The sequence below is a fragment of the Liolophura sinensis genome, chromosome 9 (genome assembly GCF_032854445.1).
Source record: "Liolophura sinensis isolate JHLJ2023 chromosome 9, CUHK_Ljap_v2, whole genome shotgun sequence".
Lineage (NCBI taxonomy): Eukaryota > Metazoa > Mollusca > Polyplacophora > Chitonida > Chitonidae > Liolophura > Liolophura sinensis.
The window spans coordinates 28855798-29144155 of NC_088303.1; the positions used below are offsets into that span (position 1 = coordinate 28855798).

The following is a 288358-nucleotide window of genomic DNA, read 5'->3' on the forward strand; positions in this document are numbered from 1 at the left end:
ACCTTGTGTGGACAGCTCTAGACAAACGTTGCAGGAAATAAAGCAAGAACCGTGGACAGTGTAAGACGACCCTTATGGAAGACGAATGAAGTAACCTTGTTTGAACAGTTCTAGACACACTTTGCAGGGAATAAAGGCAGAACCGTATATGGACTTTATGGAAGAATTAAAGAACCCTAGTTAGTTTTAGAAATTTATTACGGGAAAACATAAGTACCGCGGATAGCTTTAATGAATTAACCCTGGGAAGATTTGGACAAACGTTTTGCGGAATAAAAGAAGAACCTTGAACAGTGTTAAATAAGTGTCACTGAAAACTTAAAGAACCCTAGCTAGTTTTAAATAAGCATTATTAATAAGTATCATTTATAGCTGTTGTTGTTTTTGATCCATGTCTTTGGTATTTTTTACTCTGTAACCCGAGTCAAAAGCATGATTTCAGTGCTCCAGTTCGCCGACCCAGATTACTCTGACCGCGATATTTTGCGTAACGTCTCGGTGTAGGACGCAACCTTAATCAGATCAAACATCGTGATAAGACAAGAAAGAAAGAATTGTGTACTGTTGTCTTTAATAGTTCAGCCGCCCTGTGTCCTCACGTGCCGGCGGGCTGCCTAGTCACATGTATTTTCTACACGTGACCCAACAACTACACATACAATATCTACATTCAATGCGTACTTATGGAGGCTCGGATCACCTACATTTGAAGAGGCAAGGTGACCTCGATTTTAACGAATCAAGTTATGCCTGTACCTACACTTAATAAGACCCAGCCTTGCTGATGAACACCTTAAGAACTACTGTTCGACCAAGGAAGCCGGATGTTTTCGCTACAAAAAAATAATTTATGTAAAGCTAGAAAGCTATTTTTCACGACATTCTCTTAGTTTTTGTCAAGGGCTTTATTGACCAGCTACCAAATACTTCCTAACTTCTTGTTTTGACGATAATTAATTTCCATAAAAGCGCTTGTGACAAATCGTAGTGTATGTCGAGACGAAAATCAAATAGTTTTTAATGAAATTAACAGTCAATTTGAACTACACTTAAAGGGTTTTTTTTGTCGGACCAGTTTTTGCATAGACTAGTAGATTGTTTCAACGACGATCAAGTAGTTTTAGCCAAATCTTAGGCTTCTACTGATGATTTTAAGAAAATTGATTTTCAACTTGATTTTAAGAAAATCAAACACTTTCGCAAAACCATTCTGCTGATTTCATGAAAACCAGGCTCTTCTGCAAAACCAGTATAGGCTGATTTCAATAAAATCAAGGTGTCCTGTCAAATCAGTAACCTTATTTAAAGAAAATCAAGCACTCTTGTCAACCTAGTCGGCTGATTTCAAGAAAATCAAGCTGTTTTGTTAAACCAGTACAGGCTGATTTCAAGAAAATCCAGCAGTTTTGCTAAGCCAGTAGGCTGATATCAAGGCAATTCAGCATTTTTTAAAATCAAACCGACACATCCAGCACATTTTTTTTCAAAGCAGACTGTTTTCATGACAGTAAAACCATTCCAGCCAATCCAATGGTTTGATACTTTTTAAATCAAACAATATTGATTAAACTAGGTGGCTGTATTACCAGGAACCAAATACTTTTTGTCAAAACTACATGATAGTTTAACGAATGACAAACAATTTTATCGCGTATCCCTTTTCGTATCACATGGAAACACTTACCATCACTGGGTGAAAACATTGTTTACCCAAGGCAGAACTGTTTCCACTCAGATGAGAATTGTTTTCATTCAGGTGGATACCAAAGAGCAAGTTATAAACTTCAAAAAAATATTTAAAAAAAAACATGAAGTGTCGTGTGTATGCCATTGTATACATTTGTGATTTTCTTCACTATTGATGCTACATGCCAACTAAGCCTCTAGCCTCTTTTTAATAGCTATTAATTTGTTTCTTCGAGCTGTCTTCGCTTATAATCTCACTGCGACATGATTTCGTATGGACGGAAATGAAAAGCCGACATGTCAAGGCTGAGGGCTGATACGCTTCGCTGGTCATCACGGCAGACAGCTTCACTCAACGTCTCACGTGTTGATACAGTGAAATACCTTTTAAAAGGTTTCCGCAAATGGACGATCCGTGACTTTTTCAGCTTGCATTTAAGATCCTGCATTTTACTTTGACAGAGGTATATGCAGATCTTTCGGGGACATATTTTTTCCTGTAGGATAGGTCATTACCGCAGGGTATTTGTCGCATAGTAAAGAAAAAATGTTGAGGTATTTGATAACTTTGTGTGGCGGTTAGGCATTACGTGAAATAAACCATTTTTTACCCATATCCTTGTCTTTAGAATGCCCGTCAGGTCGTTCACCCTTTAAATTCTATTAACCTGAGAGACATTCACTGAAGGTAAAGTGTCAACCACCTTGCATCATGAATTGATAAAGAAGATCATTTTTGTGTAACGAAAGTGTTTCTTTCAGAAATTGTCATTAATTGTGTTTACCATGTAATATCTACAGCCATGCCCGTCAGGTCGTTCACCTACAAGGTACATTGACCGAAAAGGCACTCACCAGATATAATTGTCAATCACCTTGCAAAATGGACTGATAAAGAAGATCATTTCTGTGTAACGACTGTGTTTCTCACAGTGTATAGTGTAACATTTACACTATTGCCCGTCAGGTCGTTCGCCTTACATCGTTCATCAACCGTAAAGGCATTCGCTGCAGAAGCATCTCAACAACTTTGTATCGTGAATTGATTAAAAAATAATTTCTGTGGTACGAAATGGTACAAGTTCTCTCATAAATGACGTTAACCAGTGCAGCTTCAGCAGCAGTACACGTCAGGTCGCTTTCCTTACATCGTTCATCAACCGAAAATGCATTAGCTGCAGATGAATATCAACATTGTATCGTGAACTGATTAAAAAATTAGTTCTGTTTTATGAAATTTTTTCTAATAAATCCTGTCATAGATGACGTTAACCAATGCAGCTTCTGTAGCGGTAACCGTCAGGTGGTTCTCCTTCCACCGTACATTACCTGAAAAAATAATTCATTACAGATGAATGTTGACCTCCTAATATCGCGAACTGATAAAGAAAAAATCGTGTCCTCTCGCACATCGTGTCATAAATGATGTTTGCAAGCGTCCGTTGCAAATCACCTGGGCCTGGTTGTTGAAAACTGGTGTAAGACTTGATTCCAGATTTAACCTTAAGTCAAGTCTTCAGTTTTGCACTTGGCCCAAATCAATTTTGGAATATTATGTTGAATATCAGTTGAAACTGCTGCTATACCTTGTCTTTGGAGATTTACATTGGGTGCAGAGCTTGGTTAAAAATTTAGTTATAAAATATGACTTAATACCAGTATTAGCTAATACACTTTAGGACAAATGGGCCACGGAAAAACTCTTATAAGAAGGTTCTAAAGTACATCTCTCTCCATCACTAAGTACATTATATGCGGGATTTCCACCGTGTTACCGTTAATTCTTGTGCAAAGTTGATTAATGAGACATTCGCTTTCAGTGTATTGCCCACCCATTCCCTAGCCCAGCTTTACCGCAACTCCGCCCTCAGGGGCGTATACCCAGTTTGTGTACTGAGAAAATGGATCTTATAATAGGATGAAATCTTGCTGATTCTCATATTTGGAGAAAAAATAAAACCAAGAAATAAGGGCGAGATGAGGTTTGATGTTATTTATAGATAAGCAGACACCCATTAGGCAAATTAGGATAAAATTGGTTAACTTAGAATATAAAAGAAGATAACTGATACCGTGGTAAACCGCTTAATCAACGACAGCGATTTGTTCTTTCGGGTTACCCATCCAGTTATAATATTCTGTCGGGCTGCATTTTTTGAAACTGGAGACAAAGTAAAGTGTACTGATTAAACCGGTCTCTATCGGTCTCTCATTATAGAGGCATGAGCCCTATGTTGCTTTGTCAAATCAAACTACATTTTTGTTTCAGAAGGTTTTTCTGGGGGGTTGTCGAAGGTCTTGAGTACGGTGCATGTCCCCGAATAAATAAAAAAACAAGCACAAAATGGCAATAGCTTCGACATCTTGATGTCGTCTTGCACTCCGGATACTCGTTAAGTAAATGGCCAATGTTAAAAGATAGGAGGCCCATGTTAAAAGATAGGAGACCATGTTAAAGCATAGGAGGCCGTGTTAAAAGACAAGAATTCAAAAATTTAGCAATCGACTCGGTCAAGTGAGCAATTGCTCGATTAACCGAGAGACTAACCGAAAACGCAACTAATAAGGCCATTGATCAAGCATACAGTATCTTCACAGATGCTCCAACATACGAGGCCCGACTCCTACGAGCATGGCTGATGTGGAAGATGTACCCCAACTCATCTGTGCAACCTGGGACCCCAGGGAACGCCACGGATATTTCCAACGCTTCACGGGCTAGCGACAAGCAAACTGACGAGCCAACTGCTGTCAGCACTATCGCTGCTCAGCTGCCACCGATCCAAAGTACGACAACGCCACCTGGCACCCCTTCCACTCAGAGTACGACGACGGTTAGCACCACCACCCCACGGGCTTTGTTTCGTACGACGACAACAACATCCAAACCAGAGGTGCGTCGAGTGACGCCTGGGTAAGTACACAGTTACGTCAAGTATATGTAATATACGGGATAACAGTATAAAGACTAAAACTCTTTATTAGAGTGATGGTTTGCAAATGGTCACAAGCAAGCGGTGAAACCCGGCCTCTCATTTTCTTTGGTACTGTTTACATGTTCATTAAGACAGACTTTACCAAACATTTTAAATCCAGTGTTCACCCTTCTTTCCGGCCGTACATGGGAAGGTGGTTCAGCAACCTGCGGATGGTCGTGGATTTCCCCCGAGCTCTGCCCGGTTTCCTCCCACCTTATAGCTGGATGCCGTCGCACAAGTGAAATATTCTTGAGTCCGACGTAAAACCTCAATCAAATAATTAAGTAAATATTTAACCCTTGGTGTGTAGGTCAAATTAATTTCTTTCCAGCACCCCGTGCCTCAGATATCGCCGAACGGCCCTTGCAGTGTACAGACGAATGGGATGTACTATAATACCGAGCATTGGATGCACAGTTGTAGCCAATTGCCCCACAGGTACTTTAAAAATATTGCTTTGCTTAGTTGCTTTTAAGCGTTTTATTACCCCTCGGGCAAAAATTGTCATAGTGTTATTGTGATCTGTCAACTTTCTTGTAAACGCTCTATCTCTTGAACGCTTTAAATTAAATTTACCAAATATGTGCCATAGATGAATAAAGCCATGGAGAAGGACTGTACTGTATCTTGTCACCAGCTGTCCATCATCCTGACTGTACTGTACCTTGTCACCTACTGTCCGTCATTCTGACTGTACCGTACCTTGTCACCATTTGTCCGTCATCCGGACTGTACTGTACCTTGTCACCTGCTGTCCATCATTCTGACTGTACTGTACCTTGTCACCAATTGTCCGTCATCCTGACAGTACTATGCCTTGTCACCTACTGTCCATCATGCTGACTGTACTGTACTTTGTCACCAACTGCACGCTATCCTGACTGTACTGTGCCTTGCCTCCAATTGTCCGTCATCCTGACTGTATTGTACCTTGTCTCCAATTGTCTGTCTTTGTGACTACTGTACCTTGTCACCAGCTCTCCGTCATCCGGACTGTACTGTACCTTGTTACCAGCTGTCCATCATCTTGACAGTACTGTGCCTTGTCACCTACTGTCCGTCATTCTGACTATACTGTTCCTTGTCACCAGCTGCTCGCTATCCTGACTGTGCTGTGCCTTGTCTCCAGTTGCCCGTCATCCTGATTGTACTGTACCTTGTCACCAACTGTACTGTACCTTGTCATCAACTGTGTACTGTGCCTTGTCTCCAATTGTCCGTCATACTGACTTTACCGTACCTTGTACGTATACTGTACTGTATCTTGTCACCAGCCGTCCATCATCCTGGCTGTACCATATCTTGTCACCCACTGTCCGTCATCCTGACAGTACTGTGCCTTGTCACCTACTGTCCGTCATTCTGACTACACTGTTCGTTGTCACCAATTGCTCGCTATCCTGACTGTACTGTGCCTTGTCTCCAATTGTCTGTCATCCTGACTGTACTGAACCTTGTCTCCAGTTGTCCGTCATCCTGACTGTACTGTATCTTGTCGCCAACTGTCCGTCATCCTAACTGTACCATGCCTTGTCTCCAATTGTCCGTCATTCTGACTTTACCGTACCTTGTACTTATACTGTACTGTATCTTGTCACCAGCCGTCCATCATCCTGACTGTACCGTACTTTTTCACCTACTGTCCGTCATCCTGACAGTACTGTACCTTGTCACCAACTGTCCATCATCCTGACTGTACTGTGCCTTGTCTCCAACTGTCCGTCATTCTGACTCTACTGTACCTTGTCCCCAACTGCCCGCTATCCTGACTCTAATGTACCTTATCACTAGCTGTCCGTCATCCTGACTGTACTGTATCTTGTCGCCAACTGCCCGTCATCGTGACTACTGTACCTTGTTTAAAGTTGTCCGTTATCCCGACTGCGCTGTACCTTGTCACTAGCTGTCCGTCATCCTGAATGTAATGTACCAAGTCACCAGCTGTCCGTCATGCTGACTGTACTGTACCTTATCACTAACTGTCCATCATCCTGACTCTACTGCACCTTGTCACCAACTGTTCGTCATTCTGACTGTACTGTACCTTATCACCAGCTGTCTGTCATCCTGACTGCACCGTACCTTGTTACCAACTGTCCGTCATTCTGACTGTACTGTACCATGTCACTAACTGCCCGTTATCAGGACTGTACTGTACCTTATCACCAACTGTTCGTCATCCTAACTACCGTACCTTTTCACCAACTGCCCGCCATCCTGACTGTACTGTGCCTTGTCTCCAATTGCCCGCCATGCTGACAGTACGGTACCTTGTGACCAACTCTCCATCAACCTGACTGTACTGTACCTTATCACCAACTGTCCATCATTCTGACTGTATTGTATCCCGTCACTAACTGTGCGTCATCCTCATTGTACTGGACCTTGTCACCAACTGTCTTTCATCCTCACTGTACTGTACCTTACCACCAACTGTCCATCATTCTGACTGTATTGTACCTTGTCACCAGCTGTCCATCATCCTGACTGTACTGCACCTTGTCACCAGCTGCCCATCACCTGGACAGTTCTGAACCTTGTCACCAACTGTCCACCATCCTGACTGTACTGTGCGTTGTCACCAACTGTCCGTCATCCTGACATTTCTGTACCTTATCACCAACTGTCTGTCGTCGTCACTGTACTGAACATTGTCACCATTTGCCTGTCATCCTCAGTGTGTTTTACTTTAGTGACAAGATAGTACTTTGTCTCAAAAACCTTTCTGTGCCTTATCACCAAAGGTGAGGTACTTCTGCTTTACCAATTCTGTTCTGGTGTACTTTTCAGACTGCCAGGATGCTTCTGGTCAGCATCATCAACTCGGCAGTAGCAGGTGGTTCGAAAATGACCAGATGTGTAGCTGTGATAACATTCGTGCTGTCAGAGCATTTGTTCCCAGAACACCGCGCCGGGGAACCCCCTATCCACCATATAAAAACTGCGTCACCTTTGGTGGGTACATACAATATGCCATTGATAACCATATTGATCCGCACATTATAGTTTTGCATGTTTAATGCATTTCCGCATTCCAACTGGTCTCTGGTTTCGTTGCCATAACTGCTTTTTAAATATTGCTGGATATTAATAAAGTTTTGTGTGCAAGTTCATTTTTCGTAATCTCGCATCACATTTCAAAACAAGCCTGATCCGTGCATTTGCTTTACATACTTAACGATTCCCTGGATTCTGATTGGTCGTTGGGTTAAATACTATTTCAGTTTTTTGCAGATCTGCAAAAATATTTTATGCATTTCCTTTTATGGTCACTCAGATTAAGTCTGTAAAACATCTTGTTCCATGCCTAATTTTGCCCAATTAACTGTCGGATATAAATTCACTGAATTCTGTTTGCTTGTTTCGATGTAGGCTGTTTCGTACCGGAAATGTACGACTACATCAAGCCTAATGAGAAGGTAACACGACCTGATGGCGAAAGGTGCGAGTGTAAGGAGGGTATTGACCCGAACGTTCAGGATGACGCCCCGCCCTTCCACCTCTCCTGTGCGCCAGTGACGTAGGGGGCGTTGTGGGAGAGGCAGTGGCGCTGATATGTAGCATGCAGCTGAGAGCATATACCATAACACATTCCATGCCAGAATTACACCTACCGGAGAGTTCCAGGAATATGGCCGTTTTTATGGAAGTGGTATAATCGGTGGCTGAATGCAGTGGGGCTAATGCCACTGTTCATATTATGTTTGAGAGATTCTGGGCGGGAATTTTCGTATATAAATATACATATACACACGTGTGCCGATATCACAAAACATTAGGGATAAAATGAATGCTTTTTCGTACACACAGTAAATATTTAATAGTGTGGTTATGTCAAAAAAACATGTAATATGTACAGTGTAATACATGCATTTCATCTAAGGTAGGTAAAAGGATTTGGGATATCTCGAGACACACGACGTCTTCAGAGAGGCGAGTGAAATGCGTGTGTATTTTTGCTGATATTTTAAGACAAAAACATTCGATGTTCTGGATAGACTGGTGAATACTGTGTGTGCAGTGCTACTGAAATATCAAATCATTCTGGATTCTATACACATTCGAGATTCCAGACTCTGGTTGGCGAGTGTTGCGTTGGTGTACATTGTAGTGTTAATGCTATTTCAAAACATTCAAGATGCGAGATTCTGATCGGCGAATGTTGCGCTTGTGTACAATGTAGCCTTGCTGATATGCGAAAACATTCCTGATGCATTAGTCTGATGGGCGAATGTTGCGTTTGTGTACATCGTAATGTTACTGATTTCTCAAAACATTCGAGATTCTAGCCCCTGATCGGCGAATGTTATGCCTGTGTACAATGTAGCGTTGCTGAATTGCAAAACATTCGTGATGCCTTACTCTGATCGGCGAATGTTGTGTTTGTGTACATTGTAGTGTTAGTGGTCGCTCAAAACATTCGAGATTCTAGCCTCTGGTCGGCGAACGTTGCGCTTGTGTACCTTGTTGCTGATATCTCAAAACATGGCGAGATTCTAGACTCTGATCGACAAATGTTGCGTTTGTCTACAGTGTAGTGTTGCTGCCAGCTGGAAACGTTCGGGACTATAGACTCTGATTGGCGTATATTGTGGATGTGTACAGTATCATGTTGCTGAGATCGATATTCTAGACTCCGAACGGCGAATGTTGAGTTTGTGCACAGTTCTTGATAATGATGTGTGAACGTTGCCAGTGACTACCATTCACCATAAATCAAAGCGTTCAAACTTCTTGACTTTGAGTGACGAGAAATTTTGCTGATTTCAAGACTCCGTGCATGGAAGTGGACATAGTACACAACTTTGCACCCTGAGTACGACTGTTGTGGATGTTTACAGTAACAATGTAAAAACTGTGTTCATTATTGCAAAAGAGACTTCAAAACTCAAAAGATGCTTCAAAAACTCGTAATCAGACACCGAAAATACTGCATTTCACGTAGAGTTTGGCCTGTAAAAATGCACTTTAGGAAGGAAATCATGGCCGTGAAATGACCTACTTTTGATTCCAGGACTTAAGTTTTGCTGATAAGAAATTAACGAAACTTCACAAAAACTTCTTAAGTGGCCTTATAATGTGGATGAATCGATCAGAATCCAACAAAATGTGTCGCTTGGAAAAAAGCTAGACCAAAGTGTAAATACACTACTCTTTGTGTTAGATCTTATATCGGCTATATGCATTGGCAGATGTGACTACATATTCATATTTGTTCCATACATTGATACACGTGACTGTTAATATATATCGGGCCCATGTAGGGTCTACCGCTACATTGTACTGTTCATTGATACAAATCTAGCCCAAATATTGATTCCTGAGACTGTCAATGTACATGTATATCCATTCCAAGTATTGATACAATATATATATATATATATATATATATATATATATATATATATATATATATATATATATATATATGGCCCATACACCTGACCATATATCAATTCATATGATATAGCCCTACTGATATGCTAACATGGGATTGCTTACAAATGTCTGGGCCTTACACTGATACATGAAACAGGCTCTTCCGTATACAGACACATTGTAGCTCTAAAATAGAGCTGTACCTACTGCCTCCGTTGAGATTACATCTCTTGTAGACTTTCGCGCCATGCTTTTTACAACAGCGACGTCGAACGTGAGGCTCGTGCATTACGTCACCTGATCTGAGATTACTCCTTTCGCCTTATGTAAACAACTGCACGCGATGGCGAACGTTCCAAACCGTTGAGCAGTGCGCTATTTATAGGCTTCGTCGGAATTATTGACATCTCCGTCCGTGTTCAAGCGTGGCAATTTAAATACATTTACACACTTTCCACTTGATTTTGCATAACAGAATTCACAGGGGAAACAACAATAGTTATGGTGAGTTGTCCACTGTGTTCTCGACTGTCGATCACCCAAGGCATCAGGCTTGACATACAGGACTTTTACAATACCCAGTCGACTAAAGGGCAATGACATCTCTTTTCTCACATGCCGCACGAAGGGCAGTGACATGCTTTGCCTTTAATTCTACAGAAACGCCACCGCTGGCCTTGGCATACGAGATTACTGCTTCGAACTCTCTTTTCATGCCGTCTTTCCTGGGCGCAGTGATGTTGAATAACTTAATATTCATAAGCTAACACGCTAGTAAATTATTTATTTTTATTTTGGATTTTTTTGATTGATTTAGATGCAGGTTGTTGCTTGATTTAGTAACATTGATACAGATTTACACTCGAGGAATCTGAAAATACTCATTAAATATCTGATGCTCCTCTATCAACAATTATATCCAAATTCTGGGGAGAAATCATTGCGCTGATGGCGCCTGTCTATACACGAGCCTTGTCTCCGTACCGTAGGATCACGTAGAAATGCGCGTGATCTCAAATGATTCTAGGCCTACTGTTCATATATATATTCGGCGACACAAGGATAGCGGGAACGCTGATATATTTGGGCCAAATACGATCCACAGACTGAACATTCCTTATACATATACAGATACATTGTGATACACTGTAGGCCTACTGCGCATATATACACTGGGCGACACACGGATACAGGGAGCGCTGATATATAGCTGAGCCTCTCACCAATGCGGTCGCTGTGAGTTCAAGTCCAGCTCATGCTGGCTTTCTCTCCGGCCGTAAGTGGAAAGGTCTTCCAGCAACCTGCGGATGGTCGTGGGTTTCCCCCGGGCTATGCCCGATTTCCACCCACCATAATGCTGGCCGCCGTCGTATAAGAAATATTCTTGAGTACGGCGTTAAACACCAATCAAATAAATAAATAAATAGACTATGAACAAATATGGATCTACAAATGTCGATACATACCAGGTCCGTATACTTTGGACTGTTGATATATATATATATGGGTCATATTCATACATGGGAAAGTAACATATCCATGGATTGCTGATACATATCTTGGCCACATATGAATACACGAGACAGTTGACGGATATCTGATGAAACTTTTGTGTGTATTTACATGTAGGCCTATGTACTGTACCCTGATGGTCCGAGCTGGCAGTAGCACCCAGCACCATGTTAGAATTTGTTGATCAAATTAGGGTGTGCTTAAAAGGCCTTCAAGTTATAAGATAAAAAAATATGAAATGAAAAATGATGGTGTTCAACTTTTCATTTGTGTTATTAGCTTCATCACTGAACATTTACAAATTATGTTTCTAGAATCCTTTAACGAGTGGCAGGTCGATTTTTGGTATTGATACCGGTGGTTTCTTGATACTATAATGCAGTTTGACTACACAGCTGTGCTACAACTACATACACTTTACAGGTCCACCACCTTTTCATGTACAGTATGTAAGGTCTATTCAGAATTCAGGACTACTCATTGTGCTGTTCAGGTTAAAGGCAAAAAAAAAAAACAAAAACAAAAAAAAAACCACTAAAACGAAGTATTATCAGATGAAAGACGATTAAAAACTCTCCAGAAAACTGCCGATTTATTTTTCCTCCAGTTGAGTAAAATGTTTTCTGATTCTACTGTGATCTGTTGGGGCCTAGAGAGTATCAGTGACGTTACAGCCATACTTCTGGCATGAAATATTTCGATCCAATGTCCAATCGCTGAATGCGGTCATATTTCTATATGTATGTGCATTTTGATTGATTATATCTGGCTATTTGTCAAGTGTCAAGTGTCAAAAAGCTGTTGTGACATGGTTAGAAAAGGCTACCATAGAATATAGTTACCAAAGGCAATTTACGAGGTCAAAAATCTAAAAAAAAAAAAAAAAATCGAACTACTTTTATAGACAGTGTTTATTGGCCTTTCACCTGACGTGTACTTCATGTTAGTGTTTTCTTTACCTTTAACTTATAGTATGCCGTCATTCTGATTTGAACGTGGCGACACTTAAGTTTTGAAGGTGTTATCACTTCCGGGTGTTTTGGAACATCTCGAAATGCTTGAATGTCTTGCAGCATGGAACTATTTATTATCTGCATGAATGTTAACTTTATGCCATGCAAGTGTGTACCTGCATGCATAGACTAGCTCGAAAAAACACTGTTTTGTACAGGACTGCTGACACTAAAGCCATAAAGTAAAAAGCACTGGCGAAAGGGCGTTATTGTCATGTGTTGTTTTATGTTGTATTGTACCATCTACATAGGGCGTACAAGTCTCAATTCATATCAATTTCTTAGGGGCCTCCGTGGCTCAGTCGGTTAGCGCGCTAGCGCAGCGTAATGACCCAGGAGCCTCTCACCAATGCGGTCGCTGTGAGTTCAAGTCCAGCTCATGCTGGCTTCCTCTCCGGCCGTAAGTGGGAAGGTCTGCAGCAACCTGCGGATGGTCGTGGGTTTCCCCCGGGCTCTGCCCGGTTTCCACCCACCATAATGCTGGCCGCCATCGTATAAGTGAAATATTCTTGAGTACGGCGTAAAACACCAATCAAATAAATAAATAAATAAATAAATATTAATTTCTTTATAATATCGAAATCTATACATCTTCTGCTGTACATTTAGTATCAATAGGCATTGCATACAAGTGCATATAAATTCAGATACATTTAGTTATTTTCTTTTTCTTTGATTTTTATTTATTTATTTATTTGATTGGTGTTTTACAATCAAATGGCCGTCGGTTTCCTCCCATCATAATGCTGACCGACGTCGTATAAGTGATATATTCTTGAGTATGACGTAAAACACCAATCCAAATAAAATAAAATAAATGAAATACTACCTTCAGTTACGACTTTGCCTTCAAATTTATTACCTCCGCCAATGAGGTTACTTAATGTTTATGCCACAATTTGTTTGCCAGAAACGCTGTGTAAGGGTTATTGTGTGCACAGGTTAGCGCTGAGAACAGCACCAATTCAGTAATGAGCGTAATGACCCAGAGGCCTCTCACCAATGCGGTTACTGTGAGTTCAAGTCCAGCTCATGCTGGCTTCCTCTCCTGCCGTAAGTGGGAAGGTTTTGCAGCAACCTGCGGATGGTCGTGGGTTTCCCCGGGCTCTGCTCAGTTTCCTCCCACCATAATGCTGGCCGCCGTCGTTTAAGTGAAATATTCTTGAGTACGGCGTAAAACACCAATCAAATAAATAAATAAATTCAATAATGGTGAAGATCCCGACCAGCAATACGGATCCAGGAATGTTTTTCCAATGACATTGGTCCTTACCATTGACAATTCACTATGAGGGAGGTTTGCGCTTTCAGAATACCGTTTAGTTATAATACCTCTTTGTCCGGATAGTGATGTCCAGACCTTATGTTAATATCTTTGCCGGATAACATGTTTCAATAAATAATGACTTCAGCAAAAAGTACATCTGTTCGACCCGGAGTCGATGTCATGGAATAATGCCGTATCTCTTATATGGCCAAATTCCATTCCAACATTGTATAATTCCAGACCTTGTGTGACCAAATTCATGACCTTGAGTGACCAAATTCAAGACCTTGAGTGACCAAATTACAGACCTTGTGTGACATTAATTACAGATATGGTGTAGCCAAATTCCAGACCCGGAGTGGGCAAACTCCAATGTATTCTAAATTCTTTCATGTATTATTAGACGTTTTAATTTGGCTTAATGTCACTTTCAGCAGTATTTCAGTTCTGTCTGTATGGCATGTCTATATCGCTACATTAATGAATCGCCTTGGAGAAGACAATATTCATGACAAAGCTCACATTTAGAGCTAGCTCCGAGATTGGTTGTCCATGTTCCTAGCTTAGCTATTCCACAGTTGTATTTCTGAAAGCCAAGTTGGGAAGACTAAAACAGATTTCACACCTATGCTAGAGCACACTGTTACAGGGCCCATGAATATCTGGCCTACCCCCGTATGCCCTTCTACTAAGTACAAGCGAGGCAAAACCCAAGGTTGCTAGGATTGAAGCACGAGGGATGACAAGACTTGGAACTGAACTCACGTGTCCGATTTGTTATGAATGACACCCGGAGGGCTGGATATTAGCATGCAGTCTCAAGACCCAAAGGATAAACTAAATATGCCTTTGTCCTGGCCAATATATTTATGTACACCAATGAAAAGTCTTCAACAGCATTTCTTCATTTTACACTTTTTGTTTGTTCGGTTTTTAAAGCCACCAGTGTATAAATATTATATGGTATCAGTTTAAAGTACAACAGCATAGGCTGTTTACATATAACACAAATTTATAAAAACATCTTTTAAAAAAGAAATTAGAAAAAAGTAAGCAGATACAGAGCAATATGGCTATGTAAATATCAGCATGGAATCTTCCTGCAGAGAAGATTACCATATTTAAAACTGCTGACGTGGCAAATTTGCCGAGCCAGACACCTTCATGCAGGCTGATATATCGGTGAAAAGGGCACTTCTGTTCATAAACAAATGATGGTTTTACATTAAAATGTAATTTTGTGACATATAAAAATGACGTGCACTGATTAAGTTCTACAGGTTATGTATACATTATGACAATCTAAACAATTATCCTGTTTATGCAAATGGACAGAATGAAAATTCATGTTAAAAACAAGAAGATACAAACCTGACATGACTGGGTTATAAGAAATTCTATAGGTAGATACATAATAGCATCAATATTTGGAATACTGAATCTCTTAACGGAACACCAGTCGGCCAACACTGACTCCATGGGGCTGGTATTTATACAAAACTGTCGCAACGCCATGCCTATCGCATTTACGTCCCAAGATGTCCTGGAAGTTACGAAAGGCGCAATCTGCAACAGTTTGGAAAATCAGGCCTTCCAGGATTTTGCGACTGGAGACAATGGAGTCTCTCCTCATGAGTATACATAGACATCAATACTGATAGACGAAGTTGTAGTTGCTGGGTGGTTTGGGGATGGGAGGTGGGTTGGTAGGGATGGGCACACCCTCTATGTCCAGAAGACGCAGTTTAATCTCCATCCCTATCAGTGTGTCAAGGTCACTTTTTGTCTGCATACTCGTCATCTAACAGGGTGAAAAAACAAAACAAAAGGGAAAGTCAGCCAAAGGATACATCATAGGATAAAGTATCCACAGAACATACATATACATGTACACAAGCATGCATTCAGCTTCAGTCATTCAGTTATATTATAGTGACAATATATGTACTATGACTTCTAAACAGTATTACAGTGGTTGAAGTTGAACATCAATCAAAATTGGGGGCCCCTGGGGCCGAAAGGGTTAGCACGCCAGAGCAGCACAATGACCCAGGAGGCTCCCACCAATGCAGTCACTGTGAGTAAAAGTCCAGCTCATGCTGGCTTCCGTTTTGGCCCACCATGGGAAGGCCTGCCGGCAACATGTGGACAGTGGCTTTTTCCCCTGGCTCTGCCCGGTTTCCCCCCACCATCATGCAGGCAGTTGTCACATAAGTGAGTATGGCATAAAACACCAATGAAATAAATAAGTAAATAAATAAATAAATAAATAAATAAATCAAATTTCCTAGCACTAGCCAATTCTCTCAGGTTATGAAAGGTTACACCTGACAGTAGACTTTTAACCCTATTATTTATTTATTTATTTGAATTATTTTTAGCCATACTCAAGAATACTTCACTTATATGACAGCAGCCAGCATTATGGTGGGAGGAAATAGGGCAGAGCCCAGGGAAAACCCACAACAATCCACACGTTGCTGGCAGACCTTCCCTCTTACAGCCGGAGAGGAAGCCAGCATGAACTGGACTTCAACGTACAGCCACTGCATTGGTTAGAGGCTCCTGGCTAGCATGCTAACCAACTGAGCCATGGAGGCCCCTCACCCTATTATGAGTCATAATTATTTATGTAACAATTTTTCAGTCATATCACGACAAGAGGTACATGTACATATACTGTGTATTCTTGTGGCAGGGTGAGACCAAGCCACCACCAAAACCCATGACACCGTCATGCCAAAAACACCAGACATAATACATAACAAGTCACCGGGCCAACCAGTCCTGTTTCCTTGCTCTAACCTCTCAGTGCCGAGCGCCAAGCAAGGCAGCAACAAGCATCATTTTATAGTCTTCTGTATGACCCTACCAGAGTTTGATCTCCTGACTTTGAATTGGCCACTCTAACCATTACAGCCTCACAGATTTGTAGAACAGGTACAATGTTATTCTGGATTGTATCTGAAGAGTGACTCTTTAGGCTATTATAATGATTACACAGCCACCTAAAAGCTACCTGTAACTCTTCTGGCTATACACCTGAGTATACCTACCGGTTTGTTCAGTAAAGCATTCAGCCCGTCAACCCACATATCATATTCATTCTGATTGGACGCCATAAAACACAGGGCTTCCTGGGAAACAGACGTGTCTGGTATGATAGCAAAGGCTAAAACTGGAGCTGTTTGCTGAAACAGAGCCCAAAGATTTCATCAAAGTCAGAGCTAAATTAAAAGCTCAGTCCTAGAAAGGAAAGGATGGATAAACCAAGAGACGAATATACATGGCAACAACAATATGCTTTGCCCACAATGGTTGAGGGGCAGTCTCCCTTACGATAATGTGTTACAATACACCTTAGATAACTATATCAATATCTTGAGAAAGATCAACAGATCACAAAACATTAAACCCGTGAGATCAATAAACCACATAACATAAATCCAACACTGATACATGTAGACACAATGCTAAAGAGAAAATCCCAAATGGGAAATAGAAAAATTTGATTCTTAAACTACAGAGTTGTCAATACTTGAAAGCAATCAGTGACAGAAAGTAACTATATACATGGTACATGGTAACTGTATTTTGCTCCAAAGTATTCTCGGTGTATTGTTGTGATCAGTCTAAACAATCAACCTGCTGTCAGCCCATGAGGGTGAATACATGATGATAAAACCCAGTCCAAAGGAATAATACATTACAATAAAACCCAGTCTATAAGGATGAATACATGACGACAAAACCCAGTTTATAGGGATAAATATATGATGATAAAACGCAGTCTATAAGGATGAATGCATGATGACAAAACCCAGTTTATAGGGATAAATATATGATGATAAAACCCAGTCTATAAGGATGAATGCATGATGACAAAACCCAGTTTATAGGGATAAATATATGATGATAAAACCCAGTCTATAAGGGTGAATACATAATTATAAAATCCAGCCTATAAGGGTGAATATATGACGATAAAACCCTGTCTATACGGATGAATACATGAAATCTATAAAGATGAATGCATAATGATAAAACCAAGTAAATGTATGAGTGCTTAGGGTTTAACAAACTCATAAAACCCAGTCTGTAAGGATTAATACATGATGATAAAACCCAGTCTAGAAGGACGAATACATGATGATAAAACCCAGTCTAGAAGGACGAATACACAATGATAAAACCCACTCCAAGTTGATGAATAGATGACAAACCCCACCCAAAGGGATGAATAGGTAATGACAAAATGAAGCCATTAAAGATGCTGAACTTGTCAATAACTGAAAACAATCTTGGAGAGAGGTAAACCGTACACATATGCATTTAAAAATACAAGCTATTATTATATGTAAGAACGAATGTAACTATTTTAATAAACTCACCCGCCGTCTTTCCTTGATATGGGGACAATCCCTACCAATAAGTACATTCCTGATGTCAACAATGTTTACTGCAATGTAACAAACATATGGTTGTTCACGATACTGATGACATTTTCTGAATTCATTTTTGTTAATATCTCTGTGCTAAAACAATGCAAGAAAGTTATGAAATATTAGAGAAAAAAAGTAAAATGAAATCTTCTTCACGACAGAGGTTTGTTTACAGTTTCAGAAATTTTTCATAGAAATGTGCACTACATTCAGTTTTAGGCCTAGACTGTTTTATATTAAAGCAAGTGTGCAAATGAATATTTTCTTTAATGTTTGTCCTTGTTAAACAAGTGTAAATTCACAATATAGATGACATCTCCAAGAGCATGAGTGTTGTCTCGTAATCGCCCATATTATACAACAAAATCATATGTAAATAAATTTTACAAACCTGACTTACACAGCTGCTTTACAGTCAGAGCTAAAACTACATGTAACTGCATTCGACCATGGAGAGAATTTAATGTGTCCTTCAAACTTTTAACGAGATCTAGTTACTCACATTTATGAGGGAGAGATTCTATAGGTGGATTGGCTGTCTCCTCACAGTCTCCGTAGTGGAACGTCTTCAGATTGGGGGACAGGCGACAGAACCAGTACTTGTCTGCATAAATAAGGGATATATGTTCATTCATTCTACATCATCGTTAAAAAATTATTTTTATTTATTTTATTTTACTCAAGAATATTTCACTGATACGATGGCGACCAGCATTACGGTGGGAGGAAACCAGGCAGAGTCCAGGGGGAAACACACTACCATCCGCAGGTTGCTGCAAACTTTCCCACATAAGGCTGTAGAGGAAGCCAGCATGAGCTGAACTTGAACTCATAGCGACCACATTTGGTGAGAGGCTTCTGGTTCATTACACTGCGCTAGTGCACCAACAGAGCCATGGAGTATTATTTGATTGGTTTGAAATACCTTACTCAAGAATGATTCACTTTTACATGGTGGCCAGTTTTGTAAGGTGGTGCAGGAAACCAGAGTGTTCAGGTGTAAAGCCATACACCTTTGGTAAGTTACTGTTTAATTTTCTTGAGTGTGGCATAGATATGCAACCTATCAAACCTATCTCTTCCATTGGTTGGGATAGTTATGGTGACCGAATATTCACACTTGCTTTTATTATTATTTCACTGTCTAAGTAATTTGTGTTGATTTAATTTGCCACTGTATATCTATATATATATTGTTTTCAAAATCTTGTTGCAAGTGGTTTACACAATCCAAATTGCCATGTTTTCCACCACATATGTAATGTAACATATTGTTTCAAATTGTTTGTGTCTGAGGGTCTCAGGGTAGATCAACCCAGTGTTGACTGAGTATACGCATTGTATTTTACCCTCTTGAAATAAAGCCATTATTATTATTATTATTATATTGGTGGAAGACAAGGGGCCTTCAATGAACTGCACTGCCAGCAACCTGCTGACAGTCACGAGTGTCCCCCAGGCTCTGCTCGGTTTTCTCCCACCACAACGCTGGTTGCTGTCATATAAGTGAAACATTCTTGAGCATGATGTAAAACACCAATCAAAAATAAATAAAAAAATCAATGAGCTGCACAAACAGCCACCCAAGCATCCACTTAATATTGTAAAGGATTTCTTATCTTTCATGACCCATGAGAAGCCAGAGAGGGAGAAGCCACAAATACCCTGCACACAGAGCCTGGAGCCAGACTCTTTATAATGTGAGCTTGACTGTACTATATATACTTACTTGACTATAAATCTTACAACTACAGGGTGAAAGTTTGTGTGAGTGTGTGAGTGAGAGGGCCTCAGGGAAGATGATCTACTGTTGTTGACTGAGTGTACATACATATAACCCTCTATAAATAAAGGTTGTTTAAAGGTTATTATCATTAAATTGGGAGTTACCTTTCATCCTGCCTTTGTTATTGTGCTTGACAAACACTGTACCATCCAGTAAGTAGTTCAGTCTGTTTTGTTTGATCAGCTGGATAATATCAGGCTTGATTTGTTCCCTTAGCTCCCTGTTAAAAAATAACAAAACATACTTGAGTGATATACAAAGAAAAAGGTGGGAGTTATACTTGTAAATACATGTCTCATGCTGGCTTCCTCTCCGGCCGTAAGTGGGAAGGTCTGTCAGCAACCTGCGGATGGTCGTGGGTTTCCCCCGGGCTGTGCCCGGTTTCCACCCACCATAATGCTGGCCGCCGTCATATAAGTGAAATATTCTTGAGTACGGCGTAAAACACCAATCAAATAAATAAATAAATAAATAAATGTAAATACATGTAATCTGTCATCATTTTAACAGTTTGTTATAACAGCCAGGGCACATATATACTGCTTTTTTTGCTCTAAACACTTTTCTCAACACAGTTCCTTTCTATGCATCATTCATGCCAGTTACATTATCATAAAGTAAGATAATATTCATGAAGTAAAAAAAATAAATATCTTTCCAGTATAGAACACTTGTCAAAGGATTGTGTGCTGCACATGACAGACACTTTGAGGGATGCCTTTAAAAACAGCCAAGGGTAATAATTTCTGTTTGCCAAAGTCCTGTAGTAATAACCACAGTAATTAACTGGATAGTCATTTGTGGATAAACATGTACATCACTGATGGGTGACATCACCTGTCACATCAGACAAAGATGAAGGTGACAGAAAACTTGTTTTCTGTATCATCCTATGAAACTAATGACAGCAGTTTCAATACAATGGAATATATTTTTACAATTTAGGAAAGTAATTCAGACTATCTAAATCCTTATCGTATGACCTTGCTTTTAAGACATACAGGTCAGGACACCAGCGTAGCTTTTTAGTAACTCACACTATTGGCACAGCTTGAGATTCCATCTCCTCACGACTCTGACGATCCACTTCCCAAATCTTCATGATCTCTGAGTAGGAGAGTTGGCCCATCTTGACACGGAAGGCCTCAAAGGATGTGGGCTGCACCTGTAGGGCACGTGTCACCTGCTCCTGCACCACCTCCAACACCTGCACAACAACAACAACACTTCACCTTATTATTATATTAGAGGCAAATACCTCAAAAAGTCATAAAATATTACTTTTCTTGATGATACCTAAATTTCTCCAGGACCATATTATTTTACTTTTCTCCAAAAAAAACCCCTTCATAATGCCATTCTGAAATCAGTATCACTCCCAGAATCATGTAGGAGTAGTAACTTAAGTCATGAATGGAATTTTAGCTCAAATAAAGCAAAACCAGTTTGCTTGCTTCAAGTTTAACATGGGTCTTATTGTCAACATATAGTGCTGCCTCACTGGAATGCCATGCAAAACATGATGACAGCAAACCTAGTAACATTACACTTTCAATGGGCTGAGCCCTTATGCTGAGCATCAAGCTAAGTTAATACCACAGATTGCCACTTTTAATGATTTTGTTTGATTTCAAGACATGAAAGCATTGAAGTCAATTTCAAATCCCAGAAATGGCATTCAATAAAAACAAAAAACAAACACCTAAATAAAAAATGAAATTTTCAGCTGAAAACATACCAAATACATAAATCACAATACTAAATGTGTATCAAATCTTGACCTGAGATGTTCATTAATTCCACTATTTACCAAAAGAAAACTCACCTACTGTGTGACCTAAAAAATTGCCCCTCAAAAAGAGCATGAAAGATGATAAAATATCACTCCTGGAAGTACTTCCCAGTAAGACACATGTATCTTCCTACTCACAAAGCCATGCTCAGAACAGCTTTCCAATATCAAAAATAGTCTTGGGTGAAATTTTAGGTCAAATATGATACACACGTTTCAGAACATGAGTTAATTTGGCCACACTTTACCTTTTTGAAATCAGCGGCTGTTGCTCTCATCTCCTTCCAGGTTTTGTTCAGGTAGTACATACAAGCACAGAAGAACTCTTCAAATGGCCGATCATGACAGAAGAACATAGGATAGTACACCTGGCCTTCCTCGGTGTCTGAAACAGAATAAAAATACCTCCAGTGTAGTCCTGTATTTGAAAGCACGTCCCAACAAGTCAGAATACTGTTATACATATAATGCAATAGTAAGTTTATGAATTTACGGTAATTCAGTCAATTTGTAAATAACTGTTCTTCCCAAGGTCTTAAATCAGAAAATTTGCTGACTTTGCAATATATGAGTATTTGAAGGTGTGTAAGACTGTACTTGTCAACGGAGCTATTTACTGTAAAACCAACACAGTTTTATTATAAGTTTTTCGATCTGGGCAGAGATATTTTCGCACAGGGCATAAGGTTTGTGGAGCAAGGTGCAGCATCCACTAACATCGAATGGCAACGTGTGATGACTACCCAGTGTAGGCCTAAAGCAAACTCCTTGTCTCCATACCTGTGTCTCCAACTTTTAGGATGGTGCACAGCCTCTTTGTGAGAGCAACGGCTGCCTGAGCCACAGGACAGTCATGTTCATCTCCACGCACAGAGTTCTCCAGTACCAACTACAACAAAGGGAAATGACTCATAATTTACATATGCGTCCCATGTTACAAAGAGACATTAACAGGTTTTCTGTGGGTCACAATAATAACAACAATGACGTATTTCACCTAACCTTTAGCATTTCTCAAATGACACATCTTGCTTGATTCTGATCCATTCATCCACATTTACACGGCCACTGAATATTTCATGAACTCTGATCATTTCCTTATGAGAAAAATTTAAGTTTTGGCCCTAAAAGTATTATTTTATTTATTTATTTATTGGATCGGTGTTTTACTCCGTACTCAAGAATATTTCACTTATACGACGGCGGCCAGCATTATGGTGGGTGGAAACCAGGCAGAGCCTGGGGGATATTATTTTAAGGACCTCTGTGTTCTTTTGAAAGTGCAAGTTTGATAAAAAAAAAAAAATTCAAGACATATCGTGTTTACCCTTGTGTCACAAAATACAAATTCGACACATCTGCACATGAGAGGGTTTGCCATCATGTCTGGTGTCATCAACACGGTGCTCCAGTGAGGAAGACTTAGACATATATCAGCATCGTGGCTGAGAAGTTACCAAAAGATCATTCTGTTATGATTTGACCAATAAGCAGACTTACTTTTCTGTAAGCGTCTTCATGATGTTTGGCGTAGTAGACCAGATTGTCCAATGCCAATCGGCCTGGTGGTACCTCCATGAATTCCTCTATTGGCTTTGTGTACTTCTACAATAGAAGTATCATATTACAGATTATTATACACCTTACACCTTACATTTGTGTATCTTTTGACCCTTGTGGCGATCTTGTTGCATATGTATTTCAAATTGCATATCGCCATCAGAATAGTTCATATTGCATGTTGGAAAATTAAAAATTTTCTTAAAAAAATATTAATACGAGTTTTATTATCTTAACTTAATGAGTCAAATTTTCATTTCCAGAGATTAAATTTTGCTCCCTAATTGAACTGACAGCTAAACAGGTTGCTAAGTGAATAAAGCCTTTCATTTAAGACAGATTCCAAATATTACAATATTTTCAGAAAGACAATGTGGTAAACAATGCTGAAGCAAGCCATCCCTGTAACTGGGACAGGAGGATGTTCAAATGGGATGAGAGAATATGCTCACTGAGTGTGCTGTGATAGACTGACTTACAACAAATCCTAGCTTTTTAAAGTCGAGAGCTGGATTTCCTGTTCTTCGGCTCAAGGAAACAGTTGGATCTATTTCAATGTCAAAAGCAACCTTCTGCAGCTCTTCAACAGCTTTCATCTGCTCCTAAAACAGTTAACAAAGAATGTGGAAATCTAAACACTTCATGACATGCAGTGGCAGAAAAGGTGCTTGCCTTTTCTAGGTTTAGTCCCATTCTTGAGAGTTCCCAATGCTCTGTGACAATAAATGGTTGCCACGAGTGTTTTGTGTGATCCTCCATGAAGTTCACTAAAAATGACTTCCTCCTATCAATTTATGTAAACATGTATGCCATAGGAGGAAATGTTAATTTCCAGTAATTAGTGAAAAATCCCTGGGGTAAACAATTCTGGGGTACAACAATGAAATAAATACATAAAAGCTTTAGGTGTGTTCATTCTCTCTTCTAAATGGTTGATGATGTTAGACTGAAGTACACTTACCCCGTCCTTTCGATCAGCAGGTGTGTTCATGTTCTCTTCTAACTGGTTGATGATGTTAGACTGAAAGCACACACACCTGGTCCTTTCGATCAGCAGGTGTGTTCGTTCTCTCTTCTAACTGGTTGATAAGGATAGACTGCAGCATACTCATCTGATTCTTTCGATCAGCAGGTGTATTCATTCTCTCTTCTAACTGGTTGATAAGGTTAGACTGAGCATACTCACCTGGTCCTTTCGATCAGCAGGTGTGTTCATTCTCTCTTCTAACTGGTTGATAAGGTTAGACTGCAGCATACTCATCTGATTCTTTCGATCAGCCGGTGTATTCATTCTCTCTTCTAACTGGTTGATAAGGTTAGACTGAGCATACTCACCTGATCCTTTTGATCAGCAGGTGTGTTCATTCTCTCTTCTAACTGGTTGATAAGGTTAGACTGAGCACACTCACCTGGTCCTTTGGATCAGCAGGTGTATTCATTCTCTCTTCTAACTGGTTGATAAGGTTAGACTGAAGCACACTCACCTGGTCCTTTGGATCAGCAGGTGTATTCATTCTCTCTTCTAACTGGTTGATGATGTTAGACTGAAGCACACTCACCTGGTCCTTTTGATCAGCAGGTGTGTTCATTCTCTCTTCTAACTGGTTGATGATGTTAGACTGAAGCACACACACCTGGTCCTTTTGATCAGCAGGTGTGTTCATTCTCTCTTCTAACTGGTCAATGAGGTTAGACTGAAGCACACTTACCTGATCCTGTGGACAGGAAGGTATATTCATTCTCTCTTCTAACTTCATGCTGGCTTCCTCTCCGGCCGTATGTGGGAAGGTCTTGCAGCAACCTGCGGATGGTTGTGGGTTTCCCCTGGGCTCTGCCCGGTTTCCTCCCACCATAATGCTGGCCGCCGTCGTATAAGTGAAATATTCTTGAGTACGGCGTAAAACACCAATCAAAAAAAAAAAAAAAAAAAAATCTCATCTAACTGGTTCATGAGGTTAGACTGAAGCACACTCACCTGATCCTTTGGATGAGCAGTTCTCTTTTCTAACTGGCTGATGAAGCACACTTACCTGGTCCTTTGGATCAGCTGGTGTGTTCATGTTCTCTTCTAACTGGTTGATGAGGTTAGACTGAAGCACACACAATTGGTGTGCCATCTCTGCACCCTTATGCTCACCCCGGATTACATTCTATTTCAGAAAGTGAAAGTACAAAATATTATGTATTTGACGTAAAATTACATCCATTTTTTAACACTTTTTAACAAGTGTACATGTATGACAGATGTCTTTTTCTAATTTTCACCACTTTTGATCAGGACACGTGCATCACTTTATAAAGTAAATCTGCTGCTGTTACACTTGGCCTTTGTACAACTTTACTGGCTGCTCAGTTTCACTTCATTTTTAAATATATAATATGACATAATACCAATATTAGCTAATACCTTTTTGAACTGGGGCCCAAGACCCATATTTATCAAACGTCTCAAGATTTAAGTCAAGAAACAAATCTATAATTACAATATTTTGCTCCAGGAAGTTTTTCCAGTGATTCTTTACTGCAGAACAATGTACTAGCCACAATCTGAGTTCATTCCTGTTTTGAGTTTGGCTTCTTAAGCACTTGCATTTTGTGACATAAATCATACTAAAATATAAGCCCAGATGCTCAAAAGTCTAACATTACACATATGACAAGACAAGGGACAAAACTTACGTTTAGGAAAATATTTCTGATGTGGGTTGACTGCAGAGACTTGGCAATGTTCTGTGAAGCACAAAATCAGCAAATAATAAAACTGAATTCAATCTGCCTCATAACACTACCAGATACCTACAATGAAGGGCATTGTATAATCAGGCATAATGCCCTGACAAATTTGGCTCGGAAATAAAATCTGACTCATCCAGACAAATGCTGTCCAAACATGAGGAACACATGGACGGCTGTCCTGCATGCGAATTGCAGCCAATAAAAAGTTTTTTTATTTTTATTTATTTGACTGGTTTTCCAAACTATGTGCAAGAAAATTTCACTTATACAACGACCGCCACCAACAGAGTGGGAGGAAACCTGGCTGATCCCGGGGGAAACCCACAACCATCCACAAATTGCTGGCAGATCGTCTCACGTATGGCCGGAGAGGAAGACAGCAGGAGGTTGACATGAACTCATAGCAATCGCATTGGCAAGAGTCACCTGGGTCATTGTGCTGCGCTTGGCCGCTAACCACCTTGGCCACGGAGGTGCCTGATATAAAGGGTAGTTTAGGTAAAGTAAATTAAGCATGACATATTTAACCCAACCACCCAAGTTTGTTCTTCATAGCACCTGTGACTGATGAACAAGACAAAGCATCAACTGTACAACTGCACTGATATACATGCATATCAAAACATATGCACTGTGAAAAAAAAAACAAAAAAAAAACAGTGATATCAGTGTAAAGACTTGCAATATGACAAGCACAAAAACCATGAGAGTTAACACATTTTACCTTATTTATTTATTATTTCCAATATTATTAATTATCTGTATCGTTTAATATATTTATAACAAAGGTCCAAAAAATTCATCAAACTATTTTTAAGTAGACAAGTGTAATATGATTCTATATTAGAAGTAGATTTATTACATCAAGTATAAAGCAAAATGATGTGGCCACAATAATTTTAATTGCTGTTTTATTGGTGGAATAAATTTCTTTTCAATGTCATCGGAGGGTACAAAAATTAAACTTGAAAATCGTTTAAAAATGTGAACTATCCCAGCAATTTTTCCTGTCGAAGACATATTTACATGATCTAAAAACCTTGAAACACTGGAAAATCATAAAAACATCAAAATCAAATAAAAAAAAAAGGTGGACTTTTCAGTGTTTTTTTTTTTTTTTAAGTTCTTCCTCTTCTTTAATTTTTTAGCATCGGCTAAAACCATAAAAGAAAGTTAGTGTTATAATCATCTGCTTAGCGTTTCATGCCACGTCCAAGAACAGATTAATGGCTAGAGGAAGCTGAGCAGACCTTGTAGCCAACCATATGACTAACCTCCTGATGTAAGACCACAGCCAAGAAGAGAGAAGTTTACTTTTTTATCTGATTGTTGTTTAATGTCGTAATCTCGTATTAGAAATTTACCTTTCTCTTGACCGGGTCAGCTCTCAGAAACAGTGCATTAATCAAAGCTATGCCATTCTTCTGAACCTCCGTGCTGGTACTAAAATAAAACAGGTATGCAATGTACACATTATATTATCACAATTCAGAGAAAATTCCTCACATTTGATTGGTCGATCCTCCTTGGATAAGATACCTCATTGTTGAACAGGATGAGGTATACAGTCTTAAGCGTTAAGACATTTTTTCTGTATACTAACGGAGTCACAGACGCACATGCTGGCAGATGGAAACTCTAGTTGACAATGTACCAGTCATTTCGAAAACAGTTCTAATGAACAATAATACAGGTATGTTGAAATACTTCTCGTAACATCTTTTTGAAACAACTTGCATATCTTTGCAAACTGAATCGAAAATGATTAACGAGCAGTTCACCTAAGGCAATTATATTTCTCTCAACTCAATGAAGGTTCCCCGTTGGGTTTCATGCTCCCCATCTCAACGTGTGTGTCGTGACGTTGGTCATCTCATAATAGAAACTGCTACCACAGCCATAGCCATCATGCGGTCATTGCGTTACTGTACAAAGGCAAAACTTCCACCCATATGTCAGAAGCTCACTCAATGGTCTACAGGAGAGACATAGCTAATGGGATATCTTGGGTATCACAGGAACTTTCATTGGAGGATATCACGTGTTGATATCTATTTTCTTTTCACTTTTAACTGGCATACTGAAGACTGGTTAAACGAAAGACGAGCGAACTCCGACTTAAAACACACCAGAGATATTTTAGGCCTAATTTTTCCTCCCTGTCTCATCCCTACACTTTCTTATCTCATGAATCATGATAAAAAAAGTGCATGACCTGTCTGTCCAATAACTTCCCTTTATCATTCTAACATCACAGGGGAACACACTATTCCCTCCCCTGACAAGGGTCATACTTACTCCTGTAGATGAGGTGTAATGCTTGTCGGTGTTATCGCTCTCTCCACCAACTCACACATCCTGGAGCTGGAACATAAAACAACCAACAACTTGATACACACATTTACGTATAAAATCTAAACTGCACTTCCCCATCTTCCAATTTACTCTAGACCACATTTCAACATCTTCAACAGAAATTATAGTTAAACACGGAAAGTACACGTATTTCTTTAAGAAAAAAAGCTTGAGACAAAGAATAAAAGGCATACCCTGTTAGTGTGGATGGCTACTGCTGTCCAGTTTATACTGACGTTTTGCCATTTATTTTTTTTATTTTGTTTTTTTACTTTGATTTCCTGATTTCAATAACAGTAATTTTCAGACACACAGAGGACCCACCTGTGGAGAAGCACAGACTCTAGGATCTCCAAGGAGGACTTCAAACATACCACATCAACTTTCTTGGCCATGTTCACACAGTCTGCCACCTGTGACAGGAACAACTTCACTGATCAGAAACCATGCTAACAAATCGACACTCACACAGCTCTTGGAGAACTTTCAATGTAAATTCCCAGAAAAATGTAAATTGGCAGGTTGTACTATGCAAAAGTTTTAGGTCATATGTACATTACTGATGTGTAAAAATTAAATGATCTGAAAACTAAATGATTTCACTTTTATGGTGGCGCCGACATTTGACCAAGTTAAACCATGACCTTTCAAAATGTCACAGTTCACATTGGTCCAGCAAACTTTATGTAAAACTGCATGAAACGGCATCAAAAATCTGCTTACTGCCACAAAGGCTTAGAGAACAACAGAAGCAGGAACAGCATTGAAACCAGGTCTCAAATGCTCTGAGGATCTAGAAATTTATTTTATTTTGTTTATTTATTTGATTGGTGTTTAATGTCGTACTTTCACATACACAACGGCGGCCGGTATTATGGTGGTGGGAAACCGGGCAGAGCCTTGGGAAAACCCACGACCATCCACAGGATGCCAGCAGACCTTCCCTTGAGCAGACGGGGAGAATACAGAAATACATCCTCAGTTAATTGAATGCATTACTCTCTGTATGAGCATCATACGTACAAGAAACAGAGAACCTCCTAGTTGAGGTAAATGACAAAGTTTGTACACTTTGCATGATTCTGAAAGTCCAATGATCCAAGAAAGGTTTTTTTTTTTCTTAGGTTTGTTTGGAAGGTAACATGATATCCTACTGAAAAAATGTACATTTCCTCTAAATATGGAATATTTTGCACAAACATTTATCATATTTACCCTTTTGACGAAATCCTCTTCAAGAACATCCCAAGAGACGATGCCATGGTCCATGAGCTGGATGAAGGCCTGCAGGGTGTAGGCAAGAGGCTCTCCTGAGCTGTACATCATAGACCATACATGTGCCATGTTAGATCAGTTATAGAAAACACTACTACTAGTAAAACATTTCATGTCCTGGATGAACTGGTTAATAATAGGCTTAAATAAAGCACAGAAAACAACACTACCAAACCACTTGTTTGTGAAAGTAAACAGGGCAATGTGGGGGCTATTTCAAGAGACTAGATGTCGATGTGTCTACAGATGTTTTGACTTTGTCTGTGACCCAGTGATAGATATAGTGTCCAATAGCAGCCATAAAGAAATCAGTATAAAATAAAATAAATGTTTTTCCAAAAAATGTTCAATTAAAATGAAAAATGTGAAATCACGGATTTATTTTTAAATAAGGCAAACACCAATTTTATTTTGTATTTTACAGGTGAGCCGATACTAAATTCAGAATTCAGAGTTATATTTTGCCCTATCTTGACACTTTTTTAGGATTTTCCTGTTTTTCAAGGCATTCCAATCACACAGATGTGACTTCAACAGGAAAAAGCGCTGAGCTAGTCTATATTTTTTCACAAATTAAATGGTTTTCAAGTTTTGGTTTTATTCCCTATTGCGACGTTGATTTATCCAGCCAGTAAAACAAATATTTAAATTGGTGTAGCCTATTAAAAGAAATTCCTTGATATAAAGCCGTGTTCACATGATGCAGTTGTCAAGTCGACCTATCAAATTTGACTTCCAATGATATTCAACAAATCACAAAGTCTGAATGCAGCTTGTGAAATAGACTAGTCGTACTTTCATTCCACTTGTCAAATTCAATAGGACGACAAGACAAATCGCATTGTGTGAATCTGATATAAAAATTAAAAGGATACTCAATTAAAAAGAGAGGATGCAGTCTAATTAAAGAGTTAAGTATACAGAAAGCTTACTATGCGGCATCCACAACGATTTTGATGAGCAGCTGCAGACCCTGTCGGTTGATGAATTCCGTGGCAAAGGTGATGTCTGAAGACAGCTGGGCTAGCTTCTTCAGGGCTTCTATCTTATCAGCACGGTTGGATCCCGTTAACTTCCCCAGTGTTAACTCCGCTGTCCGACTCTGAAATATTCACGTACTTGAGATTACAATTACTGTCCACAGGCACAGCCATAAAAAAAATGACATTTTTCAGTTTTCCACTCACCTTCTTTCCATTTTAAGTAAGCTGTAGATCATCGAATCAAACATTTAAATACATTGGTATACTATATAACCTACACTAAATGAGCAAAAATTTCGTCCATGACTAACTTGGCCATTTTTCCTGATTCTGAGAGTTCTGATGATTCTAGAAAGGTGTTTTGAGGTTTGCTTGGAACATGGGTGATATTCTACTGAAAAATTACAAGTCAGAGCACCAAAAATGCACTCTCATGGGCGAAATTTGAGGTCATTGAATGGTGAATAGTAAATCACTTGTCTAAATTTCACTTATAGAACATAGTGAGGACGATGCCAGGACTGGGTCCATGTAGAAAGTCTCTTGTAGTATTTTAAGAGTATACAGCGTAAATGAGTGTTTCTAATGGAGTACAATAAAAAGAATACAGATATATTTACATATGTTTTTCCCAACTTCCCATCAAGGTGTGTTCTCTACAGATGACTTGCACTCACAACCATTTTGGATCATTTAACAAAACAATTTTATCGCCTCAAAAAATTCTATTTCTTAGATCCAACATTCTGAGATTCTTAACTGATGTTTATCAATGCACTAAAGAATTTTAGTGTTTAAAGTATTCAGTGGTTGCCAGATTTAAGGATGGAGGAAACCAAAACACCCAGCCTAAACCACAAACTTTTGCTACTTTGCTGACAAACTTTACCACAGACAGACCTGTTTGCCATATTGATGGAAAACATGTGGTCTTCACCTAATGTAATCCTGAAAAAATGACAAAACCATCAACTGCTTATTGTTAATTAGGCCATACCAATTAACATTTTAGTTTTATGGGCTAAACAAAATCATTTTTTCTGTAAAAATACATAGGAACTAGAGCCCAAGGCCTGTGAAATGGGTATATTGCTTTTCTTCTTTTTTTATTTTTCTTGTAACTAATGACCAACTGACTTCTAGCAGAATTCACTGGTCTTCTTTACCCACAAAGTGCCTATCAGTTATTCTGTTTGTAATCCCACCTCATTATGACATGACCTTAAAGAGAATGCATTGCACCAGAACTTCATATTATCATATACGGTAAGACCGTAGACATTTTTCCGAAATTTTTTTTGCAACTAAGTCTTTACCATTTCTATTTGTTCGGTTAGTGTAAGAAAGAAAAAATCTTCATAATTTGTACCACTGCCATATGTGGCAACAGATCAAGGCAACATATCATAATACAATGCATGTTTTGGTCCCTACATTGTAGAGTTGTATCTCAATAGTACAAATACGGCAAGGACACATAAAATACATGTACAATCTGTCAACCTTTTTTTCGATCTTTTCAGGATAATATCCAAATATTCATCAGATGTAGCAAACATAATTAAAGGTTCATTCCATAAATTAACAGATAACTTCTTCCACAGACCATGAAAAACTTTGAGTAATAAGTTTGTTGGCATTCACACAATTAGGAAGATCAACTACTGGGCACTAACCCAAGGAGTCAAGCAGTGCTACAGATAATTTTCAGAGGTAGTGCTGTACTCCCTACTTTTCCAAGAGAAGGAGTAGTGGGTAAGCCTACCGCAGTACACATGTTTGGAAAATAATCAACACTTATTACACTCTAGACCTACAGAGAGGTACAGTGATTCTTACAGTTACTTATAAGACTACAAGTATATGCATGTACATGTCCATTGCCCAGAATTACAACTTGTCATAACATTCTAGAATAAACTAATTATTTCAGCTCTTCTCACGAGAAATGAATGCGAATAATGTTCATAGGCCTACATTTATTTATTACATCTCAACCTGTAGGCCTACTAGATTTATTCCAATAACTCGCTCACTGACAACTTAACCTCTTCATTTTCTTTTGATAGCAGGGGTTGCAGTATTAATTCATTCTATGGTAACTTGCGAAATGCGACTGGTAAATTTTTTTTACCTGTCAATACATTTCTGTATTGGGCCTATGGGGGATACAAGTTCACGGGAGTTCCACCTGGGGGCATTGGCGTATATACCGGCAGTTGGATTTAAAACCCTGGTGATACACAGCCTTCGCACACGAGCATCAGGTGAAGGTAGCATTTTTCTAACCTCAACTTCGTGAGCGCCCCCACGCAGAACTCCAGCAAACTTGTGTCCCTCATAGGCCTTTTACACCAACAATTGCTGTTCTGGGATCAAAACATGATTCTCTTTTTATTCTAAATCCAAATGTCGGCCTACATTTGATTTATTAATTCTATTTATTTGATTGGTGTTGTACACCCTACTCAAGAATATTTCACTTACACGACGGCAGCCAGCATTATGGTTGGAGGAAACCTGGCAGAACTCAGGGGAAACCCACAACCATCCGCAGGGTGCTGGCAAACCTTCCCACGGCCTACATTAGAAGACAAAAATTTATTATTTGTGCTTTATTTATTGGCAGTAAATAGTATAAATCTAAAGTGTTTCTAAACACTAGCTGTTCTCATGATCGTTGCATTTCAAAGCATTAGCCTCTCTCCTCAGAAATCACCGATTCTGTAAGACGGGTAGGAAGTTGCGGGTCATGCCGCCCAATGTTAAAACACTGGGGAAAAGGTAACTTTTTGCCACTTCACTAGCGACCAGTAAGGCCTAGCTGTACAAAATAGCATCACGAAAGCTCTGCAGAAACACTCAGACTATCTGGAAAGCTGAAAATTACACAAATCCAACGGATACAAGATCCCTGACAGCGATTCAATAATTGGCATTTTCCTATGCAATAACATTAGGAGGGCCGTTTTCTTCACCCACACTGTTTGTTACCAAGGAGATCACGTGGCCTCTAGCTTCCAATCCATTTCACAGAATACATGTACAAGTTGGAAACTGGACCCTTGATGTCACTTTAACACAGCACAAATAACTGATGATCGCTGTAGAAATAAAACTATATACTGGGAGCTATGTTAGGATGATTTAATGCAGTACAGTAGCAGAACTTGGGCTACAATGGGCCTCTGGCAATTCTCACCAAAAGACCCATAAAAATCATCTAATTGAGAAATGTTGATTGCACGTTCCAGCATTTGCAATTGTTCCTGTTACTTAATTGGAAAGTCTTTAAAAACAAGAAAATTGTAAAAACAACACCATTAAGATCAAACAAAATAAAAAGGTACATTATAGATTTTATTTTAAATCTATTTTTGGGCTCATAAAAACACAAAGTAAAACTGGTGTCGCCTAAATCCTCAAAGATGATGTCAGCGGAACTTATTGGAATGGAGCACTTTCTAAGGTAGAACTCACTAGCAGACTTGACAGCCAGCAGGTTAATGGGTGAAGAGAACCATCCATATCAAAAACAACAGACAGACAATGTAATTTATTTGTGCTTGCTGAACAGAATCCACGATCATACTTACAGGCGCATCTGTCATTGCCAGGACATTGCCATTTTGAATTTCAAGCCGGTTCTATAGGGACAAGAGAGAGACAATACAATGATATACATGTACATGTAGTTGTATATATCACGCCATGATCCCTCTACAAGCAATTATACAACATCTCAGGAGCTCACATTTGACAGGACTCCAACCAATCTACATCACTGCATTCTCTAAAACTGCACCTCTTCTAGATTATCATTACATTACTCATTTAATTTTGGTATGTATTCCATGTGCTGCAATACATGTCATTCAAACAGACCATAGGAATCTGGTGTTAGCCCATTCTGCAAATATGATGAACTATTAAGAAAAAATATTCAGAGAACTAGTGTGCCGGACAGAAGTTATGATAGATGGAGCACAACATTTAGTCATATAATAAACAACTTACCCGCTCTGTGATAAATGTCTGCCTGGTTGCATCAGTGAATTGAAGAGAGAAGTTGTTGGGCTCTGTTAACTTCCACCTGATCATCAATATAAATGAAATCATGACAACAACTACATGTACTTTAAAGGCCTATTCCTTGATTTTATGCCTCAGTAGAGCAACTAAGTGGTAGACTCAAGCTCATGGCCTCACTGGCCAATAAGCTGTCGTCTGAACAAAGACAATGTGCGTGAAGCTCACTCAGCCAAGCAAGGCCCCTATAGATAAAGAAGAAACACTTATTGCGTCGTTACAGGCCTCTCAGGCAACTATCTTGAAATTCTGGATTAAACTGCACCATGAATATACTAAAGTACTAAACTACATGTAAATATTGTATTTCACCTTTAGTTTAGCATTTTTGAAGTGACACATTTTATTTGATTCTGATTCATTCATTCAACTTATAATGGCCAACTGTGGAGATTTCTTGTAAACTTTGATTGATTTCTTATTGGCAAATATTAAGTGTTGGTATTAAAAATATCATTTCAAGGCCTTTGTGTCCTTTTGAAGGTGTATTCTTACATACCAAACATTAGGTCTTGCATTTACTACCAGTAAGTAATGGTACGAAGTATTGCACTATGTAAAACTTCATATTCTTGAGTACGGCGTAAAACACCAATCAAATAAATAAATAAATAAAACTTCATACATTGAGTTTAAGGCTTTTCATATGAATAATTCTGCACGTTAAGCACTGGTTGCTTAAATATAATCATCAGAGAAGTTAAGCTTCAGTAATAATGGCTTTATTAGTAATGTACTCTTGCATCTCATGTTTATTAATATTACACCATAACGGCTCTTGTCATTTTCCCCTTTCAACTTACTTTTCACTGATGTCTTGAATTATAGCAGCCAAGGGTCGATTCTGAAATGAAATTGACATGCAAATTGATTACCAGCAACTTCCATAAAATATGTGTACAGTTGTATGAATGCAAGCACTTTGGAAGTATGGCTTTTGTACTATAATAAGCCTTAATAGCTAGGCTCATGTCAATAACCATGACAACTGAACAAAAACAGTAATTTTGTTGCAAATGGACAAAATGGTGAAGATATGCAACAATTTTCAATTCACTATGATGAACAGTTTTGACAAAAAAATTTTGAAAACAAGACAAAAACAGCCTTAATCTTTATGAAATTCCATAAAATGACCTGTAGTTCAACCCTGATTTGTAAATTGTCAATGTTAAACCATTTGCCAAATTTCAATTCAATATGACGACATGCTTTGAGGCAGCCTAAAGACCTCTCCTGTACCCCTTCCACAGCCGATAAACACTACTAAGCTTGAAACAACGTTTGAACATTTCTTTAATCAGATGAAAGACAGCTGATGTTCATAGAGGAGAAGTAATTTCCAAAAACTTTTCCACAGAATGCTCATGTCAATAAAATCATAATATTATGAAAATCAATATTATTATTTTCAATCATCTGCTATAAATTCCCCTACTCACCTAGTAGTTCAGTATCAAATAAAAGATTAATATTCCAATATTTTAATACATAAAAACAATGCTTCCCATAAAACCACATGTACAAATATGTCAAATCCAACAAAATGAGAAAAAAAAATTACAGTAAAATGAACTGTAACTTCAGAAAGAATCAAGAATTTTTTCTTCAAAATGACAGGACTGACAAGTAACAAAAGTCTATAAATGAACATCACGCAGATCTTGCTCTAAACAAAGCACAGTTTCGGCCTTGTATAAACTTCATGCCAAAGTATGGCTTCAGTCATTGGTTTTTACATCACAGCAGAAGACAAATAAACCTTATGATTTTACACTCCAAGGCTGCAAAAACTACAGAAAAAACAATGATAAGCCCATGAAGTACATATATACCTGGTCCAGATTGATGAACTGTGTTTCTTCACCCGGCATAATTATAGCCACTTTCTTGATGTTCTCTGACAGCTGAGGCATGGTCGACACACGTAGCTGCCGGTCCTGTGACGATCTTGACTCCATCCTGTTCATTTAGATTCCAGGACAACACACCCTCCAAGTTTAAAGTCTCAGCACGTTTTGCTCGCCTACATGTACAACACAGATGTCAGACATAGGTTTGAAAGTTCTTCTACTTCAACCTCTCTGCAAAGTAGGCAAAAGGGTAAAAGATTTTACCCGTTGAAAACAGATATTTCAATATATTTTCTCATGATAGCTTGAAAAATTTTCATTTCAAAGCATATGTTTGTTCTTCTTATTCTACTGATCGCAATGGAAAGCTATGACTCAACTAAAGAGTATAAGTACATCATTTATTTTATTTATTTAGTTATTCGATTGGTGTTTTACACCTTTTACTCAAGAATATTTCACTCATACAAAAATGACCAGCATTATGATTGAAGAAACCTGGCAGAGCCCGTGTACATCCGCATGTTGACAGCAGATCTTCCCGCGTATGACTGGCTAGCATGACTTGAACTCACAATGGTCAGATTAGTGAGAGGCATTATATTCAGTAACAAGTAGCCTGTCAAATTAAGTTTTGCTCTACATCTCACCACAATGTGGGCACAGGTGGGCAGACCAAGGACATCAGATGAGTATAATATTAATTTTAATTTTCTGTGGCATACTACCTTTTGGACTGATCACCTAGCTCTGTACGGCTGTGATTACATATACTTTCACAGCCCTGTCTTGTTCCATAAGCTTACCTTGAACACCACTGTACTTCCCCTGCTGGCTTCAGTATAGTTCTGCTGGGCACCAAATAATTTGTCCATATTCAGTCGTCTCAGCTATCAATTCTAGGTAGAGGAGTATGCATTCAAACATGGCGGTTGGAGTTGGAATTTATCCAGTTTCCACTATAGTTTTATGCTTGTGGGGTTTACTAGTGATGCCACATTGAACACTTACCTGGAATTGAAAGCTGAGACAGACAAATTATTTGGTGCCCTGGAGTAGTATACTGAAGCCAGCAAGCGAAGTACAAAAGTGTTCAAGGTAAGCTTATGGAACAAGACAGGGCTGTGATAGTATACATAATCACAGCCCTACAAGCTACTGACCGCCGTGAGATACACATAAAATTTTACAAAGGATAACAAGAAACAAGGCATAAATTTGACTTTGATAGCTCTAGATTGAAAACGATTATCTGCAAGCGTCTGGCCTGTTTCGGAGTTTTTCTATGATCAACAACATTTCTTGTAGAGATTTGCTTCAACAGTGTATTTTTGTTAACAACAACATCACGTACCAGTGCGCTTGTAACTTGTACTGTAAACATAGTTTGTTGGGAAACGTCAAAAACCTTGATCTCAAAATTTATGACTTTTCATGTTTTAAATAGGGGCATCCTTACCCGAATTTATTCCATTGTCAGAGTGTAATAGAAGACAGACGTTTATCAGTGTTGACAGACATTGAGTTCCTTCTTTCACTTCCTTCTTCTGCAGCTTCCGCCCAGCGTGTGCGGTCAAGGTCGCTTTTCATCCGGGCACCTGGAATGGCGGCCCACATGGATGGCATGGAGTACGATTTTAGGAGAAGAGTGCTGTACGTGTCTCTGCGTTGCATCTTAAATACTTTAAAGGATTGTAGCGCAAAATGCAGTCATTTGCTTTCAGTATCTTGTTATCCAAGCATGTTCAAGCGCCATGTCAGCGGGAAGTTCAGATTTTAGGCCCATCGTACTTCATTAAATGATGAGTAGGCCTACATTTAGCCAGAGATCTCAGTCTACGGGTGGCGTATATATACTGAAACGCGGGTACGCCTAACCACATATTCAAAGATCACAGCCGAGATCCTTGGCTATCCTGCAAGATCAGTACATGCTGTGATGCACTGATGCAACATAATTAGGCCTACAGAAATTGTTTAAAAAATTGAAGGGTACCGGTATCGAATTCTATGTAAAATTTGTCAGAAAATACACACAACTGTACTCTTGCATTTGTTTCTATTTTACATAGCACAACAACCTACCCATCAGAATAGAACATGTAGAACATCTAGTAGTCCATTTAGATGGACTGTGTTAGTTTGAAAATTATTGGCGGTCATCAGTGTTTTGAAAATTATTGACTGTCATCGGTGTTTTGATGACTGTCAGAAATTTTAAAATTGCACACCGAGTCCATGTACATGTAGATGGACTAGTCTGTTTTGTAAGACAGGTCGGAACTTGGAGGTCACGTGACCACCCTTTTGTGTCAAAAACAAAACGGACCTCCAGTTGGGGAATAGACCACATTTTGCCACTTAGCTAGTAACGAGTAAGGCCTAATTGTACAAAACTAGTTGTCACGAAAGCTCTGCAGAAATACTCAGACTATCAGGAAAGCTGAAAATTATACACATCAAACGGATACAAGATCACTGACAGCGATTCAAATATAGGCATATTCCTATTCGATAACGTTGGGAGGACAGTTTTCTTCACCCACACTGTTTGTAACTAGGGAGATCATGTGGTCTCTAGCTTACGATCAGTCTTACAGAATGAACTTTAGTTGTGTTATTTTAAAATTCTGACATTTAATGTAACACTTATGACAGTCAGACATTTCAAAATAGCACACTGAGTCTATCTACTTGTATGTGGAGTATCGGTGGTGCAATATACAAACCATTCAAGACTATAGTTTGTAGATTCTTTTCTGATCTTGTAAGACAAATGTATCAACTAGCACATGCAGAACTTTATGGGCTAGACTATGAAACAAAACAGGCCTGGTGTATCTGCTCCACACCCAGTGGTTGGGAAATTTCAGACACTGCCACTGGCAAGTTAATCATTCAAATTTTATTAAATAAGTTATGTATATTTAGCTGTTTAGTTGTATAAAATATCATATTTTCGAAAAGCACAGATGGAGTGTCCTGTGTATGAACACAGGATTGATTTACATGATAATTTATACATATATATGAGAAAGAGACCAATGTGCACATTTTAATCCATGCCATTGTCTTAAAACAAACTTAGATTACCGGTAATCTTAATTACTGCCGTGTTTATATATGTTGTGTATAATATCTGTGGAATAAGGATTATTTTGATCCCTTTATTGTTGTGCCATGTGTAGCATAAACCATTAAAACATGGTTGATAACAAATTTGCACATGTCTAACATAAAGATTGAGTCCCTTAACAAAGTTCAAATTAATTTTAAGGAAGTAGCAAAAAATTACAGGTCCGAATGCAGTACCAAGGTTGTTGTAATCAGACGAAATGAAGTGTGGGACTTGAACGAATGGAAAAGTGGACGGCCTTTTCAACAGCGGCTGTCACTAGATTTGAAAATTTTCCCGTGGAGCACTAAACTTTAATTGTCCAACATGGCTAGCCAAGGGTGTGTCTCAGTGTCTGTGAGACATCCCGTTCTGACAAAATTAACATGGGAGAGAAAGGGAAAAAAGAAGGGAATTGGAAATGAGACACCCTGATTCAAATTGTGGCTAAATCTATGCCCCTGTATAAACCTAACTCCTACATGATCTCCAACTTCAAATTCGGTCTAGAGCTCTGCATTAGTACATGATGTTGTATGCTCAGATCTATATCTTGCTGCATGACTTGGCTGCAGCTTTACCTCTGGAATGTATTTTACACTGCTTGCAAATGGCAGAGCACTGTTTTCACTGACCTACATGTATGCCTGGTTTCATCTGCTCGTCAAATTTGCTGAAACCTTTCCTCTGTCTTATTAATGAATTATTCTTGAGTACAGTATAAACCCTGAAGATAAATATTTTCATTTATATAAACAGTGAAATAATAAATTCATAGTTCAAGTAATATGAAGTAAAGTTTATGGAATCCAAGCATCAGGTCCGACATTCCTACACCTATCATAGACCATTAATGGGCATGCCAAGCCCAAAATTCACTGATATCTCATCAGTGATTGATGAAAGATAATAATGTAAGCAATGAAATTATTTTGTGAGCTATAAGTCACATTTACTTTGAGCTCTGAGCAATAAAAAAAAATGAAATTAAATACCAGTTTAAAAAAAAATAGTTCCATTTTCAGTGATATCATAGCATGATAGACTGTAGCTTAATGCTGTTGCCTGAGGTGCAGGCCCCAGAGTCCTCAAGCAATCTTAGACTAAAGTCAAAATTTGGCATGTTCTTTTCCCTTATTTTTGCTGAAATTTGTTGTATAAATACTTACCCAGAAGTTATGTTGCTTAGCAATATTTTGACCTTATTACATTATAAATAATAATTTTAAAGTCATTTGAAATTTTGACTTAAGTCTAAGGTTGCTTTATGAATTAATGATATATGATGGGGAAGTCCAGTGTGCTGAGCGAACGGCCCCAAAACATTATGGAATACTAGACCTAAATTTTCAAGAAAACTGGCATCAAGCAGGAAAAAGTGAAATAAATTTGATTTTTTATTCTGTACCGTATACATGTTTTTTTTTGTTTTCAGTGAAAATATATATGTACCTATGCCTTAGTCATAGTGTGGTTTGATGCAAAACACGGAGATGTGCTGCTGAAGAAATGTGTATAGACATACATATAGAAAAGTGCATGGTGTGAAAGTAAATAGACAAGTGGTGGACAGACAGACAGACAAGCAGCAAGATGAATACCATCCTGGGAAGAGGCCTGACTTGTATCACACAGTGTCACTGCCTCAGAGCATCGTTAAGGCGAGGTTTTATCTACACGATACAGGTGAGTTCAGCCTGACAAATGTTCATTGTGAATGAGGAAGAAGTTGTTACATTTAGTTGGTTAAACAATTATAAATACAGTAATTTATGCCTATACTGGCATTTTGTATCTTCACCAGAATGTATTTTCACCAGAAGTATCTTCACCAGAAGTAACAGTTATTCCATAGTCTGTATATGTGTTCATTATCAAATACTACATGGTATTTGTAACTGTTCACTTTTATGGATAATCTTGATTTCAGGTACGCCAACCCACAGAATGCTCGTCCCGCCTTATAGCAGGCATCCAAAGCATTTCAGTCCGAGGGAAAAAATTATTCACAAAGCAGCCTGTCCAGTTTATAGCTAAGCATAAACAGGACAAAATCCCGGAAGCATTTGACTTGGTGTATGTGAACAACATGAACAGGTATTACTTCACGTCTCAGGTGATCATATATGGTCTATTGTTACCGACCCTGTGCTTCTGTATTTACCTGTTGTGGGCAGATCACAAATCCCTGGTTCCAAGGCTAGAGGCAGAGGGTCTGGACCATCCTTACTTTGTTATCGTCCCTACCACTGTTTTCAGTGTCGGGCTGTTGATCTTCACAAATGCAGTCTGCAGGAGAGCGGTCATCCGCATGTATCGCAACGCTGATCAGAAGACGTATATAGCAGTGACCCAGAGGTGGAATATGATACAAGAACTTTTAGAGTTCAGCCCTAAGGACTGCGTCCCTCAGGACAGAGAATCTCTGTCTGTCAGACACATGCTGGGGGGCAACATACAGATCAAAGGTCGAACTTTTCTCTTGCGAGACGGTGATTTCAGACAGCCGATGTATTACAATGAACTCATGGGATGGGACAGAGCTGAAGAAGATCGCCGTGCAGTAATGGATGATGACTTCAGCAAACTCATACGGAAAAAGTAGCCAAGGTGAATTTGTTTAAACGAAAAATACCTATACGGAGCTGTGAGATTTTGGATAAGTTGCTTTTGTAGTACATGTATGTATAGACAAGAAGTTTTATTCAAGGAATGGTTGTGCTTGATTTCAGATTAAAATTAATCTGCGTGTGTGTGAAAATTATGAAGATCACTGCAGGTATACCTTAGAATGTACGATCTTGTTTCATTTGTTCTCTGAATATCGTTGAGCTCCACTTATTTTTCGTCATCCTATACCCCAAGGGCAGGTAACTGGGAAACAGAATTATTACTGATTGACTGCTATGGAAAGCTTGGTTTACAGAGCTTAAGACTCAACTCATTTGTTACCTCTGGTTGAATACGGCTTCCTTTCCGGCCGTGTGTGGTAAGGTCTGCTAGCACCCTGCGGATGTTTGTGGATTTCCCCAGGGCTCTGCTCGGTTTCCTCTCACCTTAATAATGGCCACCGTCATATCAGTGAAATATTCTTGAGTACGGCATAAAACACCTATCAAATATATAAATATATTAATCACTGTTCTCAAGTGTTAGGAATGCAATAAGAATCTATTTCACAAAGTCATCCTAAATGTGGAATAAGACAGTGCTCAGTTGATGTTCTGTTTTTTTTTTGGCATTTACCCATTTAGGTGCAGAAGAATGTTTTTCTAGCACGTGGTTTTGATACACAAACCATTCACAAACTTAAACATAAGTCATGTATGTTTATTTACATGAGAGATTCACAAGCACGTGTATCTAAAAGTAGAACCACTGTAACGGCCATTTGTGTTATTCTGTCTTTTAGGTTTCTTTTTTCAGTTTGTTCTTCAAAATTGTTCATCACGTTCCTACATGTAGAGCATACACAATTACAGTTGACTGTAAGAGTGGCCATTGGCGTACAACACGCTATGCATAGGTTAGACCATGATTGACATGGACTACACAACATTGCATTGAGGTGAAGCCGAGAAACAGCATTGTATTGTTCGAGTCAGACATCGGCTAACCTGCTTTATGTAGCAAATATAGTCCTTTTTCAAGCTACGGCCCCGATAGCAAAGTTGGTAGAGCGTCCGCTTTGGGAGCAGGAGACCCAGGATCAGTCCTGAGTAGAGTCACACCTAAGACCTTAAAAGTTGTAATTTCCTCGCTTGGCATTCAGCAAGAAGGGGATAGTTCAACAACGGTTGACCCGTATCAGTATAATGGCTCTTAATAATGGAGCTTACATACCTGTGGTAAGGCATCTCAGTAAAGCGGCACTAGATAAAAGAGCGGCGGAAATCCATCCTGCAAACAAGGAAGCACATTACATGCACTCTAAGGATTTCTTTGTTGTCATATGACTGAGACACTGTTAGGTACGATGTTAAACCCCAAGCACTCACTCACTCCTTTTCAAGCAGCAATATATCTCAATCAAAAACAGAATAGATAGTGTAAGGAAATCCTTTACATGGATTGGTCGAGCGAGGAGGAAAATATGGTATGTGCTAATGTGTGGCAAAATGCCTGTGTTGACTTTGCCAGCTGCCTGCGGATTGTCGTGGGTTTCCCCCGAGCCCGGTTTCTCCCATCAAAATACTGCCGCATATATGTGAAATATTCTTTAGTGCGTTGTAAAACACCAGTCAAATGAATTAAATCAAATGTTGTCTTTGCCACATTACTACTTAGGTTTTGTACAAAGGCTGAAGGTAAGAAACTCGAAATCTGTGGAATATGGCCGTAGTTAATGGTAACTACCATGGCAAACCAGGTCAAATAAATGTTTAACTGTGACAGCTACAATCAACTTAGCCTATCAATAACCCATGTGGACTGAGGTCCTGATTTCCCTAGGCTAAAATTCATAAGGTGTCTGCACTGTAATGGTTAACCATGTTAGAGTTGCCACCCCTTCAACTACAGGCTTGCACGTAATGATGGTAGGACAAGTTGATTACCTACCATAATGACACTTGTTAATAACATATGTTGTCATGGTAGTTAGAATCAGCTTAGGCCGCTTTGTGTAAGATGCCCATGGTCTTATTTCCATGTCGGCTTGTGCCCAAGGTGTGAAAGAGGCTATACCTGAGATTTTTGGCCAAAAAAAATATGTAGAAAATTCCCAAGGAACTAGGATATAAATCCTCATATTAAAGCTAAATTTATTTAAGATCAACATCATGCATCTAAAGAGAGAAGGTGAAAGCTAAACGTGGTCATTCTCAATGTCCTATATGTAAATGGAGATGGTGTAGTCAGGTATCCTGTATTTAGCCACACCAATTATAATTTTTATTTATTCGAGCATAATATTTATTTATCTATTTATATATTTGATTGGTGTTTTACGCCGTATTTGAGAATATTTCATTTGTACGACGACGGCCCACATTATGAGGAGAGGAAACTGTGGAGAGCCTGGAGGAAACCCACAGCCATCTGCAGGTTGCTGTCAGATCTCCCAATGTACACGAGCCCAATTAAACCTGTTTTTTTTTTATTCAATGTCAGAGGATGGTATAAAAGTAAGACACAGGCATTATCTAATTTGTAGAAAATGTGGATTATGTAAATGTCGAAGACTTATTTACATGAACAGAAATCCAACGATAACTAGAAAATCCTAATCGAAGATTGCACAAAACACAAAGGTTTATTTTTATTGCATATTTTCCTTACGTTTGATTTAAATTGTATGATTGATGGTCAGTTTTATGAATGAAGAAACCTGGGTAAACCAACAACCTTTGGCAAGATACTGATTAACATTCACACGTGACATAGAGAAGTGAACACAAAGTTGGCACACAAGTGGTCTTCAACAAATCTTAAGACTGCATCAAACGGGTGCACAAGTGACGTTAATAGCTTATTTTCCAAAGAACCCACAAGCAACAGAAGCAGGCCAATGTGCAGTAGGATGTTTGAGGTGGAACCATGGATGGCAGCTGGCAGAGGAATTTGATTGATGGTTAAATGAATGCCCTGCTTAAGAGTGGCTAATTCAGATATGAAATATTAAAATAAAAATCTTTTACAAGGCGAGTCACAATTTCAGTACTGTAAACTGTTTTGAAATTAAAACTAAGACCGACTTGGTAAGATTAAGACAGATTTGTGCTCCTGGGGCCCGTGGAAACCAACGTAAACTCATGTACCTGGCAATCTTGAACCTTAAACCCACAGCCTATAAATCGGCCTGGGGCCTGTTTGGCCTTCGTGGTTAGCATGCCAGCGCAGTGCAGTTAACCATGAGCCTCTCACAAATGTGATCGAGGGGAGTTAAAGTCCAGGTCCCTTCCTCACACCTTTATGCTGGCCGCCATCGTATAAAAACACCATCCAATAAGTAAATATCAATCGGCTAGAACAAGATTGGAGCTACTTGAGCTACTAATTTTGTGTGAACAGTAGTTTACATGAATGAGACAAATACATATACATATAGGTATCACATTTATTTTAATGATTTGGTCAGTATAAGGACATAGTAATCAATGAAATGTACAAAACAAATCTACACTTCCTGTTCCTTTTTCTCTCCTATCTTCTTCCCTGAGGTAACCTGTTCCTGAATTTGCTGGATGGCTAGGTGTCTTCTGACAAACTTGACAATCTAGATTTGCATAATTATATATCATACAGGGGAGGGATTTGTATTCCTGTAATTCATAACGGACGTAATTCCATGCCCCAATGGTTAGTTTTCAACCTTTACCATTAATACAGCTTCAACAGACACCCACAACAAATTACCATGTCTAATTTAAGGGCAATGCAATTTCTTCACATTATTAAAGCATAGAATAGATAATATTATACTACTACACTAAATGGGATATACTTGCTAGCACAGAACACGGTATATAGTATTGCCAGCCAATGTTTAATACTGGTGCCTTATTAGTGCCAAGTCACCGGGGTATTTTTCTGCTTTTGTCCAAAAGTAAATGTGACCATCTCGAACAATCTGGTACAACCATTGTTTATTGTGGAGTACAACATGTAACACCTTAGTCAAAAAACATACATCAATGATTCCGTTTTAGTAGTAGAACAACAATGCACTGACCACAAAGTCTTGAACTTTTTACATCGGACACAGAAAATTACACACCTAATTTGAAGTTGGCAATTAAATACTGTTTCATATTTACAGTTTAATATGTTCATATTGACAATTTAAAAAAATGACTTGCACAATTTCATCACTACGCATACAGCTGTATGTAATTGGAGAAATTTCTGTACATCATTATGACAGCAAAAGCTCTTTTTCAATAAGCCAATAGAAAAATACATGTATATGCAGGCCGGCTTACCATAACCCTCCTTTCACTATTTTGAACACACCATTAGATTGAACCTACAGTTACTGCCCTTATGAGGAGAAATGGAATACGAAGCTTTGAAAGGGTTCTTCAATTTGTCAAGCCAACTTTTCCCTTTAAGCCTTGTCCAAAATTGCTCTGACATAAGGTTTGGCAAAATTCTGTTTAGCCAAGGATGTCCTCAAATCAATGTCAAAGCACACACTATTTGGAAGCCATGGGAATGCGTCATGGCATTGGAGATAAAAAGTTACTCCAAACAGGTATGCAGACACTTACATTCCTTATGTTTCGTCTTTTGATTTATTTCTTAAATTGCGTGGGGCCAAGATTCCTTGGTATTGCTCAAAGCCACCCACTGTACTGACAGCCTCGACGTGTGACAAAGGCAAATAAGTGCATCAGGTTTTTAAATGGAGCGTGCTCTGACGTTGGTTTGGGCCATCCAGACCATACAAAACTTTGCCAAACCCAACGTCAGATCAATCTCGGGCTGCTTAAACCCTGAAATGCCTGAACAATGAAGACAGTACAGCTCAAAATGTTCAGATAAGTACTGCTGATGCAGTTAGAAGACCATAGTGAAAAGTTTATACAGTATGTATAGTATTAATGAAGAATTCTTAACCTTAACAATCATATATGAATGACAGCCATTGCGCAACACAGGTCGGTTCCACGTGGAGCAAAACCACATCATTCTCTGCTGCAGTGCAACGCTTCAACATTTCACCATTATCAGATTAATTACCTTGAATTTGTAACATTCAATTAAATTAAATTGAGTAGCCAGTGTCTTCATCCATTTCATCTTTGGAATTAATACTGTTTTGATTATGGGTTGGTTCATACATAGTCAGAATCTGCGCCAAGGGTACTTGTACTTTGTTAGCTGCATGAATGAGTCATACAGTTTCAATGTTAGTAGATGTGCTACGATCTAGTGTTAAAATGTACCACATGCACTGTCCCACTATTATTGTGTGCCTATACCGCCTTCCGGTATTGGGTGGTACAGTCTCAGTGTTAATGTGTACCACATATACTTTCCTAATATTATTGTGTACCTGTACTGCTTTTCCAATAATGGGTGGTTCTGTCCCGAAATTACTGTGTACTGCTTTTCCGGCACTAGGTGGTGGTTCCAATATTACTGTGTACTGCTTTTCCGGTATTGGGTGGTTCTGTCCCATTATTACTGTGTACTGTTTTTCTGGTATTCAGTGGTACAGTCCCAGTGTAAATGTGTACTACTGTCCCAATATGAAAGTGTACTTGTATTGAGTGGTACACTCCCAGAGATACTGGATATTAGAGCTCCAGTGTCTAACTTAACATGCCGTATATGAAGCTAAGATTCAGAAATAACAGTGAACAACCCACGGCAAATTACATGTAATGTTTACCATTAGATCTAAAGGTCTCTTCAAAGGTCTGGTTTAATTTCCTGTCCATTTCAATATGTACAATACTACAACTGAGAATTCAACTGTTGCCCAATAAAGGACATTTAATAATGATGTACAAGTATAAAGGCACTCGGGAACAGTACAGCAAGACTTTGCTAGCCACATATGCATACATAAAACACAATGGTCTTTGTCTGTACAGTACATCCAATTGTACATACTTCTAGGCCCATGGTAAAGTAAGACGGTTCAGATCACACCTGCATGTACAGTATAACAAATGCAGCATAAAAGCCCACTGTAACGTTGAAATGTCATTTGGATGTCTCACCTTCCATTCTGCTGTTTCACTTATAATCGACAATTCATCATTTGTACAACCTTGATGGCTGAGTGTAGCTGTGAGCTAGCCAGGACACACACATGTAAAGCTTTGTCTACATTGTAAATGTATACAGAAACTTTCAGACACAGTAATAACAAACCAGGAAAAGAAGATTAGGAGTAGACCTGGGTGTTTTCAAATACATGTACCCTGATTCCTCAACCTTCTCGCATATGAAAGAGCAACTTTCAGTGCAATTTATGCACATTTCTTGATTTTGGAAATAAAACTACATTGGTTGGATTGTCCAGTTCAGGGCTTCACAACAAGTACAATTTTATCACTCTACACAGAATAATGCCTTCACAATATGGTTCAATTAACACCTTGCAAACATGCAAACAGATTGAAGACTTACAATACATGTACACATATTGTTGTTGTGCTTGTAAACCCTAAAAGGCAGACAAAGACAGAAAAGGACAACAAGCAGGACTTATATCATGTAAATTTCTGGGATTAAAAGTATCTTTACCTGAACAGTTTGAATAGAATGCTAACTGAGGTATAAAAATCACAAGAGGCCAGATTTCACCCATTACGTGGGACAATTTTCCAATTATCACACTCTTGTCTCAGCTCTGATGTCCATATTCATCTTCAGACTTAATTTCAATAGAAATGTTAATTTTTTGGTTCTATAGATATTGAGTTCAAAATTTTAACAACAGCTTTGTGTATAAAGAAAACAGCAGGCATTCCAAGCTTTGTAAATATCTTAAAACACAGGTACCCATTAAGTTCAAGACCAAAAATCTTGGCAACTAATTTAATATAAAGACACACATTTCACTGTACTGTTGTACATCTACAAAAAGGGCTGTATATGTATACATTTACACATGATTCTCAGTACGCGTAATAAAAAAGAAAACAGAAGTCACCCTGTAAAAAGTATTGCCATGAACCTGTTAGATATTAAGCACAATAATGCATGCAGCACTCTTACGTACATGTGTAATGCATCATAAAACAGCAAGTGTCACGGTGATTTGTCTTAATACCACTTACGTACTTTTACAATAATAATCACCACACCAATTTAAAGGAGAAGAAAATTTAAATATCAATCAAATACCATTGAAAAGAGTATGCATTTCCTTGCAGGTACATGCCATAAAAAAATTCTAATATGTACCTCAAGGTGATAAATTATAAAGTCAGCGCCATAATCCGCTGTGGGCAACTCCATTTTGCCTAAGAACTAGTCCTCAAGTCTTCTGTGTTATGAGGACAATTGCTGTTGGAAACCGCCGAAGTGCAGTTCGTACATTTCCGGTAGAACTCTTCTTCCCAGAAGATAGCAAACAGTACAGTTTGTTTTCCGCTCGAGGATCGGGAAACCGGAATGTTGGACGTAGGTAACATAAATTACAGGGTGTTAAAGATGGACTCAGCGATTTATGCCAGCTCTGCCATATTGAGGATTTATGTGTATGGCGAGGAAAAATCACAAAATTATGCAGCAGGCACCACCAGATAGAAAAAAAATGTTCTCTTTTCAGCCTCTAGTGTCATGTTTTTAATTTTTCTTCTCCTTTAATACAATTCAATTTGTACAGCACTATATGTGTGGACATCTTTCAAGCACATCAAGGCATGTCTTCCAAGAAGTTTGAAACATGTGGGAACATCTTTTCAGTACGTGTGCGTACACATTTACTGCACTTCATGTGGGGACATCTTTACTGCAGCTCAACATGTGGGGACATCTTTACTGCAGCTCAATATGTGGGGACATCTTTACTGCAGCTCAACTTTTGAGGACATCTTTACTGCATCTCAACTTATTGTGATGTCTTTATGTGACCTTATACCCACACTGACTGTTCTCACACAAGGGTAGAAAATCAAATTACAAATTGCTCAGTTAAAAAAAAAAAAACAATGTGAAAAAACAATTGCATTCAAAAGTTAATAAATTAGGTAACACTTCAATTTCCATTAAACCAGTTAAAGCATTCTGTTTTACACAAACAGAAAAGCCAGGCTTTTCTCTTGGTGCAAATATATTTGGGCACATTTCTCATAATGTCCTTGGTTGGACAGGTATCTTTCAATTTCAGTATTTCCACTGAAGGCAGACATACATGTATATATACATATAAAAATGTAAGCCTTCACCAATTGCTTTAAGAAAGAGCTCAAATGTTGGGATCCCCAAACTAGCCAGTATGTATTTCTGAGTACAAGTGGTGTCATTTTCTTCTTGCTGCGGTTATAAGGCAGTTCTTGAAGATTATGTAAGAATGAGCATTTAGTTTGTATGCTCAGACACAAAATCTTCGTTAGTTGAGTCCCTATTACCTTTTCCTGGTATTATTCCACGAGGTAGCTAACACTGATGCCATAGTCTTACAACAACAACAACAGCTGCTGACCTAGTTTCACCACTGTTCGTCTTTGATGCAACTTTCTAATGTAATTTGGATGAAGTGAGAAAGTGTGGGAGATCCAGTCTGATTTTGTGTGACCTTGTGCAGATATGGAACCAAACCGCATCACTGTATACACCTCTCAGAGATTTTATTATGATTACAGCTGAATAATCAGTGCCAGTACAGGACTAGATCCATTTGTTTATTTATTTGATTGTTGTTTTCTTCATGATTCTTCATACTCAAGAATTTTCCACTTGCAGGATGACAGTTTTGCCTTCATTGGCCCCACCGCACTGTCCAAATCTGGATGCTGACCCACAGCTTTGTCCCTATCCAAATACTTGTCTATACATGTACATATATAGCTCTGGATATTCCTCCATGTCTTTTGGACGGGAGACTGTCTCACAAGCATGACAGGCTTGAGTCCATATCTGTCACCCATGGCTATGTCCCATCTGGATATTGGTTCAAAACTCTGTGCCATCCCGATACTGGCCCACAGCTATGTGCCAACCTGGATACCAACCTGGCCATGTTCCCATCTGGATACTTGCCCACAGCTCTATGCCAATCTGGATACTGGTCCACAACCATGTTACCATTTGGATAATTGCCTACACCCTTGTGCCAATCCAGATACTGACACATAGCCACCTGCATACTCTGCCCACAGTCCTGTTCATCCCTACACTGGTCCATAGCTGTGTGCACACATATGTACAATCTGGACCAATCCCCAAACTGGGCCTAAGCTAATTCTTCATCTGGGTACAGACCCACAGCAGCATAACTTGCTATGGGATACTTGACCCAAACCGATTCCTCTTCTGGAGATTGACCCACAGCTTAACCCCAGCTCACAGCTATATTCCCATCCAGACAAAGTCCCCTGTTAAACCTTGGGGAGTACTCTTTAATGATGTCAGTCACATGTACAACTGATATTGTTCATACAATACCCACGCTTGACCTTCAAAACCTCAGTTGTTGCTGGCCCGTCTGTAAACAACCTGTTGACGCTGAAAGCTCCTGTGGGAGAAGTCAGAAGACAATAATTAGACAACATTCAGTGGTATATCACCTTTGCACACAATACAACAGCATACCACACATACACTCTCATGCTTTAATACACAGGCAAAAGATTGAATGCTCAACAACATTACATGTGGGTATAGAGAACAGGGTATCATGGGTATAGAGAACAGCATATCATGGGTATAGAGAACAGCATATCATGGGTATAGAGAACAGCATATCATGGGTATAGAGAACAGCATATCATGGGTTTAGAGAACAGCATATCATGAGTGTGTTGAACTTTGATAGGTGTATGGATTATTTTATTTTACTGATTTGACTGGTGTTTTACGCAGTACTGAAGAATATTTCACTTATATGACAGCGGTCTTGATGTCCATCATGGGGCGTAACAAACATGGAGCATGTACAATAAACGATAGGTCTTGACTGTAGTGAACATTTTGTCTTAGGTGTAATAACTGATATAATTAATATACTGAACAGCCTGTCTTGAGTGTTGTGAACATGGTCTGTAGGGTGTCATGAACATTGTCTTGGACGAACATAATGGACAGGGTTTCTTGCTGTAATAAATAGAGCCTCTTCGGTGCTGTTAACAGTGTTTTTTTAATGAAGTCACCAATATACCTTTGGTGCAATGAACAATGGTGTGAATGTTCTTAATCTGGACAGCAGCAGCAGTGCACAGAATACTGTGCACGTGGATGTATGAGGAAAGTTGTTAACTATTACATGCTACAAGTGTCATTTCTCACAAGTCAAGGCCTTATGGTTCTGGCACAGCAACACCACAGCAAAGTACCTGTACAAAGTACTGTATCACACTAAAAGCAACATGATCACAAGACAATATATCTTAAAACATTTAATAAAACACTTCAAAAAATTAGTCATAAACATCCTCTGTAAACTGAAAATATATGGTATATTTTTCTGTTAATGGTTCTTTATTCTGACAACGTAAAAAAATTACAGTCTGCGGTATTTCACTCATGCTATATTTAATACCATGCTATCTTACGGCATTAGACATACACGTAATAAAGATATATTTCAACATAATATTATCTGCAACACAAACGACAAAATGCAATGTAATTCCAGAAATACAACATTAGACACCTGTATCCCATATTAAAACTCAAAACTATTTATGTATCTCAAATTCCAATAAAGCAGTCCAAACTGAACATACAACGCCACATGTGCCTTCCTAATGAACTTATACATCCAACTGAATGTCTACCTCCACAATGAATGAGAATTTCTACATCAAACATGTAATCACACAAAGAGCAAACAAGTACATGTACATCTGCATGGGAAGCATACATCCACAATAAATGAATACGTCCACAATGAAACAATGTCAAATGAATAAATACATCATGAATAAATACATCCACCACAAATCAATACATCCACCATAAATGAAAACATCCACCATGAACAACTACTTTCACACTGAAAGCGTACCTTCACAATGAGTTATAATGGCCAAAATGAACGAGTACATGTGCATGTATGTGTACCTCCACAAGACCGTGTACCTTGTATCCTTCAATGTTTCATCTACCTGTTTTATAAGATATTGCACCATTCTCCCCAAAATCACTAAGAGCACGAGAAACTAGAAATTCCCTGTCCAAGGCTGGGATTTGCATGCAGGAACACAGCAACAGGTGTACATGTAGGTAAGTTTCCCAGGTCATTTTTTTCTAGCTCCCAGTTTTAACTATTATAATACTATACACTATTAACAAAATATAAAAAAAATATTTAAACGATAACATGAAAATAAGTGGAAACTATTTAATGCTTAATGAAAAAAAAATTGCGAAAAGTCCAAGAAATGGGATGACTGAGGGACAAGACTTCAGGCAATGAGAAGATTCAGAAATAACAATTTGGCAAGGCGAAGACTCTGAAATAACACTTCAGGCAAGGAGTAACTGTGTGTTCAGAGACAACACTTCAGGCAAAGGAGTAGACTCAGGGACACTTCAGGCAACTAGTCTCAGGGACAACACTTCAGGCAAGGAATAGATAAAACTCAGAGACAACACTACAGACAAGGAGAAGATTCATACACAACACTTAAGGTAAGGAGAAGACTAAGGATCAACACTTCAGTCAAGCAGTAGATTCGGGGGCAACATTTCATGCAAGAAGACCCAGGGACAGCCTTCATGCAAGGAGAAGACCCAGTGACAACACTTCATGCAATGAGAAGACCCAGGGACAACACTTTGGCAAAAAGAACACTCAAGGGATAACACTTTAGGCAATGAGAAGACTCATGGACAACATTTTCGGCAAGGAGAACACTCAAGAGTAAGACTTCAGGCAATGAGACGATTCAGGGACAACACTACAGGTAAGAAAAAGGCTCGGGGACAACACTTCAGTCAGGCAGTAGAATCAGGAGACAACACTTCAGGAAAGGAGAAGACCACAGGGGCCACATTTCAGGCAAAGAGAAGATTCAGGGACAACACTACAGGTAAGGAAAAGGCTCAGGGACAACACTTCAGTCAGGCAGTACAATCAGGAGACAACACTTCAGGAAAGGAGAAGACTCTGAGACATTAATTAGGTAAGGAGAAGACTCAGAAATCACATTTAGCCAAAGAGAACACTCAAAAATAACACTTAGTCAAGGAAAAAACTAAGAAATAACACTTCAGGCAATGAGAAGACCCAAGGACAACATTTCAGGCAAAGAGAGGACTCATGAACAACACTTCAGACAATAAGACACTGAAATAACACTTCATGTTAGGAGAACATTCACTGACATTTTAGGCATGGAGAGGACCCAGAGAACACTTCAGGGAAGTAAAATCAAACCTGTTAACATGCAGATGATCGTGCCACTAAGTCTCTTACTGGGAACACAACTTCGCATCTTCAATAAAAACACAAAAATTTTACAAAATGCGGTGATGGGTAACGGGGTGTAATGGGGCATTATATGCATGCTGGTGGTTGACTTAATACTTGCTAACCATTCAAGTCACAGCATTCTTAAATCAGGGGTTGTCAAAAATTACTTCAGGAATAACACAGAGGAAGAGACCAAAATAACAATAACACCAGTCTAAACTAACATGCTAAGGTACCCAAATCAACGCATAAGTTATATTCGTATGAATATGATGCCTTTCAACAAAATATCCTTCAATCTTATTCTAGTGGCCTCTTGGAAAGAACGCTTCTCATAATTACATGTCAATGACTACCTATTAACATTGCCATTCACTTTATCATGTCAATGTAAGATAAGATACTACCCTCTAAATTTGTTTGAAGAAGCTACATGTGCTTCTAAATGGTACAAAAAACTGTATATGTAACAACTTTACACTCCACAGACCATCCAACCCCAAAGTACATAACCAAATAAGCATCGATTTAGGGTTTGTGTTATCTAGAGCATGACTGGCTGTTCAAAGCAACACTGAATGGGTGATTACAAACTCCCTTGTCCAATTGCAATAGTACACAGGCAGGCAGTGCCTACGTACATGTATGTAAAAATATGCCAGAAAATAAAACAATAAATGATGAACCTAATCAGAGCAACATCCACATGGTGTGACTTATCAAATCGACCTGTCAATTTCAACGCGTCAAACAGAAAAAGGACAAGTGTCATGTCACATGATTAGTAAAATTCTACAAATAGCACCATGTGAACATGGCATACGAAATGCAGTGTGTCTGACTTTCATCTGACAAGTCAAATTCAAATAATCTCACCTTTGAACATGGCTAAGAAAGATGCATGGGAGCCGCCACAACAATGGAACATCACCGGTTAAGGTGAGACAGACGACACAGAATGACTGATAAAAACTCACTTTTTGTTTTTGCGCTCCTCATTCTTCTGTAGCAATCTCTCCTCGGTGGCCTGAAGTCTCTGGCGGACGTGAGAGGCGTCTTCAACATCGCCGCCCATCTCCATCTCCTCCAGCTGATGCGCTAGATCCTCAGACTCGTCCCTCAGCTGCTGGATGGATGCATATATCTCGCTGTCCTCACTCTCCTGGAAACACAGTGAGCACAATCACAATTATCAGGACAGCAGGTACAGTTATCAGTAGTCACAATTATCAGCACAGCAGGCACAGTTATCAGTAGTCACAATTATCAGCACGACAGGCATAGTTATCAGTAGTCACAATTATCAGCTCATCAGGCACAACTACCATTGGTCACCAATACCAGAACAGCACACAGAATTATCAATAGTCACAATTATCAGCACTGTAGGCAGAGTTATACAGTACTGATTGCCATGGCATGTTCATTAGGTGCAACCAGACTTACTCTCCAAAACTGACCCCTACTCCAAAGTTTTAATTGGGATTCTGGTTGATTTTTTTTTTCTGGCTCTCTCTAATTGCTCATTAAAATCCTTATTTCTTTTGTTTGCCTTACAGAATTCTAAAGCTCAGCACAGCAGACAGAGTTATCAGTCGCAGAGATCAGAACAGAAGGCACAGTTATCAATGGATTTTTATTTATTATTTGATTGGTGTTTTACACTGTGCTCAAGAATATTTCACTTATAAGACGACGACCAGCATTATGGTGGGAGGAAGCTTGGCATAGCTCGGGGTAAACCCATGACCATCTGTAGATTGCTGGCAGACCTTCCCACGTAGAGTTATCAATGGAGTTATAGTGAGATACAGGTATCCACAAGTTGTCAAGAATAATATTTCTTTGGTAATCTCTGAATGACAATATCGAACATGTTTATGTTGACATAATATAATATAACAATTGTATCAAACTGCAGAGATGGTACATTATCATTATACTTTGCTATTAAAAGAAAAGTATTTCACTGATTTTTTTTCCAATAGGTCTGCCAGTCCTAGAGCTAATTTGAACAACTGAAAACAACAACAAGAAGTTAACGTACCTTTGGATTGCGGATGTCAATATGAACTAGAAGGGAGGATAGTTCCAACGGCTCACTGTATTCATTCAATAAAGGAACACTACGATATCCTGGGAGGAAAAAAAAAACAAAATACAAGCTGGTTTGTTCAGACAGGAATGATGAACTATGTTTTTTTATCTGTTTGATTTATATATTTTATGTCCTACTTAAGAATGAATTCACTTATATCTGGCAACTGGTCAGGTTTAATGATAGAATTCAGAGGAAACCACTACACCGCAGCAAGTAATTGACAAACCCCCAAATCCCAGAACCATATGTCAACAGGGCTTGAGTTACAACCCAAAACAGCATCATGAAGGTATGTGAGAAGTTATCAAAACATATTATTATATAATAGAAAATAGAAAGGTGCCTCAATCTTGGATGTGAAGCAGAGCACCACACCGCAGGCTTACATGAACAGGAAAATAAAGACTCAGTAGGGAAGGTGGCATACTTACCTTTGTAGAAACATCCAAGAGAAGTTTGCAAAGTTATTTGCACGCAGACATTTAATAGGGAAGGGTTGCATACTTACCTGTGCGTAAACATTCAATAGGGAAGGTGGCCTGGCCAAGGAAGTTAGGGTCGCCGAATATGTCCTCATCCTGGACGGTGAAGCGAATGAGAGCTAGCGGAGGGCAGAGGATATCAAAGACACACGGTTCATTCCATACCGGGTTCAGGCCATTATCAGCTGCAACAACGTAAGACACAGCATCCGACATCAAGAAGCAACAGATGCTGCATACAAATGTACCCTAAATGACCTCAAATTTCGCCCACAAAAGTGCATTTTTAAAGGCAAATAAATGTTACAAAATATTATTTTTGGGGCTGAAACTTACAATTTTCCAGCAGAACATCATCCCAAGCTTCAAGCAAACCTAGAAACACCTTTTCGAAAATCAACAGAACTCTCAGAATCAGGAAATATGGGCAAGTTAGTCATGGACGACATTTATGGTCATTCAGGGTATCCTGACACCAGACATATTTACATATTTAACCTAAAAATTTGACCATAAAAGCCTAAAAGTGTATTTCTAGAGGCAAGTAAACATTATAGAACATTATTTCTTAGTAGGACATCATCTCACCTTCCAAACAAAACTCTAGACACCTTTTAAAAATGAACAGAACTCTCAAAAAAAAAGGCAAAATGAGTAATTTAGTCCTGAATGAAATCTGAGGTCAAATACTGGAATTATGTCAAAGGCAAAGAACACACTAGCATGAAGTACGTCAGATGAAATACCATTAAATATTGACTGGGAAAATAGTCTGATTTTTTTTTTAAAATATTTTTCAACCAAGTAAAATGCATTCCAAACTTTGGACTGTACTGTGGCCTTTTCTGACCATATTGAGACCAGCGATGTCCCTTCAGCTTTTTGCCACCTAACATACATAGATTGCTAAATTTCATCATTTAAAATGCATCTTCATTTAGAGCTACGAATGCATTCAACAAATGGACCTTGAAATGAACGATTTCAAGCCAAAAATATTGCTCTGACTTCATTTATACCCTCTGAGTCCCAACAGACCACCACAAAATCCTGTTTTAAATGTATTTTAGTTTAGTTAGCAAGAAAAATCAACCAAACTACTTTCTTAAACAGTGTTTAATGGTCTTCCATCTGATAAATACTTTATTTTAGAGTTTTCTTTGCCTTTAAGTATATAAATACAAGTATAACCCATGGATTCTGTACTCCTGTCTTCCATGGTTTGTCTTAAATCAAGTTTCCCCGCAGACAAGCAACCATTCCGCTTACAGAGAAGACAACTTACCTCTCGTAGAAGTCTTGAACTTGTTATTGTCGTACTCAGCACCTGCTATTTCTATTTCAACAAAGGGACTGGCAATTCCCCGTCCAGACTTCACCAAATGGCGTGCCCCAATCACCTGACAGACAAACCATATACATACTTATTCTGCATCAGGCAAAATACTCCAGTTTTCACTGGACAGCATCAGTCATGTGGGAGACGTGACATTTCCCATATTGTGCGCCATATTTCTTCTGACCAAGTTAGCTCCCGTTGCTAAGATGTTAAAACAATGATACCTTTGAAGCGATTCACTGATTCACCAGCCTTCTGCTACGAACTGATCATTTTTTTTTTTTTTTTTGATGGATAAATTCATTACACGGTTACTCAGTGACAGAATTCTGCAGAGATATTAAACTTTTGATTTCCTCCATAACAGTGAACTGCTTGCATAAAATGGCAAGCAGGAGAATGGGAAAACTGCTCACAGGCCAGGCCTGATTCTTACTCTAAATTAAAAATGCAAATGTTATCTTGCCTCATGTTGACGGCTCCGTTATATACTGTTTATAAACATTGACAAGTACATGTACTCACAATGATGGAGGCTGTCAGGGGCTCAACACCCACCAATGTCCGTTTGTCAAAAGGATCGTAGTTTTCACTCCTCATACAGTCGGGCTGGAGAACATAACCACACCTACAAGTAAAAAATTACAATAAACTTCAGACCTTATAAATTAACAGGTAACACAAAACTTTAAATCACATGTAACTGTTAGCTTGGAGTCCCTCGGATTAGGCAACTGACCTTTAATGCTTTTATCTTTGTTGTTTTAATGCCAAACTGAAGAACTTTTCATTTATATCATATGATGGTGGTCAGTTTTATGGGTGAAGAATAGCCATCAACCTCATGAGACAAACAGATGTGAACTCCATGGGTGGGTTGCATTCACTGATCTGACCGCTACTGGTGGTAGATTCAGTGGCCGCCAGAGGACACAGTGTGACGTCCCAATGTTCCAGATTTTCATGCACTTAGTGAGCCCAAGTTGAAGCACATATAAGTGAAAAGCAATTAGCTTTGAACAAGCTACCAATATAATGGCCTCACAACCATGATCATTTGTAGCTACTGTAAATGCCTTTTCATTTGCGTGGTACTAACATTTGCAGATTTCGCGGCAAATACATTTCCGCGAAAAATAAGTGCCCTCGAATACAAAAGATGTAAGTAATTTATTAATGTCGCATGCATTGGTTATAAATCCATTAACAGGCACTACAGTTCTTATACTTTTTCAAACACATTAATTAGAAAATAAGTGCCCTCGAATATAAAAGATGTAAGTAATTTATTAATGTCGCATGCATTAGTTATAAATCCATTAACAGGCACTACAGTTCTTATACTTTTTCAAACACATTAATTAGAAAATAAGTGCCCTTGAATATAAAAGACGTAAGTAATTTATTAATGTCGCATGCATTAGCTATAAAGCCATTAACAGGCACTACAGTTCTCATACTTTTTCAAACACATTAATTAGAAATACCTAATAAAAATGTATACCGGCTTTCACAAATCCAGCTTAATTCATCATCAGTTAATCTTGCTTTGTTTTAGCTCTGTCTAAGTTTCGCCACATTGCAACGTTGTTGTTGTTGATTTATTGCCGCGGTTAGAGACATACAAATCCATTATTTGTACTGGGCGTGTGTACGTGATATGATATACATACGATGAGAGGCTGTTTTTTTTATCGACTGTACTTGCCTTCCAGTCAGATCACCTTTCCGACCCGCCTGATACATCGCTCAGGCGTTTCCGCACTTCAAACTTCCTTTTCATACTGATGATTTCTGAGAAATTTACTCAAATCTGTCACAGTTTACTCAAAGTTTTACTCACACTGCTGATGCATGAGAATTAAACAGTGGGATTTATTTATATTACATTTAATCCTACGGTGTCTCCTGGAGTGAGTGAGACAAATATTTGCTCACACAGCAGGTAAGGGCTTTGTCTTATAAAGATTAACAGTCTTCAAAAGATTAAAAGCTTAGGAAGATTAACTTCCTTTGTCTGATCAAGTTACTGTATTGTGTAGAATTTTTGTCACATCTTACAGGCACAAACAAGTTTAAATGATTACAATGTTACTTGAATGCTTGAGTTGTTTTATTACTTGACATTTCTGTATTGAAGTTTGGTTTTCGTTTATCAGTTGTCCAACAATTCTGTTAAGATCCGCGAAAGTTGATTCCTGCAAATGTGGCTTCCTACCAAATCCGTGAAAGTTTATGCCCGCGAATAAAAAGACATTTTCAGTAATTTATTTAGTTTTTCAAGGCTATACTGAAGAATTTGTCAGTTATTATCGTTGAAGGAAATTGCACTGCCAAGAGACAAACCTCCTGACTTACTGCTGGAGCTGTATCAGCGACAGCTGGATTTGAACATGTGCTTTCACAACTTAATATCAGAGCCAAACCATTGACCAATCAAAGAATTAAGGAAATATTACATAACTATAACATAATATTACAAAATATACAAAATTTATGTTTTTCAACTTGTATCTTTCAAACAGTTATTGCAAGGAAACATGAGACTTATAAAAATCACAGAATTGCTTTCAAACTTGGTCTGAGGTTCAACAAAGTAAACTTGACAGGCAGACAGACAGAGCAAACAGAAAACACAAAATCATGGGATAGTAATTAAAACACTGCGACTATACATGAAGATCTGTACGGGAAGCCCTCCATGATGAACACGCTGCATACACAATTACCTGCCATTACGCAGAAACCTTCCCATATTCATCTGCATAGGGCGATCCCCTGTCTGATAGTTGAGGGAGACCATCTGGGAACCGCAGTTCCAAATGTTCAAAGGATCATAATTGGACGAATCCACCCGCTGTCCTTTTGGGTAAACACGACTTAACTGACTACGGTTATATCTGGACAGAGTTAAGAAGCATTGTGCATATTGTGAGCAAACTCTCAGTAACAGGTCAAACTCTGAACAGAACACTGCCTGTAGCTCAAGAAAACTTCATTAAATTCACAACTTGCACTCAAATAGTAGAATCAGCCGTAATTACCAAGTCAAGATGATGTTTCTCCCTTTACCAGTACCAGTAAGCGTATATTATTAACCAGTGCTCATGTACTGATCCCATACAATCACATCAAACAGCAAATGACATAAAATTTCGTCCATGACTGACTTGCTCGTTTACCCTGATTCTGAGAGCTATATATATATACTGTATATTAGAAAGGTGTTTAGTGGTTCATCTGGAGGGAAAGAGGATATTAAATGTAATGTGTTACCACCTTTCAGTATTTGCTGCTAAAAATGCATTATTTTTGTGGCGATCACAAACTTTTCTCACCTGAAATTTTACAAAAAAATAAAACAAGAAACTAACAACTACACAAAACTGAGGCACTGAGATATACATAGTAATTCACTTCTTACCTTAAATATTAACATATCCGAACTACTTCTATAGCCAAAGTACAGGAAACAACATCCAGGTTGAAAATAACACCATTAAAACAAAAGGATACTTTGCAAAGAACTTTCCCTTAGTCTTTGTGACATATTTTTCCACTTTGGTTTCCGGGAAGGATGACATCTCGTAGTACTGTCCCGGCAAACCTGTTTACAGAAAAAAGAAACACATGAGTCGATGTAGAAGACATTTATTCATTTTTATAATTCATCAGTCTTTTTATTCAGCACTCTACAATCTTTTGACTTTTTATGCAGACACAGCATGTAAGGTTCATGGCTGACAGAAACTGGCACACCTCCGAGAAAATTCTGGCACCTTGCCAAGCAAATGATACACCAATGCTGTCATAAATGTCCCTATCGCACTCTCTCACAGCACCAGAAAAATGTTGCTGAATGCATTAGAAATGCACTCCAGTAAGATTCTGTACAACATTCAGGCAACTCAGGTAGTTTCACTGATGCAGCATTTCACTTATGGTAGTGCGCAGGAACTCTATGCAGACTTTGGGCATGTTCAAAATTGACACAGCTCTCCTACGTTCTTATCTGAGGCATCTTGTTAACGACACATGCAAATACTTGTAGAAAGTAAATGTACATGGATTTCATCTAGTTGATTTCAATACTTATTTTCAAATTATTCTACCTGAAATCTCAGATATGTTTACAAGACCTTTTGAGGTTGGATTAAATTTGTTTCTTTCAGCTCTGGCCATATTTTCTCCATTCACAAACCTTTATATAGACATGATGTCAATGGCACATTCTAGACTGTCGCATAAAACACTAATCAATGAAAGCAATAACTGAGGAAAAAAACGAGTGGTTATAGTAAGTTATGTTTAACTCACTGTCAGGGATGAACTGCACAGCTTGACAGTACACAATGAGATCAGAGAACTCGCGGGCAATGTTCCTAGACTTCTCTTTTGTCCGCAGCCTCTTGGCCTGTGGGGTTTAGAGTAGAATCAGTCATTAGATGTAGTAAACAGTTGATACACAGCACCAGCCAGAGTAAAAGGATAAGTTCTGGGTGAATCCCACTTGAGTGCCAGGCCTGTCTGTCAATGGTTGATATGACATTAACTTCGGTACACCATGGAATAATAAATCTTTCCGGAATGTCAATTAAAAACACCCCCAAAACAATTATTTCATCCATTATAATCAGTATGGATGCCAAACAGGGCAGCCAGATATACCCTAGATTGGTTAGCATGTGCAAAAGGGTTTAGTTTGAGGTGCCCGCCCTGCGGTCTGTGTGTCCAAATGGCGGTTCACATAAATCTGTGATATTATATTATACTTCACAATACATATAATTCTATTTACTTATTTGATTGGTGTTTTACGCCGTACTCCAGAATATTTCACTTATACAACAACGGCCAGCAATTATGGCATGTTGAAACCGGGCAGAGCCCGGGGGAAACCCACAACCATCTACAGGTTGCTGGCAGACCTTCTCAAGAGTGTATTTTTACTTTCTCAGCATCAAGTCCATGGAAAATCAGCCCTTAATGGTCAACTGGACTAATGAGGTTAAAGATTATTATTATTGTTGTTGTCATGGTTGTTGTTGCTATATTTAAAATTTGTAATTATTAAGTATTAATGTATTAAGAGTAGCTACTGACCACTTGTTCTGCCACTTCAGCACACTCTTGTATTTGGGCCATCCAGTCCTGTAACTTCTCCTCAGAGTCCGCCGCAATCTCCAGCGGCTGGGCCTGGGTCTGAGAGAAAATCTTAAACGCAAACCTCCTAAACCCAGGCCCTTGAGAGCGCTCTGAAATAAAACAACAAAGGCGGATGAAGACATTGGTGTTAGTAACGAAACTGATTATGAAGTTCAACATAATGCAAAGAGTAGCATATACTACAAAAAAACACCACTCATTTTGACTCAAAATATTTCGGAATTTTATTATGCCATGAGCAATATGACTAAATTTCTGTTCTGTTTCCAAAATGAAATTTAAAATGCTCATAAATTGCCCTGAAAGTTGCTCTTTTATATGCAAAAAGGTTGACATCACAAAATGTAACCAAAATACTAAATCAACTTACAATTTAGATACAGGTGAATAGAACACAATTTTATGTTAGAAATCAAAATAATGTCAAAATGGGAGCAATTGCATTATTCCAAAAAAAGAATAAAAGAGTACAGCCCTTGAGGTGAGCAATGTGCTTCATTACCCAGTACATACAAGTACGTACTTACACCATAAAATTTCCATATTTAGACCATATTTCCTTGTTTGGCATTTTACAAACGATGATCTCACTTAAAAAAGAAAGCTATATGGCTACAACATTAATTATGATGAAGATATGCATCTGTATGTAGATTTAGATGCACTTCACCTGTTACCTTTACTTGTGACCATCTTCCAACTACATCACTTGTCATCACTGTTATTGTCTTTATTAAATATTCTTTATGCTGAAAGTCTATTTTATTGAAGTATATGAACATGTGATATAAAGTTAAGCGGATACCACAGAAGATAAAGGAAAAGGAAGAAGAAACTTATGAATCTTTCCTACCCAGGATGCACTTGCGGACATCAATGGATCCTTTCTGAAGTGAGCCGAGTGGGGCAGATTCGGAGGTGTCATCTTGGTTTTCTATCTCCTCTACGTAGTTTGATGGGAACCAGTTCTGCTTCTTGTCACTGTAATCTCCTCGCCACCTGCAGTCAGGACAAGGTACAAATACATCTCGTGCCAATTATTTATTGATTTATTTGATTGGTGTTTTACACTGTACTCAAGAACATTTCACTTATACGACAGCAGCCACGATAACAGTAGGAGGAAACTGAGCACAGCCCGGGGGAACCTATGACCATCTGCAGGTGATTGCCAGACCTTTTCCCCCACTTTCTCACCAAGTTGTTTTTGCACACATCTGTGCATGCTTTCAAAAGTTTCAGTAAAGAGAACCTTCAGATTTTGTTTCTTTGCACCAGGAGGTTACCTGTAATTAAATAAAACAAAAACCAAGATAGTATGTTGATTTGGTTTACAGTTAACTTCCATCAGCACTGTTCCTACAGGCTATCAGTAGCTAACAAACTGCATACAACACATTTCATCTTAACATAACACCAGAGGCAGATTTATCCCCCAACAAAAGCATTGCAATGACAGAAAGATGCACATGTGGTACCGATCATGAGTTATGTTGCTATGGAAACTCAAGAAAAACTTGACCCAAAAATGATTCTGGATGCACACACACACAAACAAGAAAACCATACCTATATGCCCTCTCTGACAAGAAGGGAGTGAGTGAGTGAGTGCTTGGGGTTTAATGTCGTACTCAACAATTTTTCAGTCATATGACGACGAAGGAATCCTTAGGGTACATGTACGTGTAATGTGCCTCCTTGTTGCAGGACAGATTTCCACAGCTCTTTTATTTAGTGCTGCTTCACTGAGACGACTAACCAAAGGCAAGTAAGCTGCCCCGCCCGAGCCATTATACTGATACGGGTCAACCAGTCATTGCACTATCCCCTTCACGCTGAACGCCAAGCGAGGAAGTTACAACTTCTTCTTTTGAAGTCTTAGGTGTGACTTGTGTGGATCTACCGGTCCCGAACTGACAAGAAGGGAGCCATTATAATGGCAAACTGAATAATTTACTGTATATCTTCAACATTTCCAACCACTACAGCCCTATTTGCAGTGGAACTGATGTTACATGTATAATTATTATGAAAATGATGCTAAAATGATTAACTTGTGTCATTAAAGATGCAAGTTTCAAACAACTGTGAAAATTATTTGCTTACACCCCATAGTTCTCTCGGAATGCTTATTAATATTAGTTGCAGAAAAGGTTGAAGAATTAGGGTATTCACGGCTGAACTTTTTGGTCAAACACAGGATTCAAGCTCACCATCCTCCATCTTGTTTGTGAACATTTGTAATCACAGCTCCCTTCCTGAATGACAGCTCATCCTCCCGGTTGGCATGGTAATCATGCAGGGCTTTCACACGGATCTGCTGGGGCAAAAAGTGACAGAAAAAAATTTAAAACCATACCAAGATTTTAACCACGTAACATGTAGTTCAAGTTTAATATAACCCAAACAGAAACTTTTGTTGTAGGTACAGGGAATTGACACAGTTATTTTACCTGAATTATTTTGTTAAGATGTTAGCTTAAATCTTATTAGAGCTTTCAACCACATTTAAGTGCTTCCTTTACACAAAGAAATGTGTTGAGAATATCCATATTGCCAGTACAAATTTTTGGGTGAGAAAACTGTTTTTGTGATACTCGTTTCCTACATCCATTATCAACAGTGACACAACCGAGTAAATGATAAATGACAAGGGAGTAAAATACCTTGGGCAAATGTAACCATTTCTAAAGATCTGTATATTAAAACACGACAAAGGTGGGCGAGTAGGGAGGAGGGGGTACAAAACAAAGACAGTTTAAAGATTGCTACAGTAAAATACTTAGATATAGCCAACAGTCGAATAAGAATCCTAAATATAAGTGATCAAAAAGTCTGATGCACTGAGCCTGCATTCACTTTCCTCAAAAACTACGCTGATTCATGGTGCCATAACCTGGATGTTACTTTCAAAAATACACGTACATGTATCAGAAATTTGATTTGTGCTTCATATCCAAAAAATGTATTTCTTGTTAGCAGAAACATTCAGGAATATTTAGAAGCCTGCTTAATTCACAAGGGCTGATCCATCACTATGCACAGGCGGTGTCAAACTCGCCTTACCTACTTCACCCATGCTGAGGTCTACCATGCTAAGATCATTCACCTTACTCCGAAAGTCTACCATGTGGAAGTGGTGTCAAATTCACCTTACTCCGAAAGTCTACCATGTGGAGGTGGTGTCAAATTCAGTTTACTCCGGAATTCTACCAAGTGGAGGTCTTGTCAAATTCACTCTACTCCACAAGTCTACCAGTCTACCATGCTGAGGTGGTGTCAAATGAATTCACCTTATTCTGGAAGTCTACCATGTGGAGGTGGGTTCAAATTCACCTTACTTGGGAAGTCTATCTTGCAGAGGCAGTTTCAAATTCACCTCACTCCACAGGTCTTATCATCAAATTCAAATTTTTAGTGGTCTATCACAGGAATTGACATCAAATTCACATTCTATCTAAAATGGCCTTTGACAAGAATTGGCATTCACATTCTAAAAGTCTATTACAGGAAATGGCATCAGTTACACATTTTCAAAGTGGTCAAATTCACCTTCTTATATGAAGAACATCACAGGAGTTGGCATAAAATTCACATTCTTAAACAAATCTACTTATGCTGAACAAACAAGTCCATTACTAAATGGCCAAGAGATAGTTGTAAACTATAAAAGAACAGGAAAACATTGGACATAATACAATATACAGCACACAGACATGACAGATTTACAGACTTACAGACAGACAGACTGGGTACAAATGACACACTGGGAAGCTTCATGGATAATCACAAACAAGATATTTTTATACACAAACTGAATGAATTATCTCACATTTACACAATCCTCAAGAGATCTTGAATCAATAAAATTGCTAAAAGCGTACCAATATATTTACTGTTGCATAACCATAATTACAGGTATGGGTCTGTCTTTCAGCACAAAGATCATATGCATATATACAATTCAGTAAGATAACAAGCTTGTAACCTGGTTTGGAAAATAGGCACCTCATCATAACAAGGCAATTTGTGGAAGAACCCCCATGCTTCCACATGCTAACACTGTGCAGGTGAACGATAACCACAAAAAACACTAGGCAAAGTTTGTGCCTGCTTGACATTGGGGCAGAAGTTGGTGCCTACCTTTGAAGTAAAGTCATTAGGGTTATGGTAAATCCCTTCATGATAGATCTCCACATCTTGTGGTTCCTACAATAAGCAGTGGGGCATGCATTAAACAAACAGCAGCTACAGGTGGTTAGATCCTCTCAGAGGGTGGGTGGGTGGGGCCTTGTCCCTCGTGCAAATCATGACGACATCTGTTTTACCGCAAAAGCCCCGGCCTAAGCAGGCCAGCCTCAGCATAAATAGGTGTGTGACATGTTGTGATGCTGAGAAGGATGAACAGTGTAGACACACTGTGTAAACCATGCAGTATGTCAGCAGATTCATGATTCATGCCACGTGTCAGCAGATTCATGAATCGTGTCACGTGTCAGCAGATTCATGAATCGTGTCACGTGTCAGCAGATTCATGAATTGTGCAGTGTGTGTCAGTAGATTCATGATTTGTCCCATCTGTCAGCCATTTCATGAACAACGCAGTGTCAGTAGATTCATGAACAATGCAGTGTCAGTAGATTCATGAACAATGCAGTGTCTGTAGATTCATGAACAATGCAATGTCTGTAGATTCATGAACCATGCAGTGTCAGCAGATTCATGAACCATGCAGTGTCAGCAGATTCATGAACCATGCAGTGTCTGTAGATTCATGAACCATGCAGTGTCAGTAGATTCATGAACCATGCAGTGTCTGTAGATTCATGAACCATGCAGTGTCAGTAGATTCATGAACCATGCAGTGTCTGTAGATTCATGAACCATGCAGTGTCAGCAGATTCATGAACCATGCAGTGTCTGTAGATTCATGAACCATGCAGTGTCAGTAGATTCATGAACCATGCAGTGTCTGTAGATTCATGAACCATGCAGTGTCAGTAGATTCATGAACCATGCAGTGTCAGTAGATTCATGAACCATGCAGTGTCAGTAGATTCATGAACCATGCAGTGTCAGTAGATTCATGAACCATGCAGTGTCTGTAGATTCATGAACCATGCAGTGTCAGTAGATTCATGAACCACGCAGTGTCTGTAGATTCAAGCATGTTAGCATATCCATATTGTTGTACTATATGAATGAAAATGTATGCATGGCTAGACATCAGCACTATTGTCAGTTTTCCAAACCTTTACGCACATGTAGACGAATCTATACCAATGCATTATGTAAGCAACATCTTCTCATGTTTGACTTTAGAACTGTAAGCAAGGCCTAACTTACACTGCAGGCTTAAAAATATGAGGCATTCAGGCAAAGCATAGACATGTATTCATGGCTGTGTGGTGTAGGCTGAAAACCATCTCTTATAAGCTATTATTTAAATTATCAAAAATTTACTATATTCTCAGAACAGTGTTTTTTTTATTCCATATAGGTATCTAAAAGGGTGTACATGTGGATAAGTTAAGATGTGTAAAAGCACATAAATAGCAAGGACGTGTGGATGGATGATTTATACATGTATGCATACGGAATGGATTTACTCATTTGTTTAGTTGGCATGATGTGGGCATAAGAGTATATATGTACAATCTGGGCATAAGAGTGCAGGCATGTGATGTGGCCATCAGAGTGCAGATGTTTTGATGTGGCCATAAGAGTGCGGATGTGGCCATGAGAATGCAGATATGTGATGTGGCCATAAGAGCGCAGATGTTTTTATGTGGGTATAAGAGTACAGATGTGGGTATAAGAGTGCAGACATGTGATGTGGCCATAAGAGTGTAGATGTTTTTATGTGGGTATAAGAGTACAGATGTGGACATAAGAGTGCAGGTGTTTTCATGTAGGTATAAGAGTGTAGATGTTTTAATGTGGGTATGAGAGTACAGATGGGGCCATAAGAGTGCAGATGTTTTGATGTGGGTATAAGAGTACAGATGTGGCCATGAGAATGTAGACATGTGAAGCGGCCATAAGAGTGCAGATGTTTTGATGTGGGTATAAGAGTACAGATGCATGATGGGAGTATAAAAATAGTGACATCTGTACGTCTCACATGGGTGTAACTGTAGATATATGGAGTAATGTAAGAGTACCATGTGCAGAATACATGTGTGCATGTGCTTGTGGTTGGATGGTGTGACGATGTAATGAGAACATGCTGTTAGTGTGATGGGATGGCAAACATGATGCCCCATGCAGCTTTCCACGTTCCTCCTGACCACCCAAGGGCAGGTAACTGGCCCTGTTTTTACCTTGGACTGAAAGTCATTAGGGTTCATGTAGAGGTCAGGTGATCCATATATGGCACCCTTATCCGGGGGCTGAAAAAGCAGAAGACATCTATAATGTCAGAGCAGATGATCCCTCTCTCAACATTACACACTGTTTTCCAGCCTGAAGCTTCACAGAAGCTTTATTATGAAATACTAACATCTGATGAGGGTTGCACGGTCGTGATTTTCCCGTGGGTGTGGAATTTCATTATTATTCGCTTAGAAACATCTGATGTAAACAAGTTGAAAATAGTTTGCAAATAGTTGAAAGTTTGTTCGATATGTGGAAGAAATGCTGAGTTTAATACTCATTTACATATGCCAAGCAGGGGAAGCTGAAGCTGTGTTTTGTTGTGTGCATGTATTGCCAGTCTCAGACAGAGACTGTGCACAGTAGCCTGCTGTATTGAAATAAAAACAGATTTGGTAATTAAAATTTATATACAACAACAAAACATGAATACACTTGTGCATGCACGTACGCTGATCAACAACAAAAAAAGCTCCAAAAAGTTTTCATTACCATGGAATAGCCTTTAGAGAAAGCTTGTATACATGGATTAAATGAATAAAGATACTGAGAATTACATTAACTGACTCTTATTATGCTGCTATGACATGTATGAACTAGGTATGAATTACCTGAGTAACAGTTTTAAGAATTCGCCAGTGAATATTTGACTGGTAGACAGATTTCATTCCTCCAACATAAATTTCAATACAATTTTCTCAATGTGAAAAAAATCCTAGTTTAGACATTCTGGCTTTTCTAGTACCAAAAACTATTGAACACAAACATACATGTAGATGTTATGTTCATAGATGACAGGATAAGGATTTTGAAATACACAATAGCATCACAGTGCAAAAAAAAAAAAAAAAGAAGAGAACAGGGCACAGAGCCCCTTACAGGGGACTCACACAATACTCATCCTCCTGCTAGGCAGGTTAGGTGGACAAAACTCACACGCTGTTTCTTACCATGCCAACTCTCCTGACTAGGGCTTCATTTACCGGGTACTTCAGCTTCATCTTGTAATAGAGCGGGTGTCGCTCGTAGTACTGGACTAACTCCACCAGGCTCTCGAAGTGAGCGGTGCCGATCATGAATAGGCGGCCCTCCTGTTTGATACGGCAGTGCTTTATCTTTCCCTCAGCCCTGTCAAACCAGAACAGATCAACAATGATGACAGGTTATGTATCATTGTTGCTAATACGCATGACATTAGAGTCAAACAAAACGACTAGTGGGTTTGGGTTAAAAATGACAAAGTGTGACACTGGTTGACGGAGATGACTGAAATAACCGAAAAATGAAATCAAAACAGCGCTGCAATTTTGATTTATTTATTTATTTATTTCTTTGATTGGTGTACAAGAATATTTCACTTATATGATGGTGACCAGCATTATGGTGAGAGGAAACCGAGCAGAGCCCGGAGGAAACCCACAACTATCCGCAGGTTGTTGGAAGTACATCTGGAGCGGAAGCGTGCTAACCTCCTTGATCATGGAGCCGCCCCCTCCCCCCCTGGCATTTTTGACAGTACTATATGAAATGTTATTTTAAGCTGTAAAATAGTTGCTTAAAACTGCAATATTTTACTGCTAATATTCCAGTCATTATTCTTGATTACTTTCAAACCTTGATATGGGACATATATGAATATGCTTTTATAAGTAATATGTAGTATTTCGAACTGTAAATACACTTACTGCTGGATTACTTACAAGGGTCTGAATGAAAAAGAATCTGTCAAAAATTGTACAGATTTTTCTTTACTGGCTATACATATTTTGTCTGATAATTTAAACCTCTCAAGCAATTATAAGTTATAAAAGTATGTCCCAAAACCTATTACTGGTACAAACCAAGCAGTACAATCCAGAACAAAACATGATGTATACTATTTTGAACTCCTCACTTTTCTTCAGTACCTCATCATAAACAAAATACCGTATCACATTACGCTTTTCATACTTCAGGGAATGTCTTTCTGATTAAAACCTACAATCTGCAGTCTCATGCTATGATGTTCTATTTGCAATCTGCGGTTCCATGCTATAATGATCTATTTGCAATTTGCAGTCTCATGCTATGATGTTATCTTTGCAATGTACATCCTCTTGCTATGACGTTCTCTTTGCAATCTGCAGTTTCATGCTATGATGCTATCTTTGCCATGTACAGCCTCTTGCTATGATGTTCTTTTTGCAATCTGCAGTCTCTTGCTACGATGTTCTCTTTGCAATTTGCAGTTTCATGCTATGATGTTATCTTTGCCATGTACAGCCTCTTGCTATGATGTTCTATTTGCAATCTGCGGTCTCTTGCTATGATGTTATCTTTGCCATGTACAGCCTCTTGCTATGATGTTCTTTTTACAATCTACGGTCTCTTGCTATGATGTTCTCTTTGCAATCTGTAGTCTCATGAATGCTGTCTCCTGCCACAATGTTCTTGAAATGCACAAACATTCAATTTCATGCAACACACAAAAATTTTAACCCATAAAACCACCAAAAAAAAATACCAACAAACATAATAAAAACATGTACAAGATAAAACATGAAAAGAACATTCAATCCCGGAACTAGACAGGGAATTTGTAGACTCACCCTCTGTTTTTTTTCTTTTTTGTGGTACATTAATGACAATAAGTAGTGAACACCATTTTATTACACACTTCACTTTTCTGTGTGTTCAGGCATTTCACATTTTAACATGTGTAGAGGTACTGTATGTAATATCTTCTGAAGTCTTGTATAAAACTTAATTATGTATGTTCAGGTACAACTCTGCAGCACTCTGTGATTATTAAGTAGAAGAAGATTACAAGTTTTATAAGTCAAAATGTTAACAAAGTTTCTACTGTTTTCTTTCAATTCACCATACCTCATGTTTTTTCCCTTTTATGTATCTGTACTTGCACGTTATATTCTTAACACCTGTTTGAACCTGTATACTGTACACAATATGTACAGGTACAAGCTTCGTTGCCAAGACAGGCCTTACCTCATTGATATGGCAAACCTGCCAATGTCAGGGTCTGCTCGTGTGGAACTACGCCGGCTCTTACGCACCAGGAACGCTCCGTTGTGAGGAATTCGACTGAGCATGTCCTCTGCTTCTAATCGTGTCAAGCTCTCATGATACCACCTACACAAAGGCAGGTGTACAACAAACGATACAACAACATAAACCATGCCCCAACTACGTGACGACATTTCAGCACAAATACATGCATAAAAACAGCAAAAGACATCACAGGGTTCCATGTACAAACTTGTAGTAAGAGGCCATTTCAAATACTAACACCATATTCAGCTAAAATTTGTATTCATTGTTTCAAAAGTATTAGGTAACAGGTTTAATATTTCACAAATTTTCCTCACATGAAAGATTAATGTGTACATTTGTCCTCTTCACAAGTTTGTAGACAAAACCCTGTGTTTGGGTAACATGCTATGGCCCTAGACTATGCAGCAAGCGGGCACACTCAACAGGGGAGGTCACCTGAAGGAAATGGCGAAGGAGTATTGGTCAGTCTCACTGCGGCGCACCAGGAAGGCACCATCATAAGGCACTCGGATCAACATATCTTCTGCTGCTACACGGTCCATTCCTTCGTGGTACCATCTGATTAGGGAACAAGCCAATATCATTTACACACATCCCTCTGTGGTACCATCTGGTCAGGGAACAAGCCAATATCATTTACACACATCCCTCTGTGGTACCATCTGATTAGGGAACAAGCCAATATCGTTTACACACATCCCTCTGTGGTACCATCTGGTCAGGGAACAAGTCAATATCGTTTACACACATCCCTCTGTGGTACCATCTGGTCAGGGAACAAGCCAATATCATTTACACACATCCCTCTGTGGTACCATCTGGTTAGGGAACAAGCCAATATCATTTACACACATCCCTCTGTGGTACCATCTGATTAGGGAACAAGCCAATATCGTTTACACACATCCCTCTGTGGTACCATCTGGTCAGGGAACAAGCCAATATCATTTACACACATCCCTCTGTGGTACCATCTGATTAGGGAACAATCCAACGTCACTTACACACATCCCTCCGTGGTATCATCTGGTCAGGGAACAAGTCAATATCATTTACACACATCCCTCTGTGGTACCTACTGGTCAGGGAACAAGCCAATATCATTTACACACATCCCTCTGTGGTACCATCTGGTCAGGGATCAAGCCTACGTCATTTATACACATCCCTTTGTGGTACCATCTGGTTAGGGAACAAGCCATCACTCACACACACTCTCACATCCCTTCTTGGTACCATCTGGTCACTCAACAAGCCAACGTCACTTACACACAGCTCACATCCCTTCTTGGTACCATCTGGTCAGGGAACAAGCCAACATCACTTACACAGTCCACATCCCTTCTTGGTACCATCTGGTCAATCAACAAGCCAACATCACTTACACACAGTCCTCAACCCTTCTTGGTACCGTAACATCACCTTCACACATTCCCTTTTGGTACCATACAATCACCACTAGAAGGAATTTATCTTAATCTAGGGACAAGACGGGAGAGTAACTATAATCAAGCTTAGTTCTATAGCTCTAGCAATTGGTTAAATATTCAATGTTGGCATCTAAAGAATCATTGTAAGGTCTTTGAAAGTACACTTTTAAAAGTGTTTTGAAAGTATACTTTTACCTGCCAAACTTAAGGTGAAATACAGTAAGTCAAGACTGTCTGTCGTCTCCACGTGATTCATATTTTGAATAATTATGAATCTGTGATAGGTAACCTTGACTTGTTCACCTGCACTGCTGGCCGATATAACACATTTATCACCATTATTGAGGCTTTCAACATATACTTTCACCCTTAAAAGAGATTCACAAGGTGTATTACTTCCCAAATTTACAAAGGTGTATTACTTCCCAACACTTCACATAACCAGACCTGAGGGACTATAATATGACTGCCCTCTGCACTTTCACACTGCTCACCCATACCCTTCTATCCCTCCCAATTTCTTAATGCCACAATCTCTTGCTGATCTTACAGACAATTACAGTTACATTTTTGGACTGTGTCTACTCACTCTTTGCCCTCGTGACTTTGGGGTTGGGGAACAGGTTCCTTGAGAGTCATGCTGAAGTCAGTCCCTCGCAGCGGTGTATTCCTGTAGTGCGTGATCAGGCTGTACAAGCTGTCGAAGGTCACCGGGTCGATGAGGAAATACTTGGTTTGGCCATGCTCCTGACGGGACTTTATCCTGCAGTGGTTAGCCTTGTTTTGTCGCCTGGGAACAAAGAAAGTTTGGCTATATCTCCTACATGTAACTGTAGATCAACTGAAGTTCTTATTTACAAGTACAGTGTAGCCTTGCTATAAGATGCCTCAATATAGCGCGCAATCACATATAACGCGGTCCAAATATATTGTCCCCCCAATGTCTGTGGTGTACTTTCACGTGAGAACAGCTAAAACTGCAAATGAATAAAGATGTTTCACCAAGAAATATACTTAAATAACGCAACATTATTTGCTTCATTTCCCACTGTAGGAGTGTGACTCATGTGTTATTTGATAGGCTTAAGCTTTTTGAATATTAAGTGAGTATAAGCAAAAAGAAATGGATTTTTCTCTGAACAATGGAAGAGGTTGTACTGGTTACATTTTCTTTGCTGGCGAGTTTGATTCAAAACACACCTTGTTGCAGCATTACTTCCACATGTGTGGTTTCATCAACAATGCAGAACACATTTTGCTCACTGTGACAGGCACACCTCATAAAGGGGTTAATATCTGTACACTTTCAGTAAATGCTGATAACTTTAATCAGATTATTGAATGGCTATAAAGCTAGGTGTGAAACTGCAGGAAGTGAGCTTTGGCTTACCGGCATACTGACATGTGAGTGAGTGAGTGAGTGCTTGGGGTTTAACGTCGTACTCAACAATTTTTCAGTCATATGACGACGAAGGAATCAGTAGGGTGCATGTACGTGTAATGTGCCTCCTTGTCGCAGGACGGATTTCCACCGCTCTTTTATTTAGTGCTGCTTCACTGAGACGACTTACCGAAGGCGAGTAAACTGCCCCGCCCAAGCCATTATACTGATACGAGTCAACCAGTCATTGCACTATCCCCTTCATGCTGAACGCCAAGCCAGGAAGTTACAAAGTCTTAGGTGTGAGTCGATCAAGGATTGATCCTGGATCTACCGGTACCGAAGCGGACGTTCTACCAACTGTGCTATCCGGGCCGGTCTGACATGTGAGAGTTGAGATGAACTCGCTCAAACTTTTGAGAATGGCATCTTAATTTTTTTCTTCTTCATTTAATACATTGACTCAGCATGATATACATTAATATGGTAACATTATTATTCTTTTTTTTTGGGTTCAGTAGCTGTAACACAGTCACATGATCAGGTTGACAGTCATCTGCAGTCTGCAATTTTGAATCTGAGGCATCTAAGTTCCAAAAGTTACTTCTGATACAAGCAGACATGCTTGATGAATGAATGGATGGATACCAGATGCGTTGTAGCTTTTTTCTTTCATTTAAAAATGAAGTGGATTTAAAAATAAATGTTTAACATGCACTGAATTCTGCAGATCAGCTTAGGCCTGTGATTATGTGATATGAGGCTAGCTTCACAGGACGGCAGCACGGTGCTGAAATGCTTGAATCCTTGGGTAATAAAAAATCCCAAAAAAAGCATTTGACAAAACACATTTTGCGTCGATGAAGCTTCGTTCAATGTCAAAATCATGACATGTAAGACAGACTGTAGCCCTATATACTGAAGCCCTATACACTGGATCTCAAGGTCATTTCATTATAGCACAAGGTAGCCTATAATGTGCTCAGGATCCTGTCCCCAAAGCAGCACGCTATAGCGAGGCTACACAGTACATAAGAAACAACCAAACAAGTCCCAATGGGATGATAGGAGACTACCAACTTCCCAACACACCTACTCACCAGAAGGACAGGGAGAAATCCCCGACAAACGTCTCACTCTCTCGCACTAGGAATGTCCCGTCTCCCAGATGACTGTACTGTTGTAGTAGTTCCTCCGCTCGTCTTCTACCCCCTTCTAAGCGACCATGAAACCACTGTTCACTGAAGTGGAGCTCATCATTTGGTTGACCCTGGAAACAAAACCATGTAACTTTAATATAGCTTGAACTCAAATCGCTTGTCAGATTTGGATGCATACTCTATCATCTGCTCTAAATGGCAGAGGATTCTGTTCTAAAAACTTGGTCCATGCATCAAGGTAAAACTAATAAGTTCTTTTTGTACTCGTATTCAAAACGTATGTTGAATATGGACTGGAGCCTGAAGAGATTATTATTATTACTAGAAATAATTTACATTAACAGAAGGCACACTGGTCTTGATAATACCTTGTGACAGGCAGACATATTTATCAAATGAACAGTTTAAAGAGTACAAATGAGGCAACATGTCCACAGAAAACCATAGGGATGTAGCCAATGGTCCTGTCAATTTGCAGACACAGTTTAAGACATAAAAAAATCAACACTCCTGTCACTACCCTTACTCCATAACCTGTTCTCTATCTTGCAAAGAAATGAGTCCGCCGCTGCCCTTACCTCTTGTGGCAAACTGTTTTCTTCATCCTCTGCGTCCTCATCCTGTTCCTGGTCAGATCTCTGCTCAGTGTAGTAAAGTTTGGTTGACGTCAACAAGAAGAAGTGAGGGTGCCACCCCTAAACAATCAAAACATCAAAAATTCATATATTCATCTATGTATTTGCTTCTTGTCTAACATCATACCTAAGAATTTTTAAAACATATGATGACCAGCTTTATGAGCAGATGAAACAAGGTTTCTCATGAAAACCCCAGAACTGAACTGCCCAATCTGATTATTTTTCATTTATTTGCCCTAAATGACCTAAAATTTCGTCCATGAATGTGCATTTTTAGAGGCAAATAAATTTATTTATTTATTTATTTAATTGGTGTTTTACGCCGTACTCAAGAATATTTCACTTATACGATGATGGCCAGCATTATGGTGGGAGGAAACTGGGCAGAGCCCGGGGGTAACCCACGACCATCCGCAGGTTAGGCAAATAACAAGATATTATTGTTGGGAGTTGAAATTCATGATTTTCCAGTAAAATATCATCCCATGTTATAAGCAAACCTCAAAACACCCTTCTAAAATCAATAAAACTCGGGGAGAAAAAATGGGCAAGTTAGTCATGGGCGAAATTTATGATCATTTAGGGTATTAATTGTTATTTATTTATCTTAGACTGTTGGGTTACTCCATACTCAAGAGTCCCTGGGGCAAACCATCAATCTTTGGAAACTTACAGATGAACTTGTGTAACATAAACATACACTGTATACACACCATACTAGTGGATGACATGTAATCTTCACTTAATGTTGTAAATCCCTTTTGTCACCAATATTGAACACCTCAGGAAAAACCAGTGGAGTCAAACCAGTAGTGTGCAAAACCAGTAGAGCGCCCTTGCTGTGACGCTTCACTCACCCTGTCCACTGGATCCTCCAAGTACAGAATACCATTTCTCACTGAGTTGCTGAGGTCAGCAAGGTCAGCCCCTGCTGCTTTGTAAACAGAACAAGGGAGATAAGCAAAGGTTCACCATGTCCACTCCATTCACAGCTACATGTACAACTGTTTATCATTTTGATTGGCTCAAACTGCTTTACTTTTAAAAAGCCAGAAGAGTGGGCAAAAATCTCAAGGACATACATATATGTGACTGCAAGTAACTTTAGGCTTCCAAAAATTTCATTCAGAAAATAGAGAGAAGTTAGAAACAAATACAAAGGAATTTTTTTTTTGGAAATACAGGAGCTGGAATTACTCTCAAAATCTCATTAGGGTTCCTGTGTAACTACCTTTAACCAATAATATATTGGTACACATAATATGAGTAACAAAAACAGTGAAGTACTTTGCACATATGTGAAAAGGAACTTGGTACCCAAAATTCTTGTGCATTAAGGCCAAAAGTCCAGGACTTTTCAACAAATGTCGACAAAATGGTTCATTATTCAAAGCTTACAATCATCACTGATAGAAGCCGTCCTCCATTGGTCTTCTCCTTCCTTCAGTTTCTTGTGCTGTAAAACAACCAACCTCCACGAATATACGTATTGATCGTTATCACTATTATTTTCTCATATGAATAGAAGTTAACAATTTCTTTCTTTTGGGTTTTAACATCGATGCCCTACATCTAAAAGTAATAAGACTGAAATGAAAGTGAAAGTAAAAAAGTTTCCAAAATTGCCTAGCCAAGTCTGAGCCTGAACAATCACATTGTGTGTCAGAGAAAATAAAAAGGAAGCATGTTAAGCCCAAGATCTGCTCCGCCAAATTGGTTTTGTTAGTTTGATTGGGGTTTAACATTGCTTTCAGCATTATTTCAGTCACATTATGATGAGGTCCCTGTTAGAAAGGCTGACCCAATGCCCACATATTTATATGGCTACCTCACTGGAATACTGTGCCAAAGTACCCAGTCACGTTATACCGACACCAGCCCGACCAGTACTTGGCCAACTCTTCTTACGATGATTGCACAGTCAGGTAATGCCATTGATGTTCAATTCCTTGGTATTGCTTGATTTATGATTGCACAACGGATAGTTTATGAGACAGGTGCTTTATCCACTACGCAACAGCAGTCAGTACTATAGCTAGAGCTTACAGCCACTGTCTCTAGAGGGACCACACGCTGTCTTGCTTTCATAACCAATGTTACATTTATTTATTTGCTTGGTGTTTTACACCATATTTAAGAGTATGGCCATGACCATCCGCAGGTTGCTGGCAGACCTTCCCATGTACAGCCAGATAGGAATACAGCATAAGCTGGACTTGAACCCACAGCGACCACATTGGTGAGAGGTTCCTGGGCCTTTACACTGCGCTGACACACTAACCAACTGAGCCTATGAGGACCCTACCAATGTAACATGTTACATGTATTCACAGAAAAGACAAGACAAACCTTCAGAAGAATTTTCTTCTTTAGTTGGATAGGAGATGGCAGAAATGTAGCATCTTTACTCAAAGGCTCAGTCAACAACTCATCTGCCATAAAACAAAATCTTCCAGAATCATGCACAATATACCTTCAAACTTTTTTTATTGCAAGCATGGAAACAGGTACCTTACATTTTTAATCCACCCCGTTGGAGAAAGTGGTAGAACTTTATAAAAACAAGACTAAAGTGACTTTGGTCATACTGCTTTCTCCAAATGAGTGCAGTGATTTATGGGCTTGTAATTTTATGCAGGAATTGAAAGGAATCAAAAACAATCATGGCACTATTAAGAGATTCACTAAAGCATGTAAAATGACTCTGCACATTTCAGTTCTTCTGCCCTTACAGCAATAAAATATTTCCTCTAGTAATAAAACTTTTTTTTTTGACCTATTATTTTATCGTTTTCTGCTGTGTTTTTTATGTAGAAATATTAGCAAGCTGTGGTATGTGACGATTCATTATTTATCAAAGGCTGAAAGCAGAGACACTTATTCACCTCCAAAGACCTCTAAGAAAGCTGTGGCCATTCTCCGCTGCTGTGGTAAGCTGCAGTGGTTCTCAATGGAAAGGATCAGCGGGAAGCTGTCAAAGTATAGAGAGAGTAAGAGTGAAGGTCAAGAGCTTTTAGCACCATGTCGATTCTGAATTGTGCAGCACTCTCCTTCCTGGATATTTCCCAACCAGACACCAGCAATTTTCCATACTCAACATTTTCATTACCCAGCAACAAATAATCCAAAATTGACATTTTCCCCACATATTACCACTATGTTGCACACTTAATATAATGAAATTAAATAATGATACAGATATAAATGTTTATTAAATGATTTAAAATTAACCATGAATTTCTGTGACAGCTAAATATACATGGGGCAGGTGTCAGAAGGTAAAATATCTGTACTCCTTATGCCATTCCCATCAATGTCACCACAGACCCATGGATCACAGAATATATGGAGCTATAAGGAAACAATCCTTATCGTAAACGAGGAAATTAGTACAGAAACTTTTATCAAATTCATCTGTCAACAACAAGTAAATCTGAAATACTTACTCAGACTGAACCCAAGCATATTCCTTGATAGTTTTTATCACGTCAAGGAACTTTATCTTTGAAGTGAGCGTGTGACCGTGGTAAATGTATGGAAGTCCATCTGCGCCATCCCAACAGTCCACTGCAGCAACAAAATGCAGCTCATAAAAATAGGGATATACGAAACATGTGGTTTGCACTATCCACTTTTGGATATGTTCTAGCATATAAAAATGCTAAGAAAATGCGGGCAGAAATATTCGGAAATGATGTGACTAATGACCAGGCTGGGAACACAAGACAAGCTTAGCACCCACAATTTGAGTTCTCCTCCCAACACAGTTGATTTGACAGCTATTATAGTTGACGTCCCCACAGCAGGCTACTTAATTTCCAAACTCTTTAGAGTGGTAAATTACCTCACCCAGTATTATTAAAGTGTGAGTGAGTTAGTGTTTGGGGTTTAACGTTGTACTTAACAAATTTTCAGTCACATGACGACGAAGGAGTCCTTAGAGTGCATGTAATGTGCCTCCTTGTTGCAGGACGGATTTCCACTGATGTTTTATCTAGTCCTGCTTCATTGAGACGATTTACAAAGCCACCCCAACCGAGCCATTATACTGATATAACCAGTCGTTGCCCTATCCCCTTAATGCTGAATGCGAAACAAGGACACTACAACTTCCTCTTTTAAGGTCTTAGGTGTGACTCGACCCAGGATTGACCCTGGATCTACCGCTCCCGAAGCGGACACTCTACCAACTGGGCAACTGGGGCCATTTTATTGAGTGATCAATTCAGACAGGTTGCCGAGGGCCGCCATCAATCAAAAACAGGAAACTGTAATAATCCAGACATACATGTAGTAAGCCAGGCAAGAGTGAGACGTAAACATTTAATCCCAGGACAGTCAGCCTTCAACAATAACTACATAACTACACATAACATTACGCCATAAACAATTTGGGACCACCTGGAAATATGGATTTTCATGTCTAGAATACCTGGAGGAAATCCATTCATACACTAATAAACATTATTACCACAATCACCTCTAAGACCATTATTTTGAAATATTCTGAGAAAACTGTGGGGTGTAGAGAAATAATTTGCACAGGTTTACAAAGGTTGTATCTTAAATGACAGAAACAAATCGTTCTTAGCATCATTTCAAAATGGTTGTATGCATAAATTCCACTCAAAATGTGCTTAAGTGGTTGGAAAGGTTGGAGATTTACAGTATACACCTTCCACATTTGCCTGTCTTTGTGATGACCGTGTCGCATGTATTTCACATTGCACATCACCATTAGCAGTATTCATATCGTACCTCAACATTAGCTATGTGACACTACTGTGACTTTCTTTTTTCTCTGGCCAAATTCTTGCACCATTTATAAAAAATATTACTACTGGTTTTCCTAAGTGTATCTTAAATTTTTGGATCAAAGTTTTATTTACATCGACTAAGTTTTGTTCTCTAGTTGATCTGACTGATGTTTGGTGTACTGATGAATACTGGCTATGTGAATTCACAACCTTGTTCACACTTCAACACCATGTAAAAATAGAACTTGTTCCCATCAGCCCGTATTCGTTCATTAACCTACACATGCTGTAATAAATATCAAATATTGAGAAGTTTCTTAGGAAATGGTCTCCTTGTCTGTAATCTGTAGAAGAACTCTGTACATGGCGAGTGAGTGCCAAACAAGAAACTTACATTCCAAACATTTGCATCCCATCTTCAGACAGCGTGTATAGGCCTCAACAGAGGACTCGCTGGAGAACTGATCACCTGTCAGATACCTGTAATACCAAGACATCAAGTAGTGAGAAACAGACCAGGTCAAACTCACACAGGTAACAACAGCAAATAATTATTTAACAATAGAGGGCCTCATATTATCAAAAAGTTTATTAATGATATTCATGAAAAAAGGAGAGGTTTCGCATGTTTAAACAAAAACAGTGTTGTGAGTGGACATACTTAAGGGTTGTGTGAGGACCCACTTTGGTGTTGTGAGAGGACATGCTTTTGTATTGTGTGAGGACATACTTAAGTGTTGTATGAGGACATACTTAAGTGTTGTATGAGGACATACTTAAGTGTTGTATGAGGACATACTTAAGCGTTGTATGAGGACATACTCAAGTGCTGGGTGAAAACATACTTACAAGTTGTTTGAGGACATACATGTTTTGGGAGAATATACTTGTGTGAGGATATAGTTGTTTGAGGAAGGTGACAATATTTGGATACTTACGTGTTGTGTGAGGACGCTATCCAATAGTGAGGCAGTGGCTGGTTCATATCCTGACTGACTTTGTCATGCTGAGAATCCCAGATTGTATTGTGTTTGGAAAACAAGTAATCTTGAAACTGAAACAGAAAATGATGAAATATGCAAATATTCTATGAAACAAGATGATGACAATGTAAATTAAATGTGAGAGTCATGTATCCGGCCTATCTGAGTACCTTTCACACTTACCATATTGAATTCTGACGCATATTGCAGTTTGGGGTGGACCACATTTACTGTCATTCAATAGATGCTAAGTAACTCTAAAAATATATAATCTAAATAAACTTCTTGTCCATTTATGTTACATGCAATACTGTACATACATGTATGTAGAAAATTTGGGGTTTGTGGATAATAAATGTTCCGCGAAGCAACAACCACTATGGAAATCAAGCTCTCTAGAGTAGCTGGTAGGGTTCTTACCTCCTCGTCAGTAAAATACAGTCCTCGTGCTGCTCTAAGGGCATCCTCCAAGAAATCATTAATGATGTTCTTCACATAGTTCACATCAGTTGCATTGGAGTCCTGGTAAATCACAATGTATGTTTTGTGTAGCTGCATATTTTCATGTGTGCCTCGGTAGACACATTGTACCTGCATGTCGACTGCCTCAAAGCATATGCATGTAGACATTCCAATATATTAATTCTCATATGCAAATTTAACATCTCAAACAAAAGAAACTTTTTCATACTTCAATAAGGCTGTTATTAAAATTATACAACCATTAATTATTTTCTTGCTGAAATATCTGATATTTACTGAGATTTATTTCAACTTGCTCACTCTAAAACCAATTTGTTGAAACTAAAATTTTCTCTCAAAATTTCCTCATTACCTGTCTACAAATTACCTCAACCATTTCCCAATGGCTCAATCTGACGGACCTTTTTTTTCCTCCGATTATTTCTGATTCCTACATACAAAAACTTATGGGCACTGAATCATGTCTCACTGTAGAAATTTCCATCTGAAATCTAACGAGTATTTCCCTGACTCAATCCAGAACTAACAGTTCTTTTAACTCAACATCTAATCAAGTGTAATTAACATTTACCTTTTGCTCTTGGGCAAGGAAATGCTGAAATTTTTCAAACTTTATTTTCATCCTGAAACCAAAAAGAAAACCTTATATAACAAGCAAATTCGGAGACTTAAAGGCTTTGCATACACTAAATATGCACACCAGGTTTTCAACTTGATATAAGGGACAATAAAAGGAATGAATGAATGCATGATTTCACTCTGCTTCAAAAAAAAAACTGTTGGCGTATAATTTCAACCACAGGCAGAACCCAGAGGAAACCCATGATCATCCACACGTTGTATGGCCCGAGATGAAGCTAGCATGTTCTGAGCTTACAAAATTTTATTTAAAAAATCAGATATTCAATGAAGCAGTGAGAATGTACAACAAATGATTTGTGAAGTCACTGATCACAATTCCTATACTTACACATCGTGTGCTTGGTCAATGAACAGGGCAAAATAATCTATCATCACCTGTGGACAGAAACAAGGCATTTATCGTTCACTATACTTCTTCACCAGACCATTTCATATAACCTGCAGAAACACAATTGGTCACTTAACTGAATGCTACATAGTGTATTTTACATAGGGTATCTGTTTCTACTTAACCAGGAGCATGTGAAATCTGACACTACCAGTAAACATTTTGTGTTAGGAATCTTCCTGCCCCAAGTTACTATTATGCACTTTTCTTTTAATCGCTGTGACCTTTATCCAAATGCACTAACACTTCTGTCAGGTGTAACAGATAGTGTCACCATTCACTATAATGGACCAGACAGGTGATCTATTGATGGCATTCTAGTGTCTAAGAAGAAAATGGGTTGTGTTACAATGTCCCATCTTACACTGATAATACACTACAAACTTAGATTTGGTAAGAAGGCTACTAGAGAGATTGCCTCTTTAGAAGACACATCAATGCAAAAAGTTCAATAGTGCTGAAGTCACGCATGGCGTAATCTGAAGTAGTTAATTTGCCCACAGCACATCAAGGAGTACGAATCCTCAACTCAATTCATGCCGTACTTTGAAATACCACCCCCTAACAATTTACCCATGACTCCAATACATGACAGGTTAATTTTATAATTTACAGTATTTAATATACACACAGCGAACCAAAGATGGAACATCCTCCTCGTGTTATTGTCATTTATCTATCTGACTGGTGTTTTATGCCGTCTTCAACAATATTTCACTTAAACAACAGCATCATGCAGAATTATCCCGAGAGGAAACCGGGCAGAGCACAGCAGAAACCGACGACCAACCGCAGGCTGCTCGCAGATCTTCCCACTTATACACATGTTCTTGCGCTCTACATGTGTGCAAAACCTGAGCTCAATACATGCAGTGCTTTTTGAATTGCCCCCCCCCCCCCCCCCCCCCAACATTTTCTTTAACATTACTTTCCCGGTTGCTGAGCACCAACGCCGACACTCAAGATATGACATAAGCTACATGTATTTATGTACTTTCAGCTAAAAAAACAAAGTAGTTCTGCACCATCAGCCAGGATACTGTCAATTAAGTACTTCAAAAAAAAAGACATACATCTGAAAAAAGAATACTCACAGATGGTGCATATACAAGTTTGGCATACAGTTTAGAAAACTCTGAGAATTCAATTTCCCCTTTTCCTCCAGAGTCTACCTCCTGCAATGTATAAATGACATTGATAAATCTCAATAAGCAAGTGACTTTTAAATCATGTGTTTACCTTTTGTTACTAATTTCAATTGTTGTTTTCAGGCAGAAAAAGTCTTTTTTCAAAGTTGTTGGAGGGGGTGAAAAAAAATTATAAAAACTTGAAAATTTTCAGATTTAGTTTTATTCCGTATTTTGAGTTTTTAGAGTCAGCTTGCCCATACAACACAAACTAAAATTGGTGTCACCTCACATACACAAAGGGAGGATGAACAGTGCAGCCCTAAGCCCTATGGAGACAGGACAGCAATGCACTCACTACACTGATGGTGTAGTCAGACCAACCTCATGGTAAGTGGAAGCCCCTGGGTCAATCCCAAGTTCATTCAGGCCATATGTACTTAATATTTTTTATCGACGGTGATTAACACCATGCTCAAGAATGTTTTATTTTATATAATAGTGATCAGGTTTATGGGCAGGGGAAACCAGAGTGCCTCTAGTAAACCACCAATTTTCGCCAGGAGCCTGGCTAGGAACAAACTACATGTATGTGCTTTTCACTTGACAAGTCACATAAAGGCACAGGTTTAGGTGAAGTACCAGAGAACCCAGCATCAGCTTACGTGAGGCTAGGTGAGGTGTCATGGAACAGTTGTTACATTATGACCTCCATGACCAAGAGTTTTCCACTTTTAGAACAGATGCACTTAGGTTGGAGGAAATAAGAGGCTGGGGTAGGCTGACACTGTAATGGTGTTAGACCAGTGGTCTTCAATCTGGACACTATAAAGCAAACTGCCTGGGTATTGTGTATGTACAGCATTAATATTACCTTGGTGACAGATCTGAGCCAAGCTTTCACAAAACAAACTTATGTTTAAGCGAAGAGATGAAAACTTTCTTCTATAAACTATGGTAAGATCTATAAGAGGTAAGTCTTTTCCTCTTGCTGAAACTAAAGTCCATTTCAGGCACCCATTCCGGCCTGTCGCTCACCCCAAGACACATGAAAGCCTGATTGGCACTGACCTGGAATCTCAGTCTCAGTTGGCTGTTGGAAATTTTGAGGTTCAGTCGCGGCATCCATGCTTTGGCATCTTTCAGAGTTATGCTTTGGAGAAGAATAAAATAAAATCAGCACATCGGACTCCGCACCTCTGATCCTAAGTCATATAATCAATGTAATGCTTATACTCATTGTCAAGACTGACATAGGTACACTGCAGGCCATGAAATTTGGGCGGTTAACATAACCAAAAAATCAGTCACGTGTTTTAAGCCTTGAATAACCGATCACTCGGTTTGGCCATGACATGAAAACAGACCAATCATTCACGCAAATTGGTTAGATGAACATGTGGCTAATAAAGCCATTTACCGTACTTCCTAGACGATTTTGTCCTTTTATTTACAGTAACTTCGTCTAAGCCTGTTATTTTGTGGGTGGAGTTGGTTGTATTGCAGTACAGTCCGCCATCATACACGTCCAGCGGGATCCCTGGTTAGCACAATGGCCACATATGGGGCCCACAGCATGAACAGTGATCAGCATATATCAGGGTGGATCAGTAAGCTACTGTACAACATACAATTGTATTTGTCATACATACTGAGAATCACATAGCTTTCAAGGCCAAACCAGTCTTTTCATGATTAATAATTACTTCTTTAGTTATCTACTTGTAGTGCGTGTAATCTCCAACTCGCATATGGAGCCCTCACCATTCCTGTCTGATAAAATGGTTTCGTCGCCAGAGTGAAATGATATTACCCTTTACACGAGGGAATGTCAACGATGACCAGCTCATGGAAAGTTGTTGACTAGCGAAAGTTCAAACTGAATATCGGATTATCCCCTTTCTAGGCAAACTGCTGTTTTCTCTGCCTAGCACCAGCTCACCAAGAGCACAATACATGACTGACAAATGCCATCAGCAAGCATGTGTTGAGTACATAACAAAGTAGACATGTAGTGCACATGCTCACGGTGGTGCTGAAAGTCACATAGTACTTCCTAAGCCAAAAGTTTTAATATTTTGTCTTAACACCGAAGCCTTCTCAGGAGTTACCTATAATACACAGTCACTAAGTTAATAGGTGGTTTGTAGACTGAACTTGACGGCACAAATAACAGGAGACAGGGCAGATGCACTGACCTGATTAATAAATAGAGGGAGACCTTAACGAAAATCTGGTCAGATCTGAAAGCTGGTGACTGCATTTTGTGCATATAATGGCAGCGAGTTCAAGTTCAATACAGCGCTTTGCAGCATCGCGGCACCAAATGACAGCTTTCGTTCACAGTCGTATTAGCACTTGTTTTTCGCCAGTGGACAAGTATTAAAACAACCTGGGAAGAGATAGCTCTAACAACTGACACGACTTCCATTTTGTATTAGCTGCTGTCATGTCATACCCTGTGGATAGCCGGCAACCTTATGTAGGTAAATCCAATTTACATGTACCCGTTAAGCGCTACGCAGTTCAAGCACTGCACTACATTCCACAGGACAAATCAGCGTAACCTGTCTGCACCATTACTCTCCCCAAGTAACCGACCCCCAGAAGATCATTTCCTTCATGCCAAATTTCGTGGCCTGCAATGGACACAGTATCTTATTTATTTATTCGATTGGTGTTTCACACCATACTCAAGAATATTTCACTTATACATGTACCATGGCAGTCAGCATTATGGTGGGAGCAAACCAGGCAAATCCCGGAGGAAAACCTACGACAATCCATAAGCTGCTGGCAGACCTTCCCATGTACAACTGCAGAGGAAGCCAGCAAAAACTGGACTTGAATTCACAGCGTCCGCATCTGGTGAGAGACTCCTGAGTTAATGTGCAGGGCTAGCAGGCTAACCGCCGATGTTAATGGGTGGAGTAAAACAGATAGGTTACAGGACATCAGTTTTAAACCTAAGATTTGTGCTACACATACATGCATATAGGAAATACAGCCCATGGTCTGACATTCAATCATTTTTGTCACATTGTTAATGACCTTTTCTCATGTGACATAGTATATGCACACCGTACTGGTGAAAGGCAAGTAGGCTTCAACAATTGTTAAACTATACAAACAGCCACATGAGCATCATCAGCTGTTCACTGTCACCAAGGCCACACAAACAGTGACGCCCGGCGAAATTACAAATTCCCTTTCCAAGGTCAGGACTGAACCCATACCTAGTGTATCCTAGCCAACCCCCTGTGGAGGGTGTTGCTAATCCAGTTTACAAGGAAGAAGACAAAAAGAGATCTGCTTTTAGGTTAAAGAAAGAAAGAAGAAGGCAGCCCAATCTATGCTTAACCTCATCATACACCCAGACCCACCCAACCCAAAACTGTCATTACATGCCATGTTAAAGTATTTACCAATTCTGTTTTTCCATCAGGTAAAACTCTCTTCGCAACCATCTAAAAAAAAAACAAAAACAGAAGGAAAATAAGAGAATAAGTATTTAGGCAATTATACCCAAATGATTAGTGCTTTTCTTACATTATGTACACCAAAAATGAATGCACAATATTGAATAATATGGGTGGCTATGTACATATATACAGGTGTAGGTGTGAAGAACTTTGGGCACAAACGTCCATGTTGGCATACCACACCATATGTGCATGACGATGGTGAATAGAACTCTGGACTTGCATGTATGTCACCTACATGTCAGTACAGCATGATGTCAATGGATCACACTTTTTTATCTCTTTGTCTTTTGATACTTCTCCAAACAACTGTATAAGGATTATGTACACAAAAATATAAGACCTTCCCTGTACATACATTCAGGGGCCTGTCTTATGCAGCAGTTCTATCACTCACCCTGTGTAACTTCCATGGCAATATTTATTGACGAGATACATTACCATGGTAAATGTGCTTGACATAACATTGCGACAGCTTTGTTTGTATGTATATGTGCCTGGGTCTTAACGTTGTACTTAACTATATTTCACTGATATGATAAGGAGTCATTAGGTGTATGTAACACAGGCCCCTAAAGAACAGTCAGTAGTAGTTTGATTTATTTATTTATTTATTTGTTTGTTTGTTTGGTGTTTTACACCCTACTCAAGAATATTTCACTTATACGACAGCCGCTAGCATTATGGTGGAAACCTGGAGTAGTAGTCTGAGAAGACATACATGTATATACATGTACATGAAAAGCATTGGTCGTTTCTCTCGACCTACCTCTCTACAATGATTGGATGTGCTGCTGCAGCCGTTTCCTTCCTCAAGAAATCCAAGCCACGCAGCCATTTTGTGTACTCATCTGGTGTAGAGGCTGAAGAAGAAACAGTTTGCAATTGTAGCATATAAACATGACAAATATACAGGCCTCACCACAAATACAAAAATGCAACTTGAACTACATGTGCTTCACAGTTCCATATACAAATACACCTCCGACATAAACCGGTCATGGGGCATCTGTGGCTCATTTGGATAGCGCGCTAGCCTCTCACCAATGCAGTCGTTGTGAGTTCAAGTCCAGCTCATGCTCACTTCCCCTCCGGCCGTACGTGGGAAGGTCAGCCAGCAAACTGCTCTGCCCGGTTTCCTCCCACCATAATGCTGGCCACTATCGTATCAGTGAAATATTCTTGAGTACGGCGCCGAACACCCATCAAATAAATACATCAAATAAATAAAAGGGTCATAAAAGCACATCAACATTCACTTTATTTGCTTAGCTTATCTGCATACAAATATGCAACTTTCAAAGGAACACCTTCAAATGTACATGTAGCATCCTCCAATATAATGGAGTGTTGCAGATAACACACATAACAAGAATTTTCAGAAATTTCTGAGGGATTCAAGACAACATCATTTCTCTATTATCACTAAACAAGTTAAAATCAATGGATGGGGAGGGATTTTTTTTTTTCCTGAATGGTATCAAGGCACTTACCGACAAGTGAGAAAGTCTTTAACTTGAAATCATTCCCATAAAACAACACAAAAGCACAGCCCTTCTCCGTCCTTCTCAGTTCATCAGGCCATTTGTCAAAATCTTTGGAGTTACGACCAGGTCGCACATCTTTAACTTCTCTCAAATTGACTGGAAGCACAAAGTAAAACACATACAATTTTATCTGGAATTTCAATCAGAAACTGTTAGGTTTACTCCAGTAATTGTAACAATAATTTGAACAGGAAGAAAGTGTCAACACCAGGACTACTGTAGATGTACCTGTAACAAGAACAGGAACTGACATAAACCTATGGAGAAAAAAATAATACTGTTCATGCAGACACCATGTTGGGATATACTTAAGAATCAACTGTAATATTTTTTAGGTTTATTGGGGATGTAAACTAAAGAGCCACTGCGAAAAACTATTGCACGAACACCCATGCTTATATCCCCAATAAACCAAAAATATACTAGAGCCAATCCTTATAGTTAAATTTAAGGAATAAAAGGGTGTTATCTAATGTTTTACTTTCATTCCAAACTGTGAGAAATGTTAGTCGATTGTTTTGAAGAAGGGAACGTTACACGATCCAGAATACACATTTATGAATGAGATTCCTTGGGCTAAAGAAATGTTGATCAAAGTTCTACCGTTACTGTAAAGCAACGTCACGTGCACAGCCAGCCAAATGATGATCGAGGCAAAGTTTACATCCGTGGGTCGCCTCAAAAAGAATTGTGAATAACTCAACATTTTGAAGGTAGAGAAATTTGGAGTAGACAATACAGAACTAGTTGAATTTTGCAGGGCTTCACAGAAGTCATCTGGATGAGCCGGTGCTCGGTCCGTTGATTGAATAAAGAACTCAATAACTGGTCATGTTCATTCAATTTGAGTTTGTTTTTTTAAAGAAATATTCAAAACTTTCTCGACCTGAACATATCTCAATCTGAACATATCTCAAGTTCTGCAAAGCAACCTGTTCACGTTACGAGTTATCTCCATTTAATGTGAAATCTTCATGATTCACTACACTGATTAGATTTAGGAAGGCAATCTTTTAAAGAGGAGGGCGTATGAAATCAAACCTGACATAGTAAGCTTCTTTGGTCTCCGCCAAATCGCTCCTCACAAATAATTTGACCTACTTCGGCTTCTGATCGTTCTGTTTTTGACATTATCGTAGTGTGCGTGACTGCACGAGCGCACAAGGTTTAACTGATTTCCTCCCCCCTAACGTCAGGTGGCGCTAATATCTTCAGCTCCTTTCAAAGGCAAGCACGCAGTTTGCTTCCAGGTTTAGTTTTCAGGAGTCCGAAGTTTGATACATGGCTTATTATAGCAGTGAAATTAAAACCTTCTTTGCCAGATATGAATATTTAGCAGACATCAATGGACTATAGAAGTGTGTTTCTTGTTCTAAGACTGAACATGGAGATGTGTGCCAGACATGCCACTGAGATCCAGCCATATTCGTCATGGAAAAAGTGACAATTCAATGATACATAAGGTATATACTAATGTACCAGTGTATTTTATCTCTCTAAATATGTGGCCTCTCTATTTAAAAACCACTACAGTTAATACTCCATGAGGTAATTCACTATTTGTGGATCTCTTAATTTCCTCATTACCGGTGGCTGATTTTCGCGATAAATTTCATGTGACCAGTACTCTGTTGAGTCAAACTTCATTTTGAACTGCTTTTGTTGATTGAAATTTTCAATTATTTTGACACGTAATTATAATATGTCAAGATTCAGATAATGCACAGAATATTCATCTGTATGCACTATTCAGTCACGTGATTACTGATTTTCCCAAATGTTTTTTTTTCCCTTTAGATCATTACTGACATGTCCTTTAATAAACTGAGAGTGACAACCACATATTCCATAAACTATTAATGTATGATCATTCTGTCTTGATTCATGACTATTGAATATTTTTTTAAAGATGATGTCGGGACCAATTGCTCATTTTCCGAGTTTCAGTCAGTCTATACTGTTTTAGGCTGTAAGCTTTCTGGGCGGGTTCTCACGCTTCACTGGACTAGTATCCTGACATACATGTATGTACTGCCTATCAGTCTGCACTATTAACCAGGAAGCAAGCGTGAGTTCATGTACAGGCAGTGATAACCACACTAATCAATGAAGGATAGTACAAAAACATTCAATTTTAATATCTCGAACGGTAGTCAAAACAAAAAAAAAATCAGGTTCATTTGAAAGAAAAACTCTATTTCATCCCAAAATTGGTGGTCGGTACGTGGAAAAATGACTTCTATGAACAACTGTCGTCAGACACATTGTCTCGGCGACAAGGTGTTTGCACTGTTCAGAATGGGCTACTGCTGCTGTTGTTGCACGCCAAGGATATGCGGGAGTGTGTAGGTTACACCAGTGACTTCGTTTCAAAACGTGTAGTTGTGACATATGGATGATATCTAAGTATTCAAACATACAAAAAACAACAGTGTGTATTTTAAACATCAGTTGGAAAGTGATTTTGATCATTGACACAGCAGGTCTGCATGTTTGTGATCAAGCTCATACTGAGGTAAGCAATACTGCGTAACCAGTCTTAATTCATCCAAGGCTATTCACAGAATTTGTACTGATGCTCCTGTTTATGGATGTGAACACAATACAGGCGAAAGCAGATATATTTATAGTGATCTGTTTGTCATTTTACATGACATGCCTTCAGTCTCGTTTTGTTCTATTCTTGGAAAAAGTAGTCCTACATGGGCATGGCTTCATCTTCTTCAGTTTATTGGAGTATAAATTCATAAATTTGAGCAATCAGGCTGCGCCTTACAAGGGTAAATTCGGGAAAATTAAATTATATGTATGTATATAAAATTTAAAAAACAAATCAAACATGTATTGTACATGTATATATTTGTTTATACACATATTCTTTACTTTCTAAAGTTTGTGAAATGGCACCTAGATCCTATTTCAGTTGGTGTGGGCTTTGGGAATGTCACCTGCTGGCCGGGGGAGACAAGGTCAAACCAAACTCTAATTCTATGTGACAGCATCCTGTCCTGCTGTGTAAGGTTAGACAAGCATGATTAATGCCAGCCTGATATATTCGTACTACAAATGGCCTTCGGTGTTCAGAATAGTCATTAGTGTCATTCAATTTCAAGGAACAAAAAAAAAACGCAGCAATTTTATCAGTTTTGAAGTCAGTTTCTGGCATGTACCAGGTGTCAATTCAAGGAGTTTCCATTGTATGTGCATATACGTGTATTTTACCAGGAAGAAAGTGTTAACCCTTGAATCAGATACACCTAGACAGCCATGATTATCAGGGAGGAAGTCTCAAAACTACATTGTAAACCCTGGCAGACCACATAAAGTCTGATATATAACACTGCCCAGAAATAATACCTGATAATAAATGCAGTTCCCAGAATTCAGGTCATTAAACTAATTTCATATGAAATATTATACAGGTGCACCTCTGCCTATTCACAACGGTGAAGTTGCAGGACAAATCTGCTAACTGCGAGTGTATGCGTGAAGTCTGAAAGCGCTATAAGCCTGTGGCATAAATGTATACATATAGGAAAAGAGCAGTGTGATAACTCAGCTGAATCAGTACAATATACAGTGACAGCTTTCATTGCATAATTACAGGACAAGCAAGCCGGAAAGAGCAAACAAGGTCAAAACTCGGAAAGTTTCCTTCATTACAACTTCTGAAAGTGCACACGTAAATGTGTGTGACAACCATTTGGAGCCAGCTTTGGAGAATATTTGTAACCGTGCATCTGAATCATGTGGCATGACTTAAGCTACAATTAAAATACTTTCCTCTAGAAAGTTTAAAATTTATACACAGATTCTTTACTGCAGTACAATGTACTAACCACAATTTGAGTTCTTTCTTGTTTTATGTACTACAGGGTGTTGAAACTATCATCTTTGAAGGCCAGACATATTTGCACATATATTCTGATTGGTTTTCCAGAAAGTTTCTTACCTAAAAGCTTAAATATTTGTTTTTTTTTAATGAAAAAAAAATCTTATACAAGGCTTATTTAGCCTTGGCTAAATTTCCTTTGTCCACAATCACCTAAAGAAGTGTTCTCACATGATCAAACAGAATGCTGATGCTTGCCTCACAGCAGCTGTGAAATCACTGCAACACTGAATAAAAATGTTAATAATGGATCCAAAACTCCCATTTCTCATCTGACCTTAGAAATTGTTAGAAAAATAACCAATGACTTTCCTATTTCCCACAAAAATGTTCATATGTAATAAAAAGTACCAAAACAGTCATACTGTTACATACATGTGTAATAAAACATACATGTATCAATACGATTTCATCATTTGTGTATTTTACAAATAGAACTGAAGATTTCAGGATGTATGGTCTAACCCAAATACTAAAAAAACAATGATGTACCATGTACGACGCTCATTCATCATTCAAGTCCATTAACCTATCTTACAATAAAAAAAAAACACAGACACAGGCAAAAAACATGTGATCTAGTTACCTCGCACATGCCAATATGGACCATTATCAATACTGGAACTGGTACATTTATATGTATCATTATGTTATATATATACACAAAGTTCTCACAATCCTCAATTATCTCTCCTGGTTATTTAATGCTTAATGATGTCGCTGTCATTACCATTTGACAGTCCTTTGAACTGTATTCATGTGCATAATAACTGCAATCATTTACGCCTCTTCGGGGTACATGTCCAACACAGTGCACATACACATGTACATCCCTGTACTGCGTGATACATGCACATCAACCATCATGTTCATCAAGTTCATGTTGCTCCTTGCTAGCATACGATGCATTGTAGCTACACTATGTGGCTACATCTGTCTCATGTCTGCTAGTTGTTTCTTCTCTTTTTGAAATATGTATTAGGTTTCATTCATCAAAGTTTTAACATTTCGTTAATTCAAAAAACATCTGCACATACATGCACATGTGTATGCGGTTCATGCAAAACAACAAACACAGAATACAGACAATTTTCTATTATTTTTTTTTTTCATACACTATGATGTTTAACTCACCATGGTGTTTTATGTGTTGTCATGTTTAACTTGTCCTATTCAAATCAGCCTGCAGCAAAGCTTTTAATATCAAAGTGAAACACTAACACATCTAAAAGCATTGTTTTTAAAATCACAAAAAACTTCTCGTAAGTCTGGGCAACAATACTGAAAGGTGGAAAAGCATACAGTTTTAGATTTTTACAGTCAATAGAGAAAGCATCTGTGTTTAAAGTCCCAGGATCAGGTTTGTATGCTAAATATGGCAAAACTTGGTAATGTATGCATGAAGCCAACAGGTCAATGTTCAGAATAAAATCTAATTTTATCAGTGTGCTTTTAAGTATGTCAAAATTTAGCATCCATTCTACCAGCAAGTTTTTTTGAACCTGGGATATGAGACACCGTTACAAAGATGCCATGCTTTACACACCACTCCCAAATATCATGTGTCAATTGGTTAGATTTTTCTGAGTGGTTTCTACCCATGTTATTGAGACATGTAACTATAGTTGTATTGTCTGAACGAACCAAAATGTGTTTCTGGCGTATTCTGGGTAGGAATTACTTCAACGGCATGAAGACTGGCAAAAGTTCAAAGTAATTAATGTGATTACTGGACTAAACTGTGTCCAATTTCCACCTATTTTCTGTTCTCCAAGAACTCCACCTCAGCCAACTAAACTGGAATCTGTGAAAATTGTCAAATCAGGCTTTATTTATTTCTTTGCAGGCAAAAGAGATTGTTTTTATCCACCACGGTAAATCGGTTTTTGATTCAGATGAAAGAGTCATAATTGCTTATGTTGAGAGCTAAAGCTTCTGACTTTTCAATCTCAATTCCCCTGTGGTACAATGGACAATATCACACTCCAGGAAAACTGGCTGTTATTAGCCCAAACACTGAGGCCACCGATCTAATTGTGCACTGGGGTGTATCATATAAATTCTTACGTTCTTCAGCAATATTATCAGCTTTTTCACAACTCAAATGCTCTGTCATTATTACAGAACTGATCACAAGTCCAAGAAACTGTATTTCCTGACAGGGATGGAGTACCAACTTTTCGGAGTATACAGTAAACCCTGCTTTATCAAAAGCTGACACAGTATCCTGAATATTTATCATGCATTCCTCAAAGGTATCAGACTTAACCAAAATGTCATCAATATAGCCTGATGACAAATGTTGTTTGTTCCTCAGTTGAGAAAATATGGGCTCAAGTCATTTTGTGAATAACCTTAGGCAGCATGCTAAACCTTTTGGGAAACGTGTATTTGTACAACTGATTCTTCCACTGAAACTTTTTAAATTTTTGGTGTTCAGGTGTCACAGAACAGGAATAATATGCATCTTTTAGATCAACTGATACAAACCAACAATTTTTTGTCACAAGTTTAAGAGCTGATAGTAAATTGTTCATTGTAAAATGCATATATTCCACAAGTTTGTTTAAAACTTTGTCATCATTGAGCAGTAAAGTGTTGTCATCAAGGGGCAAACATGAGCCCTCCTACCCAGGCGGCTCAGCCATGGCATAATGGCGGCCTCCTGGTCACACACAGAAGTGAAAACTTCAGTTGTGTTGTGATGTCCACACATTGCATGCACAAAGACCAAATCCGGGCAAAAAAGGGACTAAGGTGATCAGTGTCAAAAGTGATCGCACAAATCGTGAAAACGTTGATATGTGCAAGACAATGCAAAAATTCTCCCGCAGTGTACAGCTTAGACTTCCAGCAGTAGGCGCTACACACAAACTGAAGTAGTACGCATGCATCCAGCTCAAGTGATTCAAGAGGATGAATTCAAAGGCATTGGCACATACATGCATATGTGCATGTGGTCCATGCAAAACAACAAACACAGAAAATGGACATTTTTTTAACTTTTTTTTTTATATACACTATGATGTTCTTTGTGTTGTCATGTTTAATTTGTCCTATTCAAATCCGCAATTTTTAAGTCTGCAGCAAAGCTTTTAATATCAAAGTGAAACACTAACACAACCAAAGGCATAGTCTCTGAAATCACACTTTTTGTATGACACTGCTGATTCAACTTTGATGTTTGTTTCATTTCATGCTGAAGTGCTCTGTGTAAATTAAAATCTCTTAATATGTAAATATCCTCTCTCATCCATATTCTCACTGTAACATTTATTCTGTGGAAACGGATCTGCATGTAATGTACATGCATGATTTAAATGCAAAGAACGCTGTTTTGATTTCATTGTTCAAGTCACACCTCAGGTATGAGTAAGTTGAAATGTCTAATCGAAACTTTCAGTCTCACACTGCTTAATATCCCCAATGCTCCGACATTTACATGGCAAATTTTACTATTTTTTTCTCACATGACAAACGTTAAATGCACTAAAAACAACTGTTACGTTTTGCAAAATTTACTCTTAACAATACATTTTAAGAAAACATCATCAATGTCACATATGTCCCCGAAACACAGGTCTTTCACATGTTTATTTATAGTGAGGTAATTCTACTGTATTCTGTAAAGAAACTACAATCATACCATTACTGTACTCCACACGTACATGTATGATGAGTTTCAACCGACGACAAATTTGATTTTAGCGATCACCCTTCAGCGATTGCCAATCAGCAATGAACAGGGCATGTTCCTCCAACTGGCGTCTTTGGCCCTGGCTACCACCTATATAAACACCTGCCCAAGATTGCCCAGTATTGTATTTCTGAAGGTCCTGGATGTCTGTAATGGACTGTCCCCATGAACGCTTTGCTTTATTTATTTTTTTTCTTGAAATAGCGGAACCTGTCAACTAGTATGTATAGCGATGCATTAAAATATTGTGTAAACCATTAGTCAGTGGAGAGGCTACCACCACAAATCAACACTACCCTAATTCTTCAACCTTTCAGCATATGACAGAGCAACTTTCAGCGCAATTTATGCACATATATAATTAGATTTTGGAGACAAAACTACATTGGTTGGATTGGTCAATTCCAAGACTTCATTAAAAGTATAATTTGATCAGTCTACACAGAAGAATCACATCAGAATATGCTGGAATGAACACCTTGCAAACATGAGAAAAAGGTAAATTACAGTTCATAAAGAAATAAATTTAAAGAACCAAGAGAGACCTCAGGGGGGACTCCACTCATGTCACCTTTTCCCATACATATGTAAACTACGTATGTACATATTTTGATGATATTCCAGAGCCTATATCCACAACATGTATGTCCTAAACCCATTCTGTACATTTCCCGGACATACCAGGGTTTTATACAGCCGATATTGAGACCCCTAAGCTGAATACTGTATATTTATTTATTTGATTGGTGTTTTATGCCGCACCCAAGAATAGTTCACTTATATGACGACAGCAAGCATTATGGTGGGATGCTTATGGAGGACCTTTACGCATACAACAGGAGTGGAAGAGAGCATGAACTCACAGCGACCGAATTGGTGAGAGGCTACTGGGTCATAGCGCCCCATTGGAAAGCTAACCTTGGCCACAGAGGCACTGAATTCTGTATACATATAATGGTGTTTGTCCAAATATGGGGCATTTTTCTTCAGGTCTAATAAAGAATACAAATCACTTACTGTGAGTGATTTCTGTTGAGTGACTCTTGGCTCTGTCTTGAGCTGCCAGGCAATGGAGATTCATGCTGATCAATCCATGCTTCCCCTGCATAAAAGGTTTCACTCTCGTACCATCAACCGTTCATTTACAGATAGAAGGTTCTACATGCCAGCCGACGATTAGAGAAATCTGTTTAAAAAATCTAATCAGGATACATTCAAACTGTCAACTGTTCTCGATAACCTTGATAGTTTAAAACAATATGTTAATCTTGCTTTTCTTTGTGTGTTTGTTAGCTGAAAATATTTTGTATAGTCTTTACCTGACTGTTGTAGCCATCTAAGTTTTGTAGTCCAAGAAAGAAAGGCAAAGGTGGCACATGGTGGTACAACCTGACGCTGAGATTAATGCCCTCTTGTGAAGAGGTGCCATCGCTGAAAGAACTTGTTGCTTATTTTATGATTATTTTACATTCTGATATTCTCATTGTGTAACTTGACTGAAAATGACAGTTTAATAAATTAATTATCCCACTGGGAATTAAAGTAGATTCACAATGTGAAAATTTACTTAGGTGTTTCTTTTTTGGAACCCTGTATACTGTATATTCTGTCTCACTGTTTTTGTCAGTGAGAAGTTTTGTCAAGGGGTACTTCAGTTTAATCCAAGTCTTAAAGAACGGAGTTAGGTCACAAGGGATAGGAGATGAGCATATGTTTACGCATAGCCTAGCAAAGCCTCTCCACTGTTCCTATATATACAGTAATATACGTACATGAACATGCAAATAATATAATGTGTGGGTAACAAGATTATATACCTTTGTGAGCCTATTCATTTTAATAAAAGTACACAACATTTTACATAATCACTGAAACCTGCCATCACAACATTGTTTTTCCTCTGAGAAAAACACTAATAAAAAACACTCATGTTTACTACAGATCATCAATCAGAGCCTGAGATCAAATTACCATACATCCTCGGTCACTGTCATGTACAGTGTAGACTGACACAAATGAAGCCTTTACATAAACCTGACCATACCCTGACAATTATTGATCTCTGGCAAATCAGTGGTAAGTGATTGTTCCATCTAAATAGCTCAGGAAGACAGGGGAAGCATGTCAGCAAACACTACAAGTGAGTCCATCACCCATCTCCCCTCATTACCCCCATGCCTCCTCGACCGACCTCCAAATTATTCCCACCCATAATGGAGGGTCCCATGACAACACCGTTAAAACCCCGCATCAGGTCAGTAGGCTCTGTTTGTACAATCGCATCAGTCAGAATCGATCCTCAACATGAAGTCAGGTACATACGCCTACCTTCATTATTGCACGTTTACCCACCTGTTCAAATCCAATGCAGTCAGGCATCTCGTTGTTTACTGAAAGTTCATCAATAAATTTATGGTTCTAATGTATAATCTACCTGTGCATGCATACAAGACTGCAAGCATGTTGTCATGCACAGAGACTCCCAACACATGTACTTTAACATGCACTCTTTATAGTAGGGACTCTTAATAGTACTTAATGCAGGGATTCTTAATAGTACTTAATACAGGGACTTTTAATAATACTTAATACACATGCACAGGGACTGTCATTACATAGACATGTTCGACAATCCACCACAGAAATATATTCTCACATGCAAAGGGTCTCTCTTGGTGTTTATAGATGGTAATGGTGAATTCCTCTTGGTACAACAGCCAATATCAGGGTAATGAGGGTTCACACCTGATCTGTGAGGGTACATATGGTAACGTCAGCACACCTAATCTGTGAGAGTGTGGGCAGCTAATGTCAAGGTAATGAAGGGTTACACCTGACCTGTGAAGGTACATCAGCCAATGTCAGGATAATGAGAGATCATGCCTAATCTAGAGGGGTCAAATTTGAAGGCACAGCAGGTAATGTCTGGGTAATGAAAGGTTACACCTGATCTGTGAAGGTACATATGGAAATGTCAGCACACCTAAGCTGTGAGGGTGTGACCCCTAATGTCAGGGTAATGAAAGATCTCATCTAATCCTTAAAGGTGTGAGCAGCTAATGTCTGGGTAATGAAGGGTTACACCTGACCTCTGAAGGTACATCAGCCAATGTCAGGATAATGTGCCTAATCTAGTGGGGTCAAATTTGAAGCCACAGCAGGTAATGTCTGGGTAATGAAAGGTTACACCTGATGTGTGAAGGTACCTAGGGTAATGATGGATCACACCTGATCTGTGAGAGTGCAATAAGTAGGTCAGGGTAATGAGGGGTCATACATCTATCTAGCCTTGAGAAAGTACCACAGGCAATGTCAAGGTAATGAGGGGTCACATCTTGTAAAGGAGAGTGCAAATGGTAATGTCACCACACCTGATTGTGAGGATACAGCTGATAATGTCAGGGTAAATTAATGAGGAGTTGGACCTGATATGCGAGGATGCCTCAAGTAATGTCAGGGTGATGAGGGGTCAAATTTGAATTGTGAAGGTACAGCTGGTCATAAAACAGTCTTACCTGATCTGCGACAAACTGACCAAAGAGCAGCCACACAGTCATAATAACTAATGCATTTGCAAAACCCTTGATGGACCCTTGAAGATTCATTGCATTTACACTGCAGCAATTTAGCATTGGTTTGCTCTCTCCAAATCTATTGGACAGATTCATCTATTGACAGAGCTCTATGAGCCAGTAAATGCATCCGGGCCACTAAGTGAAACAATCTGCATGCTTAATGCATCTCTAAGGATATAGGACTCACACGGTACCAATAATGGAAGCATGTGAACTGTAGACAAGTTTGTCATCTGATCTGTGCAACAGTGATAGCTGGCAGATAACAACCTTAATGATGCAAAATCATTATCAGAATAGAAAGTACATGTATATTAGACTTTACAAACAGCGACACATCTACGTGCATATATACTTTTAATATCTAGGATTCGAGTTAGATCCATACCTCATCCTTTAGAAAACAACTGTTTGCCTTTATCACTCACAACCTCCCATGAAATCAATGATTTCCATTCTACAGCCACTGACAAAGACTTGTTGACATGTCATGAGATCATAGGTTTTGTCAGAGTGTTTCAGCCTCTGTAAGTCCCAAAATATAGCAAACCTGCAATAGGGCTCCACTGAATTATCTCCCTTGATGTCAATTTCCCACATAAATAGAGCTGTATGGGAGTGGGGGGGTAAGCAACCATTCCACGAAATATAGGTGAAACATGTATAAATGGCTAATGGTGAATTTCGCGACTAATGCAGCATACGTTCAGGACAGAGATGTGTTTGTTTGTACTGTATATACCCAGTAAACGTCTTATATAAAGGAAACTTTAAATTCAAGGCAAAAAGTTATCTCCGCCTTTAGTGATTTCAACACAGGTAACAGTTTTTGTGAAGTCGTTGACATTCAGATGAATGTTACATGACTATTTTAAGTCACATCACCATTATCTAAGAGGAACAACCAATGGCGTAATTAGCCATAAAACACTCACCAAACAGAAATAGTGACGTCTATTTCTGGCCAAACATAATAGCACACAGCTATACAATTAAAAAATAACAAAAAAACATAACACAATCATCTTGGTCATGTACAGGCACTTGTTAAACTTACATGCACATACACGTAATATTCCTTGCATAAACTGTGAAAAACTCTCCTTATTTCCAACCTTGTCCATTATTTTTCATTATTAACTGTGATAAATAGGTAAGATGGACTGCTGCAGCACAGACCAACATGGAGAACAGTTATACATGTGCTTGAGTGGTCGTCACTCAATGTACAGTTAAACCATACATGTACCTAAATTCCAACAAATTTTTCGAATTTTACAATCAAATATGATGCAAAAACTGTTTATTATCTCTTGGAAACACACATGCCTTTTTTGCCTATCAATCACATTTAAGGGACACTCATAAGACTATGGAAAATGGCCAGGATGCACCAAATAAATTTATATCACTCATTCTCACTTGACCCAGAAATTCTACTACATTATGAAACATACATAAACCAATATCATATGAAACATACATGAATTCTACTTCTACAGGTAGAGTGGGATTTCCACATGATTTTTGACGACATTCAAGTTATAGATATATCTAACGTAAAATACAACACATTCATGAATGTAAATCTTTCATGTTGATAACAATGCTAAAACAAATACATAAATGGTACCAGTGCATTGTACTTCAAATGTGAAATGCTGTTTAAATTCTTTTTTTACCAGGTTTCACATTGTGCCTTTATACATTTCTTAGATGGATTTACTTTCCATTTTATAAATCGACAGTTGTTTTGTACATAATGTACATTAAAAACACTGCAAGAGTAGTATAAAATCAGGAACATTTTATGCATTCTAAGTACCAAACATATGTATTTCTTACTTCTCTACCTCAGTACAGAATGGTTATGCCATCCTTAAAAAATTCTATACTGGGCATAACCTGACCTTATCACAAACAGCAGCTATTGGAAATTTAAGAAACCATGTGAGCTATGTGTTAAATGATTACCGGTACTTTAAATGTTCAGCATCTCATTCAGATTTTAGATAAGACAGGAACAACACGTACACTAGACAGTCTCTTACAAGTACAGGAGAAATGGCTACACGGCTGTCAATACTTCAAACTAACTCAAAAAACATAACATGTTGAATACATGAAAAAAAAAAAAACAATGAAGCCGTTAGAAATTTCTTATTTGAATTAGGCCAACTGCACACTCTTTTCAGATACATGTATTCATCTACTTTAACATTGGATCAATGAGTTTATTAATCAGAATCATACTGACAAACACAGATTTGGTTAGACTTTCAAATCAGGGTTAGGATCAGGGTTAGGATCAGGGTCTCATTTACAATTAAAAGTTTAAAAATATGGTGGTTTTCAACTTTTAACGGAAGTTTTGTTCCTTTTATTGGTTTTAAGCATGTCTGTTTTACTTGATTTGGAATGCTCTCACAATCATATCGAGAGCCACAATCGCATCAAAAGTTGAAATATTGAATACACAATCTTTCTATAATTCACATATGTGTACATGTATCTCCCTTGTTAATGTCTTTAGAAGATGGCCTCGTAACACTGGGAAACTGACATGAGGCGCTAAGAGTATGCACCTCTCTTTGGAATTTGTTCCTGTTTAGATATTTCTCTCCTACAGTTATGCATGTATGGAATACATTGGCTTAATATGTTAAATAGCGAATTACCGTATATACTGTATCCCTCCACCCCCACCACCCATCCCCAAACAAAAAAACACCCCCAACCCACCATAACCTCCTTCCCTGTTGCCAGGAAGTGTGTTTTTGACAAAGAACATGAGAGCACAACACTTTGGTCTGACTTATACAGGTACACCCAGGTACACTACATGTATGTAGACGTGTAGTGTGGGTCTATCACTTTCAATTTCATTGTAAGCCTGTAAATAAGAATAACAGTAAATATCACAAACAAGCATATCTTCTTTGCGTTTTGTCTCTCTGGATCTTGTAGTGAACTTCTACCATGCAGTGTATTTTTGTCGTTCCGACATATGATGTTGACAAATGATAACGTAATTTTTTTATTTTATTTTTTCCTTACCTGCTCCCTCCGGTCTGGAGTTCTGGTTTCTTACCCAAAGCAGTTGCTTGGTCTCTAGTTTCACTCTACATATTTTTCTCTCCGGCTTACGTTTGCTGAAGAATACGGTGGCGACCAATCCACTTTCCAGCTGCCTGATCATCTCGTGAATATCATTGGCATGGTCGCCGTTTGGCAACCCACTGGGGGCGGCCATCTTGTCGACTGCTTCAACTTCAACTCAAAATTCGCCGCAGCTTTCGCGATTTCTCTTTCACAACGTCAGTGCCCGTTCACTCTGGGCAAAGAGAGTCAACGGGAGGACACATTCCACTGGAGAAGCTACATAAACCCCGGGCGAAAACATCGAGTTTACATGGTTAAATACATGGTTTGTAAACTTGTGACTGCTGATTACGTGAAGTCAACACTGCGCTAACAAAAGGTGATTTTCACTCAGATTTGCTTCCTCGTTAAAAACTAGCCCTGTGATCATCCAGGGGAGATAACCCCTTCCTGTTTACCTTTAAGCGCATCCTGATTCGGTAGGCCAACACTGTACATGTAGGCATATATGTTCGTGAAACAAAATTACTGTTTATCTGTTTATATCTACTTTTATTGCTCCAAAAAGTGTTCGGCACGCATGCAGGCGATGTGTTCCATACACACATACTGTGGGCTCGCATCGCAGTTTCTTATTCAATATCTAGGCTTGTATATGTATAGGCCTAGGCCTACATGTACTACGAAGCATTTGACGAGGCCTATTATTAATTATTCATAAGTTGCTGTAGGGGTCTGCAGGTTTATAAGACCCCAAGTATACAGTGTACATTTATATAGAACTATCTGGTTCTTATTTATATTCGATAGATGTTTTATGCCTTAAAGAATATTTCTCTTTGTGGACGGGTTTATCATGATAATGGATAGAGTTTGCTGAAAGGTGGCTACTGGGGTTATAAGAGAATTGATCCAGATCAAACTTTACAGACACCAATTAAAAGCCATATAAAAATGAAAATTTTGGACCGGGAAATAGCTAGGCGCACACCTACAAGAGGCTATGCGTCAGTCTATGCGTATGCGTCAAGGCTATGCGTAATACAATACGACTAAAAAAAGTAAAGATCTTTAAACTGGCCAATAGAATTGAGTCTATGGCCTGTTTCCTGTGTAAAACCTGGGATAAAACATGACAGAGATAGGAATCGCTTTAGTATCATATTGTATCCCAGGTGGCCTATACTAGCCCCAGTTTGTAATTGATTCTTGTAGACCAGAATGGTTCGTGTATATATATTCGCGTAGCGATAGTTGCCGGTTCAATCGTCCCATTATTTAAATGTTAAAATTGAAGTAATTCAACAGACGGACAGTATATTTTTAGATATTATATGAAGAATCAATTGCATTCAAAATTTGGAATTTTATGGTGGGCTGTATGGACGATACTGCACATGCTGGTGACAGCTACCTGTAATAATGTACAAGCAATAGTTTACTTGTAAGAAGTAAGAGCTATGTCGACGTAAAAACAATCTGTGCTGAAAGTGGGAAAAATCTTCTTCTGACGTTAAAGTATCACAGAGTGTATCACAGCACATAACAGGCGATGCCCCCCACTTTTCAGCAAGTCGATAATATTTACAAACGATCCTAATGTTTTATGTAGCTATGCCTGTATGTTTTCTCTCACAAATAACGTAAGCATATACATATCGAGTTAAATTCCCTTCTGCGATTTTGTGGATGCTTCTAGCTCCCGGTTCAGGTGACCTCCATCTTAGCACACGAATTTTCAATATTTTCAAGATAAATGTTGCGTACATTTGTTCGCATTTACTTTAACTCGTCGAATAGTTATTTAGAGCATGTCTCTGGAAGTTTGGTATCTTGGAGCTTCCGGGGTCTGGGTAGCCCCTGCATCTTCGCCTATATGACTGACAGAGATAGTCGTTCCGCTTGCCCATATACCACCCCACCACCTTTCCACCTTGCTGCTTAGGCCTGATTACTCTGGTCAATATATAATAAACACTGTCCGGTTTATCCACATGCGCTATGAAGACTAAATATTTCACAACTCATACAACGTTTATGGGTATTTCAGCACAAAGTATACGTATACACATGTAAGGTATGGAAGCGATCCGAAAACTAAATCCTAAAGCCTAAATGTACAGTATAGGCCTTCTTCATCACAACCTTGGGGTTGTCATAACATAATTGTCTCTTGTATATTGATAACAGCATATATAGAGTCTCCAGAGTGAAAAGAATATATATAAGACCCCGGTCCTTTATGTAATCTTAACGTAAATGGCGGCTAACCTATAGGGGTTCTTCATAGTTTTCCGATCAAGTACATGGGCCCGATGAGCAGATGCGTTAATGATTATAGTTAATGATTTTAAAATAATCATGGTTGTGCATGTTATCAATGGAATCATGCCCCCCCCCCCCCCGGCCTGTTTTGCGGTTTGATATATATAGCGTTGTGCTGTATTGTTAATTATTTAAATGTTTTTAGAACACATTAGGATAAATTGTGAGAACTATATATATTTAAGACGTTGTTGAATTTTGAGGGATTTTTCATTATTACTTTATTTTAAAATGGGCCGATTTCCACAGATAGCCTTTTTTGAACCCAAAATTTAAATGCTACATCGCCACATGCAATACTTATTTCTTGGTAGGCCTACTGGAAAATAACGGCCATGAGGTGACCAAACTTTAATTTCAAGACTGCCAAAAGTAAACTCTTAAAATCTATTTAAAATTTTGGTTTATGTCAGAGTTGGCGTTAACAATGTTGGTTCGGTACATGAGTCTTCTAATTGCTCAAATACACGAGATATTGGTTCCATTTTTCGCGACTGCCTTCCCTGCACTGGTTTCCTTATTCGTCTGCTGATTTCTGGGAGGCTTTGTTAGGTAATAAGTGGTCCACAGTTCCCACATGATCATTGACTTTAGATTGGACCAAAGTACCATTAGTTTGGTGTTAGATTAAGATAGGTACGAAGATTTAAGCGTGACTTAACTTTTAATACTCTTCTGAACAACGGCAGAGGGCGTGTGCATCTCCACTTGTATATGAAACTTGTTAGATCATGCCTTTTATATGACAATTTAACGTCAGTGTCATGAGTTATTACTATGAAAACTACCGTGTCAAAGGTATTCCGTAAAAGTCCTTAATTTACTTAGAGTTTCTTAAATTTCAAGCTTAGTATACAATTCACTTCCACGTATAAATGTGGACGGAGTATCCAGAATCTCTGCATGACGTTCTACTTCATAATTGTGTCAAGGTTTGTATAGCAGCTGTAACGACATCGTGTTGCCAGAAAAGATTGCAATGTTGGATACATGAACAGTTGCAACCAAAGCGTAACCGAAATATGCAAATGTGATAAACGACGACATACATGAACCTAAGCATCAACTCCGACATTCGTGTACTAATTGAAGACGATGCAGGGGCCTTCCAACTTGATAATTGCACAACTCATTTCCAAAACAACTTGTAATACCAATTACCGAAGAAATATAATTACATAAACATAGTGTAAAGCTTGTAATTTGTGATAGGGAGGCAGCCATCAGTTTTAAATGATGTTAGCAAGACAGACAATTTATAGTATCGGTATGACTTAAAGTTCAATGTTCAAACTCGTGGTCCGTGTCTTACTTGATAGGTAGGTATCCCAATCGCACTTTGATTTAAACTGCTCATAAAGCACCATGTGGATGTATATAAAACATGGAAACTAACACAGCTCACAGCCCAGGGGTTTTGTCGGATTAGACACAGCAGCTCTAATGTTGATCATATCTTGGTAGGGTATATGCTTTGATATCAATGGATTCTAAGTGATCTTGTGTGGGTCATCAATTATTTGCCACGGGTAAATATAGCTCAGCCCGGAGAACGTTTGCATGAAGAGCATTAGACAATACAGCACTATAAACAGTCATAATACACCAATCAATCAAATAAATAAATAAATATAAAGTCGCTGGTCCCATTACTGACTCCAGGGGCAGGTTCAAAAGTGTATTAAAAGCCAGGCTTAAGTCTTAATACCAGTCAATCCCTAATATAAACTAAACGGTCATTAGTCCAGACTGAAGTCATAATACCGGTCTTAACTGCTAATACACTTTCGATCAACTGTGCCCAGGCACAAATCGGCATTGGTTCAGAGGGTGCATTTTTTATTTAAAGAATTGTGATATGCTGGAAAAGCGACTTTTACTGTAACGGTATAAGCAAATGTATTTGTCAGTTATTACCGTGGTTATGGGGAATCTTAGACTGGAAATATAAATGTAAAGGACCTCGTAAAGGCCAAACCACGTCTTGTGGCCATAGAGGGTTCCACTTCGTTCTTCAAAGCTGTTTATGACTGGGCATTAAGAATTCTCAACTCTATATGAGCGATTGACTGATTGATCATTGGTTTTTAACGCTGTTCTCAAGGAAGTTTCACAAATATGAGGGCAGTCAGGTTTAAGGGTGAAGGAAACCAGAGCCCCCGGAGTAAACCACCAAGCTTCGCCAGGTACACTGGACACCCCTCTTGACTTCACGAAACGCCCGAACCAGCGAGAGCTGACTACTTCTACTTCCAGGTATAAACTATCAGCCGTTTGACTTATTTTTTGTTTTACATTGTGACGCTAATTTAATTCAATGAAACTGGTCCTTGGGTATATGGTTTATGACATTCTTTTAACGGTTGACGATCTGCACTCTGATTTTAGATACATCGATTACTATTGCATTTGGCTGAAGATATAATGGTAACAAGCCTGAGAAAGTAATGGTCAGAGGTCGCAGAGGAGGTTTAAAAGGTTGAAGAATTAGGGTATACGTAAAACGCTGGAGATTATCCAGTTATCCTTCGCCAAAGGTTGATAGTCATTCTTCGTATTGTCTTTACAGACAGTTTTAATTAAGCCACGCTCACACGGTTAAAGATTTGTCAAAACGACTGATCAGCTTCAAATGTAAACCTGATAAATGTTATTTCATACATACTGTGGAATTTAACAAATCGCATGGTGTGAACGCAGCTTACGAAATATAGCAAGTCCCATTTACATTCCATTTGACGAGTCACTGTAAATTTCCTGTATTTACCAAGAATAGCTCATATTATCTCCTTTTAGGAAATACTAGGCCTACCAGCATTATTCATAATGTTAAAGTGATTCTCAAGTTTGAGAGAGCTAGGATGCGACCCACCTTACACATTTTAGTAACTTTATAGTTATCAGCTGATGTTTTGTGAGAGGTAATTTTTTCAGCTATTCTAAAATAGAAAAAATTGGATTGGATGATTGATTTTTTCGCCCCAAATCTCTGTTATAGCCTCTTTAGACCGAACCAGTCATAACTGTTGTTTTACCAGCAGATTAAATGTTTTTCAATGTAGGTGGAAAGTATAATAATAAAAATAAAAATTTGAAAATCATCCAACTTGTAGAAAATGTAGACTATCCTGGCATTTTTTTTGTGTTGAAAACATAATTACATTGATCAAGAATGCCTAGAAAAATAGGAAAATCAGGAAGATGGGACAAAATAAAATGGTGGATATTCAGTTTTATACCATTTTTCAATATTTTTGAATCAACTCACCAGCAAAACACAAAATACAATTGGTGCTGCCTTATATATGTAGTTAAGCATTACATAAACCTGCACACATCAAAGTTCAAAACGTATTTCAAACAGATTGGCTCCTAGCAATCTTCTCTTATTGATTTATTTATTTATTTGATTGGGATTTTAAGCCTTTCCCCAAGAATATTTCAGTTATAAGACAGCGGCCAAAATTATGGTGGGAGAAAACCGGGCAGAGCCCGGGGAAAACCCACAAACATCCACAGGGTGACTTGAACTCGCAGCTACCACATTGGTGGGAGGCTCCTGGGTCATTGCGTTGCACTCGCGAGCTAACCTCCTCAGTCACAGAACCATTCCCTCTTCCCTCCACCCCCCATTTCCCCCCCCAACCCTATCTTCTTCGCATTGTCCATGCAGAGTGCCTCATTACGCCAATGGGATAAAAAAAAAAAAAAGAGACAAAAACCAATATCCTAATGTCCAGTTTATTAATATAAACAGCTCACAGTGAAATGAAACAATTTCTATGATAACATACATGATCATTTAGCATTTCAGACAGAACAGCAGTACAAAAAGACTCCCAATGCATTTGTTCACTTTCATGATTAACAATGCTTAACCTTTGCAACTATAAAGACAATAAATTGTTAGACACAAAGGGAATACTACAAATGTACCAAAAAAGGTCAACAAATTACTGTAAAATTTGTTGAAAATATCACTGTGTTATCAACAACGGCTGCAAAAATAAAATAATTCATAACAAGTGGACACCATGTGTAGAAAGAGCTAACACAGTCACCAGTTCCTTGTCTCTTATCACAGTCAATATCCCCAACGCCATCCTCACCCAGCCTATATTTATTGCTGAAGGTCATGGAAAGGCAACACCATAATAGCTGTGGCCCTCAGCATTGAAACATTTGTATGAGCACAGTAGGGCACGGACTGGGACGGTGCCCTGGATGCTGTTTCTGATCTTGAACACCTGTAAATTAGCAGAAACAAACCAGGGCTTTAGATTGATGAAAAACATCGTGATATCAACTTTATATTGAAAAAGTATGTATAAAGTGCTCCATTTGGGACTTCTTGAGACAAGTTCTATAGGTGGATTAGCATATCCTATACACTTGACAAGGTATAATTTAGTATACATCATACAGTTCTATAGGAGGATTAGCATGTCCTATACAGTTGACAAGGTATAATTTATCATACATCATACAGTTCTATAGGTGGATTAGCATGTCCTACACGTTGACAAGGAATACTATAGTATACATCATTCAGTTCTACAGGTGGATTTGCATCTCCTATACAGTTGACAAGGGGGCCTCCGTGGCTCAGTTGGTTAGCACGCTAGCACAACGTAATGACCCAGGAGTCTCTCACCAATGCGGTCGCTGTGAGTTCAAGTCCAGCTCATGCTAGCTTCCTCTCTGGTCGTAAGTGGGAAGGTCTGCCAGCAACCTGCGGATGGTCGTGGGCTTCCCCCAGGCTCTGCCTGGTTTCCACCCACCATAATGCTGGCTGCCATCGTATAAGTGAAATATTCTTGAGTACGGCGTAAAACACCAATTAAATAAATAAATAAATACAGTTGACAAGGAATACTATAGTATACATCACACAGTTTATGTCTTATATAGTTGACAAGGTATACCATAGTATACATCATTCACTTCTATAGGTGGATTAGCATGTCCTATATAGTTGACAAGGTATACCATAGTATGCCTCATACAGTTGTAAATGTGGATTAGCATGTTCTACATGAGATGTGACATTGTAAGAGGTGCATGGCTGATGATACATCTATGATAGCAAGAAGTATACAGTAAGTTTATGAAGAATTACGAAGCCAGAGGAATAAGATTGATGTGTGAAACTGCAACAGACGTACCATTAATGAAGCGTGGTATTTAAGGTGTGCCATTAATGATTTATTTATTTAACTTGTGTTTTACGCCATACTCAAGAACATTTCACTAATACGACGGCAGCGAGTATTATGGTGGGAGAAAACCGGGCAGAGCACGGGGGGAAACGCACAATCATCAGGTTGCTGGCAAACCTTACCACTTATGGCCGGAGAGGAAGACAGTGTGATATTGTAAGAGATGTCTTGTTAATGTCAGAAAAGTAATGACACTTGACACCTGCTGATAAAGCATAATATATAACAAAAGGGATACAAATGATTGAGTATGATATAGCTAGAGGTGTACAGTCAGTTGATGAGGTATGATATGACAGCAAGAGATGTACATCTGATGAGTTATGACAGCAAGAGATGTACATCTGATGAGCTATGACAGCAAGAGATGTGAGCTATGACAGCAAGAGATGTACATCAGATGAGCCATGACAGCAAAAGGAGTACATATGATGAGATATGACAGCAAGAGGTGTACATCTGATGAGATATGACAACAAGAGGTGTACATATGATGAGATAAGACAGCAAGAGATGTAGACTGATGAGATATGACAGCAAGAGGTGTACATATGATGAGATATGACAGCAAGAGGTGTAGACTGATGAGATATGACAGCAAGAGGTGTACATATGATGAGATATGACAGCAAGAGGTGTACATATGATGAGATATGACAGCAAGAGGTGTACATCTGATGAGCTGTGACAGCAAGAGATGTACATCTGATGTTATTCAGTTGGAACATTCAAGTCATTACCTTATTATTTACTGTAAGGTTTAGTATTTAGTCAAAACTTTGGCGCCCACCTTTTTTGCATCAACAAATTTGACACACTCCAGCCAAGTGTTGAGGAAGGAGTCCCCGCAAACAGCACAGCGACTGGCCTGTGATAACATCTCCTTAATTTGGGGGTAGTGACGTATAGCATGTCGCAAGTAGGACCACCTGTAATTAGTGAAAAACAAATCTGTTACTCTTCACCTGAGGCAGAAAGACATGGCCATATGATCACTTCAAGGGTGCGGCATACGATGTCAAGCTTTTACTTGTTACAATAATACATATATTTGTGCCAACATATTTATTTGTCTTAAGAAGTGCTTTCTGGAGATACATTCTAATAATTTCAGAGACAATAAAATTCAATAAAAGCTATAACTGTCAAAAGGTGTCTTTCACTTTGTCAGTTTGTGTTTTCTCCAAGAGACAAAAACTTGACTTCAGCCAATATTGTGTAGATCTATCCAAAAGTGCTTTTCCAGCATGTCCAGTGCAGATATGTACACACAAAATAAGTCAATATTATCCAAATATGAGAATTATTTATAATAATTAAGAAATGAAATTTAATTATATTTCAGTTTTTGGTATAATGTAGTTAGAGATTTCATTCTAGAATTATTTTCTAGAATTAACTCTTCTGTTTATAGTCACCATAAATAATGGTTAAACTCTAATAATTTAGCATTTAATTTATGCTACATGTAAAGTAAGATAGAATGTGGGATAATGTGGGACAGTGATATAACTTCTATGCAGTGAGTTTTATATGGGCATTACAACAAACTAATTACCAAAGTAAACTCTAATTACATGTAGCATGAGTCACAAACATTAATTAACTCCGGCAGACACAAGAAATTCTAAGTGTTTCCAGCACAAACTTAATAAGGATGTAGATGAGGCATTTTGTACAAAACTATGGAATTCTCCATCTTATTCTACACATGCATCAATCTACAACAATGATAATTACACTGCAGACCACAGGATGAAGCTAATATGCTACATGTTACATTACAACTAATCTTCATGAAAACATCAAATCACCTGCAAGGGAAATACTACATGTATTTTTAAGATTTCATGTTCACTTTACCTGGGGTCCTCACATATCCTAGACAAACGGAAGAAAAGATCTAAATAACACAATTTATGTGATTGATTATTAAAGGCAAAGAAGGCACTAAAATAAAGAATATATCATATGAAAGACCATTAAAGACTGTCCTGGAAAATACACTTTGTTTTTTTATAATTTTTCCAACTGAGTAAAATGGTTTGAAACAACAGATTCTACAGTGCTCTAGTGACCCAGAGGGAATGAGTGATCTCACATCCATATTTTTAGCTTGAAATAGTTTACTTCAGGGTCTACTTGTTGAATGAATTCGTAGGTCTATGTGTATATGGATTTTGAACGATGAAATCTAGCAGTCCCTGCGTGTTCTGTGACAAAAACCTGATGTGGTGTCATTGGTCCTAATATGGTCAGAAAAGGTCACTGTAGAAATAAGTTTCACACGAATTTGACTAGTTCAAACAAAATTAATAAAAAATTAATCTGCTTTTCTGGACGACTCATTAACCTTGTTTGAATGGTGTGAATCCAATTAGTGACAGATAGGTGTTGAACTTGTGTAGGTGCTGAATTTCTGTACCTGTAAGACTGGCACAAAATGGTGTTTGGAATTTGTGAACCTATAAGACTGGCACAAAATGGCGTTTGGATTCTGTGAACCTGTAAGACTGGCACAAAATGGTGTTTGGAATTTGTGTACCTGTAAGACTGGCACAAAATGGTGTTTGGATTCTGTGAACCTGTAAGACTGGCACAAAATGGTGTTTGGAATTTGTGAACCTATAAGACTGGCACAAAATGGCGTTTGGATTTTGTGAACATGTAAGGCTGTCACAAAACAGTGATGGATTTTTGTGTGCCTGGAAGACTGGCACAAAATGGTGTTTGGAATTTGTGAACCTGTAAGACTGGCACAAAATGGTGTTTGGAATTTGTGAACCTGTAAGACTGGCACAAAATGGTGTTTGGATTTTGTGAACTTGTAAGACTGGCACAAAATGTTTTTGGACTGTTGTGAACATGTAAGACTGGCACAAAATAGTTTTGGACTTTTGTACCTGTTGGACGGCCACAAAATAATTTCTAACTTTTTACCGAAAACAGGTAGACATATAATTATATGAGTAACTGGTGCTTCGCTTGACCGATCCATCTCCCAACTGCACTAACTAAAACAAACAGGGCTGTATCAGTGGTTCTAATATAAACTCACCTGTCTTTCAATTCCTTCATGATAAATCTAGCTGAAATTTCCTGCAAAACGACATCAGAGAGAAATAGATAAGAATAATGTACAATAATGTTGGTTATGCTAATCATTGCTGTTACTATTCAATACACACTATATTGTTCTTCTTAAAATGATATAGCTCCTCTGTCATTGTTGTAACAGAAATTGCTGCAGTTTTTTGTCTAGAATTATTATTTATTTATTTGGTTGGTGTTTTACTCCGTACTCAAGAATATTTCACTTATACAACGGCAACCAGCACTATGGTGGGAGGAAACCCATGACCATCTGCAGGTTGCTGAAAGATCTTCTCGTGCACCGTCAGAGAGGAAGCCAGCATGAGCTGGACTTGAACTCACAGCGACCACATTGTTGTCTAGAATTAAGATTGGCAAACATCGATACAATGACATATATCACAATCAAGATCACAATTCATACAATTACATATATCACAATCACGATAATAGGTTTATCATTCCACTGTAAGAGAGGTATTTGACCTGGAAGGGGAGGATGATATTCTTTAAGTTTCACGATGAGCCATGACGTTATTTAGTGGTATAGACCTACAAAATCAGCATGACAATCACTATAAAACCACTGATTCGTTGATTCTCTCTACTTGTTTATTTGTTGTTTATGTAACGTCTTACCACCTGTAATACAGCTGGAGGAAATCAGAATTCCAGAGGGGGGGCAATAAGCTTTTCGACATGTGACATACACATATATACACTTTATACTTATAAAGGGCCGCATCAACCTTCTGACAGTTTACTGTCACATGTGACCCCACAAACATGTGAACAGTTGGTTTAATACTGCCGTTGTCTAAGGTGGGAATTGAATCCGTACCTCGTCTATCCTGGTGTCTGAAAGACAATCGCCTTTAACCACCTGCCCTTTATTCGCTCCCCTGAACACCGAAAGAGCAACATATTCTGTGTGGTTATAACAATGTGATCACCTTGAGGGATAGGACCTCTTCCTCCTGTACTGAATGAACAGGGACATGTTGTAAGAGAGGGTTAGCCTCACAGAACAGCTCCTTCAGGGGTAGATCGGCAATCTACAAAGACAGCAAAACAAACAGACTGACTACCTCACATAAACAGTAAAACTGTAACCCATCAGGTATTAAAATGCTACGATCAAATAGATGCCAGGAGTATGAAAGTCGCTGTTAATATCTTGACACAAAAAAAATAACAATAAAACAAACAGGAATGATAAAAAGGTGTACATACTGAGGATGACAAAATCTGTTGATAACAACACGCTGATATATATAAGGATAGCCTAATAAACCTGCACATATTCCATCAGATAAATTACAATTCTATTTTGGCACATAGGCATGCTCACTGATTTGTTAGAACAGCAGTAATATATATGGCTGGGATTTAATGCTGTACTCATTTAAAGCAAGCAGGTTTATGGGTGGACGAAACCAGGTATAGACTGGAAGAAACCAGGCACAGGGTGGAGGAAATCAGACATGGGGTGGAGGAAATAGGCATAGGGTGAAGGAAACCTGGTATTGACTGGAAAAACGCAGGTATAAGCTGAAAAGAAATCAGACATAGGATAGAAGAAACGAGGCATACGGTGGAGGAAACTGGGCATAGCGGGAAGAAACCAGGCATAGGATGGAGGAAATCAGACACAGGGTAGAGGAATCTTGGAAAAGATGCATGAAATAGAGGAAACAAGGCATATGGTGGAGAAAATTACTTCCCTAAATTTCACAGATGCAGCATCAGCAGCAGCTGGATTGAACCATGGGCTGTTCAGCTGCTGAGCCATGCCACTATACAAGTACATAAAGCTCTAACATCTTGTCATGTCTATCGCATCTTCACAGATGTGTACGTACCTCTGTGGGGAAAATTCTGAGGTCATTGGCTGCCACATCTAGAATCCGCAGTCTGTAACACCTACTGATGCTCTGAAACGTGAGGGTAGTTTGTTTGTTTTATTATTTAAAAACCATCTACAACTAAGTACAAACACGTACACAAAGTTTCCAGGAATACTATGTGCAGACAAGGAAACATCATTAAATAAAAACAGCCAAAATTCCTGTAATAAAGAAAATCTGATGCTTACCTGACTTCTGCAAAAGAATTTTAAAAAATGCTTTATAATGTGATGAAAACTCAATGAAATAATTTTACAAACTTTCAACAAGCAGATATGATACTTAAACTGAGGGTTCCACAAGACAGAACACTAACCCATTTTCACAAATTTAATGACACCATGAAAGGATGAGTGCAGCCGTTATATACTACTGGAATAAAGTAACTGTGCATCATCTGCAGTTATGCCATGCTCTAATGAATTAAGATAAGAATATGATATTTGGTATTCTGTTTAATCACTGTTTAACTGTTGACAGGATAATCTCGAAATCTTTATGATTTGACACTAGGCATCATGACACGCCCTCGAAGAGATGTGGTGTCAAAAGTCAGTTCACAAACTCAATATCGTGTGTGTCCACCACTGGCGCTGATGCAGGCTTGACAACGACGACGCATAGACGACACTAAGCGAGTGAAGAAAGCTTGGGGAATGTTGTTCCATGTCTGAACCAACATTTGTTCCAAATCAGCTAACGTCAATGGCTGATTCGGGCCCTGACGTAATCGCCGTTCCATTTCATCCCATGCGTGCTCGATAGGGGACAGGTCAGGAGAAACTGCTGGCCAAGGGAGTACCGGAATGTTGTGCTGTCTCAAGAAATCCGTCACAACACGAGCGACATGTGGACGGGCATTATCTTGCTGAAGTGTGATGTTACGTCCATGTCCTTGAATGAACGCTTGCACATGAGGCAGAATGATCTCGTCCCTGTAACGCAGGCCTGTCAGATTGCCATTCACAATGACAAGTTGGGTCCGCCCATGAGATGTGATGCCTCCCCATACCATAACGCTGCCGCCACCAAACGCTCGACGTTGAACAACGCACGCGTCAGCATACTGTTCACCAGGACGTCTGTACACCCTTGCCCTGCCATCTGAGCCGTCCAGATGAAATCTCGACTCGTCAGTGAACAGAACACCATCCCAATCTTGTCTCCTGTACCGTAGATGTTGTCTGCACCAGACAAGACGTGCCTGTCGGTGACGTTGGAGCAAAATCGGACGTATGGCAGGACGTCTGGGCCGGATGTTGCACTCCCGCAGTCGGTTCCGTACAGTCCTGGAACTGATTGGGCGTAAGTCAGGAATGGTCAGAGCAGTCAAACTGGAACTCTGGAATCGATTCCTTAGATGGGTCAGCCGAATATGGTTGTCTTGCTGACGTGACGTCACACGTGGACGGCCGGACCGGGGCAAATCTCTCGTGTTCCCATTCTGTTGAAAACGTCGCCATAGAGAGGATATCGTGTTTCGATGGACACCAAAATGTCTGGCAACTTCATTCTGGGCCATTCCAGTCTCCAGCATACCCACGGCGCGGAGACGCTGATTTTCTGTAAGCCGTGGCATGTTGTACGCACAATTTATTTTGAAGTTAACGTGTTTTCCACAACATTTAGAGGCTAAAGAATAATCAACAGTTCTTCAATTTTCGAAATCAGGTGTGTGAACTTCATGTGTCAAACATCATGCAGAAAGTGAGTCATGTCATTATACACGAAGTGCACGTGCCACGCGCGATACGTGACATGACATTTCATGAAAAATGCTTGGCTAAATGTTTATTGACGGTTAGGTTTATAACTTTTCAAACATCTTTTGTTTTGTCCCATTTTCTGTGATGCACAGTTACTTTTTTCCATTAGTATATTACAGTCAACAACAGTATATGTGCTGATACATAAAATGTCTTGGGTGAAAGAGAAAATAATACAGGGCTCATGATTTCAGAATTGTTGGAAAACACTATTTCAGTTCCGTGAACTTTTGACCCAGGAAATGGTGGGAAATGTTTTTTTGTTTCCCAACGATTTCTGCTATGGGGACCGATTTCTCATTATTAATTTTAGTATTAATGGCTTTTCGTCAATTAAATTTTGATGTTTGGTGATTCTTGCAGATCTAGTCACAATTTAAAGGCTCACAACTCAAGTCTTTGGACAAATAACTCTGTTCAGTGTTTACTAAGCCATACTGAGTGAGTAGCCAAGTCTTTTCTTGTGGGAAACAGACTTTCCATTCCATGAATTTTTAACCTGGGCACAAACATGGAAATGGAACAAACGTTTCTCTGAAATCCTCATGCCTGCAATATTTTTTTCAATTACTGGTGAACCTCTATTACCATTCATGCTGTGTTTCCATGGACATTTGATTGTGTTTGCACATTTGATTGTGTTTGCACATTTGATTGTGTTTGCACATTTGATTATGTTAACTATTACTCATCCCTTAATTCTTCTGTGAATGTGAATTACATGAATATGTTTGTGTGTTTCTACGGACTCTGCACGTATTTTTAATATAAAAGCTAATTGAAGATGTCCTATTTTCAACGCAAGAACGGACTAGGATTTATTGCTAAGGTGTAACATGAGCTGTCAACGTGGCAAGTAATCACATGACGTAACATAAACACAAAATTGTATGCGTGACAATGTTAAACACAGCCTAACATTACTATGAACTATATACCTCTGGCAACTCTCGAATCTTGTTCTTCTGGATGTATAGCCGCTCTAAACTGACAAGGAAGCCCAGCTCCAGTGGAAGGCCTACCAGTTTGTTGTTTGCCAATCGTAACTCTTCCAGATTGGATAATGCACACAGCTCTGGGGGTAACACTTCCAGCTGGTTATTCTCCACGCTGAGGTGACGCAGGCTTGTCAACCTGTCAGTATAATCAAGTGTCTGGAGTTAAAGTTAAGTTGAAAATATTGAAACTGTTGAATTCAATGGAAATTTATAATCTGAATTATGAAAATTCTATTCCTTGAAAAAAGTTTGGTGACAATCATACACTATTATGGAGAAAATTATTAAACTTGACTATTTTTTTGTTTAATGCCATACTCAAAACTTTTTCACTGATATGATGGCAGTTAGTTTCACAGGCAGTAGGAAACCAGAGTAACTGGCATAAACCACTGATCTTTGGCAAGTTACTCATAAACTTTCGCACATGTGATACTCATATCATATTGGAGGAAGACAAGTGGTCTTCAACAAATGCTAGACTGCTTGACTCTGCTTTCCCAAAACTGTAAAGATTATAAATGAGGATTTGAAGGTCAATGTATCTGATCAATAGTTATGCATGTACCTGCAGATTTCCCGGGGAACTGTCTTCAGTTTATTGTGATTAAGGTTGAGGAGGGTCAGATTTTTCAAATTGGCTGCAAAGTAAATATTACAAACATGAATGACAACAAAAATTATGAGTTAACAAGGAAAGACCATAAAAGACTACTGTACATGAAGTCTGCTGAATACCTTGCTATGAAATAGTGACTAGGAATTCTGGTGGTGATGGTGATTTATCTGAAATTTAAACCAAAAAGTGTGCCAGACTTATTCAATTGAGAAATGAACAAGAGAGTTTGAAGCTTTGGACACAAACGAGTTTCATGTGTTAACATGTCACTCATTGAAAACCCACAAGGGCAGTTTATTCTGATTTGATACCCGCTCTACTGATTGTATATGCTGTATTTTAATCAAATCATGATCTTTAGTTCATTATTTTCGATACACCTTTAATATGAGGTTAATAAAAACAGAACTACACTTAGTTTCATAAAGATATCAACGTGAGTATTACTAATATGAAAGTCCAAACCAATCAAAAAACAAACAAAAAAATTAACTTACAAAGCACTGCAGCATTTAACTGGACTAACTGATTGTTGAACAGATGTAACTTCTCCAAGCTGATTAGCAGTTTTAGTTCATCAGGCAGATCCTCAAACTTGTTGCTCCCCAAATTCAAAGATTCCAGCTGTGAAAGGAATATGACATAGCCACTGGAACATATGATAGTTGGTGTATGTCACTCTGATACCGTAAAATACGTCACTTATAGGAATGGCTGACAAGTCTTGAGTGAAAACTGGGAATGCTCACCACCATACCGTTACTATTCAACTTTTTCCAATGTTTCTAAGCTGTTTATTCAAGCATATTCTCCATTATTCTGTGCACAATGATAAAATCGAGCCTTTTGTGAAGCCTCTTGCACAGAGTGATCATAGGCTTGGGTGAGTGTAATTTTCACAGCAACATATTTTCAGCATGTGTCAGCATTGTAACTACAATTAACTTAGTCTACGATCACTTGTTTCAAGTGGCCCCTGAAAATGGTTAATCCAACCAATACAATTTTGTCTCCACATTCAAAATAAAAAATTGAATAAATTGTTCTTCAAGTTGCTTGTTTATATGCAAAAAGGTTGAGGAATTAAGATATGAGATATATGACAATTAAATACATCTTTACCATGAATTTATTTATTTATTTGGTTGGTGTTTTACTTCTCACTCAAGAATATTTCACTTATACGACAGAGGCCAGCATTACGTTGTGAGAAAACTGAACAGAATCTGGGGGAATCTCCAGCCCATGTGCAGGTTGCTCACAGACCTATCCACATACATCTGAAGTGGAGCCATTATGAGCTGGACTTGAAATCACAGCAACCACATTGGTGAGAGGCTCTTGGGTCACTGTGCCGTACTGCCATACTAACCACCTCAGTCACGGAGGCACCCACTAAGATAATAACATTGAATAACAACACCCAATCTACTGTCATGATCTGGGTTTCAACATGTAACATCATTAGTTGTGGCTCTAACTGAAGCTGTCTTATGAGTTACAGAGATACAATAGTTGGAAAACATTCAAATACATCAAAATATTAAATATGTTGACAAATCGGTTGATGGAGATTGCCAAATATTGCTAAATTAACATTTCACATTGTCACAGTCAATGTTTAGCACTGTCATAATCAACATTTGGCATTGCCATCTTTAAATCGCCAAATACTGCCACAACCAAAGTTTAGCATTGCCATTATCAATGTTTAACTTTGCCACAATCTATGTTTAGCATAACTGAACTCTTCCGACTACTATACCCTTTACAACGCAAGTACTTGAAACAGGCAAGTCTCAGTTTCAGTGAGTGCATTAGATTGCAATGTGTGTGTGATCCGCAGTGTTGTTCTTATTCTAACACAATTGTCGTTGAGTTGTAAAGATGAGATGGCTGTTGTAAAGATAAGGTTTGTCACTTGTTGCTGACAGACTTCTCAGATGTTCAGTGTGAAAAGCAAATACATGCACGTCAACTCTACCACATGACAGCAACCTGAAGTTTACAACTCCCATCAGCTAAGCCTACCTTGCAAAATACAGCACCAAATTTTGTCACTACAGGAGTATTTAAGTAATACATGAGTCATGTGGCCGAGTGATACCAATTCATTGCAAATCAAACCCACTTTACACACTGAACACCTGGGAAGGTGGGTCACCATCAAACACAGACAGCACAAGAAATAACACCACATCATTTACTTTCCCCATATATAGGAGTTGTATAGCTACATGTAGGCTAGGCCATAGTCATAGATTACTTTGGCGTTAGGTTTGGCAAAACCTTGTTCAGCCAAGGATTGCCCCAAACCAATGTCAGAGTGCACTTGATGTAAAAAACCTGATGCAGGTACCAGCCCTTGTCAAATATGTCAAGGCTGTCAGAACACTTGTTTGCTTTGAGCATCATCACAGAGTCAAGTGTCTGCAAACAACAGGACACGGAGACGTATTTGATCTGTAATTTTTGTCTCAAATGCCATGACAAACTGCCACGACAACTGCATCAGGTTTTTAAATAGAGTGCCCTCTGACGTTGATTTGGGATTTTGCCACATGATGGTGGATATGATGCCAGTCCCTTTAAGAATCTGCTTTTCAAAATGAGCGTTAGAGAAGCGTGTAAACTACAAGCAATTGGCAGCAACCTCAACTTCACATTTAACGCAATCTGAACTGTATAACTCCAATCAGCTACATTTTACCATACGGGCACCAAATTTCGTTATTCCACAGCTCACCTGAACCAGATTACTGAACTCAGAAGGCAACGAATCCAGATTATTGTTCTTTAGCTGTAACTGATGTATGTCTCTAAACTTTCCAATTATCCTAGGTAGCCTGTCTAACTTTTTATAACTCAGATTGACGGTTTTCGGTTGACTTTTCAGCGCACGAAGTAAAAGCGTGTCCGCCATTTCTGGTTGCTACACAAACTACACGGAGCTATCACGCTTCTTAGTTGCGTAACTGAAGTGTTTGATAAACGTAACAGTAAAGTCAGTATCCATCCTTTTCAAAAACATTGGCCCAGATAATTTTTCAACCTGAGATATGTTTAAGGGATCAAACCGAGCATATTTTTTCCGGAATGACTGTCTACGCATAGCTCTGTACCAGTACAAAAACTTCCGGTTTAAAAATTATTTGTTGGAAGCGTGTCGTGCGTTGTACGTTTTAGTTGTGCAGTGACATAACAATGTGTCACGAAGCGACGATGGCATTTCATCTGCTTCATTTGCAGGCTCCTCGAGAGGTGTAGTGCCGATTGTGATCATTGGAATTGAAGTAGCAGAAATTTATAACATTCGGACATAACGGGAACTGGACATTCTGTAAAGTGTAGTTGTGTCGAAACCAAAACATCTAAAACACTGTAGTCATTTGATGAGATGTATTGCTGTTCATGGCAGGTCAGATGACCTAAGCTGTTACAGAATATTTTGCTAGTACCCTTGCTTATTGATTTGTTGTTTATGAAGAAACACAGCGTGTAAGAAATCGCATAGATAATGGCCAGTTTTGACATGGATGAGGACCCCAGTGTTCATCGCCTGGAGGGGTCTAGTGGCAGTGTAAAGGGTGGATTAGTCATCATGAAGAAGGGACCGTCTAAAGACACCGAACAGCATTCCTTCAAAAAGCCAGTTCTGCCAAAAGTGTCCATACTTGGCCTTGATAGATTGGCAGCAGCAAAGAGAAAACAAACAGACTCTGATGAGAAAGCAGAAGAGAAACGATCTAAAGTTTTATCATACAAAAATGATTGGGACAATAGTGAAGATGTTGATGATGATAGTGATGATAGAAGGGAAAATAGAGGCCCCAAAGAAAGGTACGCTTTATTTTCATATGTCAAAATGTATCTTGATTTTTTTAACATGATGTGCCAAAAACATAAACAAAGTGATTGTTGAATTTTAAGTTATAATATTTTGTAAATGGACACAGAATTTTGTATTTCAAATGTCATCAGGCACTTTTCACTTGATCTGTTTATAATATATTTGCAAGCAATATAAAAATTTTTTTCATGGAATCTTGTATACAGTATCATGTATGTGGAGATAAAAACATTTGTTTCTGAAATATTGTTAACATGACATTTTTTAAACTTCTTTGTGCACATTCTGACTCATACTGACTATGCAATCTGCAGGAATTACAGATCAGCCAGAGTGGAAACGCCTTCACATCCAGGAGGTGTTAGCCGAGAGGCCATGGATAAAATCAACAGCCGACATCACAAAGACAGAGAGAGAGGCGTGTACGCATCGTCAAAGGAAGACAGACGAAGGGAAAGAAGCCGAGAGAAGGAGCGCTATCGTGACAGGGATGAAGGTAGTCAAGTGTTGTCAGTAACACTTTGAGTAAAAGTAAAGTATTTATTATTCGCTGGAATTTATTTTCGTGGATTTATGTCGAAGTCCGGTTCGTAGGATCACAGAAATACTGAAAAAGAAATTTTCCAAGTTAAAGTATGGCCGAAATTACTTAAGCACGTCACAGGTATTATCAAGGGTGACTATAATCCACTTTTGTTTCCTGCATTGTTGCTAATCCTCATACAGTGGATCAGATATTAAAATGCCGAGTGATCGATCATTACTATATAAAAAGATGACATTTTCATCTACTGTGAGCAGTAATCAAAGAGCTGAATGGGTGTCACTTGTTTTCACACCAGCTTTTGACTGGCGAGCAAGTACATGTAGGCCTACTTTTAATCAACTGGTAGAGTGACCTGTCACCTTTTGAGCAGTTCAGTTCAGCTGTAAAACATATAAATTCACCATTATCAGAGCCAGTCATTCACACAGTCAAGCAACATGATTAGTTTTGGATTGTTTTTGGTTTCAATCGCCGTCTGTAGCCGGTCAGAAACAGCTAATATTGCGTAGTTGTCAAAAATGTGTTGTTGTATACAGTTCATAATTTATTAGAAGCTCACTCATTGGCCCACAGGTGTCATACAGCCAATGGGATAACGTGTATCAGAGCGACATTCATTGAAAGCCAGCATGTGTTGTATCTACTTTTCTTTCACTTTCCTGGCACACCGAAGATTGATCAAACTAAATACGAATGGACTCGCACATTGTTTTATACCCGCTAAACCATATCACCATAGTTTGAATATATTTAAAGCCTAATTTTAATTTAATTACAGCCAATACACGCCTGACCACATCGGCTTGTCACAGATGCAACCGTTGGCGATCGAAGCCAACTGTTCATCGCTATGCATATATTTTCGAATGCAATTCAGTTTTTATCCAAAAATTTGAGTATTTGTACCAGGAGAACACAGAATTGAATTTTTTTTACCCCAAATTTCAGTTTTTATCTGAATTTTAGAACCAATTACGGGGATCTAAAATCAGCGTGTATGAATCCCGGGTTAACATAGTCACATATTACCACCATGCAGCACATCATTACGAGGACTCAACATATTTGAGTCAGCATAGTAAGTTTCAGTGAGATATAGGCTATGTGCAACAAATTTCACTTGAGGTAAATAACCTGGAATCTCACCAAAAAAACTTAGAGCCAAGAAGGTATTTTAAAAGATTGCTTTTGGCGATGAAATGACAGTATAGTATCTTCAGTACAGTATCATCCTACCTTTCAAGCAAACATTGAAGAGTTATGTTTTAGTGTTTGCTGATCTCCATTTTCCTCCACTTACAAAACTGACTGCCATCTTATATGTATGTGTATAAGTTAAATATCGGTCTTCCTGAGAATTCCATTAAAGGAAAAGAGGTGGCCTCTGTGGCCAGCAAACCAGCATGATACAGTATCCCAGAAGCCTCCCACTAATGCGGTCGCTGTGAGTTCAAGTCTATCTTAAGCTGGCTTCCTCTCCAAATGTATGTGGGAAGGTCTGTCAGCAACCTGGGTCCCTCCCACCATAATGCTGGCCGCCATTGTATATGTGAAATATTCTTGAGTACATGGTAGAACACAATAAATCAAGAGAGATGCAGGCTTCTCTTGTTTTTCTATCTATAGAACCTTGTAGTTTGTAAAAAAAATTCTTAAAAATGTTCGAAGTATTGATGAAGATGTTTTCAGTATTTATTCAGTATGTGAACAGTCCTGGTGCAATCTTTATATGCTGGTATCACCCTTAAGGCTTTATATGTCACTCACAGGAAGGAGGCGTGATAACAACAGACGCTCAGATCGAAAGGGTCGAAGTGAACGACGTGATCGCAGTGAAAGAGGAGAGCATAGCGCAAGGAGTGAACGTCTACGAGATTACTCAGAGCATCATGGGAGGAGTTACCGAGACTGGGAAGAGACGCCCAGCAGACGAAGAGATGAGCCAGGCACGCCCAACGTCAGGTTAAAGGGTGAGAAGTAGGATCTTGTGTATTTCAATGTCCTTACCACTGCATGCGATGTATGATAGAATTTAGATTGGTGCTATCATTAATTGCAATAGCTTTTGCCGTTAAATCTCAGTTGGAGGCCCATGGGTTTTGGCTCTTAACCCACCTTAATTTCAGTGTTATTTGTCCTGGTCTGTAGTCATTCACACACCCTCTGCCACTAGCTATCTGATATCAGTCCTGCTCTGTAGACAGTCACGCTCCCTCTGCCGCTAGCTGTTTGATATCAGTGTTATCTGTCCTGGTCTGTCGACAGTCACACTCCCTGTGCCGCTAGGTGTTTGATATCAGTGTTATTTTTCCTGCTCTGTAGACAGTCACACTCCCTGTGCCAATTGCTGTCTGATACCAGTGTTATCTGTCCTGCTCTGTAGACAGTCACACTCCCTCTGCCACTAGCTGTCTGATACCAGTGTTATCTGTCCTGGTCTGTAGACAGTCACACTCTCTCTGCAACTAGCTATCTGATATCAGTGTCATCTTACCTGCTCTGTAGACACTCCCTCTGCCACTGGTTGGGATGAAGATGACCCCACCCCTCTGAAGTCCTCTAGTTGGGACTTGCTAACGCCATCTAGTGGTCGTGGACGTGAGGACGACAGTGAACGCCACTTTCGAAGCAGCCACAGTGATCGTTATGAGCGGTCTGAAAGATCTGAGAGGTCAGACAGGAGGTAGGTGATACATTCATAAATGTGAAGTATGGCAATGGAGTGATCAAAATAGTCTAAAATTTAGTATAACTTTGAGTCTGTTAAAAGCTGTGGGGTATTGTGGGGCTAGGGCAGTACACTGTACCTTCATCCCTGATCCTAAATGTAGCTTAGATATGTATCACATGCATGTGAGCATGCATTATTTAAACACCAATCAAGAAATATAATTTATTATGTCAAAAAATGATGTGCTGATCAAAAGTGTCAGTACAGTGTAATTTCAGATTCAAACTTTCAGCAGGGTTTATTGCTAATATTATTTTTTTTTTGTTAATTATAACACAGTAGAAATGTATTTTTAGGCTTGATTTCTTTTTTTGAAGTTCAAGTGATTAGTCTTTTTGTTAAATTTGAAATGTAAAATTACTTGCAAGCCCGTCTTATTCTTGCCTTATTTCATGACATAGTACATTGGTAGGCTTGCAGTGTTCATTTTTATTTTTCCTTGAAGGTCAAGGAAAAGGTCGGATGAAACACCCCTTCCCACCCCGTCTTATAAGTACAATAGTTGGATGAGAGAGAAAAGAAAGATGCACTACACACCTAAAGATCAAAGTCACAAAGGTAAATGCTGTTAAATGAAGTCGGCAAGAGAACCTTTGTTCATTGTTTTTTATTGCTGTTTCCAGGTAAAACATTGGTCAACAACCTTTTTCTTTTTTTTCAGACACAGGAGACCTGTCATTAATCCTTCTTTCTTTTATTGTGTTTTATGCTGTATAGTAATGAAAGACTTGCCTGTCATCAGCTCTTGTTGATTCGTCTTTTCATACATAGATTCTTGGAATTGTCATATTTTTTCAAAAAACATCTACTTTATCAGGTGCCTTTTCAGCTTAGATGGTTAAGGCTCTGGCTCGAATTGACTGGTAGGCCCAGCAAAAATGATGTTGTTGGCACAAATCCAACTCTTACTGTTAAGGCTAGAGCTTATGATAAAGAGTTTTTGTCAGATCCTAGGCAAAGGTCGCTTGTTTACTGTGGTAACTCTGGTTTCCTGCACAAATAAACTTGACTGCTGTCGTATATTGGTGAAAACTTATTCAGTACAACATTAAACACTAATCAATCAGTATACCCTCTTGATCGTTTCTGGTTGTCACTGTGGGGTGATTTTACACTCAGTGGTCATTTCCTTTGTTCTTGTGTCCAGGCTCCGGTGACGTGGAATTCCGTTCGGAGGAGGAACGCAGACAATGGGAGGAAGAGCAGCGCCGCCTGGACAGGGAGTGGTACGGGATGGACGAAGGTTATGATGACGAACACAACCCCTTCTCTGGAACATCTGCGGAATACACACGGAAAAAGGAGGAGGAGCTAGAGCAGAGGAAAAAGAAGAGAATGTCAGAAAAACAGCGCCAGATCAATAAGGTGAAACTCATGCCTGTGGCTGGCTGAACGTGTTTATTTCACAGAGTGGAAGAAAAGGGTAGAAAACTGACTCGTCCTAATTTTACCTAATTTTCAGGCTTCATAACATTTATTCTACTTCTTAAATGTTAAGGAAATCAGTATTCTTGATGGCTACAACACAAAAAATATATGAGCAATGGAAGTTAAAAGAAAGCAGCTACAGCAACACTACAATCATTGGTATTCTCTCACACAGAAGTATTTGAAATAAGATCACTTGAGAGTTTTGCTTCAGTCTGACAAGGGTCAGTTCTAAATACTTTAATAATCTTTAATGATTAGCTTTGAGCGTGTATGTTTACATGTATATGATGTAATCAGTGGAATTCAACAAAAAGTAAAAAGCTAAATGCAAGATGAAATTTAGAGCCAGAAATGCACAGTATGGCCAGAAATATGGTTTTGTTTTCTTGTTTAAATGTCAGAAATGTGAAATACAGCTAAAACATTTTGGTGTTTTCTCCTTGTAAAGGTCAAAAATGTGAAATATAGCCAGAAATGTAATTATGTTGTCTTTTTCAAGTTTCAGTAATATATAAAAAGAAAATTTGATTATCATTGGTGTAGTTTTATAAATAAACATCACATCCAAAGCTTGTGAGGCCTCAGGAGCCTCTTACAGTGCGGTTGCTGTGGATTCATTTATTTATTTATTTGATTGGTGTTTTATGCCGTACTCAAGAATATTTCACTGAAAAGACGGCGTTCAGCATTATGGTAGTAGGAAACCGGGCAGAGCCCGGGGGGAATCCATGACCATCTGCAGGCTGCTGGCAGACCTTCCCACTTATGGCCGGAGAGGAAGCCAGCACGAGCTGGACTTGAGCTCACATCGCCCACATTGGTGAGAGGCTCCTGGGTCATTACACTGCGCTAGTGCACTAACCGACTAAGGCCCCGCTGTGAGTTCAAGTCGAGCTCATGCAGGCTTCATCTTCAGCTGGAAAGGTCTGGCAGCAATCTGCAAATGATCGTGAGTTTTCTCCGGGCTCTGCACGTTATCCTCCCACCATAATACTGACCTCTGCTTTACAAGTGAAATATTCTTGAGTACGGTGTAAAATACCACTCGAATAAATAAATAAATCCAGTGCTTGCTAGCTTGACCTTGCCAACTTGATAGGTTAGCCAGTGGCCTGCTGTACTTTGTTACATGATTGTACACTTGTGTCACTTGTAGGATCACTAGTCCATAATATTTTTCCTTTCCCCGCAGGACATAGAGAAATGGGAGACAAACCGGATGCTGAGGAGCGGTGTCCTCCTGAGAACTGACTATGATGAGGACTTCGAGGAGGACAATGAGGCCAGAGTCCATCTCCTCGTACATAACATTGTGCCCCCGTTCCTGGATGGCAGGATTGTGTTTACAAAGCAACCGGAGCCTGTGGTACCAGTCAGGGTAGGTTTACAGTGTAACAGTGTTCTCAAGTCGCCGACAAGCTTCTTTTTTCCTAGTCATATTGAGCTTTTGGGTTTTATTGATACAGAAGTTTTTCATGTATATAATAAATGAGTTATTAAGTATTACACAGTGACATGCATGAAGTATTGAGTGAAAAAGGACACAGGTTGACTTTCCTTGACCTTTTACTTTTCATTTTGTTAACACTCTTTATCTTACTAAAATACTCTGTAATTGTTGAATGCCGCCATGCCTATGTGATAGGAGCATCTTCACTTGCACCTATGCCCATAGGTGCATATTACTTGTGGAGACCATTCCGCAAATACTGTTTGGGATAGGGCTCCCATGGGTATACACCTTCTCATCGTTGTGGACATGACCTGATTGGAATTTGGGGGCATTAGATTTTCAGTTTTTTTATTCGTATATTTACAGCCTTGGACATAGCGTTGTTTTTTTTTTCCTCATATTTTTATAACTTTTGAACATAGCTGAATTGAACTTGAGGGCATCAGATTTTCATTTTTTTTCTTCATATTTTCGACATCTTTTGAACATCGCTGTTTTTCTTTCCGTAAATGTATGTATCTTACATGTGATTATGGACTTCGCTCAAAAGAGGGGCAGCTTTGTTTGTTTTTTTTTGCAATCAAACTTTGTTCAAATGTTTAACATTCAGAAGATAATTTTACAAATATTATGAAATATTTTTATATGGCCACATGTCCAGCAATATTCAAGTATTGGAAGCATGTGACTGGAAACAAAAAGAAACAAATTTTACATAGAACTGGCTTACAGCTGAATTGTGATGGTTTGGGCCTGATGTCCTCCATCCATGAGAAAGTCCAGCGCTGTTAAGTGTAAGATTCTTAAGTACAACACAATAAAACATGAAAGAAATCAAACGTGAACATTGTTAACGTATGATTTGGGCACAGGATCCAACATCAGATATGGCGATCGTAGCGCGGAAGGGCAGTGCGGTGGTGCGGGCTCACCGAGAGCTGAAGGAGAGGAAAAAGGCGCAGGCGAAGCACTGGGAACTGGCTGGAACACGCATCGGAGACATCATGGGGGTGAAGAAGGAAGAAGAACAGGTATGCAAGATGGATACTTACAAATAATGTATTTCACCTTAAGCTGTGTATGTAAACATGCACATTTACAATCACATAAAAACAGTAAAGTACTGTTTTTCTGACCAGAAATTGATCAGATTTGAGTGAACACGAACAGGTATTTGAAAGGTACTGGGAGCATCCATTGAGGTGGCTAAAAGCGAAAAAGGATGGGCCAGAACTTTACTAAGGCTCAACTGACACATGGTCATCCCACACTCTGCTGTTATAAATACAAAATTTCTTATTTTGAGAAATGACTAATTTAGTGATTCGGCATTCATGTGTGAAGACCCCATTTTCAGCAAGTTGTAACTTCCTCGCTTGGCGTTCAGCATGAAGGGGATAGTGCAATGACTGGTTGACCCCTGTCAGTATAATGGCTCAGGCGGGGCGCCTTACTTGCCTTCAGCAGCACTAGATAAAAGAGCAGTGGAAATCCGTCCTGCAACAAGTAGGCACGTTACATGCACTCTAAGGATTCCTTTGTCATCATATGACTGGAAAATTAAGCATGACGTTAAATCCCATGCACTCACTCACTCACCAATTTTCAGCAAGAAGCAAACTGAATTTTAAAGAGGAAGAATATTTTTGTTCATCTTTTCCATGAGTATTTGCATAAAATCAGTAAAGATACATGTACTGTATTCCACCTAAAGTTTGGCATTAAAGTAAAATTCACTTTCAGAAGCAAATATACCATAAATCACGAGTTTATCTGAAAATTTCTGGGCCTGACGTTTAGCCGATGACAGAGGATCGTTGCCAGCTGTACAGTAAACCCCAGTGACGTTCTGCGTGTTGCCCCTCGCCACATTGGGTAGACTTCCCGAGCATAGGCTGAGAGAAGGGTGATTATACACTCACTAGTCCATCTTGACCCTCATTAAAATGTTGTTTGTTAAGCCTAACAGGCCATTGTTCTCAAGGTTGGGTCAATCGGGTATTGAAAAAAAAATTTTTTCTTCAATCTGTGAAATAATTTGCGGAAAATGATCCAAAATTCCCCCTGTCCATTACTTCTGCAGGGTCTGAGTTGGGGTGAGATACTAGCCTCCCACCTCCACTTCATGAAGGCTTAGGTTGCTATTCCACACCGTATGGGGGTCATCTATGGTACTTGATAGTGAAGCTTAAAGACTTCTCGACCAGTCACACCTTTGTTTATACTCGGGAGTTAAAGTGAATAAAGTATCACATGATGATTGCAACAAACCTGTTTATTCCAAAAATGTCCACGCTAAACAGGCTACTAGATGTATTACTTTTCAGTTTGACAGACTAAATTTGCTGGTTACACTTACTGGCCTGAATTAAATTGGCGAATGTTTGATTGTTCAGGTTCAGTGGAGGTTGCTCCTTGACAGCATTATCTAGCTCTCGTAAAATAGCAGTGGAGTTTGCCACGTCTCACGTATGTGTTATTTCCTTACAATCGGAACTCTTCTCCCGTTACAGAAGAATTCTATTTTCTTGCCTTATCTTGCTTCAGTTCAACACAAAAAACACATTTTGGCAAAGATAATGAAACTAGATATACCATGTGTTCTAACTTCATTCTCGCATTGTACTGAACTGAGAAAAATGTGCGTGGGCGTAAATATCTGCAGGTAACTGACAGCTTACCGATTTCAACACTGACCAGTTAGATGCATTTATTTTCATTGACCTGCCCCTTGGAGTAGTCACAATTGTGAAATCTCCCACTGAATCTAGACTAGCAGACAGAGGTCCATTAATTTACAGCAATGTGCCCAGTGAAATACATGCACAGTAATTTTTGTGAGACCGATATGGACTTAGCTACTGAACCATTTCAGCAAAGCCATGTAGTCATTTATTTCAGTGGTTTATGTAACACATGTAAGCCATTTATAGTGAGTAGAATTAAAAACAATTGCCAAAACATCAGATGGTTGGCTCAAGTATCTAATGTGATTGACAGATCTCCTAAACAATGATGAAACGTCAGAGACGGAAGATCAGGGTTAACTATCATATCAATACAACTCAGCCATATATATTTGAATACTCAGTAGGTTATACATGTAGTTATGCAACTCTACCCCCTCCACCACCACCCCCACCCTCCCCAAAAATTTCCATATGATAAATTCTTTTGTTACCTGGTAAGATCTGATCACAAGTTCTAATAAAAGCAAATTGAAAATGGATTTTCAGGGCAAAAGCTTAACCTAATTGCTTAAAGCTTAACCTGTAAAGCTTAACCTAATTGCTTAAAGCTTAACCTGTAAAGCTTAACCTAATCGTGATAAGTCAGAGCAGTGAAGTGTATTTATATTTGTAAATTAGCTCTAAAACGCACAAGTAAATAGACACATATTTGGCACTCGGCACACCATACCTGAGATGTGCATTCTGGCAGTAGCTGTGTAGTGGTTCTATGAAAGCAAACAGTTGCATGTTCAGTGAAGTGTGAACGTGTTTATTGGTCTTGTCACAGGTATGTACAATCCTGTGAACACACTCCTCAGACTCCCACTTTCCCACAGCTGTGTCCAGTTACCAGGAATCACAAGGAATCATGGGATACACTTTTTAAAATCATTGGCTAAACTCCACGTGATTTGTGGTGGGCCTGGGAATGATAGCTTTAATGCCAACACTTTATCTGATAAGAAATTATTAAAACATCACAAGAGCTTCAAGTGGCCCTATACAATAGAAGAATCAGTCAGAATCAGTCCAGATGTGTAACTTGAAGTATGCTAAACTTTAGCTGAAACACAGTATATCTGTTTGTAACGCACATATGTACGTCTACTGTTTGATGTGATCACCACTTTGCTACATGTACTCTCTGTACATTTAACATGTGACTTCATACCTACCATTATTTGGCCATATCTTCACTTTATTTTATACTATCTTCAAGAGTAGTTCACTTATACAACAGTGGCCAGCATTATGGTGGAAGGAAACCCACAATCATCTGCACCTTCCCATGTAAGTCCAAAGAGGAAGCCAGCATGGGCTGGACTTGAACTCACAGCAATCGCATTTGTGAGAGGCTCTTGGGTCACAAAGGCACCCAATCTTCGTTTCTAAACCTGGCATGCATATCTGTATGTTACACATGGGAAAGATCATCAGTAACTTGGTTTCCTCCAACCTGAAAATTATCAACGATTGTAGAAATGAAAATTTCTTGGCTTAAATATCAGTGTGAAAAAGCAATCAATGATACAATCAGTCCATTACATACCTGAACATTTGTGTACTTTCTTGACCCATCAGAATACTTGCTTTCCTTCAAAATTGCTCAACATGGTGTGTGTACCTTTCTTACATTTCAAATTTTTTTCTTTGATCAGCAAGAGAAGGTAAATGACAAAGGAGAAGTGGACTTCAAAGCAGAGCACAAGTTTGCAGACTTGATGCAGGAGAAGACAGAAGCTGTGAGTGAGTTTGCCAAGAAGAGGACTATCCAGCAGCAGAGGCAGTACCTTCCTATCTACGCTGTGAGGAATGAGGTCAGAGGTCAAGGTTTCTTGTGTGTATTAAGATCTCACTATAGATTTGGTTGTTTGACTGTCGTAGGGTTTGTCAGGTGTCTGGTGACGAACAATAATGCTTGCTCAACCCATGACCCTAACAGCTGTCATAGAGATGAAAAGTTCAATCAAATGGAGTAAAACACCAACCTAATAAACAAATATGTATATTTGGGACCTTCAGGGGCCTTGTAGGCAACTAGCAGTAATAAGTCAAAATTCAGCCCCTATGTTAGAACTCGAGACAAGTCACCGTCTTACAGTCATAAAACCTGTGCGTTATTATGTGTCAGCTGGTAAATCGTGCTACTTGAAACTTACCGTAAAAGTTTTATGACTTAAATCTTGTTACTGAAATTGGGGGCCTCCGTGGCTCAGTCAGTCAGTGTGCTAGCGTGGTGTAATTACCCAGGAGTCTCTCACCAATGCGGTCGCTGTGAGTTCAAGTCCAGCTCATGCTGGTTTCCTCTCTGGCCGTATGTGGGAAGGTCTGCCAGCAACCTGCGGACGGTCGTGGCTTTCCTCCGGGCTCTGCCCGGTTTCCTCCCACAATAATGCTGGCCGTCGTCGTGCCAGCGTAGCGCAATGACCCAAGAACCTCTCACCAATGCAGTCACTGTGTGTTCAAGCCTAGCTCATGCTGGCTTCCTAGAGGTACAGTGTTTTCCCCAACATAAGCAGTGTAACTGAAATGTTCTTGAGGACAATGTAAAACATAGATCAGCAGTGTAAATAAATCTATTTATTAGTAAAGGTCTTATGTCATCTGTTTGGTGTTGTCAAGACTAGTCTTGCTTGTTGGTTGTACATCGATGACTGTTCTTGTCTTGGTCTTGTCAATTCTCTTGAATAAAAACAACTTAAAAATTGAAAGATTTCAGTTCCATCAGTATCTTGTTTTTGGTCTACGTTTCAGTTGTTGAATATCATACGAGATAACAGCATCATTATTATTGTTGGAGAAACTGGCTCAGGGAAGACAACTCAGCTTACACAGGTAAAGGAGTGACCTCCCTTTATTCCACCTGTCTCATTATTGTCATACAATGGCTTGTCTTACTCATGATTTGAGGTTTGAACTAATGGTCGGACCTGTGCATAACATTATAAATCTTTGTTTTCGTTGAAGTATCGGTTGTTTCCTTTCTCGTAATCTGAAGACAAGTTAACCCCTTTGATTTTTTTTTAGAAGAAAAGCTGCTGTTAAAGTTATAGCTTTTTGCATATGAATTTGTTAGCTGAATTCTGTGCTCTACACATTTTATTCCCTTCAAATATATGTGATGTGACCTGTTATAACAGTATCTCCATGAAGATGGCTACACCAAATACGGTATAGTGGGCTGTACCCAACCCCGTCGTGTGGCGGCCATGTCGGTGGCCAAGCGTGTATCAGAGGAAATGGACGTGGAGTTAGGGGATGACGTCGGATACGCAATTCGATTTGAGGACTGTACTAGCGAAGTGAGTTATCTTGACTTCATTCCATTGCATGCTACGAAGCCGGGAGACCTAGGATCAAACCTGGGTCTGGTCATATCGAAGACCTTAAAAATGGTACTAATTGCTGGCGCACTTGGCTTTATTGGTAAATAAAGCAAATCAGATCAAATTACATAAAATATACCTACTTTTATTGAATAGTGTATATTTCACCTTAAGCTTGGTATGTTAAGATGAACTTCCAAAAAGACATTAAGGCCTTAAAATGACACTTCTTACTGTGACAGTTAAGTTTTTCTGATAAGAAATCATTCAGGCTTTGCAAAAGACTTTTAAGTGACAACATAAAGTGGATGAATAAGAATCAAGGAAACTGTGTCACTCAAAAAATGCTAAACTTTAGGTGAAATACAGTATTACTGTCCCCCTGCAAAAAATATTGATTGAGTAATAATCCAAAGTTAAATATTTATTTTGCTGCACTTTTGTATTATTTGTAATGATGTTTTCTCAAACCGGCGTTGGATGCGCTAATGTTATTTTCTCAAATCACTTTCTCACATCAACATATACATATATATCTGCATATATTCCATGTAACCAATGCTGACCTGTTGATTTTATCCTGTAGAAAACGCTGATCAAGTACATGACTGATGGGATATTGCTGCGAGAATCTCTGCGGGAATCAGACCTTGACAATTACAGCGCCGTTATCATGGACGAAGCTCATGAGCGCTCCCTTAACACGGATGTACTCTTCGGACTTTTGAGGGAGGTAAGGTCGCTGTAGTAAAGCTGAAGGTACACAGTGTATTTCTTTAAACTTTGTACTCTTTATCTTACCTGACTGGCTGTGAATATTTTTTCTTTCATCATGTGAAGGGGAAATTTTTTTTGGTATTTGTGATAGCATTTATGTTCTTTTGTAGTGACCCCTCAGATAAATTTTCTTATCTTTGCCTCACTTGTGATAATGCTCTCATCTGTGCTCTTCTTGGGTTAATATCCTTTGTTGTGTTCTCAGCTGTGTCCCCATCCGGATTAATGTTTTCATCTGTATATCAGTTGGAATAATGTTCTGAACTACTGTAAATCTTCATACTTTTGACTGCTAAAGTGATTTTTACAGTGAAATTTATGCATACAGTTGTCATGAAAATGACGCTAAAAATTATTTGTTTGTATTATTTATGATGCTTCATAAAAAAATGTGTAAATTAATCATTGGATTATTTAATTATTTATTTTTTATGTGCATTTTGAGAAGTGCTAATTTTAGCTGTGCATGACCTGGATTTATGTTCTTAATTGTGCATCACATTGGATAATGTCCTCATGTGTATCTCACTTGGAGTAAGCTTCCTAACTCTGTCTCATGCGGCTAAATAATTTTCTTAGATGTGCAAATCCACGCTGAATAATGTTCTCAACTGTGCATCACCTAACAGAATAATGTTCTCAACCGTGCCTCACCTAAATGAATAATGTTCTCAACCGTGCCTCATCTAAATGAATAATGTTCTCAACTGTGTCTCACCTAAATGAATCATGTCGTCAGCTGTGTCTTACCTAACTGAATCATGTTCTCAGTTGTGCCTCCTGCAGCTGAATCCTGTTCACAACTGTGTCGCATGCATCTGAATTATGTTCACAACTGTGCCACATGCAGCTGAATCATGTTCACAACTGTGTCACATGTAGCTGAATCATGTTCACAACTGTGTCACATGCAGCTGAATCATGTTCACAACTGTGTCACATGTAGCTGAATCATGTTCACAACTGTGTCACATGTAGCTGAATCATGTTCACAACTGTGTCACATGTAGCTGAATCATGTTCACAACTGTGCCACATGCATCTGAATCCTGTTCTCAGCTGTGCCTCATACAGCTGAATCATGTTAACAACTGTGCCACATGCATCTGAATCCTGTTCTCAGCTGTGCCACATGCAGCTGAATCATGTTCACAACTGTGCCACATGCAGCTGAATCATGTTCACAACTGTGCCACATGCAACTGAATCATGTTCTCAACTGTGCCACATGCATCTGAATCATGTTCTCAGCTGTGCCTCATGCAGCTGAATCATGTTCACAACTGTGCCACATGCGTCTGAATCATGTTCTCAGCTGTGCCTTATGCAGCTGAATCATGTTCACAACTGTGCCTTATGCAGCTGAATCATGTTCTCAACTGTGCCGCATGCAGCTGAATCATGTTCTCAACCGTGCCTCATGCAGCTGAATTATGTTCTCAACTGTGCCACAAGCAGCTGAATCTTGCAGTCTATAGCTGTAGCTCTCAAAGGTTTAAGAAGAAGAAAACATACAAATTATGCCATATCCAGATGAAATAGCCTGCAATCATATTTGCAAATATGCGCTTCAATATTTTTTCAAATTTTCTTTCGAGAGAAAAGGATATTTGAAAATATTTTTATATGGTGGGTATTTGGGACCACAACTTGGTATGTATCATCTTGGTATAATAATGGTCTAAATGTGATGCCTGTCTAATAAATTATCTGAATCTGAATTTTTTGTTTATATCCTGACAGATGCATTTAATCTGACTTGTGATAATATTCATGAATACATTAAAATATATGATCAAAATCCAGGTTGAACATATTTGTCCGCTGAAAAGACCAAATTCTAGTGCAGATATATTTGTTAAACATGCGTTATATACTCATTTATAACATTATTACACAAAGACTATACCTACCAAGAGGTGGTCCCAAATGCCCACCGACCAGCCCTGATAGCACAGTTGGTAGAGCATCCGCTTCGGGGGTGGTAGATCCAGGGTCAATCCTGGGTCAGGTCACACGTATGGCTTTGAAAGAGGAAGTTGTAGCTTCATCGCTTGGCGTTCAGCATTGAGAGGAAGTACAATGACCGGTTGACCCATATCAGTATAATGCCTTGGGTGGGGCGGCTTACTTGCCTTCGGTAAGTCGTCAGCACTAGATAAAAGAGCAGTGGAAATCCGTCCTGCAAGAAGGAGGCAAATTACATGCACTCTAAGGATTCCTTCACCGTCATATGACTGAAAAATTGTTAAGTGCTACATTAAACCCGAAGCACTCACTCACTCAAATACCCACAGTACAAGAAATATTTTAAGTGTCTGTTTTTCTTTAAGGAAAAATCCAAATAATGAAGACCTCATTTACAACTAACTTTTCCCATTCATTCATGTGAACTTCATTTAAAGTTTATGTTTTCTCCACCTTTAATTATTCATTCAAATATTGTCTTGTTGTTATCAGGTTGTATCCAGGAGAACAGATCTCAAACTCATTGTCACTTCTGCCACCATGAATGCTGAGAAATTCTCCACCTTTTTCGGGAATGTTCCTGTGTTCGAAATTCCTGGTCGTACATTTCCTGTGGACACGCTGTTTAGTAAAAACCCGGTGGAGGATTATGTGGAAGGAGCAGTCAAACAGGCTCTGCAGGTGCATCTACAGCAACAGCCAGGTACAAGAATCACACTGGCATCATTCTTCACACAGGCTTCTTCCTTCTGTTTTTTTGATCACGCTTTAAAGTTTTGTAAATGTTTTTGAATTTGTTTTTTAGAGGTTTCCCTTGAAAAGGATTGTTTGATTGCGAACCCTGAACTGTGAAGAAAATTTATTTTTTTTTGACATGTGGTAAGAAGTTCAATCAAAGCGTGACAAAATGTGACATATTGAATTGAGTATCTTTCTCTTCGAAACTTTGTAAATGAGTGTTCAAAGTGTATACGAAAAGTGCCACTTTTTATGTATGTGGTCATTAAATGGGGATACTTGTGCATATTGTAAACAAAAAAAAATGTGAAAAATTTAAGATTTGGAAATAACAGGTGACAAATCAGCGGTATGTTACACTAGTGTGCCAAAACATGTCATCTTTTGTCCTGTGATACCAAATTTACATGTAAAATTATCACCCATTTCTAGACTAGGCATGCATTTGTGGTTTTTCGTGATTGAAAAAGTAATTATTGGGAAAAAAAATGAAGATGAATATTAATTGTGCTATATTTGCTAATTGTCATGTCTTAAACAGAGTGAAAAAAAACTTTTTTTTTCTTGACCTGAGTGGGAGATAGACTCAACCTGTCCATGCTTACCTTTTTGCCTGTTTGGATGATGTTTGTTTATTCAGGCCTTTTCTTAAGGCATTATTCTGTGTTGACTGATAAAATTATACTTTTTGTGAAGCCCTGAAATCCAACCAATGTTGTTTTGTCTCCCAAATCAAATCAAAAATGTGCATAATGTATACTGAAAGCTGCTCTGTGATATGCGAAATGGTTGATGAATTTGGGTAGTGTACAGAAAAGAAAATGTCTGCTTAATACAAGTTGTGATGCTGTTTTCTTACTGTCCGTGTTACAGGTGACATATTAATCTTCATGCCCGGTCAGGAGGATATCGAGGTGACCTGTGACCTTATTGCAGGTGAGAATCTTACAATCCCCTGGCGCAGTGACCCATGAGCCTCTCACCAATGTGGTGGTTGCTGTGAGTTCAAGTCCAGCTCTTGCTGGCTTCCTCTCCGGGTGTATGTGGGATGGTCTTCCAGCAACCTGCGGATGGTCGTGGTTGTCGTCATATAAGTGAAATCAATAAGTAAATAGAATGTTCTGTTTGGAGTGAATCATTGCCACAAATGTAGATGTAGACCTTTGAATTGCTAGGCTGCCACAGATGTGGGTTCAGTTCCATTCTATGACAGGTAAGTTTCACGCATTGGAAAGTTTGCCAGTAACTAGCCATAGGTTGGTGGGCTAGTCCAGGTTCTGTTGGTTTCACTGCTATCACTTCCACATATATCATGTAAATACTTAGTATCAACCAGGCGTAATTAATAAAATCCACTACTTTATTGGAATAGTATGTTATGAGTTCAGGTACCAGGATCACAGAAGTTATCACAAACTTAAGTTAGACTTTGTCTGAACTTGTAGCATTATTCTTGAACTTATGTTTCTATTTAAATTCTAATTTTCGGTTTTGCCCTGGAAGTCAGGACAGCTTTAAGTATTTCCTTTGTTAAGCAGCATGTCTAGAATGTTAAACATGTTTTGAAGTAAAGATTAAGTCTTCATTCCGGGCCTGCGTGGCTCATTTGGTTAGCGCGTTAGCGCAGCGTAATGACCCAGAAGTCTCTCACCAATGCGGTCGCATTGTGAGTTCAAGGGAAGCTCATGCTGGCTTCCTCTCCGGCCGTATGTGGGAAGGCCTGCCAGCAACCTGTGGATGGTCGTGGGTTTCCCCCAGGCTCTGTCCAACTTCCTCCCACTATACTGCTGGCCGCCGTCGTATAAGTGAAATATTCTTGAGTACGGCATAAAACACCAGTCAAATAAATAAATGAATTCTTCATTCTGATCTGAACTGTTACGTGTAGTTCATTTCAGTGCTGTGACAGCACAGCGCAATGACTCACGCTCTTCTTTGCAGGTCATATGTGGGAAGGTCTGGCAGCAGCCTGCGGATGAGTATGCGCTTTCCCTGGGGTCTGCCCAGTGTCCTCCCACAAAATATTACTATGAGTAAAATATAAGTGAAATATTCTTGAGTTCAGAGTTAAACTCTCATGAAATAAATCAGTGCTGTGACTTTTACTACACCATTTTTTTTTTGTTTTCAGAGAGGCTGGGAGAGTTGGATGAAGCTCCGCAGCTGGCTATCTTACCCATCTACTCCCAACTACCTAGTGACCTGCAGGCCAAGATTTTCCAGAAGGCCCCTGATGGGGTGAGAAAATGTGTGGTGGCCACAAATATAGCAGAGACATCATTAACAGGTGAGACTGTTGACTAAACTACAAAAATATTGAAACAAACTGAAATCTTTGTTTTTCAGACTTTATGAACATCAATTGTTCTTTTATCTACAACAGCAAACAGTTGTTTCCAGTGGATGGTATCATATTTGTGACTGATGCTTAACATACATGAACATTTGTTTCCAGTGGATGATATCATATTTGTGACTGATGCTTAACCTCCATGAACATTTGTTTCCAGTGGATGATATCATATTTGTGACTGATGCTTAACCTCCAAGAACATTTGTTTCCAGTGGATGATATCACATTTGTGACTGATGCTTAACCTCCATGAACAGTTGTTTCCAGTGGATGATATCATATTTGTGACTGATGCTTAACCTCCATGAACATTTGTTTCCAGTGGATGGTATCATGTTTGTGATTGACGCGGGCTACTGTAAGCTGAAGGTGTTCAACCCTAAGATTGGTATGGATGCCCTTCAGATCTTCCCCATCAGTCAGGTAAGCCAGTGATGATCTCCTTGGCATCAGTTTTGCAATAAGATCTAAATCTTGACTTCTAAAATATTTAGTTATTAATTTCATTGATTGATCTTTTGTGTGGTTCTCCAGAATATGTCCTGTCTTTGATGGCAGTCAAATTTATGGACAAGTAAAACTGACATATCAAACCTACAGTGCCCTGTGATTTCCCCATTGTGTTTTGCCCCATTGTCATACCAGCCTAGTTAGAAACAATGCAAAAAAAAAAAACTGTGACGTTCGACGTTTAACCCCAAGCGTTCATTCATTCATTCCTGAGATAGCCAGACTGTTTTCTTGTGCTAAACCACATTTAGTCATTCTAGATATTAAAACCGTGTCGACTCTGGCTGGCTAATCTATGCAAATTGGTGATGTTCCTACACATATAAATGTCTGTTGTAATCAAATATGATGTTTCAGAAAGCATGGCTGTAGTGTTTTTATTGGACTTCTCATGATCTTGTATTTGTCTTTATATTATGCTCATAACCTGACTGATGTGTCACTGGTAATTTGGCTTTACTATCCATTTTTAGGCCAATGCTAACCAGCGGTCAGGTCGTGCTGGAAGAACTGGACCTGGGTAAGTTAAGAATGAACTTAAAAGAACTTACTGTCAACAATCAACAGCCAACACAATATTTTTCACAACCTCTGTGTGTAAAATCAACCTTAAAGTGAAAATATAACACATTACCCCCAAATATTGAAATATATATATATATATATATATATATATATATATATATATTTCCCAACTCAGAAAATAAAACACTTAGCTGTATTATGTCGTGATGCAGTTTAATTATAAATACAAGATGATTATTACGAGAAGTTACATTAAACAGGTAATTTTTCATATTCCCCAACTTGATCAGTGAAAGGGTTTATCATCTATCAGTTGCATCAGACTTGCATGTTTTCCACTATATTTGCAGGCAGTGTTACAGACTGTATACACAGCGTCAGTATAAAGATGAGCTTCTGGTCACCACTGTACCCGAGATCCAGAGAACTAACCTGGCCAACGTCGTCCTGCTGCTTAAATCCTTAGGGGTCCAGGACCTCTTGCAGTTCCACTTTATGGATCCACCCCCTCAAGTCAGTTCACAAAAGAGTAAATGGGATCAAACTTTTGTATAGATAATACATTGTTAACTATTACACAAGAAGGTCATCATGCAGAATTTCATAGTCAAGACATAGGGAAATATTTCATAAAAAAAAACCCATTGTGAACAATTAACACATGACATAACATTGCATTACAAACTAATAAGACAGTTCTCACTGGTAAGAACTTCTTCACTTGTGACTGACAAGAATCAGGTTGAACTGACTTGTAAGTATCTAATCTTTAATGAAACCACACCTTATTTGTTCACAGGACAATATCCTGAATTCTATGTACCAGTTGTGGATTTTGGGTGCTCTTGACAACACGGGCACCTTGAACCCCTTGGGGCGTAACATGGTGGAGTTCCCACTGGACCCAGCACTCTCTAAGATGCTGATTGTCTCCCTCGATATGCGCTGCAGTGCAGAGATATTGGTGAGTCTTTAAGACCAGCCTTCTTACTCTTATTTATGTTTCTCTTTTTTCTCTATTTGCTCCTCCAGTGGAATATTTGCAAAGTCTGGTTTGTGTTTAATTATATGATTGAGAGATGCGAAGTGAAATGATGACATATTGTTGTTAAAGGAACCAAGGCTTGAAATGTTATTAGAATATTGGCAATCAGAAGTTGTCTCCCCTGGTTTTCACTCCTGGGTGGCAAAATCACTGACCTAAAGTTTTACCCCCAAAAAGTTCATTTTTACAGGCATTCAGAATGTGTGAGGTATTCTTTTGGGTGATAAAGTTCAAATTTTTTCCAGTAGGATTGTCATCTACCATCTCAGCAAACCTCAAAATATATTTTTAAGATCAATTAGAGTTCCAAGAATCACGTAAAATGAGCAAGTTAGTCAAGCAGTAAACAGCAAGATTAACAGCCATGGTCAGAGGTGAGTAATGTACATGCTGACGGCCGTTTCATAGGTTGCAAGGTGTTTATTCAAGCATGTTCTGAAATTGATACAGTTAAAGGTTTTGTGAGGCCCTAAGATCTGCCAACCCATCCAATGTAGTTTTGTCTCCAAAATTGAATTAAAAATGTGCATGAATTGGTCTGAATGTTGCTCTTTCGTTTGTGAAATTGTTGAGGAATTAGGGTTAATACCTTAATTCACGGTAGAGAGCCAGAATGTATGCTGTAGAAAGTAAAGAAATAGCACCAAAATGACTGTAAGGTGGTTGAAGACAATGCTGTCCGACTCTGCTTATATTCATAAATGTAAATGCTTTCGTTTTTACTTATATGTACCACTTGAGAAGCATGTTGGAATAGTATTTCATTGATTGTCTTGCTCTTGTTACTTCAGATAACGTCTTGTTATGTTCAGATAACGTTTCGGGATCACAGTTAATTGATTTTTATGTTGTTGTTGTTCCTTAGCATAGTGGACAAAGAGCTGAAGTACCATAGTTCAGCGATGTATGGTTAATGACCTAAAGTTTCGCGAGTGAGTTACTGTAGTTTAATTTTGTGTGATCTGAGTTGGCAGCAAGATAACAGAAGAGAGTGATTAGCCCTTCCCCCCCCCCACCCCCCCCCCCCCAATTATTTCATTACCCTGCATGGCACTTGGCAGCTCCCGTTGCTAGTCCTTGCCACATGGGGTCAAGTCACTGACAGTGAGGTGTGCAGGTCTCCCGACCACTAGACCTACATGTAGTATACCCATGAATGAAATCAAAGAAAGTATCAAGACAGGCATTGTCTGTTACAAAACTTTAACTTCCAGCCACTGTCTGAAAGCATGACCACACTAACCAAGGAATGTACATGCATAATGTACTCTGCAGGTGAACGTTTTTTTGGGGTTAGGCCTACGTGGAAGTCACCTCACACCGTAGGGTTATCTGAGAGCCCTCATTATGCGCTGAGTATATGTACAAATGTAATTTTTTCACTGAGAAAAATGTAATTCCAATTTAGTATATCAGTCTACGTGCACATTTTGTTTCTTTACCATCGGAACTGTCCTCCCATTGTAGAAGAGTTCCTTTTCTCATGTTTGTATATAAGGAACCGCCATTGAACACAGAAAACATACTCCTCGCAAGGTTTCCGAAAACCACCACAATTTACCTTTACCCTTTTCAGTAGCACTGTGTGTGAGCCTGGCATATGGAGACAGGATTTGTTTGAGTTGTTATCACATTAACACCGTCACTGGCTTTGTAAACAAAATGTTTTGTGATTTCCTGTGTACAGTTTTGCCCAGATGTCATTTTCATGTCACCAGTGACAGATAAGATTACTGCATTGCCTTCCACCAGCAAAAATTATGTGATCGATGGGTAGACACATGAAAATTTTGAGTCCTGTGATTGTAAGGGGCTCATATATACATGTAGATAAAACCAATGTGTATGACTGAAATTTCATCGGAGGAGACTCGATTAAATTTTCAGTTAATTAAGTATTCGTGTTTACTAAATAGGGGTGGAATTTGATAGTCTATCAAATTATGCCAGAGTAAGCAAAACATGTTTAGCTGCAGCTGTGCAAATCCATATGTGTAGGTGTCTCTTTGATTGCGATTTAACATCTTCATCTCCTCTGCTGGTAGTCCTAGTTTGCAAGTACGGATGCGTGGTGTGCTAAATTCTGCTACAGATTTGTATACGAAGAGCCCTGCACTTTAAAAACAGATATTTGACATGACACTCCATACGTTTAAAGGTACTGGGTAGTCACGCTAAAGTTTTCTCCCAAATTCCCATTTATCACAAAATAACGATAATAAAACAATCAACCTGTCACAAAGTGCATGTGCGAAAATTATTATGATTAAAACTGAGGAAAACTTGAACAGTTGGTTGCAGGAGCATATACTAACTGCTCAATGAAGTGTGAGCTTGTTTATTACATCTTTGAACTGTCCGTAAAATCCTCTGACCACTTCTGATGCTCTCTCACAGCGTTCAGTTAGTAACAACCACAACCAATGCAATGAATCTTGGGATACACTCTACGAGTCATTGACATATAGGTTACGAGAAGGTACATGTCCATTTTTTTTATCATTTAACTCAGCATTGCCTTTTTCAAAATGGCGGGGGTCACAGACTGTCTTAAAGGGAGATAAATCTTCATGGCATAGATTCTGACAGATCCTGTCATCATGTTGTCCTTTAGCTATGATAAGCAGCTCTATAAGGTACTCAGTCATGTCAGTCTGCCAGTCAGTTGATCAGCCTTTGTTTTAAAATGGCCTATTCACTTAACATAAGAGAAAGTGAAAGTATGAAGTAAGGTTCATCAAACAAACAACTGAATAGTATGTGTAAAAGTACATTCGTTTATTTTATTTAGATTTTTTGAAGAGTTTTGCAAGGGGTTCAGATAATTGAATTCTGTGGTAGGCTTTATGAGCCATATTGACAGTATCTAGGAACTCTGACATTACATCACCATCTTTTCTGATATTCACCAGCAGGAAGAAATTTTTGAGAACATTATTTCAGTAATGTTTTACTCATGGGTAAAAAGAGTTATTCCAACATTCAGCATCATGAGTTGGAAAAAACTGCCTGAGATGTCTGAGTTCCTGAACACTGGCAGTATGGTCGGTAAAGCCTAGCGTTTGAATGTGTTTATCTCTCTTCCCAGATATGTCCAAAAAAAAAAAATGAAAGTAGCTTTAGGCATACATGTAGTTTTAAGTGGTTTATTAAGTTGTGCCTACTTTTGTTTTTAGAGATCTTTTCCTTTAATGAGGGTTTGGAGGTGGGGCAGGGGGCTTGTTTGCAAGATGACATGGCCTTTTGGGGGAGGTCACAGCTGTTGCAAATTTCCACGGGTTATATTTATTCATTTGTTTTATGTTATAAAGTTGATATCATTCTAAAGAACATTTATGGAAGACAGCTCGGCAGGGTTTTATGCTCAAACAAAAGTGTTTTGTTTAAGCATCATATACATGTACTATACTTATGAAATGATTGTGTTTTACCAAGAAACACTCCATGTTGGACTTCAGACGAAAGAAGAAAAAAAAAATATATAGCCACTATTTTCTGAAATAAGCACATTTTGTGAAAGCATGCTCTGAGTATTGTGACGAGTGATCAGCTGAGTTTGGTGCACCCTTTACACAACAGACCATAGCCTCGGTAGCTATTATGTTAGGAATGACTACAGTTTATGATGTTTAGAGTAAAGCTGTTACTGTCCCACCTGAGCAAGAATCAGTGTAAGGTCACAGACTTATGTTGGACATGACCTGTCACCGTGCCCAGTAGCCTCAGTACCGAGTGTAAATCTGACAGTAGCGGTTAACAGCTGTATTATTTGTTGAGTGTGTTGAACAAACAAGAGCAGATTGATCCCCAGCGAATTTTGCACACCTCTGTTATGTGATTAACACAGCCTTAAGATATTGCCCATTGTTTCCAACATGCTCGGTTTGAAAGCATGTATCAGGCTGGTCCTGTGTGTGTGCAGGAATTTGAGAGAGAATGTCGGGTGTAAAAACTTCAGTTCAGGTGCACACAACTGGCAGTATTAATACATATAAGACACTGAAATATTGAATGAATGATTATGGCTTAATGTCACAAAAATATTGAACTGCAGAGTTTGATGCCATAAAATATGAATGGTAAATAGGTTATCCTTCTGTTACAGAAACAATATTTATTGTAATCAAAATCAAACCTGTAATAGCCTGTATATTTAAGGAGATTTTATGAACAATGTTGATTTTTACAGGGAATTGAAGTAGTTACTGTTTTTAACTTGCCTGCAACATGCATATTCTTGTGCTATTAAAAATAGGTGAGATTCTTGCTAGTTCAGGTAATGAGTGTCAGCTCACTGTGACTATCAGACCCTTGATGAGTGAGGAGGTGTGTTCAGATCCACCCCTTGGCGTTTTGTGTGGTGCCTGGTGAAGTTTGGCAGTTTACTCTGAGCCCTTTGGTTTCCTGCATTCACAACCCTGACTGCCTCCATATACATGTCAATGAAAAAGTCTTAAGCAAGGTGCAAGACACATATAAAAGGATGCAGGAAAAGGAACTATAAAACAAAGATTATGTTTCTGTGCCAAATGAAGAAAATTATGACCCAGGATTTTTGTTTCATTTCGAGGTGTTTTTATACCTGTTAATTACCCCTCTGTATTATGCATATTTTCTGTGAACGGTTGGAATTTTTCAGAAATTACATCATCGTTGATCTCTCAGGGTGCACACAGTCCTTGAAACTCCTTGAAAGCACTTGAAAAATAAAATTTCATTTTCAACTATTTGAAAGTCCTTAAAAAAGACAAATACTCCTGGAAACTCCTTGAAAATCTTAGTTTGTCCTGATTTTAAATATTGTCTGCTGACTGCCGGGTCTGTATATCGGGGCATTCACTCATAATTCTCCCATATTTAGGACTTCCGCTCGCACTTGCCATTGTCGCAAATTTAGAACAATGTTTTGAAATGACAATAAATTTTGAAAAAATGCGAATGTATTTGTCGTCAAATTTATTTACTTAAGATTTTTTTTTTTTTTGATTGGTGTTTTACGCCGTACTCAAGAATATTTCACTTACACGATGGCGGCCAGCATTATGGTGGGTGGAAACCGGGCACAGCCCGGGGGAAACCCACGACCATCCGCAGGTTGCTGACAGACCTTCCCACTTACGGCCGGAGAGGAAGCCAGCATGAGCTGGACTTGAACTCACAGCGACCGCATTGGTGAGAGGCTCCTGGGTCATTACGCTGCACTAGCGCGCTAACTGACTGAGCCACGGAGGCCCCTATTTACTTAAGAGAAAATACAAATGTTATACAAAATCTTCCATGAGAGTTTTCTGGGGGTGTTTTTTCAGATTTTCGCAATTTTTCCTTTGAAAATAACCCACTTACTTTTATTTCAAACAGCCTCCGTTAAACCCCTAGCACTCACTCACTCAAACGGCCTCATCTCGGCGAAACAACAACAACAACACAGTTGTATGGTGATTACTTGACAGAAATCAGCAAATGAGAATGAATCAGAATCATGGTATTTTGGGGGATGTAAAAAAAAAAAAAAAAAACTATCAAGGGAAATAAATCAAGGTAGAGTTACACCTGTAAATGAAGTTACCTCCCATGAAAATTTAAACTTTTCTGTTTATTAAACTATTTTTTTTTCATCCAAATTAAGCTAAATGTTTCAGAGTATGTGCCGTTACATCAATATGTACGCCGTCTGGTTTTCTCCTGTCAGACTTTGTGACTCCAGTGTAGTGGTCATAATGTTGCATTTAAACAAACGGAATTTACAAATTAATTTCGTAACAAATTTTTCTGATAGAGGAAATTACGTTTTACTAGGATCCTACAGATAGGTTGAAAAAAGGATTGATTTTTTTTTTCAAAAAACAAAAACACGCTGCCAAGCACTGGTCCATTATTTTGAGGGCAGTTGTTCTAAATGTAACATTTGATATACTCCAGATATAGCTGGAAGAGACCACACTGATTCTAGAAGCTACACCATGGCAGATAAAAACGAATTACAGAAGGAGACCTACAAGAGCCATGGTTGCTAATGAAGCATGGCTAAAGAAAAATAGTATTTACTACAAAATCTGATGAGTGGCTAAAGTGACTGGCAGAAAAAAATAGTAAAAAGACTGACCCAGGGGAAGCCCTGCATAATGATATATGGCGTTCATTTTTTTTTTGACTGAGCCAAGGCAGGGTCAAAGAATGTGTCGCATCACAGATGTGAAGGGCAGATATTTCTTGCAAAAGCAAGCATACTATTCAATATACATGCATGCAAATTAAAGCATATATAATTCAGACTTAAAATATAGTCGGGCCTCCGTGGCTCAGTCGGTTCGCGCACTAGCGCAGCGTAGTGACCCAGAAGCCTCTCACCAATGCGGTCGCTGTGAGTTCAAGACCAGTTTATGCTGGCTTCCTCTCTGGCCGTTCGTCGGAAGATCTGTCAGCAACCTGCGGATGGTCGTGGGTTTCCCCCGGGCTGTGCCCGGTTTCCACCCACCATAATGCTGGCCGTCGTCACATAAGTGAAACATTCTTGAGTACGGCGTAAAACACCAATCAAAAAAAAAATAAAATAAAATATAGTCTATAATTTGAACCATGGTATGTTTAAACTAGTCTTGTAAGTGATAAAAAAAACTCCTGAAAAACTCCTTGATTTTCATTTTCATATACCTGTACAAACCCTGTCTTGCTCGGAACTCATTGAAGCGGGAAGTGCCCTGAGCTCAGTTGTGGACAAGATGACGTACACAGATACTGCATGGCTTTTTCGGGCCATTCGTACAGTTCTACCTCTGTTTTTTATGGTTTTCAGGTTGGGAACATATTATATGTTCTGTTCAGAAAATTTTTATAGTGAATATAATACGCTCCATTATACCATGTATAAAGTAAACAAAGAGAAAGAAAATATGTGTGCTTTATTATCTCATTACTGGTATATTAAAGAGTGTATAGGTGTATAGAGTGTATTTTGGAATATTAAAATGCCCAGTACAAACACCTGGGGAGGTTGGTCTTCACACAGCTGTTAAGAGCGAGTTTATCGCACTCTGCTACTAAAAACTATAGAGGCAGTTATTAGAAGATTCATGCACCTGTTTTTAATGCTCACCACAATTTATGCAAGTACACATTGTTAAAGTGTTATGACTGCAGCTTGTCATCGGCATGGGCCATGGTGAAATTTTTTTAGTATTTCAGCTCTAGCTTTGATGTATTCATGTAGACTATTTGTTCCGCTCAGTTTACCATCATATCAAACAACAATCATAAGTTAATAAGTAAATAAATAAATAAGTAAATAAATGAAATATTTTCATATTAGTAGTGGTGAAAATTTGCCAAGGGTCTATAGGAAGGTTTTTTAACATTAAGCAACAACAACAAAAAGATATTGAGCATTTATATAGAGAGGATGAATTTATTGAATGCATTAAAAGTTTATCTTACAAATATATAGTGTGTTATTCTGACAGACATTATAAAATACCCCAAAAAGATCTTTCTATGTACAAGAATTGTGTTATATTCCTTTTGCAGTCAGGTTTTCATACAGGTGATGTGTTCAATGTATGCATTGTAATGTTTGTGTATATGTTGTACATTGCTGAATTTCTATAAAGAAGAATTGTATTAAATTGTTTACACACCAACTGTGTTAGTGCCAGGCATACATAAAACAAGTTTACAAGTCTTTGTAAATCATAAAAGTTACTTTGTAGTTAATGGAGTTGTGTGTAATATTTCTCAACTGAACCAGTTAATTTTTATAGGCATGCTCCTTTGATATACTTCACATAAACCTATCTTGATCAATAAACTTATCAAATTAGGATTTTTATGAACTAGAAATGCTAGTAAAAGCGGACTGCATGACACCACAGATAAAGACAGGGTAAAAGAGCACATGATGTTCATAATGTTAAAAACCCTGTACCTAGATAAGGCATGTGTAGGTCAGTGTCACATGATTTAACTAAACTTCTGAGGAGCCTTCCCTATCTCTGTTCTAATCGAGAAACTTATTATTTGTTGAACATGAACTGACTCTGACTGCAAATTGCACAGTGTATCACAAGGCATGGAATACAGGCAAGATATTGTGTAAATTCTTGTCTGCCTATGAGAAGTAATGTGTGTGATATCACAGGACAAATCAAGCTCCAATTGGAATGAAGATCAGAGATTTAAATTAGGCAAGCATTTGCCACTTGTTTTTTTTTTTTGTTTGTTTGTTTTTTCAATTTGAGTGGATACTTGTTGGAAATGATATAAACTTGATAAAAAAATGTATAAAAACAAAGGGTATTTTGTACACCAGTAAAATGTTGAGGAAGTGTAAATGAGGAAATGTTGAGTGTATTTTTTAAAGTCCATTTCAGCATAGATTAATGCACGAGACTATCAGTATTCATGCTTCCCAATAACCTGCATAGTTTAACCATACTGGCTACCAGAAGTTTCCTTTCTCTTTGCCTTAGCAGTCATTATCTACAGTGCTTGTAAGGTTGTTCATGGTTTTGGGTATAAACACACCTGGAGGTTTTGCACAATCAAAGCTTGAGTGTCAATATCTCACAAGAATAGTGTCACCTTGAAATGACACCATATAGATTGACCTCACAAGGCACTGGTTATCGACTTCACTCAGAGCACTGATATGGTCACATGGCACCAACGTTATCAGTGTCACTCATCAGCACTGCTGTGGCGGTCACACATAAACTATGAATAGCCAGACCTGCTGGCATCAGACATGTTGAGAAAGTCTTGTAAACTATTTTCGTTTGATTACAAAAAACTTTAGGAACTTACAATCCAAAGCACACGCCCTACTATAATAAAGTACGACAAAACTTTATCACCTTGAATGGCCAGATAGTTTTCTTCGCCACTGAACAAATCTTTTGTAATTCTTCGAGAGAGATTGTCCATCAAGGCCCAGCACTGTGCTTAATGATAAAGATCTGAAGCATAGATTCTTCATCACAGATTACAGAGTTACATCAGTAACTGAATACCTCTGATCATGAATCCACAAATAGATAACTAAAAGTTCTTCTTTGCTCTTGACTTCACACTCTGGTAGAGAAATCACTATGGTCAACATCACAGCACTGAATGTTTGCACCTATTGAATTCCATGGAAGACTTGAACTGTCCTCCTTTGCCTTTGGCGCACTTGCCTCACTTGTACCATTGACGGGTTGTGGATGGAGAGACTTGTTCTGACTACTTCTAGAGTTGTAACTCGATTCGTCTGTGAAGGCAAATGATTCGTTGATATAACTTTCGATCTCTTTAGGGCAGATGTTACTGGTTTTGCTGTTGGAGGCCTGATTTGTGGACGGCTGGGCCGATGTGACCATGAAGCCACGCCTCAATCCGATCTCCTTTTTCGAATGGCTGTCTCTATTCACTAGAAGTGGCTCATATTTAGATGCCCCTCGGTCCTTCCATATGACGATGATGAGTACTATAAAGCAGGGAATGATGGCCACCATTCCCGCCATTATGCCCACATAGACTTTGTAGGAGATAACGTAGATGGAGTCACATGCTGTGGCGATCAGCAGGGTCTGGTTATGGTAGGCGTTGATGCACACATTGTAGTTGGTGTAGCTGAGAATGTCGTTCATAATGTACTCTCTCTGCGATCTGTGTATCCATGGCGACACTTTCACACCCTCCTCCGAGCCGGAGAACACAAACTTGAATCCGTAGATGGGGTATGCGGAACTGATTGACCACCTACAGAGGATGGATTCAGAGTCGGTCGTGGTATTCATCTGAAGGTCAATGTCCTCTGCCATCGGAATACTGTCAGATGCATTGGAGTTGGTTTGATACTCCGGTTCAGGATTGGATTCGCAGAACGCCAATTTGTGAGCTTTCTCATGGCAGACAAACTCCTCAGATGGAAAAGTATGAAAATTCAGAAGAGAGTCCTGCACTTTGCAGATCCAAGGCTGGTCCTTTTCAGTCTGAATTCTCAAGTCTCTGTCCATGGAATCTTGCCACCATTTGAGGAGCCAGGTCATGTGACAGTCACATGTGAGATTGTTGCCTTGGAGATGGAGATACTTCAGGTCGACTAGGCGGTTGAAGTCACAGGCATAGAGTTCGCTGATGGAGCAGTTGGTGAGGTCCAAGAAGGCCACATGAGGTGGAAGTTGAACCTGGTAGAGGCTGTTCAACTGGTGGTTGGCAGCAAGAATCAGGCTAGTGAGGTGCTCCAACCACACAAAGCTGAACTTGTCCACTGCTGAAATGCGGTTAAAGCCAAGGTTGAGAGTTTTGAGAGAAGATTTGATCCCAGTAAACTCCTGCGAGCCGACCTTGACCAGCTGGTTGTGGCTGAGGTCAAGGGTGTGAATTCGAGGTAGGTTTGCAAGCAGCATGTTTGCCAGCCGAGATATGTTGTTGTGGGATAAGTCGAGAGTTGTCAGGCTTTGAAGGCCTGTAAACCACTGTGGCACGGCATGCTGGAAGTTATTGTTTGCTAGTTTCAGCTCCTGGAGATGAGCCATATGCTGAAAGGTTTCACTGGCCAGATTGGAAAGCCGGTTGTAGCTGAGGTTGAGATGTTTGGTCAGCATGCTGGGGAAGATGTCCAGGGTCTGAAGTGAGTTATGGCTAAGGTCAAGAGAGTGGACATCACTTAAATAGAAGAGGACTGTTGGGTCCAGCTTGGTCAGTCGGTTGAACGACAGGTCTAAGGCAGGTATGCCCTCAGAGGCGTTGTAGGAAAGGCGACCGGTCACTTCTGTGATGTTGTTGTTAGAGAGAACCAGTCTACTCATGTTGGTCAGTGGAGAAAGATGGCTGACATTCAGCAACTGGATCAAGTTACGATCTAGGCACAGTTCACCAACAGACAAACCAGGCATGAAGATGGCCACCGGGATATCCGTAAGTGAATTGTTTGATAAATCCAAGAAGGAAACTTCTGAAATTCCTTGTAGAAAGTTCTCTGGAATTCCCGCCATCTGATTGGAAGAGAGATCCAGATGATAGATTTTGATTGGCTGAGTGGAATTTCCAGCCAGAATCAGACTATCCGTGACACTGCCTTCACAGGATATGTTGTAAGCACCCAGGGAGACGTCTAAGGTACAGTTGCACTGTATGTTTAGTGGAAGGTCACATGATGAGATGTCTGTGGCACAAGAGACCAGGTATGCACCATTTAGGACTGAGACCAGAATCAGTATACGCTGCATCCTGCAAGAAGAATGAGAATTGCTGCATTAGAGATTTATGACTCGTGTCAGGTCCAGGAGCTGATAGCTTAGATTACGCTATCTTAAATTAGAGAACACGAAATGGATTTCATTCAGCATTCGGTAGTAAGTTAAGTCACTATCATTTTCTTTGAAATAACAACTTTAATTTACAGGAGACAGCAATATCTTTGTTTGTTGTCTTAGTTTTGGCCAATCGGATTGCTGCAATTTGCAGTGTTCCAACTTCATGTATATCCTGTTTTGAGTTCCAGACAAGAATAATTAACCAAAGTTGACTATTTCCTTTATTCTTCTTCCAGAGAAAAATAATGAACCCAAGTTGATCTCCTGTTTTGAATATGTGGACCCATTTGATTTACCAGGAGCACGAGACAGTTCCAAGACCATAAGCAATGGACCTCTCACCCCATTGGCTGATGCTATAACTGTTCAAAATCTGAAACTTGAATGTATACTTATCTTGCTTTAGGTATACATTTGCTTAAATGGGATTGAAACATCATCCTCATTTAAGGCTACAAATAGTTAGTACAGGCTAATTAATATGCCTATCATAAATCCCTCTCTCTCTCTCTCTCTCTCCCCCCCCCCCTTCCCCATTGTTTTATAGAGTGTTGTAAAAGCACTTAGATTTATGTCCAAACCTTGAATGTCAGTCTGTGCACAGGAGGCCAGCATATTATTACCATTCTGTCCACTCTTGACTGTGTACAGATCAGTATATATCCTTTATGTGATATGACATGAAAGTTTGTAAGAACAGGAACAGTAACAGTATCCTTTTGCATTGCAGTACACACAGATTGCCCATGCGTAATATCTACAAATATGCAATGAATAGCCTGTGCAGTGTTATGGCACGTGGAGATAGTATATTTTAGGGATTAACAGGAGAGTGTGGGATATATTTAACGCTCTCCAGGATATACCTTCATCTTTGTCCATTATTGTCCTTCCCTACCCACATTCCTTTATCCGAACCCTAACCGCTGGTGTTATTAGAGATGCACTTCACACCTTGGGGATTGTCCCAGACTGTTAATGGTGGAAGTCAGTTGCCCTATCCCAGACTGTCCTCATGTTGTTGCATACCCCACTTCCCCCCCACCCCCCCACCCCGTAGAGATGATAAGTGTTGTGGTACATAGCTGACAAACATCCAGCTGATATGCGTTGTTAATGTACAACACAGTGGTTGGTCACTGGCCCGGATATGTCCAGTTTACAGTTGTCACACAGCCACTTTAAATATGTCAACAACAAACCACACTGGCTGTCACATATTATTATGCGATTACAGTTATTAGATGTACAATCCCAGATATTGACATTTTAATTAGGATTAATTGACTTGATGGCTTCAGATAACAAATACATAATTTAAGCTAGTTATAGGACTCCTGTCTAAAGCTTTTTTTATCTTTCTTAAATTGATGATTCAGTTGGACCATTTTAAATGTAATTTCAGTATAAATGCCTATACAGTCTAAATTAATAAAAATTAAAATTGTCTTGCTTACAGGCTTAAAATGATACACCTGTGATCTAGTAATATGAAGCTTTTTGTTTTTTAACTCAAATAATTTTTTTTTTTAATCTACAGTTACAATATTTGATCAATCTCTGAATTAAATCCTGGAAGTGAGAAAAAAAGAAAGAAAGAAATAAAATGAGATAAGTAGTGTTTGGGGAGACTTGTTGATGATAAAAGACTGTTGCATTCACATGAATGGGTGAACAAGCTCTTTTGACAATTTGAACTCTTACCTGGTAGATAATCGAGTGTACCAGCTGGTGTCATATAGAATGGTTATATGTGCAGACCTGGGGAACCATTCCCAGTATGTGAAGTCCTCTGCAGCCCTGTTACATTGGGCACACAAGCCTTAATTACGTGTATCACTGAGTAGTCATGATGTTAATGTAGCGTATCCTTACCCCAGGGGAGTGCTTGAACAAGCAGATCTGGGTGGACAGTGTTCTCTAACATTGTTTGTTCTCCGCTTATTTTCCTCGCCTCATGATGTGGTATGTACACAGGAAGGTCAATCCAGGTGTCGGCTTGTATCAATTTACACACGGGCAAATCCAAACAGCCCAACTATAATATATTTAATCTGAATTGTTTGTGAGATTTGAGTATAAGCCACGGAGTGGGTCAACGCAAACAGCTCGCCTGTTGGTGCCAATATTGATCTACTGTAATTCTTCAAACTTTTCGCATGTTTGCAAGGTATTTATTCAGGCATATTCTGAAGGTATTGTTGTGTGTAGACTGATAAAATTGTACTTATTGTAAAGTCCTGAAATTGGCCAATCCAACCAGTGTAGTTTTCTATCCAAAATCTAATTATAAAAGTGCATAAATTGGAGTTGCTCTTTCTTGTGTGAAAAGGTTGAGGAATTAGGGTAACACTGAGGCCATGTGGCTCGCTGTGGAAAACCTTTCCATATATACGTGTACCACTGTCTCTGTTAAATGTTACAGTAATTCTGCATATATAGTTAAATTAGATATAATACCAGCCTAATATGCTTGACTGTTGTGATAGATATGCATGCATACAGTCATGTGTTCTAAGAGCTTTGGTTTACACCTCTAAGGACTTTTCTCCTTTTCCTTTTTTTGAATGCATGTTTTTATGTGTTTGTTTTTGCTGTGAGTTGTTTTTTGCTTTTGTTTTTAGTTGGGCATAGAGCCATTGTAATCATATTTGGAGGCCGATGGGTCATTGAGGTGAACATTAGTGCCCTGACACTTTGAACTCATCAGATGATTATTCAGAAAATCTGTTTGCGGTATTAAAATAGGGATTCTTTGTTAGAAGAAATAGAGTACAGTACATGCACTTTAGAAGAACTGGGGCTAATGAGAAAGATAGGGATTTTAAGAAATTTCATCAAAGGCCAGTAAAAACTTCAGATTAGTTTTTTAGTATGGTTGGTCAGATTACAATGAGCAAAACTTAATTTTAATGATGGCCCAGTTAATGGTGTTACCTTAAAAAGGTGAACATGGCAAAGCCTACAGGATGCTATAACTGATTGAAATTAGAGGTCCAGGTTTTATGATAGAGAGAGTGTAGCCTTAGGTTTTAGTGAGTATCATGAGAAATTCAACAGAGACATTATGTCAGCAGGAAGTTTTTTACTCACATTACAGATCTCTGCTCTTAAGTTTGGGGATCAAACCTGGATCGGGTCATTCTGAAGAAAATGGTAGTTTGTTCCTGCCTCGCTTGGCGCTCCTCCGTATTGTACGATTTCGAATATTGTTAAACATGACATGAAGCCCATGCAGCATTCTAAACCTTTCCACTGTAACACTGTTACAACTCGGTATACAGTAAATGGCTGAAAATTTGGCTTAACAATTGCATTTTTTTTTTAATTGCAGAAGGAAATAAATGTCAAAAAATATTACTTTTGGTGCTGAAACCAGCATTTTCCCAGAAGAATATCAACCTGCTTTCCAAACAAACCTCAAAACACTTTTCTAAGATCAAAAGAGCTTTCAAAACCAGACAAGATGCACTGCTTAATCATTGGTGAAATATTAGGTCATGTAGTGTAGTGATAACAATAAATGTTTTGCTGAGGGCAATAGAGTCAAATAAAAATAATCTCCTCTCCCTGGAACCGTCTAACAATGAAACATGTTGACACTAATTAGTACAGTGATTATGCTGTATATAAATACAATATCATGTAATTTGAAGACAAACTATATAATTACATGTACCTAATAAACTTACAATGGTAAACTATTTGCAAAGCAAATATGTATAGATGTATAATCAATTTTCTTTTCATTTTTATTAATTTTTAATTACTTTTATTCTTCCTGTAAATTCTGTTGTTTTAAGTATCACCATTGTGAATACACCAGAATGCTTTTTGAATTGTGATAAAGATGATGTATTTTGAATTGGTAAGGTATGTATGTATGTATGTATGTATGTATGCTTGTCCCTAGATTTTGAGGCAGATGCTGTACCATTAGGTCATCAAAGCGGTCAAATTGGTAGATAAATGGTAATCCAACCATCTTCTCCAACAGGGGCCTCCGTGGCTCAGTCGGTTAAAGCGCTAGCGCAGCGTAATGACCCAGGAGTCTCTCACTAATGCGGTCGCTATGAGTTCAAGTCCAGCTCATGCTGGCGGCCGTACGTGAGAAGGTCTGCCAGCAACCTGCAGATGGTCGTGGGTTTCCCCCGGGCTCTGCCCGGTTTCCACCCACCATAATGCTAGCCGCCGTCGTATAAGTGAAATATTCTTGAGTACGGCGTAAAACACCAATCAAAAAAAAAAAAAAAATCTTCTCCAACAAAAGTTGTCAATGTATTACTGTGTGATGTAGGGCCGCTTACATCCAGCTTATGAACAGCCAGGTGTATTAAGCTGCAGTGCAGACTTAACTCACCTTCTGACATGTGTGAGTGACAGCACATTGTGTACATGAGTGCGGCTATCTAAATGAGGATCATACCACTGCTCAGATGTTATGTTGTAATAATCTTCTCTGCGTAACATTTTGAATAGATTGGTACGTCTTATGTTAATAATACAGAAATAATCAAAACGGCTGCCTGGCCTGTCGATCAAACTATATGTCATTTTATGTTACCAATGTAATTGAGATAACTGAAGAAAAAAAGAAATCCATTCTTTAAATTATTGCTGAAATTCAAGGACTGAATGGCACAACCTAGATCACCATTCACCGAGTACATAGTCATACACCTGTAAATAAAGACTAATAATAGTGACAAGCCAAAGTGTTGTGCCCCATTTGTAATTTATAACCTTAGTTTTATTTTATAAAGAACTTTGGTTCTTATCAAAGCTGTATAGTTGTCAAGCTCGTGTATACAATTGTGTATACATGGATGACAGTCAAATGTCCTGCAAGGTGAACTCCTTAGTCCTATATTGCGACACTATGGACGTCGCGTAAGGCCGTGATTGCTCATTTATTGTAGCTGTGGTTAACAAACTTTCACTGTTTGGGGTGACAAGAAGCAGTTGCTCGTGTGTCTTAACATTCTTAACATAAGGTGGTTTATTCCAACTACTCTAGTTTGTGCTATCCATGAAAGACTGCTGTTTCATGTGCGTCAATAATTGTTGAGTATGGCCTTTCAAAATAACAGTCCTCTTCCACCATTACGCTGTGCGCATCTGTAAGTCACAGGTGGGAAAGTTTGTCAGTAACTTGCCAAAGGTCAGTGGTTTACTATGGCAATCCAGGTTCCTTCACCTTCAAAACTGATCTCCATGATATCCTTGATAACGTGTAGTGCACGTTATACCAGGTAATTCGCATAGCCATGCAGGTAACATTTACAGGTAGGCCCACCTGCCTTCATTGTATTAGTTAAACTTCTAAATTCAAGACTGACATTTAGTGAGGCATACTGTGTAAAGTTTGCACCCACAGTTTCTGTTAACTTTTCGATGTGCAAAAAGAGGTTTATGTATACTTGGCTGTATTCCAGAGGGCTTGGAGGTTGCATGAAAAGATTTAGAGAGAACTAGACAGCACAGGGCTGTTAATTATGGTAACAAAATATTATTGTGGAAATTTATGGTTGATTATCTTTTTTCTCCTTAATGATAGATTGAGAAATTTTTTTACACTGATATAAATTACATACTAAATCCTCACCTCAGTACTGTTGTGCACTTAACCTGCTGCTACTACTTATATGCTTGTTTGCAGCTTAAACTAACCTCAGCTCAGTACTGTTATATGTTTAGTATAGTTTCGCTGCTAATGTGTGATACACTTATCTTGCTACATTGCTACATGTCCATGCTACTGCTCAGTCAACCTGCTGGAAACTTGTACAAATAGGCAAATGGGTTACTACATGACCTGCACCATGTATCACCAGTAAAGTAATTTGTGCATTTAAGACTACATGTCATAATATTGCTATAAGACAATAGGTGATGATGTTGCATAGAATATGTGTTAGCCTGACTGTGAGATAACCCAGAAATTGAAGACTATATATGATAATATAGCCATACGACAATATGTGATAATATTGCCATAAGACTCCATGTGATAATGTTGCATACAATATGTGTTAGCCTGACTGTGAGATAACCCAGAAATTGAAGACTATATCTGATAATATTGCTATACGACAATATGTGATAATATTGCCATAAGACTACTTGTGATAATTTGGCAATTGCACAATAGTTAGCCTGACTGTGAGATAACCCAGAAATTGAAGACTATATATGATAATATTGCTATACAACAATATGTGATAATATTGCCATAAGATTACATGTGATAATGTTGCATACAATATGTGTTAGCCTGACTGTGAGATAACCCAGAAATTGAAGACTATATATGATCATATTGCTATACGACAATGTGATAATATTGCCATAAGACTCCATGTGATAATATTGCATACAATATGTGTTAGCCTGACCGTGAGATAACCCAGAAATTGAAGACTATATATGATAATATTGCCATATGACAATATGTGATAATATTGCCATAAGACTCCATGTGATAATGTTGCATACAATATGTGTTAGCCTGACCGTGAGATAACCCAGAAATTGAAGACTATATGTGATAATATTGCTATACAACAATATGTGATAATATTGCTATAAGACTACATGTGATAATATTGCCATAAAACTATATTTAATAATATTGCTGTAAGACTATGAGTATATGTGATAATATTGCTGGTGTAGTACTATACATTTGATTTCTGTGAGATAATCCACATACAGCTGATCCACATGTGCAGCACTGTCACATAGCAAAGTGTCAGCATACAGACATCGGGTCACTCCTGATATCACATATGCCTCATCAAATCCATCCTTGTCTAATCCATCTTTGGACAATTTTTGCACTCAGTTGCATTTTTGGATCAAATATGCATACATGTATATCTTAGGTTTGGGATTGTGATAAACATGTACAAAGGTGGGCATTATCATTCTCTTATGTGGTTTTATTTTTTATTTTTTTTACCCTAATGTAGAAAGACAAAGGTCACAGCGGCTTTATTATATACTGCGTGCATTAGACATTATTTTCTCCAGATATATTTAAAATTTATTCCATTTTTTAAAATAACGTGTGCCTGTATGACAATATTTTGGGCCATACAAGGCTGTACATGTGAGTTCTTGGAAACGAATCAAGTGCGTTGTACACATCAACTTGTTCAGGTTTTCAGGCCAAAATTTTGAGCCTTTTGAAGACCAGGATCTTGAAAATGATAATTCCATTTCAGGTGTAAAATGCAATTTAAAAAAAAAAAATTAGAGAGAAAAACCCTAATTGTCAACCTCTGTCAGAAAACAGAAGGTATTAACTTAATGTTTATCAATTGATTTATTTCTTTATTTGATTGTAACTAAATGTCATTCCTATATATTTTAAGAATCTATAATGTGAATAACCCAGTGTTATGTACATGTAAGTACATACATGTGCAAATACCTATAGCTACATTTTACAGGCAATGGTTTCACTATTTTATTTGTTATATATACATTTGAAAGCGAAAGATGTGCGTTATGATTGGAGGGCTCACATTTCCTTTCTAAGCATATTATGTAAAGCTCCGAATGCAAAAATATTAATAATACAAGGCAATTAGCTTAGATTTAAAGGAAAAAATCTTACCTGTTTGCCTTCTTGCCTATAAGTAAGATCAAAGTAACTAGACTAGAAATATGCCTCTAGCTATACCAGTAATGGTGAGATGAGTTCTAAGAAGATGCAATTGATGACCTAGCTGGTGAATGGGGTTACAGACTGTAGCTCCGCTTTAGCCACTAGTTTGACCTGCACAGCCCATGCAGTCGTCCCAGGAAAGTTGTTGTCAGCTCTGTGGCTGAGGACTAAGGGGGTGGACTTATTAGTGGCAGATGAGTGCAGTGTGCAACTGGTTTGTTGAGGAAGGTGTGCAAACTGCTTGGAATGTGTGCTGTGGGATAGCTCAACCGTTAGTGCTACAGTATAACTTGTAGGGAACAATTTGATAGATAGAGGGAGGCGATAGTCAAGCACATGGGGGAGCAGGAGAAAAGAGCCTTAATACTAGATACCAGGGTTAGTTATAACCACAGTCAGAGGAGATTACCAGGCATGGGGATAATTAAAGAATGTATGGGATAACTCAGAAATATGAGGTTACTAAATTAAATGACTCAGCGTGTAAGGAATAAATGAATCACGTGGGATAACTCTAGTATATAAGATCATGCAGGAATAACACATGGCTTTATTGATAAAGTATGATACAACGTTAAGAATATGAGATAACTCAAGAGTATTGGATAGGCCAGGAATATTGGATACCCCAGGAATATGGAAATGTGAAGGTGGTGCTCAGGTCTGTTTCATTTTTCTGAGCTTAGCTTTAAAAATATAAACAGATCGGTACTTTTTCCATTGGTAGGCTTGAGTCAGCTGCACCTGGCATTGTCCTGAAACAGATAAAATGCATTTAAACACATTCATTGAGTACAATGTTAAGGCCCTGAGAAATGACAAGTTTGTGCTTTGAACCATGATAATGTTAACAAGCTGTCAGAATCACTGAAGAAAGCCCTGTTTTTTGATAGCATCACCGTCAAAACGACAAAGGTTCCAGGTTAAGGAATTTAATAATTCTGAGTGGGTAATGAAGATGCAAATGGAGAAATATGACAAAGCCATCTCAAAGCTATAATAAGTACTATACAAGGAACTTGTATATGTATGTTGTGTGACTGGGAGTTTGGCATGAAGGGGCCATGTCAGATGATTTCATAATATGAAGAATAGAACGGAATGTTGTGATCTTTCTTTTTTTGTTTTTAGCCGTGTAAATTAAAACCCACATCCTGGAAGTTTTAAAGTGATTCCATTTCTTTTAAAATTAAGATGTTCATCCTTGAAAGAGAAAAGCTTGATAGACAGATTGTTTATGACAGCTTTTGGAATACTGTGGGAAAATCGTGATTTTCATGTGTCTGTAGGTACATGCCCGCATCATGGGGTGTGCTCATGTGCCTTAGTCTTTAATGTATTGTGATGTAAACTTGAGAGCGATCTGTATCAAAACTACATATAATGACTGTTTAAATTTGGTATAGGACTGTTTGCCAGTTAGTTGTCATGATTGGTTTAAGTTTTTTAGAACAGTGCTTTACATTTCTGTTTTTTAATTTTATTACATTTACAGATTTTAGACTTCAGATTGTATGAGTGTGAGCAGGTCTGCAATGACCAGTATAATTTGTGTGTGTGAGTATATATCTCCCTATTTTCTAATACATATATCAGGGACGGGCTTATGTATTTTGTACACAAATGTATGCTTTGCATCAATCTAGTTCAGAGCCTACATGTACTTGTATAACTGTACATATGAAGATACACAAGTACAGAGACAACATTAAAGTCTAAGCGGTGGAAATCCGCCCTGCAAAAAGGAGGCACATTACATGCACTCTAAAGGATTCCTTCGTCATCATATGACTGAAAAATTGTTAAGTACGACGTTAAACCCCAAGCACACACTCACTCATATTGGCAAAGTGTCTATTCAAGCATATGCTGAAGGCATTATTCTGTGGTAGACTGATAAAATTATACTTTTTGTGAAGCCCTAAAACTGGCCAATCCAACCAACGTTTTATCTCCAAAATCAAATTTAAAATATGCATGAATTGCACTGAACATTGCTCTTTCCTATGCAAAAATGTTGAGGACGTGAGTGAGTGCTTGGGGTTTGTTGTATTTAATAATTTTTCAATGTCGTATTTAATAACTTTTCAATCAAATGACGATGAAGGAATCCTTAGAGTGCATGTAATGTGCCTTCTTGTTGCAGGACGGCTTTTCACCGCTCTTTTATCTAGTGCTGCTTTACTGAAATGCCTTACCGAAGGCAAGTAAGCCGCCCTGCCCTAGCCATTATACTGATACGGGTCAACCAGTGATTGCACTATCCCCTTCATGCTGAACGCCAAGCAAGGAAGTTACAACTTCCTCTTTTGAAGTCTTAGGTGTGACTCGACCCAGGATTGACCCTTGATCTACCGCTCCCGAAGCGGACGCTCTACCAACTGCGCTATCGGGGTCCAGTAAAAATGTTGAGGAATTAGGGAAATCAATTATAACCAATCAGGTTTCAGTTATTTCTATAAACTGAAAATGCACCTGTTTCTGCTGAAATCACCTGAACTGAGTTTTGCCTTTCAGCCATGCATCAGTGGGGTACAGGTGATTCAACAATGCATTTCTGGCTGCTCTAACACAGTACATTCCATGGCCTCTTAATTAAGAATTCCTGATAACTGGTAAAGATGATTTACTGGGTGCATAACCAACCAGTACATCAGAAACAAATGTCTGTGGCCATTTAGGCCTGTTTTTGACCCGTCTTCCTGAGTAACCCTGATTAGATTGGTGCTCAGTGCGCAAAATTTCAAAGTAAGTTTTTTTTTAATGAAAGTTTTTTTTAATGAACGTCCTTGGCAGTGGTAAGTGGTGGCATGGTGAAGTGGTGACATGGTGAAGTGTAACACACTTGCTTGGAACAAGTTTATGTTAGTCATGATACTGACAGCGTTTTACTGTTTACATTGCATATACAGCTTTGTGTGCTTGTTTCTAGCTACTGTGTCACTAGTAGCACATTCACAGAAGTTGTAAACAGGTACATGCGTAGTTACTGCAGCTATTCATAATCCACGGTCTATTTAATGTTCGCTACAAATCTGTTTAAGTTCGTCCTCGCCCTGTAGCTTGACATTTATCTTGGTTTACAGGTAAGGTAGACGATCTGTTTAACCTAAGTTTATACCTGCCCACTTTCCGTTAAGTACAGGTTAATAATTCTGCCCACCTGTAGGCCCCTGTAATACCCACCTGTAATTGGATCGAGATGAGATCCTGATGTACCAGGTAGGTGTTACAGAGGGAATATACACTATCAGGTTGTCTCTGCTCATGCCTGCACATCCAGTTGTAGTTATTAGATATGTACATACATTTATATTGGATATACATTAATTTAGACCTTCCTCTGTGAGAGGCTGATATGCCCCTTTGTAATTGAAGGTGCTTGGAGAGATCATTACAGGACTTTTTGTAGAGCAATTGTATATGCATTACCAATATTTTTGGAACCATTTATCAGGGTGTATGTCAATGGGATATAAAGATCTGCTTTTAATTCTCTTTGAAGTTGTTAATTGTTCAACTTTAATACTTGACCACCGTGGTTTATTGGTTAATTTCTACAATTGTTAAATTGTTTTTTGAGGGGGTTGGGGGAGGGGTGGGGTGGTCATGTTTTCTAGTCATAGAAGTAATTGAGCAGGTATGAATGATTTTCGTTAAGTAATTTTCACCTTATTCAATTATGTACATAAAATTACAAACACATACCTCGTGAGAGGTTTTTTTATAAGTGTATACAAGTTTATATTAGGCTTTGGGAACTGATTAGGCTGCATTTATGAACTGAGGCTGTTAGCTGTCAACCATGCAGCAGAAGTCTTCTCAAGTCCAAAATCTTTTCTCTTAATTCCCACACTGGTATGGGATGGATCATAAGATCGTGGTGAACTTGGCAATGGGTATGAAGAGGTTGTCTGCTTTTCAGACGCTGGGACACGAGGTGCATTTTCAAACTCAGTCATAGAGAGAGAATATGTAGATTGTGCCACTCTCGCAGTTGTGGGGGCCTTTGGTGACATTAAAGGGTTGACGGTCAAGGGTCCATGTGTCCACTTGTCTTCTAGTATACATATAGTATACATATCTGTACTACACACGTAGGAAAATTTGTGAGCGATTTGCGAAAGGTCGGTGGTTTAATTTCTGCAGGCACTCTGGTTTCCTGGCTCCACCAGTAAAACCATCTGCCAATGTATGTGAAAAGTTCTTGAGCATTATGTTAGACGATCAAATAAATTAATAAATGAATGAATAATGGTTTTTCAGAACTTCACAATGATACACTTCAGTGACTGATTGCTCGGTTACAATATACACTTTTTTGTTTTGTTCGTCACTCCAAATACAACCTCAGGTGACGTGATCATAGGTTTGGTGATTCTCTTTGCCTCTCATGCATGTAAGTGCATATGCCTGTCACAGTATAAAGGTCACAACTGAAAACCTCTCCCCTCTTTCTGCAAAGTATGAGTGGCTCTGAAAATACCTGAGAGGTTTTGCTCTGAGTATTAACATGGGCTTGTCTTTGTTGTTGCTGTGTGATTTTAGTGGTGTGACTGTGACGGGAGCAGAGGGTACATATACACATTAAGCCACATATTAACTGCCCCGCATACATGTATCCCGGTTATATCTATTTGCTTCCTTTATGCTTGCTATGAACCCTGCCAGCAGAATCACTTCACACTCATTTATCATGTATGTGTTTTTCTATTGTTTTCTGGTTGTTTGTTGTAATTTTTTTTTTTTTCAAGAGAAGCTATTGATCCAGTATAACGATGGAAAGGTTTATTTTTGAACCCCTCATTTTTATTTTATTTCTTTATATGTTTGTTTGTTTTTTGTTTTTTTTTTTGTTTTTTTTTTATCTTCATGTATATTTTATTCAGGTACATTGTAAATGTTGGTTGCTTAATGCAGGTATGGCAGTTTCACATGACACTCGGTGATAGTTGAATTACGTGAACAGGAATGGTCACTTAATACTGGAAGAGCAGTGACATGTTTCCAAAGCAATAATTCTAAAACACATGACCATTTACTACAGGGAGAGCAATGGCATATTGTCTCGACAGATTAATTTAAGTGCATGATGGCAAATGGTCATAACAGACAGCTAAATGAAGAACAAGGTGATGCTTTAATATGTATGCAGTAATAACAGTAATGAAAGCCAGGCATGTGAATATTGTAACAGGTGATGACTTAATATAGTATGTTGATTACAGACAGGTGAATGTTGATAAAAATCATGGCTTAATACAGGTAATACAGGGTTTACATGCATGACTACATGTACATATAGTAAGTTATTTGATTGGTGTTTTACGCTGTACTTAGAAATATTTCACGTACAGCCAAAGAGGAAGCCAGCATGAGCTGGACTTAACAGTGGTAACCCCCTTAACATGGAGGCCTTGACATGGTTTACATAGTAGACACAGCATACTGAAACAACATTAGTAGATACAGGATGATGAAACAGCTGGCTGCTTAGTACAGGTAACACAGTGTTACGTTCATGACAACATTAGTAGACACGGGATGTTGAAACAGCTGGTTGCTTAGTACAGGTGACACAGTGTTACGTTCATAACAACATTAGTAGACACGGGATGTTGAAACAGCTGGCTGCTTAGTACAGGTAACACAGTGTTACGTTCATGACAACATTAGTAGACATGGGATGTTGAAACAGCTTAGTACAGGTAACACAGTGTTACGTTCATGACAACATTAGTAGATACGGGATGTTGAAACAGCTGGCTGCTTAGTACAGGTAACACAGTGTTACGTTCATGACAACATTAGTAGACAGGATATTGAAACAGCTGGTTGCTTAGTACAGGGAACAGATTGTCACATATGATTTTGATAGCCAGGAGGACGGTGATAAAGCTGTCACTGAGTGTAGGGAAGACAGTAAAGCTTGGCTGTGACATGTTGACATGTACATCGTTAACAGGTGTAGGATCACAGCTAGCCTTACACAGTGAGTTTTCTTTATTCCCTTGCCTTTACAATTCTTCAAGCATTTGTGGCATTATGGGTGGTTGACAGCTCAAGTGATAAAAGTGAATAATGCCTTTGGCGGAAAGTTACAGAAAAATTGTTCATTTTATCCTAACAACAATGTAAAAGACCCCAAGGACAGGGAAACAAATTATACGCTGTTACCCAGGGCAGCATTCTTTAACAATAGCTCCATGAAAGACAGCCAGAATTTGTTTTCTGGTTTCAGTTTGCACACGATTGCAACCTCTTGCATTTTTTGCACACGTACTGTCTTCAGCTTGTGAGACCATTTAAGGGATGACATTGATGATTTTCTGTGCTCTTTATACCATAGGCCATGTTTCCATTCAGTTGATTGGGGCAGATGTGGTGGTGGGGGGGGGGGGGGGGGGGTTGAGTGAGTGGTGCGAGGGGAGATCTTTATCCTTGGATGAACTTGCTCAGAAGTGCTCGATCAAATTAGATCTGCTGGCTTCTGTATTGTTTCTTAATCTCAAGTAAACACAAATACCTTACCACTGTGTATATGATGTATGTATAAATAGGCCATGCCTTAGTCCCTGTTCACCTGACAGCCCTGAGGACGTGCACCAGTAATCTTTGGGAGAAGTAACAGATACAGGAGTTAAAACAGTCTCAGCCAGTGTCCCGCAGTATACAAAAGTCTTATTGCATGTATAGTTCAGTTCATATTATGAAGAAAAAACTTCATTTTTGGATGGGGGGGGGGGGATATCTGGGATAATAACTCCTCGAATGGCACGAATATGGACCCAAAATACTTTTTTTTGAAAGACTTTACTTTTCAGCTGTTATGTATGTTTCGGTTACATAAAGTTCAAATTGCAGGCAGTCATTAGCTGTCAGCCTGCCAAGAAGCTTCTGCATTCATCAAAGAACTGTAGGCTGAAGATCTTTTGCTGAATATGTGCAGCCTTTATAATTATGATAATTGTGTCCCCACCTCCCATGTGATAAGATTAATAGGCTGCAGAATGTCTCCTGGTGTGTCATGTATGTCAGCATTCATGTATATAGTTGGGGTATTCTAAAGAACGGATCTTGTCATTCTTAGCCAGAGAGTTTCAGTATTATGGATACTTTCTCCTTCATGGTTAAATGTTTGTTCGTCACTGACTAACTGACATATACTTTTTGAGAATAAACTTAGATGTCATCAGTGCATTTCAGTTTTGCACGTACCTCTTTTTGCTTTATGTAGTTTTCACAAAATTGCTTTTCATTCCCATCCTTTATATTCTAGCTCCTTGTAAAGGTACAAGCTTCAGTATTACTTTCACTGAATAATTTTTAATATCAAATATGTGATGTCAGAAGACCATGACCTAGAAGTATGCAACTTCCCGATAACTAGTCTCCACGGCACTTTACACTTTTCTTCAATGTCTGACAAATTATGTGACGTATCTGCGCAGCCGTGTATTTTTCTTTCCTTCTGTTCCTCAGCAAGCATTTGAGAAACGGCTGATGCTTGATGGGTTCCAAATGTTGTTGTGTTGAAACAGACTTCAAAGAATTACGACAACGGAAAGTTTTGTAAGAGGACAACATTTTCAACATTAACGGCATAGCAACAATTGTCATTTAGCTGTCTGACAATTGCGAAATCATAGTTTTGAAATACTGAGTTTCGGTTTCAAGGTGTGGCCAGTTCTGTAGCAGCAGTTTACAGTTAGATTTCCCATGGTGCAGTTCACAATTTCTACCCAAGAGGTTGGCGTATTTCTTCACCAGATGGTGTGAGCCTCTACAGATGATTTAACATGTGTGCTGTGCTGTGGAGAAATATCCACTGTCTTCAGAAGCTTTTTTTAGAAACAAGGAAAAGGGCAACTTTTTTGGACTAAACGACCTCCCCTTGTTGTCTGGACAACAGGAGATATTCAGCAAACTTCAAATATCAGACTAGTCAAGACAAGGTGTTGTATCGTGATAATGCCGCCTACGATGTAGCTTCAATTCTGCCATGCAGATTGCTGGGAATAACAAATAATTTTTAATACATTTTTGTTAGAAAGGGAAATCGTATTTGGTTTACTAGTCACTAATTTGCTTTCAGTCTATCAGATTATTTACATATGCAATCCATAAGCAGATTTTGTGTTGTATAAATCTTTATGCTGCCTCATTTGCATGTTGTCTCGTCGAGCGTCCAGGGACAGATTTCCCCTTATAATTTTCTTAATTTACATTTTTTTTAGAAAAGATAGGCCCAGGAGTTTTAGTTAGGAGTCAGATGCAAGTAATTTTTGTGTTCAGTTGAACCAACTCAAAAATTCTGAAATAAGTAAGTCCCTTTAAGGGAGGTGTTTTATCAAGGCTTGCACTCCAATTTCCTCCAATCTGAATCGTGAAACTGACCTGTTTGTGGTGACATAGTAAATAACATCTGACTCCTATATGGCTTATTTGGTGTTCAATCGATCCCGAATCAAATGATTTCTAAAACTTTAACATTGGTTAAATCTGAGTGATACCTCTCTTGGCTCTCAGTATCTGTATAATGTGGCTGAGTCGGGAAGTGTGTCTGCATGGTGTCTTCTGCATTGTGTTCCAGGGAGGCAGCACTATCAATAAGTGGGCATTTAGACTCACCTGGTTCAAAGAGATGATGCCATGATTTGACCAAAAATAATGTTGAAAGCGATTTTAAACCACAAGCAAACAAAGATGTCCATGGTGTCAGTATGAATACCAACCTAATACTTAATCTGCCCACGCTTCTGTTTTCAGATCATTGTGTCTATGCTGTCAGTCCCCAGCAATATTCTACCGCCCTAAAGGCCGAGAGGAAGATTCGGATGCTGCCCGAGAAAAGTTTCAGGTGGCAGAAAGCGACCACTTGACCTACCTGAACGTTTACCAACAGTGGAAGAGAAATGGGTGTGTCGATTTTAATGTAGCCGTGTGCAAACCAAATGACTAATACCACATATAATAACCAAATGAAATGGTTTAACCGTTGACAGTTGAGTTTTTGTCTGAACTTGTTCATGATTGCTCTACCTTAAGCTTCGTACAACAGTTTACTAAGCAGGATTGTCTAATGAACAGGTGCTTTGGTGTTAGGACTGGAAAAAGGAATCTCTCAGCACCAAAAGTAATATGTTATCACTTTAATATTAAAGGATTAATGTCCAGATTTAGCTGCTGGTCCTAGGTATAAAGATTATAACCTGTTTAACAGTATGTTACCAGGAGGGCCTTTGAGAAACGTAATTATGACTTTAAATCCACCCAAAACATCAGATTTATTACCCTAGCTGATCTCCAGCCAACCTCATCGGGTGATGTCTAGCTGACCTATACAATGTGGGAATTCGTGTCAAAATGATGTCATTTTCGAGATGGATTCTAGCTACACAGAAGCAAATATGCTGCCATGTCACTTTGAACCAATAGTGACGATGTTGAAGTTCCAATTTATGACACTGACATCCCTGGTCAGATTTCGAGTTTTAAGACGTTGAATTTTGATCTTTGTCCAATCATTTCCAGCTGCATTGGCAATACGGACTGTTAAGATGTAGCATTATCCTGTCTACAATGCGTGTGTATATCACGTTAATATGTACTATTCTTTCCTTCAGTCCACTTCACAATAAATATTATTCTATTCCTTGAGTGGTTTTACTGCAAAAATCGATTTGCAGGAATTAATTTTTGTGCATTTAATCATGCCAATACTGAAAAAACAATTCTTACAACTGTTGAATTTTCCTTGTTATATTATTACCAGAATTACTCAATTGATCAAACTAATGATGAATGAACTCCCACTATGTTCTACACACATCAAGCCCTATCACCAGCATTTATACACATGTGTTTAAAGCCTGATTTTTCCTCCCTGCTGTTAAAAATTGGTTGCCTGCCAGGATTTCTTATCCGAACTCCTGCCAGCCTGGCAAAGAGTTGGCTGTGTTTGGTGGGTATAAAGCCCTTTCGTCTTGTGCTGTGAATCCACGCTTTCCTCAGGACCAAATTGTCTGGAAACTTGATAAAAATTGACTCCAGGGTTCTTTGATTGCCTGTTTTTACAAAGGTATGTAGAACAGGAAACCATTTCGTGGAGAAATTTGATATGCTTATGATCACTTGTGTGGCCTTTTAACACTGAACTAAATGGCGATGCTCTGGCAGCTTGTAATGGTTGGACTTGTGTGACCTCATTCGGTAGAGACAACGGAGTCTTGGAGTAGAAAAATGCATAAACCCAGTGTCATTATCTAGTGATTTTAATTCCATATTACTCAGATTACTGTACTTTTTTCCAATATTTTTTACACTAAATTTAACAATATATACAGGGGTAGCAGCTAATTATGAATATATAATCAATCTGGACACTAATCCTTTAATACTAATTGGGACCTCTGTGGCCGAGGGGCTTAGCAATGAACCAAGAGTTTCTCACCAGTGCTGTGAGTTCAGGTCCAGCTCATGGTGGCTTCCTCTCCGGCCATATGTGAGAAGGTCTGTCAGCAATATGTGGATGGTCATGGATTTCTCCCGCACTCTTCTGGTTTCCTCCCACCGCAATGCTGGCCACCGTCGTATCAGTGGAATATTGTTGAGTACAATGAAAAACACCAATGCACAAAAAAGCATGTATTTTTTAGTTGAGGACATACAGTATATAGTAACTCATTTTTTTTACCTGTTGTAGGTATTCCTCATCCTGGGCTAATGAACACTTTATCCATGCCAAGGCCATGAGGAAGGTAAGCTAACAAAGTACATTTGCAGTTTTATTATGTTCCCTTTAAAGAACAAATCACCTTTAAATAAACTGAAATAGTCATGCTACTAACTTATGTACATGGCTTGCCACTGTTTTTGTTTCGTTTGTTTTTTTTTTAATTTTAAACAAATTTTATAAAATGTTGTATAAGATAAATACATTTAATTTTTTTTTTTAATTTTGACCAATTTTGTTTTTTAGTTGATTTTAAAAGCTTCCTCATGCCTCCTTTTGTACTGGTTCTTTCATTTCATTGGCGCAATGGCCCAGTTGACGGAGTGTCCACTTCTTTTGGGGGAGGAGGGGGGGAGATGCAGGGTCAATCCTGCATAGGATTATACCTTAAGACCTTAAAACAGGAAGTTGTAGCTTCTTCTTTGCTTGGCATTCAGCATTAAGGGGATGTGCAACGACTAATTGACCCATATCAGTATAATGGTTCGAGTGGGGTGGTTTGCTTGCCTTTGGTAAGTCGTCTCAGTGAAGCAGCACTAGAGAAAAGAGCGGTGGAAATCCGTCCTGCAACCAGGAGGCACATTACATGCACTCATTTGTCGTCATATGACTGAAAAATTGTTCAGTACGACATTAAAAAACCAATCGTTCACTCTATCACTCACCTTTTGTACTGATTTTGGATTTCTTTATTTATTTATTTGATTGGTGTTTTACACCATACTCAAGAATATTTCACTTATACGATGGCGGCCAGCAGTATGGTGGGAGGAAACTGGGCAGAGCCTGGGGGAAACCCAGGACCATCTGCAGGTTGCTGCAGACCTTACCACGTACGGCCGGAGAGAAAGCCAGCATGAGCAGAATGTGAACTCACTGCGACCACATTGGTGAGAGGCTCCTGGGTCATTACGCTGTGCTAGCGTGCTAACCAACTGAGCCACGGTGGCCCCCACTGATTTTATAAGCTTTCATTTTCTTCTTAAACCTATAACTGTGCCAACAAGTTCTTGCCATGATATGGTTGAAATCTCAGTCATTCATACATTAGTTCATTCCTGATTGTAGCATTGAACCATGACCGTTGGTTCATTCTGCTTTTCTGTGCTAACAGGTGAGAGAGGTGCGCGAGCAGCTGAAGGAGATCATGAACCAACAGAAAATGGATCTGTTATCCTGTGGCAATGACTGGGATGTCATCAGGAAGTGTATCTGCTCTGCTTACTATCCAGCAGGCAGCCAGGCTTAAGGTGAGCAAGCACTGAAGGCAGCGAATCAGTGGCATTCCTGCTTTAATAATCTCATTATTTCTTGAGCACCAGGATCATAAAACTATCTAGGAATTAAATCAGATTGAGTCTCAACTTCAAACTGTTCATTCCCCTAAAATTGTTACTCACCTTAAGAATTTTTTAATACTTAATAGAATTGTCTTAGCCCTTCATGACAAATATGAAATTTAGCATCTGAGTTCAAATCTAAGTTCAGGAATAATGCTACAAGTTAAGACTAAGTCTGGCTGAAGTCTAAGTCTAGCTTTGTGATCCAAGAACCAGAAATACTGCCCACTGTTCATGGGCCTTGGTGCCCATAAGGGGCTGATGACGCTCTTGTGGCAAATGCACAGTTTAATGTTAGGTTAGGATCAGCGTACATATCTGTATGTCTCATGTAGGTAAGTTAGTCAGTAAATGGCCAAATGTGATTAGTTTTATTTCGGTTGCCACCACTCATAAAACTGACTGCTACTGCTACATTATAAGTGAAAGATGCACTGCATGTTCTAATCCCTGCAGTTGTCTAAACAAGATAATAAGACAGCATTGCAGGATAGAATTATTGTATATTGTTGATATCTTCTGTACATTTTATGTATTCGAGGGTTTTTTCACTCAATCAGCTGTTGTACTCTGTAAAATATGGACAAAGACAGTATGGCATGTACAGATCTGCATGTTTTTTGACAAATATCCCTTTTGTATACCCTTGAATGTTGATAACAGTAATTTTGCAGCAATCTCTCTATGTGAATGTGTTGTTGCCTTACAGGGTTTGGGGGAGTATGTGAATTGCAGAACAGGGATGCCATGTCACCTTCACCCCACCAGCGCTCTATTTGGCATGGGCTATACCCCTGATTACATCGTCTATCATGAGCTCATCATGACATCTAAGGTAAGTCATCACTCTTTTTTTTTTCCAACCTAGCTCCTACTGTGACATCAGAAGATTTAGTTTCTCCGACACCTGAAGGGGTTCCTCTTCCACCGAACATTGTAAGGTCTGCCAGCAAACCGGCGGATTGTCATGGGTTTCCCCAGGGGTCTGCCTGTTTTACTCCCACCATAATCCTGGCCTCCGTTGTATAAGTGAAATATTCTGAAGTACGGCGTAAAACACCTATCAAATAAATCACTAAATAAATAACCAAAATGGGTGAAATCGCTTCTGCAGACTTTTCTCAGTTTCCTCCACCAATAAATGGACACTTGTCAGTTTCCCCGATCAGTGAACTGACTCTTCTTAGTTTTCTTCACCAATGAACTGGCTTTTCTCAATTTTCTTCACCAGTGAAACAGCTCTTCTGAATTTTCTTCACCAGTGAAACAGCTCTTCTGAATTTTCTTCACCAGTGAACCATCTCTTCTCAGTTTTTTTCCACTGGGGAATTGACACTTTTCAGTTTTCTTCACCAGTGAGCTGACTCTTCTTAACTGTTTTCACCACTGAACTGTTTCTTCTTATTTTACTCAACTATTGAACCAAATCATCTCAGTTAATATCACCATTAAACCAATTCTTCTCGGTTGCCTTCTCCATTGAACCAACTCTTCTCACTTCCCTCCATCTTTGAATTGACCTTTCTCAGTTTTTCCCACCATTGAGCCAACTTTTCACCTCGGAACCAACTGTTTTCAGATTCCTCCACCGGTGAATCACTTATCTCAGTTTTCTTTACCATCGAACCAACTCTTCTCAGTTTTCTCCGCCAATCATCCCACTTTTCTTCGTTTCCTGGTGTCTTTTTTTTTGTTGGTTCTATTTTAGTGTTATGCATGGTGAACATCTGAAGATGTGAATGTGCTCTTTTTGCTTCCAGTCCATCAATGGTTTTTAAAGAGTTATCAAAGGGTCATAGTTCATTTTCAATGTTGTAGGCCCAAAGGATTTGTCATCTTCTGGTTGTCATCATTTGTTTACCAGATGCTATAATTTTTATTTATTCCTTGCATTTGTCTCAGAGGTATCTTCATTTGCACCTGTCTGCAGCTGTGTGTTTGTGTGTGGTATAATCATTTGAGCAAGATATCTAAAAAAAAGTAATTAAGTAACACTTCCATTTTGTTAAACACACATTTTTTTATTCCACTGGTTTGAGTAATGCGATTAATGATAGAAGGACAAGAAGCTTAATTTTAGCAAATTCTGCATAAATTCAGATTTTTAACTTGTTATTTTTATATACTTGTTAAAGTGTTTCTCAAGTTTCTACAGAATCAGGCATACCACATGTCTTCAACCTTCGTGCGTGATGAAGAGCAGCTTTAAATGCAATTTTTTGTCCTTAATGTTTTGATTATGACATTTGTATATGTTCGATAAGTTAACTAACGTCACGGCCTATATGTTTTTACTGAATCGAGATAAATGCCCTCAAAACATGCGTAAGACATTATTAGGTGAGCATTCAGAAAGGTTGAAGAAATAGCATGTCATGTTTTATAAGTCTCTCTAACGAGTACCGTGGGACTTTGCTTGTTTTGATAAGGTAAGGGACAGCCACTGCTGGTTATGTCACCTGTGATCAGCTTTAAAACCGTTCATTATTGGTAGAACAAAGCAGCTTCTGATGAATGGAGCGTGATCATCATACAGTGTGCTATTGTATTATTAATAATTTTAACCTCAAGAAAAGTAAATAAGATGTACATTATGGAGGAATATATATATATATATTTATACAAAGGTTTAGGAGGCTTTTTGTGGGTTTGTACAATTACATGTATGTGATTTTCACTACGCACACTTTTATAGTCTTTTGTTCACATTGATGGATTGATGAGCTTTAGTTACAGAGGGTTGATAAACTTTGTCAACAAACAGCTGATCTTGGACCTGATCTGAGGTCCTCTTAAACTAAAATGTCTTATTTTCCTAATCATGCATGAAGTATCTGGATGTTAATTTCTTTGTGGTGTATTTTTTGGATAATCTGTGCCGTCTTGGTTTATACCCAAAAGAGTTTCTGTAGTACATGTATAAACATGGACAGCTTAGACAGTCTCCAGTTTTTAGTTCACCCTAACAAAAAAAAGGTGAGGTATCCACCTGTGGAAAAGTGACAGTTTCGATGTCCGGCTAGGCTTTTAACCTGGGTAGGGTTTCAACAATGTGTTTCTATATATAGATGTATACGGGCACTTCTTTACCTCTACCAATCAAGGTGATTTTTTTTTTGCCTGTGTCCGGCTGTCTGATGGACAAAGTTTTGGGTGGATGTAGATATGGTGACATGTCCACAGGTTGGTCTTGGGCTGGGATCAGTTAAATTGGAACCATGGTATACTTGCATTTCATTATAGTTTGTTAAATTTAAGCTCAGAGATATTTCATGAGGGCTGGGTTACACTTCATCAGTCTGTAAATTTGCCGGTGAAATATGAACGGATGTTGTCGTTGTCATGTATGTTGATCTGTCCATGACTGAAATATCTTGAGAACCAGTTCATATGGAGCCGTAAAAGTGACATGGTGAAATAAAAAAAATTGGAAGAAGAAAATTGCCTTTTTTTTTTTTTAAATTGAGAGAAAACCGTCACCTTGTCAAGGCTCCAAGTTTAAAACAACATTTTCCCGAGTTATGACTTTTGCTAATTTAAATCATTTTGGTTTTATATATTTCTTCTTTTGTATTTTATGTCAATGCATCACTTGGAAACCATTCTCAGGATTTCAGTAAATTTTTGCATGTGATTGTGATATTTTTGTACTTAAATTTGCAGCACTAATTTTGTATGGCTTTAATTTCACCCTTTATGGATTAGTGAACTTTATAGTTATGTATTTATTGTTCTTTTCACACCTTGTTCATATAATTCTAAGGATGTATCAATTTAAAAAGCAGTCTCTGTGGCCTAGTGGCACAACAGCTGATATTCCCACCAATGCTGTCATTGTGAGGTTAACTCCTATTCATACTGGTTTCCTCTCCAGTCATACATGTGAAGTTCTGCTAGGAAACCTGCGGATGGTCATGGTTTTCCCACACTCTCTGTGGCATAGTGGTTACCATGCTAGCACAGCACAACAGCTGATATTCCCACCAATGTTGTCACTGTGAGGTTAATTCCTGTTCATACTCGATCCTCTCCGGTCATACATGTGAAGTTCTGCCAGCAAACCTGTGTATGGGCGTGGTTTTCCCACAGCCTCTGTGGCCTAGTGGTCACCATGCTAGCGCAGCACAACAGCTGATATTCCCACCAATGTTATCACTGTGAGGTTAACTCCTGTTCATACTGCCAGCATGCCTGTGGATGGGCATGGTTTTCCCACAGCCTCTGTTTGGCTGCCTTCCTATAAATGAAATATTCTAGATTAAAGCGTGAAACTTGAGTCATGACTCAGTGGGGTCAAGGGAATGTGGTCTTCTGATGACACTTTTGTTTTAGCAGATGTTAATATAATATATTGTGCTTTCTTTTGTAGGAATATATGCAGTGTGTGACCGCTGTTGATGGACAGTGGTTGGCTGAATTAGGCCCAATGTTTTACAGTATTAAAGATCCGAGTAAATCAAAACAGGTGAGAGCCTTGCACATATATATTTGAATGAATGAATGAATGATTATGGCTTAACGCCACATGGGCAATATCTCAGCCATATCGTGTCGAGTATATACATTTGAGGCTGAATCTTGGCTTAGGGTTTAATTTGCATCATTTGCAGTTTTACTGTGGTGAAAGGCATTAAACTGAATAGAACGTTGTGAGGACAAAATACATCGAAAACAAAAAGGGAACCATGTGCTATTACTCACTTCTGATTACATCTTTTACATCTTTTTACCCTATAACTGCCATTTTGCCATCTGCATTTTCATGAAATGTTTCTTTGCTTACTGGTTGATGAGTCACATAGATGAACGACCGATTGGTTGGTATTGGCTGTTGAAATCCTTGAAAGGGTTTTCAGGATCTTGAGGCTGAACTGATAAATAAGCCTCTTGGATAAATTTTACCTTCCACAGGAAGCTATATTCTTAAACTGAAAGGTAACGTTGTGAGGACAAAATACATCGAAAACAAAAAGGGAACCATGTGCTATTACTCACTTCTGATTACATCTTTTACATCTTTTTACCCTATAACTGCCATTTTGCCATCTGCATTTTCATGAAATGTTTCTTTGCTTACTGGTTGATGAGTCACATAGATGAACGACCGATTGGTTGGTATTGGCCGTTGAAATCCTTGAAAGGGTTTTCAGGATCTTGAGGCTGAACTGATAAATAAGCCTCTTGGATAAATTTTAACTTCCACAGGAAGCTATATTCTTAAACTGAAAGGTTTATATGGATAAAGATAAGGTAACTCTATCTTCTCTAAAACCTTCACACGTAACACTATATATAGTAAACAAGTAATATGTACATCAAAATGTTGTCCTTGCAACTGTGCCAACCAGCAGGTGAAACAGGGTAGTAGAAGACAGCCAATCACTGATGCGGCTTCCCGCGCCTCCTTTTAGCAGGAACCCCCTTCACTGGGAGATGCACCAAAAGACAATAGTTAGGAATGGAGTCCAAACTTTTAAAGAAGTATCAGCCCACAGATGTGTAGTGGGAAGGCCTCGACCTGGTGGAATCACCTTTGTGCACAGGGTATCTGGTCAATTTTCACCAATGTAATGGTTAAGTAATTCTTGAGTTTAGCATCATTATAAAGCTGTGAAAAAACCTTTATGCGGCAGAGTTAAACATGTATTCTTCATTGACAATCTGCCATATACTGTATGTAGATGACTAAGGGGAGAGAACTGTGTTTCAGGAAAGGAAGAAACAAGCTGTGGAGCACATGGTAGAGATGGAGAATGAGATGAAGCGTGCGGAGGAGTTGCTACAAGCCAGGAAGGAGGCACATGAACAGAGTCAGAAGGGCTCGGAGAGGTACAAAGATTAGACTCTTTGCAGATGGGTTGGACTTGCTGAGAGATCTCATTGTTTTAGATCTATACACTGAGTTCACCAGGGAACCGGTTGCACATTTTGCCTGATTCTCAGAGTTACATTAAACTTAGAAAGGAGTTTTGAGGTTTGTTTGGAAGGCAGGTTGACATCCTACTGGGTTAGTATAAATTTCAGCTCTAAAGTAATGTTTTAGGAATTTTAGTACATGTACCTGTGAAAAACTACCTTAGGTCATTTACATAAGTTAGAAAACGTGATGTAATTAGGTGTGTAAGGCGGCCATTTCCTAACCACCAGTCACATTAAGTACGAGTTTAATCTATTGGTGTTGTTCATTGAAAGGTCTCTGAGATCTGAGATCAATAGGACTTTCAAAATGAGTATCTTAGGCGAAATTTGAGTTCAAACCCAGTACATGTAGAAACTGGGTGGGATGTGGAAGTGATGAGTTACAAGAGCGTTGGACAGGATTTGTGGATTTCCCTGCTGTCATTGCTTGCCTGGTCGTGGTGATAATAAGAAGCTAATGCCATTGTGAGACAGTTCACACAGCCCACAGGTGTGCAGTGGGAAGGCTTCGACCTGGTGAAATCACCTTTGTGCTCAGGGCATCTGGTTAAAGAGTGCTTGTGCTCCAGCACTGTGGTGTTCAAGTCTATGTAATTCATGTGGGAAGGTTTGTCAGTAGCCTGCCAAAGGTTGATTGCTGACGATGTGATTTCCGTCACCTATAAAATTGACAGCCATCATATAAGTGAAAAATTCCTGAGTATGATGTTAAACAACTATCATGATTGTGAGTAAATGATTGTGTAAGTGCATGAGTACTCTGTGTACTCCGAAACATTTTGGTTCTGATCATACTTACCGGTGTAGCTGAAGTGCAAGCTTTTGGGTATCCTGTTATTTTAGAATTTGTAGAATTGTCATATATTTAGTTGTTTATTTATTTGATTGGTGTTTTACGCCGTACTCAGGAATATTTCACTTAAACAAGGGCGACCAGCATTATGGTGGGAGGAAACCAAAGGAACCCACAACCATCGGCATTGGTTCATTGTCATATATATGAGTGAAATATAACAATATGATGATCTTCTCGAGATACTAACTCAATCATTTCTCTGTTACTTCCAGGGTGAACATTGTAACCCCTGGTCGTCGGGGCCCAAGCACCCCTGCTACACCTCGGAGGACCCCAGCCAAGTTTGGGTTGTGACCACATGGAGGGATGGGGGATTCCTGTTTACCAGAAATACTGCTGTACAGATACGTGTGTTACTTTAGTCACTTGTGCAGTGTCACTTTCATGAGGTGGCAGCCTGGAGAGGAAGGAACTGGATCATTGTGATTAGAACTGAAGCATTGATGGAGTAGCCATCACGTGGAAGGTGCAGGAATACCCGTCTGCATCCTTCTGTCAGTCTGGGGAACTACTCTGTTGTGGGTTTGACTAATGTTCAAACTGGAGAGTGTTGCTGTTTTAAGTAGTACTGTGTGGCAAAGGAAGAAATGAGTGATTGCTGCAATAGGACTGGCTGACTTTCCCTGTCCTTGACCCACCATTTGACCTTGAGAGGTGATGATGTTTTACTACCTGAGTTACAGCACGAGCGGGAGCACGCCTCAGTCAGAATCACTGTGAACATTCAGCTGATAGGGGATAGCTGACTCATGGATGGATCACCACTTACGTGCGCACCTCCACCTAATATCCATACAGTTTATATACAAAAATATATATATATGAAATGTGCTACCTCAATGGCAAGTCCAACTCATGCTGACCGTCTTTCTGGTTGTGCGTGGGAAGCTCTTCCAGCAACCTGCGGATGGTTATAGGCTCCACCAGGGCTCTGACCAGTTTCCCAGCGCAATGCTGGCCACGTTGAATAAGTGAAATATTACAGATTACGGCATAAGACACCAGTTACATAAATAAAGAAACCATTGACATCATTCACATGAACATACCACATTGTACAAACTGTAGCACTTGCATATGTGTGAAGTAAGCTGTACATTAATGGTTGCTCCAAGGGAACATTTGCATATAATGTTAAATTTTTATCCAGGTGTATCAACCCAATAAGCCATGCACATGTGTACATGTGATATCAAATCTCTTTTTGTATTTATCAGTAAAATATGAATTTTGCTGCATTGCAAGGACATTCGTTGATGCCATTATTGTCATTCGGTAGATTGTACAGAATTGTATGTACATGCACTTGTATGTTTATGTAGACATATATTGTATTTATGTCTACTTTCTCAAATAAACATATTTTTCACAAGTCATGGTTTATGTTTGATTATGACACTTGATAAGGCCTTCAAATTTCAAATTAATTATTAAGTGGCTTAGATACATTAAATTGTTTTAATTATTTGGAGAGGGTTGTGGTTTAATGGGTGAAGGCACTTGTATTCAATTGCTACCCCTACACATGAGGTAGGGGCTCAAGGCTGGCCTTGGACATGTCGCTGATCTTCCTAATTCTACATCACTGTCTGATCTTCCTAATTCTACATCACTGTCTGATCTTCCTAATCCAACATCACTCTCTGATCTTCCTAATTCTACATCACTGTCTGATCTTCCTAATGCAACATCACTCGCTGATCTTCCTAATTCTACATCACTGTCTGATCTTCCTAATGCAACATTACTCGCTGATCTTCTTAATTCTACTTCACTGTCTGATCTTCCTAATGCAACATCACTCGCTGATCTTCCTAATTCTACTTCACTGTCTGATCTTCCTAATGCAACATCACTCGCTGATCTTCCTAATTCTACTTCGCTGTCTGATCTTCCTAATGCAACATCACTCGCTGATCTTCCTAATTCTACATCACTGTCTGATCTTCCTGATTTTGCATCACTCGCTGATCTTCCTAATTCTACATCACTGTCTGATCTTCCTGATTTTGCATCACTCGCTGATCTTCCTAATTCTGCATCACTGTCTGATCTTCCTAATGCAACATTACTCGCTGATCTTCCTAATTCTACATCACTGTCTGATCTTCCTAATGCAACATCACTCTCTGATTTTCCTAATCCAACATCACTGTCTGATCTTCCTAATGCAACATCACTCGCTGATCTTCCTAATTCTACATCACTGTGATCTTTTTAATTCTACATCACTGTCTGATCTTCCTAATACAACATCACTCGCAGATCTTCCTAATTCTACATCTCTGTCTGATCTTCCTAATGCAACATCACTCGCTGATCTTCCTAATCCAACATCACTCTCTGATCTTCCTAATTTTGCATCACTGTCTGATCTTCCTAATCCAACATCACTCGCTGATCTTCCTAATTCTACATCACTGTCTGATCTCCCTAATGCAACATCACTCGCTGATCTTCCTAATTCTACATCACTGTCTGATCTTCCTAATGCAACATCACTCGCTGATCTTCCTAATTCTACATCAGTCTGATCTTCCTTATCCAACATCACTCGCTGATCTTCCTAATCCAACATCACTGTCTGATCTTCCTAATTTTGCATCACTGTCTGATCTTCCTAATCCAACATCACTCACTGATCTTCCTAATCCAACATCACTCTCTGATCTTCCTAATTATACATCACTGTCTGATCTTCCTAATTCTACATCACTGTCTGATCTTCCTAATCCAACATCACTCACTGATCTTCCTAATTCTACATCACTGTTTGATCTTCGTAATGCAACATCACTCGCTGATCTTCCTAATTCTACATCACTGTCTGATCTTCCTAATCCAACATCACTCACTGATCTTCCTAATTCTACATCACTGTCTGATCTTCCTAATTATACATCACTCACTGATCTTCCTAATTCTCCATCACTGTCTGATCTTCCTAATCCAACATCACTGTCTGATCTTCCTAATGCAACATCACTGTCTGATCTTCCTAATGCACATGAGGCAGAACAGAGTCAGAAGGGCTCGGAGAGGTACAAAGATTAGACTCTTTGCAAATGGGTTGGACTTGCTGAGAGATCTCATTGTTTTAGATCTATACACTGAGTTCACCAGGGAACCGGTTGCACATTTTGCCTGATTCTCAGAGTTACATTAAACTTAGAAAGGAGTTTTGAGGTTTGTTTGGAAGGCAGGTTGACATCCTACTCGGTTAGAATAAATTTCAGCTCTTAAAGTAATGTTTTAGGAATTTTAGTACATGTACCTGTGAAAAACTACCTTAGGTCATTTACATAAGTTAGAAAACGTGATGTAATTAGGTGTGTAAGGTGGCCATTTCCTAACCACCAGTCACATTAAGTACGAGTTTAATCTATTGGTGTTGTTCATTGAAAGGTCTCTTGTTGTACAGAACTGTACAATCAGTATTGTATTTGCCCCCTGAAAATTTGCCCAAAAAGTGCATTTCTAGAGGTAACATTAAAGTTCGTACAATACTATATTTGGTGCTGAAGCTTACATTTTTCTAGTAGGATGTCATCCTGTCTTCTGAACAAACCTCAAAATATTCATCTGAGATCAATAGGACTTTCAAAATGAGTATCTTAGTCGAAATTTGAGTTCAAACCCAGTACATGTAGAAACTGGGTGGGATCTGGAAGTTATGAGTTACAAGAGCGTTGGACAGGATTTGTGGATTTCCCTGCTGTCATTGCTTGCGTGGTCGTGGTGATAATAAGAAGCTAATGCCATTGTGAGACAGTTCACACAGCCCACAGGTGTGCAGTGGGAAGGCCTCAACCCCTGGTGAAATCACCTTTGTGCTCAGGGCATCTGGTTAAAGAGTGCTTGTGCTCCAGCACTGTGGTGTTCAAGTCTATGTAATTCATGTGGGAAGGTTTGTCAGTAGCCTGCCAAAGGTTGATTGCTGACGATGTGATTTCCGTCACCTATAAAACTGACAGCCATCATATAAGTGAAAAATTCCTGAGTATGATGTTAAACAACTATCAAGTAAATGATTGTGTAAGTACATGAGTACTCTGTGTACTCCGAAACATTTTGGTTCTGATCATACTTAGCGGTGTAGCTGAAATGCAAGCTTTTGGGTATCCTGTTATTTTAAAATTTGTAGAATTGTCATATATTTAATTGTTTATTTATTTGATTGGTGTTTTACGCCGTACTCAGGAATATTTCACTTAAACAAGTGCGACCAGCATTATGGTGGGAGGAAACCAAAGAGAACCCACAACCATCGGCATTGGTTCATTGTCATATATATGAGTGAAATATAACAATATGATGATCTTCTCGAGATATTAACTCAATTATTTCTCTGTTACTTCCAGGGTGAACATTGTAACCCCTGGTCGTCGGGGCCCAAGCACCCCTGCTACACCTCGGAGGACCCCAGCCAAGTTTGGGTTGTGACCACATGGAGGGATGGGGGATTCCTGTTTACCAGAAATACTGCTGTACAGATACGTGTGTTACTTTAGTCACTTGTGCAGTGTCACTTTCATGAGGTGGCAGCCTGGAGAGGAAGGAACTGGTTCATTGTGATTAGAACTGAAGCATTGATGGAGTAGCCATCACGTGGAAGGTGCAGGAATACCCGTCTGCATCCTTCTGTCAGTCTGGGGAACTACTCTGTTGTGGGTTTGACTATTGTTCAAACTCGAGAGTGTTGCTGTTTTAAGTAGTACTGTGTGGCAAAGGAAGAAATGAGTGATTGCTGCAATAGGACTGGCTGACTTTCCCTGTCCTTGACCCACCATTTGACCTTGAGAGGTGATGATGTTTTACTACCTGAGTTACAGCACAAGTGGGAGCACGCCTCAGTCAGAATCATTGTGGACATTCAGCTGATAGGGGATAGCTGACTCATGGGTGGATTACCAATTACGTGTGCACCTGCACCTAATATCCATACAGTTTATATATAAAAATATATATATATGAAATGTGCTACCTCAATGGCAAGTCCAACTCATGCTGACCGTCTTTCTGGTTGTGCGTGGGAAGCTCTGCCAGCAACCTGCGGATGGTTATAGGCTCCCCCAGGGCTCTGACCAGTTTCCCAGCACAATGCTGGCCACGTTGAATAAGTGAAATATTACAGATTACGGCATAAGACACCTGTTACATAAATAAAGAAACCATTGACATCATTCACATGAACATACCACATTGTACAAACTGTAGCACTTGCATATGTGTGAAGTAAGCTGTACATTAATGGTTGCTCCAAGGGAACATTTGCATATAATGTCAAATTTTTATCCAGGTGTATCAGCCCAATAAGCCATGCACATGTGTACATGTGATATCAGATCTCTTTTTGTATTTATCAGTAAAATATGAATTTTGCTGCATTGCAAGGACATTCGTTGATGCCATTATTGTCATTCGGTAGATTGTACAGAATTGTATGTACATGCACTTGTATGTTTATGTAGACATATATTGTATTTATGTCTACTTATGTCTCAAATAAACATATTTTTCACAAGTCATGGTTTATGTTTGATTATGACACTTGATAAGGCCTTCAAATTTCAAATTAATTATTAAGTGGCTTAGATACATTAAATTGTTTTAATTATTTGGAGAGGGCTGTGGTTTAATGGGTGAAGGCACTTGTATTTCAATTACTACCCCTACACATGAGGTAAGGACAAGGCTGGCCTTGGACATGTCGCTGATCTTCCTAATTCTACATCACTGTCTGATCTTCCTAATCCAACATCACTCTCTGATCTTCCTAATTCTACATCACTGTCTGATCTTCCTAATTCTACATCACTGTCTGATCTTCCTAATTCTACATCACTGTCTGATCTTCCTAATGCAACATCACTCGCTGATCTTCCTAATTCTACATCACTGTCTGATCTTCCTAATGCAACATTACTCGCTGATCTTCCTAATTCTACATCACTGTCTGATCTTCCTAATGCAACATTACTCGCTGATCTTCCTAATTCTACATCACTGTCTTATCTTCCTAATGCAACATCACTGTCTGATTTTCCTAATCCATCATCACTGTCTGATCTTCCTAATGCAACATCACTCGCTGATCTTCCTAATTCTACATCACTGTGATCTTCCTAATTCTACATCACTGTCTGATCTTCCTAATGCAACATTACTCGCTGATCTTCCTAATTCTACATCACTGTCTGATCTTCCTAATGCAACATTACTCGCTGATCTTCCTAATTCTACATCACTGTCTGATCTTCCTAATGCAACATCACTCGCTGATCTTCCTAATTCTACATCACTGTCTGATCTTCCTGATTTTGCATCACTCGCTGATCTTCCTAATTCTACATCACTGTCTGATCTTCCTGATTTTGCATCACTCGCTGATCTTCCTAATTCTGCATCACTGTTTGATCTTCCTAATGCAACATTACTCGCTGATCTTCCTAATTCTACATCACTGTCTTATCTTCCTAATGCAACATCACTGTCTGATTTTCCTAATCCATCATCACTGTCTGATCTTCCTAATGCAACATCACTCGCTGATCTTCCTAATTCTACATCACTGTGATCTTCCTAATTCTACATCACTGTCTGATCTTCCTAATGCAACATTACTCGCTGATCTTCCTAATTCTACATCACTGTCTGATCTTCCTAATGCAACATTACTCGCTGATCTTCCTAATTCTACATCACTGTCTGATCTTCCTAATGCAACATCACTCGCTGATCTTCCTAATTCTACATCACTGTCTGATCTTCCTGATTTTGCATCACTCGCTGATCTTCCTAATTCTACATCACTGTCTGATCTTCCTGATTTTGCATCACTCGCTGATCTTCCTAATTCTGCATCACTGTTTGATCTTCCTAATGCAACATTACTCGCTGATCTTCCTAATTCTACATCACTGTCTTATCTTCCTAATGCAACATCACTGTCTGATTTTCCTAATCCAACATCACTGTCTGATCTTCCTAATGCAACATCACTCGCTGATCTTCCTAATTCTACATCACTGTGATCTTTTTAATTCTACATCACTGTCTGATCTTCCTAATACAACATCACTCGCTGATCTTCCTAATTCTACATCACTGTCTGATCTTCCTAATGCAACATCACTGTCTGATCTTCCTAATCCAACATCACTCTCTGATCTTCCTAATACAACATCATTCACTGATCTTCCTAATTCTACATCACTGTCTGATCTTCCTAATGCAACATCACTGTCTGATCTTCCTAATCCAACATCACTCACTGATCTTCCTAATTCTACATCACTGTCTGATCGTCCTAATGCAACATCACTCGCTGATCTTCCTAATTCTACATCACTGTCTGATCGTCCTAATGCAACATCACTCGCTGATCTTCCTAATTCTACATCACTGTCTGATCTTCCTAATCCAACATCACTCGCTGATCTTCCTAATCCAACATCACTCTCTGATCTTCCTAATCCAACATCACTCGCTGATCTTCCTAATCCAACATCACTCTCTGATCTTCCTAATTATACATCACTGTCTGATCTTCCTAATTATACATCACTGTCTGGTCTTCCTAATTCTACATCACTGTCTGATCTTCCTAATCCAACATCACTCGCTGATCTTCCTAATTCTACATCACTGTCTGATCTTCCTAATGCAACATCACTCGCTGATCTTCCTAATCCAACATCACTCTCTGATCTTCCTAATTCTGCATCACTGTCTGATCTTCCTAATTCTACATCACTGTGATTTTTTTAATTCTACATCACTGTCTGATCTTCCTAAAACAACATCACTCGCTGATCTTCCTAATTCCACATCACTGTCTGATCTTCCTAATGCAACATTACTCGCTGATCTTCCTAATTCTACATCACTGTCTTATCTTCCTAATGCAACATCACTGTCTGATTTTCCTAATCCAACATCACTGTCTGATCTTCCTAATGCAACATCACTCGCTGATCTTCCTAATTCTACATCACTGTGATCTTTTTAATTCTACATCACTGTCTGATCTTCCTAATACAACATCACTCGCTGATCTTCCTAATTCTACATCACTGTCTGATCTTCCTAATGCAACATCACTGTCTGATCTTCCTAATCCAACATCACTCTCTGATCTTCCTAATGCAACATCATTCACTGATCTTCCTAATTCTACATCACTGTCTGATCTTCCTAATGCAACATCACTGTCTGATCTTCCTAATCCAACATCACTCACTGATCTTCCTAATTCTACATCACTGTCTGATCGTCCTAATGCAACATCACTGTCTGATCTTCCTAATTCTACATCACTGTCTGATCTTCCTAATCCAACATCACTCGCTGATCTTCCTAATCCAACATCACTCTCTGATCTTCCTAATCCAACATCACTCGCTGATCTTCCTAATCCAACATCACTCTCTGATCTTCCTAATTATACATCACTGTCTGATCTTCCTAATTATACATCACTGTCTGGTCTTCCTAATTCTACATCACTGTCTGATCTTCCTAATCCAACATCACTCGCTGATCTTCCTAATTCTACATCACTGTCTGATCTTCCTAATGCAACATCACTCGCTGATCTTCCTAATCCAACATCACTCTCTGATCTTCCTAATTCTGCATCACTGTCTGATCTTCCTAATTCTACATCACTGTCTGATCTTCCTAATCCAACATCACTCGCTGATCTTCCTAAAACAACATCACTCGCTGATCTTCCTAATTCCACATCACTGTCTGATCTTCCTAATCCAACATCACTCTCTGATCTTCCTAATTCTGCATCACTGTCTGATCTTCCTAATGCGACATCACTTGCTGATCTTCCTAATCCAACATCACTCTCTGATCTTCCTAATTCTACATCACTGTCTGATCTTCCTAATGCAACATCACTCGCTGATCTTCCTAATTCTACATCACTGTCTGATCTTCCTAATTCTACATCACTGTCTGATCCTCCTAATCCAACATCACTCTCTGATCTTCCTAATTCTACATCACTGTCTGATCTTCCTAATGCAACATCACTCGCTGATCTTCCTAATTCTACATCACTGTCTGATCTTCCTAATGCAACATTACTCGCTGATCTTCCTAATTCTACATCACTGTCTGATCTTCCTAATGCAACATTACTCGCTGATCTTCCTAATTCTACATCACTGTCTGATCTTCCTAATGCAACATCACTCGCTGATCTTCCTAATTCTACATCACTGTCTGATCTTCCTGATTTTGCATCACTCGCTGATCTTCCTAATTCTACATCACTGTCTGATCTTCCTGATTTTGCATCACTCGCTGATCTTCCTAATTCTGCATCACTGTCTGATCTTCCTAATGCAACATTACTCGCTGATCTTCCTAATTCTACATCACTGTCTTATCTTCCTAATGCAACATCACTGTCTGATTTTCCTAATCCATCATCACTGTCTGATCTTCCTAATGCAACATCACTCGCTGATCTTCCTAATTCTACATCACTGTGATCTTTTTAATTCTACATCACTGTCTGATCTTCCTAATACAACATCACTCGCTGATCTTCCTAATTCTACATCACTGTCTGATCTTCCTAATGCAACATCACTGTCTGATCTTCCTAATCCAACATCACTCTCTGATCTTCCTAATACAACATCATTCACTGATCTTCCTAATTCTACATCACTGTCTGATCTTCCTAATGCAACATCACTGTCTGATCTTCCTAATCCAACATCACTCACTGATCTTCCTAATTCTACATCACTGTCTGATCGTCCTAATGCAACATCACTCGCTGATCTTCCTAATTCTACATCACTGTCTGATCTTCCTAATCCAACATCACTCTCTGATCTTCCTAATCCAACATCACTCGCTGATCTTCCTAATCCAACATCACTCTCTGATCTTCCTAATTATACATCACTGTCTGATCTTCCTAATTATACATCACTGTCTGGTCTTCCTAATTCTACATCACTGTCTGATCTTCCTAATCCAACATCACTCGCTGATCTTCCTAATTCTACATCACTGTCTGATCTTCCTAATGCAACATCACTCGCTGATCTTCCTAATCCAACATCACTCTCTGATCTTCCTAATTCTGCATCACTGTCTGATCTTCCTAATTCTACATCACTGTGATCTTTTTAATTCTACATCACTGTCTGATCTTCCTAAAACAACATCACTCGCTGATCTTCCTAATTCCACATCACTGTCTGATCTTCCTAATGCAACATTACTCGCTGATCTTCCTAATTCTACATCACTGTCTGATCTTCCTAATGCAACATCACTTGCTGATCTTCCTAATCCAACATCACTCTCTGATCTTCCTAATTCTACATCACTGTCTGATCTTCCTAATGCAACATCACTCACTGATCTTCCTAATTCTACATCACTGTCTGATCTTCGTAATGCAACATCACTCGCTGATCTTCCTAATTCTACATCACTGTCTGATCTTCCTAATGCAACATCACTCGCTGATCTTCCTAATTCTACATCACTGTCTGATCTTCCTAATTCTACATCACTGTCTGATCTTCCTAATCCAGCATCAATCTCTGATCTTCCTAATTTTGCATCACTGTCTGATCTTCCTAATGCAACATCACTGTCTGATCTTCCTAATTCTACATCACTGTCTGATCTTCCTAATGCAACATCACTCGCTGATCTTCCTAATTCTACATCACTGTCTGATCTTCCTAATGCAACATCACTCGCTGATCTTCCTAATCCAACATCACTCTCTGATCTTCCTAATTCTGCATCACTGTCTGATCTTCCTAATTCTACATCACTGTGTTCTTTTTAATTCTACATCACTGTCTGATCTTCCTAATACAACATCACTCGCTGATCTTCCTAATTCCACATCACTGTCTGATCTTCCTAATGCAACATTACTCGCTGATCTCCCTAATTCTACATCACTGTCTGATCTTCCTAATGCAACATCACTCGCTGATCTTCCTAATCCAACATCACTCGCTGATCTTCCTAATTCTACATCACTCGCTGATCTTCCTAATCCAACATTACTCGCTGATCTTCCTAATTCTACATCACTGTCTGATCTTCCTAATCCAACATCACTCACTGATCTTCCTAATTCTACATCACTGTCTGATCTTCCATTTGCCTAATTCAACATCACCCTCTTCAACATCTTCCTCATTTCACATCAGTGTGATCTTCAGTTTTAATTCAACATCACTGCTTGCATGTGTGTTCTCATGTCTGATTTACATAGCTCCAACTTTAGAGTCTGGAATACTTTGACATCACATTAGCCAGCTGCATACAATTTGATCTTTATATAAAATTTCTGTTTCATCTACCATGTAATATGTATGAAACTTTGGTTTCCCTCGCTCATAAAACTCATCACAGTTGTATCAGTGTAATAAAATTAAATAACAATCATTGATCAAATAAATACATAATGTGAATCATAGGCCGAATATCTACATGCATTTTATCTAAAACAGCTGTGCGGAGCGGTAATCAAAAGCCTAATTAAATGGAGAGCATCAAATGGAGGACGTCCACTGTGCAAAAAAAAATTTGGACTTGTGCGAATGCGCAGGTTCCCATCCTTGTGAGCCTCATTGCTGAGCCTGCGAGAAAGCCAATCGTAGAACAGAGTTTCTGACGAAATATCAAGTGTTTGGAGATGAGAGCGTAAAAGTTAAGTTAAAAGGCTTCCCTTGTTAAGACCGACTAGAGCGCGCTGATTAAGATATGCTAGCTGAGACATTAAAACCGATGCAAGTCGTCACATTTTTGTCGCCCAGGGTTTTGCCGAGCTTAAACAGATCAAGGGGAATAACTGTGCGCTGCGTCACATGTCGCCAAGTGGGCATGGCATCCAGTTTAGGTACAGAAGCTGGCAAGTTTGACCCACCCGCCGCAGAACCCGACCTAGAAGGTGTCCTTCACAAAACACTCGACCTCGAGACGATTGACGTGAATATTTACAGGTATGATAATTTCTAAGTGAGGACACATGTGTAACCCCGGGACCACTGGGGGTTCAGTTTTCGCGTGGCATTTATTAACATTTTGTCATGTTCGCTTCCCCATCAGTTTAATTTATGTAGGCCTGTTTTAACTTGAAGGACTAATCTCCTTTTTCCATTAGGCTGTTATGGTGGTGGTGTTTTCGTAATGTCAACACCCAATAGAGCCAGATGATTGTATTTTTTCCGCCTCATAATACTTCGGCTAATGTCAACACCCAATAGAGCTAGATGATTGTATTCCCCCCTCATAATGCTTAGGCTAATGTCAACACACAATAGAGCCAGATGATTGTGTTTTTTCCGCCTCATAATGCTTCGGCTAATGTCAACACCCAATAGAGCTAGATGATTGTATTTTCTCCCCTCATAATGCTTAGGCTAATGTCAACACCCAATAGAGCCAGATGATTGTATTTTTTTCTCTCATAATACTTAGGCGTAATGTTTTTTTGTTTTTTTTTGCCTCCCATAAAGGCTGACATCCAGGTTGGGTGTTGGGTTTTAAGATTCGAGTCATCTGCGGAATTATTCTACCTATATACGTCTTGTTACAGGGACTATTTTTGACCCAGTGTTGATGGTGCGTGTATTTTAATAATCTTTTTCGTCGTAACGTCTGGGAAGGAATCGCCAAGATTCCACAGCTTGCCTTCCACTTTTCTTCTGGCCTTGCAAGGTGGCTAGCCCCAAATGGCTATTTTATCTCCTCTTTATCCTTGGCTGGTGGAGTATCATAGCCACACCAGGAGCCTGTGGTAAACCATACGTCATTTCATGCCAAGTCCGATAAACTTTTTCTAAATGATCTCAGCGGTCCAAAACAGATGTTTACTATGGCTCTTACCTCTCAGCTCGTCCACACAATTGAAGGCAGGGCTATTCCATATGGTAAGGACAAATGGGAGCCAGATTCATCGCTAAAGCTGTAGCCATTTTGCCTTCACAGTTATGGCTCTTAAAAAAGTTGTCGTTCCTGGATGGCACATGCACATTAAACCTGAAAAGAAGAGTCTATAATGGCCACCTTGTTGAAATGGTTTGATGTGTCGTGAATACAGGCCTGGTGCACTGTTACTGAGTGGAATATACCAGGGATGTTGCATGTGCGGGCGAGGTACTAGGTAAGAGCTCAAGTTGACACCAGTTTTGGACTGCAGTTTAGAAGGGACTTGTCGGACATGGCGTGATATTGTGTAAGATTTACCATTGGTTGCCCATGTGGCTGTGATAGCCCAGTATAAAAAGAGGAGGTGAAATATCCACCTGAGGCTACAAGGAGGCACTAAGCAGTCAGTAGCATTTATGATGCTACTGTAGCATTATATGTATGTATGTATGTATTATGTAGCATTTAAGCTGCTTAAAGTGGTCTTACTTGAAGTTCACTTGCCTTCCACAATACTGATTTACATGTTAACACTGAACTGGCTATGCCACATGTAGGGATGTTACATGCCTAAGCTTTGTTAAATGTTTTTGAATATAAAGTTTATCACGAATCAAGTGAATTAATAAATAAATTTTTCACCCTGTGAAGTACAGAAATACATGACATCCTGTTGTATGACAGTTCGAGCAAGCAGTCGTATGTGGTTTGAATTTATTCCATTTATATAGGCAGTTCTCAATTTCTCACTGTTGCTCCAGTGTATATATGTTGGACAGCACTGTACAAAGTGTTATGTTGTAGATAATTTTGCTGTATATGCTTGACTATATGGGAATTTCTGTACCTTCAGAGCCAAGAGCGCAAACCTATGGAAGCCAGCGTTGGCACGGTTTGTGTTTGGGGGGCAGATCGTGGGCCAGGCCATGGTTGCCTCCCTTATGACAGTTCCCCGTGATAGAAGCGTCCATAGTCTGCATGCCTACTTTCTCAAAGGAGGTAATTAAGCCATATTTATATTGGGTGCCAAGTTTTGTGATACCACAATCATATGCATGCATGCTTTCCGTCAATATCATGGATGGAATGCCGTCTGTTGCATGACTTGAAAAAGGCAAGAATTTGCTTTCTCTGAGCATCTTCATGTCTAAATGTACATATTCATGTAAGAATTAATTACAAAGTCACCCCACAGACTGTCATGGATGGATAATTTTGATCTATATAATATTATTTCAGTGTGATGGTGAAACATTTGAGCTCTATCTCAGAATGCTGAAATACAGATTTTTACATTTTCTCTATTCCTATGGTATAGCAGTCATGAATTTTGCTTTGAATTGATCTCTGACAACCCTGTTGCTGTTCCATTTGTTTAATCAGAATGGCTGACACTGCGCGTTAAGGATGACAGGTAATCTTCGACAAGGAATTTGTAGATTTCACCCCTCTCACTTCTTGTGGGGGACTTCATGAGGATTAGCCTTTGGCGATGCTCATGCAGCTGTTTGCGCAGACAGTCATTGATGACCAGTTGTCTTCCACCAATGTTATGTGTATATACATGCGTATGTGTAAGTCACATGTGGGAAAGTTCATCAGTAACTTGCCATAGGCTGGTGGTTTATGACAGGCACTCTGGCGTCCTTGCCCCATGAAACTGACTGCTATTGTATAAGTGAAAAATTCTTGAGTGTGGCATTAAACAACAGTGAAATAAATTAATAAAAAAATTAAATAAATATTTTCTTTGAATTTATACACTATAGCCTGGTCCTGTTTTTAGGTAATCCTAACTTCCCTGTGATCTACCACGTGGAGCGTACGAGAGACGGAGCGACCTACTCCAGCCGTACAGTCAAGGCTATACAGAATGGGGACAACATTCTGGCCATGCAGGTATCCTGCAAGGAGAAAGAGGAGAGTGTGCTGAGCCACCAGTACACCATGCCTGATGTCCCTCCGCCATCCTCTCTCCTCAACACAGAACAGATCCTGCAGAAGGCCGTTGCGTATGTACAGGCCTTGCATGGCTGGCATATTGTAAATGTTCCATCATTTCAACTTCTAAAGCACATTTTTCCTGTGGAATGTATGCATTTAATTTTGGTGAAAATGACACTCAAATAAATTGTGTATGACACTAAAGATCTCTGGAAGCTTCATAAAGTTGCACAAATTATTTCTCTACAAACCATAGTTCTGTCAGAATGGTTGAAAAATGTCTGTTGCAGAGGCACTTAAAAAAGGTCGAAGAATGCGGGTATGTGTCAGATGTGTAGTATCTTAACTGAGAGTGTATTTTGTGATGATCAGGTGCAACATAATAAGCTTCATGCTGACCTGAGGTGTCAATTTTTTTACCTTTTCGTTCAGTCATTAAGAATACCATATTTTTGTATGTTGTCAGACAGTGCAGATAGATGGCTATTTATTTATTTCAGTCTCGAATGAAAATAGAGACAGTAATTTCAATACAAGTCAGATGTTCTAGATACAGTTTCTCTGCGAGCCATTCGTTATAAGGTTATGAGGGTTAATATCATCATTTACATAGTGTTGATTTAAGAAAAAGAAAGCACCCATATTTACATTACAACAATATATAACACCGAGGAAAAACATTGTTACATGTAGATGTACTTTTTTTAACCTAGAAATCAAAGAACAGTAAATATATTTGCTTATATCAGGGACATTCAGCTGTATTTGACCTAATATTTCATCCATCACTTAAGTTACTCATTTTGTTTGATTCTGATAGGTTTATTAATCTTAAGCCCCTTTGCATACGAGAGCCTAATGCTCAGCTATTGACCCCGAGTAACTAAAACCTCATCGTATGCACCCAGTTTTCATGAGGTTTTCAACTCACAAGGCCGTGAGCCAAGTATCTAGCCTGTTTGATATTTTCAGGCAGGCAAGAGAAAAACCTCACCGTGTGCAGGGAGCGTAAGTCGCCAGCTAAGCCAGGAACATAAACAGACCAATAGAAATATGCTAATAAATCATTGTGACCTTTCCCCGCAGTTCATTCAAAATGACATGCGAAATGATGACTGACCTATAAGCGGATTCGCCCATTTTCATTGATAAGAAAATCGCAAACGATGATGTCACCGTTTTAACAATAAATTTAGGCGTAAACTCCGTTCTATCGCATTATCTGAGTGCGCTGTTTTTCCTCTGATAAGCTATTGGAGGAAGGTCATATGACTGGTCACGTGACGTACTTCACCCACGATTTGTAAGCCAAGTGCTTATCATCTACACTTAAGTTTTTGACTGAGGCAATGTCTTCATTTAGTGAATAGCTGAGCAGTTGGCTCTCGTCTGCATCAGCTTTAGAATGATGTTCTGACGATTGTTTGCAGGATGATATCCCAAGTACTGGCAAAATGTTAGTTTCAGTAACAAATTTAATATTTTTTTGAACATTACTTGACTCCAGTTTTGCACTGGTGTGGGCAAACTTTAGTGCGGAACATAGTACTTCAAAAACATAAGAACCAGCATGCGTTCTTATAAAGCTTATTGTTATATCTGTCCTAGGTCTTCAGAGATCTCAGAGTTCCGTAAAATTGCATTCAGCAAACTGCTAGCTCAGGAGGTACCGGTGGAGCTGCGCCCCACAGAGCCCTGTGTGTATCTGAGAACTGTCCCCTCCCCACCCATACGCTACATATGGGTCAGAGCTAAGGGTCACATAGGTATGTCTGAGGGTACGCGGCACGGCTTTGTGCTTGAGATGCCTATCAGTGAATCATTGGACATGCTAGGCATTGGTTCAATCCCAGCCTTAGACAGGGCGTAATCGGTTTCAGTGATTCTTTTATCTCTTTTGTTCTCAGAGTGTATATGTGAAAATGTTCATGAGTATGATGTTAAACATTAATCAATCATTCAGTGAGTCAGTTGGTCAATTAATAATACACTTTGTATTAGATATGTGCATGGAGTTTTCTGCTGATCTGATGTATGTATGGAAAACTATGAGATGAGATGAAATGAGTTGAATTTGGTGACAAGTTCGCATCTTGTTTTTGCCTTCTTCAGTTTTTCACCTATTTTAAGAAAAACACTCAACAAATCGTTGTTGGCAATTTTCTGTGGCATTCTGTCATATTATCTGAGATAATCTTTAAAGGGCTCAGGTTTATATAATGTGATAGCCAAACACCATTTTCTTTCTCTTTCTCTGTTGAGCACTTACAACAGACACCAATAATCAGACAAGCAGTGCTTACACCTGTCTGTAATAATAGATAAAGTAAATTGATTGTCAAGTATTTAATGTGAATTGTCAGCTCCCAAAAATTTTGGGCCTTTGTGAAAGTAAACGATAATCATGCTCTTGTGCTTGTTCGTAGAGGACAACTTCTCTTCCGCCAATATAGAGTGCATATCTGTATGTGACAGGTACAAAAGTTTGTCAGTAACTCGCCAAAGGTTTCCTGCTCCATAAAACTGACTACCATAATATATATATAAAGTGAAAAAATAAATTTCATTTGCTTCATGCGCCCCTGTTAGGGAATATAAATATTTGAGGTTAAAGTTGAAACATTAACTACATAAATGCTAAAGAAAATTAATGCGCTTGCATAACCTGTATCACTCAGTAATGGGCTGTAACACGGATGGCACTATGCCTTTCTTGGTCATGGCCCATCTTGGAGTATTTTTTCCCATTGTTTAGACAGTACAGTGTTGATATCTTTGTTTGATATAGTATGACCATCTCATCAGTCCTGTTTTTTTTTCATAATTTTACAGGTGAGGACATGAACATGCACCAGTGTGTCGCGGCCTACTTCTCGGACATGGCTCTTCTGGGCACAGCCCTCAACCCTGAACCTAAGTTCAAGGTCAGTTTTATGTCCTCCCTCGACCACTCCATCTGGTTCCACAACTCCTTCCATGTGGATGAGTGGATGCTGCTTGAAATGGAAAGTCCACAAGCTGGTAAGTTACTGCCATGGGATATGAATGAACAGTTTTCGAGGCAAAACATTCACAGTTTATTGTAATTAATGGAATGGTGAGTCAGCATTCCTATATTGTTGACATCTGTACACTTTTAACCAACAAACACTTTTTTGGACCAGATATGTGACCTGACCCTATCAGAAAAGATAGCCTTGTTGTTTGCGGATTTTTTTTTTTATGCTGACTATTGTAGAGGTAGCGATTTTGAATGAAATTAACATTTAGAGAGTGATGAAAAAAAAAAAAAACCCTAACGCACTCCCAGTGAAAACTTTAGACGTAGACCCTTTTTGGTGGGTTGGGCAGGTTGCTTCCAGCAAACATTTGTAATCATGAAATTGGCTGAAAGCACTAAATAACTGTTCAGATTCTCTGCCATGTGGGAAACCTGCATTTTGGGGTTCTAGAAATAACTTGCCTTTGATGGTTAAAATTGAGAAAAGAAAGTCTTTCCTGGTAACATGGGTTTTTTTTTATTAATATACATACATTTCGTCTAGTCTTGCATTTTCTTTTAATGAATAACAGTAACAGTATTGCAGAGCTACAGTTGTATGCCATCATTGTTCAGCATTCATAGTCATAGTTGAATACCGTAAATATTTTTCTCACAGGAGATGGAATTAATAACTCATGAGACGCTATGTGTCGTGTGATTGGTGTATTTGAAAGTGTTTCAGCAGTTTTTTTAACTGTAGGCCTTCACAGACTTGTGCCTGTAGCGTGGCATCGTGTATGATGTCATGTATGACTTTGCGTGACATAGGAATGTTGAAGTTGACTGAACTCATATCATCATGAAGGCATCTGGGTGCGACATTTCAATGTATGACAACAAAAGTGATATCTAACCGAGTGAAATATCACTTGTAGCAGTGAAGCAAATCCTGGCAAATCTCCTTTATATAAATAATAAAGAATGTCAATACAGTACTCTTCTGCAGTAAAAAGTGTGAAAATGGAGTTGTGTTTCTATATGTGCGTGGTTGTGTTTTTATATGTGCATGGTTGTGTTTTTATATGTGCATGGTTGTGTTTTTATATGTGCGTGGTTGTATTTTTATATGTGTCTGGTTGTGTTTTTATATGTGTGTGGTTGTGTTTTTATATGCGCGCGGTCGTGTTTTTATATGTGTGTGGTATTCTTTTATATGTGCAGGTTGTGTTTTTATATGTGCGTGGTTGTGTTTGTAGGAATGGGTCGTGCATTTTCGCTGGGTCGTTTGTGGAGGCAGGATGGCATTTTGGCTGCGTCTGTGGCTCAGGAAGGGGTGATACGCGGCAAGTTATGACAGAGATGCTGTGAATAATAGACAGTTGGTATTTAATAGTCATTATAGTCATTTCAGTTCCAGATAAATCTACTTGTACCTATATGATTGTTGTCTAGGAGTGTCACATGTGAAGAGAATTGCATTAAATATTCTTGTATGTAAACTAAAAGAAAGTTTAAATATGAAGTAAGGTTCATCATACAGACAACTGAAAACTATGTGGAAAAATACTTTCATTTAATTTTCAGTAAAATAAAAATTGCTTTTAAATGATCGGTAATATCTGCGTTTGTCTGAAGAATTAAGAGTTTATCTCTAATACAGTTTACAGTTTTTCACTTTTTTGCCTTGGGGAAAAAAAAAAACAATTGAAGAATAACTTGAGTGCACTAGAATCTAACATTGGATTCCAGAGGATTTTTGTGAGATGGTTTTATGAGAATCTGTCAATACTAGCAAGAGTTTATGAAAAATTGTGCTTGCCTAGTGCTGTGTACAGTTGTTTGTATCACATTGTAGAGCTTAACAGTTGTTCATAATATACTTGTAAACATATGTATAATACCATGAGCTAGGCAAAGTCTCTGATGCCATGTATTGGTATTATTAAACCACACATCTCAACTCGGGTGATGAGGTAACAAGGTCAGTTCCAGCTCTGTACTTGTGGTTTTCTGTCTTAGCTGTCAGGTGCAAGGTGAGAAATGGAGGTTTCCTTCACTCATATAAACTTTGACCAGTTTACACAAAAATATTAAAAGATTATAGCTGATAACATTATTTATTACTGATTCATTAAAGTTAAATTTTTTAAGGGATGTATTGTATTTTCTTTCATGTGACATGTTTATGAAAAGATGTTTAATGTTGTTTTGATATACATCTTTTTTACATGGAATTGTAATTAAGATTTAATTGTAATTAAAATTATTTGTAAATATAGCCTTTAATGTTTTCTTTTAAATTTTTCTTTCATGAGAAAATTGTTTATGAAAATATTTTTGTTTGGTGGGTATTTGAGACCAACCTTAATTTTCTGAATAAAGATGTGATGCATATGTAATAAATTTTCTTTTAATAAAAATTTGTGGCATATATTCAAATATATGCATGTGTATTACATGCTGATTTATACATTATATACCTAGAGTTGATCCCATATATCCACCATTCAAGTGTCTTTTTCTCTTTAAAGAAAAATTGAAAAATATTCAAGACCAGATTTACAACTAACTTTTCGCATTCTTTAATCGGAATTTTTTTGTAATTTTTGTTTTCTCCACCTTCAACATATATAATGCCACACACGACACGTGCAACCATAAAGCTGAGATTCCTTACATGCGGTAGCGGTATACGGTACGCGGTATGCGGTACGCGGCGAAAAATCGAAATAGTTAAAATAATTTGCAATGATTCCATAGGTACGGTCGCGGATCCGTTTTTTCATGCGGAAACGTATACGGCAAAATCAATCGCACCATGTAGCGATCGGTGCGGTATGCGTTTTCAAAACCGGACAGGGTATCCCAAGAAATGACGTCACTGGTGGGGTGTTTCCCCGACACGTGGTCGGAACTTGTTTGAATTGTTCTCTGGTTAGACGAAAGTACTGTTGGAATTTTTCTCCATCCAGCTGCAATTCCGAGACCAAGTTTTCGGAAAGCCCCCTGCTGAGCTCTTTGCCGCAAAATACTGTGGAGCCACCATCGGTGTTTTCTCTTTTTACGCTTCTTTAGTTGCAACAACTTATATGACATTGCTATTATGGCAAGGTCTGAATCTTGCTCTAAAGCCACACGTCGTGAAATGGAGGAATGCGAAATGTTTGCTCTGATAAAAACGCACCATGAATGAAAGAAAACGCATAGGTTACCGCATAAATGGAATCAGAGAAAGCGCATACCGCATGCCGTATCCGCGTACCGCGTGCCGTATACCGCAAACCGCATACCGCGTATATGGAATCTCAGCTTAAAGCCTACGGTTTTGTCAATGTCCGACTGATCATAACGCTGCCGAATCTTACAGCATTGTTTGCCAACGCCTCCAATTTGGCCATTTGTTTAGTCCGATTTGTTCGTAATGCTGTCGATTCCTATAAGGGGAATTCCCAACGTGTCCAGTTTTACCAATGATTGGTCCGATTTGTAACGCTGCCGATTCTTAACCAGCAGTTTTTCTGGAAGGATACACACAGGAAAAAGCCTGTTTTTTTTTAACCCTTGCTTTGTCTTGTAGCTCAGCATTGCTATGTGAACAGTAAAAGCTTCTTTTTTTTTCTGACGTCATGTTGTTCTCGATAACCGTGCGTTTATACGTTTGTAGCCGTTAGGTTTGAACGTTGTCGTTGCCGTCCTTGTGCACTGCAGATGAAAACATTACAAACCTCGGTTGCCTATGAGTTATATCCCTGAATACGCACGGTAAGAAGAATAATTAACGCACGTTTACATAGTTTTAGTGATGTAGCCTATACTAAATCTGTTTTAATCGTCAGGACAAACGAGGTGCGGTAGGCCTATGTATAGGCCTATAAGTTGTGCTTAACAATTTTTTGGTCCAATGACGACGAGGATTCATTATATAGGTGTGTGTACATATAGTGTATCGTCTTTACTTGACCGGCCCCGATAGCACAGTTAGTAGAGCGCCCGCTTCGGGAGCAGTAGATCCAGTGTCAATCCTGGGTTGAGTCATATCTAACACTTTAAAAGAGGAAAGGCGTCCATCATGAAGAGGATTGGTGCGGTTTAAGTCGTCTCAGTGTAGCAGCGTTAGATAAAAGAGCGGTGGAAATCCGTCCTGCAACAAGGAGGCACATTACATGCACTCTAAGGATTCCTTCGTCGTCATATGACTGAAAAATTGTTAAGTACGACGTTAAACTCCAAGCACTCACTCATTCACTCTTCTTCACTTGAGCCCGGCTGAGTTCATGTCGCCAAAGTGCGGCCCCACTGAAGTAGCCTATTACATCGAAATATGACACCAAACATAACACTCCGACACAGCCACATTATACTGACACCGGGCCAACCGGCCCTTTTTTTGCCTTGTTACGTTCTTAGTTCTGAACGCCAAGTTAAGCATCAATAAGAATACCATTTTTTTTTGTATGACCCGACCCGGGTTTGATGTGGGGACTTTGCTGCGCACGAGCTACGTCTTCAGTATAACCATTAGGCCACCAAAGTGGCCGACGAATCGTCGAATCATCGAAGACCACTTATCTTTCATAAGACAATATGGTATGCATATCATGTATACATCTGTACGTCACTTGTGAGGGGGGTACAGTTAGTAACTTGCCATAGGTCAGCGGATTGCCCCAGGTTTAGTCTAGTTGTAAATACGACTACCATATAATGAAAAATTCTTGAGTAATGCGTATTGCTAATAAGTAACAATGAAATTAATAAATAAAATGAATGTTCTATATCTGCTGTAGGCCTTAACTGGTCGGGTAACACATAAAGTTGTTTGACACATGCATTTTATCGGCTCTCCGAGAGAGGACTAACCCTGTACCTCCGTGGTCGCAGATTCAAATCCAGGCGCAGCTCGCCCACGTTGAACTGCGGTTTTAGGTTAGGGCGAGATATTTGACAAAGCGCGGTCGTTTCCTCCATGAGTCTCTTCGGTTTCTTCTACCCAATATCTCTGAGATGAGTTGCCATATGCATCAGAAATTAATACAAGAGTATATATCTATATAAGTATATATGTATACATAGCTTACAGCCTTCTAAATTCGCGACTGGAAGAACGAATGAGATTTCTGGTCTATCGCCACACCCATAAATGTGGTAGAAGGCAAACGCCTGAAGAAAATATTTTTGTGCACCAATCAAATAAACAAACGATTACTTAAAAACCTCCTCTTACATAAAATGTATAGGCCAACAAATCAGATACATGTAGTATTGCAAAAACGCTATAAATTAAGATACCCAGTATTAAAATATTGAAGGAGTACGGCGTAAAACACCAATCAAATAAATAAATAGATAAATACATACTTTTTAAAAAGCCGTCACTGGCAGTTTAATATCCGAATTTTATGCATGTACTGTATACAAATATGTTATACGCTATGCTTTTCTGTCTTTGGCAAACATCAGATAAGTTTGACCCAACTCCACCGTCGCTATATCTGATTGTGAATCATGCCTTCCGTCAGTGAGTACATCAGTACCAGGCCTGGCCAGTTAAAGATCGCCGAAATGGTAACATCAGTATATATGTTTTTTTTTTCTTTTTTCTTATCGTGAGCTTTGAAATAAAAGAAATGTTGTTGATCTGACTGTGTAAATAAAGCACAAAGAAAAATCATGAAAGCGCCAAGAAAATAAATAAAATGTCAAGAGATAGACCTACATGGCGAAGGTCGAGGATTTATTCTGGGCACCTTTGATAGTTTCCTCCACGAACAAAGCACGACCCACTTTCACTAAAGTTCCTAAATAAACTTGTACATATTTGAGATTGCCCTGTCTAACGTCTCCTTTCCTTAAGTGGTATCTCAAGTGATATGTGTGTAGCATATAAGCTTATATACCATCAAAGTTCTGATTGTTGGAAATCCACACTTGTTCTCTTGAAAACGTTTTTTCCACAGAAACGCTACATGTATATATGTATCCCCCCCCCCCACACACACACACACAGCCACTTGTACATTTCTTGTAAAAGCCTTGAAATGTCAATTTACCTACCATATATATTGTGTGTAGGAGAGGTATTTCTCTGGTTCATATTGCATTGCTTTGTTCTTTATTTTATTTTTATTTATTTATTTTTTTTTTCGTTTTGGCTGATTTTAGGTTTCGTGTTTGATTGCGTAAATCCCGCCTCCCTTGTCGTTGTCTTGTTTTCTTGTCATTGGTAATGTCTGCTTTGGTTCTTTTCTAACATATTTCCCTTTAATTTGTTCGTTTTGTTCCTTTTCGTCTAATTTTAGGTTTCAAATCTGACTGTTTCATTCCCGCCTCGTTTCTCATTGCCTTATTTACTTCTAGGTCTGGGTTTTTGGTGTAATGTCATTGTGGTTGACTTCTATACAATATTTCACATTGCTTTGTCCACATATCTGTCAGATTTAGATGTCGTGTCTGAATGGTTAATTTCAGTCCATCATATGTTTGATATTGTTTTGTTCACCTTTTTAATGTCCGATTTTAACCTGTGGTATGTGAGTGGTTGCTTTCCATCGTTTTTCATATTTTTGCTTATCTCTGTATTATTTTAGGCGTTACCTCTGAATAATATATTTTCGGGTACATTTCCCATTATCTTGCTCACCTCTTTGTGTTGAGTTTAGGTGTAACATCTGAAGGATTCATTTCAGCTACATTACACACAGTCTTAATTGTTCACCTCTTAGTCGTTCTGCGCGTGTGTGGTTTATTTTCATCATTAATTGTTACATAATTTTGTTCACCTCTTTGTCTGAGTTGATGTTTTATTGTTTGAGTGGTTTTTCCTCTTCTGTTCCCTTTATATCTGCCTGTGGCTTATTTTGTCTACTATTCCCTTTATGTCTGCGTGAGTGGTTCATTTCGTCTACTATGCCCTTTATGTTTGCGTGAGTGGTTCTTTCTGTCTTCTGTTCCCTTTATATCTGCCTGCGGTTTATTTTGTCTACTATTCCCTTTATGTCTGCGTGAGTGGTTCTTTCCGTCTTCTTTTCCCTTTATATCTGCCTGTTGCTTATTTTGTCTACTATTCCCTTTATGTCTGCGTGAGTGGTTCTTTCCGTCTTCTGTTCCCTTTATATCTGCCTGTTGCTTATTTTGTCCACTATTCCCTTTACGTCTGCGTGAGTGGTTCATTCTGCCTTCTGTTCCCTTTATATCTGCCTGTGGTTCATGTCGTCTACTATTCCCTTTATGTCTGCATGAGTGGTTCATGTCGTCTACTGTTCTCTTTATGTCTGCACGAGTGGTTCATTTTGCGCACCCTTCCCTTTATGTCTGCATGAATGGTTCATTTCGTCTACAGTTGCCTTTATGTTTGCATGAGTGGTTCATTCCGTCTAGTATTCCCTTTATGTCTGGATGAGAGGTTATATTCCCCTCCTGTCTGCATGAGCGGTTCATTTTGTATATTACTTCTTTGATGACTTACTCCATTTCATGCAGCGATCGATTCCAGTCGTTATTAGCTTTTTATTTATGTCTCTGTATCGTTGTGATTTTACAGGTATTATCTCTCGCTGCATTTATCTCCGCGATGATGGCCGAAGTAATACTGACGCCAACAAAGGGAGTGTCCATTTACGTCTTCACAATCTGGGCATTTGTATTCGCGAGCACTGTGTTTGTACTGAGCACGTTTGCTTCGGACCATCAGCCCCGCGCGTTTCCTGTCATAGTAAGTCAGAATTACACATTCACGTATATATATATGTAGCAAGTATATATAACTCTGGGTCAGTTGATAAAAGACGAAACAGGTCCTCGGCCTCTTCAAAAGTGTGACGAAACATTGAATTTGCGAAGGTTGGTAGGCCTAGTTTCCATTGGAAAACGCCATGTGTGCCAGACAAAAATCGAAAGGAGGGCATGCACATCCCAGTGAAATCCCACGACCATCCGCAGGTTGCTGGCCGACTTTTACACGTACGACCGCAGAGGAAGTCAGCATGAGTTGGACGCATCGGTGAGAGGGTCGTTGTGTCGCGCTGGCATACTAATTACTCGGCCATGGAGGCCTCACTTATTATCTAAGAATACTTTTAAGACGCAGAAGTTTTGGTTCTAGTGTAAATACATGTGGCTGTCTAAGACTGTATATAGGCTTATGCAAATCAACGACATTTTAACAGGAATGCCTTACCGAATGGTTACATAATTGTTATTATATACTTTCTTTATGTTTGTATGTATTGATCACTGAGCCTAGGCCTACATTTATAGTCAATACCAATTAAGTTTTCCCAGGCACAGTTACCGCCATACAGATGATAGACTCTGAAAGCTAAGTGAAACAGATCTAGGCCTATACATATACAGTATGTTTCAGGTTACAATAGTCGCGTTATTCGTTTCATGAAACCACTCCATAATAAAAAAATTATAACCAACTCTTTGCTTATTTCTGCCTCAGCCAGGTATTGATTATTAACTGCATGTTGACGGCTCAGCTCCTCGGTGTTGGTATCCTGGCTGCGGTTCGCGCCTATCAGTTCACCCTAGTCTTCCAGATGTTTCTACCCTTTTTGATGTCATATGCCTACATGACGATTGCCTGCGCTGTAAGTCTTTCCCATCCACTTTCCCATCCACTCACATATACATGCAGATACGTGTATATATGACGTCATCTATTACAATACACCTGTCCTTAATAGTACACACAAGTAAAAGAACTATCAAGTTCAAGGGCTATTTTTACAAAGCTTCGGAAATTAAATTTCCCGAAACTTTTTATTTATTTGTTTATTTATTTATTTTGGAAATGACGTTGGCTACGTTAATGCGTCAAAAGGCGACGTGATTTAGGACAAAATATACAAAAAATTGGTCTACGAAAGTTTCGTGAAAGTGACGAGCTGTTTCCAGCCAAAATCTTAAATTGGCCCATTAGTTGTATTTCATAGATGGCTGTCCGCTCACTACAGATTCATCTTAACGAATAATATACAAATACTTACATGTACATGCAAATCTGCTATTTTTGGCCTCACGTACACTGAGAGAAAAGTTTGGGTCAACTGATTAAAAAATCTGAGTTGAGCTCAATACAATTGAGCTTAATTAACTCAGAAAACCGAGTCATATGACCACATCAGCTGAGTCATGAAAGATCCCTGTGAGTTTTCCGACTATGACCGTGCAAGTGAGTCAACAGTATAACCAGATAAGTTTCATGACTCAGCTGATCTGGTCATACGACTCAGTTTTCTGAGTTGAATTAGCACAGTTGTAAAACTGGGATTTTTGAGTCAGTTACCAATAACCCAAACTTTTTTCGCAGTGTAGGTTTTCTCACTTCCATGTAGGCCTATGTGCAAATGCGCTATGTAATATCCAGCTAATATTTACCTGTCTTTCTGTTGTAGTGTTTCATCTTGGCTGATTTTATAGTGTTTGCTATAGACATTTACTTCGCCTATTCAGCCTGGAAATCGTGGAAATCAAGTTACCAAAACCCATATAACACAGGCGCTCTGGCCCAGGGGTTGCCCGCTCCAGTCCAGGGATTCCCCTCTCCAGCCCAGGGGTTCCCCGCTCCGGTTCATGGGTTCTCCCCTCCTGGTCAGGGGTTACCTGCATCTCAGGAGGTATCTGTATGAACATGTCCTGTATCTTCAGTTCATGGGCGCCAGTGCGATATGAGAGGCATGGGTAGACTGATTGTCTAACTATATAACGATTGACATGCCAACTGGGCAACTGCCCATGTAAATACACATAATTAACCCCCTGAACTCAGGACCGTGGTGCTTTGACTGTTCATGTTGTGACTGAGTGATTTACTAACCGCTATACTCTGTGACTTTGTTGTGACAGCTGATTTACCGACCATCGCACTGTGACTGTGTACGTTGTGACAACTGATTTACCGATCATCGCACTGTGACTGTGTGGTGACTGCGTGATTTACTGACCATTATGCTGTGTATTGTGACATCGACTTACTGACTATTACACTGAGACTATGTTGTGACTGAGTGACTTACTGACCATTACACTCTGACTATGATGTGACTGAGTGACTTACTGACCATTACGCTGTAATTGTCTTTTGATAGTGATTTACTGATCATTGCACTGCGCACAACAGAAAAACTACAATTTTGAATTTCCAGGGCGAAGTTACGTGTAACATCCCATTTATAAGATGATCAATGACTTCAACATTTTTTGTGTCTGTGTTGTGCATTGTGCAACTCATGTCGAAATTTCGACATTCTGTTAATGACACACTCTGATGACACACGGAGGCATCATATACAATAATACGCCAGCTTTATGTGCATGGTTTGCTCCTAATCGTAATACCAGCTCCATGACATAAGAAAGTCGAAATTTCGAAAATAAAAAGTCGAAATTTCGATACCAACTGCAAGAAAGTAAAAATTTCGACCTAAGAAAGTCGAAATGTAGAGAAAAAAGTGGAAATTTCGACATAGGAAAGTCGAAATTCCGACTGTTTTACCCCATTTATTTTTTCGCCGTGACACAATTGGGCTTCCGTACAATCCCATTTAGAAAAAGGAAAAATATTTACAGAATTATAAGTTATGACAGATTGTAGGCTCAAGAGTTACCGTATAGTGAATATGTGTAAACTATACCAATACAAATTATCAATGGAATAAAATATGTAACTTTTGATCTGATGATGTCTTATTTCTCTTTCTATACTGTTATATGTCCGAGTTTTCCGAGAAAAAACATGTGCCACCATATGGGCTCTCACACTAATCACAAGTCTCAGAGACCATTGGCTAAAATTGTAGCAATGTTAATTTATGACATGTAGGCCTATACTCGGCAGCCACTTCTTTTTAAATCTAAATTCCATCCATACAGCCTTATATATATTCTCACTATGTTTGTGACACATGTCGGTTTCTTGTTGGAATCCATTAGTTGTGGATGTTACATTATACTTCGGATGCGGTATACATGTATATGTATATGATCTGCAATAATTTTTGGTGCCTGGAAATCCGACTGTAGGCCTATAGGCCTATATCACATAATAATAAATTATTTGTTTATTTATTTCATTGGTGTTTCACGCCGACTTGTGCAAAAATATTTCACTTATATCGGCGTATACATGATAACAGTGAGAATAAGGTGGGAGGAAAACGGGCAGCGTCCAGAGAAAACCTGCGACCAGAGAGAAAGCCATGTAGCATGAGCTGGACTTTGAACTCAGGACGACCACACTGCTGAGGAACTCCTACCCGAGTACATGTTGCATGTACTAAGCACTCGGCCCACCTGTGCAATAACCTGTGTAACTCAGTGCCTTGGGCTCTTAAATTTTGCCGCCTCCCGATTAACACTAGCTGTAGCACAATTCTAGAGCTAGCCTTCACAGAGAGGGAAGAAGTGGGCTCATCTGATAGCACAAAGGCATTTAATCGAAGGTAGTTCAATAGAATTCGCGCTTTTGCCAAAAGTGTTGATTTGATTAACACAAAAAGCCTTTCGTGAATTTACTAGCCCACTGGTGCTACATTTACAGGCCTACGGTGGCTGATTTGAATCTGCCACGCTGCCACTCTCGCTACCACGTGACCTGAGGCAGCCGTCTGCAGAATGAATGAATCCACGCGGTGATGGCTAGATCTCAAGATTCGATCAAGAAGCACGGTGATCAATCTGCACAACAGGGTTAGTATATTGGATTACAAGAAGTCTGTTAGATTGTTATCTAACGGACTCCTGTGAATAGTCGAATGTCGTTGTCTTGAAAGGTAAGTAGTAAGTGAGTTCAGGATTTATCAGGTTGTTGTGTTGTTTAAAAAAAATGTCGACACTGCAGTCAGAAACCACTGCTGCAGGCATGAGATTTATCCTCTTTTTGAAGGAATTCCTCTTTATTTGTACAAAAAATTCATCCGCAAAATGGTCAGATTTTAATTCAGAAATGCTAAAAATGTGAAAAATCATGAGTATAGTGTAGGCCTATAGTTTTCTCTTTTTCATCCCAGTGTCTGTTTCCTTTCTGCTGCTGTTATTAGAGGTTCATGAATTCATCCATGAGTGTTGCTATCAAGGATCTGAGAACTCGGCTACTACATCCTTTTTAGCATTAAAGTTTTCTGTGGAAGTTATTAGTGGCCCAATGTTATCTCAAAGTAAAGGCAGACATTATGTAAGATTACCGGTATATAGTTTGTCGTTTGTGGCGACATTTGACAATTAGATAATTGACGACCGTGTCAGTGAGGCCTCGACTACCTCATCAGCACAGTAATTTATTAATATGTTAATTTAGATACAGTACCGCAAGTTGCTTATTTTGTTACATACAGTACTACACTTACTTCATGAATAATGATTGACAAATAGCTGCGAAGTGAAAGCTCTGAGATCTGAGGATTCAGTTCAGTTCGACAAGTTTGGTTTGAGAGAGGAGACTGGTGTGGAGACTCTAGTGCAGAGCATAAATATTATGGATGTATGGAAGCTGTAGTTATAGTCCTTTTATTTCTCTAATGCTTAGCCAGGACAGCTTTCACTCTGATATCCATCTGTTCAGCAGCATAGCATCTGTTGGAGAACTACATGTAAAGTAATGTATCAGGGCTGTTTCATTCATTTTATCCTTCAGTGATCATTGTCAATATACTTACTGTTATCTGGGGGCTTTGTTACACCGATCGCTTTGTTGGCCCATTGGTTAGAAGTTGAAGGTGAATGCGAGACCTGGTATCAAACTTGTTACTGCCTCGCTTGACGCTCAGCACAGAGGATAGAGCAAGGGAACAATACTGGTCGATGCGTTGTCAGTATAGTGTGACTAGATGGGGTATCATGGAGGCAGCAGCACTTTCATTTTGGCATAGAGTTGCCCTGCTACGAAAGACACAGTATATTAGCACACACCTAAGGACTTGTTGTCATCATATGACTGAACAATTGTCAAATATGACATAAAACCCCAATCAAACATATACATACAAAGTAAAACCTATGATAGTGAGATTGTTTGTCTTGGGAGAGGCAGCTTTCTGCTGTTTTATTCAATGTGCAGTCTTACATGTACACTAGCTATTCAGGGCTTCGGCTATATTCATTTTGCATCCAGTAAAGGACCCATTCTCCTAACAAAGCTAACAGAACTTCTGCCTGAGACATACAAACTAAGTGAAAAAAAAGCTTTTTAATTGCCAGTTGACAATAATGAATAGTTTAAGCACCCAGCAAATCAACCTGCACACTCGCCAATCTCCTGTATATCCACTACTTCATAGAGTCCCTTTCCTGAATCACTCATCGCGTTTCTATTTTTAGAATCTACATGTACATGTCTGTGAACTATGACCTAATGCACGTAGTATAGTGCATGGTACTCTCTCATGCCATTGTTTACTTTTTTCCCCAAAAAGTTGCAATACCAACAAAATAGGATACCCCATCTCACCCTCTGGGGTACAAAGTATCTTCATTCCCCAAATTGGCCTCATATAGCAAAGAAACTAATTTTATTAATGTAATTTGCCATTTAATTTTTTTTTATTTATTTGATTGGTGCTTTACTCCATACTCAAGAATATTTCACTTATACGACGGCGGCCAGCATTATGGTGGGAGGAAACCTGGCAGAGCCTGGGGAAACCCACGACCATCCGCAGGTTGCTGCAGACCTTCCCACTTACGGCGGGAGAGGAAGTCAGCATGAGCTGGACTTTAACTCACAGCGACCGCATTGGTGAGAGGTTCCTGGGTCATCACGCTGCGCTAACTTGCTAACGAACTGAGCCACGGACACCCCTTCACCATTTAAAGTCCTACTTCGGTGCCAAGAGAAATGTTAAAATGATATGAAGGATACCCTATGGAATATAGCTAGCATTACGGTTTTAAAAAAATTTACGATGAATAACACTATTTAACAACTACACGTGAAGAATCCTCTAAAACAAAATTCTCAGCAGTTTTGCGAATGAGGTAGATATGACAGAATGACTTCATGCTTTTGAAAGCACAGCGTTATTTGTAGCTATACTTCGGTGATGGGTGACACCAAGTGTTCTTGAATGATGTCGCACAAGGTAAATTTAAAACGACAAAAAATTTTTGTTTCTGTATTATCCTCCCAAGGTAAGAACAGTGACTTTCATAAGTGTATTTTTGCTGACTGTCTCGATCCTTATCATTTTACCTTGCTTTCAGGAGATATAAGTATTGACGCTAAAGTATCTCTTTAAATCTTTTAGCCACTTTCAAATGAAATGATGTAAAACTTAATTAGGGCACATTTCTTATTCAATTTACACTGGCAGAACTTGTTGAAAGCACCATAGGATCGATCGGGTATTTACAGCGTGCTGGTACTATGTTACTGCATTTCATGAAAATAAAAAAGAAATAAATAAAAAAAATAAAACCTTGTTGGGCAGAAAAGAAAATTAAGCCAAATTAAAATTTCCATCTCGTATAATTTGAGAGAAAAAAATTTATTATCATAAGGTGAATTAAATTTTCAACATTATGAGACGAGGGGTTGTCTTTGACCCGTATTGTGCAACTGGTGCCTAGTAGGGCTATGATTGGTTAGTGCTCTCACTTTCCAAGTAACGTCTGAGCAGATTAAGTTTACTACATGTTTTTAAAGCAAGGTTTTCTTCTGGTTTGGATGATACATTTTAGACTGTCATATAGAGTTTTCAAACCCTGTTATTTATCTGAGCCCTAGTATGTTACATACAGGACATTAACCAACCTATGAATCAAGTTTTCTTGAGCACACCCTTCTTTTTCAAACAAGCTGAAATGAATCCAAGGTGACAATTACATTTGTAAAAATATATTTTCCTGAAAGACAATCCTTAAGTGTAATAGAAGATGATGTTTTGTGGTATTTTATGTCCTTAATTAGGGCAAGCTGTGTTGTTTCAAAATCTATAACAATCTACATGCATTACTGTCATGAGGATCCAACAGGTGTGAACACTGATCAGCTATCTACTTGTGATCTCCAGAATTGATCTTTATCACAGCCTGTGGGCTGGAGTGTCATATTAGTCATGGTCAAATCCCTGCCTGGACCACAACACTACAGTTACTCTCTTTTGAAATCCTAGCCACATGGGTCAAGTCATTGACAGAGGTTTGCAGGTCTCCCAACTAGTAGGCCTACATGTACATCTCTAAATGTACCCATGAATAAAATCAAAGGAAGTATGACCAGCGATGTCTATCACAAACTGTTAAATTCCAAACACTGTCTGAAAGCATGAACCCAAGAAAGAATGTACATGCACAGTGTACACTACAGGTGAACTGGTTATTCGGGTTAAAGGCCAACATGGAAGTCATCTCACACTGTTGTCTGGGGAAAGGTTGTCTTCTGAGTGCCCTCATTATGCAATGAATATATATACAAACCATATTTTAGTTAAAAACGAAACTTCTCTGAGAAATTTCTGTCATCAGCTTCCCATGGCCATGTAATTTCAATTTAGTATTTCAGTCTACACTCACATTTTGTTTCTTTCAGTCGCAACTGTCCTCGAGTTCAAAAGAGTTCCTTTTCCCATGTTTTTATACTGGAAACCTCAATTAAACACAGAAAACATACCCCACGAGAAGTTTCCAAAGACTACCATGATTCACTTTTACCCCTTTTTGGTATAGCTAGACACAGGATTTGTTTGAGTTATCACATTAGAGTTATCACATTTCGCACAACACTGTCACAGGCTTTATAAGCAAAATGTTTTATGATTTCCTGTGTACAGTTTTGCCCAAACGTCATTTACATGTCGCCAGTGGCAGATAAGATTATTGTTTTTCCTTATGCCATCAAAAATATCTTGATTGATGGGTAAACACGTGGAAATCACTTTCGAGTCCTGTGATTGTAAGTGTCTTGGATTACATATAGACAAAACAAATCTGTATGACTAAAACTTCATCTGAGGGTACTTGATTAAATATTATTTAAATTAAGTAGTTCATAAAGTTATGGGTGAAACTGACAGTCTTTCAATTACACCATAATGAACAAGAATTATTATACCTCGCGTAAATTTATTGTTCCCCCATTGGATAATATCACATCACATGGGGTTTAGCATTTCATGATGTTGCAAGCTGTAACGTCATTAAAGAGACAAATGCCAAAGTAACACGTTAAACGTAGCATTTCCCTACCTAAAGCATGACCTAAGGTTTCACCATGGGACTCAGAAGTGTATCTACAAAGCTGTAGTAGAATTTAGCACACCGTAAATCCATACTTGCAAACTAGGTCTACCAGCAGACGAGATGTAGATGTCAAAGTGTGATCAAAGCAGCAACTACACACATGCGTTTGCACCGCTGCAGCGAAAGATTATACAATTTTTACATGTTTCAGAGTGGAACATGGTGATTTGTCCCCTCTATGCGCTCGTTGTACATCATCTGTCGTGACATCTTGCAAATGTCACCTAACCATGTCTAGTTATAGTAGCTGCGGACTTTTAGACTGTTTACGTGTACATTGTAGATAAATGGTGTTAATGTTGTCTCATTTATGTTTTTTTTCTTTTATTTTTTTTAGCTATGGATACTTACCGTAACTCCACACTCCAGATCAGACTGAAAAACACCATTTAGAGAAATTGTCTACTAGAATCGTTTCAGCCTTGTAGACTTGTGGTGAAAAGAAATTCCTCTCCAGCATTCAATTTCAGCAAAGGTGAAACAGTGAACGTGGACAACCAACCATCCACAACAACAGGAACTGAATTACACCAACAGACTCCTGTTTGCGCCACCAAACAGACTATGATTCAGGCATCCACCTTCTTGCCAGTTCTGTTAATCGTGGCATTGTGAGACCAATGCATCAGTCAAAAGTACATACCAGTACCTTCAGCTCAACTAATAACTTGCGCTGGAACCCTGGGTATTATCATGAAAGAATTTATTCAATACCAGGTTTGCAAAGTGAAACAAATATACCGCTGGATAGAGTTGATCTGAAAGCATTGAGTGATTCAAGAACAGGAAGGTCGCTGAACAGAGAAAGATCAGGCCCTGATCCTGATCTAAAACTGCCATGGTTCCATCAGTGTACTCAGGGATGCCATATTGCTTTGTCCAAACACATACTTGCATGCTGTTGCCTGCCTCAGTCACAGTGTCAGGATGCCAATAGTGACACTTCATTACAGTATTGCACAGCACATTACTGCTTGCCAGCATGGAAAAGACCTTTTGACCCATCAAGATATGACCCTTGCTCATTGCCCAAAAAGATATGCTCTGATTATGTAAGCAACCCATATGGAACCCTCCCTCCTTGTCACAGGATGGCTGTTAGTAACTGGGAGTTAAATGGCCCTTTGGCCAGACCACAGTATGGTAGCAGAAAAACGCCACTGAATTTTGGATTAACCCAACCAGAATATTGCTCAAGGCAAAACCTTCCTGTCAGATGCAATAATCAGTTCAGAAGCACAAAGCCATGGGTAAATTGCTGTCAGAAGCCTATGTGGCAGCATTGTCATCAAACTATGGGCCCGAGAGAGTACCATAGTAAGCTTGGGAAAGATCATTCCAGATCTTATTGCATCAAACCTCGGATGTCAAATTATGCTTGCAGACCATGCTCAGGACTTCCGGGGGCTCCAACAAATGCAGCAGGACGTCCAAGTTTTGAAAGAAATCCCAACCCACATGCTCTTATCACATCGTCTAGAGATGCTGCATGGGATCAGTCAAACTCGTTTAAGCACAGTGGTTACAACAGCTTCAGTTCCTGTCGCCCAAGCATGGCAGATGAGCATCAGAAAAGAAATGACTTTGGGGGCTTTGTGAACAATGCACATAGAAGAAGCAGTAGGAGAAGATACAGAAGAACCTTGAATGCAAGACGAAGACTAACTTTTGAAAGAGTAGAGCCACCTCATATAGAAACAGAAATCCGAGAAAAAAATTCGGAAACTCAGGTTTCAAGTTTTTGGTCTCGTGACCCGAGGAAGAAAGAACCATTAGCTAATGGTGGGAAATTTGATTCTCGTGTGATAGAGAAGAAAATTATACACACTCAAAACCCACGTGAGTTACCAGTGACAATGGAAACACGTAAACCTTCACCTAAAATTCAGTCTACACTCCCAAAAGCTATGACTTCTATGACAAGAGCAGATGTCATTGGTGCTGTTAGTGGAAAAGGCAGTAGCATTTCAGAATCCATGGAAACAACACATAGTGAAGCTACATGCAATAGAAATGTAGCTCAGGCCTTGGTCTGCAATTTATCAATATCAGTTCTAAATCAGCAGAAAAAAGTATGTGAACCTGTGGTTGCAGAGCAATGGGTGAACTCATTGAGCAAAGATGTAAACTCATTGGTATTTTGTAGTGATGACATGAATGGTCCTTCGCAGTCTGAAACTCCTTCATCTTCAGTCCCTGACAGCATAACAGGTGATTTAACTCCTCCAAGCGCAATGGTAGAATTGAAAAATACACCTCTGTCAGCCAGAAAACCACTGACAACCACTTTGTCAGGAGTCCATGGATGCAGCCAAACAGTTCATGTTAATCCAACTTCAGTTGATCTCTCTGAAATGCCAACACAAAACAGCACTCCTCCTTGTCAGCCTGTAAGCCTTATGCCAAGAACTCATGACACAGATATGCTTATTAGGGGGAGAAGAGTCAAGTGTTTCCTTTCTTCATCAGGAACTGTAAAATCACTTAGTCTGTTAGGGAAATTCACCTTCATGGGTTCAGTGTCTTTGAAGCAAGGCGTAATTAGTCCAATGCGACCTCGTTTCATGCACAGCTTAACACCAGTTAAAATGCAACGTGTCACTTGTTTTACCAACAAAACCTGGAAGACAGTGGAGAGTAGAACTAGTATGAATGGGAATATGAAGGCAGGAAAAGTGAAACAATGCCATGGGAGCACAAGAAAATGTGCAGAGAGCATCAAAACTGGAGCTTCTTTCACTGGAGCACAGACAAAAGATGTGCACACCCATAAATTAAAAGTTGATCCTGAGTTCTTGGCCAATATCAAGACAAGTGTTGCAAAACTCTTGAGAAGTAAATGTGTGAAAACGACAGCTGAACAACCCAAAAAAGGTGAACAACTTAGTCCTGAATTCAGCAGTAATTCTAGATGCCTTTGGGACTTGTACCCATCTTTAAACATGACTCCGCAAAGATGCGAAAGGCCTAGCACAGCCACAGTCTATCAGTTTCAAGAGAAAAAAGCCATGGATAATCACTCACTTAATGCTTGCACCAAACCCTGGGTGGGCCGATCTGACACAAGAAGTAGTGCAAGAAAGGCCAGTAGCAGTGAAAGAAAAAGTTTATCTGCTATAACATTGTCTGATGAGAATGATTTGCATACACAGTTGATTTCTGAGAAGGAGAGGGAGGCATGTCAGGGTATTGAAGAACAGAGTAACTTCTGCCCAGAAATTAGTCAAGGTAACATGACTGATGTTGAATCATCTGTGATTCAGAGAGAGCCAATGGAACAGCTGTCCACCACTCCATGGTCTTCACTTCCTTTAAAATTGCCCAGTTCCAAAGAAACTGGCTCAGTCCACACACTGACAGAGGACATTCAAGAAATAGAAACCAAAACAGATGCTTGCTCATTATGGCAAAGAGAAAATAAATTGAACACTTGCTCTGCCTTGACAGACACAACAGTAGTTACATTTACTCCATCCAGATCCCATGCAGAAAAGAGATGTAGTTGTCACGCCCCTACTCTGTCCACAAACCAGCCTAATCCAAATGACCTGTCTGCTGAGAGACCAGACCCTGTACCAGTCTCAAGCCCAGAGGTACGTTTTAAAACTCCCAGTGCACAGGAGCTTGATATTACAATTAGTCCTCCAAAGCTGGATGCAGCTGCTGATGAATTGAATGTAAGTCATGATGTGGACAAAAGCATCAATTCTCCAAATTTTTTAACTCCAAGTCCTCCTATTTTGACCCCCGTGTTGGTACCTAAGAATCGTAATTGTTCCACACAGCCACAGTTTGCATCAGTATCTAAGGAAACTGCTCTTTATGCCAGTGCCTGCCCAGAGGAGTCTTTAAATATTCTGGCTGGTGTTTGCGATATGGAAAAGGCAAGGATTGAAACAGAAAGAGCTTTGTCTCTGAAACCAGTGCTAAACACAGCAACCGATGTCCCGACATTTACGAAAAGCATGTTTCACAAACTGAATCCGCTGGTATCAACAACTAGTCCCAGCTTAAGTTCTAACACAGATCTTAGGAGCACAGTGAACAGTATGGACTATGGAGGATGTACATGTAAATTTGGGGAGAAAAGAGCCAAAAGTCCACAACTCGTTAACAGCTGTGCTCAAGACACTAGTAATGGAGATAAAGATTTGATCCAGCATAGTAAAGCCAGGAATCTGAATGAAAAGGCTGCTGTTAACTTAGAAAATGTTCAAATTGGTGATATTTGGAAAAGAAAGCGTAAGGCAACCAAAAAAAGCACACAGCCAAAAAATAGGCGATACAACAAGTTAATGGCTGAAGCGAAGTCAAGGAGTGTGAAAGAAAGAAAGTTTGATCATGATGTGAAGGGAATAGTCATTGGTAATATTAAGGAAACTGACTCTTTCAGAAAATCAACAAGAAAAAGGCACTACAAAAAACATGACAGAATGCCATTTGATTATGTTTCTGTCGATAGAAGAAAGGGTAAATCTGCTGACAAGATTTCTCTAAGTTGTGAAGCCTTGATCAAAGTGACAAGAATTGATAGTGGTGCAACAAGACCTGTTATTGTAGACGAAAGACAATGTTGCAATGTCACTGATACAGCCATTGCTTCAAAAGAGCCAAGCAAAATTGCAGCAACATTATCAGAGAGAAAGGAAGATAGAGCAGCAAAGTTTTCTGCACAAAAATCCTGGAGTGCAGACGATGGGAGCCGTATAGGTAAATATACCTCAATGTCTATAGGCACTGCGCTGTCCACCGTCGTGCAGTCTCCAGATTTTAAGCGGTGTAGGCCTTTAAAAATTCCTGTGAGTCGAATTCAGTTAGACAAGTACCATGGACAGACCAAACAAAAGGGAGACAAAAGACGTGGTTTTGAACTTAGTGAGAAGGACAGTTGGAATAGTGCTGATGGTCAAGGGACAACTTCAGTGAATAGAATATCAGGCAAGAGACTTGACTTCAAGCCAGCTGTGGAAGGAGAGTCACATACAAACACAGGCTCTGGAGATCAGCATGTTACGGGCACAGATTATGTCAGCAATGCTAAACTTCCTGAATCCTGTGATTCTGAAAGACTGAAAGCAGAGGATCAAAATTTCCCAGAGAAGGTTGATCATGTTGCCTTTGATGGGTCAGTATTACAGGCCAACAATGCTGAGCATGCTTTAATGAACAAGAAAGCAAATGCTTCTCTAAAGTGTGTGAATGTAAATCAAGATTTTTCAGAGCAATCTTTGGACAAAGAATGTCATCAACCCAAAATACAGATAGATTTCACAACATCAAACAAAGATGTTCAGGGTCAGAGCTTTGTTAAAGCTGGCTCTTCTGTGTTCCCTGTTCGTGTCATTTCAAAGCCACTCATTTCTTGCAAATTTTGTAACCATTATTCAGCCCGGTCGCAACCAGAGGTCAACTGGCATGTAAGAGAAGCACATCCATTCCGCTGTTACAAGTGTTTTAAGACATTCCAGAGTAAGGTAAGGGGCCAACGTTCATTTTTTGTTGCACAAATTTATTGCTCGTACATGTGCTTGTAACATCCATTGTGATAATGCTGTGATGTAACTAAATAATGCATTAGTTGTAACATTTTGTCCGATAGTTCATATATGTAGGTACATGCTTCAAGCTGTCAGTTAAATGCCATCAAGCTTATTAAAATTTTTGTGCAATAGGGCAATAAGCAAGATACAAGTTTTGTGCTTAGATTCTGGCTGAGATGGAGATACAAGTGGTATATAATAAAAATGATTAAGAAAAATAGATAAATAAAATTACCATACTATAGAACCTTAGTATTTTAGAAATTTGTTTATTTCTATGACAGCAAATTTTTTGACTCTCAGCCGCTGAAATACATGTTGCTGAAGATGCCACCTCACTGGTCAAGTGCCTTACAGTTGCAGCCAATGAGAGCTTTTGCTTACCGGTACTTGATGCTGTTAAACACTGTGCCCAAAATTTTTCACTTCTGCCAAAGCGGTCACTTTTATGGGTGGAGGAACTGGGGGTACTTCTGGTAAACCATCGATCTTTGGCAAGTTACTGACAATACTCATGCATGCCTTTACATTGGCGGATAACTGCGGAAATGGTCACACAAGTGTCTTCAATTTGTTGCTGTTGAATCACATGTTGTACTAAGAGCACTATTACATGAATTCATGCATTGAAAGCTTTGTAGATGTAAATGAGTTTGTTTAGCATGTGATTACATCACCTAAAGTCTACTGTTCATTTGTCTCGGTTAAGGATGCCATCATCTACATGTATGTCCTCTCCCTTGTGTCTTTCTAGGAGGAAAGGTTGGCTCACAGGAGAGACCACATAACAAAACTCCATCACTGCTCATTGTGTAACCGAGCGTTCACCAAGTATTACTTTTACATAAAGCATATTAAAGGTCAAGCTCACCGGCAGTGCCTTCAGGTACAGCGAAACACTTTAAAGCTGATTCGAGGAGATTTGCGCAAACAGATGAGAGGTATATTAGTCTGTACAATTCTTGGCTTGATAATTCATTCAGACATTTTCATCCAAGCTGTTAAATGGTATGCCTATGTCTTACAGAATGTTAAAAGTGTTAAATAATATACAGCATTTTGTTTTTTTGTCTTTTTAAAGATTTATTTTAAAATTTTGAACTCCATGTGTTTAGCTTTGGCATCTTGGTTTAATTAAAATAACATTTATTTGCTCTTCTGATTAATTGGTTTTAAACAGCGCTTGAAGACTCTCAAAGATACAGAGATTTGTTAGCCTTGGATAACCAGCCGTTTGATGTACCTAAAACCCTGAATAGAAAAGAAAATCCTAAACAGGATTCAGCCATTGAACACGTTTATCATGGAAATAAGGTTTTCCAACGTCAGATGGCAAAATTTGTGGAGAAGGAGCTGAGTAGGATGATAACGTTAGCTGTGGCTCAGATGTGTAGTAGTGGGACACAAACCCAACTGGATCTACCTGAGAACCTGGAGGCAGAAGGTGACAAGTGGTGTGCCCCAATATTTGCCCTACCTGCACCAGCAACATCAGGCGCCATCTCACAATCTGCACCATCAAAATGTACTGAGACGGTGTACACTGTGTCCAAGACAGCACCACCAGGATGTATTGTGACGCCATGCACCATTTCTCAGCCTGCGCCATCAAGACATGTGGAGTCATCTTACACTGTATCCAAGGCTGTAACATCATCATGCAAAGAGGCACCATATACAATGTCCCAGTCTGAACACAACTACTCTTCCTCAACATTCACCCTGAGCCAGGATGATGACGCCTTCCTGACAAGCCTACTAGATGTAGGAGATGTGAAGAAATGCAAGAATCTTCCCTCCACTAACAACTCACCAGAAAATGTCACCGACAGCCTGCTGCCCCACTTCGGTTGGATCACTCAATCAATGGATGTGATACAGTGGGCAGATGATTTCATATCGGAGCTGGGCAGCAACTCACCAGGCTGGACGCTTCCCACAACCACCCAGTCCATGGTCAAAACTGAAGACACTTCACAGACTAGTACCACCACAGAATCCACGCAGGATATAGACTTAACCTCTCTGCTGAGAGACCTTCCCAATGATGATACCACAAACAATGTTCCTGAAGCGACCATTGTAGACTCAGAGTCTCTGAAGACTGCAGACTTGAACTTTGGAGAGAACCTTCTCTTACTGTTGTAAGGTAAAGCATATATACAGGCGTGTAGGTGAAACTGTACTATAGCTATTCAGTAATGCCTCTCTGCTGCTGTAAGCCACTTACTTGTAGCTGATGGTGAAACTCAGTACTGTAGTGAAGACAGGGCCTCTCTGCTGAGTATAGATTACCTTTTCTTTGATTACAAGTTTCTTCTTAACCTGAGTGGATATATGCAACAGAGGTAAAGGTGAAACTTTACTCTATCTATGACAGTAATTTATCTCTGCTGGGAAAGATTGGCGTATAATAACTTCTCAGTAAAATATTGATTTGTTTACGCACGCTGTGTGTATAACTACTGATGTGTAACTGATGTACAGGCTGCTGAAAATGTGTGCTGTTCTGTCTCCAATAGTACTACTTTCTTTCACCTGCCTTTCAGTTTGTCTGTTTTCCAGTGTATACAAACATGTCCTATTGCTCAAGTTAATCATCCAGTAATGTAAAACCCTACAAGTGATTTATTGTCCTTTTGAAATGTCATTTTGAGAACTTGATACATAAAATGTAACTGTTTATGGAAATATATTCATGATGCTGCTTTCAACTCACTGTGCACATAGTGGAGAAATGTCTCATGTGAATTGATTTGTTATGTTATGATTCAAAATTTCATGTGAAGAGTTTTGGAGCAAAACCTGGGTGTGTATACTGGGTATGTGAAACAGCTGTTTTTTTGTTTTTGTTCTTTTTTTGACTGTTATTTGCTGAGGATTTGTTCATACCAGATTTACTCAGGTCATTGTTGATAACGTTTGAAACACATGTACATGACTCCATACTTGATACCAGTCATGAGAGTTATACAATTTACAGCACTACACTTTACCTCTGTATGTACATTGATGAATGTATTCATTTTAAGTTTGACATATATGACATATGATGTGTGATTGATATTCATGTAATTTGCAAAAAGGTGTTGAGATATGTGTCTTCTTGTAGCTGAGATAATCCCTCGGTTGAGATATTCCGCTAACTTGTGTAATTAACATGTACTTATACATGCTGCACTGTACAGGTACATGTAGCATGTAAATAACACGGGTTATTATGGTATCACAAACTTAAAATGTGCTTCCTCTCATATGTATTGTTCATAAAAAGTGCTTACTCATGATTTTATATCAGTTATATCAGTCACAACTTGGCTATGGAAATGGCATTTAGTGTTGATTATTATATATGCCATATATAACCAAATGCTTTTGTTTCATTTTTATATACAGTTCTATTTTAAGTCATTTTTACAGAATTTTTTGGAATAAAGTAGTGGATTAGTGACTCGCAAGTTGGCGGTTCGGGTGACCATGCTCTTGTATTAAACAGCCATAATCATCCCTTCTTTTTTGTGACATCACTATACAACTGGTTGGAACAGACTTTTGTAGAATTAGTAGACCATAGTTACATTTAGTTATTCTCCTTTGGTCACTTTTCTGTATTTCTTTTTGAAGTTTAGCTATTACTTCATTGTATTTTTTAAAACTGACAGAAAAATGTTCTTCTTGATACACATTTAAATTTACTATTGATCAGTATTGCTGGCATCTATGTGCAAGATAGTATATATATTTTTAACTTCTTAATGATTCATAAATAGTCTTAAGCTATTTTAATAGTTATATTGAATTTTTATACTGTTTGAGTTTTATTAGTCATAATTGGTACATTTATTTTTTCATGGTGATGAGAAATGCAAAGAAAGTGTACATCACTATCATTTCAGCAAAACTATCTCTTTTTCTTATAGTCTGAAGATACAGAAGCACAGGTTTGCTTGTACAGTATACCCAGAGACAATAAGTCATTCGCAGGAAAGAACTTTTTCTCAAAGGCCTAATGGCAGAATAAAATTTGTATTACCATTTTACATTTAAGCAGTGATTTGTAAGAATTTACTTCTGACCGTTTTGTTTCGGTATTTGTATATACCAGTCACAGCTGGTATTACATGGAAATATCCGGTGCTGCATGTTTCTTAATATGTAGTACAGGATGTGTCTTAACACATAAACATGTGAAAAAGCCATGTAGTTTTCTTGCAGCTGGGACATAAAAGTGGTTTAAGCTGCAGTTTACCTATGGCCCCAGTAGTCAATCCAGAAATTAAGTGGCTTACAGTTGTAACATGAGTGGTGATACGTGATAAAACAATTCTGTTCCTGGGTGAAGAGTGTGAATGTGGGGGCTCATGGAAGGGTTAATTAAAGGTGAAAATTATGCTTTTTTACAAAAACCGTAATCTTCATCTTGTAGCTCAGACCTTTTCATGTATCCTGTAAGATTGGTTTACAAAATGTTTGTTTTACAGTGATTTCCAGTTACCCAGTCATCCTTGAATCCAGCAGAGCACTCATTCTTCTCAGATTGCTCTCCTTAATCACTGCTGTTGTACAGTATCTCAGCCCTCTTAACAATTTTTCTCAACAATTCCGCCGATATGGATCCAGTGAATCATGACAGGGCACCATTTCCTCTCTAGATTATTTGCCTCTGTCCTCAAGATCAGAGAACTTGAAAGTCAAAAAGCAACTTCTTTTCTCGTGCAATTTCCTCTTCTCATTAGAAATGGTCTCGGCAGAGCCAACTCAAACTGGAAGTTTTCACTTGTATGACAGCAATCGGGGGTTTAAGAAGGACAAAACTTTGCCAAGTACGTGACAAGCTTCCAACGCATTGCTGCAGCTTAACCAGCAAGAGATTTGAACCTATGACCTCATTTATTTACTTATTTGTTTAGTGTTTTATGGTGTACTCAAGAATATTTCACGTAAAATATACGATGGCAGCCAGCATTATGGTGGGAGGATACCGGGCAGAGCCTTGGGGAAAACCACAATCATCTGCAGGTTGCTGACATACCTTTCCATATAAGGCCAGAGTGGCATACAGCATGAGCTGGACTTGAACACACAGTGACGGCATTGGTGGGCGACATCTGGGTCATTGCACCGTGCTAAATTCCTCAGCCATGGAGACCCCCAATACAATACATTGAAAGATTTTGCCGACAGCAAGGACCTTGCTGTGTAACCTACATGTACATGTTTACGCGTACTAACACCTTCAGCAAATATAGAGAGTTATTTTCAGATTGGTTTCCTATTTACTGGAATCAGCATAGCATAAAAAAGGGCTGCTCATTCATAATGAGAAGTTTCTGCTCGGTCATATCTATTGAATACTGTATTTCACCTCAAGTCTAGCATTTTAAAGACAACATATAGTTGGATTATGATTGATTCATCCACCTTTGATTAATTTCCTATCAAAAAAGATATCCTTTTTTTATAGCATTTATGTGCTTCTGAAAGTACAGTTTTGTTTACTACACTTCAGGTGAATCCAGTAGTTACCTAATTCTTATCCTTAGCAAATTCATCAAACCTGACTTGGAATACTGAAGCTAGAAAACACCAAAAACTTGAGATAACGATTTTATTAAGAAAAAATAAAAACATACTTGAAACAAATACATTAAGCCACATATACATGTGTAGAGATGAATAGTTTATTCCGATCATTTTGAGGGTGTATCACAGACCAAATATACATTTATATTTTAAAACAATTACAACCTGTGAAGAGTTAAAAAGTTCACATCTTGGACGGCAATTAGCACTTCACAAATGTGAGCCACTTCATCTAAGTTCCGGACGGCACAAAAATTGTGCATTAGCACGAATTGTTCACAAAAAATCCTGCATGTAAATGTACTTTTTAAATGTTTTACAACTAAGTTATTGAAATATTTATGAAACCTACAGATATAAAGCATAGGTATGGGGAGTTTGTTTTTAAAACTGAAATTAAATCACAATTCATCAATATTATGAAGTATTTAGAGGAGAGATCATAAAATGCATTTGACTTGGCCAACTTTAAAAATACCAATGCTTGTATTTTTCAGCAACTTATTGCGGCATAGATATGGAATAGTTTCTTCAACACAAAGATTCAAAGTCCTCAACTATGACATATTAAAGATGCATATATGTATATAGACATGAAAAATATCGACTGGTAATGATGTATCGGTTTGGTTATCATGTAAAAAAGATCTGTGACCCATTCTTCAAATTCTTACTCGAGTAATAAAAAATTTTAAATCTGACAAACTGCACATTCTCGGAATAAACAAATCTATCATAATCTTAACTTCTGGTGCCCGAAACACACATCATAATGAAATCTGACTTGGAATTATTCTAAAATATAAAGCCTACTGGTTTATGATTATAAACTGGTTTGCTCTGGCCTAAGTGCATTATGCACACAAATACAGTGTATATAACCAACACTAGGTCCAGGAATTCTCTCCATCAGACAACCCTATATGTACGTGTACATACAATCATTGGTACCAGACCAACTAGCATATCTTGGCTGCGTTCTAACAAACGGCTGAGGAATACTTATCTGCTAGAAAATGTGTACTTCTGAAACTAACCCTACCTGTGAAGTCGGCACCCAAAGTATATATAGATCACTACACTGGTATGATATACACGGAACAAATAAATATATACCCCACTATAAGAGATACGAGTAGCCCATGTGAGACAATGTTTGCAACTGAGAAGAGTGAAATGCCAGCATCTGTCTCCCTCCCTGCTGGACGGGAACTAGGAGCTGTAAGGCGCAGCAGGGTGAGATTCCATCAACAGCCTCAACCGTACGTAGAGTCCACCTGCATCTCCTTCTCCACGGATTCCAGCGCGTCCAGACACTCCACTGTCACGTTGAGAAACCCGATCACCGTCTTCTCATCCGCAATGTCAAACACTAACAACAGATATTTGGTCAATGTGTACATGTACATTTTGATCAACTTAACTAGCACCCAGGATCCGTAAGTTATTATCATATAATTGATTAACAATATGCATAAGCACTGCCCACTGATAAAGTCAAGTACACTGTAGCTAGAGTTTATTGGAGGTTGTGACACAATTAAACCATGTCGGCTGTCTTGGCTTATGATAATATCATACCTGTGAATGAATATCATACCTGTGAATGAAAATCAATCTAATGATCATCACCATTTATACAGTGAATTTGAGATGTCAATGAAAAAGCTGACACAAAAACCAACACTAACAGTGGTATGGCTTCATAGGCTCCTATAGTCTTAGAAAAGCCGTCAATTATAAGCTGGTTTTACAACATAATTACCAGTTTATGAATACGCCTGAGTACTAACACAGCTCTCTTCCAGTCAGCCATTACAATCCTACCTTTAATATCCTCATCCTTGATGTCTCGGTGCTGATGTAGGATGTCTCGGACACTGACAAAGGCCACGCCCACATCCTCACACTCAGCATCCTGATTATCCTCAGGGGGCTCACTGACCACGGTGAATCGAATCCTAGACAACAAAACAACGGCAACAATGACAGAGATTTTGATTTATATTAATCCAGCTAGACAATTTATGTTCCCAAAGTAATCAAGGCAATGGGCACAATAACACATAAAAATAAATCAGGAAAATCAAAGTATCTTACAAGTTGATACCATAGACTCAAACCGAAAATGTTTCAGTTAAATCTGAATCGGACAGCAATATGCCCGTGAACAATGTGAATCGCATCGAAATTGCTAAGAAGCATTTCTGAGTTGGTACTCCCATAACGATTAACAGTGAAGGGTGTGGAAAATTGAAATGCTGAATCAAATTCTGTCAGATATGAGGATGGCTACATACCTGCCCTGGTCTGGATCATCAGGTAGCAACATGCTGGCCAGGTACTGTCGTCTCTGGTAGTTCCTCTCCAGGTCTACAGGGAAGGCTACAACAACAACACACCATATTAGAACATCAGAGCAGATGGTCAGTTGGTGTGATCGTTAAACATTTCCTTCTCCAACGCTGTGCAAAAAAAACATTATTTTCTCCTGTTAGGCTGCAGTGCTTGTGAACTTTTTGCTTTATGTACACTATACTGAAAGTTTCATGTATTATTAATACAGAAGAGAATGAATGAGTCGGCCTACATGTATACCTCTCTTCAGATTTCTGGCTGATGTGTTTGGGGTGAGTTGTGTTCCCCATTACATGAATCAGACTTCAGAAGTAAACAAACTACAAAACATAACATGAGGCTCTAACATGAGCCTCATTAACATCTCAGATTTCATGTGAACCATGCAACATTAGACAATAGGTTTTTTTTACTTGTTGCCATTTTAAGATGCTTTTCATTTTATCTTACAAGTCCTTGCTTAATGACATAGATGTACACCTATGTTCAAGTTTCTCATAGTTTGTATTAGCCTACATCTTCCATAAATAAATAATCGCTGAACAGATTACACATAAATTCTAGTCAGTAGTTTTTTTATATTTGATTGGTGTCTTACACTGTACTCAAGAACATTGCACTTATACGATGACTGCCAGCGTTAGGGTGGGAGAAAACTGGGTAGAGCCCAGGGGTAACCCACAACCATCCGCAGGTTGCTGGGCGATCTCCCCACTTACGGCCTGAGATAGGCAGTAGTACACCTATTGAATGAATGATCATTGCCGAATGCCACATCAGTAATATTTCAGCCATATCGTGGCAACAGTATACCTAATCTTAAATGTTTATTTCATAGAGTAACAAATACCGTGCAATGTATTTAAAACCCTCTCAGCCTAGAGTACAATATCTTGAATGGATCCAACTTTACTATGGTTTGTAATAATGTGTAGATCTTCTCTGAGTGGCATTTAAAAAGTTGTGAAACATGAAGCAGGAGAATACCTTTTAGGGTAACAACTTTTTTTGTTTATTTCAGTCTACCGTTGCGGCCTCTTTAATAAAATTCACTTAAATGGCCCCAATAACCTTGAAGAAAAATGTCAAGGTCGCTGAAAATCATTAGCGTTCTTCATCATGCCAAGGTGTAAGTGTGGTGTAGGTTTGGTGACCTTGGGCTAAACCATTCTAGAGATAGAGCGTTTACAAGGATATGGACAGACAGACGACGCCTCATATGACAATACCCCTTCGCCAATACTGGCTGAGGGGTAAAAAGGTCAGAGGTGAATGGAACCTTACTCTTGCTGAAGTTGAACGCGAGTGACTGGTGAGAATTCTTTGGTTTGGGCAGGGAGAAAGGCGTCTCTAGCTCCTGAGGGGGTAACCCCAGGAACTTGTACTCCACAAACAACTGCTGTATTTGGTCATTCTCCGTGACGGGCGAGTCGTCCTCCAGGGACAGACGAGACACAACGATCGTCACATTGTTACCCTGTCAACAGCATACATTAATACACAAGTCAACATCCTATATATCTTAACAAAACCATGCTAATCAGGACAAATTTGATCACCTTATTAAAGCCTGGTATAACTTTGGTGTGATAAGACAGTGACTTAATAATCATGCAGGCATTTGCAGTGCCTCACCTCTCCCTGAAATAACTTGAAAGAACAGAACACTTTCGTTTCCTTATTATTCTCTGAAACTTACCAGAGCCTTTTTTTTAACAATTTAGGAAAGCAACCAGGACTGTCTTCACAATTATCGCTTAATAGCATTTCTAAGACATCTTTTAAGGTTTTCGCATGGCAGTAGCTGTTTATATATAATTATCAGTAAATTATAATACTTCTTTAAAGTTCCAAAATACGCTTAAAATCCATTGTAAACTTTAATGACACATCATAATATACCCCTGTACCAGCCCATACACATGTACAACATAAATTATGACTCTTGAGGATAGCTTAAAACTGCAACTGAATTAATAAATCCAATATATAAATTTTGTTTAGAAATACAGACCGAATCAAATGCAGATAAATGAAAAAGACTTTGTTCAAACACACATTACATGTACACTATAAAATGTAATATATTTATGTAAGTAACATGTTATTAATCTATTCATATTAATGATATCACGATGCTAGGATTAGAAAAATTGTCTGTGTCACAGCCAGGACAGATGACTGAATGTTGGTCTACGGGTATGATCAGTCATGTACACTGACCATTCTTAGAGTCAAGCTCTTCCTTATGTCCCCTTCAGGCTCCATGACCACGCCCTCACTGTCAGACTCCATCTCCGGTTTCCTCGGCAGACTCTGACTCATGTCCTCAGCCACTTCCTCCTCAATCTCCTCCTCCACTGACTCTACACACGCCAAAAACATCAAGACAGTCACTTTACGCAACAAAAATTCTAAACAGCAAATACATCAACCAGGGCTCAAGTTAGAAAATTTCCTTTGGCCTGCAACATTTTTCCAGTCACAAAGTTTTAGCAGGCACAATACCTACAATGACCTGCAATTTAAAAATTTTTTTTTTTTGGCCTGCCAATTTCTGTAGGAAAGAATATACCTCTGTCCTTCATAAAGAGTAAGTGAGTTCTACTCTGAATTCAGAAAATTTCGATACAGAAATGGCTGGTGAGGTAAAGGTTACAGTGTAGTCAGTACTCACCCTCAGCTTCATCCCCAAACATGGTATCCTCTGCCTTGCTCACTCCATTCTGAAGATAAACACATCTTACAATTAAAACAGTCACAAATCTCCATAAGCATGAACACAAATCATAAATTCTACATTAAATATCCTTTACAGTTCTATAACCATGTCACAAACCTGAAGCATTCATTCAGAGCCTTTCATTAATACATATTTCTTGTGTGGCATATCATTTCAACTACATTTCAACTGCGTGACAGATTTTCAGTCTTTTTTCATCATATAAGTACAAATCACAGTTTCAATATTATTACATTTATACTTCAGCAAAACAACGCTAACCCTGGTAGAACTACACTCAATGTTAGCATTTAATGAGCCTACTACACAGAAAACATGGTTTTCAACACCTAAACCAAAATATCGATTATGCTAAGTGACCTAAAACTTAAGAAACGATTGCGTTTCCTGTTTTACTTAAGTTGAGAGTTTTATTGGCCTTAGAAAGGTATTTTGAGATTTGTTAGGTAACTACGTGTAGGGTGAAATCCTACTTGAAACATGTAAAGTTTAGCACCAAAGTAATATTTATGAGAGTGTAGCCTCGCTGTATTAAAGATGCCTCGATATATCGCGCAATCGGACATAACACGACCCAAATATGATGTCCCCCCAAAAATCTGTGACATGTAAGATACACTGTAGGCCTATATACTGGATCCCAAGGTCATTTCGCGATAGCGTGGGGTAGCCTATAACACGTTCAGGAATCTGTTCCCGAAGCGGCGCTCTTTGGCGACGCCTGACTGTATTTGCCTCCAAAAATCCAAGACTTTTTAGGTACAGTAATTTATCATGACAGTTATGATAGCGAATAGGGAACTTACAGTCCTTGGTGTCCTGTCAGGATCTGAAACAAATAATTAAAGGATTAGAGTAAAAGGTGCAAATGCAAATCAAAGTACGCAAGATGTGGGAGCAGATCTGTTTATCTGTTCAAGCTGACTTCCTCTCTGCCAGTACATGGGAAGGTCAGCCAGCAACCCGCAGATGTAGTGGGTTTCCACCGGGCTCTGCTCGGTTTCCTTTCACCATAATACTGCCCCCCATCGCATAAGTGAAATATTCTTGAGTACGGCATAAAACGCCAATGAAATGAAACATACAGGATGTCTGGATGTGCCTACTTCTGAAAACAGCTGACTCATAGTAAACAGTTTATTTGTTTACTTTCAAAAAGCTTACTGACTGTTCACATCACAACAGATTATGTGTGAGGTGTCCTTGACTTCCACTCCTATAATCCACATAGACATTTTACAACCGTGATGTATACATGTATATGTTCTATGACCTCTGTCAAAACAGTCTTTCATAGAAATCAAACGCATAAGCTTTAAAATCCAGAATACAATATAAATCTTAGGAACATCATTGATTCATATTGTGACAAGTCAGCATATAAGCACTTGATAAAATGTAAACAAAGAAGGTTAGTGAACAACACGTCAAATAAAAGTGTGTATTAAACAAGGAAACACAATAAATAGTGTTGACAAGAAAATCTGAAATTGTTACAGAGTTGGGCGAAACACAAAGACTTCCAAGACTCTCGGCCTCCAAAGTATTCCTGCAAGGTAATTCTATAGGTACATGTGATAGAAAATAGCACTGATCAATGGCATCTGTTGAAGAAAAAATGATCACCATATCCACCAATTTGAGAGTTTGCTGCTAAACAAAATGTACAGTCACTGTAGTTCAGAGATAATATATGTAGCTGTAACTAACACTCAAACCATATCTGTACTAGCGTTCAACAACATTAAGGCACTTTAATAAGTACACGCAGGTAACAAGCAAATTTTCCCATAAATTTTGGATATTTTTCATTATGATACATGTTATGCTGTTCTTGTGGTTTTGTCCCACTGTACCACAAAATGACATCACCATGGCAACAAAATATTTATCCCGATACACTAGAACCTGTGTTGTATTTTCTTAATGGACTTTAATACTGTAGAAAAATGTTAATTTTAATACGATGTTAATTTTCACAGCACCAACAATGCTCAGTGTATTTTTAGGTCCTTGAGGAGTTAGAATCATCTCAAGCACATAGTCGACTCAATCCGGCCCTTGTGCTAGGTCCTATGCACTTGCATATGAGAAATAATCATGCGACTCAACTTGTATCTGCACTAGCTGGAACCAGTTGCAATTTTCGTATGGCCATTGCTGACTGTGAGCAACTCAGTACAAAAAGATGAGTTAAGCTGAGTTGAGCTGAGTTGAGTTGAGTCACCTCTCAAGCTGTAAGGGGCTGTTTCTCAAAGATATATGTCTTAGTTTTACAACAGCACAGGGTATTTACAACGGACTAACATTTTTTCCCCTTGTCAGTTTCTCAAAACACTTCTTAAATTTCTCCAGCAGAGGTAACTTCCACATGTATGACTATCAATGAACTAGTTTTAGACAATAACTAAAAAATGTACTGATCTGGAGACAACAATAACAACACACGCTTTGACGGACCTTTGGTAGTCCCCTTTGTGAAAGAGCTCCTTGTGAGTGAGTCAATGAGTGAGTGATTGAGTGCTTAGGGCTAAACGTCACACCTGAGCTCCTTGTCATGCCTGTAGTAGTGCTGAACATCATGATGACATGGTCAGCAGAGGTTCTTAATGCCTTTGAAAAACAGCTCCAAGATTCAGTGGAGTTAAGTTGCCATCACATTCAGAACCTCTGCTAAGCATTTATAATGAGAAATATAGATTTCAGCAATACTACAGATCTCTTCTATGCTGAGACCAATACTAGTGTGGGTCATATAACCTTGTGACACTGAATGTATTACAACTGAGGAGTTTTAAAACAAAAGTTAAAGAGGGATAAGGACTGCGTGCCACACAAAGTGAATAGTGAATGTATAACAACAGAAGTTTCAAGAGAGAGAAGAAAGACTGCTACAGCCACGCACAAAACCCAAGCTACCTGACTCTTCTTTCAGTGTATTCTCGGAGGGCGACACCCCCTCATGCAGAGCCTCTTCCACCACATCTTCTGCTACTGTAAATACAGATGCATGCAACATGCAAGTCATGACAGACCAACTTCATATACAAACATTGTCACCACCAGACAAGAGACATTATGTACCTAAATATGCATGACCAATAGTGTCACATGGACTGAGACAATTGATAACAAACATGCTGTGAAGATAAGAATTGTTCCAAATTCCTTTGTGCTTTTAACTGTACTTTCAGTGACATGAAAAAAAGAATGTTTCTGTACATGGAAGACTACAGGATAACATGTTTATATTGAAAATTAAAAGATCCATCTATATAAAGTGTCATAAAGTACATGTGCATTCAGGAGGACTAAGTGTATGGGAAAGATTCACAACGGTGATAAGGACATACAAGGTAAATGGCCAAAAATTTCACCCCAAAAAGTGCATCGTCAGTGGCAAATGTATGTCATAAAATATTACTTTTGACTTTTTCTTGCTGAAACATTTTCCCAGTAGAATGTCATCATACAAGCACACATCAAAACAAATCCATCAGTAGATTATCAGAACAATCAGGCAACATGTACAACTTTGTCATGGGGAGAAATTTTCACATCATTTACTGTACTTGTACTTAACACCTGCAAAATTACACAGTATACGTTCCTCAACAATATTACTTCATAAAACGTGAATAGTACATAGCAATAATGGTGCTAGTCTGAGAATCAACCTGTTGTCTTCAGTCTGGTGCAAATTAATCAGCCAATTAAGTTTCTGGCTGTGACCGTTTGAAACAACAGCAAAACTGAGTGGTGTTAAGATTACCAGCGGAAAGGAGTATATTTACGTAAGCTCTGATTGCTTCCAGTAATCAAGTATGTGCGTTCTGGAGCTTCTGCCCTTATTGCATTCAAATCTGTCAGGCCATAGTTCTACGTAAAGAATTACGATAAACCAACAGACTGATACTCAGGCCATATTGATGCTTGGTACAATTACTGTAGTAAAACGGAGAAAGATTTATCTTTAGTGGTGAAGTAAGAGTATAAACTTAGAGTAGACTGTTGAGGATCAAGTGAGCACGAACATTTTTTAAAAAAACACAAATAATAAACAACAACTAAAAAACAAACCAACATACTGAATTAGCAGAGCAATACAATCCTGGAGCATAGATAACAATAATCTCACTGGCAGCTGTGCAAAAGACGTACCAAATTAATTTTACTAATTCAATTAAAACTTCCAAAGAAATACAAATTAAAAGTGAGTCACACATCAGTCAAATTTAACAAGAGGAAAAAAGAAAAAAATCATCAATATTAAGAAATGGTGCAAAACTGGAAAAAAAACAGCAAATTAAGGCAGAAAATGAAGAAGCAAGTTAACATGCAAAAGTCTAGAGGTGAGTTTAAAGGTCAAAGTGCCTAGGTCAGAGGTCACACCCTGCTACCTTCATCAAGAGCATTTTCCTGTGACTCTGGTTCTGATACTTCTGCAGGATCTACACTCTTCTCTACTGGAGACATCTCTTCACTACCAGCATCTCCTAAAGACATGACACATATATCAGAGCATGCAACAGGAATACTTTTGTGTCAACTATAAAGACTAGAGACTTCTCTCTCGCTACAGGCATCTCTTAAGGACATGACATACATTGAGGAGAGCATGCAACAGTAATACTTTTATGTTAACAATAAACACTCTCCCAACCTGGAGACATCTCTTCACTACTGGCATCTCCTAATGACATGAGATACATACATGTACTTGATCTCATTAAAAGTAAAAAAAAATATATGAATTTTATTATAAGGTTTCTGCTGATGGTATCCATAATATTTTTTACACTTTTTTCTAAGTCAGTAACTAACAGAGGCTAAACACAAAATACACAGGAACCTCTATCTTCAGAGGCTTGCAGATTCTTCACAAAAAAATTACAAAAATTGTGGCTACAGGGGCTGCACATGTAGGTAATTTCCAGTATCAATGACCTGCGAGGTTTCGTCTCTTTCTCTTCACTAGGGGTTTCACTAAGAGGTTCTATTCTTCTCTTGTCATTTAACAAGGGGTATAACGGACTTGAGATGTTTCTTCTCTTTTAATAAGGGGTATAACTGACCTGCGAGGTTTCTTTTCTTTTAACAATGCGTATACCTGACCTGCGAGATTTCTTTTCTTTTAACAAGGGGTATAACTGACCTGAGAGGTTTCTTTTCTTTTAACAAGGGGTATAACTGACCTGAGAGGTTTCTTTTCTTTCAACAAGGGGTATAACTGAACCGAGAGGTTTCTTCTCTTTTAATAAGGGGTATAACTGTCCTGAGAGGTTTCTTTTCTTCAACAGGTGGTATAACTGACCTGAGATGTTTCTTCTCTTTTAACAACAGGTATAACTGACCTGAGAGGTTTCTTTTCTATTGTTTAATGAGGGGTATAACTGATCTGAGAGGTTTCTCCTCTTTTCTTCTAATGACAGGTATGACTAACTTGAGAGGATTCTATTCTTCTCTAGTCTTTTAAGAAGGGGTATAACTGATCTGAGAGGTTTCTCCTCTTTTCTTCTAATATATGACTGATTTGAAAGGCTTCTATTCTTCTCTTGTCTTTTAAGGACGGGTATAACTGATTTGAGAGGTTTATTCTCTGTTCTTTAAACAAAGGCTACAGACAACATGTTTATAATGAGAACTAATGGGTAGGGGCAACATGTGCATGTAGAGTGCGGGATACTGAGGAGAACTCACCTGTTGATGTTTGATCCTGGACTGTTGAGGCTGTGACAGAGAGCTCAGGCAATACAGCAGACACAGCATCAGATACAGCGTCGTTCACCATCCCCACCCTGGACTGGTCCAGTGTTTCATCTGTGGTCTTCTGACGAGGGGCAGGAACACGAGGTTTGGGGAACAGCTGACACAAGAAAATGACAAAGACTTGCTAGTACAAGAATTCTGGAACAACTACTTCTGCAATACATGTCCCCTACCATTTTAAACCATGAAAATAATACATGCAGCTATGTCAAAGTCTTAAGAAAAATACAAATACTGTCTCAAATGGACGAAACAGCCAAGAAACGCGATTGACTGGTAACTTGTCATGGTGAAGCAATGGTTTAAGACCACATAGGACAAAAACAGCCACAAAAACTGGCCTAAACCTCAATCTTGATCTGTAACTTGTCATGGTGAAGCCATGTACAAAGTGTGAATTCAACAGAATGGCTTGTTCAATAGAATTCAAACCACTTTAAAAAATGTCCAGCCAATGGACAAACTGGCTACAAACTTATAGTCACCCCTGTGGATAAGAAAATACAACAGAACCTCCTTCTGTTTTTGCCAGAAGGCTAATAATTATGCATTTGGAAGGCCTCCAAAAAATGAACATCAGTGCTAAAAATTCCAGTTTATAACACATGGAAATGAACAGATATGGTTGCTCACCTCCTTGGAAGGCCCTGCCGCAGCAACAGCAGCTCTCTGAGCAGTTACCTCCCCTTCTCCAGTGGACGGCAGCCCATGAGCCTTGACCATGGGTGTGGAGGTGGCAGATGGCCCCTTCATATTTGACCGTGTGCCAGCCCTGGGCTTTGCCTGCGGGGTCAGGGACTTAGGGGAGCTCAGAGACTCTCCAGACATCACTGGCAGTTTTTCCGGGACATCTTGAGGAGCAGCAGCCACCTGGCAACGTTCAAGGTGCACAATGTAAATACATGTATATATGAAGAACTAAATACTGAAATGGCGATTCATTCCCACCAAATATTACTACAGCCTGTTATAAGCTGTATTCATTCTAGCTTTTGCGATGATAATTTGTTTACTCATTGATTTGGATATTTGACTGATGTTTTATGCCGTACTCAACCATAGTGTCAATTATACAACTGCAGCCAGCGTTATACGACTTTGGCAGAGTCACCATTGTATGGGAAAAGGTACCTCATTGATTCATCAGATTCTTCCAACTTCATCCACTATCTGCACTGGTCTCACACTCACGTCTAGACACTCCCCTAACAATGTGTAGCTGCTCTCAGTACTGCCATTTCAGCTGCACCCCCACTGTCGTACTCATGCTGTCTTCACCTCACCTTACACTCTCGTAACACTGTTCCTCACCACTCACCTGTACTGGAGTGTGTGTGGCTACTCTCAGTGGGAGGTAAGAGTACTGTCACCTCAACTTGACCTCCACTGTCATACCTGTGCTGCCTTCACCTCACCTTACACTCCCGTACCACTGTCCCTCACCACTCACCTGTGCTGGAGTATGTGTGGCTGGTCAAGGTGGGAGGTAAGAGTACTGCCACCTCAGCTGCACCTCCACTGTCGTACATGTGCTGCCTTCACCTCACCTTACACTCCCGTAACACTGTCCCTCACCACTCACCTGTGCTGGAGTACGTGTCGCTGCTCTAGGTGGAAGGTACGAGTACTGCCACCTCAGCTGCACCTCAACTGTCATACTTGTGCTGCCTTCACCTCACCTTACCTTCACCACACTCCTGTAACACTGTCCCTCACCACTCACCTGTATTGGAGTGTGTGTGGCTGCTCTCAGTGGGAGGTAAGAGTACTGTCACCTCAGCTGCATCTCCACTGTCAACTTTTGCTGCCTTCACCTCAGCTGCACCTCAAATGTCATACTTGTGCTGCCTTCACCATACCTTACCTTCCCCATACCTTAACCACACTCCTGTAACACTGTCCCTCACCACTCACCTGTATTGGAGTGTATGTGGCTGCTCTCAGTGGGAGGTAAGTACTGCCACCTCAGATGCACCTCCACTGTCATACTCGTGCTGCCTTCACCTCACCTTACACTCCCGTAACACTGTCCCTCACCACTCACCTGTGCTGGAGTACGTGTCGCTGCTCTAGGTGGAAGGTACGAGTACTGCCACCTAAGCTGCACCTCCACTGTCCTACCTGTGCTGCCTTCACCTCACCTTACACTCCCGTAACATTGTCCCTCACCACTTACCTGTGCTGGAGTACGTGTCGCTGCTCTAGGTGGAAGGTACGAGTACTGCCACCTAAGCTGCACCTCCACTGTCCCACTCGTGTTGCCGTCACCACGCTTCAGTTCAAACACGCCCTGAATAGGTTTGTCATGAGCCAGAGGAATCAGATGAATGTCAGCCATTCCAATGTACGATGCCTCCTCTGGATCCGTGTCATCAAATACAAAAATTTTCAGTGGCTGAAATAACAAAAGGGGAAGTAACCCCCATGAAATGTTTGACCCATATTCCTTAACATACAGGTTACAATATGCCCTTTCATACAAAGGCACAAAAAAAAAAAAGAAAAAAGAAAAAAAAAAAAAAGAAAAAAGAAAAAAAAAAAAAATAATAATAAAAAAAAAAAAGCCCTTTCTGCTTGGGGCCCATGACCCTGTGATCAGTCGGGATATAACGTATCTTGTAGTCACCGGTGATAGCTGTCAAAAGAACTCAGGGGAGAAAGAACTTAAACAAGGGGCACGAAGCCAATCCTACTAAGCTGATAAGTTCATGGCTGATGTCATTTCCACATATGAAACTGAGATTTATTTAATTTATTTATTTGATTGGTGTTTTACGCAGTACGCAAGAATATTTCACTTACAGGACAGTGACCAACATTATGGTGGGAGGAAACCAGGCAGAGCCTGGGAGAAACCCACAACCATTTGCAGGTTACGGACAGACCTTCCCACGTACGGCCGGAAGGGAAGCCAGCATGAGCTGGAATTGAACTCACAGTGACCGCATTGGTGAGAGGCTCCTGTATCATTTACGCTGCGCTAGTGCGCTAACCTAGTGAGCCACGGAGTATTAAATGACAATGAGTGAAAATATGCATAAAATGAAGTATTAATACATATGAAACATGCCTACATACTGAAATATGTAGGCATAATACATAATGAAAGTTTTAAAAAATTCTGACCGAACTTTCTTTGTTTCCTCTAAAATCACATTCTTTGTTCTAGAGTTTGTTTACAGGTATCCTTTAAACAGAAAAGATATCATTTCCCATACCAATATCATGGCCGGGTTTCAACAAACTATCATTTCTTTCTTTCTCTCTTTTTATTACTATTACTATTATTAAGTGTTTTTCTATACTAAAGCAGGTTTTGACATTTTTTGAGAAACACCCCTGACAAAAAAACTACAGACGTATGGAATTTAATGAACTCGGGTGAAAACTGGGCAATTACCAGCTGAATTGAGAAAGGGGCGGTAGCTTGGATTGCAAAGACACAAATTAACCCTGGGAAAATCAGGGTGAAAATTGGGAACTGAGTATTTGTGTGTTGTGTCAATAGGTGGATTGAAAAACAATGTCAATATTTTGAAATGTTTATTCAATACAACCAATTCACAACTGCACTTCTACACCCAGACTAATCAGAGCCACAGCTACAGCTACCTAGAATTGCAAAGTCTTAAAAAGTATACAAATTTAAGAATTAAAGCCATTCAGAAATGAAAAGCTTACCATGTTCTTGAGATACTGGTCCAACTCAATGGTCATGGGAACAGGGTAAGTTTGGTGGTCGTTGAACTCAGGATTATTTGAGCTATGCAAGATGACTGTGTCGTGATCATTGAAGTCATAGAACTGGTAAACACAGTACGGGGAGGGTTGTACATCTGAAACAGTTAAACACAGAAGTACAGTCTCCACAATGTACTTCTTATTTAAAAGCTCAATTACCATGTACGTACAGATTTCATGCCATGTCCTTTGAGTTTTCATGTCCATTTTACTGTCAAAACAATGTGCCTCTAATTTTGCATACAAGATGTCAAGCTGACTTTATGCTTCGATAAGTTCTAAAATTCACTTTCTTTGAAACGATTTATTTTTTACTTTTAGCATGTCAGTTTGATCTGAGGGATGAACTTGTTCATAACCATTTATTAATTCAAATTACTAATTTCATTCAATGTTTAATGCTGTACTCAAAAATATTTGGCTTTACTACATAATGGTGGTCAGTGTAACAAGAGGGGAAACCAGAAGGGAAACCATGCAGAGTGCCAGGGTTGAACGACTGTAACAAACGTATATCATAGCCATGCAAGGCAAGTGGTCTCCAGTGAATATCATGTAAGGCCACCTGAACGACCATGCAAGAATTGATGACCACTTCTGCCACCACTGAACAATGCCCAAGAACTGTGGAATCAAGGGGAGTGTTTTATAATTCCTGGTACATGGACTGACATGATCTAACCCAAACCTTTGTGTCCATAAGCTCAATATGACTCTGGAATGCTGCATGAGTTAACGGAATTGTCGGTCTTCAAAGAAATCAGCTTCCTCTTTCTACCTGAGCATGTATACAAGTAACATATTCTAGAATTGTAGGAAGTGGGCTTACTTTCTCTTCGAGGTTTGAGCCCTGAGCATCGCAATATTTTGATATGAAGTTCGTTAACGTTGTCAGCTGGTCGCTGTCCAGCTGTTTCATCCAGGGCTTGGAGTGCTTGACCAGTCTGCTGGACATTGGAAGTTATGTAACCTAGTGCCTTGGTTCTCTCCTGATCAACAGACAGGAAACAAATGGTAAAGGTAGGTAGCAGTTTACGGACACAATTCACTACGGCAATAAAACAAGGATGTACAAACACAGGGCATTTAAGTCATGGGGTGTACGCATACATGTCAATAAAAGTCGTACAAACATGGGACACCAAAGTGTAGAGGCACAGGATAATAAAATGTAGAGGCACAGGATAATAAAATCATTGAGCAGACACACAGGGGGTGAGTCAAGGAGATATGGGCCAATAAGTCATGGTGTACAAACACAAAGTAATAAAGTCAGGTGATATAAACATTTGACAACAAAGTGTAAATGCAGTGTAAATGAGAGGACAAATAAGCAAACACAAAGAGGGACAATAAAGTCAGGATGTACAGCCAAGGGACAATAAAAGCCAGTGTGTAGACACACAAGGGGTCAGTTGTACAAACATGAAACAACAAAGTGTAAACACACAGAGGGCAAGCAAGTCAGTTTATACACAGAGGGACAAAAAAAGCACAGGTGTACAAACACATAGAGGGCAATCAAGTCTGGATGCACACACACACACACAAGGCAATAAAGTCAGGATGTACAGCCAAGGGACAATAAAGCGCAGTGTGGCAGACACACAAGGGGTCAGTTGTACAAACATGAAACAACAAAGTGTAAACACACAGAGGGCAAGCAAGTCAGTTTATACACAGAGGACAAAAAAAGCACAGGTGTACAAACACATAGAGGGCAATCAAGTCTGGATGCACACACACACACACACAAGGCAATAAAGTCAGGATGTACAGCCAAGGGACAATAAAGCCAGTGTGCAGACACACAAGGGGTCAGTTGTACAAACATGAAACAACAAAGTGTAAACACACAGAGGGCAAGCAAGTCAGTTTATACACAGAGGACAAAAAAGCAGAAGTGTACAAACACACAGAGGGCAATAAAGTACCACAGGAGAGGAGTACAAGGTCAGGATGTGGATGCACAGACAAGTTTCAAGGGCTCTGCACCAGTGTAATTAGAAAGGTTTAGTCTAATCAAATAAAGAGAGAATAGTAACACTTAGATGCACTATAAATACACCATACATGTACATATTTGTCAGTGGTGTTCAATTTCCTAAATTAAAAAAAATATACCAGAATTCAGTCTTTAGAGAACATCTTGGAACATCATTTAGCAAACATGCAGAAAGGTAGAAGAATCATAGTCTACTTGCTAAAAACTGCTCGTACCTTGTAGAGTCGGAGTGCCTGGTCCATGGGCACCTTGAGACGGACCCAGTACTCCAGGTGACCAAAGCCTATACCCGACCCTTCACCTGCTGCACCTGTCACATCACAACAGATAATTACAAATCATCATCACCTCAAGTTTTGGTTAGTATTAAATAATGGCAGAACGTTTCCTACTACCTTCTCAACAAGTACAACCTAGACCTCTCCCACACTAACATTAATATATTAGTATACACGTTTGTGATGGCACTGTTTTGATTTATTTAAGTGATTAAAACTGCATCGGAGAATTTTTCACTCATCCAATGGCAGTCAGTTTTATTTGTGAAGGAAACCCTAGGGCCCATCATTAACCACTGACTTTTGGCAAGTGCCGAACGTCCTGACATACAGATATGTGAATCACAATTCTGGAAGACAAGGGGTCTTTAGGGGTCTGAACAAACAGCCACTTGAGCAGTGAAGATGGGGGAAATACGTAAATTCCCTGCCAAAGACAGGCTTTGAACCTGCCCTCTCATCACCTGTGTCCCAGCAATTGAAGAGTGCTGTCTGAAAATGTGTTGTAATTTACAGGGGAGGAGAGCACCTATATCATTACAACAGACTATCTCACTGCAGTATACTCATGAACATGGTTGTATATAAATTCTGCACATCACCGTCACCCGTCAGTGGAAACCACACCTACCTGTGAGAGAAACATTGCCATGGATACGCCCGTGTGGCTTATCAAAAATATCCTTGAAAGAGAGCTGGCACACAGCTATGGTTTTGTAATCATGCCCAAACGTTTGATGGAGCTCCAGTGTGCAGGTTTCCTAAGAAAAAAACAAAAGGCAGAGAAAGAAAGTAAATGTAAAGTCTTTGACAAACTTGTCATCCTGCATGTGTGACAAACAAATAAGAAAAATATTAGCGTATCATGTGCATGTTCCACCAGATTTCCTCTTTCCCAGGAGCATACCACAACCTCACCTTTAGCACAGTTCTAACCGTGACAGGCTGGTCTTGTTATCTTTGGTCTAGTGGTAGAAACGGTAGAGGCACAGATTATGATCCCAAAGTAGTGGGTTCAAACACCAATAGGATTGTCCCATGACAACAAGCACTGCGATTTACGCCGTTTATTTTCACTCATATGACGCTGGACAGCATTATGGTGGGAGGAAACTGGGCAGTCACCAGAGGAAACCCACATCATCTGCAGGCTGCTAGCAGACCTTCCCAAATATGATCAACAGCATGAGCTAGACTTGATCTCACAGCGATCACATTGGTGGAAGCCTCCTGGGTTAGGCCCCTCATGTAGGATTTAAGAGGGGAGTGAATGTAACATGGTAGAATGTATTGGCTATCTATAACCGAGTCAACAGGAATTTTCCTTTGGTCTAGCATATCTAATGATAAAACCCCATGCTACAGTCTCAAAGGTTGTTGGCTCAAACCTCAGCAGTCTTCCTAACACATATCATTCCACTACCACTCTGACAGCAGTCTTTATCAATTGAGGATGTTAGTCAATGTCCACTGACCACCTAGCGTTGTAAAAAATGCATCTCTTCTCACCTAATTTCCCACTACAGCTACTATACTGTCTTTCACACTAAGATAATCTTCATTTTTCACTATCATGAAAAAATAACCACAAGCGAACTATCAGGAGATTTGAACACACAATCTCATTGGTGAAGGGACATGCTGAGTTCAATGTGTAAGTCATGTTAATGGTAGAACAGGTATCAACAACAAACTTTGTGTAAGACACCTTACACCCTGGAGTAATCGACCCCAAAACACTGTATACATGTATGTATGCTTAGGGCTTAATGTCATACTTAAATTAGATGTGTACATATACTGTGTGTTCTTGTTGCAGGGAAATCTGTAATATCCCTGTCAGAGAATGGATTTGAACAAAGACTTTGTGTCTATCTGACTTAAAATTCCCCATCTCAACCATCTGCCACATCACACCTATGTATACACTGCAAGAGTGGGCAAATGAAGACCTAAAACGACCTAAAATTTCGTCCATGACTAGGTAGCTCTTTTTTCCCCTGATTATGAAAGACACGTTGATTTTAGAAAGTTGTTTTAAAGCTTGATTAGAATGTATGACAATATCATACTGAGAAAATGCAAGTTTAAGTACCAAAAGTAATACTCCAGGACATTTATTTGCTTCCAAAAATGCACTTTTTTGGTTTAAATATTAGATCATATAGGGTGGATAACTTTTTCCTGGCCAAATGAGTGATCTTACCTTTTGCAGATAATGCAAAAAGAAATCATCCACCTTGACAATGTACTGAGATGTGAAATCATACTGTGGCCTGAAATGACAAAGTACATGTAATGTATGCATGCAAAAGCTAGTACCCAAGCTGGAAAGAGAACCTCAAAGATAAAAAGTATGACCATACAAGATAGATAAGATACATGTACACAGGAATTTTAGAGTGATGAAATACATTTCCTTACCATGGCAGCTGACAGTTGTTTTAACAGCCAGTATATCTTAAAAGAAAAGACAACACCATGCCAAATGTATAGATACCTCAAGAGATAGTATCCCAAATCAAGTTGAGGAAACATGTTTTTCGTCTCTGTGATGTTGCATAACCAAGATATTGGAGCTCAAAGTAAACAAATCAGACACATACAGCAAATTTAAAGCACCACCATGTATTTACGTGTCATTTTGCTCACTCAAGCAAGAGTTACATGTATCTCTACAATCTCTCTAACTCCAGATCGCAGCACCATCTGTGGTGTACGAGAGGCAGGGCGTCATGTTTCTGATTGTGTGTGATGTACGAGCAGCAGGGCGTCATGTTTCTGGTTGTGTGTGGTGTACGAGAGGCAGGGTGTCATGTTTCTGGTTGTGTGTGGGTATGGGTAGCAGGGTGTCATGTTTCTGGTTGTGTGTGGTGTACAAGTGACAGGGTGTCATGTTTCTGGTTGTGTGTGGTGTATGAGTGGCAGGGTGTCATGTTTCTGGTTGTGTGTGGTGTACAAGAGGCAGGGTGTCATGTTTCTGGTTGTGTGTGGTGTATGAGTGGCAGGGTGTCACGTTTCTGGTTGTGTGTGGTGTACAAGTGGCAGGGTGTCATGTTTCTGGTTGTGTGTGGTGTACAAGTGGCAGGGTGTCATGTTTCTGGTTGTGTGTGGTGTACAAGTGGCAGGGTGTCATGTTTCTGGTTGTTTGTGGTGTACGAGTGGCAGGGTGTCATGTTTCTGGTTGTGTGTGGTGTATGAGTGGCAGGGTGTCATGTTTCTGGTTGTGTGTTGTGTATGAGTGGCAGGGTGTCATATTTCTGGTTGCGTGTGGTGTACAAGTGGCAGGGTGTCATGTTTCTGGTTGTGTGTGGTGTACAAGAGGCAGGGTGTCACGTTTCTGATTGTGTGTGGGTATGGGTGGCAGGGTGTCATGTTTCTGGTTGCGTGTGGTGGACCCACATATATATTACATGTTTTTCTTTAAACATCTGGTGCAATATCAGTTTTGGATATTAGGAAAACTGTTTTTATTCCTGAACTAGACTTTGTTAAGTAGACTCTCACCTGCTGCCCCTGATGACGGGTGTGGACTGGATCTCAAACTCAAAGAACTCCCAGGTGCAGAACAAAGATGGTTCCTCGTCGCCCAGATGTTTGATGGCGTCCTCGCTGAGAGCTAGCTGTTTACCAAGAAACAAAAAAGCGTAACAAACATGTGATACAGAATCTGTGATGGATGTGCATTTCAACAAACATAAATTTTCAACAGCTGTGACATCCCACTATATATGATTTCATGTCATCTTACACCCAGGCTCCTCAGGCAGAAGGCCTTCGTTAATAATTTGACAGACACAACGACCAACTCAAAGGACTGATTTACAGTCACATGCATCCCACGATCACGATCAGGGTCAAATCCAAGGGCTTTCTGATACCCTTTAGTAGGTGCCCAGATTACAGGATACCCTAAAACAGCTCAACTTATGGGGAAAGTTGCCTGATACTGTAACTCATGTTTGAAGAAAATTCCTTTTATTCATTTGTACTGAGCGTACAAAGTTTTATAGGTAATTTTGACACTAAAATATGGTATATAAGACATTAATTCCTGTTTTCTTAATACCTGAAAATATTTTAACCAAAATTAGCCAAATGAGGGTGCCCAAATCGTCCAGCTGTATTTGGTCCTGAGAATCAAAGCTAAGAATCAAAAAGCACCATAAACAAGACAAAAAGATCAGCTTCCTCCCATAGGACTACTCATTGTTGTTGAGGGTTTTTTTTTTTTTGGGCTTCAGCCTACCAGTAACTGCACAGGCAGTTGCTCTTCTACTGGCCTTCATATTCACAACCCTGACTATCACAAATATTGCAGGTTTAGCCTACAGAACAAATCAGTGTCTCTGAAAAAATTTCTTTCTGTCAAGATAAGCCACTAGAGATAAGGAATACATACATGTAGATATTAATAGAAAAGTGCAAGTGAGACACTGAGTTCAGAGCCCGCATGTAGCTCAGTCTATAACATACCCATGTACTGTACTGACTATTCTCTCAGATATAAATGAATGTATATTACAGCTGAAATTTTCAGATATGCCTTAACTGTAGAGTAAAACCATTCTGCAGCTTTCACCAAACAACTTTCAACTTTCATTTTCACATGCACTCCAGTCTGTTTATATAGTACAACCAGTGAGAAGAGGGTCCACAGCATTTGTGAATGCAGGATAGAGAAAGAATGTATCTAGGCATGTATGTTTAGGTTTTCATGTCATACTCAACAATTTTTCAGTCATATGACAATGAGGTGTCATTAGGTGGGTGCACATATTATACTGTGTCTTTTTGTGGCAGGACTAGTCCATGCTGCCGAAGTATCATGCCTAAGACACCATACATGACACCCCACCCAATCACATCTTACTGACATCGGGCTAACCAGTCCTGCTTCCTTGCCCTAACCTCTCATTGCTCAGTGTCAAGAGAGAAGCAGCATTTTTAAAGTCTTTGGTATGATACAATCAGGTTTGATCCCAGGTCTCCTGATTTTGTAGAGGAAGAACATTGCTCACCTTAGAAATGTGGATTTCAAACAAATTCTGGCCCCGCTCCAAATGAACTGTTTCATCAAAGTCCAGTGTTTCTTCCTAAAAGTATCCAATACAAATTTACACAAGTTACTGACAAAAACATCTGGATTCCACCCACCTTGAAGAAACAGAGTTTCATTTCAACAAGCCAACAAGCCAACATATATTTATTTATTTGTAATTTATCACCATTGCCAAGGTTTACAAATGGCAGTTTGACGAATTGAGGCAATTGAAGTGCCTCAACTAAACCACTCACTTTTGGTGAATTACTGGCGAACTCTACCATGTGTGACATATGTTATATAGATGTAGGCAGAAGAGCATTGTTGACTATAGAAGGGCAATTTTTGGAAATACTGAAATCTCTGCACGAAGCGAAGCAAGTAGACCGTTTGTTTATCCAGTCCCATTACCCACCTGGTCAGTTGTTGCTGATATCTTATACTGTCGTGTTCCATAAGCCACATCTCTGAGCTGAGACTCTAACTTCTGTAATCAGACACGAGAAGACAGTTTGAGTTAGCTGAGTAAGTCATGTCTCACATATAAGGAAAATACAGTTCTTACAGTAACACAAGTACATCAAAGAACAAGACAATGACCTTAGCAGTGTCAAGTATTCCCACCTTACCATAAAGATCTTGGTTAACCCAAATGGTATCATAATATTATTTAATGGAAAAAAAAATCTAGTGCGGTATGACCATGCTGATGTGTCCCTGATCCCAAACCATACACACCTTAATCCTGGCTGCTCTGATGTCCAACAGTCGAGCATACTCATCTAACTTAAGATCATACTCTTTCTTTGTTTCTTCAAGTTTTCTTGATGCTGCTTGTACCTGAAAATATCAGTCATATAAAATAGTTCTTAATCTCCTCCTAAAGGAAAATTAGTTTTAATATGAAGTATTTTTAATATGCTTAATGGTGGAAGAAACCTTCAAGATTCTAGAGTTAAACACTGCGCACAGCCAGGTGTCTAGCAAACCTCCTGACATACTTGCAATTGCTTCCGAATCAATTAAAATAGATATGATTGATTAAAGATCCATTGAACTAAGGCAGTATTTGGCCACTTTGAGCTAACCAGTCAACATATACATGTAGGTACAATCACAAATGAAAAAGTTGATGAATCAATGTGTAACCATCACAATCGATGTCCATAATATATCTTAAGGGCTCAAAAAAACATTATTATTTAAACCAATTTATTTTACTTATTTGACTGGTGTTTTATGCCATACTCATGAATATTTCACTTTTACGACGGCTAGCAGATTTATGGTAGGAGGAAACTGGGGGAATTATTCAACCATCATCACATGTCTAGGAGCAAATCCTCCATCAAAATTGACCCATTCTTCAATCAAACAGAGGTTATTCCTGCTGCCTGACTGCCCAGTGGCCCACCCATCCCTGATCCCTACAACTAGCCTCAACCCCTGCAGGTACCCAGCTCACCTCCTGGTGGTAGTCCTTGTTGATCTTATGCTGCATCACCAGTAAGTTCCTCGTCTTCTCCAGCTCATGCACTGTTTCTGCATACTCAGCCTGCAGAGTTAACAGTTGCTTATGGTGATCTGTCAAGACAAGAAAACACGCAAGAACCCTTGCCATCCTTAAAAAAATCCTTTGTTGGACATTATGTGACCCTATCAGCAAGAAATATGATTGGTTTGAAGAGAATTCTCTCCTTTTTTTTTTTTTTTTGATTCTGGCTTGGGATCAAGATTCTATAAAAATTTCAATAAAACCTTCAAGAGTAGGGCCTCTTCTTTTGATGGGTTCGATAGGTTCCGTCCATTGAAAATATTTTCAATGTAGGCCTAAGCAGCTTTAAATGTACTTGTAGAAGGGATAACTCTGCCATGTGCATGAACTTAGTGCACCATGGTACTTATATATTTGAGTTTTCCTCTCAATCATTTTACCATTCAGGAAACATTACTGGTAAATGGTAATCTACACACTTGGGCTGAGGTATGATAAAGCTTACGTTTAAAGCCATTTTTAAGATAATAGGGGTGTTTGAGGTGGAACTCTTTTGTCGGCAAAGGTAAAAAAAGTTCTACTGGGTCATGTGACTTGTGAAAAATGTTAGGCAACCTTTGGTGACATTAATTTATTGATCACCTGTCTCACCCTTTTCTAGAGGCACAAATGACACTTCTCTCCTTTAGAAACTTCCCAAGTTCACAGATGTTCCAAGCCTGGAGATTTTATAAGTAAGGGGTAACTGTTTATCGGTCCGTGCTCTATGGTAGTGGGAACCAATCACGAACAGAAAATCGCTTCCTTGTCAACTTCATGGGAAACGATTTTACCATTTGGAATAAGAATTATAATAACTATATATATGTATATGTCTCAAAGGAGAGGGCTGAAATATATTCTGCCAAGTGAAGTATTCCTTCTGTGTCATAGATGTAGATGTCTCACATCCACATTACTCCAACTGTGTATTATAAACCACAAGTACCAATATTTGATCACTGATCACCAGTCCCTGTTTCTTCCGTCCTCACAATAAATGAAGTCCCATATTAGTTGTAAGTTTTATTTACCAGTGCTTTATCTCATACTAAGGAATATTTTCAGTTATACCAGTGAGTGAGTGAGTGCTTAACAATTTTAAAGTCATATGACAACGAAGGCATCCTTAGAGTGCATGTAATGTGCCTCCTTGTTGCAGGATGGATTTCCACCACTCTTTTATCTAGCGCTGCTTCACTGAGACGCCTTACCAAAGGCAAGTAAGTTGCCCCGCCCAAGCCACTATACTCATACATGTCAACAAGTTGTTGCATTATCCCCTTCATGCTGAGGTCTTAGGTGTGACTCGACCCAGGATTGACCCCAGATCTACCCCTCCCGAATCAGTTATATGACGAGTCAGCTGCTTAGTGTATGAAAGACATTGTATGCTAATTTTATTCTACATAATAAAATGGTTTCTTTTATATTTTCAACTGATTGCATTCGTTCTGTTGAGTCATATTTTGTTTCATTCGTTGTCCTTGCCCTGAGTTGTCCATGTATAGTTAACTTGTGGACATAGGTCACTCCACTGACATAGTGGACTATCGTTGTCAGGGGAGGGTCACTCATTCTTTACCAAAAGGCCTCTTTTCTACTCTCAGTGTAGTAGGTTGAACAGGACTTGCATCTTATCAGCGTAACTAGGCCATCTCCCTTGCATACAGCCTCTAAGTCTTCGCTGAAGGACCACTTCTGCAATTTCAGCGAGACACAGTCTGGCTTTATCCTCTTAGCAACAGTTGCCATTTTGCAAAGGAAGTGTTAGCTGGGGTCCAGTGCGCATGACTGTGAAAGTGGGAGGTAAATTTGGATGGGAGATTGGTGAAAACAGCAGAACTAGCATATATCTGCAATGTCAGCACGATTTAACGATAAATAAAATGTTAAAATATCACACAAGGGTAAACCCTAAAACTATCAGCTTTGTTTCAACTATTTTCAACTGTTTCAACCATGGGAACATACTTTTGTTCTGTGGATTTATACCGTCATGCTACTGGTAATGATCACTTCCTTGAAATCCAAAGGGCTACATTCGGATTCTCAATTTTCTCCATCATTTGTCTATTCTAAATGACTTATTACAGCACTTTCTTCAGACAATCATGTTATAGTACATGTTATCAAAAATAGTTGCCTAACATTTTTGACAGGTCACACGATACAGTCTGACTTTTTCTACCTTCATCGATAAAAGAGTTTGAACTTGACACTCCCCTATTTTCATCGATTAAGATGCAGACTCAAAAATTTATTTTATTACCTCTAACCATTAGAACATGCCAAAAATCAGGAATCCTTTGAGGCTGAATGACTTTTCTGCTTGTCACAAAACAACACATTTCTGTACATGCACGTGCATCCAATCAACTATCGGTGTATCAAAATTTTCCCCCAAAATGCAATTATTAACAATTAGAGCTGTACGGGGAACCATCCGCATTTCAGGCTAATCACTTTCAGTTTTGTCATCTCTACCACCAGCTATAATCAAACAACTTCTAACAAGATAAAGATATTTACTGTCAATGCTGCACAAACACACACAAAACTCTAGCCATACCTTTGCCTATCTCTTCATCAACCTTCTGCAGAAACTCTGGCTGTTTAATTTCTTTCTGTTTCTTTTGTTTGACAAGAACTAACGCTTCCTCCAGCTCTGTGAAGTCCACTGCACTCTCCTGCCATACAGACAAAGGCCCACATTTCAAACACTTGTCTACATAACAGACAATTGTGAAATCAGACAATACTGAACTTTGCAGATACTATTACAGTTAACATGCATGGCAAGCTCACGGTGGATAAACTTCCAATGGTGGCCATTTGAGGCTTTCAAGACAAGCTTCTTAACCACTAGGGGCCCGATGTGTGAAGTTGTAGAAGCAGCCATTTCATCTTGACCTAAGCCCTGGTCTTTAATGAAAAACCCATGTAAACAACAATGTATTTAAAATGAACAATAAATGTAAAAGAAGCCTAAACAATTAAAAAACATAGAAATGCAAACTAACCATACGGGAATGAGAATGAGAGGTCTTACCTTGGTGAAGAATCTCATTTTCTCTGTTAAGTCATCACATTTTTCTTTCAGCTGGAAATACTGAATCTTCATCTCCCTATGTTCCAGCTCCAACTTCTCAAATTCCGCTAAAAAATAAAACAGATACGTGTAAATTTTTTAAAAAGTTTTTATTTTCTTCTTTCTTCACAGGTTCAATTCATGGGTTTCTCCATTTCCTCCCACCATAATGCTGGCTGCCGTCAAATGTGTAAACTGTTCTTGAGTATGGCACAAAATACCAATCAAATAAAGAAACAAATTCTTCACTGGATAAGCTAAACAGCAGTGAGTAGTGGCATCAAAAGGAATTTGAAAGTAAGTGGGTGGCAGGTGAGAAAGGGGTATCTCAGCAAATTAGGCAAGGGTCCAGGTGCAGATCTACATGTACAAAGATGGCAGCCAAAGTATATTTGGGCCTCCATCCATTGAGATGTGGAGATGCTCAGGATTGTTGCCCCTAACAAGGAGGCCAACCCAGAGCATGTGCTTACCTTATAGCTAACATCTGTGCATCAGTTCAGTCTTAAAGTATATAACTGAATCTTCATGAAATACTTATTTATATTGACTGTTGTTCATACACTGTGGCTCATTTTAGGAAACAACGTCAAACAGTGCCTGTGGTAAACCACCAACCTTTGGTATGAAACTGAAAGGATTTTTTTCCTTCTACCCTGGCAGATCTGCATACCATATCTGCGAAATATCATGTCAGGACCAGAGGCACATGTAATAACCTACAGCCAATTAATACAGTTTAGAGAACCTTAAACAATATCCTGCTGACTTCAGTTTATTTTCATTATTTTTGTTTTCAAATTCCTTTATTTCACTGATTTTTTATAAAGATCCACATAAGCCTTACTTCTTTCCTCTGAAAGCTTATCCAGGATAGAGCCCTTTTCTCCCAGGTCTGACTTCATAGTGGCCTCCAGCTGGGCAATCTGGACTCTGAGGGCATTCTCCCGCTGTCGCCACTCTCGCTCCCGCTCAAGGTCAAATGCACTATGTAAATTAGAAAAACAAAACATTATTCACAATACCCCCATCATACCAGAGAGAATTTATTTATTTCTTTACCTGGCTTTCAACGCCATGCTCAATTATATGCTGTCGGTCAGGTTTATGGGTTTGGGAATCTGGAGTGCCCTGAGTATATCACAGATCTTGTGCAAGCTGGATGTGTTCTCATTAGTTTACAGCCTAATAACTGAGGTGAACAAGTGCTTTTACCATTTGAGTCAATAAGATTTCCTGGAGCGGGGTTTCCACAAATTGTTCACAACCAAACCATACCAAAACGATTACTGGTTTTGAGTGTTTTTACTGCAAATTTGCAGTCTCCACTCCTCATTTAGATGTCTAAGCCACCCACAGACTGTATGTATATTTTGAATTTATTATCCTTTCCAATAATCAATATTCACAAGTTAACAAGTTTACTCTTGTAGGCAGTACATGTTTTTCTTAAATATCACTTACATGCAGACAAATTTTACATTCATGACTTACGTGTTAACTAGTTTCTCCATGATAAGATTCACCTGCTCATGCGTTTCTTGTTAGCCTAAATCACCTGAAAGTTTCTCATTAGATTGACTCACCTTCTGATGGAGGTGATTCTCCAAGTTTCTCCACAGCCTGATGGACCTGCTGGTACGTTTCTCAATAGCCTGACTCATCTGCAGGGAAGTTTCTCAAGGTAACTAAACCTTTTGAACAGTTTCTCAACAGCCAGGATCACCTCCTGACAAGTTTCTCCATAACCTGACTAGCCTCAAGACAAGTTTCTCAATAGTCTGTCTCACCTGCTGACAAGTTTCTCTTTAGCCTGACTCACCTGCTGACAAGTTTCTCAATAAGCTGACTAACCCTTCTGAAGAGTTTCTAAATAGCCTGACTCCCGTCCTTACAAGTTTCTCAACAGCCTGCCTAGCCTCCTCCTAAGTTTCTCAATAACCTGACTCACCTGCTGATGAGTTTCTCAACAACCTGACTCATTTCCTGACAAGTTTCTCCATAGCCTGACTCACCTCCTGACAAAAAAGTTTCTCAATAGCTTTCACTTTGTGACAAGTTTCTCAATCACCTAGCTCACCTCCTGACAAGTTTTGCAATAACCTGACTCACCTGCTGACAAGTTTCTCAATAAACTGACTCAGTTGCTGACAAGTTTCTCAATTACCTGACTCATCTGCCGACAAGTTTCTAACTAGCCTGACTCATCTGCCAACAAGTTTCTCAACAGCCTGACTCACCTGCTGACCAGTTTCTCATTGGCTTCCTTGAGGATCTGGTTCTCTCTCTGAGCATCTAGTACCTGCTCCTGCAGTTCGATCACCTTCCTGTCAATGGTTGTGGAGGACTTGAGCTGGTTGTGTAAGGTCAGCACTTTGTTCTGTTCCTCCTTTAGCTGTAAGTTCAGGTGTTCCATTTCCATCAACACCGTGTCGTGGCTTCGCTTTACTGAACGCAGGTTCTGACAACAACATCGTGCAAATTCACTTAAAACTGCATCAATGTCTGCTGTTTCCAACAACATTACACAAATTCGCATAAAATCTGCATCAATGCCTGCAGGTTCTAACAACATTACACAAATTCGCATAAAATCTGCATCAATGCCTGCAGGTTCTAACAACACTTACATAAAGTCTGCAACAATGCCTGCATGCTCTAACAACATTTACATAAATTCACATAAAATCTGCAACAATGCCTGAGACACATCCTCTCCTTGAATGAAAGCCTCCTCACCTCCACATTATGTACTTCTGTTAAGGACCCTTTACACAACATCTACCTTTCATACCCAACTATCACTCTGTCATTGCTGCTCTGGTTTTACTCTCTATTCTATAAGTCTTTTATGTTATATATTTCCTATATCTCCACCCGCTCACCTCTTCCATGGCGCTGTACTTGTCCTGTAGTGCCACCAGCTTTGTAGACTTTTCCTTTACATCTCGCTGTAGCCGGATCATCTCAATGTTCTCCTGTACACTGGACCTGAGATCACAAACATCGTTAACGCTTGTCCAAATCCAAGTGCTAGTGTACAAGCTGCTTCTTCAATGTTTGGCTATATTTCTCGTTACTGTATTCTTCCTTAGGATAAGCTTTTTTCAAGTGACACATTTGCTTTACTTTGAGTGATTCAATTGCCTTACAGAATGAATTTATCAGAAAAAAATCAGAAAAAAAATTATGTCTTCAAAGGCATCAAAAGTATGATTTTAAGGCTTTCATGTGCTTCTAATAATGTTTATTGAAGGCCAAACTTTAGGTGAACTGTAGAATAATATGTCACATTCCGGAGTGAAAAAAAACCTGAGTGGCCAGCATAAACCACTGACCACTGACAAGTTCCCGACAGCCTGATCTTTATTATCATCTTTTAAATTATTTCTGTCATAGTGCAACAATATCTCTAAGAAGTCAGGTCATCTCAATGTTCACAAATTTAGAGCCATGCCTCACTGCTATCTCATGCTGAAGACACCAGGCATGATGCCCATCACACCCACAGAATTCACATTCTGACCAATAGTTTGCCTATGTTGCCCAATGCAATGTACAAAGTGAGTAGAATCTACAGTCAATGACCTAGTTTCGCACGAGAGTCACTGGCGTTTATTTTCGCATGATATGATGACAAAAGAGAGTCATTAGTACGTCAGTTTACATCCACGTTTTGTTTTGTTACAATCGGAACTGTCCTCCTATAGCACAAGAGTTACCTTTCCTGCGTTTTGAAATCAGGAACCCCTATTAAACACAGAAACAATACTCCATGCGAGGTTTCCGAAAATAACCACAATTAACTTTGCATCCTTTTCGGTGGCACTGTGTGCGAGTCTTGCATATCGGAGTCAGACAGGTTTTGTCCATGTTGTTGACATCTTTGAGTCAGTGAGCAAGTGCTTGGGGTGTCGATATATTGGAAATTCGCACAACACTGACTGGCTATATATCAAAATAAAGTGCGTGTTTTCTGATTACCAGTATGCAAATATGCCCAGATGTCGCCAGCAACAGGTAAGATTATATTTTAGCCTTTCGTCAGCAAAAATCCTGCCATCAACGAGTATAAAAGTGGAGATTTAGATCCCTGTGATTGTAAGTTGTCGCTCCAGAGAGTTTTCTTCCCAATTGCCTTTCATCACAAAACAATCAAGGTGCGCCTTTTGTGAAGCGAACTTTTATGTACTGAATTCATTATGACTGAAAGATGAAGGAAAACATGACTTGTGGTGGCAGGAGCATAGACTGACTGCTCAATGAAGCGTGAATTTGTCTATTACATTCAGGGACTGTCCATATAATCCCCTGACCACAGCCGATGCTCTCCCGTGGCACCCAGTCAGTAAGAACCACAATCAACGCTATGAATCCTGGGATACACTTTCCAAGTCCAAGGGCAAAACTTTAGGTCATTTGCCGTAGGTATGTAAGTTAATTCCTTGTAATGTCTTTATGAATCAGTATTCCTATTTCTGATCTACTGATCAGATAAATTTTATAAATTCTTCTTGTACGACACTCGCCTTATTGTATCTACTTTATAAAGCCTTCAACATAATATGTGAAGTAATACTGTTTTACCTGAATGTTACAGAAGTTACAGAACAACTGCGGTCCTGACTCGACTTATCACTTATGATACTTTTGAGTCATCGCTTGTGATAAGTTTTGTATGTCACAAGTTGTTTTCACAATGATATTTAAAGCACATTCCTTTCGAGACAAATGCCACCCTTATGACAGGCAAGTACCTACTTTTGTTCTGCTGTCATCTGCTGGCGCACTTTGAACAAGTCTTCATTGAATTCGTCTTCACGAAGGCGATTCTGCAGACAAACACTTATACACATGAGGAGCTGAACCCAATACTTTGGCCACTGTTAAATTTATTCTTAGTCTCTCATGACCCTGTTTATCAAAACACAGATGGCGAGTGTTATAAATATTATCAATTTTCAAACAAAATTTACTCTCAATCTTCAACATTTTTAAACCCTACAGCACTTTTTCAGTGGAATTTATTATGAAAATGTCACCAGAAATGACCTGCTTGTCCCAATACAGGTTCAAGCTTCATAAAACTGCGTAGACTATTTCTCTACATCCCATAATTCTCTCAGAATGTTTCAAAATGTTTGTTGCAATGGTAGTTGAAAAGGTTGAAGAATTATATTATGTGGAATTCAGGACACTTGATTTTAAATGTCAATCCTGTACGCATTTTAATAATTTTACTTGAAATATTACAAGCATGAGGGCTGATGAGAAAAGAACAATTAAGTAACACTGGCCTTGGGTCTTTTTGATATTTGGTTATTAAATCATCATCAAACATTTGAATAAATTCAACAAAAATGTAAAACAAATACATAAAATTTACATAAAATTTAAATCTGCTCTCTCTAAATCTACACCGACAGCTCTTCATTATTTCTTTCTCTTCTGAAACAAGTCAAAGTCAGACAGCACAAAGACAGCACAAGCTTGCATGATTACAACACTTCAAAACACAGAGACTCTCCTACTACCGCTGTACTTTACCTCTTCTCGTAGCTTCTCTATCTCCAGGTCACACATATTCAACTGTTCTTCTAACTGCCTTACATAACTCTCTCTGCAAGAACAGGAAAAAGAACAATGTAACATACAGACGTCAGTAATTTTTTCATAGAGAAGCTGTCGTGACACCACATCACACTCGTTCAGGACCCAGGCCCTTGCTTTTACATGTACCCATACTCAATAAACACTAAAACTAAATTCTTTAAATACATAATCCACCTAATCTTCACGCAACTTACCAGATACTGAACACATAGTGCCCAAATCTTCAGCCAATTTCAATACAGATATTGTTAGATCTCAGACTGCAATACATTCCTCAGCACAAAGGTTTTGGAGAATTCTTTCACTCTTGATTTTCATGTACTTACAGATTTTTATTTTCCGTTCTTGCATCGTCTAATGCACTGTGACCAAATCGATGCATAGCTGTCGGGCTTTGGGAACGGAATCTGAAATCACACAAAACGACCAAATCCTATATGTGACTTGTATGGCTTAGTTCTAAAACTTCGTAGTTGTATACATGTTTTACATATGGCTCCCATACCCATGTGTGCTTGGAAACACAAAATTAATAAGCCTCTGTATGGATCCTTCATGGATACTTTACAGTGGATCACAAAATTAATAATCTTCCGTATGGATTCTTTGTGGATATATTGCAGTATCACAAAGTGAACAATTATCTGTATAGATACCTTATGGATACTTCACAGTATCACAAAATTAATAATCTTCTGTACGGATCCCTCATGCATACAGTGTACTTTGCAGAGTATGGCAAAAATAATAATCCTTCGTATGGATCCTTCATGGATACTTTGCAGTGTATCACAAAAATAATAATCTTCCATATGGATCCCTCATGGATACTTTGCAGTGTATCACAAAATTAATAATCTTCTGTACAGACCCCTCATGGATACTTTTCAATGTATCCCAAAATAATAATCCTTTGTATGGATCCCTCATGACTACTTTACACTGTATCATAATAAACTGTTGCACAAAAACCAATATGTGTTACTACCTTTTTTTTTTTGTTTTTTTTTTGCAATGTTCCATGCAGTTCTCAACAACCATTCAAAGCAATTTTCTCAACTCGCAGGCACTGGCAGGAGAGGTCTGGCCTGGACACCCTGTTGCTATGACACCAGAACGTTTGAGCCTACGTCAGAGAACTAGATCATTAACCTAACTGCTCAACCTTTTCACATATGAAAGAGAGGGTGAGACTAATGAAGCAAATAACAACTATGCAAATTTTATAACAATTATTCTGGAAAAATTGGTCAAGTTAATGCCATATCATGATTGCAAAGTTTTATGCAAATTAGAGAAGAGTTTGTAATATGGCCTAAACACCCACGTTCAGCTGCAGGAGCCGATCAAATCCTTACCAAGATAATCTCACCACCACAGACAATCACAATAAAATAAATCAGCCAATCCATTAATCAATCAATCAAAAGACACATCCTACTCACACTCTCTGCTCTGGTGGGCCCATCACTCGCAGATTTTTCGTCAGCCTGGGATCTGGAGTGGTCTTAGCTATTCCCTGCAAAGAACAATATCTCAACAAATATAAAACTGAATATAAAACTAAATATATAAAAATAAAAATAACAACAGAAAATCAAATGTCTTTTTCCTATGTTTAGTCTTGCATTTGAGCCATTTCGCTTATGAGTAGAATTCAAGTAATGGTATGATGTAATCTTAACACACCTACTCGTGAAATTGTTGATTTTCAAGCAATAGGGGAGTGTCAAGTTCAAACTCTTTTGTCGCTAAAGGTAAAAATGTGTTGACATTAATTTACCAATCACCTCTCTCACCGTATTCTGGAGATACAAATGATACCCCTTTCCTTCAGGAACTTTTTAAGTTCACAAATGTTCAGCTCCTCAGTTTTCTTCATCATTCAACTACTCAACATAACTTTTTTCTTGATGCCCGTGTTATAGTAAATTTGATCAAAAGTAGTTGCTAACATTTTTGGCAAGCCGTGTAATACCGAAGGTTTTAATTTCTTAATTATAGAAATAAAAGAGTTCGAACTCAAAACATCCTTTTTGCAGAAAACTGTGACTAGTACTGCATTTGTAAGTTATTGTGCTTGTAAATGAAAGCCATTTAGAACATTCCTAAATGGGGAACACACCACTTTTTGTGAATCCCTTGACAAAAAAAAAAAAAAACATCATCAAAGACTGCAAAACGCACACCATTTATTCCTTGCAGTTGCTAAGAAACATTTGGGGGCACTTCTATAAACAACTGGAATCTGTAAGTAATGTGCTGTGAAAAGTGTTCAATGCTTGAGAATAGTCAGAGGACATCCATCTCACATTTGGGGTCCACTAGGAAATTTTTAGGAACAAAAATGCAAAATCAAAAGCTTTTAAAAACTTGGGTTATGAGTGGCGCCCACACAAGATTTCAGAAACATTCGGGAACTGGGGATGGTTTCACGAAGCTTACTTAGTGTTAAGTCACCCTTAGCTAAGTGCACTTTATATCTCTACAACATACGTTGTCATGGTATTTAAGGGCTTACTTAGCTAAGTGAGCTTCATGCAACTGGCCCCTGTACCCTATAGATAAGATACTAACCGTATCTATTCTGGCCTGTGTGTACGGAAAAGCAGTGGGCCGCTTCCCAGATGTCGCCAGTTGTTGTTTGGTTAACATTAACTGAAAAAACAATATCATCGCATAAAACATTGAATCTGTTTAATTCTGTATAACTGTGTACAAGCTGAATAATTGTCATTGCCTATAAAATGATCAAAAACTTACTCAGTCCATGTCATTTTGCCTGATTTTTAGCATTCTTTTGATCTTATGAAGGCATTTTAAGGTTTGTTTGGAATGTAGGAGGATATCCTACTGGGAAAAAATTAAGTTCATATTTAATATTTTATCACATTTATTTGCTTGCATAAATTTTTTTTTGGCAAAACTTTCAGTCATTTACCATAATTAGTCAAACAAGTTTATGCTGAAGGTCACTTGAAAAGTCACTTATCTGAAGATAACAACCTAAAACTGTTAAATGTAACAAAGATGGAAAAAAAATTAATAGGATGTTCACCTTTTCTTTTAACTGTGCGTTCTGTTTTTCCAGTTCATGTATTCTTGTCATGTAATCTGCCATCTTTTCTTCTATTTCCACATTGCGTGTGACCTTTCCACCTTTAACATACATATATACCATAAGAGAGGCTTCAAGACACCAAAACAAAAAAAAAAGCATTCCCTTGTGACTTGTAAAATACACTGCAGCAATTGGTGATTATTCTGGCCAATAAATGCCATCTTTACAGTCGTTGGCACAGCACAGAAAATATTGTGATAAATAATAGATCATAACGTGAGAACAAGCAGGTGGAGTGCAGGGTGTATTCAGAAGTGCACGCAGAGGGCAATCACTAAAAGGTTTCTGTGAATGGAGTTCCATTTGCATATCTGGATTTTTCGCGCACTATAAAGATACAAAGTGATTCCCCCAGACAAATTTTGACTCCGTTTGAGGCCGAGGGTTAGGGGACATGAGAGTGCAAGAGCGTGATGCTCCCCCTTCAGTTTGGAATCTTTTGCTAAAGTGTAATTTATGATGGCCGTAGTAAACTTCCTGTGCTGTATCAGAGCTTTCTGACAAGCAAGTTGGCAGAATGAAAAAACGTGACAAATTTATGCGTCGTGAACAGCAGCTGTCTCCATGTATCAGTCAACAAAAGCCATCCGGATTTGACCAGATGTTTGGGCTAGTAAATTACATTTGCACATTTACAATTTTCATCTTACTCCATGGAGGATACAAGGGGCAATTTGGTGATCTCTCGCTGTAACACTTTACACGTGGAGCGATTGTTTTCGCGCATGTGCACCTGTGACTGACCTTTCTGACCTGTCAGGGCACATCATCTCGTGCATCAAACGTTGATTTCTTGTTATTTTCCCAAAATTATTGACAAATAGAGACTAGTCGAGTAGACTGCATTTTGGGGGTTACTATAGGCCTATGCATTCCAGCTATTATGCTGGAGCATGTTGGGCCATTAGTGCTGTATGCACTATCTCAGATTTCATTAGGTCATTTGGTCTCAGACAGATAATACTACAAACAGAACTTTTGACAAGATGCAGGAACAGGATTCATCAGTGATATAGCGGATACACAAGAGTTTGGCGCATGTGCAGATTGGTTTGTTTGGTACTTTGACTATTTTATTACCATCAACATATCCGAATGAAAAGACTTTTCTTTTTTTCACTTTTTTAATGTCTGATGGGGGATTTTCGTTAGCTTTTCCAGGGAAATAGGTCCATTTACCAGACACAAAACAGCCCAAGTGGAAACCCTGCATACATGTACATAAAAATACAAGGGTGACAGACCTGTGACCCCGTCAATTTCCATCTTCTTCTTGTCACTGACAAGACGCAAGAGTTTAGTGGCCATTCTGGAAGGACAGCAGGACATGGGAATCTTTAACACAACATATTTTAATATAAAGAAATCATGATCATTTCCACAAAGCAAACCTCTGACTGGAGTCAGAAATTTATACATAATATTAAATTAAAAAAAAAATTAAAAAAGTATATTAACATTTAAGAGGTGAGAAATTTTGATTCTAGTTAGAAATGGATTTGTATGATTGGTAACTGATCTACATATTTTTGAACCAGCACATACTACTTGTACGCTCACTATACATCGCTTCAACCACTAGACAAGGCGTACCTTTGGAACTAGTGCAACACATGCAGCCTTACTGAGGCTTTGCTTCACTACTGATGTCTTTGTGTCAACTCATAATCAACATCCAACAATAAAAATTCTTTCAGGCGTCTGTTGGAACCATATTTTGCATATTTTAGAATGCATCAATACTGAGTATTACTAGAGATACTGCGACAGATTTCTTGTTTTCTGACATCACTTCCTGCCTCATCCTCATGAACACTGTGTCCTTGGTATTGTTGAAAATTTCTGCGTGAAACTTGCCTGTGGTGGCAGTGATGAAAAGCGAACATAATGAGTTTTGCATGTGCAGTAGCGAGTACGGCAAGAGATGTGAAACCTTTATAGTTTTACCTCTTAATCTTGTCCTCTTGTTTACGGGCATGTTTTTTCAGTAAGATGTTTTCCTCATACATCCGCAGGTAACGATCCTCCAAGTCATTTCTGTCCAGTTTCGCCACAAGACCTCTCTGGTGGATGAACTTCTGGTCAAGCGCTGCACACATAACACAGTCACAGGAACAGTTATGACAGTAAGTTAATACTTACACATTAATAAGGTCAATTCTAACAAGAAAATGACACAAAATTTATAAAAAAAGCCAGGCAACAGGCAAAATTTGCTGTATTCACTTATTTTATTGTTGTTTCAAGCCTTACTCAAAAACTTTTCACTTATACAATGGCAATCAGGTGTATGAGAAAGTAGACAGAGTGTCTGTGGTAAACCACAGTCCTTTGGCAAGTTACTGCTGAAATTTCTCACATATTAAATACAGCTATGCGCACAATTTTGTTACAAGATAAGATGTCTTGAATGAACAATGGACTGTGCAAACCGACAAATCAGCATCCTAGCAACTGAAAGACGGGCATCTTCACCATCCAGCCACAACCCACTTAGCTTCCTTCATTTACACCTATTTTGTGCTTTCACACTTCCAAAAAAATGTCCTAAAGTTGTGTGTATTTTTTTCTTGAGTATTAGCTATAATTCTAATCTGTAGAGGAAAATACCTGTTTAAAGACTTGACAGAAAGAGTTAATTCTTCATACTGGTTTCTGAACATAATTTATTTCTCTATAAAATGCATAGGACACTTACCAGAGTCAGCTGCTTTACCCTTGGGTTTAGGGTTGTCCCCCCGGACAGGAATCAAGTCGTCATCCGCCATCTTCTGTATGTTTGGTAAAATTACTGTTCCTAACTGGATGTTCCCGGCACATCAATAGTCGACTAAATTTCAACAAGCTGGAATAAGATATTTTAACAGCACATCAGTTTTCTTTAGTGAATTTATTTGATTAATTTTTCATTGCCATATTCAAAAATTTTAAATTTTTTTTATATGACACAATCAGGTTCATGGGTGAAGGAAACCAAATCTCCCTGACTAAGCCACAGCCCTTTTCACATTATTGGAATGAATGAATGTATGTATGTATGTATGCTTGGTTTCTGTTCTACGCCGTTTCTGAACAAATCATATGATGACAAGAATCATTAGGTGTGTGCACATATACTGTGTCTTCATATACATACTGTTGCAGGGTGAGTCCATGCTGCCAAAGTGCTGCCGACACTGAAGTAGCACCTCACCCAGTCACAATCACGTTTATTGCATTACTATTACAAAATTGAGCGTGAACAATGGAAGGGGAGATTTAACGACGTGGAGTTGATCAGCTTGAGTGGAGTGCTAATTCAGGATGCCATGACTCAGAAGCCTCTCGCCAACGTGGTCACTGTGAGCTCATGCTGGCCTCCTCTATGGTCATACATGGGAAGGCCTGCCGCCAACCTGCAGATAGCCGTAGGTTCCCCTGAGAACTGACCCGTTTCCTTCCACAATAATGCTGGACGCCGCTGAATAAGTAAAATATTCTTCAGTACAGTGGAAAACACAAATCAAATAAATTTATTTATTTATTTATTTGACTGTTGTTTTACGCTGTTTTCAAGAATATTTCACTTATATGACGGCGGCCAGCAATGTGGCGGATGGAAACCCGGCAGTGCCCGGAGGAAACCCACAACCATCCGCAGGCTGCTGCCGGACCTTCCCACATACGGCCGGATGGGAAGCCAGCATCAGCTGGACTTGAACGCACAGCGACCGCATTGGTGCACATCAAACAAATATAAATAAATGAATGTAATAATACAGGAATAGGTAGATGTAGTATACACAACTGCACTGACTCCAGCCATGCACGTGTAAATGTCAAAATACTGAGACACAGCTGACAATTTCATTTTACCTCTGGCAAAGTGACTCAAACTTTTCTTTTGTTATACAACAGCAGTTTTTGCAATAATCACTTTGATCCATCAAACAGTATCGACTCAACCTAATTATCAGTGCATGACAGCTGTCATCAGACATAATTTGGCACAAAATGACAAGACAAGCTCAGACGTGCAAATCTTCGAGTTGAAAATTGTTTGAAGCAGTGATGTACAATTAAAATGAAACAACTAACCAACTTGTGCAAGTTAATCGGTGTATAAATTGCCTTTTGTTACTCAAACAAAGTCTGTATTCCATTTTCCTCAGACGACAATAACATTACATGCATTTCAAAGAACATTTATATATATCGATAACTGAACCCTTCGAAAGCAACAACAACGACATTCCCCGCAAGCGATACTGTGATGTGTAAACTACCCGTTGCTAGCAAGGTTTTCAAGTAACTGTCGCCCTCAGATAAACGTACACATAATGTACGTAAAGAATAAATATGGAACAAACCTTGACCATGGCCCGTTTTCCAAAAACATCAAAAGTTTACATTTTACCACAGTTTAAACGCAAGCTCTTAGATTTTTCACGACAGATATTCTATATCAACTTCCGGTCGCGCTGGGCATGCGCGTACCGTTTATAGAGGGTCATGAAAAGGGGAATCGACTCCTACCTTGAAACCAGATGCTTTGCTTTTGAAGAAAAGAGTGCCGGTACACATCCCTTAAACTCAGAAAGAAAAGAAAAGAAACTCAGACCTTCTTCTTTTGACAAACAGGAAACATTTTAAATATTTTTGCTGGTAGTTCCTTAAGGTATGTTTCAATCCAGTTTTACCAGGTTATATAGTTTCAGTCCAGGTTATACATGTGTCTATACTGTGTCCAGCGGCGGATCCAAGGGGAACTTTAGGCCTGCTCCCACCTCCTGTGCGATAGCTGTCTCGCTGGGCATGTCCGGGTTTGATCCCGGGTCTCCTGACCTCGAGGCGGACGCTGTTAAGCGTGTTAAAATAAAGAAACCATATAATTACTGGCAGTGTTGGCTACAAAAAAAACAACAAATGAATGGCACACATACAGCACGATGGCATGTAACATACTTACTTGGATTTGCGAGTCGTCAGTCATTTAAGCTCTGTCTCTCTTTCCCTCACATACGACAAATGTTAATGAACTGTATATCGGTAGCCTATGTTCAAGTTAACGGTCAGTTCATTAACATTTGTCGTATGCGAGGGAAAGAGATACAGAGCTTAAATGACTGGCGACTTACAAATCCAAGTAGGTATAATACATGCAATTTATATATATTGCCTTGGGCCCTGTTTCACCATAGTGCTGGCCGTCGTATAAGTGAGGGTGGGACTAGTCTAATCTGTAATCAGACTAAACATTAATTGCAGAGAAATCTTAGTTTCGCCCAAAATATAGCTATAGATTATGGTGGCTGGTAATGTTTTTGACAACTTGTAACAAAACGGCGACCGTCGTGCCATCCGCGAGGAAGACGCGGAGGGCTCGACTGGCGCTGAGGGCGTGCCTGTGGAGGCCGTGGTTTCATTGAAAGCGCGCCCTCTGTGAACCTTCGTGTCCCCGCATGGCAAGATCTTTTACATTCTTTTACATTTTACATATACTTTTTTCGTTGGTGCATTTTTAAGATATCACAAAATACTTTACAGATACTAAAACATAGTTAAAGACATCAAGAATAGAATTAAGGATATCAGTAAGTAGGCCTAATGTCTACAGATATATTTCTTGGTATATATCTTGAAACCATTTCAAGATACAAAGTACTAGTATTCATTTGGCGTTCAGCATGAATGGGATAGTGCAACGACTGGTTGGCCCGTATCAGTATAATGGCTCGGGCGGGGCAGCTTAATTGCCTTCGGTAAGTCGTCTCAGTGAATGATCAATAGAGCGGTGGCAATCCGTCCTGCAACAAGGAGGCACATTGCATACACTCTAAGGATTCCTTCCTCGTCATATGACTGAAAAATTGTTAAGGACGATGTTAAGCCCGAAGTACTCACTCACTCGTGGCACAGTGGGCTTTATGTCACACCTATATATTTTTTTCTCTGAAGATTCGCCTTTTCAAGCATATGCATACATTGTAGGAGTAAAGTTCACACGAATATTATTTAGATCTGAAAATATAATGGTGTATAAAAAGATGGTCTGACTTCATTCACGCTATATATGTAAATTGTCGATATACATCTAGTTCATAAAGCCAACCTTACAATACAAACATTCTACAGCATTTAATTCAGTAAACAAAATTTCGAATTTAAATTTTGTCATTCGCTGAAGTGAAGAAATTCCAGATAAAATCTTTGTTTTACAATATTTGGCAGAAATTCTCTCCATTCCGTCATCAGACATAAAAGGAGTCCTATAGCTAATAATTTGTAATCGTTTTTGCCCTTTGACCCTCGTGACCTCTACCCCATAGGGATATATGGATTAATGAAAACATTATACGTCTACATGTATCGAAACTTAAAAATGGCGTGTTTACTGTAAACGATTTAACGGGTAATTAGCTACCTGGGTATATTTATATATCTTTCCAATAGTTAAGGTAAGTACATTTTTACATATATTCATATATACGTAAATGTTGAATTGTTTGTGCTACAGGGACATGTTGAAAGAACGTTGCGGGCTCTTTTTGATTATGGTGTTGACGTGGTACTAGAGGCTCAAAAAGCAGAGTTGACCTACACTGTAACCCAATCGTCAAACTTCATCAATAATTGTCTTCTGGTTTATCTAACAATAAGGGCGGAGGACAGAATTAAGGCTTGACGTTTAGAGCATTCACTGTGCTTAAAACTTAAAAAAATAATAATAATAACGAGCAAACCCATTGCATTTGATTAATGCAGATATGCATATACATGTGATTTAATTGTATACTTATGATATTTAATTCTTGATAAGGAGATAGTCGGATGCCACCATAGTTGTTTTATCATATAGTAAAATATCAAAACATGTATTCATTTTTTCACAGTTCATATGTCTTTGTAATGTTATATTTCGAAAACGTTAAGTAGCCTATTAGTAGTATATCGTTAAATACTGAGCCAGCTTTCCGTTTTAAGTGACAGCTGCCAAATGTAGACAAGAGGATCCCCGAATAATACATATGTGACTAAAAACTTACCGGGGTCCGTAATCCTTCACGCACGTGTTACCATCAGGTAGCCAAAGTTGGGTGGTCACGACGTTTTTTCGCGTTAGGAGCGGTAGGTCATACAAATGCTTTTATATTCGTTTTACTCATACTGGCTGCATAGCGCACAGCGGTCGAGGAAATATAAAGCGTCCATCTTTAAAGGTGACTAAAACAATCTACCGTACCTAAAATTCAAACGAAAATGTTTTTTTTTATTTATCTTTAAAAAGATAAAAAGAAACAAAATAATTTTTGGATGGTATTGGTATAATAATATTATAAATGAGGATGCAAAACATGTTTAATAAATATATGTACACTAAAATTTGATCTTTTCAGCTGAAAAACGTGTTCACCCTAAATTTTGATCATATTTATATTTTAAATATATTCTTAAATATTGTCATAATTGGATTAAATGTATATCTTTATACAGACATACCAACAAATTTACATTGAAATTATTTTTTTATACGTGCATCACGTCTTTTTTTAGAACATTATTATGCAACGATAAATACCAAAAAGTGGTCCCAAATATTAAAAACCATATCTGCAAATAAGTTTTGACGCTCTTTTATCTGGTTTTGGCATTATTTTTACGTTTCTTCTTCTCTAAAGTTGAAACACCACGATATGGCTGCCGTTAATCTATTAACGAGCCGAAGCTTGGATTAAAACAACACATCGCGAGAGTGAGTGAGTGAGTGCTTGGGGTTTAACGTCGTGCTCAATAATTTTTCAGTCATATGACGACGAAGGAATCCTTAGGGTGTATGTAATGTGCCTCCTTGTAGCAGGACGGATTTCCACCGCTCTTTTATCTAGTGCTGCTTCACTGAGACGACTTACCGAAGGCAAGTAAGCCGCCCCGCCCGAGCCATTATACTGATACGGGTCAACCAATCGTTGCACTATACCCTTTATGCTGAACGCCAAGCGAGGAAGTTACAACTCGCATCGTGTATCATCGTGTGTTAAAAAGACATGTAATGATTTCCCCGTTTAACATTTGATAGTAAATGTACTCTCATTCTCTGTATGGATCTTGGGTTCTGCTCGGTATCCTCCTGTGAAGTAAAATAAATAAATAAATAAATAAATAAATAAATAAATAAATAAATAAATAAACACTGTAATGAAACAATCAAATGGCTGTGATTCACCATTTGTACTTGACAAGAATGAAATACTTAATCACACTGTTGTTATTGTGCTATATTTTGTGTTGTCGTCTTGCATATTTTACAGGCGTTCAGCATCAAAAGAGACATACATAAGAACAAGGTTTTCGTGGATTTTCCCCGTGGGAGAAACTATGGGCGCGTGCACCTACCTGTTGTTTGCACTGGTTCTCCAGTACACCTGTCGCGTGACGTCACATTGCATGTACCGCAGGTACCCCTTAGATCTGAACCTGGATGACAACCTTATCAGCGTAGGGGGGCGAGATTATGCCTACAATGTGGCTGTCAAGTCAGCAGGCCCGAGTAAGTATGTATACGCTGTCAGACTAAGTCATACATTATCATCGGTATATGTGTTTTTCACTGATAGATTAAGTGTGCGTAGGCCTACATACACTGTATCTTCTTGGGCGAGTTCATGCCGCCAAAGTTCTGCCGCCACTGAAGTATCATGTTGAAGACAGCAGAAAATGACATCGCACCCAGTCACATTATACTTACACCGGTCCAACCTGCCCTCTTTCCTTGTTCTAGCGCTGAGGGACAAGCGAGGTAGCAACAAGTAGGCTACCATTTTTAAAATCTATGGTATAACCCGACCCTGGTTTGATCCCGAGGCTTCCAATTTGGAGGTGGATGCTGTAACCATTAGGCCACCGAAGCGGTCCTCGTCGGACGATTGTAGATCGTATATATGCTCAACTCACATACGATATCACTGTGCGAACAACAGATGGAAATGCTTGATGACCACTTAGTATCATCTATAGTTTCTACTTGGTCACTGTACCTGCTTACGTCACTTTCTGATTAGGATAATTGTTTATTTCTTTATTTATTTGACTGGTGCACCGAACTGAGAATTTTTTCCATTAGTGTGACGGCAGTCAGGTTTATGGGTGGAGAAAACCGGAGAGTTCGGAGTAAACCACCGTCCCTCGGCAAGTACCTGCTGTATAGATGGTTATAGTATATGGGGTTTCTGTGTGGATACTCTCTAAAAGCTACTTTGTACTAGTGGTTCACGCTGTTGTGGCAAAAATGCACATCCACATTATTTTGTGTACCAGCAGGACACAAACTGTGTAACTCGTGTAATACGTCCACAGTGACTTGTGTATATGTCTGTGTACAGCTAAACCGTCATTGTGGATGCGCATATTTGTACAGAATCGTTATTAGTGAGTAGACCTACTTCATGTGGTCGCCATGTGCACGTGTGATTACCAGTATCATTTGTGATTACATGGATACAGAGCGGATTGAACCACGCTGACTGATTAAGACGAAAATGTTGGAACAGAATTGTGAGCTTAAGAACAAGTTCAATTTTTTTCTTCCTCGTATACAAGTTACCTTAATATAATTTCAACGACAGCATTAACGTACGCGTAGGCCTACATGGGAAAACTGTGACGCTGTGTGTGATTTTAAACCACGTAAACGAGAAAACAGTGATACTCTGTGTGGTTGTAAACCACTTAAACGAGAAAACAGTGATGCTCTGTGTGGTTGTAAACCCCGTAAACGAGATAACAGTGATGCTCTGCGTGGTTGCAAGCCATGTAAACGAGAAAACAGTGATGCTCTGCGTGGTTGTAAACCACGAAAACGAGATAACAGTGATGCTCTGTGTGGTTGTAAACCCCGTAAACGAGAAAACAGTGATGCTCTGTGTGGTTGCAAGCCATGTAAACGAGAAAACAGTGATGCTCTGCGTGGTTGTAAACCACGTAAACGAGATAACAGTAATGTTATGTGTGATTGTAAACCGCATACGCGAGAAAACCGTGATGCTTTTCGTGATTGTCAACTACACAGCAGCACTGTTTTCTTATTCCATCGATAACATGTGATACAGGCTTATATAAATAAATTTAAAAAAATTTTCTGTTTGGGTCATGAAGATGAAAACGGGACTCCAAACGAAGGCTTGACTGGTGTTGAATCAGACGTAACGGTAAGATAATTTTTTTGGAAAATGCAGAGAGTAACTACAGTTTTGCCTTCACATGTTTCCTTCACAGGTGACGATTTTAAAAATGCAGAGAGTAACTGCAGTTTAGCCGTCATACGCCTCCACCACAGGTGATGATTTTGAAGACGCAGAGAGTAACTGCAGTTTTGTCTTCACATGCTTCCTTAAGCACGTGAACAACTGTTTCTTCTCTGTTTTGAATATCTGGGCCTCCGTGACCGACTGGTTAGCCTACCAGCACGGCGCAATAACTCAAGAGTCTCTCACAAATGCCGTCACTGTTAGTTCATTTCCCCTCCGGTTGTAAATGGGAAGGTCTGCCAGCACCCTTTGGATGGCCGTGGCTTTCCTTCGGGCTCTGCTCGGTTTCCTCCTACCATAATACTGGCCGCCGTAGTATAAGTGAAATATTCATGAGTGCGGCGTAAAACACCAATCAAATAAATAAATACATACATACATACATACATACATACATACATACATACATACATACATACATACATACATACATACATACATACATACATACATACATACATACATACATACATAAATCAATAAATAAATAAACAAATAAATAAATACATAAATAAATAAATAAATAAATAAATAATTAAATAGGTGAGTATTCTTCTTATCAGGTAGAGACATGTACGGCTGAGTACCGTGCACTTCCTGATAGCACCATGTGCATTAAAGACAGCCCCAAGGTCATGTTCTCCGGAGTGACGGAGGAAGACAGACGCATTATTGTGGATGCCCACAACTTCTACAGAGGCAACTCTTACCCGGAAGCCGAGGACATGCAGAAAGTGGTAAAAAAACAGCAACATTTCAATGATGTATGATGCATACAAAGCTATTTGAAAGCCCTGAAAATCGGATGTAGGAAGGGAATAAGGTGTTGTAGACGAATACCCCGAATACCAACTTAAAGAACAGAATTTTTCAGCCATGTTAAGATCAAGTTGTAGTTTTTAAAAGCTGTAAGTAAAGGTTGTTATTGGGCATCACCTGCTATTCATTTCAACTGATTAAAGTTTTACAGGCTTAACTTGATGAGTTTGATATCTTTGTCTGCTTTGATTTTCGTTTTCTTTAGTCCCATCCTGTTATTTCAACCCTAACACTTGGTCACCAATGTGTAAAATGAAAAACAAAAATCTCGATATAAAATGGTCATTGGAGTCGTATGTTCAAATCCATATTCCTCTAGTTTCGCTGAAACATTCGGCAGGTGCTTTGTGACATTCTGTGGTTTCCCCATGACTTGACTTGACTGCGATCTCGTGTAGGACTCACGCTTGAACATTTGGTCCTACGCGAATCAAACAGATACATGTACACTGAGTAAACTAGTACCGATATACCTATGGTTAACACCTGGTATATTGATTGCAGAATGAATAAGCAATCATTTGTATGACATATTGGTCTAATCATGAGGAGTGCATAAGTTTGCTATGCTATTCTCTGCTGTTTAGGTCTGGGACGAGTCACTGGCTACCCTTGCACAGAAGTGGGCACTGCAGTGCATTGTGGGGCACGATTCTGGACGATCTAGAAATATTCCAGGTAGGTGTGAACGAGCTTCCATGCAATGTTTGTCTGTGTAGAGCCAGGTGGATTTGAACTAATGCCCATTTAATAATGTCTGTATAGAACCAGGTGGGTCTGAACGAGCTTCCATCCAATGTTGTCTGTATAGAACCAGGTAGGTCTGGACGTCCTTCCATCTGATGTTTCCTTGAATCTGACTTCATGCTATTTCAAGCTGGTGTGTATACACAGGCCATTGCGCGACTATCGGATAGACCATTTGACTGACATCATGCTACTTCACGTTGGGGTGTTTACACAGGCCACAACGCGCCTGGCGGATAGACCACTTGACTCTGATATCATGCTGTTTCAGGTTGGGATGTTTACACAAGCAACAACGTGCCTGGCGGATAGACCACGTGACTCTGACGCGACTGTTTAAAGCTGGGATGTTTTCACAGGCCATAACGCGACTGGCGGATAGACCATTTGGCTCTGACATCATGCTGCTTCAGGTTGGGGTGTTTACACAAGCCAGAACGCAGCTGGCGGATAGACCATTTGACTCTGACATCATGTTGTTTCACGATGGGGTGTTAACACAGGCCAGAACGCAGCTGGAGGATAGATCACTTGACTATGACATCATGCTGTTTCAGGTTGGGGTGTTTACACAAGCAACAACGTGCCTGGCGGATAGACCACTTGACTCTGATATCATGCTGTTTCAGGTTGGGATGTTTACACAAGCAACAACGTGCCTGGCGGATAGACCACGTGACTCTGACGCGACTGTTTAAAGCTGGGATGTTTTCACAGGCCATAACGCGACTGGCGGATAGACCATTTGGCTCTGACATCATGCTGCTTCAGGTTGGGGTGTTTACACAAGCCAGAACGCAGCTGGCGGATAGACCATTTGACTCTGACATCATGTTGTTTCACGATGGGGTGTTAACACAAGCCATAACGCGACTGGCGGATAGACCATTTGACTATGACATCATGCTGTTTCAGGTTGGGGTGTTTACACAAGCCAGACTGGCGGATAGACCACTTGCCTCTGACATCATGTTGTTTCACGTTGGGGTGTTTACACAGGCCAGAACGCAGCTGGAGGATAGATCACTTGACTCTGACATCATGCTGTTTCACGTTAGGCTGTTTACACAAGCCAGAACACGGCTGGGAGATAGACCACTTGACTCTGACATCATGTTGTTTCAGGTTGGACTGTTTACACAGGCCAGAACGCGGCTGGCGGATAGATCATTTGACTATGACATCATGCTGTTTTAGGTTGGGGTGTTTACACAGGCCAGAACGCAACTGGCGGATAGACCACTTGACTCTGACATCATGTTGTTTCAGGTTGGGGTGTTTACACAGGCCAGAACGCAGCTGGCGGATTCATCACTTGGTCAGCAGCTGTCAGAGGTTGGCATAATGAAGTGGAGGAATATCAGTTTGGCCGTGACCCGGATGATTATGTCACGAGCAAGGACGGGGTTGGCCACTACGTACAGGTTGTACATTTGTTTCTTCAGAACGATTTCTGAATAAATCGTTCATTATTTCTTCAAATTTACCTGTCACTGAAAACAAACGAGACGCTCAACAGGGGTATACCATCTTGAACAATATTATAGGCTGCATTTCAATCACCCTTCTTTATTCATTTGTTACTTATTTATTTAATTTTCCCTGCTTTGCTCAAAGTATTATTAATATTTTTATAGTTTTGTCTTAAAATGACGTCGCTGTATGTAATGAACACAATGGGTAAAATTCATTGACCGCATATGTGTTACATATGAGGTGGTCCAAGAAAATCATTATATGACTAAGCCAGTTTTTAAAAGAACTGATTTTGCAGAAAACCATCTTGTCAAAAGTACTTTATTGTCTCGATTTATTCATTCATTCGTTTAAAGAGGCTGGTCTTCGGTTTCCCTTGGGTTCTGGCCGGTTTTCTCCTGCAGTAACGCTGGCCGCCGTCGTATGGGTGAAATATTCTTGAGTACGGCGTAAAACACCAAATAAATAAATAAATAAATAATTTAAAGAGGCTCTGTTGGACATTTGAAGCTATACCACCACTTTAGCAAATCAAATAAAATTTTCTGTAATTAGCAAGAATAGTTCAAATAATTGCCTTTTAGTATAAATGTCAGATTCGTATTTGTAGTATTTGTAGAGTTAAAATGGTTCGAAAATTTGAAAGAGATATAATTCCCGCTGTATAATTTGAAGGAGCGTTACTAAACATGCAAAGATGTGCGAAAGATAATTATTTAGGCTATTCTAAAACAATAGCAAAACTTCGATTGGATTTACTCTGATCGATTTATTGATAAAATCTCAGCTATATTGTTTCTTTAATTTATTTTTTATCAACTGTTAAAGTGATTTTAAGTTATTCATTATTTCATTTTTTTATATTCTTGTGTCAATTAGTGTTCAAAATAATTAGAACTATACAAAATGGATCAAATTTATTTAGGAAACAAGCGAGGCAGCGACTAGCAGGTAACTCTGGTGAACCTTGTCGGCCTAAAACAACACCGCCCAAGGTATGGGTCACTGTGTCCGTACAGCTACGGTCATAAAACAAAGACAAAACCGTTAGTTTACATTAACAAGGACCGCACTGCTACAGAACAGAGCCGAGTAGGACTGAGTCTCAAATCTACCCACATGACTTTCTGTCTGCAGATGATACAGAACACAACAGTGCTCGTGGGTTGTGGTTACGCCGAGTGTGTGGACAGCACCTACAGGCGCTACTACATTTGTAACTACGCCGGTGGGTATGTGTCCAGTTAACTAGATGAATCATATTTTAATGTCTGTATTCATTCATTTAAAATCGGTTCATGGCCGAGTGATGAAGACGTCTGTCTCTCAGGTGTAAGAATATGTGAGGTGAAGGTTCAATCCCTGCCTTTGACAGTAAGCGCGTTGATTCTCCCGCTCTCACTTTTCGTGGCACCGTGCGCCTTGGTGATAATAAGCAATCAACAACGCGCTTGCGCAGTCTAACTCCAGCTTTTGAACAGCGTAATGTTTGTTGAAGAACACTTTGTCTTCCATAGAACATGATATGCATAGCTGTGTACCTCATCTGTGAGAAAGTTCGTCAGTAAGAAGGTTTGCCCAGGGCAATACACCCCGGTTTTCTTCACCACAAAACAGTGAACGCCATTGTATATGTGAAAAAAAAACTAATAAATTCTTGAGAATATAGGCAACATTCAAATAAATGAAAAAAAAAATAAAAAGAATAAGTGAATAACTGAATGAATATTTAAAACATTTATTGATCGATACAGTATTCGACCTTCAATATTCTAACAAACTGAGTAAAAGCAGGGTATTTGCAACATGTACAGTGCATGACACTTTTTTTTATTCCATCTCTGAGAAACGTGACGGTTGGTTTAATCCCGAAAATGAACGACAGAAGTTGTCTATTGACTCACCATTTGATCAAAGAGGCACAATTTCGCTTGCATATGAACTAATTTGCTCCCCTACGTGACGCAATAACAACACAAAATTTTGATGATCTGACAATCGCCTTTATTTGACCCAAGTATCCCCAGGCGGCAGATAATGTGTCCCCATTAATGGCAGAAGATGTGTCGCCACTGATGGTAGATAATAGGTCCTCAAGATGATGTGTCCCCATCAATGACAGATAATGTGCCCACATTGATGGCAGACAATGTATCCCCATTGATGGCAGATAATGTATCCCCACTGATGGCAGATAATGTGTCCCCATTGATGCTGTGGGCTTGACGAGCTACAAACGTGCTTCGTTGAACACCTGTTTCAGAAATGCGGGTCGACCTGCGAATCCGTACAGCAACGGCACACGATGTAACAAGTGCCCGGGTCATTGTGTGGACGGCCTTTGTGGTGAGTTACTATTGTTTGTAGGTAGAAATGCATGTCGTCAGGTGATAATGCACCGCAGCAATATTCGCCGTACATGCGGTCATTTTCTACACGACCTTTGTACACGACTTATCAAGTTACTCGTAAGTTATTAGTATTTGTGAAATACTACAGCGGTATTCCTTGTAAAATGACAGATACATTCAATTTAAAGAAAATCTGGGCCACACAATTTCAATGCAAAAAGTTTCCATCAAAAGATGTTACATCTATCCATGTAGAAGTTAAAATTATGAACGCGTTAGTATTGGATGAGATTGAATTAAATTTTGGGACTGATAAATATTTTGGAATAGGCCTAAACAGAATTATAAACTTTCGTCTCACTAAATACAGTCAACTCTTGTTATTTTTATTAATAAGTTTTATCTGAATGTTTCACGGCCTTTATGTCTCCATTCAATAACCTCTGTATATAAATTATGTTTCAGACTGCAAAGGAAGGTTTTGTTTTAACGGAGGAAAGATCGACGTGACTTCATGCACGTGTACATGTAAATCACTTTATAAAGGAGACACGTGTATGGAATGTAAGAGTGTTTTATTCTGTGAACAGTTACTCCCCCTTGATCCATACGTGATACGCAAACTGCACGCCTTAGCGTAAATTCCTTCAATATAAACATTTTTTTGTTTTATATTTAAATACATGATCTGTATATATGGAGCTGTCATTTAAGTAACGACACAACTGACCAATCATTACAAATAAAATTCTTATCAAACTTTATTGTGAAAGACAACACAAACTAACCTTCCCCTTCAGTCACACGTGGGAAGGTCTATAGCAACCTGCGGATGCTCGTGCTTTTCTCTCACAACAATGCTGGCCCCCGTCGTAAAAGTAAAATATTCTTGAGTACGACGTAAAACTCCAATCAAATAAATAAAGAAAGAAAGAAATAAAAGAAACTAGCGTTCATACTGTTATCTTATTGGTTCTATTTTAATCATAATTATTTTGAATTCCATTTCTTTCAGTGAATTGTCCTGACAAGGATACATGGTATTGTGGTAGGGCTTTTCGTCAGGAACACTGCATCAAATATGGAGATCTCAAGTACAAATGTCCGTACATGTGTGGGGTATGTCAAGGTAATAATCAGTCACGTGAGACCCCTGGCGCAGATATTCACGTCTCACTGGGCCTTCTGTTGAAGAACTCACCTTCATACTACTTACACTGGAAATGTAACAACAGAACAGTTATACCTATAGAGACAGTTACACTAGAACTATGAGTGTGAGATATTATTTGCTCATGTTGATGAGTTCAAGCCCAGTTCATTCTGGCTTCCTCTTTCGTCACACGTGGGAAGGTCTGTCAGAAACCTGCGAATGGTCGTGGGTTTCCCCGGGGGATTCTGCCAGGGTTCCTCCCACCATAATGTTGGCTATACCGTCGTATAAGTGAAATATTCCTGAGCACGGCGTAAAATACCAATCAAATAAATAAATACAAATATCACGGTAAACTCTGTTTCAATTTTTATTGTGAACGCTTTTTCATATAGCACGTATTTATATAAAATGCTGGTGGATCGCTTAATTGCTGTTTAGCGTTGCACTTAAGAGTTTTATGGTTGGAAGGAAAGGGAATGCGCGCGGGTGAAACATTGCTAGAAGACAAGTGGTCTTAAAAGACCGTAAATCAGCGTAAGAGAACGCAATGCATCCCACGAGGACCGCCAACCGTTTATTGTTACCAAGGTCCAAATAATATGAAAAAATAAGAATCTACAAATTTCACGGCCAGTGCCGGAATTGAACCCACACCTCTTGTGACTCTTATGCCGCATTTAAGAATGCTTTAATTGTTCCGGATTTGACAGCAACATGCGGCTGGTCGTGGGTTTTTCCCGTCCCCTGCCCGGTTTCCTCCCACAGTAATGCTGGCTGCCGTCGTTTAAGTGAAATATTCTTAAGTACGGTGTAAAACACTAATGAAATGAATAAATAAATAAATTTAATCGCACCGTACGTCAGGTTTATGGGTGGAGAAAACCGAAGTGCCCGGTGTAGGCCACCGCTCTTCGCCAGATACCTGACCAACCTCCTGACTTCAAGCTTCAATAAAATCAACGCGAGATGGATTCGAACAAGAGGCCCTATTAATCAAGGCTTAACAGGTGCAGCGACGCAACGCTTTAAAGCATCTACATCGGGCCTGTTCTACGAAACATTGGCAAACGGCGACTGGCACAATTTCAATGACAACATTCAGTGAAGAGCTACGTCACCATGGTAAATACTCTTGAGGCAGCGTTGCAGAAACTATGTAGATCGGGCCCCTGAGCCAGAGACATCCTGTGCACTGCTGTTGAAAACGTGGGAAAGTTCGCCATTTACATGTTAAAGGCAGATGGTTCACTCTTGACGCAGCAGCTTCGTTCATCTATAAAACAGAACGGTTTCTGTTTCTTCTTGCTGATTGGTAACAGTCAGAGTTTAAATTAAACACATTTTTTACATACTGCCTCATTTATTATTATTATTTTACTTGTTTCTGGCTTTCAGACTTCTCTATGATCGCAGCGAGAGGGCTCTCAATGAGAAGCATTAAAAACCCTATGGCTTTGCAGACTTTTACCTCTGCCCATGGTTGTGTATATACGGGCGAAAGAGCTTCCCCTGGTGAGTGATTGTGTCACTGGAAAGGGGAGATGATTTCATAGTAAGGGTCTTCCCTGTAGCCTTTTTGATGTTAAGATCTGATGTTCGCCGATCTGGTATGCCCATCTCTCCAGCTGTCTCATTAAATTAGTGAGCCAGAAGAATCAAGTGTTTAGATGTTAACCACTATATTATGGTTCTGTAAGACTGATAACCTAGCAAAGATGTACACAGTACAAATATTTTCGCCATCACAACATTTTTCGACCTTGATATTGGCATATATCAAGATGAGTTGAAAGTCCTTGGTAATCCAGGCTCCCATTTCATTTTCAGTAATAATTTCATTATTCATTTTAATATTTCCTTATTGAATTTTTCAGAAAAGTGTTACAAATTCGGGTCACGTGGACGGGATCGAGATGATTGCGAGACTAAAGGTGGTTTTTATGGCTGTTCGGACTGTGGGTCTTTCGCTGTCCGAGACAAACACTGTCCTGTCATGTGCGGCGTCTGTGACCGTAAGTTAGAGAGTTGTTTAAATTCTTTAATTCAGAAATCTACCTTGTGAACTTACGGATGCTCGTGGGATTTCCTCCCATCATAACGCTGACTGTCGTCGTATTACAGAAATATTCTTGAGTAGGCCTACGACCTACGGCATGGGGGGATGTGTGACGCTTACTGAACCATTACTTTTGACCATTACTAACCATTACTTATTTTCGTTACGGTATCACCAGTTGATTAAGTTGGTGAGCACTTTGTCCACGAAACACGCTGAATACCACCATTACAGAGTTACAGTGAGGCATAAATTAATGTGGGAGGTGAAATTGCTCAATTACCTAAAGATTCGTCCAAAAAAGAGCATTTGTAGAATCAAATAAGCCTCGTGCAATATTACTTTTTTTGCATTTTTCGGGGCATATAAGGCTGATACAATATTACTTTTGTTGTATATTTAGAGGCAAATAAGGCTGATACAATATTACTTTTGTTGCATTTTTAGAGGCAAATAAGGCTCATACAGTATTACTTTTGTTGCATTTTTAGAGGCAAATAAGGCTCATACAATATTACTTTTCTTGCATTTTTAGAGGCAAATAAGGCTCATACAGTATTACTTTTGTTGCATTTTTAGAGGCATATAAGGCTCACACAATATTACTTTTGTTACATTTTTAGAGGCAAATAAGCCTCACACAATATTACTTTTGTTGCATTTTTAGAGGCAAATAAGGCTCATACAGTATTACTTCTGTTGCATTTTTAGAGGCAAATAAGGCTCATACAGTATTACTTTTCTTGCAATTTTAGAGGCAAATAAGCCTCACACAATATTACTTTTGTTGCATTTTAGAGGCAAATAAGGCTCATACAGTATTACTTTTGTTGCATTTTTAGAGGCAAATAAGGCTCGCGCAATATCACTTTTGTTGCATTTTTAGAGGCAAATAAGGCTCGTGCAATATTACTTTTGTTGCATTTTAAGAGGCAAATAAGGCTCACACAGTATTACTTTTGTTGCAATTTTAGAGGCAAGTAAGGCTCACACAATATTACTAATGGTGTATTTTGTAGAGGCAAATAAGGCTTATATAATATTGCTTTTGATGCATTTTTGCCGTAGGATAACGTCCTACCTCCCAAACAAACCCCAAGACACCTTCGTAAGATTGATCGAACTCTTAGAATCAGGTCAAATACAGTATATGCCTGAAGCGAGATACGTTTATATTTATATTTGGGTAATTCCATATATAAGTATAAGCAATGATTCTAGAGCTTAAGATACATCTGTGCGCGTACTTTTTTTCTGACAGCGCCTTGTAACGGTATGGAGTGTTTCAACGGCGGTACTCTCCGACCCGAAACCTGTGATTGCAACTGCCTGGCCAACTACAACGGAACCCACTGTGAAAACTGTAAGTACAAGACCAGTACTGTGCTATCAGATCATTACTTGTGCTGGGTAGGGTCATACCAAAGACTTAAAAATGGTACTTTTTGCTACCTCAGCAGTGAGAGGTTAGAGCAAGGAAGTAGGACAGGTTGACCCCGTGTCAGTATAATGTGACTGGATGGGATGTCATGTCTGGTGTCTTCAGCATGATACTTCAGTGGTGGCATCACTTTTCCGGCATGGTTTCACCCTGCCACAAGAAGACACAGTATATGTACATGCTCCTAATGACTCCTCATTTCATATGTGTGAAACATTGAATTTGGTAAAACCATTAGATTTTAGAGGTTTTGGTTATGAATAATTATACAGACTTAATAATTTTAATAATTAATTACTTTTTCAAATTTTAAAAATTTTGTAGTCACGTGTCCCGAAGCAGACGTTGACCTTTGCACTCTGCGATTTGATCTTGATGAGTGCGATAGACCTGAAGCCATCTCTAAATGTCCCTATTACTGCGGTGTGTGTGAGGAAGGTAAGCCTAGTTAATTGAACTAGATGAGGTCCTCAAACCACGTGACAACAAGACAAGCTTTACCAATTAGTCTAAGAAGCAGCTTAGGCCTTACTGTATCTTTGGATTCAAGATAAATGTATCAGTGTTTGCATGAGGTGTTTTTAAATTCAATTTACAATTAGTGTCGTGACTCTACGGTATATAGGCCGGAAAAGTTCATTGTACTTTTGGCATATTGGCATTATATATTTCAGTTCTTTTTTCTGTTCCCAGTTTTACCTTTGGTTAGATGTCCAACATGCATGTACTTGTTCTGTTCCCAGTTTTACCTAAGTTTAGATGTCTAATGTGTATGTACTTGTTCTGTTCTCAGTTTTACCTAAGATTAGATGCCCAACATGCATGTACTTGTTCTGTTCCCAGTGTTACCTAAGATTAGATATCCAACATGCATGTACTTGTTCTGTTCCCAGTTTTACCTAAGTTTAGATGTCCAACATGCATGTACTTGTTCTGTTCCCAGTTTTACCTAAGTTTAGATGTCCAACATGCATGTACTTGTTCTGTTCCCAGTTTTACCTAAGATTAGATGTCCAACATGCATGTACTTGTTCTGTTCCCAGTTTTACCTAAGATTAGATGCCCAACATGTATGTACTTGTTCTATTCCCAGTTTTACCTAAGTTTAGATGTCCAAAATGCATGTACTTGTTCTGTTCCCAGTTTTACCGTTGATTAGATGTCCAACATGCACGTACTTGTTCTAGTTTTACCTTTGGTTAGGTGTCCATGATATTTGTACTTGTTCTGTTAAAAATTTTACCTTTCATTAGATTCCATAATGCCTGTACTTGTTCTCTTGCCAGCTTTACCGTTGATTAGATGTCCATGATAGTTTTGCTTGTAATTCTGTTCCCAGTTTTACCGTTGATTAGATGTCCATGATAATTCTGCTTGGAATTCTGTTCCCAGTTTTACCGTTGATTAGATGTCCATGATGATAGTACTTTATCTGTTACTTGTTTTACCTTTGGCGAGCTGCCACTGATATCCCTACTTGTTCTGCTCCTAGTTTTACCGTGTGACGGGAAAGTTTGCCTCAACAGAGGGAAATTAGACACAGAAAGCTGCAAGTGTTTATGTAAAGAATTATACGAAGGCGATACCTGTGAAACATGTACGTAACTATATGTAAGAGGTCTGTTATATATCTGTAAAAACAGTAATTTATTTTTGCTGCTGTATAATAAAATGAGAATACACTTTCAAATTGTAGTCTTTCATTAGCTTCGACTGATTATACATTGCGTACATACCTGTGCAAAATAACCATTTGGAATATAAGAAGTTACTGATGAAGGAAGAGAATACGTATTCTTATGCTGAAGAAGTGAATTCCAATTCTGATGTGTGAATAGGATATTGTCATTTGTGTGGTGACACTGAATCCTTTTATTTATACATGGATATGGCAGTTATATTGTTAAAAGCGTAAAGAGTATTAACTGCTCACGCGAACATCTCCATTCTTCTTTACTGACAGTTTTGTGTCCCGAAGAAGATCTGAGACGTTGCAAGAATAATGTGAAGGCCGATTGTGAAACTCCGAGGGTAGCAGATATGTGCCCTTACTTCTGTGACAGGTGTACACCAGGTAAGATTAGCAGATATGTGCCCTTACATTTGTGGCAGGTGTAAACCAGGTCAGAGTAGCAGATGTGTTCCCATTTGTGGCAGGTGTAAAGCAGGTAAGAGTAACAGATATGTGCCCTTACTTTTGTGGCAGATGTTAACCACGTCAGAGTAGCAGACGTGGTCCCTTTTGTGGCAGGTGTAAAGCGGGTAAGAGTAGCAGATATGTGCCCTTACTTTTGTGACAGGTGTAAACTAGATAAGAATAGCAGATATCTGCCCTTACCTTTGTGGCAGGTGTAAACCAGGTAGGAGTAGTGGACATGTTCCCTTTTATAGCACGTGTACACCAGGTAAGAGTAGCACACATGTTCCCTTTTGTGGCAGGTGAATACCTGGTAAGAGTAGCAGTTATATCATTTTTGCACCACATTATTTTCTGATATGCTTCCATTTTGCATTTCCAGAATACACAACACCTCCTCCAACAATGCCTTTCCAAGCCGACCGTACAGCAGAGCCAGGTGTCTTCTTGTCACGCCATGGATGTCTGTTTTCCGGAGAAAGACCGTCAGCAGGTGAAATGTGAAGCCCTGTTTGGTTCCTTTGATTTCTGGTTTTTATAGTTCATATCTGATTTGTGGTCAAATTTATTTGGTATCCAAGCGCTTGTTGGATAGTACATAAGTATTACCCTTCATCAACATCTTGAATCTAACTCAACCTGAAGGAGCACAGCATACAGCTACTGTGAGGAGAGACACTTACCTCATATATTGTGTGTTCAGTGTTAAAATATGAATTATAAAGTGATGTTCTCTGTTCTAAACCAATAACAAACCGAATGAGATTCATTTTTGGTGCATTTGAATATAATTTTACTTTCTTCCCGTTGTTGTTGTAGACACGTGTTTGTCGTACGGGAATAACGGCCTTGACCTTGAGGCCTGTGAGAGCCAGGGTGGAGTGATCGGGTGTGAAGACTGTAACACCGCTGACGTCAATCAGCAGTGCCCCGTTATGTGCGCTGTCTGTGACCGTAAGTCCCTGTGACAACCGAACGTATATGTGTGTTGTCTGCGACCGTATGTCCATGTGACAATGGAACGTATGTGTGTGCTGCCTGGGACCGTAAGTCCCTGTGACAATGGAACGAATATATGTGCAGTCTGCATTCATATGTTCAAGTGGCAATGGAGCGTATATGTGTGTTGTCTGCGACTGCAAGTCCCTGTGACAATGGAACGTATACATGTGCTGTCTGCGACCATAAGTTCATGCGACAGTGGAACATATATGTGTGCTGTCTGTGACCGCAAGTCCTGTGACAGTGGAACGTGTGTTCGTGAGTTGGTTTCATTGCGGTTTAAAGGAATATCTATGCATGCTAGTTTTCACCTTATGTCCCTGTGACAAACGAATGAATAAATAATTGCTTGGTGTTTAACGCCGTACTTAACAATCTTTAACAAAGGAGCGTATATGTGCGTGGTTTGCGACCGCAAGTCAATGGGACAAGGCATACAGTGTTCGTTCCTTCTGTTTCGGAAAAATTCCCCAAAAGCATGTTGACCTATTTTCTGTTGTAGCACCATGCCAGGGGAAAACATGTAAAAACGGTGGAGTGTTAAACACAAGACGGTGCTATTGTCGATGTTCTAAACGCTACATGGGAGACAGGTGCCAGGATGGTTAGTACAAGCAAATAACACTTACAAAGTCCTTAGTAACAAGAAGTAATTAATTGTTTCACAAGCATTATGTTTGGAATATGTGTAAATCTAACCTAAGCTTAAAATTATATTATTGATGTCGATGTTAAGAATAAGATATAGTACTATATGTAGGTGGTTATATATGGATATGTATATACATGTACATATGTATATCTTTAAGATCACGCTGAAGTTTATCACTCTCGTGGTCTCAGAAACATAAATAACACTAATTCAGTGCTCTATTATGATTTTCTATATAAAACTGCGCTGCTCTGAGGTAAACATCTCTATAAATACCTCTAAATACATTTTTGGACTTAAAATTTTCTTTTTTTTCACTGGTCTCGAAATA

General features: G+C 39.0%; 10 protein-coding genes across 22 annotated transcripts; 5 read left to right on the forward strand and 5 right to left on the reverse strand.

The window, feature by feature from the left end:
- Positions 1-14455: 14455 nt before the first annotated feature.
- Positions 14456-38264, reverse strand: LOC135475218 (engulfment and cell motility protein 2-like). Of its 2 annotated transcripts, none has more exons than XM_064755031.1 (22): positions 38166-38264; positions 36689-36879; positions 35657-35697; positions 34782-34857; positions 34361-34411; positions 30714-30883; positions 29722-29821; positions 28831-28919; positions 28450-28515; positions 27516-27594; positions 26095-26145; positions 25446-25565; positions 23895-24017; positions 23356-23460; positions 22636-22744; positions 22104-22240; positions 21101-21270; positions 20168-20283; positions 18780-18881; positions 18227-18294; positions 16892-17026; positions 14456-15636 (listed from the first exon to the last, which is right to left on the reverse strand). In XM_064755031.1, the coding sequence occupies exons 2-22, from the start codon at positions 36821-36823 to the stop codon at positions 15484-15486; spliced, it is 2196 nt and encodes a 731-aa protein (XP_064611101.1). In that variant the 5' UTR covers positions 36824-36879; positions 38166-38264; the 3' UTR covers positions 14456-15483. The 2 variants fall into 2 exon arrangements, with proteins under 2 accessions (XP_064611101.1, XP_064611100.1); XM_064755030.1 differs by having other exon boundaries at positions 36689-36937; positions 38166-38259.
- Positions 38265-38287: 23 nt separating this feature from the next.
- LOC135475832 (uncharacterized) lies at positions 38288-42617 on the forward strand. The gene is made up of 3 exons (XM_064755772.1): positions 38288-38359; positions 41257-41507; positions 41752-42617. The coding sequence occupies exons 2-3, from the start codon at positions 41415-41417 to the stop codon at positions 42424-42426; spliced, it is 768 nt and encodes a 255-aa protein (XP_064611842.1). The 5' UTR covers positions 38288-38359; positions 41257-41414; the 3' UTR covers positions 42427-42617.
- A 7299-nt stretch (positions 42618-49916) lies between these two features.
- On the reverse strand, positions 49917-106016 carry LOC135475240 (1-phosphatidylinositol 4,5-bisphosphate phosphodiesterase gamma-1-like). Of its 8 annotated transcripts, none has more exons than XM_064755060.1 (34): positions 105615-106016; positions 91340-91489; positions 90616-90709; positions 89790-89831; positions 87436-87517; positions 86332-86412; positions 85178-85224; positions 84779-84830; positions 84145-84246; positions 83680-83795; positions 83136-83221; positions 81431-81551; positions 80870-80955; positions 80334-80416; positions 79383-79440; positions 78842-78915; positions 77925-78041; positions 77287-77456; positions 75395-75595; positions 73310-73453; positions 71275-71452; positions 70273-70341; positions 66163-66269; positions 64803-64948; positions 63887-64038; positions 63101-63197; positions 62300-62390; positions 61513-61683; positions 59309-59411; positions 58730-58844; positions 57471-57629; positions 56909-56997; positions 55839-56023; positions 49917-51960 (listed from the first exon to the last, which is right to left on the reverse strand). In XM_064755060.1, exons 1-34 carry the CDS (start codon positions 105808-105810, stop codon positions 51912-51914), a joined length of 3813 nt encoding a protein of 1270 aa, XP_064611130.1. In that variant the 5' UTR covers positions 105811-106016; the 3' UTR covers positions 49917-51911. The 8 variants fall into 8 exon arrangements, with proteins under 8 accessions (XP_064611130.1, XP_064611135.1, XP_064611131.1 ...); XM_064755065.1 differs by lacking the exon at positions 73310-73453 and adding an exon at positions 73811-73933; XM_064755061.1 differs by lacking the exon at positions 70273-70341 and adding an exon at positions 68093-68158 and having other exon boundaries at positions 66163-66266; positions 78842-78918.
- A 5701-nt stretch (positions 106017-111717) lies between these two features.
- LOC135475879 (leucine-rich repeat-containing protein 69-like) lies at positions 111718-124511 on the reverse strand. The gene is made up of 9 exons (XM_064755825.1): positions 124333-124511; positions 122084-122210; positions 121536-121608; positions 120908-121103; positions 118159-118230; positions 117250-117351; positions 116262-116302; positions 113994-114132; positions 111718-112231 (listed from the first exon to the last, which is right to left on the reverse strand). Exons 1-9 carry the CDS (start codon positions 124507-124509, stop codon positions 112118-112120), a joined length of 1041 nt encoding a protein of 346 aa, XP_064611895.1. The 5' UTR covers positions 124510-124511; the 3' UTR covers positions 111718-112117.
- Positions 124512-124738: 227 nt separating this feature from the next.
- LOC135475880 (pre-mRNA-splicing factor ATP-dependent RNA helicase PRP16-like) lies at positions 124739-184178 on the forward strand. The gene is given in 28 exon segments (XM_064755826.1): positions 124739-125426; positions 125751-125932; positions 127753-127953; positions 128489-128666; positions 129160-129272; positions 129862-130079; positions 131338-131523; positions 132471-132629; positions 135989-136147; positions 137085-137165; positions 137471-137632; positions 138243-138389; positions 140894-141104; positions 142013-142075; positions 143271-143426; positions 143815-143915; positions 144476-144522; positions 144878-145040; positions 145327-145491; positions 173305-173328; positions 173330-173454; positions 175241-175295; positions 176385-176498; positions 176500-176520; positions 177320-177445; positions 180980-181075; positions 182321-182439; positions 183598-184178. Coding segments are annotated over 28 exon segments (3777 nt in total). The 5' UTR covers positions 124739-125103; the 3' UTR covers positions 183680-184178.
- Positions 152958-157193, reverse strand: LOC135475878 (leucine-rich repeats and immunoglobulin-like domains protein 1). Its single transcript, XM_064755824.1, has 2 exons — positions 157160-157193; positions 152958-156777 (listed from the first exon to the last, which is right to left on the reverse strand). Exon 2 carries the CDS (start codon positions 156774-156776, stop codon positions 154629-154631), a length of 2148 nt encoding a protein of 715 aa, XP_064611894.1. The 5' UTR covers position 156777; positions 157160-157193; the 3' UTR covers positions 152958-154628.
- A 10881-nt stretch (positions 184179-195059) lies between the features above and the next one.
- Positions 195060-203526, forward strand: LOC135475459 (acyl-coenzyme A thioesterase 8-like). Its single transcript, XM_064755368.1, has 6 exons — positions 195060-195393; positions 197175-197320; positions 198108-198333; positions 199874-200031; positions 201098-201286; positions 202505-203526. The coding sequence occupies exons 1-6, from the start codon at positions 195155-195157 to the stop codon at positions 202600-202602; spliced, it is 1056 nt and encodes a 351-aa protein (XP_064611438.1). The 5' UTR covers positions 195060-195154; the 3' UTR covers positions 202603-203526.
- Positions 203527-204922: 1396 nt separating this feature from the next.
- LOC135475909 (uncharacterized) lies at positions 204923-211833 on the forward strand. 2 transcript variants are annotated; one of them, XM_064755868.1, is made up of 5 exons: positions 204923-205010; positions 206709-206813; positions 208789-208959; positions 209699-209842; positions 210650-211833. In XM_064755868.1, exons 2-5 carry the CDS (start codon positions 206754-206756, stop codon positions 210881-210883), a joined length of 609 nt encoding a protein of 202 aa, XP_064611938.1. In that variant the 5' UTR covers positions 204923-205010; positions 206709-206753; the 3' UTR covers positions 210884-211833. The 2 variants fall into 2 exon arrangements, 1 of the variants encoding a protein (XP_064611938.1); XR_010445073.1 differs by lacking the exon at positions 210650-211833 and having other exon boundaries at positions 209695-209836.
- A 1037-nt stretch (positions 211834-212870) lies between these two features.
- LOC135474860 (uncharacterized) lies at positions 212871-227824 on the forward strand. Of its 4 annotated transcripts, none has more exons than XM_064754491.1 (4): positions 212871-212942; positions 217825-222961; positions 223782-223968; positions 224208-227824. In XM_064754491.1, the coding sequence occupies exons 2-4, from the start codon at positions 218108-218110 to the stop codon at positions 225173-225175; spliced, it is 6009 nt and encodes a 2002-aa protein (XP_064610561.1). In that variant the 5' UTR covers positions 212871-212942; positions 217825-218107; the 3' UTR covers positions 225176-227824. The 4 variants fall into 4 exon arrangements, with proteins under 4 accessions (XP_064610561.1, XP_064610562.1, XP_064610563.1 ...); XM_064754492.1 differs by lacking the exon at positions 224208-227824 and adding an exon at positions 223331-223503 and having other exon boundaries at positions 223782-223959; XM_064754493.1 differs by lacking the exon at positions 224208-227824 and adding an exon at positions 223331-223413 and having other exon boundaries at positions 223782-223959.
- Positions 227825-229338: 1514 nt separating this feature from the next.
- On the reverse strand, positions 229339-268356 carry LOC135475766 (protein fantom-like). Its single transcript, XM_064755705.1, has 38 exons — positions 268257-268356; positions 266606-266752; positions 265855-265996; positions 265152-265216; positions 263845-263945; positions 263364-263444; positions 262232-262305; positions 261113-261193; positions 260721-260793; positions 259935-260005; positions 258059-258164; positions 257414-257634; positions 256021-256160; positions 255135-255241; positions 254655-254772; positions 252014-252132; positions 251287-251388; positions 250964-251035; positions 250526-250600; positions 249012-249127; positions 247711-247780; positions 246136-246265; positions 245442-245536; positions 244051-244210; positions 243162-243316; positions 241650-241875; positions 241525-241610; positions 240114-240350; positions 239412-239577; positions 238112-238207; positions 236631-236705; positions 234518-234540; positions 233646-233694; positions 233192-233334; positions 232253-232445; positions 230911-230995; positions 230438-230571; positions 229339-229982 (listed from the first exon to the last, which is right to left on the reverse strand). Exons 2-38 carry the CDS (start codon positions 266673-266675, stop codon positions 229867-229869), a joined length of 4173 nt encoding a protein of 1390 aa, XP_064611775.1. The 5' UTR covers positions 266676-266752; positions 268257-268356; the 3' UTR covers positions 229339-229866.
- Positions 268357-288358: the final 20002 nt, after the last annotated feature.

Excerpts from the sequence above, each read along its gene's own strand:
- LOC135475218 (XM_064755031.1), bottom strand. The coding sequence starts at position 36,823 with ATGAACAGGATGGAGTCAAGATCGTCACAGGACCGGCAGCTACGTGTG. Across the intron at positions 28,516-28,830 it reads GAGTCTGTGCTTCTCCACAG|CTCCAGGATGTGTGAGTTGG; the intron begins GTGGGTCCTCTG and ends TTTATGTTCCAG. Across the intron at positions 20,284-21,100 it reads TCTCAAGCTGTGCCAATAGT|GGAGCTAAGGGAACAAATCA; the intron begins GTGAGTTACTAA and ends ATTTTTTAACAG.
- LOC135475832 (XM_064755772.1), top strand. The coding sequence starts at position 41,415 with ATGAATACCATCCTGGGAAGAGGCCTGACTTGTATCACACAGTGTCAC. Across the intron at positions 41,508-41,751 it reads GTTTTATCTACACGATACAG|GTACGCCAACCCACAGAATG; the intron begins GTGAGTTCAGCC and ends TCTTGATTTCAG.
- LOC135475240 (XM_064755057.1), bottom strand. The coding sequence starts at position 105,810 with ATGGCCGCCCCCAGTGGGTTGCCAAACGGCGACCATGCCAATGATATT. Across the intron at positions 58,845-59,308 it reads CCCTGACAGCCTCCATCATT|GTGATTGGGGCACGCCATTT; the intron begins GTGAGTACATGT and ends TTTGTCTGTCAG. Across the intron at positions 56,998-57,470 it reads TATTGAATGTTTACGCACAG|GATATCGTAGTGTTCCTTTA; the intron begins GTAAGTATGCAA and ends TTTTCCTCCCAG.
- LOC135475879 (XM_064755825.1), bottom strand. The coding sequence starts at position 124,509 with ATGGCGGACACGCTTTTACTTCGTGCGCTGAAAAGTCAACCGAAAACC. Across the intron at positions 122,211-124,332 it reads AGTTCAGTAATCTGGTTCAG|CTGGAATCTTTGAATTTGGG; the intron begins GTGAGCTGTGGA and ends TTCCTTTCACAG. Across the intron at positions 118,231-120,907 it reads AGATTCGAGAGTTGCCAGAG|AGCATCAGTAGGTGTTACAG; the intron begins GTATATAGTTCA and ends CTCACGTTTCAG.
- LOC135475878 (XM_064755824.1), bottom strand. The coding sequence starts at position 156,776 with ATGCAGCGTATACTGATTCTGGTCTCAGTCCTAAATGGTGCATACCTG.
- LOC135475459 (XM_064755368.1), top strand. The coding sequence starts at position 195,155 with ATGCTAGCTGAGACATTAAAACCGATGCAAGTCGTCACATTTTTGTCG. Across the intron at positions 195,394-197,174 it reads ATTGACGTGAATATTTACAG|AGCCAAGAGCGCAAACCTAT; the intron begins GTATGATAATTT and ends CTGTACCTTCAG. Across the intron at positions 198,334-199,873 it reads ATCCTGCAGAAGGCCGTTGC|GTCTTCAGAGATCTCAGAGT; the intron begins GTATGTACAGGC and ends TATCTGTCCTAG.
- LOC135475909 (XM_064755868.1), top strand. The coding sequence starts at position 206,754 with ATGCCTTCCGTCAGTGAGTACATCAGTACCAGGCCTGGCCAGTTAAAG. Across the intron at positions 206,814-208,788 it reads AGTTAAAGATCGCCGAAATG|GTATTATCTCTCGCTGCATT; the intron begins GTAACATCAGTA and ends GTGATTTTACAG. Across the intron at positions 209,843-210,649 it reads ACATGACGATTGCCTGCGCT|TGTTTCATCTTGGCTGATTT; the intron begins GTAAGTCTTTCC and ends TTTCTGTTGTAG.
- LOC135474860 (XM_064754491.1), top strand. The coding sequence starts at position 218,108 with ATGCATCAGTCAAAAGTACATACCAGTACCTTCAGCTCAACTAATAAC. Across the intron at positions 222,962-223,781 it reads TTAAGACATTCCAGAGTAAG|GAGGAAAGGTTGGCTCACAG; the intron begins GTAAGGGGCCAA and ends GTGTCTTTCTAG. Across the intron at positions 223,969-224,207 it reads TTTGCGCAAACAGATGAGAG|CGCTTGAAGACTCTCAAAGA; the intron begins GTATATTAGTCT and ends GGTTTTAAACAG.
- LOC135475766 (XM_064755705.1), bottom strand. The coding sequence starts at position 266,675 with ATGGCGGATGACGACTTGATTCCTGTCCGGGGGGACAACCCTAAACCC. Across the intron at positions 247,781-249,011 it reads CCCGTCATCAGGGGCAGCAG|GCCACAGTATGATTTCACAT; the intron begins GTGAGAGTCTAC and ends TTGTCATTTCAG. Across the intron at positions 230,996-232,252 it reads CGCGTTCAACTTCAGCAAGA|CCTTCCCTGTAGACCTGGAG; the intron begins GTAAGGTTCCAT and ends TTGTTGTTGTAG.